This window comes from Pholis gunnellus, assembly GCF_910591455.1.
Source record: "Pholis gunnellus genome assembly, chromosome: 3".
Lineage (NCBI taxonomy): Eukaryota > Metazoa > Chordata > Actinopteri > Perciformes > Pholidae > Pholis > Pholis gunnellus.
The window spans coordinates 13,123,975-13,362,465 of NC_136529.1; the positions used below are offsets into that span (position 1 = coordinate 13,123,975).

Consider the following 238,491-nt stretch of genomic DNA (forward strand, 5'->3'; position numbering starts at 1 on the left):
AATGAGATTGGCGTGGTCTGCCATAATTACTGCCTCTATTTGAAACGTAATGATGAATCATTTCTCGTTACTCCTTTGCATGCAAAACTTTCTTCTGGAGGCTTGTTTTTGTGTCCCCTCACCACACTGAGCTTGTTAAAATGAATGACAAACACATTAAGCAATAGTCTGTTTCATTGTTATTATCACCACGGAAATGTTAACGATCCCCCCCCCTCAGACATGCCTTTAACAGAAGATACAAAAAACTTGCTTTCATGAATAAGCAGGGTATTGTTCGTTCTTTTTTTTTTACACAAATACATTTTCGTTTAGCTTTATTTTCCTAAAAGTACATCTACTCTTTCTACCTGCTACAGTAAAAACATAGAAGCAGAATATAAGTTAATATACAAGAACAAATCTAAAATGTCCAAACATGGTCGTACAAGTTTGAGGCTTTGACAGTTACCTGACAATAACAACATTTTTATTTAATCAGAACGTTTCCACAATGAGCAAATAAATCAACTTACTAACTTTATCAACTTAAAATTAAAGATTAGGTTTTACTGTCTTCCAGTTCCACCAGTTCATTGTAAACTCTAATGATATTTCCTTTACAGGAGCAGCTGGTGGTTGCAACTCAATAAACAGTCCCGACTCGCCCTCTGGTGGCCAGACTAGAAACTATTGCTTGGCACGACAGCAAACCCAAAGAATCTTATGAAACGAAAGTGAAATACTTTTAAGTTACACTGTCATCTGGTAACTTGTCACGCCCGGTTTTCATTCTGATCCTGGTTTGATCTGTGTCAGGTGTTATTCCAGCTGATCCCTCACTTCAGACTGGTCATCTCATATCGGAGAGCGCGACATGTCAGAAATCGGTGAAATCGATGAAGGGTTCTACTCCAGACAGCTGTAAGTACTACCGACTCATACAGTCCAATCAGTTTACCGATGTAGCCTTAAGGCCCAGAGGTTCACTTCATCTTTTACCTGCACAGGTATGTTCTGGGTCACGAGGCGATGCGCCGGATGGGCACAGCCAACGTCCTCATCGCAGGCATGCGTGGTCTTGGGGTAGAAATTGCCAAAAATGTGATCCTGTCCGGAGTGAAGTCTGTCACCGTCCAGGATGAAGGCACGGCGGTGTGGGCCGACCTGTCCTCCCAGGTAACAACAACCACTTGGTTGATCTGTAAATAATTAGATAGGTGAATCATTTAGGAGATAAGCTTACGTGTAACGATTTAAGTAAACGACTTCCTGTTAAGGGAACAGACACTAACCTGCCAGTAGTTGTCCTGTGACATTTGTATTATATAAAGTTTATTTTTTACTTTCGCTTTTGTATTTGAATACTAACATTACTACATGTCTTGATGTTTAACTTTGAAATGTTACTTCAGCAGTAATACAATAATTGTCTAAATGCAACACATCGCAAACACATCATAAAGGTTAATACTACTTACTTTCACCATTAAAGCACAGTTACTCCCCTCCCAATCCAATGCTCTAAATGTTACCATAAAAGGATTATTAGGTGCTCATGATAATCATGGAAAGTTGATAAATGACACCTTTGCAGGTGAAGACTGCGTGATACAGTCAAGTCGAGTTGAGATTGTTTTGTCAACCTGTAATTTCATTTTCCCACCAGTTTTTTCTGAAGGAGTCCCATCTTGGTCAGAATCGAGCCACATGTTCACTACAACAGCTGTCTGCTTTAAACCCACATGTGCGTGTGTCGACCCACACTGGACCACTGGATGAGGACCTGCTTCTGCAGTTTCAGGTACTTAATTGCCAGTGCATAACTACTAGACTCGATGCATATTAGACCTTATTGGGATTCTTAAAATGACATCTACTTCTTCTCCCTCATTAAAAAGGTTATGTTCATGAACATAATGTCCCAAAATCCTGCTTGTACATATGTCATAATCTCTGATTTAGATTGAGCACAATCTAAATAACAGTAAATCTAACAGTAACAACAAGAAAAACACTTTTCTGAGTGGAGGGGGAATTGTTATTTTTCAGGTGGTGGTCCTCACTGACTCCTCACTGGATGATCAGAAGCGTTTTGGTGAGCTCTGCCATTCACGTGGAATCAAGTTTATTGTAGCAGACACCAAAGGTCTCTGTGGGTAAGTGGGCAAGACAAACTGTCAAACAAAAAAAATGCTTGAATGTACTTAATAATGCAAAGAAAGAAAGAAGTGAAAACCTTGTCGTTAATTTGCAGTCAGCTGTTCTGTGACTTTGGGGAGGAGTTTGAGGTCTTGGACGAGAATGGGGAGGAGCCGGCATCAGCGATGATACAAAGTGTCTCTCAGGTAATGCCCTCCATTTGCTTTATGTTACTGGCATATTGAAAGCATTTCTAACTTATCAAGCCATTTTATAACCTGCTTATCTGGCTAAGAGTTGTGTTGGGTAACATTCACTCCTGCTGGCATTTTAGAGTTGGCAGTTCACCTAACCTGCAGAACTGGACTGAGAAAGGAAATCCAAATATGCACAGGAAGAACATAAATAACTCCACATAGTCTTCACAGGAGTCTCTGACCTGTCTGGTTCTAATGTAAACGATTCCCAATCCAAATGTCGTTTCCAGGTTTTCTCAAAGTGTCAAAAATAAGCCCACTTTAAATCACTCAAAGATATCTTTCTAATTTGAAAGTTATCGACACAACTTTATTTTAGGCAAATCCTGGAGTGGTGCTCTGCACAGATGACCGGCAGCATAGGTTTTCAGATGGTTCTAAAGTTTTCTTCTCTGAAGTCCAAGGCATGACGGAGCTCAACAGCATCGGCCCTGTGGAGATCAAAGACTGTGGTTAGTGTCACTTTGTTTCTGTACTGTTTCTTTCCTCAGCTGCTGACACCTAAAACACACAGTGTAGGCATGAGCCACACTTCGGCAACCCACAGGACACCCATCCATAGTTAACAATAGTCATGATGAGAATTCATCTTTGTCTCACTATCTGTATATCTATCACCTGTGTACCCAGGCCAATACTCCTTCGGAATTGGTGATACTTCAGCATTTTCTCAGTATGAACGGGGTGGAGTAGTGACTGAGGTTAAACAGCCCTTCAACCTACAATTCGTACGTGTCCATATTTTGTTTGAACTTTTCTTACATTTTTCCTTTTGTAAAAGTGTACTCTTTGTTAATGAAATAACTACAACATAAATTGCAGAAATCACTGGGTGAAGCTCTATTGGACCGTCAGCTGCTGAAAATGAACGACTTTGGAAAAATACAGAGGCACAATACACTGCACTTGGCCTTCCAAGCCCTCCACGGCTTTGTAAAGAAAGAACAACGACTCCCTCGTCCTCGGTCTCAGGTCGGTGAAGGTTACAGGATATTACAGACAGTATTCAATTCATTTTACAAAACAAGTTATATGATCAGGAAAACATATTTCAAGTTAAAATGGTGTAGTATGATCATTAAAGCAGTGTACAGGGTTGTTTCCACTCACTTCTTGACATGATCAATCTCATACAGTCAGATGCAGATGCTCTGCTTGCCATGGTGGAAGAGCTGAATACAGTCGCAAAGCTGGAACAGCTGGATAAAGCTGCTGTGAGAACCCTTTCCTACACAGCCCGGGGTAACCTGGCTCCTATCAATGCTTTCATTGGAGGCCTTGCAGCTCAAGAAGTTATTAAGGTGAGGTCAAAGGTCGATGCTTTTGACATTAGTTTCATCTCTCTCTTTTTGATGGAGTATAACATTGCGATTGTTACATTGAGTATATTAATTATACAGAATGTAGCACTTACTGCGTGATGGTGGTGGTGTATATAGCTGACTGTGTTTTGCTCTGTGCACTCTATAACATTCCTGCAGGCATGTAGTGGGAAGTTTACGCCTCTTCGCCAGTGGCTATATTTCGATGCACTGGAGTGCCTCCCTGAAGAGGAGGACCAACTGACAGAGTGCTCCCTTTCAGCAGTATGTTAAGAGATCTCTCGATTTAAATGAAGCATGCATACCAATGAGGAACATCCAGATCGACTTTGGTATTTAATTGAACGTTTCCTGAATGTTTCCTTCTCTAACAGAAAGGCACGAGATACGATGGACAGATTGCCGTATTTGGGCCGGCGTTCCAGGAGAAGCTTGAAAGGCAGAAGTATTTCCTGGTGAGGGCAGGTTTGGTATTTGTCCAGCAGGGGGCACACTCTGTGTGGGAATGCAGGAGCTCCATCTGTGTTTACCTTTGATCTTGTGCAGTGTTAATGATGGCACATGCAGGAAATAGCTGTGATACAGCCAGCGTTTCCTGCCAGGCCCACTGCTGACCTCCTGGTGTGCAGGGGCCGTTCAACAGTGCCAAGCCCTTTCTCTGTTTCCTTTAAAGGTGTTACTTTTACTGTTGTTTACTGGCTGTATGTGTGAACCTTTTAGAGAAAGTGCATGCATGTGTTTCTTTTATCACCGTAAAAACTGCACGCAAAGTATCAGGAAGTGAAACGAGTAATGTGCAGCATTAGATTAATCATTTTCTGCTATGTTGTAAAAGCCAGATGATCTTTTTTTTAATATATGTTAAACATAGCTTTAATTCAATGGCATTTACATTTACTATATATTTACTGATATATACATATAGTCTGACAAGCTCTCTCTTGTCATTTTCAAGGTTGGTGCTGGTGCCATTGGATGTGAGCTTTTTAAGAACTTTGCCCTCATGGGGCTCGGTGCCGGAGAAGAAGGCCAAATCACCGTAACAGACATGGACTTCATAGAAAGATCCAACTTGAACCGACAGTTCCTGTTCAGGGCTCAGGATATTGGGGTGAGAAAAAGCACAACATCACACTCTGTAATGAACAATCTCACGTACCATGATAGCTCACTGGTTCTTGTTTGACCTGGTTAAGTGGAAGGGTCAGAGGGCTTACTAATGGGACAGGTGGGACAGGTGAGTATATCAGATAGTTGATCACACGTGTCTGAGTAAACAACTACCACTGTCTAAACAACTTATGCACCACATCGTTCAATGCAGTTAGTGCGTATGTTGACAAGAAATCCTGGGCTGCTCTGAATTTCTGGAGATATAATCTGCTGATTCTACTGATATATAATAGAAGAACACTAAGAGTCTTGATAGTACAAAAATACAGTATGACTTACCAAATTTCTTCTTTCGGTGTTATATTTTGCTCATTTGATGGAAAAGTTTCATACAAGGATCCTAAAACAAATCTGAATATTGATTTTGTATGAATTAACATTTTATTAAATTCTCCCTCCTGTTGTTACCACTGTTTTCTGTGTCTGACTTCACCTACATTGCTCACATACATTATCTCCCCGACACCCCCCCTAATTACTCACTTGTCTATCAACAGAAATCAAAATCGGACGTTGCAGCCAAAGCAGTGCGCGAGATCAACCCACGGATGAACATCATCGCTCACCAGAATCGTCTGGCCCCCGACAGTGAAGGAGTGTATGATTACAACTTCTTCATGGGTCTCGATGGAGTGGCTGCAGCCCTTGATAATGTGGAAGCCAGTGAGGGCACTTATTTTGTCTTCGTAACTATTAATATATTAAGTTGTCGTTACGACAGTGATTATACCAGAGCATTAAGGCCTACAGTACACGATTGACTGCAAATGCTTGGCAAAAACATTCTGAATTCCTCTTTTTGCTTCCCAGGGGTCTATCTTGATGGACGCTGCGTTCAGCACCAGAAACCATTGCTGGAGGGAGGAACTTTAGGATGTCAGGGTCATACTCTGGTGGTGGTGCCTCACCTGACAAACTCTTATGGCCCGGACACGTCAAGTTCTAATGAAGCCATCCCACTGTGCACTCTCAAGAACTTCCCTTACCGCATTGAGCACACCCTGCAGGTACGATATAATTTAGCTTCGTGTTTGAGTTACACTGATTGAATTCCTAAGTTTCGCTTCAAAACCTACACTGAATGACCAGAAACAGAAGACATGTCTCACTTTAAGTGTTTAAAATGTTCAGTCTAAGGAAAGACTACTACTTAGTTTTTGTTGAAGGACAGAATCCTTTAGTACTTTATGGCGGTGTTGCATTGAACTGCATTATATGGAAAGATGTTATCATGTTATGTTACCATATACGGTGGGGTGAAACATTAGAAACATATTTTTATATAATATAGTGCAATACAGCTCTAGAATCTTACCAAGAGTCTGGCCAGTGGTGATTTGAGCTAAATGCTTAACTCAGCAGGCTAACCTGCCTATTATGACAATGCTATTATGAGATGCCGTTGTTCAGAGGGTTTACCACCACATTGTTCATCATTTTACTGTAGCATGTTAGCATGCTAACATTTGCTAATTGAACACTAAACACAAAGTATAGCTGCAGGTGATGGAATGTCATTTGTTTTGCAGGTATTTGGTCATAAACCAAAGTATTGGACAAGTTAGAAATGTGACCAGATGATGGCGCTAAATGTAAAGCTAGGTGATCACCAAACTCATTCTTAACATGACTGCTTGTACTAAATGTAATTGCAGTCCAACCACTAGTTGTCGAGAGATTTCACTAAAAAAACAAATCTGTCGACCTTATGCTGGTGCTAGAGGAAAAGTCAGGGGATCCCCAAACTCCAAACTGATCTGGGCACTATGAATGCGTGTACCAGCTTTCACGGCAATCAATTTGATAGTTGGACCAAAGTGGTGGAACCACCAAACGACAAAATGGCATTGCTATTCATTCACACTGCTAACAAAATGATCCAGTTTGAATCTATAGAGGATTGTATGTGTTTTTCTTTTCACTCAGTGTATTCTTAGAGTTTCTTTACACTCATTTTTTTGCATTACAATTCTTTTAGTGGGCCAGAGACCAGTTCGAAGGACTGTTCAAACAAACACCTGAAAATGTGAATCTCTTCCTGAGGTAAGACATGATGCCATCGTCATGTGATTTAACTTTTTCCACAACAAGTGTTGCCTCTGACAAACATGAGAAATTACATTTTTCAATCTGCTGCCAGTCTGCTGCCACTTAATGACCGCTTCTTGCTCATTTCACAATGCTTTTCTGTTCTTCTACAACGCATTCCAGCAAACCTACAAACGCTAATGAAGTACTTCAAGCTCATTATTTTGTTTTAAATACAGGGAAACATGTGGTTGGCTTTAAGCAGCCTAGTAAAAACTACATAAACAGTCTGTCATGCCAAGTGTGTACAATGCAATGTATCCTCCACAGCAGCTCTAACACTATTTTCTCCCAAAAACCGATGAAGTCTATCCACTAATTAGAGGTTTTCTGGTTTAGAAACATCTGCTGAATGGAAAAAGAGATTAGATGAATGCAGAAGAGAGTTCTACATCATGTCAAAGGTCTTCGCTAGTGATTAAAAAAAAAAAAAGCATTGACCTAATTATAATGTAACAGCACGTCAGTGACAGCTCTGAGCCTCGGAGCCCTCCTAATCCAGCCATGTTTTGAGATGTCTCTCTCTGTTTGTTTTGGTGAGATTTGATGTAATCCCCTCCTCATTGTAGAGCACTTGCAGACTTTCCCGTGTCTTTAAACAGTTTGGAAAAAATTCGTGACTAGAACAGAAATGGTCCACACAGCCATTACAATTGCTCCCCTTTACATTGACGTGTAGAAATAAGAAGATGTACTATGTGTTTCTTCAGAGGCCTCTTTGTAGTGCAGTCATGGAAAACCTTTACGGACATTTTCATGTGGCAGGTCAGCTACATAAGTGTAGTCCATTACATTTTAAGACCTGAATGAGGTTATGGAAAAGAAAAGTCACATTTTGTTGTGTTAACCTCCAACCCATGCAGCTCAATGCAAAACTGTGACGCTAAATGTTCTTGTTTAGACCTGTTTAGGTGTAACTGCACACATAGAAGGCAGATTCCTTTTGTTTATGCAGTACAAGTATGTGTACAGTGAGCTGGCACATGATAATGGCGTGTGGTATGGAGTTGCACTCACCAGCACACTACAAACTTACTAACCACTTCCTTCCCTTTCTATTAATCCTCAGCCAAGCGTCAAAGGAATCCCCTCAGAGTCACTAACAAGACTACACCCTAATTTACAAAGATCTGTTGAGTCATTCTTCCTAGAACCAAACATTTTTCCATGAGTCATCCCAGTAAAATAGATGTCTAAGCTTTTTTAGAAATGTAGACAATACTTGTCTTTTCTTTTCCCACATCATTACCTTTTGTATGCTGCATGTATGTTATTTGATCAAAATGAATTGCTCCGCACTTTCCTGTAGAGATGAAGGGTTTGTAGAGCGGACTCTTGGCCTTGGAGACGCTGAGGCCCTGGAGGTTCTTGGGGGTCTGTGGAGCAGCCTGGAGGTCATGGAAGCTGGAGGACAACGTCCAACGAGCTGGAAAGACTGTGTGAGCTGGGCACGTTGCAAGTGGGAGACTCTCTACAACAACGATATCCGCCAGCTTCTGCACTGTTTCCCTCCCAAAGAGGTAAAATCACACCAGAGGAAATATAACTCCATAAAGCCAAGTATCGTAAAGCTGTGATTTATTTTTTATGGACACAGAGGGGCACTGTTGTGTTTGTAAGTGTAAGTGTTCCTTGCATTCCAATCGATGAAACACTGCAAAGAGGCATTGGCGCAAAAGGAGTGCCAATCAGTTTTTCCGTTTTCACGTTTCACTTCATGGTGTAATGCAACATATTTCCCAGGGCTCAGAGACCACTATGAGCCTTGTCTGAAACCCGAACCACTGAAAGCTATCGCTGATAAATATCTCTGAGCGGCTCTGAGGGTTTGTAATCTGGTGAAGCATGCAGACAGTGATGTCACATGTTGCTGTCACACCTGGGGGGGCACAGATCAGTAACCCAAACAGACCCTCACTAACCCCTGTCCCAGTCTAGCAACTGGCCGTTTATAGCCTCATTAGATGTCCCTGCAGGGTTATAGAAATTCCTAAGTGTGATTTTCTCTTCCATTCGTGTCTGCTTACATATTTTTAGTAGAGCACTACATTCCCTGTATTTCCCTTGAGAAAAACACAACTTTAAGTATTATGACTTATGCTGATAAAATGAACCATCGTGTGTTACAATTAGAATTTTAACCAATCAGGAAAACATCCGAACATTTTTGTTTATCCTTATGATCTCAACACACCACAGAGAAACTCTTTGGCAGTTATGATTATCATTTTTTACTTCTCTTTTTTCTTCCCTAGCTCTCGTTGCCGTAACCTATATTAGAGTTATGGTTTCATTGTCTTCTTGGAAAGTCACTCTCGACCGCAAACTTTCTGAGGAACTATGATAAAACGGCTAACGTCAGTTAACGTTCACAAACCAACTGACAAATATGGGTACACAAGCATGATAGATGGCCACACATTCAATATAACAGCTACTTTGTTGGGTGTGAATCTCCATATAGAAGTGAGCGTGGTCCTGCATGTGTGTTAAACTTTTACACATGGAACAATGGTTGGATTTGGACCAAAGACATTATGGGAGCATCTTCCATGCAAGGCTCAAGTCTATGTACAAGAGATAAAGATAGAGTGAGAGGCTGTCCAGAATAAGATATGGTTGTACCCCAAATGACATCCAAGATTAAAAGCTGTATATTGTTGATGCAATCCCATTCTTTAAAGTGAGCAGCTCATTGCCTGCTAATGAAAGTACTGCAGTAAAAGACCAAAGAAGAGGGCTGAAACTATTAATGGACAATCAGTTAAGTGAAGGCAGTGTTTAATCATAGTCCTTCAAGTTAGTGAAGATTTGTATCTTTTTTCTGTACCATAAAATTGTAAATTTAATACCAGTTCTTCTTTTTTATAATGGCCAGACAAAAGAAGTACATTTCTTTTTTTTATTAAATGAATAAACTTTAAGAAATGATATGAAAGTAGGTGTTTCAGTATTTGTTTAGCATTTTATAGACTACAGTAAATCATCAACTATGAAATGATAATGAATAGAAGTCAAATCAGTTTTATTTATAAAAGATAATAATAAAAAATTCTAAATCACAAATTCACCAATGATTTATTAATAAAAGAACTGGACCTTAAGGTTGTAATCTTTAAAATTAGTTTTCTTGGGCCATGAGTGCACCATATACATTCTAAAACTCAAGTGGTATCAACCTTTTCAAGGATCAATCATTGTTGGTGCCCCAAAGCCGTCTGAATCCTGGTTGTGAAAAGGAGAATGCTGCTGATGCCTTTTGGCTGCTATAGAAAGCTCCCCTGCAGTGAAAACTGGCAGCACCAGTAGGAGACTCTCTCTTTCCCAGCATATGGACCATTTGGGAACATCAAAGCTCTCCGTTCCTTTGTTCCTTTATCAGACATACAAATTGTGTTGTCAACACACGACTGATAACAATATTAGTCTGGCTGTCTGACGGGACGGTTGTAATCCTCCTGCTGTGTCAGAGAACTGAAGGACCAAGTGATGTTTTAACATGTAATACATTGAAACGGTATATTGTTTGTGATGAAAGTACACTGCGTAACAATTCCATCTCAAAGATAAAGCGTTTGGAATAAAGAAATGTATCCTTTTTTTAATAGGGGACGAAGATCTTCTTGTGGCTGTCACCTTTGTATTTTGAATAACTACGGAGAGCTTTATAAAAGAATATACTGTCTGTAGACGCAGTGTTTTCAGCTGTTGATCTTTGTGATAAAGACATTTTCTTCCTTTAGGTGACTGCTTCTGGTCTACCCTTCTGGGCTGGATCCAAGAAATGCCCTCACCCACTGACCTTTGACCCCAACAGTGTAAGTAGCGTCTGCTCCAATTCCTCCTGCAGTAGTAATCATGAAATGCACCCTAAAACAGTGGACGGGAATGACTGAAAAATGACACAGTATTTGGTGATGACCGCTCGCATTCTTTCGTTATCTGGGCTGATAGTGTCTCTTCCCCACTCTGACCATATACTGGATTCTTATCTGAGCTGTGAATGCCACTTAACCTGCATATGGACAATGAAATGCTGATAATAATCTGCTCTTCACACACGTTCACATCCTTGATAGCCAAGCTCATTTCTACATACTCTCAGTTACAAAAGAGGTAAAGCTGATATTAACTTAATATACTGTAATTTGGAAGGTTGTATTGATGCACTGATAGCCGAAAAACATTGACAATTTGCAACATCTTATTGTCTCACACAGAAGATTTGACATTTGACCTCACCTTTTCCACCGTCTCTGCACTGTCAGCATTTTATTCCATCTCCTGTCATCTGAGTTTTATCTCCTTCACAATTCATTTTTGCCCCTCCACCTGCATGTTTGACAGTCAATGCTACAACTGCAAATGCCAGGGTCAGTGCCATTTTTCGTTTATCTAGAAAGCAAAGAGTGTAATACGGTGTGATGTCACAATCGCACCTGTGTTTATTATTTGCAACACATTTGTTTTGTTTTGGATGTGTTATCTATTATCGTTGCATTTTTTGTTAATCAAAAAGTAATTTCTCTGTTAGATATTGTTTATATTACAAAATCTTCTATTCTATAATTGCTATCTGGTTTTATTCATGCGTTGTAAGTTTGGGTATGCAGCATTTGCACAACCTGCAAATCTACTTATCAGGGAAATAAATAAAGGGTTGTAGAGACCTAAAATATCAGTCAAATGTAAAGTGCTGTCGTGCCGTAAGCAGCAGTGACTTCAGTAGGATACAATGTGCGTGTGTGTGTGTGTGTGTGTGTGTGTGTGTGTTGGGAGAGATAAAGAAAGTGACCTATTGTTACAGCTACCTGTTCTGTTCAGGGAAGTAATTTGGACTGAATGCACTACCTTAATATACCTTTTACAAAATGTCCCTTCTACAGTTTCACCCTGCGGTTAGGTCTGCTGAGTCAGCTTTAAATAACCAATTTTATTTAAACTTATAGCTTTTTCTTTTCTATAGAAAGACAAAGCTGTGTTTTAAAGAAATGCACAATGACATGGTAGTGTTTTTTAGTTTCTATATGGACATTGTGTTTTCTGTGAAAACATGACAATAGTTTTATAGCAGTTTATAATTTCATTCTGTGTTTTAGACTACCCATATGGAGTATGTTGTGGCAGCAGCTAATCTGTACGGGCAGATCTTCGGAATCAGCGGGACAAGAGACGGCGCTTCTATCAGAGAAACCTTAGAAAACGTCCACGTACCATCTTTCACTCCCAAGTCCTCCGTGAAGATTCACCTCACTGACAAGGAGATGGAGGAGGAGAAACAACCGGACGGAGATGAAGCCGGTGAGTAATTTTATCTCTGATATTCTTTGTTATTACCTCACTTTCCTCCAGAATTTATTTTCTTAACTCTCTCTGTGTCTCCTTGCACCAGAGAAAGCCCGACTTGAGGAGTTGAAAGGGAAGTTGGCCTCATCATCGCTGAAAAGCCCATTGATGCAGATGTACCCCACCGACTTTGAGAAGGTAGGGCATGAGAGCAGTGACACCTCTTCTGCACGCTCTGCAGAAGCCACAGACAGATTGGCGGCTGAGTGTTAGCAGGGAGCTGCACTCAAATCTGTGGGTGCTTTCAGAATAAGCTTCTTTTTTCTTTCCTCTTCTTTGGGTCCTCGGTGACCCGAATCTGTGCTATTCCTGAACACATTCACGAAACAGAGCTTGCTTGTGCTCTTTGTTCGCTGTTATAACTCCTTGGGGCTAAGATACAGTATATATACTCAGAAGTTTAAATCCTACATGAAAAGAACACTTCATTCAGCCAGTTCACGTGGAACAAATTCATATCTATATAGAGACAGAGCGCAATTAAGTCCTGCCCACACTGCAGGGGAAGACAATTTATCCCTATTGATTTGTATTGTGTGAAGGTGCCTCCTTGTCACTTTCATCTGCTAGCAAACAACAGAAAAATGCCTCAAAGCTGCTGTGTGGTGGGTTGCACTACCAGCAGGGTAGATGACACAGAACTGGGTGCTAAATCTAACCCTTTGACATGCTAAAAAAATATATATTTTTAACTAGCTACTGGCCTTTTTTGTTTGTTTAGCAATTTAGCCCTTGATTGCATATTGTGATGCCAGTTGTTTTCCCCTTCAGTGGTTGTAGTTTTCATAGTATGACGTGTTGCACTCTGTCCCTATGGGCCTGTGTGAGAGCCTCATTAGAACACATTTGGTGAAATGCTTTACATTTAACAACTCGGCACAGAAACTACTGTCCGCAACCTTGTCGGCTGTGTCTTTGAAGTGGCCCCCTGAGCCCTGAAGGTAGATTTCCCTCTATGTCACAGTCTCACCTCACACTCTTTCACACCATCTCTCAACAAATAATCATTCACTGTCTGGACATTAAATCCTGTTTAGCGCTCTGTTGAAATCTTGCAGGGTCTGTGGGATCCAAGTGTATAGGTCCCTCTTTTCTAAGAAATTATCTGGGAGTGCAGATTAGATATACTTCAACAAATTCCCTTAACCAGTTGTTTCAGCACAGTCAACTAAGTAAGCAGAGAAAAAAAAACGGACTCTGAAGAGACCTTGTCTGTGTCACGAGGGCAGCAATTCTTTCTATTTACATTTCAGCAGAGGAGATACATGAGGTGGACTATGATAAGGAAAAACAAAATAATTAACCCGTGTCAAAAAATCATTAGTGGTCTTCGGTGCAGCATGATGTTCATAAAGAAATACAGTGATATCTTGAGTAATTGTGGATGTCTCTTCCCAAATATAGTTTTCATTATACTTAATTAACCCCTGGGGGAAGGAATATGTCCTCTACATCTGACCATTTCTATGTACCTGTTCACCTATTGACCCTCCATTGAGTTCCTGGGTTTCCCGGGAAACCTTGGAAAACGAGTAGACTAATTAAAATCCCCACCTCCTACACAAGCCTTTTCTTTATCTTCACGGAGGTTGGGAGTGTGGAGTTGAAAGGTTTGTCACAGCGACAAAACCTTCACTTCAGGCCCGACGCCTCAACACAGAGCTATTAGAAGGCCAGACGGGGTGCAGTTGCTGTAGCTGCAGAAGTGAGTGTTAGAGGAATTTAGAGAGGCTGTGGAATATGACTCTCAGCCTGAGAGAGGTCCTGGTAAAGCATTTAGCGACTCAGGAGAATCAGGAATGAAGGTGTATGAGGTAATTCAGGTATATATCAAATGTCCTCTTGAATGAGAATGAGATCCCCAAACTACCTTGCTCCCCCTTCTCTTCATTTTCATCCCTTCGTGCCCAGGTCATGCTGTGGATAGATGGAATGTGTGTAGGAGGGTTTCAGATGCATCAGGTTGCCAGCTAGGAGCTTCCTCACAACCCCTAAAGCCATCCCCGAGTGACAGTCGCCTTCTTAGTCTTTGTAGAGCCGCAGAAGCAGAGGCATGACCTCACTGGCCATGTCGATCACAACAGAAATCTGATTTCCCCTGCATTCTGTTGGGGTGACCGAGTCATTTATTAGAGTGATGTAAGTGACACAACAACAAAGCCTTCAAAGCTCAAAGCAGCCAAACTGAGCATCACACCTCTGGGGATGTCACTTGGCATGGAAATGGATGAACGCAGAGATATAGAGTATTTTGTTCTTGTGTATCGAGCTTTGGAGTGTGTTATATGAATGGCTCATATACTGTATGTTTAACATCCAAAGGATGACGACAGTAACTTCCACATGGACTACATTGTTGCTGCTTCTAACCTGAGGGCGGAGAACTATGTCATCCCTGCAGCTGATCGGCACAAGGTCAGCATTTTCACCGAGCGCATCATCTAAAAAAAATCTCTGTGAAGGGTTAAAAAGATATATAGAGGTAAATAAGACGGATGAAGCTGAAGTGAGAGGCGGTATAGATTAGAAAAAAACATGAAAAAACCTCCCCCTCCCTTGGGGTCATGTTTTCAGTCGTTGCTGCACACACCTGCCCTAAAGCCACAAAAACAGCCTCCTCACCTATTGTTCCTGGAGCAAAACTAATCACAGCACTTTACCTGTCGCCTGGGAGGTGACACCTGAGCCAGGCCTTGTACCGGCCGCTGCTGCAGACACACACAGCCAAGACAGATGGAGGATGGGGGGATGGGTACTACTGAGTGAGGGGAGACAATAGAGGGTTACCTAATCATACAGAGATTTCCACATGTGACATCTTGTTTGGAAATAACTTTACTTTTACTCACCATTTTACCCTGTTTGTTGTATATCTACACTGCAAAACATACATAAGGTTGTGGCAATTTGTCAGTGTCAAGATCATAATAATAATAATAATAAGGATATTGCTATTTTACTACTTTGTTTGGTATTTATCTGACATAGTAATTACCTTGCTGTATAATATTTTACAAGACATATGATGGCTCCTGTCTCCTGTCTCCTGTCTCCTGTCTCCTGTCCCCTTCACAGAGTAAGCGCATAGCTGGAAGGATCATCCCAGCCATAGCTACCACCACAGCCGCAGTGGCAGGCCTGATGTGCCTGGAGCTGTATAAACTGGTGCAGGGTCACCAGAAGATCAGCTCTTACCGCACAGCTTATATGTACCTGCCAGTCACGCACATTCTGTTTTGCCAACCGACCCAGACCAACAACTTTGAAGTGAGTAACAGCTCTTTACACCCACAGACATTTTTAGTTACAGTCAGTGATTGTGGTGGGTTTAGGGACAAGATTTACAAAGCTGTCAGTCACATATAGGACCTGAGTAGGGCACTCTATACAGCCTGACAGACTCTTACTGTATGTACATTTATCATTTAAGCCGGCCTACTTTGGGGATAAATTGTCCTTCCTTACAGGCTGGAGCGCATTAAGTCATGAATGTGTGCTCTCAGAGTGAGAGACCACTGTCGACTGTCAATTTCAGGGCAGGTAAGACTTAAACACACCCATGTCTGCTTCTGTGTTTGCACACATTAAGTGAATTTAAGGCGTCTGTAGCTCAAAGCAAAAGTGACAGGAGCTTATTCTTAGAGCCCTTTCAGGATCAAATCCACCCCAAGGTTTGAGCTTCTACCCGGTTTGCGAGGTTATACTAAGTTCTCTATGCTGTATTGGCCAAGCTTTAAAACACAAACGCAAAATGGCAACCAGCCAGATTCAAAAGCCAAGCAACTCTTAGGGTCACATTTTAGGGTCAAGTCAGAGAGAATATCCAGTCAAATAATTTAGCTGCCCCCTTACAGGCCCGACTGCTTCCCCCTGAATATCTCCCCTCTGGAGAAAACCAGATATTGGAGCTGCCCTCGCCAGCTTTCTGACTCCGAGCATTGAACCTCTGACAGACAGGGGTCATAGGGGGTCAGCGAGTGGAGTAGCTGGGTCCTCTGTTACGTGAGGGTGCAGCGGCAGGGAGCTCTGAGACAGTGTAGGTCTGGTTTCAGCTTTGGTTACAGGCAAAAATGCTACAGCTGCATTGAAGGCTGCCGTGATGACAGAGGCAGCTGTGACTTTCTGTGCAGTTCTGAAGTTCCAGGCGTGCCACCCTCCTAACTTACAAAGACCCCGGTGTTCTCACAGTTGTTGTCTTTAAATTTGGTCAGTGAAAGTGTTTGCACATACTTCAAAAATCTGCTGGCCGACAGACAACATTGCTGAACCAGCATGGAACGTTGGATGCACTCAGTGATTGATTGCAGTCACACAGACAGAGTGTCTGACATCATCCTAGCCTGAGGTTATATACTCGAGTGTTGAATCATTTAGAAAGAGGAATGGGCAGACATTCGATTTTCCAGACCCAGGCCTTTTCAGTTTGTCCTGCAGTGTTGCAGCGTCAGCTTTAAGCTGATGGGGACAAATTAAATGCGGAATACACATGTGCTGTTACACACTTGCTCACAGAGAGAGGGAGGAGAAAGATGGTTGGCTGCCAAAAGTCATCTGAGTGGGAGATGCTCTTATGTCTGCCAAAGAAAACGTTTTAGTCTGTAGTCTTCATTATTAGTTGAAATTTGACCTTTTCTATGTAGTGGGTAATCCACATTCTGAAAACACATAGCATCAAAAGTGAAGTGTAAAATGGCATCAGTACTTGCAGTTTATATGATCACTCAAATTGTATGTTGTTAACACAGTAAACGTGTTGATTATCAGTTCCAAAGTAGAGTCTGACCCAAAAATGCCTTGGCCAATATTATCAATTGATATTAGCTTATCAAAGATATCATTATCTCTATATATGTTGGCCAATACGTTACAAAACATTGCAGTGTTGAAATACCAAAATAAAGGATCATGTAGAAACAGTGCTGTCATTACATTATCACATAACTGCTTGTGATTCTTCATTACATGTTTGTGCCTCGCAATGTAGGATGTAAATGAAACTATGGATGGAAACATAGATCATTGAAAATAGCAGAAATTAGTCCACAGTGATGGAAACAGAAACGAAAGCAACATTAATATTCTCTTATCTCTCTAATCTGTCTAAGATTAGAGGTTTTATTAGTCGGTCTTTGAAGCAACCTCAGACGTGCAGCTGTTGAATATCACTGATCTGACATGCACCATCAAGAGCTCCGCTTACTTTTTGCAATGACTTAGACCTCTCCCCTCAGTGAGATCAGTCTCAGTTCACCAATATCAAGTAACAACACTCACATCTTACTGGTAGTACTGGTGGCCCACCCGGTGTTCACTCAAAGTGGTGTGTACTTAAACCACCACATCACAGCATTGTCAGATGTGTGGCAGTCATTGTAATGTAACCTGCATTATCACAACTCTGAAGAGGAAAAAATATGTTGTTGGGATTGAAGGCTTTTGGAAAAGGTGTTTTCGATGTGGCTGTGTACCACTCTGTCCACAGATATGTTTTACTCACAGACTTCTCCCACCATGCTAACCCTTTTCCAGAAACTGTTGCTTTAAAGCAGCTGTTTCCCAAAATAGGAAGTTCCCCTGGCCTTCCCCCGCTGCTGTTATGGAGGCAGAAATATGTAAACAAATGGGAGGCTGTCCTTGTCTGCTCAACAACCGCGATTCCTTAGTATCGTTTTCCTCCTTGTGTTTATGTTTGTCAGTTGGGGGGCCAAGGCACAGGCCATTGCACTAGAGGAGTGGCAAGTCAGTCAAGTTCACAGAGATTGGATATCTCTAAAATTACCAGAAATGTTTGCGCAAAATCTGCATTAGACATTATCATATAATCATGAAACGCTTGATGTTACTTGGGTCAGCTGCTGCTGCCATAGTTTTTAAGCTTGTAAGTCTTTAACTTAATATATCCTACTCTACTGTTGACACCTTATTTGTTATTGTGTTGAGAAGATTTACCGAAACTCTTCCACATGAAACTTTCCAACTCATTTTAATTAACTGCAAAATACAGCATGACAGACATTCCCATTGGAATTAAACACTGCTGTCCAAAGGCATCCACAGTTAAACTAAAGCTGAACTTGCTGGAGTGATTGGATTGAATGTGACAGGTTGCTTTATATACAAGAGGCAGGTTGATGTGGTTATAAACCCACAGAGAATTATCAACCCACAACCGAATTTCCCCTCAGCTTCACAGAGCGTTTTAGCATCTTTGACTGAACTACCTGTTCTCACCTTTTTCATGCAGTCGTTTTCAGTGGCGTTAAATCGAATGGTAAACTGTCTGTGTGCACCAACCAGCAGATCGACAAAGTTAGTGACTTAACGGTGAGCATAGTGGAGCATTTAGCAGCTACTGTTAGGAGGCAGATATTTCTCTCAGGAGTTGGTGAAGACCACACCAGAGCTTAAAAGACAGTAAATATTTGAATCATTGGGTGGTCAGAAATAGGTTACAATAAGTTCAGTGTTGCTTGTTTTTTGTGGCCGCAAATGGGATAATGAGAAATGAATGCTGCTTGTAATGCACTCTCTGCTGTACACTACAGTACGTAGTTGATGCTATAGCTGCAGGATCATACTAAGGTCAGACAGTGCTTGTTATTGCTGGAAACACAACCTCACAAGACACTAAAAGCTACTTCAAGTACAACAAAGATTAATGAGTCCTGCAGCTGTAACTGAGCTGCAGCCTCAGTAAAACATGTGAAGAGAAACATCACCCAAGGCCAGGACAGAGGAGGACGTGTTTCAGCTAGGTATTAAATAGCTCCATCCTCAACCCCTCCAGCAGCTTGTCCAACTCTCTGTAGCAATATATGCTGTCTTTACTTGTCTGCTATGCTGCCTGCTGGTTGTCTGCCATGGAAATACTCCCTCTTCCATGTCTGTGCACAAATCCTCCACACCCTAGCCATAACTCCGTGCCCTTTCACACTCCCATGGTGCCCTCTTCCCCGGCTTGCCCTTTCGGTCTCTAATTGAATTAGCAGTGTTGGAGGCAAGGCTCCTGATCTCAAGGAAGCCACTCAAAGGTCGACGCTCACACTGGCTCTTTGTTAATCGCCTGCAGAAATGACGGCTATTTCCTGCCTTCACAGGAAGCAGTTTATTGAAAACAGATTTCCCTGTGAGCATTCATGTGGTCTTGCTGCATGGTCTGTAGAGCACCAGGAGGAGGCAGGGATTCATCCGCTCCATTCTCTGTGTCTAATACCTTTTCATTCACAACTTGCTCAGCAAAAAAAGTCAGGAAGAAACAAGGATGTTTGCACTTTTGCTGAGTGTCCAGGGTGGTTGTGTGTTGTTGTACATGTAGAAGGCAAAACCTGCAGCTACTTGATTTGTGATTTGAGCACTTATATAATTGAAGGGCTCACATCTGTCACACACACATAACAGGGATCGGCTTAAAGACAGAAAGAGAACAACAAAGGGGAGATTTAGGCTTCCTCACATGTGGTTGAATCTGTGTTGGCCTCCTCGGACTGTGCCAGTAAAGAAACAGGGTGAACATGATCCAAGGCCCTCAGTACTCCTCTGGGAGCTCCGGCATGGACCTGCATTGTGCAGTTCGTAACTCAAGACCTAGACATGAATAGTGCTCACGGGATAATGAGTAATCTGTGATCAACATAGACAGCTTGTGCCTTCTGTTGTTCTCCAGGTTTTTAGTTGTTAGTGTTATTGTGTGGTTGGCCTTTTGTTTTTAAGTCACGCTGCATTGTTCCATCACTGCTGCTTTTTAGTTCCCCACAGATCATTACCTTCTCATTTGTGTCATCAACAACAATATCACGTCTGTCCACTGGTTGTTTGTTTCTGTAGCATCAGACAAAGACAGACGTCATCTAGAGGACATTTAGATAAAAGTCCACCTAAAGATAGCTATCAAGATAATATGTCGTACGGCTCATAAACTCAGCATGCATGCTCCCCATTTAGCCAATGAAAAGAAAAACATAGGCATATAGTTAGCAGCTCTTTCAAATCATCCTCAACCATCTCCTCATGTCACACAAGCCACAGGCCAGAGTCTTAAATGAGAAACACAATAACAGGATGGCTTTTTGGTTCGACAGATTTCCCTTCAACTAGCTGAATTATAATTCAAACCTCTGTGTCAATACTGAGGCCATATTCAGCTCTCTAAAGTGTCCTTGAGCAAGGCAGTTAATCTATTCCTACTCTGTTGCCCCTGACCTCTCCCCTTCCTAGAGGAGCCCATGCAAAATGGAATAAAGTATTCACAATTTATGGAAGAGCATTTATTACTAATTTGCAACCCCCTTTGCCCAAACAGTGATTGTCCAATCTAGCAATCATAACTGCAGCTCTAGCTTCAGTCTTTAAGCACAATATCATGTTGCCCAAAGACTGGTTCAAGACCTACAGGTGCGTCGCCTAATACATTTGCAGAATTTCTTCCATGGTCTTTTATTCAACATTTATATCTGCAGTACATGAGAAAGCCTGAATGTTCGTATTGATCTGATAATTGTAGCCTACTTATAACATTTAATCTAATATGAAAGGACAGCGAACACGCTGTTTATTTTACTGATGAGAGGAAATTAAAAGAATGAGATAGCCTGAATGTTTTTTGTTAAATTAAACATGTGAATATATTTTCAATAACACAAGCATAAAACAGAGTTCTGATTTATCAAACATACAGTATATCTCTTCATAAGGTGATGCAGAAATGTTAATAAAAATGGTCATTCATTTACACACAAATGTGCTTTTCTCACAATAAGAACAATAAGGCCTTTTGGGAATTGGGTCGCAATGGTTTGTCATTTTTTAAAGTTAGGTTTAGGAAACGGTGATGTAGCCATCGACTTCATATTTAAGATAATTTTACACGGTTCCCTTCTTAAAATGGGTCAGTTTGAAACATTAGAAAGAGACTGTGTTTCCAACCAACTCGTCGTGCTAAAGTCAGCTTAATCAACTAGCTCGCTACAGCTGATAAAAATTGCTAGCAACAGTTGTCATTTCAGCCATCAAAATCAGCAGAGATAAGAAACAGGTTATCACTTTAAACAATCACATATACCACACTTAATGGATGTTTAAAGTACCTCAGGAATTATTTTTACAACCATCACTAATTTCTGAAGCTAATTTTAATCAAGTATTTCCAAGGTTTTCATGCTTCTGCTGTGGGTTTGTCTATTTTTCATGCAGGAAATGATAATAAAGCTGTCTTTGTGAGGCATTTTCTAAACATCAGTTTTTAATCGTCTGTTTAAATAGCGTAAGAAAAGAGCTTTACATATTGACATTGTGTTGGTTGTGATACCTCAGCTATGTGCTTAAGGTTGGGTCTAACTAAGGGTCGATGATATAGCTTTCCATCTTTCCATTTATTTCTCTCATCCATTGATTCTCACAAGTTTTTCCTGCAGGCCTGTTGGGCTTGGTGGAAGCATGTGGACGTTATTAGTGGTCTCTGTCCTCCTGCTTCGTTATTCTCTCATTAAAGCACCAATGCTAGCGGGAGATGGGCTGCAGGTTTCTCATTAGTGACATTAAATTTAAGTTTCTGGGCTCATCCTGATGTCATGAGTTTACAAATTTACACATAAACTCTGAATTCTAAAGGCATTCTATTATGTCTTTCTTCCTTTTTTCCCCCCTTCCTTTCTCTACCAACACACACAGGAACCGTTACCTCATGCATATACGCAAAACCCCCCAGCGTGGCTCACTGTATGTAAGGATAATGTCACAAATGGCTAATTGTGTGATCTGCTTTGTGAGGCCCTGTAGGAGAGTGTCTGCTTGCTGTCTGCCTGCAGACTGTATGTTCTGCTTTATGCAGTACACATGGAGCACTGACTAACAACATACACATGTCCAGGTTCTGTGATGGAAATAGAAATAAACAGATTTTGTACTGGTCTTACAAGCCACATGAATGTGCTCATAAAGGAAATGGAACAGTTTGTACATCCATAGACTGGGGCTTTAGGGTTATTAAGCTCCTAATAAGTGTTTGTCATGGATTTATTTTTTGCTAATGTTATGCTTGAAATGAATGGTTTTGCCTCAATTTCCTTTGTAATGAACGAAACAGACTGTTGCACCATTTGGCAACAGTCTGTTTGGCAAAGCTGAGTGACTCAAGCAGTGAAGGCTCAGTCATCTTTATGCCTGGCAGTTGAAATCAAAATTATGTTCCATGTTTACAGTGAAGAGAGGCCCTGCATTGGTCTTATGCAACTGATAAGTGATTACAATTAATACTGAGGGGGAATTTAATGACTGTATAAGATTTTGTGGCAACCCATTCAATCTCAAAATCATAAAAGTCAAGCTGCTGGTGGCAGGAAATCACAAAGTCATTAGAATGAATCCCTCTTTTTAAAAAGTGTGAATAAGCACAGTTAAAATTAGGATAAATCTGGAAATCATGCCTTGAAGTATGCAATGTTTGCTCTCCTGGATCTGGGCAGATGCAGCTTTAATTGGCTGCATTAAGTGTTCAATACCCCGTGAGCAGTGGTATGTTAGTCTCATGTTAGTCTCATGTGTCCAGCATCAGATAACAAGAATTGGACATCAGATTGACCCACAGATATCAATAATGGTGGCAATGGAAGAGTTACACAATTGACTACTGCATTACACCATGTAACCAAAGAGTGTGACATTTGATTACTAAACCATTTAATCAATGGTACAAGCTGGGATGTAGCAACAGGGGACACACTGATCACAGCCAATGTTCAGAGCGGCACATTGATCCTTGTGTATGACACATTTGCTGCCGCGTGTCCCAATTCCATACTACATACCAATAAACAGCAAGCGCTGCAGTAATCATAAAAGTCACAGGGTACTTGTATACAAAAAAATCTTTTGCATGGAATAATCAAATAGCCGTCAATTGATTCAATCAAGTCCATTTACGCAATATTTCAATTAACAAGACCTGTTTTATCAGCGCATCATTCCATCGTAAAATACGACCAACCCTCTTACAAAAGGAGTACTTAATAAGAAACTTGCATGTATTACAAATTCTAATGCGGAATCCGTGGTCGTGTGTTGGGACTATCATCAGATCACTTTGAGAGCCTTTTGATAATAATTCATTGCTTTATAACTGTGACTTTGTCAATCAGACATTTGCTATTTGTGTGTCTCTGCAGGCTCCAGCATGTCAATGGCCCATTTGCAAGAGGACCATTTTATTGACTCAGTCGTTCTGCCCCAGGTCATTTTCAGTCAGGCAGAGCGCTCTTATCTTCTCATTTGAAAGACAATCACATTGAGATTCTGTTTGCCGTTTTACACGTCAATGGAAGCCTTTCAAAGCTAACTGGCAGCTTTTAGTCTGTGTGTCAAACTCAGCACTCTCCTGAGAAGTGTCTCCTCCTTCACGCTCCACCAGCCTTCAAAACATACAGTTTTACGATCGTAAATACAAAGTTTCTTTAATACAGATTGTATGCTTTTAGTTTGACGTATTGTTTAAATGTATTTCAATGTCTTTGGGATGCGTGTAAGGCTGGTATCCTGTCAATTCTCCGGGGTGTCATAGACAAATAATTGCAGTGGGCTGGTGAGAGCAGTTGGTGGTCTCAGCCATCTGTTTCTTCCTTGCAGTCCAAAAAGGGAGGTGATCAATAGTGACCAGGTAGCAGATGACACTCCCGTTCAGACAAAGGCTCACTTTACATGAGAGTACTGCTGTCCCTTTGTTAAAAATGTCATACAGTAAAACATAAACAAACAAGCTGCTCTTCATCATCACTTCTGATTACTATCACCACAAAACAGGATTCACATATGATATTACAATGGTGCAATACACTCCTATAACAATGTCAGAGATGGACAGTTAGAAAAAAGATCACAACCAATGCAGCGGAGCCCAAGCTATTTTCTTTTATATTCCCCACATTCTTCTTCCTTGTCAAAACCTGGTGCCTGCATTACCTACAATGCAACTTAACCACCAATAGTACTATCAGGGATTCATGGGCATTATGCTAGTAGCCTCTAGCTTCAGGCAGAAATGAGGAGCGGGCTACAGAGTAAAAAGTTGTGGATTCAAATACGTCATTAAGTGAGTCTTGGTTTGCTTGCGCCACATGAAAGTTATGTTCATCAGATGGATGTAACCCTTTAACTGCTCATCCATGCAATGATGCTGCTTTCATTCACAACACAGCCATACCGGCATTTCTGCTGAAATTGTAAAAAGAGGGAAATTGAGGGTACAGATTTCCCCTGATTATCGATCCCTGCTCCCATTCACACATGACCCCGTGCAGGTCATTTTCCTGAACATTTCAGGGATAGACAGCATGTGTGAAAGGGACTGCAGTAATCTCATGGAAACAATTTGTGAAAGAGGCACTTTGGTGACCTGGGAGCTTCCATCCATTGATGTTGTGATATTATTGGCAGTATCACTGCGCATCACCATTGGCTCTGTGCTGTAGGTGTGACGTAAAGGAAGGTGTATTGATACTGGATGGGTGAAGAGGAAATTGATGGCCCGCTTATATTTCCATTCAATGCAGTGGTTGTTTGAAACATGAGAGATACTTCCTAGATTTAGCTTTAAAGAATGTGGTTTACTTTTTGAAATGTTTAAGAATCTAAGCTGTTATGACTGAAACTATCTGTCTCATACAACACTTAGCGATAACATATATGATTTTACATTTTAAAGAAGATAAAGTGCCAGCTCAAGTTTAAAAAAGTTTTTTAAAGGTTACAAAAAATGCATTCCTGCTTGCACTGCAATGTACAGCATATACAGTAGTCAGCAGCATCACTACCATATGTTCAGTGAACACTCGATATGAAGGGAAATGTACTTGATGCTCAGTTAAGAACTAATCTAGGATATGATGTCTTGGTGAAATTAACCAGATTGTCAACAAAAGGGAAGCTAAAGGAGCTTAAGATGAAAATATGATCTATAAAGACCACACAGATTGCTCTCCTAAAGCCTCACTTTGAAGCCCTCCAAATGAAAAGCGGTGCCTTTTGAAGGAACAGGCCTCTAGCCACAACGGGTTGTAAAAATGTTTCCACTGTTGGGATTCTGTCCAGTTAATGAAGCTGAGGCAGGAGCGTGCCTGTTTCTTGTGACAGACTGCAGGGAGGAGGACTTATCGAGGTTTGGCTGCTGATCCCAACTTCCTGTCTCCAAAAATGCTCCATTGTCTTAAAGGGCAAGATTAAGAACTCACATTATGATAACACTCCACATGCAGTGACCTCTGCAAAATGACCAGCATAATTGTGTTCCCTGAAGGGGATCGCAGGCCGACTTGGATTCATTTTACTTCCTTATCAGGTTTACTTGGCTGAACTTCCTCTGGCTGCACTACATTCCCATGCCCCCACGTATATCTCAGAGGCGTCTATTTTTCTGGTTCAGTCGGTCTTATTATCATAAGTGGCTTGATTGTGTATCGGGTCTTTATTGTGTTGGTAGACTGTCTTGATGAGGTCTTTTAATTTGCCCAGAAGACAAATATATTAATGTTTAGTTTTTGCACTCTTAATATTGAAAATACCTTCAACTGATTCTAAAATGTGAATGTGAAATGTGAATTCAAAATTCGGCAAAAAAAAAAGACAATATGTTTAACGAAGGCTGTAGCATTAATTAATAAATAAATGAACTACAAAATGATGCTGATTTGAATTCCCTAATACCCTTTGATACATTAGTTTATTGTGGAACACTGTGACTGTGAGGCTTGGTCGGCTTTTGTTTCGGGCCTTGTCGGGAGATTCACACTGTGCTGTGACTCATTGGAAATAACACTTTGTGATCAAGCCAGTACAAAATATATACGTATAAAAAGGGGTTATTTTTTATAACCACCTTATCAAAATAGATAGAAATGAGACCGTTCTGTTATTAATAGCATCTCACCTTATAAAGAACAGAAGCATTTTTCCTCTCTGTATTTACACAGCATACATGTACTTTCTTGTGTGTTAAATTAATCTGCTTCTTTATTCATAAGCAGTTTCACAGCTTTAGAACCAGACAAATAGAAAAGTGAAGGAATGTGTGTGTGTATTTGATATGCGGCTTATTTAATGATGAGATTATTTCTGTCCTGGAAGCTCTTTCTGTCTATAGATTTGTCAGGAAGAGCAGGGGAGCTTGACAGGCTTCCTGTCAACAAGAGGAAGTAGCTTGAAGTTTGGGCTGTTCATGTCAGATATTAGGGTAATTTATAGGAAAATCTGTAATGAGCATAATGTTTAATATTTCAGAAGCCACAAACACTGATGGAATATTCGTTTTCAAAAATACAAATATAAATCCTGTGAAGAAGAGTGAAGTCAATTATTACAGTATTAAACATCCAGATGATTTGTGTTGCTGTTACAGTAAATGAAAATAATGCCGTTTCCAAATTGTGACTAAAGTTGATACGATCAGGGAAACTATGACGGGCAAGATAGTGAAGTGAGAAGCGGTTAAGGTTTGAAATGTCATTGTGTTCCTTTATTGTTTTGTAAAGACCAATTGTATCATGTTTTAGGGGGAAGTTGAAACCCCTATTTAAAATACAGAGTACAATATGTGGACAGCATATGAGAGATTTGGCATCCCTCCAACAACAGAGCAGGCAGAGTATAAACTTAAATGAACACCACCGTGGCTTTAATCCACTCAGGCCCGTGAAGTGGCAGTGTCCACTTTGAGCACGGTTGGTTTTTCAAAATGTAACAGCGGATAAAGATGTGTCTATATATTCTACAGGAAAAGATAATTGCACTTCCAATAAAGCTGATTTTGTGTTATTTTCCACACTGGTAAGTTGGTTCAGTGTTGTTTTAAGAGGGAAACAATAACTCTCTCCTTCACATTCCTCTCTTTCCCCAGAGATAACTGCTTCTTTGGGCCATTTCAATTTTTTATGGCCGAGGTTCCATGACAAAAAGAAAATGTAGTTGTGCTTGTGTGAAACCATTTGTAATTGTTTCCAGCAGCCAGAATGGTTCCAGCGTTTGTCGTGTTGAATAGTTGACGTCACTCTACACACGGACTGATGGGGTAGTTGATTGGCTTCAGGTCCCGTCCAGAGTTGTGCGACAGATATGAGAAAGAGGAAGGGAGGGGACAGAGTAAAAATAGCCTGCATGCCTGCTTAGCATTGTGTAAAAATAGACACAAAAAAGCACTCATAAAAAACTCACTGAACAAAAGAGGTCCTTTTTAAAGTCTGACAATGACTTTGCAGTTGCAAGATCATTTTAAATAATGGTCTTTTGTTCTACAAGTGCATTTCATTTAAGGCTTAAGTTCTGTTTTGCCATAGAAAGTTTGAGGTTGGCCTTATAATTCACTCTGCAGAAACTAAAGCAGAAACTAACATGACCAGGGGTAAGAAGAAGTGCATCTTGCAAGTAAAATGTGCTTTGTCTGAAAATCGGACAAAGGACCTAGACCTAGACACCCTGTCAGACTTGAGGAGAAGTTTGCCTCGAGTGTGTCTCCATAACCCCAAACCCCATAAGTGGTGGGAGCTGTGAGGGCTAGTCGAAAAGTTCCCCTTGGCTGCTGGAGCAGAGATAATTGGACCCAGGTTTAGCCGGAGTTTTGGTATTCACATCTTGAGCCAAGTTTTGATCTTCACAACTTCTCTCACCAGACAGCGCCTGTGTCATCAGGGTCGTCTGACTACATTTTGACTTATTTTCTGCATGGGAGGAATCCTGACTCATTTCGAGTCAGGTGACTTTTTCACCTTAGGTCCTACATGTGTGGATTATGATGAGTATGGTAAACACAGAGTGGCAAGTGAAAAACAATATCTGTCCAGTGACCAAAGAAACAGCAGCGTTAATGTTGGTCTGTACCTTAAAATAAAAGAGCTAATGAGATGTGAGGGGTGTGACGGCAGTGCTGCAGGGTGACAGTGGAGCCTGAGGCAGAAGAAAGAGATGCCTTGTTTGTGAAGTTTTCTAAATTAATAAATGTTTGTTAAGCTTCATTTAGACTCCCAAGACACTCTCATCACGCTTCTAACATCATATCAAATTCATTTCAGCTATCGACTGAAAAAAAACATATTTTTGTCTTAATCTGAGTTATCCTTTACTTTAAAACAACACTTAGCAACTGTGCACTCATTTTTCATACATACATGCAATAGTTATTTACATTATCGCTTACTGTTTTGCAATTTCTTTGATAAATCTTTGTCTATAAAATATCTTTTTTTATATTTCACTTTGTGAAAATTATGTTTTTCTACAAAACCCAATATTTCTAGAACTATTTAAGTTTTCATTTAAACTATCAGATTAAAGAAATAAGTAAGCAAGATCACAAATCTGACCAGATGTTTGATCCCAGCTTTTAGAACTTTTGTGACACATTTTGGTCAGTTCAAAAATAACATTAATGTTCGATGCACAGCCCTATTATTTACAACGGTCATAGATAAACGTTCTGCTTATTAATAACTTCATGATAATTGGACAAATTGTGTCAGCACATTGTATATCTATCAGAAATAGAGGACAGGAGATAAAAGCCGCTATTATAGACAGACTACCATTCCTAGTTGAAACAGCCAGATTTCAAGTGTGTCTCTTTAACAAAAAAGACTCAAAGAACTACAGAAAATTCAAAATGACAATTGGCCCCTCAATGCTCAAACTTCAGCTACTAGGAGTGCAATCTGGCAAGGTGTCTGGAAAAATTCCAATGCTGTTCTCATCTCAGCCCAGAGCTAACAGTGCTCACGGAGGTTTTATAAGCAGCATTCTTCAATTCTTTCTGGAGTTGCACAAATATCATCCGCCCCAGACTGCACTGACATGGCTGCATGTCTTTTTCACTAGAGCAGGATGATTGTAAAACTGTGAGAAGTCTTGTAGATGGAAACTCGAGAAGAGCAAGAGGGTAAGTTCATCATACAATGAGGAAGCCCCCTTCTTGACCTCTTCGTGGCTTGTTCGGGTCTACGCTGCACCTCTCTGAGAGCTGCTGATTGTTCTCAGCTGCTTTATAACACAGTGATGAAAAATGCAGTCCCTCTGCCTCTGAGTGTGCAGGACTCTTGCTATTGACCCAAACATTTTCGGCACACCCCTCACAGAGAGAAGTACTTCATCTGTCAACTTTGTGTGTGTGTGTGTTTGTGTGTGTGTGTTTGTGTGTGTGTGCGTGTGTGTTGGTGTATGCAACGTGTCTATCGGCAGGTCGCAGGAAAGAAATACACCCTGTGGGATGGCTTCCTTGTTGAGGGCAGACGGGGCGATCAGCAGGAAATGACCTTGGGAGATCTGATCCAGTATATCAAGGTATGGCCACCTTATTCCTTTCAGCAAGGAAACACCCTCCTCACACCCGCTGCTACTTAGTGCATATTTTTTAATTTTTTTTATCCCTAAACCTGTTCACCTTCCTCCAGTGCACACAATGGCCCTTGTTTGAAATTATTGGCCACTTTACACCTTCTATTCACAACTTCAGGACTCTATTCTACCATCCTGGAAAAGGGTCAAGCTGTTTTTGAACCATCACATTTCTTCCAATGCCTGAACAACATTTGGAACCTTTCCCTCAGTTCATATGTGTACTACTCATACATGCTCATCTGACACCAGATTCGTTTTTTACACGTTAGTTTTTGAGATGTCACATAATAGTGAGTTTAAGAGGTGCTCGTACGTGAATTGTGTTACCTTTGGACAAAGCCAGGCAGCTGATTCCCCCTGTTTCAAGTTATTGTGCTAAGTTAGCCAGCTGCTCGTGGTAGTTTCATAATTAGCAGACGGACATGAGAGTTGTACCACCAGTCCTGTAAACTAACTCTCTGCAAGAAAGTGGATACATTTCCCAAAATGTCAAACTTCTCCTTTGAGGCCTCTACTTATCTTCATACAACCTAGATTTTATGATTCATAAGGATTGTGCTTACCTGGGCTTGTTTCTTTATGCACGCACCGTCTTGCCCTGAACAGACGTTTGATTTATTGATTCTGCTGCAGTTTGTTCTAAGGAGGCAAAGGGAAAATAAATTGGCAAGTGATCATATTTGCTCCAGGTTTCGTTTAACCTTTGACTGGTTGCTTTGCCCCTGGTTTGTTTGTGGAGACACTGAAGAGCTTCCTGAACTGCTGAAATTGTTTGAGGCCACAGGTCGTCATCAGACCTTTAGCACAGCGGACTGCTGTCTTTGTAGAAATTACCTCTTTTACACTTTAATACATTGCTATGTTTGTTATATTGTACTGTGCATTTAATTGAATCCTTTCTTTGTGCAGGAAGAATATAACCTGAGCATCTGTGCACTCTACTGTGGAACAGCTGTCTTATACATGGGGCAAACAGAGAGGCTCAAGCTGAGGTATGTCTAGCTAAAACAAAGATTCAGTGCGATTTTCCATATGCATTGCTACACATTGCACACAACCCTGCCACATAAACAATCACAACAAGCAGCCTCCCTTTGTTTGTTTAGAGGCTAATGGCAGGATGAGGTGTTTCCTCTGAGCCTGTGAGCAGAGAGCCTGTTGACACACTCACATGCATCACATAACACTGACGAGTGAGACCGATCCTCATCGGGTTTCCGCCTGTTTGTTGAGGACAAGAGTTTAAGAGTAAAATTAGTACAAACCTTTTTATTCTGCATGTGAGAAGCCACGGTGTATGGGCCTGTTCAGTGTTGCGGCACATTATAAGCCCCGGGGTGTTTGAAATGAAATCAGGCGCCTTGTGCTGTGAACTCTCCACGTCAAGAACTGTATCACAGCAGAATATGCACCCTTTAGGGATGTTTCGATTCCAGGAGGAGGAGGAAAACGGTAATAAATCAGGTTTACTAGAAGTTTTAAAGGCATTGATGTGTACATCAACATTTTTGACTGTTATTGATATTTGCTTAATTCTTGCTGTAATGTCTTTATGTTCATCTTGAAATGGACTGTGTGTATGTCCATGTCTGTTTATGACGCTCAAGTCTCTGGGGAGCTGGTGTTGTTGAGGTTAGATTGAGCTGCAGTCTGAAAGGGGCACAGAGTGCTTGCCATGTGGACAGCAGGACACACATGACAAATGCCCTCTCCAGCAGTCACTTCCTGTGCAGTCGCCCTGCTCCGAGCTTCCTGTGTTGGGCCCGTGGGGGGGGGACTTAGAACTTAAAAAGTCAGATGCCATTCAAAATCCTTTTATTGTATAGTTGCTATTATTTTATGTATTTGTTATTGTCAAAAATTCCCATGACTTTCATAACCATAACCATGTCTGTGTCCCCAAGCCCGATCCTTCCAACTGATGATGTAAATCCTTAAAAACAGGTCACAAATATTTAGTTTCATTTTTAAGAACAAATGAAATAGTTTCTTAAAACAACTGGGCACTGTAGTTTTTCGAAAAAGTGAACAGCAGTGAATAGTAAAAAGTAGTTTTGTTGGGGACTATTTTCAGCAACTTAATACACCTCTTGAGTATTTCCAGCAGCAGAATGGTGTATATGGGACTGACAACAACTATGGTGGTCTATCTAAGACAGTCTACCAACACAATAAAGACCCGATACACAATTAAGCCACTTATGATAATAAGGCCGACTGAACGCAAAAAATAGACGCCTCTGAGATATACGTGGGGGCATGGGAATGTAGTGCAGCCAGAGGAAGTTCAGCCAAGTAAACCTGATAAGGAAGTAAAATGAATCCAAATCACTATCTCACGATTACGCTTTATAAAGCTTTGGATACATAAATACTTGATAGTAGGATGAATTAATTGCTTTCGGTCTTTTCATGGGATTTGTTGATAATAATAAAAAGCTAATCTCCTTACAGAAGACACCAATATCTATGGCCTCGTTGATGATGATTAGACACTTTTTAAAAGCTATATTAATGCAACTGTGTGTTAAAAATTTATAATTATACAGGTTGTTTTTTTTTCATTCATACCCTTCAAGTCAAATCTTGAATATACTGTGTATTTTTGCAGTGTTTCTGACGTGGTGAGGATGTTCACCAAGGAAGACATCCCTCCACACAAGAAGATGCTGGAGTTGACCCCCTCGTTTACTGAAGATGAGGACTGTGAGACAGTCCCAACTATCAGATACATGCGCTTGTGATGCCGCCAGTACAAAGTTTCCATTGAAAATGCATCACATGGAACCGTTTCAATGTGACAAAGCAAACTTAACACTCCTGTGACATCATATCAGTTAAAAACATCCTAATGTTGCTTTAGCTGTTGTTTACAAAGATTAATATCTGAATGATTTGTTCCAGCATCTATCTATTTCTTCCACAAATATTTTTGAATTATTTCACTGGCATACTTTCATCATTTGTTTTTCATTAATCATCATGGAAAGGGAAAAATCCCGATGCACAAAGATTATGATCCTACTTCTCTTTTTTGATTTAACAGCAAAAGCATAAACTTGGCAAACAGTAATTTCCTCACTATTATTACCAGAAATTTCCATTTGCCAACTTTTGGTTCTCATTTACAAGTAAAATGTGTCTTTCGAGAGGTCAGGCTGAGAGGTTGTGAAGATGCCAGCCAAGGCATATGGATTAGAAGATCTGGAGCTGCTGGGGCAGTACTGGCTTGGTTTCAAGGTTTACTTCAGGTCAGACTGAGCACGATGTTAAAGGAGTGCAGTCAGAACAGGCCGTTGGCACAGTAGGTACAGTGCTTTGATGGTTCGGGGGTGCTCTAGCCATCTGGACACAGCTGTCTTGTTTAAATCTCACTCTAAACACACGAGCATCCCCCCTCCCTTCTAGAAGAATCCCAGAGCTGGTCAGTGTGGAGAAGCTGGTCTCATCTGCTTTTCCAGTTGGCTGTATTTTACTCTGACATTATCACTGGAACTACTTTTAAGGGTTATTTATTCACTGTGTACTTGGGCCTGTGTTTGAAGGATGCTGTTTGTGATTCATACAATAAATATAAATCAATAAATACGTGTCTTTGAGGAACCATTATATCTGTGTACTTCACTGACAGATTTCAGTTCCTTCACAAACATACTTTACCATGAGCACACTGCACCCAACCTCCCATTTTAACCAGAAAGCGGTCCTGTTGAATATGCTTGGTTTACAAAGCTTAAGAAACGTAACTGTGTGGGTTTTTATTGAGCTTACATGTTGATAGTTATTTTATTTTTTTAAAGAAATTCAGGACAACTACCACTCCACCTGGCTTAATCTTAAATAAGGTGCTGTAAGTATCAAACAGTTAAAACTGATGGAATAGATATCCGCACACTTAGATCTATGCAGAATACAATTTATTTTAGCTTTCAGGCTTAAGGACCTGCTCTGACCGAAAGCTAAAATAAAGTGTACTCTGCATAGAATAAGTGTGCGGATATCTATTCTATCGATTTTCTTAAAGAAAAAAAGATTCTACCCCCAACTACTAACTGTGAGCTTAAAAGTTGTCAAAAAATATTGCTTTGATGAAAACAGCGGACACCTTTCACCCCCATAATATCACAACGGCACATGAAAGATTGAGAAGACACGTGTGTCAAACTCAATGATACATGGCTACAATAATAACATTTCAGACAGGAACAGAGAACTTTCATTAAATCCCCCAAAAAAACTTTTATTCCAGATGTATCAACATTGTGGACAAAATCCAATTATGAAAATAGAACAATTTTATTCTCATATGTATTTATGATCAGTCCGGAGCTACAGCATCACTTAAATGTATCCAATAATGTCATTGCATATGATGGGTTGTCGGCTGCCTGTCTTCATCAGAGCATTGAACTGGTAGAAGTCAGTGTCCGGTTGATGTAGGCCTGTGTGGGACTGGTGAAAGAAGGGTTTGAGAGCCTGGAGTCCCACTGGACAGGACATCCGTTTGGGAGCCTCTGCAGCCCTGCTGAGCCTTGTGGAGTCTGCAGGCCTCTGCCTCACCTCCACACCTTTAGACATCCCTGCCAATCTCCGCCGCATGTTGATCAAAATGTCTTTGGCAAGGCGGCGGCCTGCATTGGGCTTTGGTTCTGCTGGCTCAGGACACTCTGGTAGGTCCATCCAGTTCTTTATTAGGTCAGCAAAGCTGTTGTCCCCAAGAACCAGAGGCTGTCTGTTTCTGCTGCGGCTCAGCAGCGATGTTGTCCAGTCCTCTGGGTTACTGGCCTCAAATGAAGTCCAGCGCTCCAGACAAGCGTCCGAGGTGGATTTGGGCCGGATTCGGCCAGAAGGTCCTCTGTTTGTGCGGAGGCAGGCGGAGGAGGAGACTCGCACATTCCTGGTCCTCCTTAGCACCACACCTTCATCTTGCCAAGAAGCCTCAGAGTAACCAGAGTCAAAGTCCAGACTCTTTTCACTGCTTGGGGAGCCTTGTGCCAAACGCTCATGCTGCTGATGCTCTTCCTCTTCTTCCAGGGGGCTGGCCAGGCAGCAGGCAGAGTCATACGTGCTGGCTTCACTGGCGTCAGAAACACGTAGACGATTGAGTCGCTCTTGCTGTGCCCTCTGTTTGCAGAGCCGTGTCACAGCGAAGGACCGAGCACATGGTTCACTCAGTGGCCTCGGCCTGCTTATCTGCTTCAGGTCCTGCAAGGATCTCATCATGCACTGCATTTGGTCCCGGAGGCAGTCAGCAGAATCTCCTAAACAAAGCTAAAAGAAAGACCCAAAGACTCAGTGGGGCAGGCAGAATTTATAGAAAGTCAACTCGTCTAACCAAAAAGCTTTGGTCGACTTTTGCAAGAGGCGACAGAGCAGTTAGGCTGGCTTCCAAAACATCCCCTCATGCCCTGGCTGGTCTAGCTAAAACACAGTTGCCGCTTTTATTTCCAGAACTGGGCCAATAAGATTTTTACCAGCTGAGATCACTCTGCTCTATGACCATATAACAAGTGAAGCATTCCTGTAAAAACCTCAGAGCAGCTTTATGGAGACCATCCCATGCAGTGTGATCCCAGAAAATGAAAAAGTCGTGGCTCGGAGAACAGGATGCACATTTTACTCTGGGACAAACTCTCCCTGCCTCCTGAAGCATGTTGACTGGACTGTATTATAAAGCAGGAAATGACGGCAACATGTTGGAATTACGGAATTATAGTGTTTCAATCATTTCCCAGCCTTCAGATAAACTGAAATCAATGCAGTTCACTTGACGCAACATTTCTTTATATTGTTCCATCCAAACCATTCCTGTGGCAGGAAGCAGACACTCCTAAAAATCCCCCAAAAAAATGAGTAGCTCAACCTTTTTGTTGTCATACAAGTTCTTATAATATTTAGTTTGTTGAGCCACCCTGTCCTGTCAGTGTTTGGCTTGGAGATGTAGGGACACCACAATGCCATGATGTTATCACAGCTGTGGGTGCTGAACCATTTGGGCCCTGGGGGAGACTTATCTGACGTACAGAGACATCCTCAGTGGGACTCTGTGGTCGGTCTGCACCTCTTAAAATGCCCTGTTCACCTTGGCTGCCTTCACACAACGAGGAGAAGTGACTCAACCAGTTGTATGCATTTGGTAAGGACAGTTTGGTTTTAATTGACTGTGACTTTGAGGATAGAAACATTCTGGCTTTCAAAAAAGAACAGTCATTAGAGGAAGAACTTTAAGAGTCGGTACAAAATGCACGCTGCTTGCGCAAAAAACGCTTCTGCTAAGGGTCCCGAGCAACGACCTTTGCAATCTCACAATCAAATCACTGCATGCATCTACAAAACTGTCAATATATACTAAAGCACGTGGATACAACTTACCATCGCTTGTGAGTAAATATCTGCAGTGAAGTTCAGAATCCTGTTAATTGTTTCTGCAACCAAAAACAATGCATTAGATAAATGGTTTGCGTTTTTCACAGTTGTTACACTTACACATTTAGTAATTAAAAGGCAATTAACACTCACCTTTGCATTTGATTCGGAGTTAATGTCAGCACAATCCACAACTGCACACATTTACAGTAAATAAGAGATGGTTTGTCACTCTCTTAATTCCCTCATCTGAACCAGATGAAGGTCCGTCAGCGGACTTTAACGATGTTGAGCTTTTCGCTGCAGCAAATCAGCGCAGGGCATCACAACATCAGCCAATAGCAAGTCGCCTGAAACTAGATACCTCCCTGTGTAACTACAGCGGGTCCTACTGTAACTTTGTCGGGTTTCTCTGTGGTGACTCTGGAGTTGGATAAAAAGACATTTTTTCATTCACACTAAATAGAGCATTTTAAAACGTTTTTCATTCAACCATTTAAACAGATAAGTATTCCAAACCAGTGGTATTGATTGTATTTAATACTTTACGTTTAAGACCACCGCTTTATTTTTCAATGCTGTGAAGGCCAACGTTAATGCAGAAAATGAAACGCCACTTTTGTAAAACATGTCTTTGCTGATAAGTCTGTCTGCACGTGCGTACATATGTGATTTATTAAAATCTACATACTGCCACCTAGTGGATCTTTGCAGACAAGACCTCTCAGTTTAACATTCCTCATATAGTCTTTGAATAAACCCTTATCTTTAGTTAAAATATGTCCTTTCCCCATTGTTCTCTTAAGTTGGTGTTTAGAAATACAAACATGGTGTTGGGCTTGCAGTTCTCTTTTCATTTGAAGATGAGTAAACCATTCATGACTTTGCATCCTCACCTCACATGTTAACACTTTATTGTAACTGTTTTCTAATTCAGACAGGAGAGTACCAAGAAAGTACCAATTCAAAGTTGTAAAATAGTAAATTACAAGCAAAAGTCCTGCATTCAAAATCAAGTATTATCAGCACAATGACTGGCAGGGAGACAGAGGCTTCCTGGCTACAAGAGGGGGGGGGGGGGGGGGGGAAGACAACCTGGAGCTGAACAAGCTCCAAACTGTGGAGATGAGTGGAATTCAGGAGGTGGCCCCCCCAACACTGCCCCCCTCCTCACCATACTCAGGTACCTGGGATCCACATTCTCACGGGACCTGAAGTGGGCCTCCAACATCGACACCATCGCAATCAAGGCCCAGCTGAAGTTGTAGTTCCTGCGGCAGCTCAGGAAGTTCAACCTGCCTCAGGAGCTGCTGATCCTGTTCTATCGGCTATCATCCAGTCTGTTCTCTGCTCTTCCATCACTGTGTGGTTTGGCTCTGCCACCAAACAGGACAGAAACAGACCACAACGGACTGTCAGGTCTGCAGAAAAAAAAATCATTGGTTCCAGCCTGCCCCCCATCCTGGACATGTACACCTCCAGAGTCAGGAAACGGGCTGGAAAGATCACTGCAGACCTTTCACACCCTGGACACAAGCTGTTCCACCTCCTCCCCTCTGGTAGGCGCTACAGAGCTCTGTATGCCAAACCCACCAGACACAGGAACAGCTTCTTTCCACTGGCCGTCACTCTGATGAACAATTAATCAGACATACTGCACCTCCATTTGCACTATAACCACCATTCTGCACTGAAAACCCAAATCCATTGTCCATCGTCATTGTTCTTTATGTTCATATATATATTTATATTGTACATAGTAGTTAAATGTTTAGTTTATCTGTTCTAATCTGTTGTCTCCTTGTTTTTATATTTTTCTTGTTTATTTATTTATTCTATGTATGTACGTTGAGAGCAATGCAAATTTTAATTATATCCAAGCAATAGGCAAAAAAGCTTATAAGCTCACGTATATGAAAAATCTGACTCTGAAAAGTAACCACTAACTATATATATTTAAAATAAACAGTGTAGTAAAATATATTTCCCTCTAGTGGAGTAGAAGTAGCATAAAATGGAAAAACTCAAGAACCTTTAAAACTATACTTACAATACTTCAGTATAGATAGATAGATAGATAGATAGATAGATAGATAGATAGATAGATAGATAGATAGATAGATAGATAGATAGATAGATAGATAGATAGATAGATACTTTCCACCAATGGCAGAATGGCACAAAACAGATTTATGAATCACCTATTTACCGTAAAGAAATAAAACAATAGACCTCCGAGGTTCAGTTTCTACCATATTTTCCTCTTTCTATATTCTTTTTTTGGTAGAGTTTTGGTCCAAACAGATTAGAATAGTGTGCGTTTCGTGCATTTTCATTTGACACATCACACTGTAAAATAAAAGATCATGTGAGTAAACTTTTATTTACATTTAACAAGTGAATTACTATCATCTTAACATTAGTGACTGACTATCATCCAATGGCCTCTGTGTTGTGATGCAACTTAAATCATTAGTTATCTGAACCGAAGTGGAGTATAAATAGCCCTAATTCACACTATGGAGATGGCATGTCTCTAAAGAACAAGTGTAAACAGATATCAAGGCACGAACATATGTAAAGACTTGGAATGGAACAAATACCACAAAACAATACATGTTAGGAACAGACTTAAGCACTTACAAATCTTGCAGATTTCTTAAAAGTGTCACATAAGCATTTCTGTTTTATTTCTTCAAAGAAGTTACTTAGGAATGTTATTCAGTTTGTGTAGGGTACAAGCTAATCTATGGACAGTCATGCAGGACAATGCAATAGAATACATCTGTGAATATTGATTCTGTGTAAACATTGTACAAAAAAACACTTTCCCTTAATCCATCTCATTCTCATGCTCGTTTGTTTTCTTCCAAAAATAAGCTCTAGGGTCAAAAGGTTCATAAAATGCCAACATTAGTTAAGAGAAGTTAGTTATTTTTATAAAAAGGGTTTTTTTGTACTGTATCTTCTTACTAAACTGCAAAAGCAAATGAAGTCAAATGAAAACCCCCCAAAAAACCGAGAGATCTGTAGAGATATAATACAGTGTACAAGTGGTTCTCAAATTGGTTCTTGAAGGTCTAGTGAGGATGAAAAATATTTGTATTTTTCTGAATTTCTATTTGCCAAGTTGCATGATAAGAAAATGGCTTATTATTATGATACGTTTTCAATTATCTTCCACTTGGATAATATTATGTAAATTACAAATCTAATTTAAAAACCAGTAAGGGGTCCTTGGTCAAATACATATTTACAGGCACTCAGTATGAATAGTATGAGAACGCCAAGACCAGTAAGAAATGTATATATAAAAGGAATATGAACACAACTGATAATGTGATGGTTGCAAATCACTGATTGTTGAAGTTCTTTAAGGTTTCCCCTTCAGGAATCAAGTCTGTTATGGTTTTCATTATGAAAAGCAGTAATCATCACATGGCTGTTGCAGTCTCTCATGCAGTCTGTGTGCGTCAGGCATTGCCCTGCATGAACAGAAAAACAACAAAAAAGCACCATTACACAAATACAATAAAAAGAAAATGAAAGAAGAGCTTTTATTTAACCGTTTTAATGCACAGACTTAAATTTATGTTGACCAATTTATCCTGTTTTGGTTTGACTTGCTACCCCAACACATTGTATTCATTTAGCACAAATTTATAAAATCTCAAATTTGAAAAGGTGAGTGAAACCAGCACAACCAAAGTTAGCTACTTTGTTTCTGATACAGTAAGTACGTAGCTCCACACAGTGTTCTTAGTTGTTCCAGTTCCAATAAACAAGCTGAATAACAGTTGGTTCATTTAGTCATTTTAACAGATTTAAAGCTGCTAAAAGTGAGAAAATTCTCACTTTTAGGATGCCAATCATCTGTGATTGCATGAGGACTGCTATACCGACTACATTCCTTATTGATTAATCGGGCAGTTTTTTCGTGATATATTGATTATTTGTCATTGTTTATAATATTTGCTTGTTTCCTATGGAACCAACAGTTCAAAGCACAAAGATATTCAGTTTATTGTTAAAATGGAAAAAAAGAAGAAAAGAAAACCCACCATTCAGGAAGCTAGAGTTTATTTGTTTTGTTGCATTTTTGCTTTAAAATTCCTAAAAGAATGAATCAATTATCAAATTGTTACCAATGAATCTTCTATTGAACGACTATGTGATAAGTTGACGATGCATCTAGGCTCCAAGCCACCTAAATTGTCCAAAGCTGTTCCATAATATTTTATATTTCATCATCCCACTGTCCTACCTTTAGAAAAGACCACAGTCTTTTAGGTTGTTCTTAATAATGACGTCGGTGACGGCGTCAAAGACAAACTGCACGTTCTTGGTGTCAGTGGCACAGGTGAAGTGAGTGTAGATCTCCTTTGTGTCCTTTTTCTTGTTCAGGTCCTCAAACTTGGTCTGAATGTAACTTGCCGCTTCATCAAACTTGTTGGCTCCTGGGAAGCAACATTTTGGAAGGACGAGGAAGTGATTATTAAGATGACAGAGTACTTTTTCTTGTGTTGTGATTTGTTAGTAAGTCAACAACCTTGAACTATTAAAAGCACTGTGTACCTGTGTATTCTGGAAAGCAGATGGTAAGGGGGCTGCGAGTAATCTTCTCCTCAAAGAGGTCCTTCTTGTTGAGGAAGAGGATGATGGAGGTCTCAGTGAACCACTTGTTGTTACAGATGGAGTCAAACAGCTTCATGCTCTCATGCATTCGATTCTAAAAAAGGAGCAAAGTCGGTCATGGCTGAAGTACAACAACGTATCAGAGCTGCCACCAGGGGACAATGTTGTTTAACATTGTAAATGTGAGAAATATCTAGTGCAGAGCATCTTTTGGCCAGGTCTCTCCTGAGCACTTGCTTTAAATTCAGAAGCGGTTAGAACAATTTGGGTAAAATGGTTCAAGTCACTTGAAAAACTGCATGATTACACTCCAATGGTTCAACTGTAAATGGATCATTAAAGTCCATTGAGAAAATTTCACCACTTGGAGCTCACTATCATTGAGCTATAACAAGAGGAAGGATGGGTGATTTTAAATGCCTTACAGTCTAAACTATCTCATACCGCAAATCAGCTAAATAGATTTATGAAGCAAGTAAAGTTGCATCATCCATGAAGATGATGACATCCCACATGTTCGTAGGGGGATTTGTCCTTACCATCTCCTCATCCTCAGCCAGCACCAGGTCATAAGCACTCAGTGCAACACAAAAAATAATGGCTGTAACTCCTTCAAAACAGTGGATCCACTTCTTTCTCTCCGAGCGTTGGCCTCCAACATCAAACATTCTGCAAAGGGGATGAAGCAAAGGAGATACATTGTATGCGGTGGAAGGAGATCACAATGAAATACAGTAAGGTGAAGCTGATAGGGAACGGGGTATTGAAGAGGACCGTTCAGAAAGGATGACAGTGAAGTTAAGAGTGGCACTATCCGTGGATATACACGTTTTGATGAGGCTTCTTTAAAAACCAATGTGGTGAAGAGGTGGAGAGACGTCTGTCAGATATCTGATAAAAGACGACAGGCGTCAATGTGGGGCTACGAGAGGCAGGCCGGCCTCTATATTACCTGTACTGATGCGAGGGTCCCGGGACAGAAGATGTCGTACGTGTACAGATTGTAAAGCCCTCTGAGGCAAATTTGTGATTTTGGGCGATAAAGTAAATTGAATTGCAAATTGAATATAGTCAGAGCAAAGCCCTGGCTTATGGGGAAGCGGAGCACTGTGATCAAAGAGCAACGACAGTCCACCATATCCATTAGCTGCCATGTTTTAATGATACAAAAGGGACATTTGCAGTGTTTAGGTTAGCAGATGCACTGAAACATCTAAATTAAGCCATTGTGAAAAGATTTCCTTTCCATACTTATTATGGCAAACAGGGCAGAATTATAAAAACGTGACTTTCTTCTCATTGATTGGCTCCATGTATTATTCAGGCCAAATATTGAGGCTGTGACCGAAGGTAAATATCAGAGACTTTATCAAGAAACAGGTCACACCAGAACCATGTGGCTGCTTTTTTTTATAATCCTGTATAATCTGTTTAGCTGCTTTGCAAAATGTATTTTACACTTCTAAAAAAAAGTAACAAAAACAACTGTGATCTTTGCACTTTTATAGGACATCGTTTGTGTGTTCAACTATACCAGACTTGGATGTGCTTCAGTATAGGTCCCGTTATAAAATATTGAAACACTTACTGTATCTCTAGCACATCCTTTATCAAGAGATACATCTATACATCCATCATTATCCTACACACGAGTGCTCAGACTGGGTCACAGCATATTTTATGTAAGACCTAAAGTGCTGTAACATGGAGGACATATTCAAATGTTCGAACTATAGAGCTTTGGTTTCATTGAGCGAGAGCACAGTGGGAAGGATCTAATATATTTACTCAGCAATCAGTTGAATCATGATAATTATTAAGCTCTTAGTTGCCGTTATAATTTGGCTTCTAGGTAGCTGAGTTGCACATTTCAAGTCAGGAGGGTCAGTTGCCCTTTGATGCTATTAATGTTGAGAACAAAATATAATCTAGCAACCTGTTTAAAGCAGGTGTGGAGGAGGCTTGTATGGTGACGTCACTGCTGAAATGGACTTATTCAATCATACTTTTTTAAAAGTATGATGACATACCCGCATTTACTTATATATCCAAGTTGGGTTTTTGCCTTGCTGCTCTCCCAAAATAGCACCAAGGACAGTTATATTTTATTCAGTATCTGTCATGTTTCATGTGCTCTTGTATGACTAGTAAGACAAACTGGCAGTTTTCTTTATGTATCACCAAATTCCACTACAAGCAAGCATCAGAGATGAGTGAGCACTGGGGGCTGTACTAACCCTGAGGTTTGTTCATCTTCAAATACACCCGCTCACTGTGGGTGAGTTGCTAAGAGTTCCCTGGACCATCACATTGGTTGCAAATGGCTATTTTTGATAACAAAAGGGAGACCGTGTGAGAGAGGAGATAGCTGTGTAATTTCAGGGTATTTATTTATTTATTTGTTTGTTTCCAAAGTATCTGAAGTCCATTAACAGTGAAACCAGGTCAGTGCTTTATGGCCTTACTTGAAGTGCAGTTCCTTGAAAGTGAAGTGAGTCTCCACAATGCCAGTGGTCTTAACCCGAGTTCGCAGCACATCTTGCTGGGAAGGAATGTAATCTGCTTTAGCTATCCTCTCCAGGTCATTTAGGTAACTATGAGAAAGAGAGAGAGAGAGAGAGAGAGAGAGAGAGAGAGAGAGAGAGAGAGAGAGAGAGAGAGAGAGAGAGAGAGAGAGAGAGAGAGAGAGAGAGAGAGAGAGAGAGAGAGAGAGAGAGAGAGAGAGAGAGAGAAAGAGAGAGAAAGAGGGAGGGAGGGAGATGATGACATGGTTAGCGATTTGAGAGTGAATATGATTTGCAACCTGCAAGGGAGAGAGAGAAAACATAAGTCATAGTCTGCATTTTACTTAACTGCCTTGAACTGCTGAACTCTACTGTAGCAGTTTGGTGAGTCATGTTCTGCTGCATTCAATAATAGACGTTTTATGTTGATATGACGAACTTAAAGGCCAAGGGAATTTAAGATTCAGGTTACCCTGTTCATATTGTACATCGTTTCCATATTGTTGTCATTAAAATATTGTTTAACCATGCCGGGACAGTTATTGCACAGTGGCTATGGTTAGGTTGCTGGGACTTTACACATTAACGAATTCCCATGGTTGTAGTAAAGCGTGGCTAACTATAGCACAGGTACAGAACGCAACTCTGTCTTAAAGGGACAACCTGCAACAAAGTTAAACCAGTAATACCAGTAGCGTACCATTATTAATCCTAAATGGAGTGAGGCCTGTAAATTGGAACAGGCAACTGGAGCGCGCAACACATGACATACTCCATTTGAGTAATCATTTTGTAAATGTATGTAATTAAGCAGCCTATTTAAACTTCTAGTGGCCTGCCCATTGTCACTTGCTACAGCTCATTGCTTTCATAAGTAAGCTCACTAGCCGTACCAATTATGACACTCCAGGACAGGTTTGTAGATGAAATGTTTGTGCTGCTGTTCCCTCAATGCTCTGACGGACATTCCGCATCACCATTTGTTACATCAGCTATTGGCCTTAAACATTCTAATTGGAAGCTTTCCTGTCCTGTTGACAGCAGCTTGGGAACCAAGGCCTCACTTCCAAAATATCTTGATTGTCTTACTCTGTGAGTTTAATATGCTGATGCTAATTATTATCCACTGCACAGCTGTCCTAGCCTGCTGCTGCATATCTGGTTGTTTTTCTGTTTCAATTTATTTATCTCACTATACAATTGTATCTCTTGCAATAGATGTGGGTAGTACCTGGTGTAAAGCTCTGTATCTAATACAGTGTCTCTGCTTGATTTATGCTTGCGGGGACTTGTAATATTTCATATATTAATGAAAAAAGGGATCACTTTTCCTTCCTACTGTGATTTGATTAAAATAATCTTAAAAAATTCAATAAGACTCCAAATTGTCCTTCAGATTTGGTGTCAGTTACTTGAAAGAGCAGTGTTGCAAACATTTTGAAAAGAACATCACACAAGGTTTAGTTACAAGTTACATTTCTCACAGAGGAAAAAGACATTAAGCTGTCTCCTTTCTTAGGTCTCCATTCATAACTCGTTTTCTGACAGACTGTTGGTCAGTAGGGGAGTGTGGAAGCATCTTCACCATGCTCAACACAACCTGCTCCACTTACACAAGCATTGCATCATCATCCAAGGCCAGCTGGGAGCTTTAGTGGCCCAGCCAACCCTCGCTTCACAGACAGAAAGATATATATATTATAAACTATCTCATAATTTTCTTAGAGACTAATCTAGGTCTCTGCAAATCTTTCATCTCTGAAGACAAACTATTTTGTTATTTTATTACATTACAGTATGAAAGTATCAACCTCAGAGCGGTAGAAATACTCACTAAATGAAGGTTATTGGACTATCTTTCTAGTCTCTATAGCTCCCAAGAGAAGCAGTGCATATGAGAGAGGCTGAAAGGACTGCAATATTAGATCCATCACAACACCAAGAGCGCAGCATCCCTAATGGCAGGGGTATTAAACAGCCCTTTATATGAGACGTACATAATTAATCAGCACAACAATGAACCAAATACAAACAAACACCCAAACCTTTATCAGTGTCACTTTCTTGAGCTGTTTATACTCCTTTTAAAATAACATTTAAGTGCAGTGTTTCAGTTGCAGAAGATGTAATCAAGATGAGAAAAAGAGCACATTTGACGGGTAGCTGTGAGGTTTCCAAATTGGCTACATTTACATTTATAATGATGAAACAGAGAGTCGGTGTATTCAGGAATTGCACAATGATTGATGTACAAGCAATGGAGGGTATGCAGGGACAACGTTGTTAATGACAGCCTGAATGTTACAAAAGGGATATTAAAAATGATAGAGTCAAGCAGGCCGGCGCATTTCTAGAAGGTATTAATACGTTTACGTTATTTTAGAAAAAAACATTCAAATGTATTTGATTCCAATAGCGGCATCACAGTAGAATATACTCATACAAATTCACACTCACTATGCTGCAGAGTCGTTGAGTTGGTATTCTCGCGACCGTGCAAAGCAACTCTTTATGCCGCTGTCCCCCCACAATCGCCTGATCACGTTGGACAGATCATCAGGAAAGAGGCCCTGTTCTTCAGCAGCTGCAGACAAGGCGAAAAGCTGCTGGGCATCGTCCTGCAGGGGGCGACAAGAACACAAGACAGGACTGTTAGAATGGAGGGGCATCACTGCCAAGACATACATGAAAACTGTTACATCATCGCAATCCACTGTATAGATTTGGGTGTGGATTGAAATGATAATGGATCATTAAAAGGATACGTCGGCAATTCTAAGTAAGAATAACTTAATAGAACACTCACATGCCAAATGAAAAGGTTTGGATACTTTAGAAGATACCAACTTTATTTGTCTAACACAGACTGCTGAAGCCTCATATTACCTTTGGCTCTACTTTTAATGCATTTTCGGAGAGAGCAATGACTGTCGATAACTTTCATTGAAATTTCTTTCAGAAGGCATTTTTTTGCAGCCAGTATAGACAGGAGTAACAACTACAGCGTAGTTCAGTATTATTTTAAGGCAAACTTCGAAAGAAATGTGAACCTATCCATTAAAGACACAATTAATTAAGTATTGTGGAGAATTAAAAGCATTATTTAGTAGAATTTATAGCACCCCTAGTGGTGAATAAAATTGTCACAATGATGAGAATGTAAATTATGTTAAGAGTCACAATATATTTACTTATGGAATGTAATATAGGTTTACAGGATGTTTACTTATAGAAGATATTATATGTTTGCAATAAGTTTACTTGTAGGAGTCTTTTAACATAATCATTGGAAGTGTTGAACCAAAGTACAGTCACATCGTTATGGGGGTTCTGAGCCATGAGGCAGAGACATCAAAGGGGACACAGAGGTGCTGGACAAATGGCCAAGGAAGGAGGAGGAGAACCGGAGACAACTGAAGGGAAGCAGACGGCCATAAAACAGAGAGCACTCCTGGGTAAGACCATGCGGTCCCAGGTCAGAGGTGATGTCAGAGGTGATGTCACAAGGAGGCCAGCCATTGAGATGAGCAGTGGATCGATGAAGGAGGCGTCAGAGCGATTGGAAGCCAATCACTGACCCCAGAAGACGGCCTTTGTGTTTTACGACAGATTTCGGACACTTTACGACCATCAAAGGACATAAAAGGACTGTTTGCGAGGACGTGCGCCGGGCCATGGTAGTTCGCTTTGCAGGATCCGACTTGGTCGGGCCTGTGAGGGGAGTTGCACGTGGTCTCTGCTCTCGAGATGCATACTATCGATAGTGTATTATAGGTTGTAATTGTCATCATCAGTTTACAGTCGTCATTGTTTAATTAAATACTGTTTTGAATTTGGACCGGATCGAGTTACTTTATGATGCGCCTGCGCAGAAAGAAGTAAACACAGCAGCGGCCTTGCGCTTCCTCCACCAGTTTCAGCCTCAACAATTTGGCGCCCAACGTGGGGCAAATGGGATTCTGAGAAGGCTGAGGAGACGTGGATCGGTGGACACTTTCGAAGTGCGCACGAACTAAAGGTACGCAGAGCCGTTTTAATAAAAATCTGCATAGGTAGACTAGGAAACTTAGGCGAAAGTGTCCCGCGATTGATGTCTCCTGAATGCTGGACACGAGGAGGAACGCAAGCAGGTAAAGTAGAAATTTAGAGTGACTGTAATACTGTATGAGGTGCATTTGCAATCTGAAATACTTATTTAACTAGTGTTGTTAACGCTATGAGCTTCGGGCTCTAAATATTGTTGCGAAATCCTACCGGTGAGGTCCGTCAAGAGTACGGTCCGTCAAGAGAACGGAGCGTCAAGAGAACGCAAGCTTTGAAGAAGCTAAGATAGCTACGGGCTAATACGAGTGGCATAAGCGGCTCTGAGTGTCGAGTGAATTGAGTTGTAGCACGTATTGCGAGTGAATTACGTGGAATTAGCGACGGCTGTTTCATTGTCTCACGTTGGCGTCGTGTGATTGATGAAACGACGACTCTAACGGGAAGGGTACAAATTGTATACGAGCTTAAGAAGCCGAAACGAACGGTTCGCCAGAGGGCTAGCTATCTGGATAGAGGCTAGCCGCTCGAAAGCGCTATAATAACGCGTTCTAGGGAATTAAAACGACCAGTTCGCTAAAGGATTTTGCACTTTGGATTGAGGCTCAATCGCTTAAAAGCGCTATAATGACTGAGTTCAGGGGAATCTAATTTGGGGGTTGGTAATAGGTAATGAATGGGGCGAATTGTGCATTTTGTTTTGTAACAGCTGTATTTTGTGATAAATGTTGTAGTGTTGTTGAAAGTTGTGTTGTAAGAAAGGGTAACGTACGGTGTGAATGAATTGTTTGAAGCCTGGAGCTAAAGGCCTGCTCCGGTGCTTACTATAGATAGTTGGATAAACGAGGAGATTATAAAATAACCGGTGCATGTGGAGAAGTCAAAGCACGGTCTAGCAGAAATATAGTGTGTGAATTCGGCACGTTATTGAGTTCAAACTATGGTGCTTTGTGTAACGTTTTCGCCAGTTAGCTTAGCTTGTTTCGTTAGAAGACGAAGCGAGGTAGCTGCTAGCATTAGCTACAAGCTGTTTCCGGTCACATCCGGTTGAAAAACCATAGAAGAAGAAGAGAACTCTGCACAACTAGCGGTTTGGATGAGTAATTGCATGATTACAGAAAACTCCATTACCCAGAAAACCTAGAGATGAAATCTGTTTAGAACTGCAAAATAGTTAACTACAATACGCCACCCAGTAGATTGGTAGATCGATTACAAAAGTAAGTTTTTGATGACAAACTTGTAGCATTCATTGTTTTTGACTCTATAATCTTTTAACTTGCATAGTGACTTCAATTGTTGCTTAGTATCAATATAGCATTTTAGACTACCGTAGATAATTTTACATGTACTTGTACGATTGGTAATTAGTTTCAATTCAATAATTTAACTTCAGATGGTACGTTTAGCTTTAATCCAATATTTTGACTTTCAGTTTTAATTCAATTTTATTCTACAATTGTTAACTTTGATTCAATATTTCAACTTGCATAGTTGATTTAGACTTTGATTCCAGCAGTTGTAATTTTTTATTTTATATTTTAATTCAGAATTTTAATTTTCATAATTTTTAATTTTACAATTTTTAATTGTAATGAAAAATAGAAAAATACTTAATTTTTCACTCAGTCAGGGCTACAGTCGGAATAGAGATTCGAGGGTAGACGGAGTAGAGAGTTAATTGAACGCTCCTAGCCTGCATAATGTTTACATCAACTTCGGCGAGAGGCTCATTTTATAGCCAAGTTTGCCAAGATGACTTAGGAGTACCAAGGGGGGTGCTTAATTAATTTAAAGCCAGAAATCAGATTTCTTTGAGATACTGAAATTTGGAAAATTGACTCTGATAAAAAATTGTTTTGTTTGTTTTGGGTTTTGTTCATTTTGGGGTTTTGTTTTGTTTTTTGATTTTGTTTGTTTGTTTGTTTGTTTTTTGAGTCAAATTGGGATTTAAAAGTGCACAGAATTGGGACATAGAATATTTTTGGAAATATTCATAATAATGTTTCGATAATCAAATAATTGGGAGGGAAGCAAATTGGGGTTCCTTGAAAAGGCAGTTTTTGCCTAAGGAAAATTGTGATCAACTTTGAGTGTGCTTGGAGCAGAGAAAAAGGTGAAGCAGATAGAATATATTGATGTCCAAGAGGGAAAGAAAGAAATGTAAACCGTTACAGCAGAGATAGCGTGGCAAAGGGGGGTATGTAATGTCATTTTGGAATTTTGTCTGTAATTTTTAATTTTGTTGTAAAGATAGATCCACATTTTGTATTTGGTAACGTCATGAAAAATTGCAACCTTTGTAAAAGATACGACCAAAATCCAAGTCTTCTAATTCAGTCATAGGACTTTAGGAGATAGGACATGGAAGGAGATTGAATCTTATACTTTTATTATGGTAACTGTACTATACAGGTTATAATCTTGATGTATCACTAAATTGACACGAGTGAAAAGCAAATTCACCACCGTTGGATGACGATGAAACACCTGGAACTAAGTGGCCTTAGAGGCACAATGTGTTGTCTACTGTTTTTCAGCATGTAAATTGTAACACCTATTCTGCTTACACATCATGACACCTGTGTAAAGAATGATCCTTCTCCCTACACAGCTTGTACTTATTTTAGAAATGCTACACGAGAACTGTTAGAAATGCTTTTGAATGTATTAGCCTCAAGAATTGTTAATGCAGATGTTCAAGTGGATTCCTGCAGAGATTGGTTGACAATTATTGAAACAGATATACAGGGCAACAACCAGTTATGAGTAGATGATGCATTGATGGATACAACTGTTTAATGTTCAATTGTGAGGGATTGTGTTATTCCAGGGAATTGATTAATTCGCTGTGAACAGCGAATTAGGGGGGATTTGTGGAGAATTAAAAGCATTATTTAGTAGAATTTATAGCACCCCTAGTGGTGAATAAAATTGTCACAATGATGAGAATGTAAATTATGTTAAGAGTCACAATATATTTACTTATGGAATGTAATATAGGTTTACAGGATGTTTACTTATAGAAGATATTATATGTTTGCAATAAGTTTACTTGTAGGAGTCTTTTAACATAATCATTGGAAGTGTTGAACCAAAGTACAGTCACATCGTTATGGGGGTTCTGAGCCATGAGGCAGAGACATCAAAGGGGACACAGAGGTGCTGGACAAATGGCCAAGGAAGGACGAGGAGAACCGGAGACAACTGAAGGGAAGCAGACGGCCATAAAACAGAGAGCACTCCTGGGTAAGACCATGCGGTCCCAGGTCAGAGGTGATGTCAGAGGTGATGTCACAAGGAGGCCAGCCATTGAGATGAGCAGTGGATCGATGAAGGAGGCGTCAGAGCGATTGGAAGCCAATCACTGACCCCAGAAGACGGCCTTTGTGTTTTACGACAGATTTCGGACACTTTACGACCATCAAAGGACATAAAAGGACTGTTTGCGAGGACGTGCGCCGGGCCATGGTAGTTCGCTTTGCAGGATCCGACTTGGTCGGGCCTGTGAGGGGAGTTGCACGTGGTCTCTGCTCTCGAGATGCATACTATCGATAGTGTATTATAGGTTGTAATTGTCATCATCAGTTTACAGTCGTCATTGTTTAATTAAATACTGTTTTGAATTTGGACCGGATCGAGTTACTTTATGATGCGCCTGCGCAGAAAGAAGTAAACACAGCAGCGGCCTTGCGCTTCCTCCACCAGTTTCAGCCTCAACAGTATGAACTATCTAAATAGAAAACAGTAAACATAGAATAAGTGAAAATAATCTGAGATCTACATTAGAGCAAATCGGTTAGACTAGATCTGTTAAAGCGAAAAATAAAGCAAATACAACCCTTCAAAAATGATCAACAGATACTTTCTCAACCATTCGTATTTGGATAAATGCTAAATAAATAATGTGTGGACATGGAGGGCCGTGTCTCTAAACTACTGCGGTTATGATAGTAGTAGCAAAATAAGTTGCAGATGAAATCAGTGAAACCTAGAAGCTGATGCCGGGCACTAGGGGCTGAGCACATGAAAGACATGTTGGTGTGACTCAAGGTAACAGCATGCGGGGCAGCTATAACAGATCATGCTTTTTAAATGTCCTGCTGTTTGCGTCTATGCTTCTTTCTCTCAATTCTCCATCTTCTTGTTGGCATGGAATTTAAAAACTTCTCCGACCTTTTTTCACAATGAGTGATATGATAAAATACAAAATGCAATAATGAATCACTGATCAAGGGTTTTGGTCAGTGTCTGACTGCAGGAGGGGCGGTACTTTGAATATGCATGTAGTCATCATGAACATAAAAAATGATTCACAATAAAGAATACATTTCACAATTGTTACCATCTGTGTATTTGTCACATTTGAGGAAAAAAAAATGGGTTTTGGTCTTAAGTTCCACTATTGCTTACTGGAACTCTGCTTCCTCCCTCAACCAAACTAAAAAGCAAATAGTGTGGTTAATGTGTGCACATTGAGGTTTCTTTTACTCATGTTTTTGAGTGCATTTGCATGCATGCATGTACTCCTGCACAATCTGTGTGATTGCCATTGTGTACTTCTACAGGGCTGCAGTGTGCAAGCATGGGCAGGCTATCACACTAATTGCCATGTGTGGGAGTCTGTGAGAGTGTTGTCACGTACATACAGCCATTCGACAGATCTGTCAGACGGAAAAAAAGAAAATCTCTAATGACCACAGCAGAGTCCTCAATCCTTTTATTGCAGCTCCAATTACAGCACACATGAGCTGGCCTCACTGCACACACTCCTCCACAGGAATGAGCTCAGCCACTGTTAGACCTCACCGACAGCTTGCTCATAGGCTGCCAAGCGTTCACAGGGTGGAGAAGACTTGATGGTGGTGTGTGTCTTCTTGCATGTGTGTGTACAGACTGTGTCTGTCTGTCTGTATGTGTTCTATAAGAGTTTATTAAATGCACTGATGAAGTTGTAATTAGAGCTGCCCTTAATTATTCTCATTGTTGATCAATGAAATGGATTTGAGGAATGGATTAAGCATATAATGTAGAAAATGTAAACAGTACAACGTCCCAAAGATATACATTATAATCATATAGGGCAAAGAAAATAATCATATAAGTAAAAGAAAATAAATGAAACACTGGGTTTGATTTAAAACATAGGTACACAAAAGCAGGCAGATTTCATCAGCAGCTAACTAATTAAGCTAACTTTAGCTTCATGAGTTGGTGGAAACATTATCTAGCCGACTCGTTTTACAACAAGAATCCTGTGAAAACAGTGCGTTAATATGTACTAAATGGCTACATAGATGATATGGTGCTAAAGGACTTTCTTAGTAAGGACAAATGTAAGGCAATGCTTCAAGTGACAATCTTAATATATCAGTCCTGGTTGGTTTAAAATGTATATTTAAATGAAAAAGGAAGTGCTTAAAGTTGAGCAGTTTGGAGTCTATTTTTGTTAATACATAACCATCACGTCTTCAGAATTGTGTGCTTACTGCTTAGTTACAGCTTTTATGTTTACAACATTTTTTTCTAATAATGTTATCAAAGCCACCCAGTTTGTAATACTGCAAATATATAAATATTGCAATACTTCATCAGTGGGCCATATGATCAATCACTATTGTGTTAACTCCTTCTGTGTCAGATCTGACACTTAACAGATATTTATTCAAATGAAAAGCTTCCAGATTGCCTCTATAACACAGCGTATTGTTGGTGGGCCTTTTTCTATTTACGTACACTGTTAACACACAAACTAATGCAGCTTAGTTGATAAATGATTTGCTCCTAGGCCTTGGAAATAATGCTTGGTTACTACTGTAGGTAGAAACAGACGGAATTTGCATCTTATGTCGTAGCAAATAACAAAACAAAAACTATTTAATACATTCCAATTCCACATTTTTGAAAGGCCGAAAAGACATTCCCATTAAACACTGCTTCAACATGTGGAAAAATCCAAAGCTTGACTGGCCTGATTTGCCTAGTTAGAGTTGCTAGAGTTGGACAATCGCTGTTCGGGGGACGGTCAATTGAGATTGGGGTTGTAATGTTAATCCAGACAAAAAGGAGAAACAGACATTCAAAAAAGGCATAAAATGATGAATCACAGTTGTTTTAAAGCACAGTAAACATTTCTGTTACACAGAAAGACAATTCTTGGCCACCTGCAAAGTTTTCCTTTTACAGGCAGACAGTAGCCTTGAAAACAAGGAACTCATTTGTGTAATTGCTGAGGTTGCAGAGAGCACCTGGCAAACTAGATGTGCTGTTAAAATGTGTGGTGCCAGCACTTTCAAAAAAATCTAATCCCGAAAACAGCCCTCAGGGCCGCTGCCTCTGCTGGCATTAAGTACACTTGCAGATCAAAGATGGAGGAGGTGAAGTTTGTAAGACAAGGACCACTTCCCCGCTAGTTACAAAGATGGATCAGAGAAGCATTGTACCATGTTCTAGTTTCTAATACCAAGAGCAATTTTAGAGCTGAAAATAAGCCACTATGAACAGGTGAATGTTGGAAATCATGTGATGCAACATTTGGTTTGGCACAGCTTGCCAGTGTTATTGACTGAATAAGAATTGCAGAGAAGAGGCATGAGAACAAACCTCTTTTCCCCAGATGCATCACAGCCTTGTGATATTCTTTGTTTGCACTGCAATACGAATAAGTAAGGGAGTAAAATGTTTGCTGAAGAGATAATGGGCAACTGAGTTTTCTTCCATAATTATTCTGAAACAATGAGAAAAGTGAGAGGGAGATGTGTGTTTGTAGAAGCAAAAGGCAAACTCTTGTGATATCACTTCTGTGCAAGCATAAGTCTTGAGGGGTGCAACTGATATACAACTACAAGATGCTGTTGATAAAACAGGCTTTGCTTTGTTGCGGCCTGAGGGAGATCCTGATCTGTCTGTGGCTAGTAAAGCCAACTTTTTTTTATTTTTAGGCTAGTCAGCTTTCTGCTCTCATCCTTATACAACCAAGGATTTTCAACAATTATCTCTTCATATTTGCAACAAATATGTGACTGGTATTTTAGAAGATTTTTAAAGGATGAAAATAAAGAATAATAATGTGAAATTTCATGTCATAACAAATACACTTTTTTGAGTATCTGAATGCTTGTGTGTCTTACCAATCTGCCAGGGCTGCTGTAGTCTATCTTGAGACTGGCCATGGCTTTAACAATGGCCATAATAGACTGGATGGTATTACTATAAACTACTGCTCGGTACTGCTTGCACTCATCTTCTGAGTAGCCATCTTCATGGATGATCCTGAGAATGGAAAAAATGATGCAACATTTATTAAAGTGTACATTGAAGGATATGTTTATTTGATTGTAAACACTAAAACACACAGTAATGCTGAGAGAAACCGTGTAGTAGCAGTGTAATAATCATCTGTGGGTTCATCACTACGAGCAGCCCTATTCACAGACATGTAGTCATTTGATCCATTGCTAAAATAAAATCATTGATTATATCAGTTTTAAATGCAAAATAGTTTGCTGACAAGCTGTTTTTGCCACATTGAAATTAAGGTTTCACAGCAGTTTAACTGATTATCAGTGAGTAAATGTCAGCAACATAAAATCCATCAATAATTAAGTTGAACATAAAAAACGTCTACCGTTATAAATCAAGTAATACATGAAGAGTAATACCATTGGGGTGTCTAGGGGAAAGAATTTGACGCTGACAAGTGGCTTTTTTTGTCTGCATACAATTGCTACCTCGTCTACCAAGAAGCATGTACTGTACAGTCTGCACCTCAATTATCATGCTGTGTAGGATGATGCGTAGCAGTGCGGTTCACACACAGTGAAACTCTGCAGTATCCTGAGATTACCGCTTGTAATGTTATTGTTCAGAACCTGAGCGATAGGGAACTAAGTGTCTGTGCAACCCATCATGAGATGCAATCATCCAGACTTCATCAGGATGCAGAGGGAAGTGCAGAGAGAGCTTACTGAGATGACCCCACATTAATTCTAAAGTAAAACTCCCTCCTGCTTTTAACAGTGTGTTGATGCATAGGATAAGGAACAGTAGTCATTTTTAAGCTGTTTTATGAAAATGGTTGTGTTTTCCTAACTTTCTCTCATGTAACGTCATGTTGACACGGGACACATCATTGCGTAATGTTACATAATAGGCCAGTGTTTCTGTCTTGCGGGCTGATTTCTCTGTATGCCTGTACGTGTTAATAACCTGGCTTCAAAAAGCGACAGACTGTTCCTGCTCCAAGCTCATAAAAAATGGATTCAATGGCTGGCTAGCCCAGAGGAATGTGAATAATTAAGCAATTCAGGGTCCTGTGTGTGCATGCGTGTGTGCATATACATATACTGTATGTGTGTTCTGATTGGTGCACAGACATTACAGCATCCTCTGTATTCAAAAACTCTTCATACTACTCTTGTGCTATGAGAAGTAAAAGACAGAAACAAACAGTAGAGGCAATGCTGTCCCCCTAGAAACCACAAAGGAGGAAGTCTTATTTATTGTATCTAACAACGGCTTTGAGGTTACTGCAAATTATTGAGCTATAATTTCTAATGATTTCTGGTCAGTGCCTGAGTCTCTAAGCCAAACGCAGAAGATAAGATTAGTGAGGTACTGCAACTTTTACATTGAGCAGAGACTCATCAGGTGTAAGCGAATGTTCTCGTTTGCAGCTCTGCTGAGTTGCTGGCTTGTTAAAACACATCACGATTTAACATGATTCACAATGATTATTCTACCTTTAGCTTATTTCTAATATATATCATTACCTTATCAAGAGACCATAAGGCGAGTCTGTGGCATATGGGTCACCATCACCTTTGCCAGGTTTCACAATGGAAACACTCATTTTAAAAAAGGTACATAATCCATCTCTGGGTTTAACAGAAAGCCTAAATATAAAGTAAGATAAAGATTGTTTTTTTAACTTACTTCATCTGCTTCACAATGGTGCTCTTCCCAGATTCCCCAGCACCTGTTGGAACATTAAAAGATTAGAGTTACAAAGGATCGTCAAGTGCCGGTTGCTGTGGTCTTTCTGTGCGTATTTGTAAGTAGAATAGGGCTGAACTTTGGCTACAGCCGTTTCTGCTTTAAAAATATTATGAGCCAGTGATGACCAGCCACTAACTTCACATTTTGTACGCTGGCTTGTCTGGTTTCTATTTTTAAAGGACATAATGTACAGATTTGCATAAATTCAACATTGAGGGGGGAAGGGTCTAGGGAAGAGAGGTGATTTAATTGCTTTTCAAGATTTATGTTTCATGGTAGGAATACTTTTCCCAACTCGTGCCAAGTACATGATGAAAAAATATATAATTCAAAAGGTGGCTTAGCATGTTTTAATCTATTAAGTAAAAATCTCATTTTTCAAAGGATACCATAGACTTATATATAGATTTTTCACTCTCCAGCTAGACATTACTTTCTGTTAACTTCAGTGAGCTCTGAAATCAACTCGAGGTAGAAAATCACTGAACTACAAGCAGGATTGTAACCCATAGCTTTGACAAAGTCATCATCCGTTATCCAATCTTTGCAATTTAAAAAAAATGTGTTACGTTTTTGACCACTGGTAACACTGTGGATTCATGTTTGTTTGTGTTTTGACCCTATTCGGCTGCTCAAATATTAAATAAAATGTGCCAACAAAGACAAGAAAACAAATACGGGTGTAGACAATACAATCAGCTATGCATTTTTTTTTTATGTGAAGGGAATGTATTCAGAACGTTTGTTTGATCTTAAGGATGCACGCACTCAATGTTTTGGGTTACACTGAATGTAAACATAACCTTTTGTGTACCTGGGTACCTGTAATCAAGAGAAACCTGAAATGATCATCTAGTTTTTAAAAATCCAGGAATATGTGATGAAAATGGTGGGAAATTATGGAAAATATTTACAGTTAATGGACTGAAATCACTAGTATGAATGGAAGGGGCAAGACAAGTCCTAGTTCTGTGGACTGAAAATAAAGAATGAATGATACATTAAAATGAAAAATGACCAGCATTTGATAGTTTTTTATTTCTTAGCAAATAAACCTATACCTAATAAACAGTCGTTATCTTGTTGAAATGAATAAGCCCAACTTCTTGGCACATTTCTTTTGCTTTTAAGACCATGCCACCATTTACTGTCCCCTGACGCCACCTGACCCAGCCTGCCAACAAACATTAGCCCAGCCCGGAGCTGACAGAGCAAGTGGGACCAGCACTGCTGTCAACATTTATCAAATTCACGCAGAGGGAAGGGAGGGGTGTAAAAGCAATGTCTGCGATTGCATTTGCTGTCATATGAGCCACCACTTATGATTTGCTGAGAGGTAGCTGGTAGTTAAATATCAGGAGATTTGCCTCTATGACCAAAAGTACACAACAACCCGACACACACAAAACAAGATTTAACTGAACACAAATAACAGAATAATATATGGTTACATATATTGTTTCTTTGATCCTTTTTTGTCCTAACATACCTGAGTGAATCCTGAGGTAGAAACCTTTCAATCTTAAAGCAAATCAAGATTAAATGATGTAACTAGGCTTCTATTCATTCACCAGCCCAATTATAGGACCACAGTGTTTTATCACAGGGCAAGTCTCTTCTTTTAGACTGCCATTTACTTTCATTTGGATTATCAAAGTTGACTTTTATAAGATACGAACAATTTAGCAAAAACACAGCATCAGATTTATAGGCACTTCTTCAAAAATATCCTGTTACTGAATAAAAGGTGGGTGGTGTAAAGTGGAATATTAGTCTCTCTGCGGACACACACATGTGTGAAGGTCACCTTACTGACTCCAGAATAAAAGTCATCCATTAATATTTCAAGCCCAAAGGCAGGTGAACATTTGTGAGCAGCAGTGAAAAAGAAGAGTGCTCCCTCGTTCTTCATGCTCAAGGTGTGTTGGGAGGAGAAACAGGCAGCGTTGTTGTTCTGCTTGTGGGGAGAACTTTTGAACAAACTTGATTTCACAGTATCAGGTTATTTTGTCACAGCAGCCAGAGGGCAGTAAACAGTGCCAGGGCGGTATTGGTCATAAATCATAATAAAAACAAACAATATGAATCATTTTTCTGTGTTACAGTGAAAAACAAAAAGTAGTAGAGCCTAACCAACATGAGTTTTGGTCCATGATACTGTACTTGGACCATAGACTGTATATAAGAAGTAGACGTAGTTGTCGTGATGTCAACCATTGGTTTGTGGACTGACTGCCTTGAGTTCGGCATTTTGGCCTTCTTGGGTTTTTTGCCACCAGTGAACAGAAGTGACCATATTTGGACGGCCAAGGAGTGACGTAGAGACGCCTTATACAGCTCTGGTAATCACAAGGTAGTCTCTCCATAAAGCATACCCTGCTCTATTTTACTCTAAATTATACCATGATTTACAAAATGAACATCAAGCTGTATTGAAAAAGACTTGAAACTAGCGATTGAGACCATAAACTCATGTTCATAAGTGGTACATGGGTCATTTTCTCATAGACTTCCAGACAATCAGACGTATTCTAGAGGAGGTGCAGTAGAGATAATGCATATGTAAGGCTTTAAGGCTTCACTTTTCAGAACTGGAGGCTGCTGCCGGACTTGGACACTAGTGGAGCTCAAGCTAACATTAGTTTGCTAACATGCTCAGGCAAAATTGTGATTTGTGATTTTGGGCAGTACAAACTAATTGAATTGAATCAGTGAACAGCTACCCAGCAGAGAGCATCAAGCGATGATGCTAAAAACTTTCAGAGCAGCTGTTATGAATAAATCTGCAGAATATTCGAAGTGAACAGATGTATCCACCGTACATGAAGCCCTGTACCTCCACGATGTTGGAGCTGCAATGAGGACTGATTGGTATTACAAAGACCCCTCTGTGTGCTGCGCTGGCAGGGGGGGGACAAGCTCTTTCTTTTTAGTGTCGTTGCGGCAGACCCAGAATCACCTTCTGGCAAGGAGAAGAAGATGCCCTCTTCCTGCTTCTTCAATCCCAACTCTTCATACTAGCTCCTGAATTGGTTTTCAGTAAGCGCCAGAACACAGCATTGATAACATGATTTAAGGATCAACATGAAAAACGCATCCAGTACTCTCACATGCCCACTCAAATCAATGACAACTTGGCCGCGGTCGCAGTTACCCACTGGTGATGACACAAAGCCTTCATTAATGGACTGATAAGATATCCAAAAATTTGGCAAACAGATTAACATCCACACAGAATCTCACGGCAGATAAGGTCGATCACCTGTCAACCAGTCCACGCATGCCAATCTACATCTCAGCTGTAACCGTGGGCAGTGAATCGGGTTGGTGTTTTCTCTGTTGTAGTGCTGAAACAATTCGATAACCAAGTTGACAGGAAATTTACAGCCACAATTTTGATAATCCAGTAAGAAGTATTAATTTATTCATCAGGCAAAACAATGTGAGGAATTGCAGCTTCATTGAAAATCTACTATTTACAATTTGAAAACGACACCTTGTGTTCTGGGGAACTGTGTTGGACATTTTTTTGTCAATTATGACATCCCATGATCACGTAATTAATCGTAAAAAATAATCAATAAGTGATAATCGTGTAGCTCGCAGGGCACAGATCACCTTCGGAACAGCTGACACGGTAGCTCCTTAACCCCGGTGTGGAGATACTGAGACAAACCAGCATCTAGCAAACACTGAAAAGTATTCATAACATTTTTAATTAGAATGAGATGCAGGAAAATTACGAGGAATGCTTTGGAAGAAAAAACACTGTAATTAAAAGGCAGTTAAAGAAGAAGACAGATAGCAAGCATTGACAGTAAAAGGTAGACAAGAGTGACAAATGAGCCAGATATGGCGTGGGAGGATGACGATGCAGAGAAACTGAGGCTGTGAGCGGATTGTGGAGCATAAAAGGCACTGGTGAGAGAAAAAGTGGTGGGATGAGGACTAACACGAGTGCCAGGTAAATTAATGAATAGTCATAACAGGTTATCTGTCGGTTTTTACATAAATTGAGTTCAGCAGCAAGTTCAGCAACTGTGAGCAAAATGAAAAGTGAGATTGCATGAGTAACATTGAAGTTCAAGCTGAAAAGCATTCAGTGAACAGCAGCAGGCAATCACTTCTTTTGTTCTTGCTTTCTGCGTCACTTAACTGCCAACAGATTGCTTTGCTTTACTGCAAGCAAATGCTAATAGAAGTAAGTCACGGGATGACAGACTGTTTTATAGAGAACTTTGAATCTCCCCATCCCATAGCAGACTGCTCTCAAAAGCGTTGCCACTATATGACCCAGTTAATATATTTACTTCCCAAGAACCTTTTCCTATTATGGCTTTCAAAAATAAATTGATGCATCGCTTTTGCAGGCTGTTAATTTACGATGTTAGTAATTTCAGGCTTGTGATCCTAAAATGAATCTCTTATGGTACGTGTCCACAGGATCAGTTATTTCCATTCATTTTCTATGTAAGCAGCTGGTCAATGCATTCTGGTAGTGCTGCTCCGAGCGTTGGACTGTCGCGTTGGCCTCATTAGCAAAAAGTTGAAACTTTGTGCCAATGTAGTGTTTGGCAACAAACTTACATAAATACAGTTGTTTGAAGGAGATGTTTCCACAGCAATACATAAAACAGTCATTAAAGAGACAATTACGACTTGACACTAGCTCTAACACAGCTTTTAATAATGATTAAAACTACTAATGTCAAGATTTTGATTTAATCATAGCAAGTATTTAAAAACAAACAAATATTTATTTCCTGTTCAATTGAAGTGTACGTTGTTTTTTTGCAAATTACAACTAAAAAAGTAAAGTAAAAAAAGATGACTTTTAGAATATTTTGACAGTTTACATAGACTTCGAAATGGTTGACTTCAGAAGCACTTCCATTGACATTTTAGGAAAAAACGGATTTTCCGGGATATATGCAGTTACCGCCCATGCTTCAAAATGACACCGTAATAAATATTTTAGGCCATGCCGCTCAGCCCTACTGTCCTTGGAACACCGGACCTGAAGGAGTGTGAGGTCCTGCTCCGGCTGCAGGCAAAACACACTCAGCACAATCTGTGAAGTTAAACCTGTTTGCAGGCAGCATCATTCTGAATCTGGAGGAATAAAACACGACTAAGAGTCATGCTAGCAGCAGCATGCTAACATGCTCACAATGACAATGCTAACATGCTGTTAGGCAAGTTCACCATCTTAGTTTAGAGTGGTAAAAACGCTAAGGTGCTAGGTCAACAAAGTTATCACAATTCTTCCTGATTGGGACATAAATGTGTGTACAAAACTGAATGCCAGTTCATCCTAAAGATATTGAAATTTCATTAAAAATCAAAAACATCAATCTCATGGTGGCGCTAGAGGAAGAGTCAGGGAATCATCAATGTCTGTAGGATACATTGTCTTAGAACTATGATTGTCTGTGCAAAGTTGTGTGCCAATCCATTTCATAAATATTGAGATATTTCGCTGGAAATGATTCAATTTAGACATGCTAGTGTTGTTTCCAAATTCCTCATCTTCTGGGGACCATGAATGTCATGGCAATCTACGGAATAGTTGTTGAGACATTTCAGTCTGAGCCAAAGTGGGGGACCAACTGACCAACATTGGCATATATAGTCATGTTGCTGGCATGGGTAAAAATGAATAATCTCAACCATTTAAAAAAAAAACGTGCTGAAGTAGAGAAACATCTCACATGCACAGGCAGCGTCATAAATCCATTTCAAAACAATATCACATCACCCTTGGGAGGCCTATAATCACATATCTGTGTGTAACAGCCCACTGCGGTGGCCTTTCTTCTGTGGAGACATGCAACACATCTCAGCATATGCCAGCATCATAGGCCATATATTTTCTAAGTGATTGCCATGAGAGAATGACTCATTGGTCTGGCTGTGACACAATTCCTCCGTCGCTCTCCGTTGGTGTCACGACTGTTCACATCCAACTAGCTTTTACAGCCATTTAAAAAGGTTAACCTCCTCTGGGCGTTGATGACACTGAGCAGACTACACAACAATGATGCTGTTGCTATTTAAAGCCCTCTCGCAATGTGTACTGAGGGAGCTGACTGACACAAGCTGACGCGAGGGAATACATTTGCAAGTAAAGTTTTCCTCCTGACCCATAATCAAGTGTGTCTGGGCATACAGTACATGTATAGAGATCTGTTTTAGTAGAAAGATATTCGTTCTTCTGTACGAGGGGTGTTCAATTGCATTTCATCAAAACAGAATCTAGTATGGAGAGTAAAAACTTACTGACAACAGTGCAAAATAACTGCCAAGATTAGCGCTCAAGAAGTGTGTTGGATTTTGTACTTATTTTAAACTAAACCTCAAACGTAACCGATCATTAGCCTACCCTAGGTATGTACATTTTATGAAAAAAGTGATAGGTAACAGTCATGATGTGTAGAAATGATCTACACAACCAATAAATCCTCAGCTCAATCATAGAAAAAAGGGAACCAAATAATATATATGTGTGCGCGTTTGTGTGTGAACACTGAGATTCCCCATTGACTCCAGCTGAATTTACCTCCTACATCTAAGTGTTCTGTCCCCAAATCTATATCTTGCTCTTCACAACGTCCTCTGTCTGGCATAGTTGAGCAGAATGTACAGTACCTTGATCATTAATCAATCTATCAAATGTCTAAGTTTAATGTGAAAGGTGTCACTCGTAGTAATGAACCCACAGAGAAATACCAAAAATACAGTCAAAAAACTTCTAAGTTCATTTCAGTCCTGCAGGGTGTTTTACCATCTTATTTCATTATTTCAGGTCTATAGACCACAATTTAAAAGGTGCTGTTTACTGGATTGGGAGCATATCTATTCCCTTTCAATGGCTAACATTGCAACTGCTAAGCTGGCAACCCGCAGCCAACAGGGCGAACTACGGCATAAGTGTGGACAGAGCTAACAGTGTTTAGGGAGGGTGGGTGCTACGCTTTCGTAGCTACACCATCGGTCAGGACAGCGTTATCAGCTGTAACCACCGTATGAGCGCAGAGCAGAGTGGTGGCTATGCGCTAGCCAGTGGGGCACGCTCACGTGCACAACAAAGCATGCCCGGCCGGCCCGTAGAAAGAACAGGGAATGTCTGATTACAACACACACACACAGAAAATGTGGTAGGCTTGGCTTGGGAGCCGGAAAGTCGCCAAGTTGAGTCCCCTCAGAAACAGAGTACGGAGCTCAGACTAGTTGCTGGAGTGGTGCCAGTTCATATCCTGGGCACTGCCGAGGTGCCCTCGAGCAAAACACCAGACCCCACAAAAAACTGCTCTCCGAGCATTGTATAGATAACTGCTCCTAACACTAGGATGGGTTAAATTAAGGGGCTTATTATCACTGTGTGCTATGCTCTGTACATGTGTGTCAATAAAGGTTGATTTACATACATACACGTTTAGACTAGTACATCATTTACTTGGATGATCAGGCTCAGCCTCTGCGTTTGTCTTTGTAAGTGGATACAAGTTATGGTTATCTATGCGTGTGTGAGAGCCAGACACTCATTTAGAAGTGAAACACTTGGTTCTAGTCCATAGCCTTCCGTCAGCAGGATATTAACAATATTCCTCTTTTTCATTCTTTTTGAAATAAAGCCTTTCTCTGCCGTTCTTTTATTAGCCAGCAGATACCGTTCATCTTCAAAATTATTTCACACAGAATCAGGCTGCCAGGGGCAAACAAAGACTTAGATTAGTTTACTGGATCACTGCATGCCGGTTCTAGTGGGTAACTGTCAACGAACTAGCACCAGCAGCACAGGTGTTTCAGTCAGCCAGGCAGCCAGCTCCCTCCTCCAAACCAACCACACGACCCTTTTCACATGCACGGTGGAAAACGATGGAATTTTACATGGCTGGATTCAGTACAGTATGTTTTCGCCTTGAGTGGAAAAGTAGGTCATCAGCCTCACAGGGAGCAGTGGAGCTTCACTGCTTTGCTCTGCAGAATAGGATGCTTGCTTGCTGTACAGCCAATGTTAACAGTATTTAATCCTGTTTTACGTGCGCTCACAAGCAGCGTCAACACATTTGTGCCCTCGATGCTCAACATATACCACGCAATCCTACATTCAAAATTGCTAAAGAGCATCTTAAAGTTACTGCAGTGTTCTTAAAAAAACCCCAAAGCAGTACATCAAGCAGAACATTATGTGTCGTAGTTTAACAGATTGTAAGCAAACAGCTTTGTATATGCCATAATCATTATTACTTCTTTAGCTACCAATTACAACAAAGCAGATGAAAAGAAACAGGTGTAGATTTTAAACACTCCTGTTTCATACAGCCTGGTGAAAAAGAGCATCAGGGGGAAACAACAGAGACAAGTGGAAGCTCATTCTGACACAGAGCACCAAACAAACGAGAGCAGGTATGAATGCAATGCAACCAATCACTACTGCCTGAGGAAGCGCACTGCACTTATATGAGGATTATAGTAGAGACACACTTCATTATGTCCTTTAATAAGAGACGCAAGCACGCCTTTATTTTAATCCTTTTAGATCTCAGTGCATCCTTCAGCCCTATCCATCCATCCTGCGTTAATGTATATAAGCAGTGGGTTGGTGTAACCGGCACTGCTCTTGACTGCTTCATACCTTTCCAATACAACCTTCTAGGTCACAATTGTCAACTCCTCTTCCTCAGCAAACCACATGCTGCGTAATCAGACATGCTACAATACAGTTAACAACACATGCAATTAACAATACTTATAAACAACTGACAGATGTTATGCATTGCATTTTCTATGGTTAAAAGTGAAACTTAAAGAACGAAGCAGTACTAACAAATGCAAACTTTTTTTTATGTTTTATACACAAACTCGTTGCAGGATAATTCATGGTACCCATTTGACGCTCCATTAACAGCCTGTTACAAACCATACTGCGGATACAGTAAAAACAGCGTTGACACCGTCACGGGTGCTGAAGAGTTTCCCTCAGTCATTCTAATTAAAGTTCAAACAAAAAAACAACATTACTTCAAACTGAGGTCGACAACTTTTTCATCTCACAATTCTTTAGGGGAAGAAATCCCAGCCGAGCAGATTCCACCTTGCAGTATGTGATGGGTTGTTTGTAGTATCAGGTATCACAAAGAATACATACCAAACACCTGGATCATTTAGAACAAAATCAATATTTACACAGACTTGAGTCCTTATTAATCACACTAACCAAGTGAATGCATATTGATCACCGATAACACTTGACATGTGGAAACCAACAACTTGTATTCGAAAAGAAAGAAGTTGTCCTTGGCCACTGTTCAATAGTTTTAAGATGAAAATTCCAGATATTTAAGATGGTATGAAAGCCAGTTAGAACAGGTTACACAAAGATATTTATATGCCTACTTAGATCATAGACAAAGCAGATAAAAGTCCGTCTACAGTAGAGGTGTACTGTCCAATGCACTTTTTGGCAAGACCAGTCCTGCATTGTTGGTTGAAGCAGAGATAGATGGTTGTGGTACACAATGCGTAATATAAAGAATATTGGCAATTATACCCTTATTGGATTTTTTACACAAAAGGCAAGTATGCATGTGAAGATACATACCTCAGCACACTGAGATACAAGCTAACTTCATAAACTCTGGCTGCCATCCCATCTTCTAATCAAAACAATTTAATCTCTATTCAATTTGGCAGGTTAATCGTAAACTGAGACTGTGTGGAAACCCAGCATCCCACATGCTTGTATTCTGGTCCTAGGAAATTAAAGCCTGCATGAAATACAGACTTTATGGTGAAGAGTATGAAATTCATAACTTTCCTACCCGGTCCTCTAATCAATCCTCTGTGCCTAGAAAACGATTCCTCACATATCCAACAATCACAGCTGGTGTTTGCCTGGCGGTCATACTGTTTATACTCCCCCCACCTCCCTATGTTTCTACAGTACATACTGTCAAGTCAGTTTATATTCTGAAACATTCGGAGTGTCAAGCAGCTGCTGCAGTGTTGGAGGGTGATCCCTTAAAATCATCCTGCATTCTGTTGGCAAACCAGATTGTCAGGGAGAGTAGGGCTTCGTTTACTCAACTCAGTGGCACATGGCAAAGAGTGCAGTTATGTCTGTGTTTGTATGTACTTGGACACATTTTGATAGATTTGGTAGGCCAGGGAACACAAAATCATCAAGTCATTTGTATCTGTTAAAAAAACAGGAAGCCATTTTTAAAATTGAACGATGCAATAGAGAGGCACTGCAAAGAAAATGACATCACTGCAGTCAGTGTAATTCATCAACTCAACGTTGCATGCACACATATGTGCTTCTGTGTATTTGTGTAGGGTATGAAAAAAAAACACCAGACAGTTCATCTGTTAACTTAACACAACATTTTTCATGAAATTCCCTGGTGGCCATTAGCTGCTTAATGTGCTTTGTATCAGATGTTTCATTATTGCTGCCCTAATGACTGATGTTCTCTGGAAAACATTTTTAAATGCTGGTGTGTGAAGGTTGGACCACTCAGAGCTGGTAGTGAAATGAGGAGTGGCCTTTGCATGTGCATACACTAGATAAGTTGCCATGGTTATAGCACCACATTGCCTCATCAAAACTCAATTGCGCACATCAACATGTTTGTGTGTTTGGGTGAGCCGACAGCAGAAAAACTACAAAACTCCTAAAGCTCAGACTCATTCAGAAACAGCCTTTTCTGTGGTGTTTTCAAACCTCAGTTTAATGTGTTTTGTTGGAAACTTGAGGTTATTAGGAAGGAGCATTAATTGTATTCATAGTTGATTGCTTTTGTCAGTTTTAATTCAAACAGTCATGTATACGATGTTAAATGCAAAACAGGGTCAAAGAGAGAAACAGTCCACTTACAAAGTTGAAAGGTATGACTGTGAAATGCAATGTGCTGTACTTTACTACATTGACTTAAACGCTTAACTTATCCATTCATCTGGAGAGCAGGGCCTCTGTGCATGGATCGAATCTCATTTAAATTGCATCTGGCAATACTAGATGAATAAACTATTAACTGGAGTTGCTTTAAAAGAGAGCACGAAATAAACCGATAAATCTCAAGTTTCACTTAACTTCCAGCAAAACAAGAGACAGTGAAAAGCCCCTGACATGCCGCACAATTTAATTGCATGATAACTAAGAACATAAATGTTTATTACAGCCAAGACATTTACTGATAATGAATCTTATTACGGAATATACAATTAATGTATCTATATCCACACATCTCAAGTAATTTACACTGGGATGTTATCAATACTATTACTATCCATGTACACTCACCGGCCACTTTATTAGGTACACCTTGATCAAAACAGAATCTAGTATGGAGTGTAAAAACTTACGGACAACAGTGCAAAATAACTGCCAAGATTAGCGCTCAAGAAATGTGTTGGATTTTTTACTTATTTTAAACTAAACCTCAAATGTAACCGATCATTAGCCTACCCTAAGTATGTACATTTTATGAAAAAAGTGATAGGTAACAGTCATGTGTAGAAATGATCTACACAACCAATAAATCCTCAGCTCAAACGTAGAAAAAAGGGAAACAAATAATATATATGTGCGCATTTGTGTGTGAACACTGCGATTCCCCATTGACTCCAGCTGAATTTACCTCCTACATCTAAGTGTTTTGTCCCCAAATCTATATCTTGCTCTTCACAACGTCCTCTGTCTGGCTAGTTGAGCAGAATGTACAGTACCTTGATCATTAATCAATCTGTCAACTGTAAAGTTAACACACAGCATACAAACAAGACCATAAAGAATAGCTCTTTGGCATAATTAACAGCAAAAAATACAAGTGTTGTATTTGTTGTATAAGGATTTGAAGCTTAACTACTAAGCTGAATCTATAGGTAAACAGACAGATGACAGATAGAAACACAGAACAAATGAGTAAACAACAAGTTTGCTGTTAAAATAATATCTATTTCTAGAACCTACATTTCTGTCTCATGCATGTAGATCATAATCTAGAGGTCGAATGTCTTTTAAATGACATTCATATCTTTCATAGCTCCTGCACTGGACAATTATGAATTACTGACATTAGTGGCACAGCAATTCAGGCTGGATCCAACCAAATTAGGTCTCCCACAAGAACAAACTAGAGCAATTAAAAAACGAGGGCCTTTTTTACACAATTCCACTGTGATAAAATGCACACTTGCAGAAATCTTTCTCAATCCTGCTTGAAATGGCAATACTGATGTTTTCAGACATGTGAGAGCACAATACCAAGATGCAGAATTTATATATTTTTTATCATTATTAATATATTTGGATCAGATGTAAATTGGCCATTACTAACAAGCATAACTCTCACCATTATCTGTGAAACAGAAATGTCATTAAAGCAAGCTTGAATACTGTGTTTCTCATTTACTTCACACGGTTTTACATTATTTGATTACAGATCATGGGCTATGGGATCACTCTCTGGGAAACAGTATCATATCAACTTTTTTTTTTAAATGTCCTTGTTTATCTGGCCTCAAGTGCTAAATTCAAAATTCAGAGTACATCTAATGCCTCCACATTGCTCCCGGCTGAGCCAGCGGCTTGCAGCTGACAGTACAGACAACAGGCAACAGTGGTGACAGAGTTAGCAGTGTTTACCTGAGGGGAACCGGAGGCTGGGTGCTATGCTTTGGCAATGACGTCGGTGGAGACAACGCTATCAGCTGTAGCCGAAGTATTAGCGGATTAACATTCACTAAAAGCATGCACGGCTGGCCCAAATACGTAACCAAAGCACAGAGAAGTCCGGATTACAACTCACGCAGAGAAGTGACTTCATGCTCTGCTCAGGTAGACACTACTCCACTATATCTTTACATTGTAAACGGTTATTTGCTGTTATATTATTGCTATCGTATAGATAACCTTTAAGTTACAATCAAAGATTTACAGACACATCTTTATGACTTATTTCACCACCTTGTTTCTTTAATGCCAAAAACAACAACTTCAGATTTACCATTGTTAAGAGTCAAAACGTAACTAAAGTTACACTAAAATTAATTTGTTAGCTGTCATGTTATTATCACCTCAAAGTTGTCATGGCTAACAACAAGCAGACACAAGCAACTTTAGCATTTCTTTCAGTCACCTGACGAATCGAAGTCCAATATTCACTCATTTTAGCTGTTTTGGTCTCCACCAACATTTGGGGGAGATATCTGGCAGTAAAACCAAAAGAATGAAAGACGCTATGAAGCTTTGTGGGAAACTGCTACATGGTTCATGTAACACATAGTCATTTGATCCATTGGTAATATAAATAGTTGCAGCTTTAAATTTGACAAGGAAAGTAGAGACGAATCATGAGGGTTTCTGAAAATTAATTTGCCATTCAAATAAACCAACAGAAAATTGCCAGTTAAAGATGTATGATGTGTGTGGTTCCTACATATAATCAATTAAGATACTGTTATGTTAGTAACAACTCCACAAAAAGAAAAATAATCATTCACCAGCATTTGATACTAAATGTGTGACTGTTGTCTTTGTGTATAGAACATAAACAGACACATTTATGACATTAATTGTTAGATACAAATAATAGTTCAGGATTTTGTCATGAGACTATTTTTGGACAACTTTAGATCACTCTTTCGTAATTTTGGCCTCGATAGTTGAAAAAGAATAGTTCAAAAAACCTAAAATCTGTAAAGACTAAATAAAAAAAAATAAGGATGCACTGTGTTGGCAAGTAATATTCAGGCCACAATCAGGTGGTACTTACAGATTCTTATCTTCATAAAGTTAAATTGAGGTATTGGTTTACCAGCTAATCAGATGTATTAAAACTGAAGGATTATTGTTCTGTCAGCAGTAAGATCAAATTATAATCACTTGGAACACGGTTGGCTTTTCTTTTCAGAGCAGCACTACTACTACTACTACTACTACTACTACTACTACTACTACAACCTCTATTTTAAGCCGTTTTGACAAAAGCCAAACCTTTCTTGGCAAAACATCTCCATCTGTTACCTCTGTGTCAACTTGTTGTTGATGTAAAACATGCTCTGAAATATCTCAACAAGCAGTAAGTATCGACTTGTTCTACATTCAAATATATTCACTGAAACCATTTCAGCGCCTGCTGTTTTTTGCAAAATGAAGAACAAATAATCTATTAAGGCAAAGGTATCATTCAGTAGGAATGTAACCATGGCAACCGGGCAGAGAGGAATGAGGACTGGTTCATCTTTGTGGCTCCAAAATTCAATGTGCTGAATGCACTCATGATGTCACTTTTCCTGTCCGAGGACTTTTCCCAGTGCAAATACACACTGTTAAAAAAACCTTTAGGAAATCCAGATTTTAAAGGATTTCGCTACATGGCAAAGAATTCAAGCCTCTACAGCATAAACTTTGTCGTGTGAACAGATTATTTGTAGTGTCTTTAACCTAAAAAAAACATCACAGTGCCTCTGCGATGCAGGTGCGCTGTCCATGTTTTTCCAGATGACACCAACTAAATCCCATTGACCACACAGTACTCCTCCTGGTCTTGTGATTCCTGCCTTTACATAAATCACATCCTCGGTTGGCTTGTGTCTCATATTAGTGTCGCCATCCTGGAGATTAATGTACGAGCTACAGCGCAGACTCAGGAGCTACTTTGCCCTATTGACACTGTAACTGTGTCATTGTATCATTGGCCCACATGGGAACTATTAACCCTGGAAGGGGGCTCCCTGTGATCCAGCTTTGTTCCAAGTTTAAACCACTAAAAAAGGATTTTTGAGAGTTTCCCGGCTAACTCACGTAAAATGGAGCGACTGTGGCTCAGTGGTTGAGCAACGGTCCTTCAATCAGAGGATCGGCGGTTCCCACGTGTGTGCCTGCGGTGTATGAATGATGACATATAGTGTTAAAGCAGAAGACTAGAAAAGCGACTATACAAGTACAAGTCCATTTACCAAATGTTCAGGTCTGGTTTACCATGTAGCATGGACATATAAAAACCAAAAAACTGTGATAATGACCCTCACTAAATTACTTGATATCAAAATTAAATAGTTAATTATTAATTATTGTACTCCTGCTTGTGACTTGTAGTACAATACATGTGTGTTGTATCCTTTGGTCACTGTGTATGGAGGGAAGGAGTTGATAATTATGCCAAGTCAATGAGCGACATGTTGCCATATGGAGCTTCACCTTGGTGCACTCTGGGCCACTGATCATATATGCTATAATAATAATAAATCTACTGAATGTATATTGCCGCTGAGCAGACACAGCAAATAAGTCTATTGGGTAGGTTTTTAAGCAGCTGGTGATGCTCGTGATGTAAGCCAATTGCTTCTCCATGATGGTTAACTAGAGAGAGGACTGGCACCTTCAAAGAGCAGCAGGTGCTCTGTGATGAGGTGGCTGCCCTCAGATTTTCCATAGTTCTCACCACTGCCACAAAATCTGTATTATGAATCTGTAGAAAACTGTTCACCTGAACAAATAGCTATCTTTTGGACAATGCTTCTATTGCCTAAATAAATCTCTCATCCATCAAGGCAGAGATCCAGGGCAGTGTTTCTCCTACATTTATATGTGTGTGCAATATCCTTTCACCAACAGCCTTTCATTTGAGTCTACCACTTCTGCAAAATATAGGAATTGGAAATATAACAGTTCTATCTTAATTATATCATCTGGCACATTTAGGAGTGCGTGCCAGTTAGATGATGTAATATACTCAGTCACCTGTCTCCCTCTGGGCCAAACTGGCTGGTAGGAAAGCAAAGACAGCCAAAGGAAATGTGAGGGGAGAGAGAGAGATCATTTTTGTTCTCCTTTCCTGGAGGTTTCGATTGTACCACTGAACAAATTCAGGTAACAAAGAATACAATGTTTGTGGAGAGGTACATGAATCAAATCTGATCACACTGACATTTAATGTGCTCACTGCCCTTTAAAGTGTTCCGACATCTTTTTCTACTGCAATTACTTACTCGCACCTATTTTCACAGTGAAAATCATCTGCCGAGTGGGAAAAAGCTCCCGTTTCATCTCGTTTACAGTCCAGGATCCAGAGTTGGTAACGTATAAATGCCCTATTTACAGTGCAGAAGTAATAAAGTGTTCAGTTGGTGAACTGTGTAAAATTGTATTCAAATGTATTCATTATTTAAATTTGAAAATGTCAAACTTGCTGAAATGATTATTCCATTAATTTATTAGACAGTTGGTGGAAAATAATGAAACAATTGTTAAATTATCAAGCAAATAAGTCTAATATTTTCTGGTTCCAGCTTCTCAAATGTAAGAATTTGCTGCTTGCTTGACTGTTGGCCAGTCAGACAATTCGAAGACGTCACCTTAGACTTTGTTTTTACTGTTTATAGTCTTAACAATCAATAGATTAATAGTTGAAGAACTCAATCATTAGTCGCATATCTTTAGGCTTTATCTGATTGTGAGATAATTTCCACTTCAGTGGTGTTTATCGCTGTGTGAATGTAGCCAGATTATGTTCCCTTGTTTTCTGTTGGCACACACATCACGTCCTTGCCAGCTTAAGTTTTAATATTAACTTCCTGAATGATGGATATTGTTGATTTCTTCATCTGAGCCGACAGAATGTCTTTTCTGCATCAAAATCTTGCAACATTTCCATTTAATTTGGCCAGACTTTTTTCCAGGTAATTGCATAGATTCATAAATACCTTGAGTAAAGCCTCGTTCCTTCCTTATTCTCTACTTCTACCATCCATCATCTCTACCGCTCAGTCTTTATCTCGCTCTCAACTACCCCCTACATCAATGTCTTTGGTGTCAATTGTAACTAGAGGAATGATGTTGACATGGGTAACTTTTTGGTAGTAACGCGACTTTGCTGCTGAGGCACTTTTGCAGTATTCACCTACCTTATGGTTGAGTGAAATATGAAAAGAGAAGGGAAAGAGAAAAAAGAAGCCTCCTAACTTATAATTGGGAAGGATCAAGTTTGCCATCTGCACCAAACAGGATTGAAAATGGACTTTTAATTTGCATATATGCTGTATTCGTGAGCTGTGATAAATAAATAAAAAGTTAATTAAACATAGCTCTCATCTAAAACTTCCATTACAACTTCAAAGGCAGCAAATAACTGCTGGATAACAACTGCAGGCATCACAATGTCAACAGATACATTTTCTCGTACTGCAGCAACGGAAATTGCAGACTTATTGTAAATTACTTCCAAAAATCACAAAAAGGCCTGAGGGCTTTATTCACTCTCTTTCATACACCAATCCATCACTATGAGGATAAACTACCAAGAGAAAGATTTCAAAATGAGTCAATGAAAAGAGACCTTCTTTATCAGTATGTATCAAAATTGGGCAAAGATAAGGGAAGAAGTGAAAGTGACCGGTGCATGCTAGCGTTCTAAAAACAACAACAGGAATATAGTAATTGTGGTTTGGATAATTGGCCCACTTACCAAAACTATCAGCAGTTGGCGACTCGCAGCTCATGGAGGCTTCGCCTTATAATTCCAGAACTCAAAGAGTCATCTGTACAACAATGGGCACAATGTAAACAGGAACTGCTACTAGCTAATTCGGCATACATTTAATGGCGCCAATTTGCCAAAATGTAAACTTTAATAAATGTAAATGTAATATAGGCTTATAAAAAAACAGGGCTTACGTTGAAACCCGCAGCATTACTCATTGACTCCATAGTGAAATTTTACTTCCTGCTTACAAACCCTCAAAGCATTATCCTAACTGTAGTTCTTGAATTTAAAACATGATTATCCCCAAACAGAAGTTAGACCAAAAAAAACAAATAACAAATCCCTCAACAGGGTTAACTTAATACTAAAAATGAACCATCAACAGGGTTCACACTCGACACTCATCTATTTCACATACATACATTTATTGTATGGAAGAATATGGAGGGACACTGAATTATAAACAAAACCGTCTATATATAGTTTGGGTGTCAATGGCTGTACCGACATTCCCACAAGTAAAAACCCTGCTTTAGAACACGAAAATGTAGAAATTGTAGTGAGGCTGCAGTGATGGTCATGTTTTGCTTGTTCAGCACAACAATACCTGCGCATTTATTGAAGAATTAGTGGTATTCAGCGGAGACATGACAAACTGTGCATAAGTATATTCTTTCAGTTTGTGGGTAGTTGTGGAGTTGTCATCTCTGCATGGACAGTGTCACCCCGAGCCCTCCTCTCTGGCAGGAGAAGTGAGTCATGTCTGAGAAGCACTATTATTATCGTCTGCCTGGGGTGGGAATTAGAGATAAGCTGCAGTGGAGGCTCATTTAAGAGAGTAAGGAAGGAAGTTGGAAAAAATGATGAGAGTGTATCATCACTTCAAATCTCTGGGTGAAAATGTGTGACAGGGAAACTGAAACTACCCTTTAAGATAACTTTTAAAAGTGAAATTTCCCTCTGATAACATGATAGTAACTAGATGTGATTAATGTGGCAGATAATAGTCTCGTGCTTAAATTACAATTATTTATGATAGTAAGCAATACAATTTTTTAGCTACATTTGATCATATTCTTCTAAAAAGTCAATGGTAACCATATCAGACTTAACTGCAAAATGAGTGAGTGTAGGACAAACCGTTCTGGACGTTTTGTCCGTCCAGAACTGGGAGTGAGTTAGTGCAGTAGGACCAGTTCTGCCGTGCCCCACCAAGCGGGAACTGGCAAGAAGCACCAAGCGCAAAGACACATTTACACTCTACGAAGCAATATGTTTCAAGAGAAGAGATTTTATTCAGAATATGATGAAATATTGCAAACATTTTATAACGTAGATAAAGTTGACTTTGCCGTGTCGGAAATAGAGAAAAGACTATAACTTCTTCTGTACAACAGCGCCCCTCTGATGAGGCCGCGCCCCACGGGCCCCTAATGCAAAAAGTCAAGTGCTGATGAGCCTCACTTCCTGAGATGCTGCATCATAGATTTATCATCATAGATTTATCATCATGAGTTTTTGTTCCTGCTGCCAGCTCCGATAAAGACGTTGAGTCAGTCGGTGGCTCAGAGAGCTTTCAAGTATTGCACAACATGGTGAAATCTTACAACACTGAGAGTGTCGAGAGAAGAGTTTCCTCTGAAGCTGTCAAGTTTTCTTTTTAGCCCTGTGCTGATATGTGGCTTAAAGTATCATCCCAGCCAGTTAAGAGGACACGTGAAAGCTCTTTGTGTCTCTAGAGAGTTCATAAACTTTGTTCTCCACATCATTTGATCCTGACGTCCCTAGACCTCGCTGACACTTACCACGAGCTTTAACACAAATCATTCACCTCGGAAGGAATCGGGTTGTTTTGCACTTTTCGACCTGAACAGGAGAGAACTTACTCTGGCTTTTTAGTTCCCTCAAGAAATAATGAAAAAATAAAACCACTTGGCCGAATGCCGTAAAGCCATTAAAAGCATCTTTTGTGCTTCAGTGGCTACCATCAAGTGACTCGTCTTCTCTTTGCCAAAACATGTTGGTATCTTGTCAAACAGAAACAGATACACAACATAAGCCGTGTCCTTAGCTCAACCTATAAGTGGCAATAGACAAGGATTTTACTTATTATGAAGTAAATGTTGATTAGATTGTAAAGGCAAAAGAATAATGACACCATCTGTGTTTGGATTGGTTCCCTTTAATCATTGCTTTCACTATGCAGCTGTGTTCTGCTGCCAGCATAAGATCTCGCAGGAAAATTAAGACTCAGTTTACGTCCCAAAGGACGTCAACCAAAACAGGAAGTGTTAAAGTAAAAGTCAACAAGCAGCAACATCCTCCATCTTCATACTGCTTTCAGGAAATGGCCACCTGGAACGAGCCAGAGGGTGCTGTAAGATACTATCTGTCTCTGTCCTAAGGCAATGACTTAATATCACAATGGGGGGTGAATATTGGTGTGGATTTAAAAAGTTATTGTCTAGTGTTATGTATGAAAATCTTCAAACAGATGTTTTCTAAATACTGGAAAATGTGTCAATAAATAACTTCTTCCAGTTAAAGTAGGGCTATGTTAATTGAGATGCTTTATTTCAGTTCATTAAAGGAATCGTTCAAACTTTTAGGAAATACTCTTATTCACTTTCTTGCCAAGAGTTGTATAAGAAGATTGATACCACTCTCATGCCCGTGTGTTGAATATGAAGCAGCGGCCGGTTTGCTTAGCTTGGCACAGAGACTGGAAACAGGAAGAAACAGCTAGCCTGGCTCAAAAGGTAACAAAACTCACCTGTCAACACCTCTAAAGTTCACCGACGTACACGTCAAATCATAAAGATAAACATCTCTTTTAAAAAAGGTGCTTTATACAAGATCGTGGGGCATTTATATTGCCTCTGGCCCTCAACATGGAGACCACTGAGCCGGCGGCTCGCAGCTAACTGTGCAAACAGCGCAAACAACGGCAAAAGTGCTGACAGATCTAACGGTGTTTACCTGAGAGGAAACCAAAGGGTGGGTGCTACACTTCCATGTTACAGATGTTATCAGCTGTATGAGAACAGTGCAGAGCAGCGGCTGTGAGCTAGCCAGTGGGGCACGCTCACAATCACGAATATGCACTAAAAGTACACGTTGCCAGAGCTGCTCTGTCATCAAAGCAAGGAAAAGCTCCAGTCCGCTTCATATTAACATTGCAAATAGTTGTTCGCTGTACTATTAATGCATATGAATCCCGTATATTGCACCTTTAAAAAAAAAGTGTGTGTTTGTGTGTGAAGAAGAGCAGATTGAGAGTGGCTGCCATGAGAAATCATACAGCGTATAAATATTCATCTGTTAAATGAATAAATAGGTTTACACCTAAGGAGAACATATGGCAGAAAGACATTTATGTGGCACAAGGAGCTTTCTGTCTCGAGATAAACTTGATTTCCCCTCAGCTTTTATGAAGATTCTCTCTCACAAACACTTTGGCTGAAAATCAATGAGCGAGTAGCAATGATGCAACACCTATCTGGACCCATTCCTCTACAGCACATCATCTCCAACCACACCCACCTCAACCCTCTCACTCCCCCAGCGCACACGCACACACACAAGATGGGTCAGCTGTTCGTGGAGTTGGGTGCTCATTTAAACGATAAGAGAAAGAAAGACAAATCAAGAACAAGATGATGTCAAACACAGACAGCTGAATTGGAGAAGCGGTAAAGACAGAATGTGATAGTCAGTGGGAGGGTGTGTTTTTGTCGTCTGCGTGTGCGTGTGCGTCTGCGCGTGCGTGCGTGTGTGTGTGTGTATGCATAAAAAGAAGAGTGAAATGCAGGAGAAGGGACAGGGAGCGTTTTTCCAGCTCCAGAATCTATTTAATAAAAAAAAACTGCTTTTCCCCCCACTGTTGTCAGGGGACAAACAGGGAATGTTCGGTGAAAAAACAGAATGTTGTGTATTTAATTAAGAGTGAGGTGCTGAAGTGTAACCCTGTTCATGTTTAGTCACAATCCTCAGGTTTGATATACTGAATTAAGCTTCCTGGGCAAAATGCCAGCTCAAAGCTCTGAGAAGCTGTGTGGCATGTTGACAGGATGATATCTGACTTATCTCTAAGTATATGGACACTTGCGTTGGCTAATTAATAACACAATTACAGGCAGAGTTTCAATAGGTCTACATGAAGATATGAGCATTGAAATGGCCTCTTTTTGGGGCTGATTTGCACAGGCCCCTAAGCAATTATGAGGTAGTTTTGTGACCCTGTTGGACTTGGTACTTGGTCAAGTGAGTCTAAACTTAATTTCTACTTGCAAGTACAATTTAATTTGTTTCCTTTTAGAATATTTTCACTAAAGCATAATACTGAGCTGCTTGGTTACTCATCAGATTGAGTTTTAATATTGAATCAGTTGGTCTTCAGCTGGATTTACTAGATCATACTCGAAAACTGTGGAGATGTGTCTTATTGGCAGCAACAAGCCACCAGCTGTGACCTACCTAACAGAAGCAGTTTCACTTCTCGGGCTGCCTTCTCCCCGTCCTCTCGGAGGTTTTTGTCGATCATCTTCGACCTCTCCGCGGCAGCCTTATCCTCGGCGCTCACCGTACAACCCATGGCTCCGAACGCAGGGGCGCACCGACCACTTGCGAGAAGAAAAAAGGCTTCAATGCTGATGTCCTCAGCGTACCAGCCCGATGTCAAGAATGGAGCAGCTCCTGCGTCTCCTGCGTCCAGCGGTGCCTTCGAGGAGCGGCCGATTCCAGAGTTTTTTTTTTAAACACACGCGTGAAGTCAATGTCCCCGCTCTCCTGTTCAAGCAGAAGATCAAAGATGAAGCAGATCTGCAGCCAAATTATTTGGTTTATTACACCAGGCTTTTTAGCACCACTTGGCCGTGCCGCACCGCTCACAGCCCTCCGTCCCGCAACCATTCACAGGACGCCTGTGCTCGCTGCTCCGCTGCGGACTGCAACACTTGTCTTATCGGCCTGGTGAGCAGCACGTCCCTCGGTAGCGCGACTACTGCAGTCCCTTTGTCGGTGCTCCTCAGTTATCCTCCTCAGATATCCCTCTGACGATTGGAATTGGTCGACCAGTCGCATCGACGTCCATTGCGCAACTTGTCGCGATAGTCCAATTAAAACAGGTGAGCGCCTCACGGTAGAAAGGTGGGGGGTGCGTGATTTCAGCAGTGTGGTGTGTGGACTGCAGTGGGCGCTGTGCCAACTTCACTCCTCTGCATCTCACATGGAGGAGGAAAGGAACGCAACGTATACATCGGTCTGAGCTGCTCTCTGGCTGACTGAACTGCGCAGGAGTAGGTTTGTCTTGGAGGGAGCAGGACGAGCTGTTAATATGGCTAAAAGGTATTTGTGTCACATGTTAATGAAATAGCCTTCCACACAATCAAGCTGGCTGACAGCGCCGCCATATGGACATAAATAGACATTTTCTCTGGTGGCAGTTACTGGGCCAAATGTTCTGGAAAGCCATAAAGTGAAAATGATAATAAATAATATATGTTTATATAATAAGAAATGCAGCTCAACGTGTTTCACAAAACAAAACAGAGAAAAAATATTGAAATTTACTGAAAAAAGAAGGGTTTTAAAATAATAAACGCAAACAAATTAAAATTAAATAACTAATTAAATAATTACAGTAACAACGGTTTCATCAGAAATGTCTCCCATCGCCACAAGTTAATTTATTTTTATTCTTTAAGTCTTAAAGTAAGGTCATATTCTTGCTCTGGACTTCCCATTTGTAAAAGACAATGCTGATAAGATTTTATATCTAAAGAGTGAATGTTTTAAATTCCAGATGATTTACTGCTCATTCACCTCTCACTGTTGTTGTGATCGTCTTTCTCAGAGACACTGTCCCTTCTGTTACATGTGTTACCATACAAGTGCTTAAATGTGGCAGGAAATTTAATTCATAGTATCTTGGGTGTCAGAAATACACAAGCGCATGTTTTGTTCCGCTATTTTGACCAAATGCAACTCTAAAGGAATTAGTGTTGATGTGTTACAGTAAAACTTGACATAACAAGGTCAGCAGCAATGAAGGATCATGATGACCTAAAGTAGTGTTGTTTATGTAAACACAACTTAGCCTCGACTGATTGATACCATAAGAACACTGACCAGGTATAAAAACTCTACTTTTAAACCTACTACACAAATACGTTTGGGGATGAAGATGGTATATTCCTACAAGGATCAAATGTGGAAATGTCCATTCAATTTATAACAAATCTGTTAAGTTGCATACAAATAAAAAGCAACACACACAAAAACCATATGATTGAAGTTAGGCTGACTTGTATATTTGCGCTTAAACACAACAAGCATAAAAATGTGCTGCTTAAATAAGAATTAGTTTCAGTAAAAGGGAAATGATGACGACAGAGACAATGTAAAAACATCTACAATTATTTTATTGGCAAACTAAAACTGTCCCTGCTATTTACACTTCACAAGCTATTGTAAATATGCATCACAAATATAAAAGGTTTACATTTATATACATTATTTATATAAAGCCACGTCTTATTCACCAAAATTCATATACCATATTATATTATAGTTGTGTCATTTCCATAAATCTATGTCTTGAACAACAGCTGTAATAAAATATCACACAGATTTGTTTAGGTACAAGAAAAATGCATATTTGATATACGGCGTCTGGTATTAAAACTGTGGTACCTGTTAAACGGTTAAAGGCATTTTAAAGCATTAGGTAGTCAGTTCTTGTTTTGGCATGATACCTTTTTAAGTGAATAAAAACTCTGTTCACTAAACATGACAAAACTAAACTTTCATTAACACCACAACCACTGTAAATACATGTGGAAAAGCAAGGGACGGAGGTTGACATGTGCATAAGTATTTCCTAGACTTATTCATAATTTATCCGTAAAAATCAAAACTGCTAAAGGAATAGATACTATATAAATACATTTGGAGAAGTAATGATTGACGCAGGACTGTTATGAATCCTGAAACTTGCGATACAATATAAGACCACCTTTGGATAAGAGCAGAAAATATTTGTTATAGAATTTCTCTGACTATTAAAAGTTTAAACCTTTTGTGCTGTTTTTAAACTTGTTCATTTGTGATTTATATATAATGAAATGTAATTTCTAAAAAAAAAAAAGAACTTATATGCATGTTGTTGTGCTTTTGTGTGCTTTTGTGAGAATTACTGAAAGGATCCATGAATGTGTCATCACTGACCTCACTGACAGATCATCACAACAGTAATGTTTGAAATATGATTTCATGTAGCATCTTTGAAGAAGGGCTTCATAATACTAATATGAACTATAGCACAGAATGAGACTTCAATACACTTCACTGTAAGATGCCAAATGTATAGTTTTACAATAACATCTATGCACGACAGTGTCAGAAGTTTAATCTGTGTTCACTATACCAACTACAAGACAGGCTGAACATAACATCATGCAAAACATTAGCGTCAGGTCTAAAGAGGCAACAAGGGTGAAAGCAGATCAAAATACGACAAACCAGTAAGCTGTTACAACAGAATCCCAAAAGCATAATACATCTTCAAATTTAAAAAAAATGAACTCCCACCAGCGGTTTCATCTTTACAACTCATGTTGCATGGACAAACATTGTTCGAGCTTTGGTGGGTTCAACCAAATTATTAAAAAAAAATCACATTTTCTAACTGATCCAAAGTGGTGTCTGGTCAAGATAGTTTTTAGTTTTAGTTTTATTTGCATATGTTTGATATGATATGTACATTGCTTAGGTATCCACATACTTGTGTCCTTATAGTGTAACTCGAGACCTGAGCAAGTACAACCAAAACTATCGGCATGGCTGGAAACCATGTTTCACTAGAGGTAGGTGACTTTCGGATTTTAAATGCTAGTTAGTGAGATTTAGAGGGTCTGGGAGGCGTTTAACCTTTGTAGTATCATTCTTATTCGAATGTGAATAAGTGTATTTTCACAAACTATTAATTTCATTTAAGTTTGAATTTTCACTATTCAGTGTGGAAAAAAAGAGATTTCTGAATTTATAAAAACTTAAAGGGAAGAAATTTGCCCCCTTTAAATTAAGAAATGTAAAGGGGGCATCTAGAATTTAAGAGATTTAGGAGATTTATATTCAAGTAGTCACAGTTTGGCATACGTGAGCTGAAAGTTGTGCAAGGGTAGGTATGAAATGCTAAAGAAATCTGAATATCATCATTCGTAACTCCTTCCATTATTTATATACTGTAAGCTAAATCAAAAACTGATATACGATCAATTTGGATCATTGCCTTTATCCTATACAGTAGTTAAATATAGTCCATTTGAAATTAATAGTGGCTAAATAAATATACAATCCTGTTTTGCTGTGTGTTTGTGTGCTGTTCCAAATGCTATAAGGCACCAAGGTTTCTGAAGAGAGTTAGCTGATCTGGAACACAAGCTTAGTATGACGCATTACATAACACCTCCACAGACCATGAAATGAAATATCACCTGCACTCTAAGGCCTTAAAGCACTTTTTTTGTTTTATATTACATCATGATGGACAGTTCAGAGAGCAGCTGGTCAGGATGAAATCATCTGACTATTTTCTTTTGTGTGTCTTATGAAAAATAATTGAAATTTGTGTACAAAATAACAAGTTATTGCTCATGCATATCTTGATGCATTCCCGTCTTCAGCCTAACAGACGATCATGCCTTCTTTTTCTGTACAGTACCAGCTGCAGTTGTTTGTGTGTCAATAAAAAGGAAGCAACAGGAAAGGAGGAACCAACAGATGGTAATAAAAAAGCCTGTTTAGTCTTGATTATTCATAAAAATTGCATTACGTGTTATGTTAAATGAATTATGTCGTTATGCAAGGACTTTGTTCACAAAAAGCTAATTTAACTTGATCAATTACAGTGTCATCTCAACCGACACACTACACTCTATATTTTGTGACAAACCCCTGCAGGCTCTGTGCAGCCCTGTAGCGATCCCACTGAAGTGACAGTTTTCCCTTTACATTGACCAGTTATTTTCCCCCTTTCCAGAGCTCACAAACACCGAAGCAGCATCTAGTGGCCTCCAGCAGCAAGGCCGCCCCCTGAAGTCCAGTCGATGAGTATGAAGCTCAGACTCATTACCATGAAAGAGACACCCAACATTGCAAAACAGGCCGCCTAAGAACGAGGGGAAAAGAGCACATCGATGGCATTGACGCTTAATTATCATGAACACCATTCCATGACAATAGCCTTTATCACTCGGGATAATCACCAACGAAGCATAATGAATGACTGAAGGGGGAAAGATTGCAAGGCCTCACCAGTATCTTAGGAGGAGAGTTCATGGGTTCATCTTCATTGGGAACAATGCGGATGTAAAAGATAGCAGGGAAGATGAAAATGAGGCAGGGAGCCGATGTTGCACCTGTAAGGAGAACGAGGAAGGGCTGGTGAAAAACAAAGCAGATAGCACTGCAGTGACAAGAAGACAAAACATTTGGAAGTCTAATTATAATCAGTTTGTAAGTAATCTGAGTGAAATGACTCAACACTGAGAATATCTTAGCAATCTTACCAAGTTTTGTTGAAATAATGTTATTTTTCAGGGTGCTTGATGCATCATTTGTTGTTGGGGTTTTTTCGGTTATTGTATTTTATTTGCCCATTACTGGGTAACATGTGTTGCCGTCCTCTTAATTTGTTCCTGCAGTTTCTTTTTTTCATTCATGAATTATTTATTTAATGACCCAAAAAAAAGTTTTGAAGAGAACACACAGCATGTTAAATATAGTTTACAGTGATCGAGTGATACAGTGGTGATAGAAAGTGAGGGAGAAACAAAGACAGGCCCTATGCATCCCCTGTGAGTTCAAACTAAATCAAAAAGGCTCCAGAAGGCTTGCTTTGCGAATTATATTTCAGATTTCCTATATTTCAGATTTCTTTCTTCATATCACATTCACCTGTTTTTTTAATTCAAAATTGACACAGACAAGTTCCAGGATTGTGAACCCTAACAATATCCAAAAGTTGTTGCAAACAGCTCCATATATTGCGTCATCTGCATGCATATGTTTGTCAAAGCAGAATCTGTGGCTTTGAAGATGCCCGTGGCGCTCTGTCAACTTCAATTTTTTTAAACTTTGACCTCTAACCTTTGAAACATGAGGACAAAGTGTGACAGTAATATTGACTTGGTTTTTCCGTGAGCAAACATGCTCTGGTCACGTTTTTTTTGTTTTGCTTTAATGTTTTTTTGTGTGTGTCAGAAACGTGGAAGCTTGAAATACAACAAACACTGCTACATCAAACAGGAGGGTTGTACACAGCGACAACATAAGTAACTCATAATAATCACATCATATGTAGAATATCTAGTCGAATAGATCCAGACAAGTGGATAAATAAGACCTGGAGGATATATTGTTTCCAATCATTGTTCTAATGTCTTTTAGTTATGATATAAGATATGTTTGCTACTTGTCTGCAACTTTGAAGTCTGTCATGGTGACAATGTTTCTATGTTTTTCTATGATACTTTTGATACAATTTCATCTTTTTGCACTGTGCTCTACTAACCAATGAAGCCGAAGATGCCTAGAATGTTGGGGGCAAATATCACCAGCATATTGATGATGGTGAGCAGAACGACAGCAATGGCAATGTGACGCAACCAGTTGAAAGACTTTGTGGGGAATACCATAAGCTGGATGGCTCTACGTACCTGTGGACAGAACAGACAGAGGATTCAATGAGGAAATAATACCACGATATCACAGTCGTTGAGAAACACAGGGAACAAATCAACAACAAACTTACAGGGAACAACACAATAGGGACGGTCAGCGTCACAGCCGTGAGGACGGCCACTCTCACACACAGGATCAAAGTGTCGTAAGGATCAATCCGGCTGTATGTGTGCAGCAGTTCAGGCTCCACTTTGCCTAAAGAAATATGTGAAAAATAGATGTAGAACAATGTACTTTCTTGATAAAGTCTCATGTGAACTTCACTGAGTAATAATCTAATCTAGCACTGGCGAGCCACAAGCTCTAGCTCGTCACCACAAGATGGAGCTTGTTCTCTATGTGGAGGATGAGATGCTGTACCAGGCAGAAAAACACTAACCATTAATACCGCATATCATTATATGACTAAACAACATGCAGTACATTAAAACCATAGATTAGAACATTTGTTTAAAAAAAAATCCAAGGTGACTTTCTTCTCTGAAAATGATTAAATATTTAATCTAATTGCTTCCATTGCATTTTGCCACAAAACATATTTGAGTATTTTTAAATGCTGCATTATGGCAAGATTTTCCTTTATGTATTTTAGTATTCTATATAAAGCAGAATCCCCTCATCATAATTACAGACCCTGTTGATTCCTCGATTTGTACACAATTATTATTATTTTACTCTTTTTTTTCTTCTAAAGACAGCAGCAAAGTTTAACTGATAAGATTTTGGGGGTCAACGGTCACTGTGACCTCACAAAACACGTTTTTGGTCATAACTCAAGAATTCATATGCTTTTTATGATAATTTCACACAAATGTCTAAGTGGATAAAATGATGAAGTTATGACATTTTGGACAGACATGGATGTAAACTGCAACATGACTGGTTGACGAATGCATACAATCACAAGGCGAGGATTCTAGTTTTACAAAAAAACATCTCTCAGTTTAACTGCATCTGTACATCACTCCTTTTGTTTTACTGTGTATCGCTGCCCTGACCATCTGATTCTTTTCCCGAATATAATTTTTTCACCGATATTGTAAAGACAAACTCCAAAAAAGTATGAACTCTTCTCACCATAAAAGGTCAGGTAACCAAAGAGAGCTGCCAGAAAGTACATGGTGTACATGACAAGGATGGAGAGGTTGGACACATTCTGCATCCTCTTCTGCGTTGGACTGAAATCAGACAGTTGAAAGTTATTTGAATGCTCCATTGTGCAATGACATGTTGCAAAATATATGCAGGTGAGGGGTGACTCACTTGCGGAGCTCAGTGTAGATGGGGAGGACCTCAGGGTGGCAAACAAAGGCGAAAGCCAAGATTGGGATGGTGTATGCTGTCTGTTAAAAACACAATAACACTTGACTTTCTGTGATTAGAAGTGCAACCGAGACTCTCAAAATAAGTGTGGGAACTCTGCAGACGTCAACGTTTTGTTGCTTTACTGTTCGAAAACAATCCAGATAAGCAGACCGCGTTTTCAGCTCAGCTGCTTACCTGTGAGTTGATGTTGATCAAGCGTGGGGAGCAGTGGGAGTCATCGTCCTCATGAACCAGACCATTGTTGTACTCATGGCCGTGGCTTGAGACATTCAGGCCGAGGTGGGCAGCAGTAGTGTTGGCTGAGAACTCTTCGAAAGGGCAGGGGATCTGAAACTTCTTATAGATAACCTGCAGGGGGAAGCAAAAAAATGAAGAAAAGAACAGGTGGAATCGAAGAAAAGACGTAAGCACGAAGGGATGCAATAAAACACGGGCTCAAAATAATCACTGCCAACGTCAGATTACTGTGACTCAGCCTCTAAGTACTTAGGTTTTACTTTTAACCTCTGATGTGCATTAAGCAGCTCTTATATGCGCCTTATCAAACATAGAAACATACCACCAAAAATAGAGACGAGGGTGGGAAGAAAGTGAGTAACGTGCCAAAATCACATGCCAGAACAATTGAGTCACTGTGATGATGTTCTACTATGTGAGCAGGACCAACTTACAGCAGAGAGGAAAAACACCATACAGCTGAGAGAAAATCCACTGGCATAGCCGAGGTAACCTGAAAATGAACAGGAAAAGACAGTTAATGTTAGAGCTCCTGATCCATTTGGCCTTCATGTGTTGTTTGTGACCCCTGTGATCTGTCATAGTTACACAAGAACTTCACAAAGCTAAGAGTCAGACGAATGACCTCACAGCACTATGGGACCAGAAAGAGCATGTTTATTTTATATTAATGAATAGTTCAGAGGGAGGGATCAACTCAGAGAAAATTATGTCTAATTGGGCACCTACTGTTCCCTCTGCCAGAGGTCGGACTAAGACACCCTAATTGCTTGACTTTGAGGTAATTGCTGCATCAAAATGCGCTTACCTAAGCTCAAAGGCAAGAGGAAGAATAACTTTAATGAACAAGTCCTAAAGATAGAAAATGTTCTTGGAAAGAGCTAAACTACACATGAATTAACTTCCGCTTGAGGATCTTCAGCTTCACAGCAAAGCGTGTGTAAAAACAGACGGATAGGCAAAGAAGTGCAAGGACGTCATTGACTTATAGTCTCTTAATATTAGGAGGCAGGAACTAAGCCCAGAACTTTTGGAACCCCATTTCCAACACATACTTACCTGCCATAAGTATTTTTACTATGCATAATTTTGGGCTTCCATTGAAACTAGACCCCAGTGGTCAAAATGCAGGTGAGTTCCTAAAGATGTCCCTGGAAAAGTTCCTGTGGTGAAAAGAACCACACATGTTTCCCTTGCTTGCAGCTCCAACTGCACTAGTTCTACTCACCGAGCTGTTTCATTAAAGCCAGGGGCAGGATGATACTGGCAGAGACCATGATGACCAGGTAGTTTCCATTCAAGTACCACAGACTGTTTGGAGAAAACTATAGTTTACTTTGGTGAGCTCAATATTTCAAACATTGGCACAGAGAGACACAGCACACAGAGAGATGGGGACAAAATTACAGCGGAAAAAAATGTGTTAGATGGTAAGATATGGTTTAACATATTGAGTGAAACGTTAGTACTACTTTCTCTAAAATCACTCAAATCTACTGGTCCAAACAGATGATGTGCTGCATTTTGCCTGACCAAAAAAAGCAACCTGCTGGGAACATCCTTGGCCACAAAACTGTGGAAAAAACATGTCTGCTCATGTTGCTCTCCACAGAAGTACTGGAGCAGACTGTATGTAACTCTGATGATTTATACGACTGTTCAGTTTTAGAATAGGAAGACACAGTGGAGCCTCATCAACACAGCTCCAAGACAAGACGTCAGTAGACATAACCAGCTTATTCCATCCCACCATCGTCACTTATGTCCCTTTCGTGCTTTCATATCAACCCCACAACAAACATCTCTATTACTCACCCCATACCATAACAAACATATTCAATCTTGTGAAGGGTTAATTGAAAGGGTGGAATATGGTCTTAAAAAAGTATAAAATGCAAGTCTCCTTCAAAAACAATCCAAGGCACATTGTAGGGATTGTGCTAAATTAAAATGCCTTTATCTAACATTGCAATATGTATTTAAAATGACCTACGCATTGCGACCGACATGGGTCTTCATCTGGGTCATTGTCAGCTTGCTCCTATACTTCAAACCGATAAGGGGACCATGCTGCCGTTTCATCATTGGCTATATGTGGGCACCATTAAACAACCTCCTGTGAATGCCCTTCATAAAACATAACACCCTCACATAACCTAAAAAGCCGCCACAACATGTATATGTGTCCTTTCAACACATGTTTAAGTCCTTGAGGTGGGCAACCACCAGTTTACTTAAAGGAATAGAAAAGACAAACGCTCCTTGTGTGTCTCTCTCAGGAAAACAAATATACATTTCATTAGTAGCTGTAGACCTGGGATGAGCACCAGCAACAGGAAGCTTAAAGAAATAATTCTAAACCACCAAAGACCACTGTCTCCTAAATCCCGTGTATAGAACAGTCTTTGTGTCCTACAGCCCATTTTAAAGCAGCTAAACATGTTATTCTTAACCTTCTGGACAAAACACAACCAGTCAACTGTCTGCCATGAGCCTACAGTGATCTATGAGACTAGCTCTGTGTGAATGTGGACCGTGGAGGAAGTCACGCAAATCGCAGGTCATGTCCTCTTAGGACATTTAGCCAGTAGGCCATTTGAGACGATCAGCTTTCACATGTAAGATGAAATGTATCTGCTGTGACGTGATTCCAGAGCTGCTTAGGGCACATCTAACGTCAAACAAGACCAATCCAAGTCAAGTGAAACGTGTCAGGGTTAGTTTTCATAAGCAAACTGCGAGTGTTGCGTTTAAACATTTCAATTTCAGATGTCTTAATGCATAGCTGAGTGTTTGCAATGTATAATTATCAAATATGTAAGCTGAGTGGTCAAGAATGGCCTATAGCACTGTTTCATTATTCTTTGGTTTTTACAGTGTTGATGATATTAGCTTGTGATATGAAGTTATAAAAGAAATATTAGCAGAAATAATGTGTTGAATGATAAGTAACAGAAAAATCACTGTCAGAATTCATTTCATCCTATTCTATTCTGCTCTTATTTAGAAACTGTAAAATGTCCTGATATATAGCACATATTTAGGTCGCAATTTTTAAATAACCAATTTAGGGGATCCTATTGTGTTACTGAATGTGTTTATATAAAACTAATAGGCATTGGCCGTCACATAATTCTCTAATCTTTTTAGCTCCCAAATATTGGGATTGCTATATGGTATCTGCATCAAAAATCCAGTTTCAATTGGGCCCAAGTCTTTATGGAGTCAAGTGTCACAGTACAGCAGTAAGTCCAAGTCCATGTCTCAATCTGAAGTTCAAATGTTTGTGACTTGGTCTCAAGACTACACCTCCTACTTATAATACCTAAATATCTGACCCTCTTGTGTGACCCCCCCCAGCTCCACCTCCCGCTCCTCAGTCACCCTGTTCTCCTGACGCCATGGAACTGAACAGAAAGCGGCGCACTGAGTGGAAATGAACAGTGTGTCTTGGTTGCTGGGTGCCAGCCCTCAGCTGACTTGTCCTTATGCTCGACCACGAAATTTGGCACCCATGTTAAACCACCTGCTGCTGTCATTTGTGAGTGCGGGTGTGTGTGTGTGTGTGTGAGACACAGAAAGAGCATGAGTCACAATGCTTCATACGTCAATTTCGATTGTAGCTAAGCCCCTGAAATGAACACACACACACACACACACATAGACATATGTATTACTTCGTCCCACTCTATAATTACTCAACGATAAAAGGTAGCGTGCCCTTTAGAAGGCTTAGATGTTAGAATTTTTTCTAAATGGTATGGCATAAAAAATGGAAAAACACACTCTGCTGAGTATTGTGTATTGCATTGGATGCATTAGAGGATTGTCTAGATGTTTAGCTCCAATATTTAAAACTCTTTTTTTAATCTTTAAGACCTGAGATGTTTTAATAGGGACTGCTGCAGTCGCTGCAATCCCTTTCGAGCACACGGTTTGTTTTTAGATTCGAACAGTGGAATCCACTTCAGTCTGCCGTGGCCTTATGCAGAGCGCCAGTGTCTGTGGCAAGACTCTGACGTGAACAAGCTGACAAGCACTGAGGGTTTATGTTGTTTGTAGACATAACTGACAGATAGTACCCAAACGAGGGCCCCCTGCAGCTCAGCCAATTACAGGCTTCCATTCTCATCACACCCCCACAGACACTGAATCAATAAATGGTGCAAACTATTCACTGCCCACATAGTCTGCCAGGCCCTTTGACCTTGCACACAGTGCCTGAGTTGGACAGCAGATGTTGTTTTGATGTTGAAAAGCACTTAAGTGACAATACTCACTCAGAGTTGGGATCCGCCTTCAGGAAAGTTTGGATGACCAGCGGTAACTCAGATTTAACAATGTACAGGTAGCTGGACATAGCTGTAACAGACGAGACAGAGAAAAGGTGAGAATGTGTGGCCAATCATGATTCGCTAAGCCATGTCACATTATGTTTGTGTAAGGTTTACAATTTAAAATAATTAACACATAGCGGTAATTTATCGGCAGATTTGACACTGTATATTTAAAAGACTTAGTTTGACAAAAAGGCCAGAATTGTATTGCTTTCATACAACATTAAGACGGTCAATTGTGGGAACATAAATATACTGTTTCAGTCATTTTTCAAGCAAAATTACCAAACATTACCAAGCTTCTCCAGAATGTATCTGTTTTTCCTCCCAGGTTTATTGGCATTTTATTGGCACTATTTTGATAGAGTATTTGACCTCAGTCTTTCTAAAATCCTGGCCATGACCCTGGTTTCAGTGAGCCAATCACAACACCAATCAACGTCAATCCATGTGTAGTTATTGCACCTACTTAGGGCTACTTATGAAAACCCATGCATTAAGATTTTAAGAATTATAAATGCAACCAACTTAAATCATGTTAATCATGCCTCTAATGTATCTACGAAGCTTTGGTCAGAAACAACCAGCCATACATGCGGCTCAGTGAGTGGGTGAAACGTTTGTTATTGCCAGCAGGCAGCAGCGGGAAAGCAGCTATTTACCAACACTTCTCCTGATCTTTGCTCTTAGTACATCCTCATGTTCCAGCACAGACAGCCAGGAATAAAAGTCACAATAATAACGGGTTGAGGAATGTAGTTGTGTGTGTGGTTGAGTGGGGAATATCATCATAACTCATGTATTCTACTACAGGGCGTTCACAAACTGAATCACTAAGTCACATTGGCTCCTCACCTCCAATATTCTGCAGGGTAATCGCTATACCAGCAGCCATTTTTCCAGGAGTACCAAAGGCCCTGTACCCCAGCTGTTCATAAGCTCGAATTCCTGTAAACATTAATACTCACTCAGTTATGTTTGCTGAGACGTCCCTTTGAGCAACACAAAAATTACAAAAATTACAAATAATAAACAAATTCAAATGTTGTACAACTGTGACTGTTGGGTGAATACCATTTGTTATTTACACATTATAAAGTTTGCCGCATACTGGATTATAGAATAGACTGATTCATTAAATTTCCTTTTTATAGACAGTCTGAGCTATAAGAGAAGTTACAATGACTGGAAACCAAAATGACCTTCTCACTTTTAATCCGCTCCGTTTTCTAGATTAATTTGTTAGAAGTCAAGCATGGTTTCTTGACTAAATTGTCCTTAACCAGTTTAAATGTATCAGATGTTGCAGAACTAAGTACATATCATTTTGATGACATAACTGTACACTATCATTTTCTACACAAAAGGCCGAGACATGACACAAATCTTACCCACAATGCCAGAGGATTTCAGCAGGAGATGAATGGAGTAAGATGACAAGCCTGCTACTGCAGTCAGGAGAAACCTATTACACAATACAGAAGGAACAGTCATATAGGTTTATATATGTCAACCGTGTATTTCACCAAATTCTACATTCCTTCTGGGATTATAATCCTGGCCTTACTCTTCTGACCATTTCCATATACATTACAATAAAACAGTTGTGATGTATTGTGCATGTTCTTAAATGCTACCGCCAATGTGACATCCTCTATTTACACAATTTATTGTTTGACCTGACATTGTGTATTATTGAGAGAACAACAAACATTTCATTAAGCCTGGGAAGTTGAACTTCAGTAGTGGCTGATTTTTCACAACGTCACTGTCCCGCCTTTGCATGACATTTGACAGCTGATGGTGTTCATTGCTTGAATATGTTAATGGTGCAGTATTATTGTGAGACTTTGCCAAAAGTTGAGGCAAATGTTCTGCATTAAACAAGACGAGGCATTCTTGTAAGAATACTTATTTTTAGAATATAAATGCTCCCGATTGATTGAACTCAACAGTCTACTCTACTACACATGGATGAAAACGATATTTCCCACAACCCTTTTTGCTCTACGAGTTGCAGTGGTCCTCCTACAGAGTCAAGTCTGCAGGTTTGTGAGGTCAGCATTATGGATCAATGCTGACCTCACATCTAAAATCCATCCCCTTTCTCAGACCTTTTTCCCAGCATTTCTGTACACTCTGCATTTCCTGTAGCCACAACTGTAGCGAGAAATACCACTGGCCCTCGTCTGTAGGCAGAGTGATGGAGGCCGAGCCCTCAGATTCCACTCAACAGTCATTCGCAGCATTACAACTGCTGTGCAAACTGTCCAACCTCCCTCAACTCAAAAACAAGCATTTATTTGATCTGCCTTTTTAGTATATTACATTACTTGTGTGTCAGTGAAGAAATATTCTTCTCTGGATCCTGAAACCTTCATGACTGCTCTATTTCTGTGCCTCACTGGAAATAAGCTGGAGTGAGAATGTCTATTTGTATCTCTGCTGGTGGATCAAGGGTTCTCTTGACACGATCGGCTATAATCTCCACCAGAGCCGCAATGAGGGGAACAACGTTTGTAGCCCAAAGAGCCACTGAGGCAACAAGGACCAAACATCTAGAGCAAATACGAACAAAGAGGAATAAACATGTTTTGAATCAAAAACACAAAAGTGACTATAGGGTAAAATATTGCAGATATTCTTAACACGTGCTCTGAAGCACGTGTCAAAATACCAATGCAGTCAACAATGATGATTGATGAAGTGCTTGTATCGAGAAATGAATCCCCCAAAAGTGTTTCTCTTGAAATAATACGTCAATAATTGGGCTCATGTGCCTGGAAAGCTCTTTTGTTTGCTTTTTAGGAATTACACTTTTGAAATGCCTCTGGTCTGGTCCCTTTAAAAGAGCCACTTGCCTTTAATCACATCAGAGATTAAACAGATTTTAAAAAGCAGTGCTGTCTAGTGCATTAAAACACAGACACAAGACAAGCATTACAGTGAGATACAGTGTAATGAAAGTAAGATATAAGGATAACATAGAAAATAGTGAAATGCAAATAAACACCGGTAATCTATAATGATTTAATACTGATTGTAATGTAGCCGTACTACTAATAATAATAATCTCCATATGTCATGCTGTTAATCATACTAGAGGATTACATCCTTTTATTTACATCTCAATCAAACCTACAGTTTTTCAATAACTCTCAAGTCTGTGTTTTGTGCTTCTTAGAACAGGCATAATGCATCACTGTGTATTGGCCTTAAATACAAGCAGTTCACCATGACATTTTTGTTTAACTTTGACATGCACATGCTGTTTATTGAATGTTATGTTTGACATAAGTTGTCATGATATTAAAGACTGTTAACCTGCAGGTTGGTTGCCTCAGGTTGCTTGGAAAACTCATGTAAATATACATTTCTGTTGCACCTACTGCCATAGCGATGATACGATCCCCAAGCATATGTGGTTAGAATAACTCTGACCTAATTCCGAACAGGAATTTCATAGGAAATGACCTTTCAGCCTCCTTTATTAGACGAGTTGAATCTATTACACTGAGGCCGTTCTATACCTAAGTCTTGCTACTTGCTCTCTGCAGCTACGTAGACACAGACGACATGACCAAAACAACCAGGGTCACGATCTGACAGCAACATTGTGGTTGGAGCAGAAGGAAGTACATGAGCTATCCAGATGCCTCACACAGGGTCTGGACGATCGGTTATTCTGGGCTGTGGCCTTTCTGGGTTCTGTATGCGGCAACGGGAGCGGGGATGGGAGCTTGAAAAAAGGTATGAGTAAAGATGAGCATATCATGGTACACGATATGTTCCGAGGAGTCATGACAGAAAATAAATCACTCCTGTAAGCAACTGACACCACTCTGGCCCTCAATTGTGCCACCAAAGCAGCTTACTCCTCAAGTGTAATCCCTAAGGAAGCACATTAGAGAATCTCTATAGTTTGCTAAATAGTTTGATAGTTTTTTTACCACTCTTAAGTAAATTAAACTAATAGTGTTGTAGTCATGACCACCTAAACCGAGACCAAGTCATGAGCAAGACCAGAGTGAATCGAGGCTGAGACAAGACCAAGACTTTGAGGGGGCAGGTCCGCGTCAAGACCAAGACCATACCAGTGTGAATCCCACACTGCATACACTCCTACGATAAAATGTGAAACATTGACACTCCTCAAATGGATCTGAAAGATCCACAGTCCCATAAAAAAAACACTCAGATGAAGATTCCTCTTCATTCACTTCTTTTATTGCCTTATATACTGTGTGTGTGTAATGAAACGGACAACAATGCAGCACTGAAACCATTGACATAACTGACTTTGCCTGGTTGCAGGTTCTAGCTCATATTTTGTAATTTGCCACCAGTTGATAAACACACTTGTTTACTCACAAGAAGAGGAGTATGCCAGTGTTGGCCATGGCATACGCCAGTCCCAGGATTCCACTGCCCATAATAGCATTACCCAGGTTGAAGACGGACATACCAAAAGACATCTTTCCTTCAAACTAAGAGGGGGAATAAACGAGAGCATACAATAAATGTACAGTTTGAAAAAGCATAATCGTCACTCTGTTGTTTTTTGTCTGTAAACTTGACTCACATCTTTGAAGCGTATTTGTTTTTCTCCATCCTCACTGGGCAGAAATTCCTCATTCTCCAGTCCTCCATCATTATCATCAAATCTACAGGGCAAAGTTATAATTGTCAATGGATGGTCTCTGTATCTATCTCCTAAAACTGTGCACATATCTCCTGTAGACTTGCTTATTTTTCTGTATTATCATGTGCATGGAAACAAATATGCAGTTGAAAAAGTCTTCGTACAAAGCTGCACAGACATACCTGACTGTTTGAGTGCCATTTCTGAATAAGGATCCACCCGATGAGGTGAGCAAAAAACAAGGTGAACATGCATTTAAAAAAAGTCAAGTTTATGTAGGAAGTAAGTCATACTGTATGTTGCTCGCCACATCCATTACCCTGGTCATTATTAAATGATAAACTCTTGTCACAAGGACAAAGGTATGTATGCACGTCAAAGCGTCCAAAAGTTTCTTTGTTTAGTTAACTTGAACGATAGTTGTTTGAATAATCCAGAATGTGGTTTCAAATATAATACAGAAAGACAAAAGGTATAAAAAGTGCTAGAAACATGCTGTGTTATAATGTCATTAACAGTATGTAAACGACAAAGGGCAGCCATTCGTCTGTGTTTAAAATGAAGGGAGAATACTCACTGATCCTCTTCTGGCAATGTCTTCATTGGCATCCCTAAGTCACCTTCGAGGTTGTGACTTTTCCCGTTGGATAAGATGGTCATCTCTGACTGAGTTGATTCCATAGTCCAAGTAGGAACTGATTATTTTTGGCTTGTATGTATACAATGAAGATGATCCTTTATAGTTGCTGAAGATCTTGAATATCTGGGGACAGAGAAAGAAAGGACATGAATTACATACAGTACATGTCATGTAAAAACGTCAAAGGCTCTCTCCAGAGCCATCGTTTGGTTTGCCTATTGTGCGCTACTGTTTAAACATCACGGTGCAACGTGGTGGAATGCGAGAAAGAGGACCCGCTCTCTATGTAGATATGAAGGGCTCATTCTAAGCAAACAAAAACTCAATGATTTTTAGTTTTGGGTGATTATAGACCAATGAGTACAGATTATAAATATTATATTCCATTTCTGCTAATAGAAGAAAATAAATGATGTATTGTAATAAGGGAAAGCATGTGCTTCATCCATATTCAGTGCAGTTTTGTTGACTGTAATTGCCTTTTTTTGCCTAATTGTAATTATTTACAATTCATTTTCAATTTTCAAAGAGCAGTGTTCTAGTCTAATAGCTCAGGCAAGGTTCTGGTTTTAGTGCACCTGCACTTCTGTAAGTTCTGCGATCAATGACGGACGTCATGAAGCCTTAAATTCAATATGTGTCTATACAACATCTGGGTAACGATGACTCAGTTACTGTTGACACGGGGACTTCCAACACTGGAGGCCTGACTGACCTCATTCTCTCACTCATCCAATTTGTTCACTGACACTTTTGCAATAAATACACCAACATGAACGGTACGTACGTAGCTATAAATCAGGGGTGGCCAACCAGTCAGAGACCAAGAGCCACATTTTTTACTGTGTTACCGCAAAGAGCCACATCATACACATGGGCACACATGAACATCACCCTATCCCTTCCTCACACACACACATACCTTTGCTCAGCCAGATTTATTGTAAATGTCACACACCAATATGATAATGACAGAAATTGACTCCTAAGACCACAGGCCAGTCATTTTCAACAATGAACATTGTGTACACCAGGGGTGTCAAACTTATTGTCGCTCTGGGGCCACATCAGCATCATGGTTGCCCCCAAAGGGCCGGTTGTCGGCGGGGGGGGGGGGGGGGGGGGGGGGTGCTGCTGCTCCTTCTTCGTCGGCGGGGAGGGTGGCTGCTGCTGCTGCTGTCACATACGCTGGTGGAGGTGTGCGCGGCGCGTGCGGATCGGGGAGGAGCTCCGCCTTGCGCGATACAACGGATATTTGTAAATTGTCCGACTTTTACATTTTTACTTAAAGCGGGGCTTTCAAACAGTCCGTCTCGGCGTTAAATGGGTCGACGAGGAACGTAATCTGTGGCCGCACATGCGCGTTTGACGAAAATACCGTATTTAACTCAAGCGAAGCGAACACGAACATTAAAAAAACACAAATACAAACTTCGATATGAACGTAAGAGCCGCATGAAACCGGGCAAAGAGCCGCATGCGGCTCGCGAGCCGCGGGTTGGCCACCCCTGCTATAAATGATCAAAGGTTAAGGTAAAGTGTTGGAAAGTACGGCACATTTTTTGTGCTGTCCAGAACTTCAGTACTGAGCCAAGCAAACAAGTACACTCCACATGGTCAACGGTCAAAGTCTGTTTGAGTTTTTTTTGTTTTTTTTTACTTTTGTTTGCTCTTGTCCGTTGGGTAGCTAATGTCACAAACCTGCAGATTCCTAGTGCTACTGTTCACATCCCACACAATGACGTGGTGGTCTTTAGGACGAATATAAGCACAACATGAGTAAACCAAATGCTAAATCACTCACAACAGCAGGCCTCAAATTACTGAGAAAGCCGTTTGCAAAACTGTTATTACCGTATTACTATAATCATACATTTCAACAGTATTTTTCCTTAATGAGCATGGGCGTTTCTGTAACAATAGTTTGAGGAGAAAGAAGGTATATTTTTGTCAACCGATCAATCACTATAAAACTATAAAGGGAATTCACATCACTCACATTCAATCAAATTATCAATAACTAAGATCTATTGATAATATGTGATTGCGTCACACCATGACCCAAGTGACATATTGAATACTCTTCACCAGAACTCAGAGAGACAATGTTCTGTTGTTTGCTGTTTCCTGTGACAATTGTACAGCAGCTCAATTGTATTCACGGTGTCCTCTCAGCCAAAAGATCCCTATTACTGCTATTCACACTGTTGAAGAGGGCCATTGATACAAGGCCACTGCAGCTACAAAAGAAGGCTGAGTGGAATAAAACAAAGTCCCACTGCACAATATAAACACAATAATCAGGCACAGATGCCAATCAATAAATTAATAATTTCCTCCAATAAAGAAAATGTAGTTAAACCTAAAAAATGATCATCTAACTTCAATGAGACCTTCCATTGCCACATCTATTCAGTCATCGTATTTGCCCTAAGTTAACATTAACGGTAACATAGCGACAGACGTAAAAGCGCCTAATGTCAATACTTTCTGTTGCAACACCAGACCTTTCCAGAGAATTTCCAGAGAAACTGGGGTTAAAAAAATGTACACGCGTAAGTCATTTTGAAATGAAGTTCGTCGTGTTTTATATTTTGCATCATCAGTGATAAACCGGCTTATTTTAAGCAACACATTAAGATATTGCTCCAGTCTTCCCCACTATAAATTATAAAAGATGTGCCTGTTGTGGCCTCCAGGAGAATCCAATCACTGTTTAGGTGCATTCAAAACCAGAAAACAGCAGATGAGCTTGGAGCCACTAACATTTACAGTAAATACAGTAAGAGGCTCATTATGAAGTCCCATGATGTTGCCGGTGTTCCGCCCATATGATCACTGTTTTGCACTGTATACCCTTTTAAACTGACAACAGCTACACCTTGAATAATGTGTCTAATCAGAGACAGTTAAAACATGTTCAGTCAATGGTGATGTAGAAAATGCAAATAGCTAAACTGTCCCTAGAGTGCCTTTTTATTATGTGGTGTCAGTGAGGTTAATGTTTTCAGGTGTTTTATTTTTTACTTTTAATATCCTGAATTTTACGAGTCAATTTTGTCAAGACAGAAGTCATTGAAGACAGATGGAAGACATAAAAGCTAGACTGTGATGGATTTGTATTTAGCACAGGAAATCACATGAAAAACCTAAATCTATATCAAAGACCCTAAAACACTTGCCTAAAAACTGTATGAAATGCAAAATCACATTCAAAAGCTTCTTCTTCTTTCTAATAAAACTGTATTCATGCAAAATCCTTTGCAAATGGATATTTCCATTTGACTGAGTAGTTTGCTGCTGTCAGTCAGAACAGTTCATATTTATTTAGTATATTTCAAATGAAAATGTTGAAGTTAGATAAGACCTTCTGGCAACATAGCTGATAACAGTACAGCATACAAACACAATTCTAAAATCACCACTAGACGCTTCCAATTAAGTCATTCCAATGAATTGCCAGCATAAGCCAGGGAGTATTTTCCATTGGAAACTATAAGGGAAATCACACACCCATAAAGCAGCATTCTCTGGGCTTTTATGAAGTGTGGTAAAGACCTTTAAGACCACATCAATCTGATGCAGTTAAGGTGCAACAACAGGAAGTCAGGTACAGACCAAGTCTGAGATCAGGTAACTGTATGCAAAATGAGTTCTTTAAACAGACACATGGCTGATATTAGGCAGGCTGGACCGTTTAGCCATATGCGTGTCTATAAACTTGTCCCTCAACACGATCCAAGACAGCTTGTTAGAGACTCGGCAGATGTGGTTTCTGAAGTGGATGTTGCTGCTGCCAGCTTGGTACTGAAAAAAGGACTACGGTTTGCAGATCTTCATAGCTATTTGGGTCATCTTGAGAACATCCTATTTGTATAATTCAACTATACAAACATCAATGGTTATGCACATATGCATGACTTGTTTTGCACCAGTAGAACAATAACAAACCAAATACGTTGCACAATTGTGCCAGAAAGGAGGGGACACCAATTCCTTGTTTGCAGAAGTGGCAAAAGCTGCAAATCTAATTGATTCTTCTGATCTACCTCTCTGTCCATGTCTTTGTTTCCTGCTCACTTCCAATGCTTAAGATTCACATGTTCTATTCAAGAACATCTGCATCAACCTCTTGGTAACTAAATTATAACTATACGTTTTTGGGGTGAGTAATATGATGTTTCTATAGCAATAAAACATTTGAAATGAAGTCCTATGGGCCAAGAAAACCACTAACTATTTACAGATATGATCCGTGTCCATGTGAAAAACTGCATCGAGCATATCCTCTTTTACTGAGCGCCACAGGAGTCCCCTTTACACTCTTACACCTCTACTGCAGCCCATTGTGTTGTATAATAAATGAGCCCTGAAGGAGCATGAGAGTGAAAGGTCTCATTCTGAGCAACTGGACTTAAGTGACATTTGAAATGTTTGAACAGGTGGGAAGGTGAATAGTGATTAACTGTTAGATTTCTCCGTCAGTTGGACATTAATGTGAGAGAATCTTTATAAAGCACTTTGCTCCCACAATTATTTCCTATCTCTTCTCGTGTCAGTTGGACATAAAACAGGGCAGGCACGGGACAAGCGGGGAGACAGTGGGCGCAGAAACAGGCACGAGGTTCAGCCAACAGTGCCTGGCGGCACCAGCTCGTCTCAGCCACGTGCTGCTGGGGACAGAGGAACACATGCTCACGTCCTATGTGATGTCGGCCAGCACCTGAATCACACATTCTGATATGTGGCAAAGCAGGCTGGTTTTTATAATGGTCAATCCGTCATGAACTACAAACCCTTTTAAATGCTCCAAACAACTCTTTCGGTCAAATGAACAACAATCTGGACCAGTGATTTGTTTTTGTTGCCAGTGGATATTCAATCTGTAATAAAGGATTAGTTTTTGGAATAAACGCTATTTCTATGTTCTCATTTGGAGGATGTAGCCTTATCCAAACAAACACGAGTCAAGAAAGACTTGTTATGAAATGATCCATATATGCAAGTCATTATGAAATTCAAAATAATTCTGAGAGAAAGATAATTAATGTACTAATACACAAAAAAATACTTTCAATCACAACTCAAACTGTATAACTAAATAAAAAGTAAACGTCAACATGATGTTCCTATTTCACCCGCTACCCTCCTCCTCATATACCAATAATAGTGTCAACCTTTCTGCCTAGATTGCACAATATCGTACGATTGTAGAGTGAGCCTTAACATTTAGGGAGGTGTTATATACAGCAAATTGGATATGTTTCCCTTGGGACAGCCAAATTATGTAACCTTCATCCTCAAAAGGAATTTTCAAATGAAATACAAAACAAAAGATGACGGTGACATTCATGCAGCTAAAGGCATTAGCTTTCTGTGTCACGGCCTACTTACAGTGGTATTAAAGCAATGTGAAGCTTGACAGAACTGACACACTAAAGATTAAACTACATCACAAGTTACCTCTTGTCAAGCTACTGATGCTTTGCTCAGGTGAGCAAAGTCCTGACTTTTGAACACAAAAACCAAAGTCAAATGTAACCTCCATCATATTTTACCTGTCCGATGAGACATAGGTTGGTATGTCATGACTACGGTTTGCCTTTTTTCAAGTATGATTGAAATTAATTTAAAAATACACATTGCATACATGCTTCTTTGAAAAATTAAATTTCAAGGTTGTTTGGTAAAATCCCCTAATTTGTGTGGTCTCTCATTTTGAGGACTAATGGCTGACTGCACTTTAAGTCAAGTATGTAGCATCCAATAATAAATGGTATATTGGAAAGAGAAGAGGGAACAACACAAACAAATTCAGAGGGCTTTACAATCTGTACACCTACGATATCCTCTGTCCCGGGACCCTCACATCGGAACAGGAAAAACTCCCCCAAAAAACCCTTTAACAGGGAGAAAAGAGGAAGAGACCTGTGGGAGAGCAACAGAGGAGGGATCCCTCTCCCAGGATGGACAGAAGTGCAATAGATGTCATGTGTGCAGAATGAACAACAGAATCTTTATCAAACAGGTGATATTCAATATAGTAAAAGTCAACAGAAAGTTTCGTAATATAATCTCCCAGCCCACTAAAGTTTTCATGATTCTTCTGACTCTCGCTCACACACAGACTGAATCGTTAAAGATCATAAAAGCAAAACCACTAGAGTGAAAACAGGGAGCCAAGACATTATTTAACACGCTGTTTAACAAGCCGTTTAAACAAAGTTTTAGCTGAAAATATTATGCTCAGTCTTTTGAATGATGATTTGCAGAGTGACATCAAAAGGCCGACAATCCTCCTATGTTATGTTGATCCAGGTACACTGGTGGCAAAAGTATAACAGAAGCACGTGCATGAAATGTTTCAACTTAGGGGATGACAAATGTGTAAAAACCCATTTTAGAGAGGAATAACTCAGAATCTAATTTAGCTTGTTTAGCCGTGGGAGGTCCAGAACGTTGGTACATATCCACTGGGCCGTTAGTTTAAGCCCAGGCAACCATGACCACCACGAATGCATGTTATAAGGGTAACGACTGACACATCCTGAATCATGGTTGTAATACAGGACGTGGACACAAGCACAGAACACCTGTGAAATCCAGTGCAATCTAATGCAGTGACCCTGCAATAAACCCTGCCTTTGTGGACCTTGTATAAAAAATGTTTGACACTTCATCTGCAAACTAGTAATTCAGCTGACTGCATTATTGTGAAAGGTCTTCTAGTAAAGAAGAAGTAGCTCTATGGTTGCTAATTGCCATTATGTGCTGGTGTCTACAGTTTCTAAAATTAGGGTGACTAGTAATATTTTATAGCTGATGGGAACGATGGCCATAACAATACAGTTTATAGAATGTATTACATACCAAACAACATGCATTTCAGTGTGTGTTAAAATGCGTTTCAGTGTAACAATCGCAACTATTCAAATCTCATCTTGGTCCATTTATTTGAAATTAAACGAAAAGGAAAGTCATGAGTTTGAAAAAGAAGCTGTTTGAGTTTACTAAAAAAAGGCCCCTTGTCAGTTACTATGAGGAATCAGTCGACTTCAATTAATTACTAGTACAGGTTGACAAGCTAAAGAGCACTTACTTTTCTAAGAAATAGCTCGGCAAACAACAGCTGGCAGCAGGAGGTTCAGAGTAAGGCTTATCGGGCCGCTCTTAGACTTGAGCACAGGTGCGTCTTTATGTAACGAAGCGATCCCAAAATGCTATATTTATAGACATAACACATATATTTTGATTTGTTATAGTTAATAAATGGATTACAACATATGTTGTAGATCAAATCTAAAATAACTTCTATATTGACATGTTTTTTCTAGAATGTGTATCGCTGGGCTATGAGCCTCTGAAGCACACTACGTATTTACATCACATGAGAGGTGTTAATGTTGGCCAATTGTGACTTTGAGACCAGTTTGCATCTACTGCATCTACAGCTAAACCAAGCCATTATCAAAATATACAGTCATTTCTTGTTATGTTCAGATCACGATTTTGAATAAAATTTCAATGCTACGCTGTTTTACAGCATCTTTGTTTTGGCAGCCACACTTTAGGTTCACTCCCAACTCTCTCGTAGCATTGTTTCTGATCAACACACTGCATGCTAGCTTATCAGTACCAAACAACAGACAGACAAAGTTACCAACTGGTGAACATATAACCAGATATTTACCTCAGGAGTAGGTGGAGACCAGAACAGAACTACAAGGAGAATGAATATTGGACTTATACTCGCCAGGTCAACACTACACGACTCCAAATGAATGCTATTGTTGCTCTGTATCTTCTGGATGTGTAAATAGGCAACAGTTAGCCAACATGTTTGCCATATGAACATAAGAGGCGATATATGTCAGTGTTAACAGCTTGTCTCTGGTTTATGTTGTATGTATTGTAACTTGTCACTTGACTATTTCTGCTTTCAAATGATGTATATAATTTAACTGCTGACATTCACTATATGCTTGGGTTGTTTCTTGTTTAGTCTATGGTGACTTATTTCCTGAAAGTCTTCAAATTCAACAACATATTGGCTCTACGTAGAATTTGTAGGCAGCATATATTGACTTGAGACCACATATTTTGGCACTGATTGCTCAAGAGGGAACAAATTCACTGGAGCGTCTGTGCCATTTTCTACCCGTTAAGCTATAACCACGATGCACAAAAAACGCTCTTTGAATGGACTGAAAGACAGTCCAGTTTGAACTTTCTCATAAGATTATGAACATAACATTATCTGTCAGGACAATTTCGAAAAGGACAATCCTAAATATCAAAAGGCCTGCAGGGAACAAATCATTTATTAAATACATTTCCATATACACAACATCAATAAAGGACTTTATAATGACTTAAATATAGACAACAGCACATGATATGTTCAAGTTCAGCCCCACAGATTATGAGCCCCATGACAAGGACAATAATAACCTCTGGAGTGTCTGACGCTTAACAGTTGGGCTGAGTCAAACGCAGATATTCACAGGTCTCTTCAGTGTGACAGAGGAGAACAGCTGGCTGGTTCCCACATGGTTAATAAAACATCGGCGTCCACATGCCGCGCACCTGTCCAGCTTGTCCTCAAACTCTCAGCCACTTTGATCACTGCACATGCTGGGGTCACTGGCCGCAGTCGAGCTTATCTGCTCGTTCTCCACTACGATGAACCCAGCATGACAACCCATATAGGGTGTTGGTGTTTAGATAGGGGCCAAAGTCAAAAACCTGTCCCCCTCTGCCACCCCACCTTAAGTACACACGCTGAGGTTCTCTGGACAGTCGATCTGTATCCCAGAGACTGTGAGGTTTTCAGTCTTAATATAGTTGGTATTTAAAAATATGTTTCTAATTTAACTCTAAGCGCCTCACACTTGGAAAGGTACATGTTTTTAGCAGTACAGCTACAGTTTTCCACGATGACCACTCAACACCTGTATTTAAGGAACTAGGGGTTAAGTGTCTTATTTCACACAATCAGTACAACAGTTGTTTCACAGGAATATACACATTTCTACACCCATCATTTTCTAAGTAAGTCAAAGACTGAAACTGGCAACGTGCAGGGTGCAACAAATGATGCCAATCTCCCCCCCACAAAGTGCAGCATCATGAATTATGACACATTCCTAGACCTAGGAAACCTGGAGTAGGAGTAGAACATTTTCCAGAAGAATAACAGTCTAGCATAGACTTTAAAGGGCTGCTTCCCTATAAACATTCATTGTATTGTGTGAACACATACAGTCTTGCCAAAAACAAAATTAAACTCATCAAGCTGTCTGCATAGCAACGGTGGCGGTAGTTTATTTAGCTGTTAGCCAAAAAAAAATCCAAAACTCCAGACACAGACGGACACCCTCACTCACACACGCAACCGATCGCATGATCCTCCTGGCAGAGAAAATAATAATAATAATAATAATAGCAATAAACGAACTAGTGCAATAAAGTTTGGTTATGGAGTGATCTTTTGGTCAATAAAATGTCAATAAAATATCTTTTCAATTTAAATAAAAATTGCACTGCAGCCTAATTGATTAAAAATAGTTGATTCATTTATTGTTGATTAACTATTCATTTCACCCCTAAATATGTATCATATCATTTCATATTGTTAGTTGAAATAGTAGATGGTATTCAACATAAATAGACAAGAAATATCACTGGCACACATTCATTTATGAACACTGCTCAAAACATTAAGAATCACAAACATACTGTCTCTCACTCATGAAGAAGAATGAAGGGGGGGGGGGGGTAACATTTCCTCCAAGCCATTATTTTAAGGCAATAACACAATATCACATGTAACAGGCTCATTTAGCAACGAGTGCGCAGCATTAACTTCCCACACACAGGGCGCTCTTCTTGTATATTTAGCTGACAACAATGGCAAAGCGCTTTAAAAAGCTGCTACTGGCTGTTGAAGCTACTGCTGTCTATATTAGGCTGTCCTGGCGCACACTGTGTGGTGGGCTTCTATTTAAAACAAATTGGGCGATTAGTGTGGGTCGGATATGATGTTGGTGGTAGGAGGAAAAGGAAATTGTCTTTGCGTGTACTCGATGCCATGTGGCTTAGTCACCCCCAACACAGTAAGGTATAAACTGAGTACACGACAGGAAAGGGATTTTTGTTTTAACTAACACAAACTACCTAGAAATAGGCGTCGTAAAACATCCATACGTTTGATTCAGTGACGACAACTGCTTGTGAAAAAACAAACACACATGTCAACTGAAACTAGGAAACATTTGCGCAAGACTTTAATCAAACAAAAATATCTGCTTGTGAGTCACACATTGGCCACGTAGACTAATCCCATTCATCCAGCTGTTTATTTTACCTGTTGCACGGCGACCTTAACCCACAAGCCGATCCGACGTGTAGGCTACTAGAGAAAGACTCAAACATGCAACACGAGTGCTAAGACAATAGATGGACAATTTGTCACTGGGTCCTTAAAGCACATGGTCCTCACATCTGGACTTGGCGCTCACTGCGGGAGGACCAAACATATACCATTCTCCTTATTTCCTATTGATCAACCCTCAATAGGAAACAAAGCCATGTGCCATATGGCCAATAGTGTGCCATGTGATCATATAGGCTACAATATTCATAATACCCTGTCTGTTTTCATTATACCCCCCATTACATTGGGAAAAATCCTATTAGATCCAAGGTATTAAAATACTACTTCACCTCAACCTTTCATTAAAACCGGTTAAACACAAACATCATGTCAAACACAGCAGCAGCATCTCGAGCAAAACATCTCTTTTTCTGTTTAAAGAATCCCATTTGTTCAGTCTTACCAACGGTTCTTGTCACGAAGCTTCCAAATTAATTCCTGTGGTGAGTGCGAACAAATGTGATGGTCAGAATCTCTTTCTCCTTGCGTGTCTTCTCTTTCTTTTTCTCAGTGAAGGTGGAAGTATCTACATTCGCGTTTTGTATACGCACACCGTCGCTCTTTAAAGTCAGCGGCAACAAAATGCGCTCTAAGAAATGGAAGGCATTGTAAAACTCTCTGAAGCTAAACTGTGGGGGTCGCATTAGATCCGCCTCCTTCACCACCGAGCCCTACCCCTCTATATGTGCGCTGGTGGTTTCACTACTTTCGCTGCATAGGTGAGTGAGATACAAGGAGAATCAGAGATTGTGGCAGCGGTTACGCTTTCCTTTGCCATGAAATAACTGAGCATATTTGGGAGTGATAAAGCGCACAACGCTGTGAAAATATAGTGCGTAAAACAAAGAGGCATCATAATGGAGAGCGTTGTAGTCAATATCTGTGTCATAGAATTTGTAGTGGGAAGTAAATAATTATAATTTCAATAGGACGTTTTTGATAAAAACGGCATAAACTCCCCTTTCTCCACATTTACTCAGGCAACTCAATAAACTAGTACAGTTCCCTACAGTGATGGTGTGATATATTTCCCTTTCTCAGACTCTTCTCCTTCCCTCTCTCTGCCTGGTGCATCTGATCCAGCAGCTCCCAGCAAGGCGCAGCTTGAGATTTGGCACCTGTTAAGAGGGTGGAATGTGGAGAGCTTCCCCCTGCTCACTCATGAGAGAACAAAAACTGCTTGGACACTTAATACTGATGTGAGGAGGTCACCCTTCACCTCTGTCTGACAAATGCCATGTAATACATGAATTCACTAATTGATTTTAATTGCATAGTTGCACAGCAAGCTCAACCAAAGTCCATACAAACAATGATGAAGATGGTTATGGAATAAGACATATTTGAGTTCACCAAGTTGGGAATATCTACAAATGAAGTATCAGCAGTAAATAACTTTACTCACATATACATCAGAATAGAATAGAACTGCACTGTCCCGTCAAATTGTTTGGAAAATTGTTTTTAGCCCACCAAAACATAAGCAGCACTAAAACATGTAACAAATAGTAGCACAAAACTCCCACAGAAATACAAACGTAAAACTTAAAATAAAGTACAGTTTGATATTCAAACCCACGACTGACATTGATCATTACATATGCACATCTTCAATGTCTTCAACCACTGTAGCTTAAAGTGTCCAGCACAAGTTCACCAAGAAGCCACCAAGCAGTAACTAGTCTATATTCATTGGAGTGGATAAGTGTCTCTTCTAGCGACCTCCAGAGGCCACGTTGGCTTGATGACGTTTGAGGATACTAATGTTCAACAGTTTACACTATTTTACACCTCCATCAACTGAGTCATCTCTGCAGAGTAATTCAGAAAACGCTTCATGAGTGGGGATCTTCATAGACAGTTCTTCTGACCTTTCAGATCAATAGACTCACTGATGGCTTGACATTAGGGGGAAATCGTTATCAATATTAACTAACACACTGTTGAGCCGTCATGGTGTGGTGGGTCCAACTCCCTAAATGAAAGGGTGCACAACTGATGACCCGAAGCACACTGGTACAAGGTTTCACCCAGACTGGAAGAGGCAGCATAAGCCGTGATTGTTCCATAATACTAAAAGTATTATGCGTTTTCTATTGGTATTTTCTATTTACTTTCTATTATATGAAACTTGTTAATGCTGACATTTTTCTTGAGTTGAACAAAAAGACCATAGACATTTAAGTCAATATTTTTTTCTTCCAGATGGTTAGAAGCATCTTCAGAACAGCTGAAGGTATTTCAGTGTTGTCAGTGTTGTTATTTATTTTTCACAAAAATGGAGGCTTACAGTAACTCTGTGAATTGAATACAAAGGTAGTTCATGAGAGCCACAAACTGGGGCCTGAGACCGCACAAAGCACCACATACTATACTGTGTATTGTTTCTTATTCTTTCCCACAGCTGAAGTTTGCTGTGTGGCAGCATGTCGATAGTCTACCACAAACAGGTACAGAGCGTTAAAAGAAAGAAAGGAGAACATGTGATCAAACTCAACTCTGTCTCACTCTGATTCAACAACCACAAGACCTGGTGCTGTTTGATGGGATCCCAGGTCATATATAAATTACGTTACTTCAATAATATACTGCCCATTATATATTACATTTAGTTGGATCAGTTGGTCATATCAGAATATTGAACATACTTGCTCACACACTACAGCACTCTACACAACTCAGTCCAAATCTGCTTTAGAAAGGAGCAGAAGTTCTTTTCTCAATTTTACAGTTTATTTGAAAGAATTGCGTAAGCCCCTTCATGGAGAGAGGGATATGGCTCATCTTTCTCAAGCTGCAGATCAATGTTTGATTTTTCTGAGAAAGCAGGATAGGAAAACAACCGTCCTGGGTTTCCACCTCAGACTGCAGGAGTTAGGCTGTATTGCTACAATACATTTATGTAACAGAAGAGGATGTGAGGTTCAGAACATTTCTCCCCGAGAGGTGAAAGTATCAAACCATGAGGCACCAAGAGGTCCAAGAAATAACCCAAGGGATATATTGTATTATGTTCCATTATGTAACACACTTTGTTTGTATAAACTGACCTCCTTTTTGTGTGGATGAACAAAATCATTGAAACAAAATGCACAGGCCAGGTGAATGCACCTTTTACAGATCAGTTTGACGATGGAAAGTGTACGCAGTATCCAAGAATAACAGCCTTTCATTCTCCATTTACAGGACGGTTGAATTCTCTCTCCATCTCTTTCCACTGACAAACAGATGCACAAACAAAGACCTTGAACTCAGAGGGCAATGATCTCTTTAAACGAAAGACACTGGGAGCAACAGAATCGATTTTTTTTCCCCCTTAAACTTATTACGGCATCGACAAGGGGGATAGGGGAAAAAAAGAAATCTGAGACACAATGTACTAAAGATAAATTACAGGCTGATACAAGTGTTGAAAACAAAAGAAGATTGGAAGATGGGTTTAAAAAAAAGACTCATTAATTAAGAGTTCTGTAGGTTTCTGCATGTCGAGTGTTTTTTTGGTGGGGCGTCTTAACTCAGCCTGAGAAACCCCAAAATAATGTATCTTTATACACAGATCCCTATAATTACATACAGCACTTATCTTGCACTGATCATCAGTATGAATAAACAGCAAAAGACTCCAATGGATTGCTTACGTTATTGCATAAAAGTACCTCAAATGAATAGACAGAGAGCACCAGCACTGTGACTGATATGGTGCTATCAGTGATTATGGGGTTGAGCAGGAAGCAGGACATTCAACCTCCTGACATAATGTGTGCTAAGACCTGCAGAAACTCCATTTATCTAGAATGACTGACGGTGTAACATAGTCCTGGATTCTGGTTTTCCTGCTTTGTGTCACTGGGCAAATATATTTTCTGTGTCACCTTCAAAGGAAGATTAGAGTGCAAGGTCAATGACTGAATCACAGGAGCTGAAAAATATTTGGTGTCCGGCTGAAGATAACCTGAGCAGGTTGAATGCCAGTCAGGACAAGGCATTTAACAGGTTTCCTCTTGTGGAGGGGCGTCCTCACTACAACGCCTTAAAACGGACAATAGTTGAACAGAAGACATGCATGCAGCAAAGCTTTGAAGAATGGTTGGATGAAGTATTCAATTAATTAACTATCGTGAAAGTAGCAATTCTACAGTATAAAAATACTCCTTTACAATTAAAGGTTGTGCATTCAAAATTTCACTTCGGTAAGAGTAGAAGCAACAAAATGTACTTAATGTACTCAAAAGCAAAATAACTCATAATGCAGAGTGGCTACTGTCAGTGTTATACTATATTATAGTTTTTTAATACGTTAAGCAGTACTTTAATGTTGTCATGTGGTCAAGGTGTAGCACATTGTGACTTAATAAACTTCTGGTAGTTTAATCTGTAACAATGGATTATGTTTTATTAAACTGATCATATGTTTTGTTTTGCAGACAGAGAAGAATGTCTCGTCTGCCAAACTCAGTGAAGCAGGTCAGTTCTTCTAAATGTTGAATGAGGATGTCTGTCTTTTGTGGGAACCCTTGCTGTTTCTTCTAGTTTTTTAAAATGTCTGATAGTCACACAGCATGAGATTTTCTATGCTCAAACCTTTGGATACAACACCTGCATTCAAATTGTCCCTCGAGTAAAAGCAGAGAAGAAATTTAAGTGACACCCATTTTGACTTTAATCTCACCAGATAAGGAGGTAGCCGATAGATGTATAGGCACGAGTCGACTAAAAACATAGTGGAGAATTACAGTAGCACTAGCTACAGTAAGTACAATGTTTTGATGGGAGTATTTTTCTGTTTACCAGGCAAGAAGGCAGCCAGTGACTGCAGCCTCCAAGCTGCAAAAAAGATCCAGCTGCAGCCGTTGACCAACCCTGTGGAGAGTCCGTCAGCCTGCTTTAAGCTGCTCTCCTCAGACGACTGGTAAGACGCTATCTGTTAAACCAGATCAGTGATTATTTGATCTTACTTCAGGGCCTTACGTTGCAGCGAGTAAGTCTGACATTAAACCTGTCAGTTTAACATCAATACACTCTGCCAAAAGCTGTTTTATTAAACTTTGGTGAGGAGACGGTAAATGTTGTGAGCTGTGGCTTTTATCGGTTGGTGCATCTCAGTAAAGTGTAAAATTGCACCTGATTATACTTTCCATTTAAAGTTGGTGACAGTAGCAGTTTAAGCAGCAGGTGTGTTAGGACCATTTGTGATGTACAGTGTGGTTACTTACCATAATTCTTGTCACGTAAACTTAAAGGACGAAATAATAAGCACTAACAATTTATTTTAATGAATGAAATAAAAAACAAATAAGACACACACAGGTCTATGTGGGTCTCAAAGGTTTAAATATCAAAAGTAAAAGTAGTTATGTGTTACACAATCATATTGTTGGATCATTATTGTTGATGTACTTCATATACTTATTAGTTTAATCTGTAACAACGGATTATATTTTATAAACTGATCATGTTTTGTTTGTCAAAGCTTGAAGCTTTAAGAGAAAATTACAATATTTCTCTGAAATGTAGTGAAGTAGAAGCAAAATTAGGATAAAACAGAAATACTCAAGTAAAGCACATAAAGACAGTCTGTCTGCAGTAGCTTCTAAAAAGCTATAAGCGTCTATGCTGTATATTTAAGAGATGATGCAGTTCCAGTAGATAGAACAGCAAACTGTAAATAAGTTAAGATGAACAAACATGCAGGAAGCCCCGTCTGAGTGAGAAGTACTCTGAAGATTTCAACAGAAGATCCTGTTCTTTAGCCACTATTAAAAGAAGTCCCAGTTGATATAGACCATTCTAATTTACTCCATCTCTTGTGCCTGCATGAATGAATAAAATAGACTATTGTAGTTTAATATCAGAAATTACCAACCACCTGCATATTCCACCAGGCATTTTGTCCAGTTGCAGGTTTCATTATATATTCTTCAAGAATTCAGGAGTGGAATTTTGCAATGCATCATTGTAGTCTCAGTAGTATAATTCAAAGGTTTTTTTTACCCACTTAGAGAAATGAGAAGCGAGTCAAGATATACATATTAAGATTGTTTTTTGCTATGCAGGATGCACACAATAGACTTCAGTCTGTACGTTCTGAGTGACCGTGTTATTTCCCTACTTTAGCTTTTTAATAAATTACAAACTGCACTGTAACTAGAGGTTCTACATCTTCAGGTCTATTGATATGATGAAGATTACGCCTCCTCCTTAATAATACTTTCATAATTTGTTAAATAACATTTCTGCCATGGGTGATAAAGTATGATAAAGACCATCATAAACCACTTCTTTCATTTATTTTCTGTATAAACAGACAATATTTTTGTAAAAACTGTACATTTATTTTTAACATGCCGAGACAAAAAAAAAATGGCATTAAGATGGAAGAAAAATGTAAACAAGGGAAGTAAATTTACTTTGTCTATGTACAATATATAAATTATAGTATCTTCCATCTTAAGCCTCCATTACAGATTTGTTCTATCATCTGGTTTAACCAAGTTGACAAAAGGCATCACACAGAGTGAAATCAATAAGGGAGATCGTCTCTTTTGCTTCACTTCACTTCACTGGTCATTGTTGATGCAGACATGGTGGAGCTCCCCTTCATAAACAATCAAATCATCTTCACGACGATAAATCACTTGAGCTCGAGACCGACGACTCATTCCAATTCAGTGAAGCGAGCAAACATGGCTTTGCGGACTGCGTCTTTGTACGTGTCAGAAGCAGAGAGGGAGTAGTTGGTGCCTTTAGTACCAAGTCCAGCTCCTTTTGTTCTCAACTGTGCCTGAGGAGGAAAAACACAAACTTTACAACTCAGCTAAAGGTAGTTTGGAGGATTATACAGTTGTTGATGCCGATGGGTACCGGTGACTCCCCGACAACACCAGCTGATTGTCGTTTACCTCGATAGGCGTAGTGATTCCCTGCTGGTTGCGGCCGAGACCTTTACCCTCCTTCCATCCCATGGCCTGCAGCATTTTGTTCCCAATATTGTCACTGTTCAGACCGTCTTTAGTGGGCTGCTCATAGTTACTGCACACAAAAAGGCACATTTTAATGCTTTATATATATTTCAAAAAACACACAACTAGAGCTCTGCAGGGACCGACAAAAAGCATTTTACTCAAATTGGGGCATTAAAACAAAGTTCCTTACATGACGGGTGTTGGTTGGCTGAACTTCTTCTTTTTGGGTGCTGGAGGTTCAGGGATGCCATATTTTTCTCTCCTCTCAGCCGCACGGTCTCTATATTTCAGCTAATCACCAGCAGGATAAAAACATTTTAGTGTTTAAAAAGCAGTCGCACTAACAGCGGGAACACTTTGACTCACTAGCAGCTGGTTCATTCCGTATTAAGACGAACCTCAGTTTCTTTTCTCTCCAACTCTTCCAGCTCTGCTTCGGTCATTTTGGATCGGTGGAGAACCTCCAGGTTTTTCTTGGAAAGACGAGATGAATATCTCAATGAATTATTGGTCTTTTTTTTTTTATTATTCATTTTAGGCCTGAAGACAATATGTGTGATGTTACCTTGTGAAGATCAGAGAGTTGCTGATGTCGAACTAGACTCTCTTTGTTGGGAAACTGTCTCCTACACAGCAAGCAGGCCAACTTTGTCCAGTCGGTCAGCTTGTCCTGGCTTCCATCCCCAGCATCACAATCTACTACCCCTTCCTCAGGGTCACTGTCTCCACTGTAGGCTGCCACAAGGCCACACTAAGCCCGCCATGGATAGACAAAGGCAGTCGTAAAGGTTAATATAAACACATACATTTACAACACAATTAGCACATTCACAACACAATAGCTTTGAAAATAATTGCTTGAACACGACAAAGGATGTAGAAAACACTCACCTTGGAACTGTTGACTGAGCTGGTTGGTGGCTCCTCCTCGGGGCCTCTTGGCACCTCTGGCATGAGTCTCTCTAGACTGCCTGCCTGCTAAAAGAAATAAATTTAAAAAAAAATCAATCAATCCATTTAGGATATTGAAGTCTAAAGCTCCCACATGTAGTCTCAGAACTTTGTTTTTAGACATTATCCCACTGGCGTACCTTCTTTTCAAACAGTATGAAGCCAGCATCAGCAGCGGCTGCCTCCTTCCTCTCTTCTTGACTAACAGGCTGAAAGCCACCCCTGAAGTTGTCTTTGTGCTTGTTGAGACTTTTAGCCCACCGCTCCATGTCTTTAGCAATCTGAAAGAATCAAACCGGTTTGAACACGAGAGCTGGAAGTGAAAAATATTCAGAAAAGGCGACACAGAAGGTGAAGTAGACGAAGCCACATGCTTTTAAAAGACAATATGTTCTGATGTGGAATTCATATCACAATACCTGCTGAGCAGTCTTGCTTTTGGGCTTTTCCTTTTTCTCCTTTCCCTCTTTAGGTTCTTTGCCGCCTGCTGCCGCGTTATCATTTAGTGCAGCATTTGCGTCGGTTGAGGCGGGTACGTATGTCTGTTTCTCACTGTCCCAGTACAGATACTGCTGGGTCTGAGAGTTGTAGTAATACTGAAAAGCGCAAAATCAAAACATGAACTCCTGTGACTCTCACCAACATGACTCACATGTGGTGGATGTGCACTACTTACATGAGTGTTTGGGTCATAGTAGAGGCCAGTTTGAGGATCATAATAGAAGCCAGAGGACTCATCATACTGATAGGTGGACGTGTCAGGAACTGTTGAACATAAAAACATACCATTATTAACAATTACTAGAGAAACTTGATAGATTTCCATGCAATTAAAAAACAAACATTTTAGTTTCCAATATTACAGAATCATTGATAAATCAACAAGTGGTCCCAGCCCTACTTCTCACTAAACTTTCCCACTGAAGGCATTCTAAAGGCTGGTGCCTTCTACTCCTTTGAGCTCTAGCAGTAATAGAAAGTAATCTCAGGTACCGCTACATGGTCCACATATTCAGTCATAGACTAGTCGTTGCTGTCTTGTATGAACGGCTTATTTAAACTACAGGCAGAACCAAATTCTCGTGTCTCTGTGTTTCAAGCTGTAACAGGGAAAACGCTATAATATAACAGATGTACTTTACAGTGACCTCAAGAGGATGATCTCTTTATGTACATCACACTTCAACAGGACAGGTGATAGGGGATCTAGTGTGCTCATACCAGTACTGGTGTCAGCTGTCTGTCCTGAGGCGGTTAATGTACTGGCAGCAGCTACAAGGCCAACAGGCACAGAGCCTGAAAGATGCCCCGTGTGCGCTTTAGCGTCCAACTGCTGGGCAAGTGACAATGCCTGCATGTAAAGCAATGGTTATTTAGAGATTGTAATAGCATGCATTTTAATACCACAGAAGCACTATAGCATAATTAGACAATTAACAAAAAAGTGCATGTTACCTGAACAGCAGGATGAGTGATTATATGGGGTTGGTAGGCTTGTGCATTCTGTGCCATTACTACTCCAGCTGGAATCTTTACACCCGGGGCAGCTACAATTGGAAACACAAAAGATCGGTGACAATGTTTCCAACAGTTAACATCACTACAAAAACAGAGTCAATGTTTTACTTTGTTCAGAGTCGGTCTGTGCTTGTTGCTTCTAGAAGAAAAGGTTTACTTACAGCATTGCTTTAAGAAAAACAGATATTAAGATAGACGGAGACAATGAAGTGAGTGCTGCCTCGCTTGCTGTGTGTGTGTGTGTGTGTGTGTGTGAGAGAGAGGGTGGACTATTGCAGTGTTTCTATAATAATTTGGATGTCTCCAATGTCACGTTACAAATGACGCGTTGAACTATTCGGTAGAGCCCGAACAAATTGATTGCTCACTTGATTTGTTGACATTCAGCGTTTTAAAAACTGCATTTTCACTCCAATCAACAACTTAACTCCCGCACGCACCTGTGATACACGTATGGTAGTCTAGCAGAACCATTAATTACCTTCAGAAAACCTCAATCATTGCTTTGAATGTAAAAAAACAAGAATTTGATACAACTCTTATATCAGCCAAGCTTACTTCCCACGACATGCAGCAACAGACTCTGCTGCATATCAAATCAAGAGCTTCCTAAATGAACAGCCAGCCACTCGGGGCGTCCAAAATATTTTGGCTCGACTTTTGGGAAGCCGTCATGCCGCTGAGCTTTCACGCTACAGCTGCAAAAAGCTTTTGTTAATTTTCCAGCTGGAGTCCAGATTAAAAATGAATTCAGATGAAGAACCTAACTTTAACTCTTATTTTGATGCAAAGATGAGGAGGAATGTAGCAAAACATGGAAGTGAAAGCCATACTGTTTATTTAAATGTGAAAGTGCAATTAAAATATTTGGTCCCTAAAATGAATGAATAATTGTGCAAAGAAAGTGTGATTCCAATATTGATCAAATATAATCGCGATAATCATTTGGGCCATGGTGCATTGGTGCGGACGTACTAAATACAAACTGTAATATTTTTTTCCAATACTATTACACAATTAAGAGTCCGTAGCTGCACCAACATCTATTTAACGCCCAGGAGACACTGTCTGTGTGAGCAGGGCATGCGTTTGTTATTTCAGCGCCCACGTGAACATGCAGATCCGGTACAGCATCTCTTCTAGAGATTCAAGGTCCAGTTCATTTTTTCCCTGCATGCTTTTCACACACCGGGCAGTGAAAATGATCGGTTGACAGTATATTGGCCGTACCAGCAATATTACTACAGTTTTGACGACTATGTCTGTAGAACATGTCACAGACAAGAAACAAGTTTCCATTTCTAAAGAAAAGCTGTCTAGAGCCTTTCTGTGAACAAAATCCCTTCATTTGTTAACACAAGGCTTATATTCTGAAATATTTACAGGACAGTGTTGTAGTGGCTCCATAAATGGAGTACCGGCTTTGAAGTGTAGTTCAGCTAAGCAGCCGGCATACATCGTACACGCAGACAGTGTCGCTTTGACGTAAGGCCTGAAAGCGTTTCATACCTCCGAGTATCCCGTTTCCCTGGGAGGTGCTGGCTACCGCTGCTTGCTGGTAGTACGCCTGGTAGTCCTATTGAAAAAAGTAATTTATTACATTTATTTCTCTGTGTTGTAGTCTTCTATAGGTCCCACTAGATTCACAAAAAGATGTGAAGACTGAATGCATCTTTAAACTAAACAAATTGAAAGAGATTAGAATGCATCTGCTCTTAAATTACAGTTAATCAGTTACAACGTTTGCTTCATTTGTTCGACTGACCTGTGACATCGGCAGATAGCCTTCTTGCAGGTAGCTGTACTCTGACATTCCCTCTGTGCTCTGCTGAGGCTGAGAAGGTAAAGCATACGTTATGAGCCCGTTACGCTGACGCTGGGAGATCATAAGTCACAGGACGTTGACAGGAACTGGACCTACCTGACTTGAGGACCACTGGGCTGCAGCAATGGCTGTGCTGGCCACAGAGAAGGCACTGACACGATTCCCGTCAGGGAGTAAAAGGTCCCTAAAACAGGCAAAGATTGATTCCCAACTTTAGTTTGAGTGTTGCTGTATCTCAGACGATATGCCAGGTAAATCTTTTCCCAAAAATCAATGCACATTATACACTATTATACTCACTTTCTAGCACTCTTAGCATAATCCACCCCAATTGTTTTTCCATCCAGTTTGAGAGGCGGCTGCAGTCCCTGTAAGATGGTTAGCAGCTGAGAGGCCTCCTGTGAAAAGGATATTCAATTGTAAGTGATATGCAGGCATCAATGATAGCAGGTTCATTAAAGAGAAAACTTAAAGACAACCAAGGAGTACCAGTAGAAAGCCCAATGGAGGCCCCTGATAAGCAGTTATAAATGACGACGCTAAATAACAATAAATTGAGACAATGTAATAATCTCTTTTATATGTTAAAGAACATCTTACTAGAGGAGAGGACAGCTGTACAAAGGCAAAGCCTCTGTTCTGGCCCGTCTGCTTGTCCTTGATGAGGCGAATGTTGTTCGGTGATAGATTAGCGTACGGTGCCAGGGATGTCAAGATGGCTTCCACGGTGGCCAGAGATGCAATATTTCTCAAGATGATCGCTGTGCAGGTCAAAAGTCTATATTTAATAACAACCTACCATGGATAGGGACACTTTTCGTTCCAAACTGATTAGGACGTTGCGTCTATAAAAGAGAAGTCCTTACTGTCGCCATAGAAATCTCCGCTGGGTTGAGTTTCGGAGACTCCAGTGTTATTGCAGGCTTCACTTTCTGTTGAGAGAACAACAGAGAAGTAAGAGGGGCATTAACAGAATGTTCTGAACTGTGTAATTAGAAGAATTAAAAATGGGGTATACGGTGAGAATTGTCAAATCGGGTCACTGTGTTAAAAAGAGTTAGTATTTACAATATCAGCCTATTTCATGAACTCCATTGTGTATTGTGTTTTGTCCCCATTTTGGATTATTGCCATGTAGCAAGAAAAAAAAAAAAGGCATGCTGTTTTCAATCTATGCACTCTACCTACATCGGACTGTTACAACACTTATGAATCCATATCATATGGTTTACTGGGCCTCTACAACACCAACAAGATAAACTTTGCTTTGCATCCCAGCACTGTTGACTCAGGCTGCCCAGATGTCTGCAGTCAGCGGCCTCTGGTTGATTTAACTACTTACCGGCTTTGGCTGCTCCACACCTGAAGCACTTCAGCCTCCTCCGGAAATTGTACAGGCCACACTGCAAGTAACCGTTCACATCATTTTTATTATACACCTACTAAAGCCCTGAACAGTGCTGCCTCAGAAAACAGGCAAGCTATATTGGTGCAGCATACCATACTTACCTGAGACACAACCTAACCGTTAACGCTTATTCAAATGTAGATGCACCACAGAATAAGCTGACTGCAACAATTGTAACTTGTGGGCCTAAAACATGTACTTATAGGCCCGTGTGTGTTTGAAGTGTTCTGTAGTAGCATTTTTGGGATATTGCGGCCATGAAACCAAGACGGATCATTAACTTACAGTGTTGCAGAGCCAGTCTTCATACTTGTTTCTGGGATGACTGTAGTGCATGTCCACGATTTTGCCTTGGATGGTCAGACGTTTCTGAAAGAGGATGACAAAAGTCACTCAAGCATTCCTGGAGAGTGTCAATCAATAGAGCAAGCAGTGTTGGAAGGGAGAGGAGGGGGAGAGGGACCCCCAACAGACAGCCTTTGTGTTAAAGACAAGACAGGCACATGATGTATATGTGAGCGTGATGTATAGAGGGGTTTAGGTGTTTGGGACCCGAGTGCTCTGGCTGAGCTGGAGCAGAGTGTACAATGTGACCCTAACAGACATTTTGACTGCTTTAAAGAAAAAGAAAGAAGATTAAAAAAAAAAAATGTCCTCTTCTAGTTAGAGGTAGGCTTAAAAAGAATAGGCTGAGCTTAGATTCAACTCTGAAATATCATTGCAGATGCATCAGCTAACAGCAAGGTAAAGATAGTGTATTCATCGTCTTAAATGTAGATTACTTCAGGAGATAACCTCAAAATATGAGTCTAACCGGCAGCTTTTATGCTACTGCCATTATAGTTAAGTAAACAACATATTTGTTACAACATTAAGTTGTAACTCATGTATATTATAAACTCTACTAATATACAAATCAAACCTTTTGCTCTGTGGCATACAATCCATGAGGTTTAGTTTTTTTCGTTTCCACACTACTTATACAATGCACTATGGTTGCCTTTTGAGTTATTTTTCCAGATCCCCAAGATTAAAACTAGACTTGGCGATTGTGAAGCAACCTGATTGGTCTCCATCCATCGGGTAGCATCTTGCAAGTGATAAAAGTCCACGAAGGCGAAACCACGGCTTATACCTAGAGACAGCATTCAAATATAGACGGGAGGCGTGTTAGTTAAGAGTCCATGGGCATATTATTCAAACTCTTCCACAAACTGCTTCACGACCCAGGCCCTGTTTGGTACACAGTAGGCCACTCCTTAGGAGTTTTACCATAGCGAGAATTCCTGCTGAATAGTACTTTTTGAAACACACTCTACAACAAAGTGTGTCTGCCAATTAACCTTTGTTTAAACTAGTATTGCTGTTCTTACTTACCTTTAAAAGTTCCACAGTGAACTGAAATGTCTTAAATCAACATTTTTAAACTTTTTTTTAAGTACCGTGATAATATTCTCTCCTAGCTGCTATGGGAAAATGGGTCTGAATGGAAGCAGATTTGCCCTACGGTCACAGACTGGGGGGGAGGTAGAGTTCCGTCATATATCTAGTTCTCACCTGTTTTCTTTTTCATCAGCCTGACATCCACTGGCTGCGGCCCTTCCAGTTGGTCTATGGCAAAACAAACCTGAACATTGTGCAGATGGGTGTGTTAATATTATGATTTCAATCCCCCTCTATTAAGGCATTTCATCTTACAGAATGAATAGTGAAAACACATTATAAACACTAAATGGGTTGCATATCTGCAGAAGAAAACTAAGGACGTACATTGTCTTCAGTGACATGAGGAGACAGACCCCAGAGCATGATGGTCTTGCTTTTCTTCTCGTCCCCAGGCTCCCTTCTGTAATCCTGCTCTGGGTAGTCGCCATCGGAGTGACAACCATCTTCTGATCTATCACTATTACGTCGTTTCCTTTCTCTTTGCTGAAAATAAATAAATAGATCACTGCATCAGTTAGGAGTGGATGTCAACATACAACAAAGTATGTTTGCTTATATATTATACTACCATTGTAACTCAATGACATCAGAAAATAAGAAACTACCTCTGGACTGTCTCTTGATCCTCGACGATCTCCTTCAAAGCGATCACTGCGTCTCTCTTCGCCCCAGCGGCGCATGTTGTGATCACGCTCCTGGTCCCTCTCTCTTCTGTCGCGCCATTCTGATTCATCACGTTGTTGTTCAGAACCATATCTACCGCTACGTTCTGTCCGACTAATCCTATGCAGGACATTGAGAGGTAAAGCAGCACATCAGTACAACTCGTCTGCAATTGCACAATATTCCTTATACTATGACTCAATCAGATAATGTTGCATCAGCAAACTCACAACATAATTCCTTGATTGACAGTACATAAAAAAATAAGCCTGACACTGTGTATTTCCTTTGTTGTAGGGGCACTGTCTCAAGTATGGTCAAAGATTTACACTAAAATGCTTCAACATGTACAGTGGTTGTTGCAGTGCTTATACTTTAATATACTTTTTTTCACATTTTATAAAAACTCAAACCATTAACTGATTCCTAAATGAATGTGATGTGGGCAGAGATAAACTAAACAAATGTGCAACAAAGTAACCACAAAATAAGTTAGAGGTGACAATCTCATTTCAGAAGTTGGAAACATTATACAGCACTGACATGCAACTTTCTCTCAATTTTGAGAGCACAATGACTAGCTCCATTAGTTAGGCATACATTATACTCTTCTTATATTAAGGTAATTCAATCATTTTAATTACATTGTTTGGGACCATGAGGAAAATATTAGGCGACGTTTTGTTTAACAGACTAACTCTACGATGGAATGGCACACCATTCCAACGTTAGGTTACACTTCAACAAAGTGTTGACTGAAATGACCCTGTCTTCGGAGAAAACGTTACACAACTTATCTAGCGTTGGCCGTTAACTATTTGCAGCTATTGCAAGGCTAACGTCAATCTATACCAAGTCACAGGCGGGTGTTCTAGACGCCATTAAACGTTAGTTTAACATTCGCATAGCGAAAAATAAAATGAACGCTGCCATTTTAGTTAGCCACGCCTACCATGGCGAACAGCGCTAACTACTAGCTACTCACCTTTTATCGGCTCCCATTTCTCCCAACTGCGCACACACACACCCGTGTCACGACTCTAGAAAATACAAATGCAACACTGCGGTGGTTTAATTGTTTAACAACATTGAACAGTTCCACTACAGTCGAATAAACGTTAGCTGGATTACAATGCGCAGAAGCTAACTGCTTGTAAACCATAACATGTATCCGGTCTAATGTTAACAAACAGACAAGTTAGGTGAGAGAAGCCATCCATTGTTTCCGTTTGCAGTCTGAATATACAAGAACTCACCTGTATAGTTTGTTGAAAATGTTATCACCCACTAGTAGTTTTTCAAAAACGTATTTGAATAACCGTCGGAAAGACAATTCATCTCACGTTCAAGGACTCTTCGCAACACTACCACGGTCCCTTCTTTGTCCCAAGATGCATTGGTGTATATCCCGGTGCATTATGGGAAGTGAGAACATTTTGCACTTTATTTGCCTCACAGGCAGCACTTGGTCCTTGGTTTTTAGTCTGCCTTCATCAGGTTCTGACAATTAGTTATGTTAGGGATTGCAGGAAATAAAGTTGTCGTTACACTTTGTTATAGCTATTTGTCTGTCAGCGTTAAAGGAGGAGGCATGCTACCCGAGCACAAATCGATGTGTATGGTGTTTTTTTTAAAGTGCTGCCTAAGGGAAACGTTCAACTACTTCACTTTTCGGCCATTTTACTGGGTTATGTAGCTTTTCAGATTTACAGTAAACTGTTTTGTAATAATTTAGTACTTAGAAATATAATGATTTCACATTAGGCTTTTAGTAGGTTGCCTTGTATAGCAAATTGCATTAAGCTACAGAACCTATGTGACTGCTAAATCACCCTTTACTTTTCAATGTGTAGCTCTTCTCAGGACAATTTTAATTTCTGTTTGTAGTCTTCAACCTGGTCACGAAGCCATACTAAATCCCACTACTAAATTACGGTTCATACTATATTGATTTCCAATATTTGTCATTCCAGAATTCATGCCAGTGCGTTGGAATCTTGCACTTTGTCCCACAAATCCTGTATGTTCAATAACAATTTGAATTGTCAAATATCTTAGTGTTTGCTGACCATCTCTTACCTGTACAATATCACAATACCTACTGTGTTTGTTTAGCTTTGTTAAGCTATAAACTGTCAATATTTCCATCTTCCTGTTAACTTTTCTAGTCTGTTTGAGCACATCGAGAGCTACTGAGCATTAAATCCCTTGAATGTGTCAACATACCGAGTCAATGAAGTTGAATCTGACTAAGATAAGGTACAACAAGGTAGTTATTCAGTATTTATTACAGTATTTAAATCCTGAAACATCACCAAACAGTTCACTGTACAAGCAGGTCCTCAATAAAGATGACTACACAATTTTTTGTTCAAGTTGGCACACAAGGATGTTCCCCTTTCATAAATCTCTAAAGTGGTAATGACGATGAATACAACACAGAATGTCAAAAGTTGCACTGATACCGATCCATAATTGAGCTCCACAATTTTTTTTCAAACCATTACTTTTGGAGCGTTTTTTTCTTTTTTTTTACATTGATGATTCTTGAGTCACTGGCACCCAAGACAGAACCATATCTTCTATACAAAAGTGTCATGAGGCAAAACAACACAAAACTCCATAAAATATAAAAATGGTCCACATGGTCCCGTAAAAAGGAGGATGGAATCCATCACACTTATTCCAAAAATCAGGGAGGGGGATGAACAGGTAGCTCTGGGGTATTATGAGTTCCCATGATGATTTCTAGGTCAAGGTCTCTCCTTTCGTCACCTGTAACGAGACAAATAATCATGGAATATTATCTCTTTTTGAAATATTCAAATAGAAAAATGCATTGGGATGTATACATTACAATGCAGTTTACTTACTCTCGCCTCAATATATTCAATCCTCCTCTCCAAAGCCGTCAGCTTCTCATTGAGGGTGGCCAAGCGTGATCGACACGACATATCTGAGGATACATTATGTAGAACATGTAACGCCAACCATCATCAGTCACGACATTTCATTTTAAGAGGCACAGCTTGTCGATTATGACAACAACCACGTTCACTCGACAACATTGAACAACGTAAATGTTACCAGCTACACTTTATCAGAGATCATCATTTAATTTAAGGTTTTTTTTAGCTGCTGCTGGTATCCGTTACTGACAGCCGAGCAGACTAGTGTTTGCTGTGGCCTGACAACCAAGCCGTCTCAACACTTGAATCCAGTAGTCTTATGATTTTTGACACTTGTTAGGCAACGAACACGATATAACAAGAGGCGAAACTAAATGTAAGGCACCAAACTGCAATCCTTCCCCGAGGAAACAATAACAAGCTCAGAGCTAACGATAAAGCTAACTGCTAGCTGCTAACTGGGAGTGGTCATTGAAAGCATCAACATCAATGCTAGCAACAGCAGAACAGCTAAGCTAGCTAGCTGAGCTAGCTAACTAGATCTAGGTTAGCTATCTAGACAAGGTAACGCTATCCGCAAAAGTAATCCTTTCCTCAGACTGGTCGTTACAAGCTTACCAAATGAGTTAAGAAAGTCGGCGATTTTTTTGATGCTGCTCGTAATAACTTCGATATATTCTCGATTCGCCCAATCTTGGTGAATCTCTCTTTGCACTGGATCTTCCTGGCCAGCCATGTTGGACGAGTCGTAGTTCAGCGTAGCGTTCAGTCAAGGAGAGCCCCCTGCGTTCAACCAGGAAGCACAGCACAGACGAGCAGAGTGCTGCTGTTGTTGATTTAAGTATATTGGTTATAACCACAGACTTATTAAAAATATATATTTTTTTGTATTTACATACATGTATGCACTATAAGGTAACGTGGCATAACGTTACATAACGATAATACGCCAGCGTTACGTAGCTAGTTCAGCTACCTACCTGTTCAGGTGAATGGGCTGACATGCAGCTGCCACTTAATTGTTTTGCACCTACAGGACATGAGAATTATACTCGTTTAAATTTATAATATCAAACCGGCCAAAGATGTCATCATTGTCAAAACTATCCAGATTGTGTTCACACCATAGGCTTTCAAGTAGTGCATATACTTAGAAAGCAGTACTTTTAAAAGACTACCTCAAAATAAATATCTTCTTCACTGGAAATACTGGAATTGTGTGTGTATGTATGCAGTGTACATACATGACAGTAGCACTTTATTTGACATCACATGTTTATTTCTCCTCTTCAAGTCTACCCAATGCATGAGTTATACAGTCAGGCAGCGTCAGTCTTTTACATGCTCATCAGAAACTCCCCACGCAAAAAAGGTTTCAAAGAGTGACTTCATTGAGTAAATAGGCTGAATAACCAGAGTGTACTGCACTGGATGCGTCACAACGTTGCAATTGACTTGTAAAGGTGGAAAAACATGATGAAATACCCAAAACAAACAGTAAGGCCACTGATTAAAGTTGTTGGCCTGGCTGGTCATACCTGATATCCCTTACAGCCACCCACAGCGTTACTTGACCCTCTTCAATAGCTTTTTAATATCTGCCTCAATGTCAATAGTGAGGAAATTTCTGCTGTAGCGCTTGTAGGGCTCTCCATCAGGACCGACCAGGAACTTCTCAAAGTTCCAGGAGACATCATTCCTCCTGACGGGACTCCAAATGATGAACTTTGGATCAGTCATGAGAGCCATGGCATCATCACAGGGGAACGGAAGCTTTTCCTTCAGGTACACAAACAAGGGGTGGGCATCCTCTCCATTTACAGTCACCTTCTCAAGGAGCTTGAACTTGGGTTCAAAGGCATTCCCTGGACGGACATACTTCAGAGACCTTAGGATTTCATCATTCTTGCAGTTCTCCTGTTATAAAACGACAAACACATAATACATTACAGATGGACAGTATGCAATCAGTTGCTTCTAGTTTATACTGCTTTATACTTCTACTCCACTGTTGCATTTCAGAAGGAAGTACTGTACTTTTTATGATGTTTATCTGACAGCTGCAGATACTGCTCATTTTGCAGGTTCTGAATTTTACATACAAAACCTTTGATCAAGTTATAACATTTTAGACACAGTGCGCTACTTCTCAATCTAAAAGAAGCCTATAAGCTCCACCTCTACCAAATATACAGTAGGCTATAATGCTATTAGGCCTTTCATCAATGCACTGACACATACATTCTGCTACTTATGAGTACTTTTAGTACATTTTTCTGGTACAACTTGATGCAAGTAACATTATGAATGTAGGACCTTTACTTGCAATGGAGCATCTCAACCCTCATATGGGATCCCCACTGACCCCACAGATATACCTTTAGTCATATCTCAATGGTGCTTTATCCTATCATTCCAATTCTCATGACTTTGTCAATCATTTGTTCCTAAATAACTCATATAATTGTTTATTGTTTCTGTTTTATTAGTGCTTTTATTTAAAATACCAATGTATTGGGGTCCTGGGGTCCCAACAGTCAAAAGCACCCCAAAATGCAGTTGTAATACATAACAGAATAGATAAATGAAATGTTAACCATGTGTTTTATTGTAAAGTATCTCACACTATCAAGGAGGTAGGGGCACTCTATCAGCCATTTTTAAGGGGGCAGACACAGATGCAGTTGACAGGTTTCTTCATGTGACTTCCTCAAGTATATATGTATTTTGGTTTTACCCAATATGCTAATTAACTGTATTTTTCCAGATAACTTTATTTATATAACATAACATAATATAATGTTGAAGAAATACATTAACATTTTGCTGTGATGGTTGTTTCTTACAGTTTATTCCCAGTCTGTCGTCCTTGGTTGGTATGATGTGGGTTAATGTGATATTGCATTTTTTTTTTACTGCAGTAAAAAGCCTGTTACATATATAAAACCAGTGAAACTGTTTAACTGTTCAACTTCTTAAAGCACACTGAAAAGACTCATGTAGGCTCATTTAACACAGGCCTCCTTCAGATTGTTTTGTCCTATGATGATCAAGAAGCACGCATAAGCCTAGAGCAAGACACATCAGATTGTGTTCTAGTTCAAATATGTGAATAGTATCATTCACACGGGTCCTACCTGATGTCCAAACTGATTACAGGGCACACCCAGAATAACGAGGCCCTTGGTTGAGTACCGACTGTGGAGCTCGTTCATCTGGGTATAGTCCCTGGTTGTTGTTCCTCACAGAGACGCCACATTCTCAATGAGAACAACTTTACCCTTCAGTGCAGAGAAACTGAAGCTTTCTCCAAACAGCAGTTTAGCACTCAGGTCGTAAAATCTCCTCACATTTCCAGCCATTTTCGATAATTCCGGATGAATCACAAACAAGTCGAATAATGAAAAAACGACTCTCGGACTTTCTCTGTTTAAGCGGTTCAATGTCAACAAGTTCCCTTCAAGTCCAACCCTCATATGGGGAGGGGCAGATGTCAAACAACTCTCAAGGCTCGACTATTTCAAATTAATGTAATTCCTCCCCCACTTTTTATTTTGTTGTTGTTGTAATATCCATCATATTTAATCCCCAAATAAATGGTCTCAGGTGTTATTTTTGCAATTCTTCTCTGACTCACAAGGCCATTCAAGGAAGTAGCTTGCCATGATGCATATTAATTATTAGCTAAATATGGTAAACGAGTTAAACCATTGTCCAGCCTTCTACATACAGTCCTGATTACGTTGCAGAGCCGATGCTTTGCACATCTAAAGTTCACTGATTTGAGCTTCCATTCAAAATGACAAACATGAAAACAATAATGGGCGTCACAATAATGTGGTTGACCGGTTACAAAAGTTTGCACTTATCAACGATTCGTCACTATGCGAACTGCACACTCATTCAGCACCAGTATCAATCTGGATTTAGAAAATGTTTTCGACATGGACATGTTTTCTTTTAAGAGTTTTACAAGTTTGTTTGTGACAGAGTCCCCCCCCCCCCTCCTTTGGTCGGCCTGAATGGTACATTCCAGGAAGCACCGTGCAATGTGTAATCTGTGGGTATTTTTTAGTGCAATTCAAGGACAACTGACAACGACCAAATACTTGCTTGAAAAAATGTTAGCCTGTTAACGCTAGAGGCAACTGTAAGAAGTGTGTGAAGGGTTCAGAATAAGTTAAATAACGGTACCTGCTCCGAGCATGCTGGACTGGGTCAGTCTGTGTGTGGCCATCAGCCTGTTGATGAGTCTTCTCGCTGGTTACGTTTTGTACTCGGGACTCCTCACAGACATAACCGTACTGACTGGTTCTCCTCCCATAAAGAACATCACATTCGTCTACAAATTCAAACAAGGTCCATACCAAAAGAGCGGGCAACTTTTTAAGGAGTCTCACAGTATTGGACCAAAGCTGTCATGTATCGGAGTGTTTTATGATGACCCTAAAAAGGTAAATATTCACTAAACTTGCTTGAACAGATGTTTCTTACACGCGTGTTTTACTTCACTCAATATTTTAGCTTGAAAATAAGGCGGATTTTACGATGTTAACTAGGTTGTTTGGTCGACCGCTAGATGGCGCGAAAGCCATTCTCTTAAAACCAGTGAAGCGATCGAAGGTGAATTCTCACAAGATAACAGTTGGTGTTTAATAAAATAATTTCATTTATCCAGTGAAATGCATATTTCCCCCAATGAATAATAAGTTTAGTTACATTTCATGTAGTCATGACATCTTGTCTGTCTTCTTTATTGACTTTTGGCACTGACAGATTGTTGTGTTTTCCAGATAGTATATACATATACATATAAATGTAACTATATATACATACATATGTGTACATATATATTTGTATATGTATATATGTGTGTATATATATGTGTGTATATGTATATATGTGTGTATATGTATATATGTGTGTATATATATATGTGTCTGCTAGTCTGCTGGCTTCTTTCAGAAACATCCTTGTGTTAATTCGTCATCAGCAGCGTTATGGAGAGAGTCTCAGTCAGACTGGTGTCGTGTTTGTGATATGTTTTATGTTGGAGGTCCACAATGCAAATCAGCCACTATAGTCTACAGCTGTGAAGTGTTATAGTGTATTTATTAATCATCAAACATATTCCAAAAAAACAACTTTCCAGGTTGTATTTGATTCACCCTCTCTGACAGTCAGATGACTATAGCTTGCATTGTTAGCTTGGGGTTTTCACAATATTTATTTAATTTTCACCATTTTTCCGTTTCATAAATAAAAAAAGGGTCAAAATGTGGAAGCTTACAACACTTCAGTGAATGTGACTGAAACTCTTGCGGTCTCTTCTAATGTCACACTAATGCAGATAAAAACACAGTTACTAAGTCGGATCTGTCTGTGAGATGTTTTCCTACATTCCGAACCGTTCCCTGTGTGAACTCCATCCATCCCCAAATCTCAGTGTCTATAAGCAGCAGGAAATATTATCTGCTGGATCTGTTTTCCTACTACACAATCCTGCTCACTCTCCGGGGTCTCCGATATCATGCAGTGCTAGTTCCCACTTTTCTTAAGAGGATCCAGCTTGAGTTGTGTTTTCAAAAGGCTCTGCCCAAACAAAATGAGAAGGAATGAGACAAGGAGTAGCTTAAAATGGTTGAGCAGTACAGTTTGATGTGCTGTGTGGAGGGTCCGGAGGTTCAGATAACAAAAGGGGATCTGTAGAAAACACTACAGCAGGATGTAGAACACCGTGTGTAGCTGGCTGTTAATGACCTCCGTGAGAGGATGCATTGGAGAGCTGGGACGTAAATGAGATTACATATCATCAATACACCTGAATATTGAATTAATCAGTTAATAAAGAAAACTAAATAATAATTTAATTGATAATATAATTATATTTAATAATTATAATTATAATTTAATTATTATTAACAGTTTTCATAGATGATTATACAGAGTTGTGTTTCTGCTATTGAGCCTCCTCTTATTGATGTAAATGGAATGGACAAAATAATAAAAACATCAGTACAGTACAATTTACCGGCACCACAGACTGCAGCCTCCCACATGACCATACAGTTGAATCGACTCCTCTCTGAATTAGTTTCAACAAAAACTGAGCTTTGAAACCTTTATGAAGGTAGGATTTATTGTAGGGCTGTTGTGTTGACATTGACCTGGTGGAAAAAGTATTTTTCTGTGTTTGTCAACAAGTTGAGCTTTCAACCAAATGGATACACATGTCTAAAAAGGTCCAACAGCGTCCGTACTCTTTTAAAGTGCACTACAATTGTGACTCTGTTCTATATAAGTTCCATTGAGTCTGTTCTGTCCTGCTGTATTGTGTCCATGGTTTGGGACCCTAAATCTCACCGTGTCAAAGTGGCCACCAAAGATATTGGGGTAAGTCAGCAGTGGCTTTCTGACCTCTGCTGCAGGCAGGTCCTGAGGAAGGCCCAGACCATATTGGACTGATTTCAGCTTTCAGGCCGTAGATACAGAGTTCCTGCTCATTGGACTAAAAGATACAAAGTACGTTTTGTTTGCACGGTAATTAGTTGCCTGCATTCTCACGTGTCTGTCTTCTTTTGAAGGGATCTCATGTTTGTACCGTTTGTCCAGATTGTTGCATTATGTGTATTTATGTAAGTGTTTGTATACCTGGCTGCAGCCACATTTCCCTTGGTGGGATAATAAAGTTTCGCTTGACTAGCTTTTGTAGATTAGTTTATTCATACAGTTACAAATTAGCAAGTGGAAGGATCAGTCAGCGTCTTGCTTGGCCATTATTAGTGCGTCTTTCTTCCCATGTTACATACGTTGTATTTTAGTAGAAATATCGTAGAAGGAAGTGCTAATAGTCAGAACCAAACGTTGTCAAATATTGTCAACTATGCTGTGATATCACCTTTGTCGGCATCACTCAACTCTAACATTTGTACTGTCTGTCTCTGAAATATGATGATGTCTGCCTTTTTCAGAGCTGCCTTTCAACACTATAGACTTGAGTGGCGCTACTTAAACCCCATGCACGACAACCTGATGGAATGTAACCAGAGTTTAGTGGTGAACTCTGGTCCTCAGCTCTGCTTCAAAACACTTTTGTTATGCTCATCCTCTTTTTTTTTTTTCTCCCAAAGCTGGCAATTAAGCTAGCAATGAGTTCCTCTGCACAGTCACAGCCAAGTCCTGATCTAAGTTAAAGTAATTGGCGTAATGATCTCAGCTCATTAGCGTCCGAGCCTCACGATGCTATTCAGCCCCGGCGTCAGGAGAACCGGAGAGGACTGGTCCTCGCTGTCTAAATAGTGAGACTCTGTCCATTGACATTTGCAGTGAGAACGACTTTCAAAAAGTGCAGCTTGACAGAGCACAAGTGTCGGCGCGGCTATAGTCTCATCCTCGGTTTTCTTTCTCACTTTTACCTCCTTTAATCACTTCCTCTGGAGAAACAAAAGACCTCAACGAGGACTCAAGTTGGTCTTCAGACGGTTGCCATGGATACAGGGCTGGAGCAGCTCTGTCTGTTCCCTTCAAACGGCGAACAGATATTCTGGGGCCCCACTCACGAAAAAAAACACCTCTCCACCACCAGCCTCTCCACAGCTTCAAAGCCAGCGGGGGTTCCCGACCCACTGCTCCCACTTCACCTCTACCCGGCAGCCCCCCCCCCCCCCCCCCCCCCCAACCTCCCCCCCTCTGAGGGAGGCAACAGGGGTGGACCGTGTAGTTTTCTGTCAAACTTGATATTTCGAGTAAGCGATCGGGGTCAGGGTTTTTCTTTTTTGTTGCGGTCCTTGAGACATAGATTGTCTAAATAAAAAGCTGTGTGACAAGTGGAATGGTGGGGAAGTGACACATGCGACTGCCCGTCCTCAGGGACCCATGTTTTGGGTCACGATACGATGAAAGCTGTGGGCTTGTCTGCTGAAGCAGGGGGACTGGTCAGGACAAGTGTATCTGTTCCAACGTTAGACTTTTTTTTTTTTTTGCGGTGAATGATGAAATAGTGGAAAATCTCTTCGATAATTACCCATTCAGAGAGTCAAATGTGAGCCTCTCTGAATGCGAGTGCGGTGCTTTGTATGCGGGTGAAGATAGTTTTCCCCTCTTACTTTGTAACAATACCGAAGTCAATTCAGCCGCATGCACAACAGAGACACAGCCAATGTTCCTTCAGTTGGATTTCGGAAACTTTTTGCTTCAGATGTGCTGTGAGTGTATTGAAGAAACCTCAAAAGACAGCACACTTGTGTCTTGATGAGTGCAGAGAAGAAAAACAAAGATTGTGGACAGAGGCGTGTGCTTTTGGCGCTGGCTCTTTGATCTGGACTATCCCTGTGATGATTAATAGATCCACTTGGCTCAGATTCCCCACTGTGAGCCCCCAAAACATCCAAAGTGTCGAAAATATCCTCATGTGTAAAATCTCCCAAATGCACTTTTAGTACTTACAATTGTATATATATATATATATATATATATATATATATATATATATACTGTATATATAAGACATTAACTGGATATTTTAAATCAATGTCTTTTGTAACATTTTAAGTGTTTGACGCGTTCTATTTTAGTTTGTTCTGCTCCACTGAGAACCTGACTCTTCTTTTGACTTGAGTAACTATTGAGATGTTTATTTAGGGATTGTGAACATTTGATGGAGATCATATATATTTTTCTGTGAGTATTGAATTTGTCCTTCATATCTCCACTTAACATCAAAAGCATTATATGGTACGAGGCGTATGGGATAAACAAGGCATGGTGTCATCTTTAAAATATGTGCATCCTGGAGTTGTATGTGTGTTTGCTGTTTCATGCGTGACAACAATACCAATTCATGGAGGTAAAAATCTATAACTTACACCACTGGCAAGAGAAAACAATGCACGTAACATAAGCCCAGAAAGTGGCCTCAAGTTGGACTGAATGTAGTGTTTACTTCCCCACAGTCTGACTGGAACTAAAGATTACCTACCGGGTAATAAAGATGGAAACTGACAGTAGATAGACAAAAAGAAACCTGAAATAGGGCTGCAACCAACGATTATTTTCTTTATTGATTCTTTTGCAGAACATTTTCCCAATTAATCCATGAATAGTTTGGTCTGTAAAATGTTAGAAAGTAGTGAAACATGCCCATCACATTTTCTAAGAGTCCTTGTTGACATCATCAAATGTCTTGTTTTGTCCTACCAGCAGACCATAACACAGATGTATTCAGTTTACAATAATATAGAACAAGAGAAAAACATAAAATCCTCACATTGGAGGAGCTGCAACCAGAGACTGTTTGGGTATATTTGTTGCTTAAAAAATAACCTCAATCAATCAATCATCATACAATTCCAGTGAAATGTAATCCCAATAGAATTACCTGGCTAATTGATTATTTGTCTATAGAATCAGATTAAGAACTGATTGTGTTTATCAGAATTCATCACAGAATTATTCAAATCCATGAAATCAGTCTAGTAGCCGATATGTAAGTTGTCTACTTCACTATATTATTAATACTCAAAACAAGGTCTGTTTGTTCATCTGCTGATACAAAACACATCTTGGATCAAATGTATGCATATTTCTCACATCTTGCAGTATTTCTGTGTGTTTTTAAACTTTGAATGTGCTGTAGTGTGAATAATTAGCCGATGCATGGTGAACACCACACTTACACGTACCCATGACTGGCCTTGCGTGTGGAGGAATAGAGGAGAAAATAGACCTTCTCAGACACACGGGCTGTGCTAGAAGCGTAGCATTGATAGGTTTACGGACAAATTGGACCATTCCAGCGTATTTATTACATGAGCCTTCAGCGGAGCTCAGCTCAGCTCAGCAGTGTCTTGGATGTCCCAGGAGTATTCATTTGTAAAGAGTGTCTCCCTTTTCTTTTTTTAATGGGCACCGGATGCTCAGAATAAAAGGACGGAGCAATAATTGCTGCGCTGCCAAATGGTCCAATTAGAGCTCAGATTAATGAGAATAATATCTCGTTACATTTGGCACCTGGCTGACATCAGAGAAGATATCTACATCCCATTGTATTCTATGCTATGCACCGCTCACAAAATTATCCTACAATATGACTCACCGGTCTTCAGAGACTTTGGGAATGTTGACGTTACTGCAGGTAAAATGACATATTAGAGGTTTCCCCCCCTTTTCTCGGGGAGATTGACTGACAAGAGGAGAGATGATGTTGCGAGTCGTGCAATCAGTTCAGGCACAAAAACATTGGCAAACATTAAGAGTTGTTCTGAAATGTAATGAATCTGTCAATGCTGCTGCTGCTGTTGTCATATTGGAGGCTCTGTGTAATTATTGCAGTAAGAATCACAATAATGATGAAAATAGGGAAAGGTCAAATGCTGATAAGACTACAGCACTCTTACCGTTTCTGATCGACCTAAATCTTTCAGTCTATTTTGTTTATGTCTTCTCTCTTATCAACCTTTATTTATGTTTTCGTTCGATCCTTGTTCGTAGGTGCCGGGACCACAGTGTCGCTATGCTGTCGGCAGTATTCTGAGCGAGGGAGAAAACGAGGCAGATGAGGAACTTTTAAAGAGCTATGAGGCAGCTGGCTTTAAAGTCTTTTCCTTTCCCGAAGTCACGCACGTGGTCACTACCTCGTTCCCCAACAGGACGTTTTGCTCCTTCCTCCTGGGAATAAGAAGAGTTTACCCACGGCTAGAGCACTACATCAAGGTATTATGCCTTTTTGGGCTCTTTTCTACCAATCACAATCTCTTGAATTTTGTTTTCCATAACCAAATGTGTTTATTCAAAGAAAAGGCAAATGCTCCATTCTGGAAAACATGATGTAATAAGACCATTGCTAACCGTAAAAAATAGGAAATAAAGTAAACTATTTTGACTAAGTAAGGGGCCAGGTGCATAAATAACCATTATGAGCCACTGCCTGTATGCTTATTTTAGCGGTCGGACAGCAGGAAAGGAAACGTGAGATGTGAAATGTGTGTGTTTATAATAGGATGAATCATAGCTAACTCTGAGGTGGGATTACGTCAGGCGGTAGCAAAATAAAAATCAATATATAACCCAGTGATCGGCACATGTACATCTGAGTCACACTGTGTGCTTTCAGGCAGCTGTGTTTTGTTAAAAGCTGAGCATGTCAAATCCTTTTTCTCACATCGCCTGAAGGGCTGGGAGGTGTTTGTTAGGTAGTGCGGCAGGAAGAGGTGTTCGCTGGAGAGGAGGCGGAGGCGTGGAGGGAACTTTAAGACAAAGAAGGAGAACAAATTTGATCTCCTTAGCACTTTCTGATGAATGATCTCGCCGAGTGCCGCTTGAGGGATGCTGGGAAAGTGAGTCATTGTGTTGAGCCGAGAGTTTTGTGGATGTGGTTTAATTATGCAGTGTGCTGTGTGCAGGTGGCAACACCACAGGTTGTCTCAATCACTCTGCTGCTGCTGGAGGAATGTGTCCGTGCGTCCTGACTGGCTGCCGCTACCATCTGCTCGGACGCTGTTTAAATCTGGCTCTGCTCCAGTGACACTTAGCCTGTCAGAGAGGTCGGCTTACACAGCCAGTTAAAGTGGACGCCAGTCTCCTCCATCAGCAGTATTATATTGCTACATATAATTTATTGTTGTATCAACACCTACAGATCATCGGAAGCACTATTGCATTTTATAATTAACGAGCCCTCCCATTAAATCTGTAACATAAACAAATACTTATTGAATCAGATGAAAGAATAACAGCTACTACAGTTTGATGGACTTTAATTATCTTGTCTTACATGAAAGTATATAGGATTTCTCCAAATATATTTAGCTGCCGGTTTATTAGGTACAGCTAAAATAATGCAGTCTAATACAACGGCCCCGAAATATATATCGTACTTTCAACAAAAACATTTTTTTGAAAATGTTTTAGAGCGGGGTTGATTCAACTTCACGGTCGTTTTGGATGCTGTAGATTCTGATATTTAGAAACCCGGTCGGTGTAGTTGGGGTGGAAAAAATATCAACTCCATCAACTCCTCATATAAACAGTTTCAACAAAACTGAACTTTAAAACCTTCATGAAGGAATAATTTGCTGCAGGCTGTTTTGTTAGACTTCCTTAGCTTTTGCTAGAGGTTGCAACTTAACTATAAACTGAGCGTGTACAGTAAATGTGTTAATCGCCCCTCCAGCTATTATTGATATGCAACTCTCACTCTGACCTGTTCCGGAAGAAGGCAGGAAAATAGGGCAGAATATATAGATACATATATATACATATACATAAATATTTCTGTCTGGATACCTGGATGTAATGTGAATTTATTAGACGGCACATTTCATCCACAGCCATGAAATCCAGACAGAGATTTGCTTCCAAATCCAGAGGTTATGTTTCGAGGCTCAGGAAATGAGTTTCACTTTAAATGTACGTAACATGACATCTTTTGGTGTAAATCGCAGGTTGGACTGTCATCTCTTTCTTTTCTGACTCCATGGCACATTTTGCAAAGTTGTTGTAGTTTGTTATTAAAGAGAGCCATGTGATTATTTGAATACAGCTGTGCGATCTTGAGAATGAGTTCAAGAAAGATGCTATGGTGAAATGAAGTAGGTCTTACGTCTTGTGATATTCGATACCGTGTAAGCTCCCGGAGACTTGATTCTCTTGCATCACAGTATTCACCCAGAATGCACCTTAACACGGATAACCTGGTCCTCTCTGAGAGGCAGCATTGCCTTATGAAGTCTGAGAACTGAATCCTTATGTTACGGAACACACTCACATTCAACATTCAAAGAGTGACAATCAAATATATATTGTTATGCAAATCCAAGCACTGCCCATTCTGAAATTGTTAGAGCATTTAAAGGAGCTACATTTATTACCTGTCATGTCATGCTCCTTTATATCGTTTACAACCAGCGCACACTGACACTCTGCTGAAGGGAGTTGAAAAGTAAGTTGAAGTTGAAACACTGCAGCTGGTTTGAATGTAAGCATGAAAAGGAGTTTAAGTGTTGGTCAGCGATGAAGAACTGTAACGATAACGTAACCATAGTTGAAACACATCTGTGAAGCAAATGCCCTGTAAACATTCTACATACTACAACATTTAACTTCATTATAAGTAGGGATGGGTATCGTTTGGGTTTTTTCCGATACCGGTGCTAAAACGATACTTTTAAAACGATACCGGTGCCTAAACGGTGCCTGAACCGATACTTTTTTTATTGCCAAGTCAAATTTAACAATATATTTAACTGTTTAAAGTATACTATACATATTAGTGCTGGGCAACGATTACAATTTTTAATCGCATGGAATTTTTGCGATTAATCTCATTGTTATGGCAAAGTTCAATAATTAATTCAAAGGTAGTGTATTGTGCACTTTTATTTTAAAAGTACTGCTATATGAACAAAAGTGCAATAACATTTGGTTTGCAAACACTTTAAACAAATAAGGTTCTTTTTAACAGCAGTATTCCCTTTACACAGTAGCAGTTATATCTCTTCACTATCTGTGCTCAGTGTGTGACTTCATGTGAAACGTTCCACTGCTGTGCAACAGGAATACAATGTTTCAGCACGTTTCATCTAAATGTGTGTCGTCTTCATGACAGAGCATGTGAATGCAGCTCTACTGTTCATCAATATAATGCTGTAACTCAGAGGTGATGATGGTTACCCAGCGATCAAAGAATAAAGACACACTTACGCACAATGTAGGTGTATTTTCCCTTTAACTCACGAGATGCAGGTAGCATGTTTTATACTTAATGTGAATTTAATTCATACTTTGTTGGCATCTTATTCTGAAAGTCGGATGTTCCTCTGAAGAAACCGGATGTTGTCTCACGTTAAATCTTTCCGCTAACTTTCAAAGTCCTTCGCTCGCTCCCGATCTGTGCAGTTTGAATGCGTTTACCGTGAATTTCAGCGTATAGGTCACTAACATGTAAGTGTCTGCTGAGTTCACCACGGAGACCTGAGTGTCTGCTAACTTTACCGCAGCGATGTCCAGTAGTCTCCATTCCTCCACCGCTGCCAGTGAGCAACGGACTTTCAAAATAAAAACAGCCACACTTTTGACCGTTTACCTTTCGGCATTTTCTCTGTTAAAAGGTTGATGGCTAGCTAGCTGCTGTAGCTATACAAACGGTAGCTATCGTTACCTGCTGCCATGACGGAGTCATCAGAGTAGTGTTAAAAAAAAGTATTTCAATCGGCTCAGGCACCGAAAAGAAGCACCGAAATCTGCGTTGCGTTTCGGTCCGGTAGGTATCGGTCATATAGGTACCGGTTCCATATTGGCACCGGGTTTCGGTACCCAACCCTAATTATAAGTAGTTTACTCCTGTATCAATTTCAACAACAGTATTTAAACTAAAACATGGCTCACATTCAACAGAAGCAGCACAAACGGCTCTAAATGGATTTATTTTTCGTGAATAAAGCATGCTGTTGACACTTTGAATATCCCAAGTGGTGAGACCTTTTCAAACCAGCTCATCAGCCATGGCTGGCTTGTCATGGTAGAATGATTTCTGTCTGTCAGACACTTTGAGTCGCTGGCCCACAGTTGGGCCTGATATTTGCCAAGTCGGACCATCGATTGACCCCAGTGTTTTTCTTCTGTGCCTTGGCTCTTTAGTGGTGGGCTACATCACAGACGCCTTGGCATCTTGAGATTTGATTCAAGCATGGTGGCCAGGCCTTCAGACTGGAGTGGGAGAATAATATTGTTGACATTCACTGAGATCTAAAGGTTTGCGAAAGGCAGACGATGGAACATTTGTTCGCTTCAGGGCACTGTAGTTTCTTGCCAGCACAGAGGCTATGGGCTGAATATAAAGTATGTTTCTCTTTGTTCCTTTAGAAATGGCCTTTTTTAGTAACTGACACACATGGTGTGACAGTGATCACCAAGTCTTCCTCAGCACAATAGAGATTAAAGCCTCATTTTTGGGACATAAGGGGCTGCCTCTCACAATTCCTATTAGTGTCGTCCACAGAGCAGTGCACAGATGCTAGTCCGCAGGGCCTGTTAAACATGCAGACTCTTGGCAAAAAAGTGACGTATATTCCGAAAGGTCAGAAAAGGTTATGTGCTGGACAAAGTAAAGAGGGGGCAGTTGCATATGCTGGAAGATCGGGGGTCTGGTTTAATTCTAATTCTAATTCTGGGGGTGTCTTGAAAATATTCTTCTCATGAAGAAAGAGGACATGCAACTATTTCTTCGCAGGAGTAAAAACGGGCGTTGTGGGCAGAAACTGAATTTAAATCCAAAGCCTATTAGGAGGCCTTCCATGCAGTATTCAGAAGTTGTACATATGTCTTGTGTCTGTTTCAGTTGTAACTCATGACACTAATGAGGTGCGGGGATCAAGCCATGTGGTTAGGGTGATTTATTAGCAAGCTATCAACTTGTATTAAGTCAGAAATTTCCATCTACAAAATCAATTAGTTCTGTTGAAATGCGGTATTGAATATTGAATTGAACCTCTTTTAAGTTTTAAAATGCCACGCTCTGTAGTAGAACTGACCTAATTTACTTTTTTGTTCATGGCCGGTTGAATTTGACATCTCCAAAATATCATAAACATCATTCAGATTGATCTTGCAAGAGTAAGTGCTGTTACTCGTGAGGAACGATCTAGTTGAGTATCGTGCCTGTTTCTGTGTTATTGCTGAAGGCGTCATCTCCATCACGTTAAACACATTTGTTTTCTGTTTCTCCTCCCCTCAGTTTATCTATAATACACACAAATTTAAACATTTTTGTGTGTCACACCTGTTAAATATCCTAAGCCCTTTGTCTAATTCCCTCCTGTTGCCTTGCAATCACAAACATCAGGCATTTTTTGGAGTTTAAACTGTGTGAAATCAGTGAGGAGTTTTATATCAAGGAAATAATTGCTTAAATACTCTCTATGCGAAAAAAAAAAGGGTTACGTTTAAGACCTCAGACATTTGGTTTGCAGGTGTTGTTTCTTCTGACAATGAGAAATAAATAGCTTGAATAAAATCGATACCTCTGCTATGTTGTTTTATTTTTAACCGATTTAATCATATTAATGTACAAAACCATTGGGCCTCTTTCATCAAGTATGTTGCATCACGATCCTGCGAGCCAATTCTTCCCACGGGACGCTCTGTGGAGTTTGCCCGTCAAATGTTGAAACGTGGCTTTAATCCTCCGCAGCTGGGAATCCACTGTTGGTGTTAAATGTCACATCTACATATGATTGATCGGATCCAAACTTTATCTTCTGTTGCACTGTCGCTCTGCATCAAGATCAGGCAGGGTGGGATTACAGTTTAAGAAGGATGGTTATTTTTAGATATGGGACAAATTGTTTTGTGCTAGCGGCCATTTTCACCAATCGCTTATGCACGCTGGCTACTTTGATGATATCAGTCTGTGATTGTGCTGTTTAATTTCCCCCCCTGCGGATACAGTGAACATGTTACAGTGTAGACCTGTAAATAACAACTATTGTAGTCTTTTGACTCAACTCCTTCAAAATAAGATACAGAATACTTAGAGGCACTTATCATGTCATAGTAGATGCTCGCTGCAGTAGGACTACAATACCCAAAAGCCTTAGTAATCACACCAGTACAATTTTTAGAAACGTTGAAAAACGTTGGGTGGGATGAAAATAGAAATGTATTTCCTCCATTAAAAAACAAACTGGACATACTTTGAAATCACCGCATAATGTTTGAACCTGCTGTCGACATATTTGTGATTGGATGATTTACCAAAGTAAAGTCCAAAAGTCTTTCACAAATTGTAGTTTTAGCTCTATTAGGCCTACATATTGCATTCTTAAAGTTCTTTACAACACCTGAAGTTTGTGTATCTGTGATGTGGCTCACTTATATAGGAGAGAAGAACGGACACACACACACACACACACACTCATTCTCTTATGTCGGCTAAAATATTCCAACCAGTTGCTCGTGTCTTTTGTTGAGACCGACATGCAAATTAAATGAATTTGCTCCAGTGTCCTCTTGAGGGATTTTCTGAAAAGCAATCCAAGAGGCAATTTTGAACCATTCAAGTATGAGTCGGACAACTGGGTGGGGGCACCTAGAGGTTTGGGACCTCACTGAGCTAACTAAAGAAAATGGGAAAGATAAAAAAAAAAAAAAGAGGCTTAAGACTTAACTGCTTTATTCAGCTCAGTGACTTTCAAACAGCCCTTGTTCATTTGTCAAGGCTGAATAAGTCTGTGTAAAGAGGGTTGTTGCTTGAGTGACACCTGGATTGTTCGTAAAGCGGCTACTGTCATTCGTTATGCCGTCAACCCCTTTGAACCACTTTTATTTCCCCCATCAGGGCTTTGAAATGAAATGTAGACTATAAGGGGATGCAGATATACTATATTCCATTATCCCCTTCTCTATTTGAACAATAGGAATGTCAAAAAAGAGTGTAGAGCTGTTGAGGAAACACTATTGTGTTCCTATTAATCATGTGATAGAGCAAAACAGAAAGTAGAAGAAACACAAAATGTATGAGGCATTGATTGGATATGGTTAGAGGAGTGAAGGGAAAGTAAATTGCTAGGGAGGAGATATACCGCTAATGGAGTGGTATCCTCCATAATCTTACAAATTACTGTCATTAACACACCGGCTGCAGGAAGCGTTCAAATGTCATCCTGAATTACACGTTCTTTGTTGCCACTCACTGCCAGCGATGTCTTTGCAGGACTGCTTGATTCCAACATTTGAGCAGCTAAAAAAAGCACTAACGGTGTCAGCAAATGGTAATTTTGATCCAAAGGTCACTGTTGTGCTCCATCAATTTGACACATCAAAATGTATTTACTTGGGGAGTACTACCGCATATTTGGCATTAGGGAAGCTGCACGAAATCTGATGAATTGCCTCAAATGAGTAAGCGTCGGTCTGAGCTGAAGACTACAAGTTTGAAAATGAAAACAATCTGGGGTTGTGGAGTTACAAAGAATTGATCATTTACATACATATGAGGCTAATGACTCATGGATAAATTAGCTTCTACTAGCATAACGCACCAGAATCTGCCATTAACCTGTAGGCGGTCAAGTTGTATTGTGGGTAATGTAGGCACTAGGTTTAGACGAGGAATGTTTGGAATTATAAAGACAATATCTCAATAAATCATAGATGTGTTGATCCTTATTCTTAATTGTACATTTGTAGTCAAATGTTATAAAAGTTGAATTTCTGTTAGTATAGTGGGAGTTCAACTTTTGGCGACGGGTCAATTCCATTTTCCAGTTTCTGTTTTTGCTCTGTGTTCAGAAAAACGGCAATGCCCTGCGGGATGAGATGGACGGCATGGTCTTGTGGTCATGTTATCCGTAAGAGACACAGTCTATGTTCCCCCGCAGCCACTGAAAGCCTGGCGTTATTATCAACCATCAGGTGACTATTACCTTTGAAGTCATTTTAATGTACTGGTAGTGTCCCTGCAGCATTTAGCACCAAAATATGTCTTGGTTCTCAATTTCTTTAAAAAGCCTGTGTGAATACTCGAGCTTTGATGGATGTTATTTTTCTGTTGCTACTTTCTTTCGTCTGCTGAGAGTATTATGTAAGAGACATTTGCTGCATATGTCTTCTTCGTATTTATTTTATCATGCAGACTGCAATTTGAACTCAAACATACCTCAGCAGATATGACCAGAATGATCCTGAAATGACAACTTGACTGAGACACTTCTATAGACTCTTGTATTTCTATTAACATGTATTAATAATAATAAATCATTTACTGAATGGCTAACCAGACATTGGTCTTGTTTGGTATCGTTAATCACACAGTTGTAAATATTGCTTACATTGTGTGTCCTTTGCAGTGTGTGAACCATGAACGCCTTTTGAACATAGTTGAATTTTTAAGATGTATATTTCAGGTATTAATCTATAAAACCACAAACCTCACCTACACTGGAATGAGGAAAAGCTTTTTAGCGTAGCTCAGATCGGCGTTGAGAGTTGACACAGTGCAGTTATCTTAAAGGAATAACTCTTGTGCATTTAATACGGGCTTCTTTTCCTTGTCTTGTAAAGAGGTCAAGATTTTCTGCCTTTTCAGTAAAACAAGCTTGCTCAACTTCCAAGCGGCAATACAACTCAAAAAATACTCTCCCACTTTCCAGATGCAAAAGTCATAAGATATAGTACAATCTGCACTGTAACAATTAAAGGTGAAAACACTTGTATTTAGAAAACATAAGCCGTGGTTTCCCTAGGATTCATTTAGTCTAATTGGTGGAAATGTAGCTGAAGGAGGAAACACACTACAGGACTTAAACAAATGCGTAATACTTAAAGGCCCCCTGTGGACTTTTCTTATAAAAAACAAACAAACAAAATGTATTGACATTCAGTGTTCACCAAAACACTTTTTGTATCCCTTGAGGTCGAACAGATGTTTAAATGTTTCTTTTTTTTCATAGATCATTTAAAAAGCAATATTGAATCCAGTTTTATGTGCGTTCCTGTTTACTTGCCGGCAGACTTCAGCTGTGGAATCGAATAGAAACCATTTGCAGGAATGTGTATTGTGTGCAATGTGTGTCCTTGTAAACGTATACAATAAGAAAAATGGGGACAGCTCCATAACGCTACTCAAGGTCAAAAACTCTACAGGGAACCTTAAATGATGACACATGTTTTCTTGGCCCCGACAAATCAAACATGTGTAACAACAACATTATCCTGCAACTCAGATGGGAGGCGCTCTAGTCTTGTATGCACATGCATGAATACACCCTGGACTAATGTATCTTAATACTCACATTAACATGGGGACATGTGGTCGTAGTGTAGCCTATAAACTCTCTCAGATAACACATCTGCCACTAAAGCAAATAAACTTGTATCTACTTTTATTTTAGGACGAGTTTTCCCATTTCCCTCCATTATTATCAATAACAATTACTGTGATTTACTTTCCTTTTTAATGTAATTTCTGCCTTGACCCACTGCCTTCAGTTGGCTATTTGGTAGCAAATATCAAGCTGATCTGTGTCAGATCAATTTTAAAATCAATGGGCCCTTTTCACAGCATCTATTCGGACATGTCATAGGAGGGTAAGCGTGGAATTCATAAAGTGAGTTATGGTCCCATTCTATTTAGTGTCATAGACATTCCAGTGAGCCAGCATGCACAATACCAGGACCCTGGTCCCCCTAAATGGAACAGGGCCATAATTAATGTTATTGATTGCACCTGTGTTTATGTCAAAATAGTTGCTGTTTTTATCAATATATTTTCATCTTTGAACGTTTAAGTTGGGGGCGTGTTATGTGTCACTGGTGTATTTTGTCTATTTATGTTGTGTTTTGTCATGCTGATGGTTAAATATATATTGCTTGAGTGGTGGGTGTAGAGTTTCTATTTTTCTTGCTCACAAGGAAATGGTAAATTGTACTTAACATACCTAAAGACAGCCCTGTTTAAATGATCTGAATCCAGTGCAATGGTTGGGAGCACTTATCTGTCACGTTGTCCCTTCACAGCTGTCCTCTTTAATGCTGACAGCATGGTGTTCAGTTCCTTTTGCCTTTCTCCTCAGGAGACGAGTGGCCTTTGTTGAGGCAGAGGTTGTTGTTTGTATCCGTCTCTGGACTCAGAATGATCATTTGTCTGCTGTTTTCCTCTGAAATAAAAACACCTCTGTTTTTCCCGTTTATCTCCCCGTGGGCACCAGATCTTTTCTCCATCAATTTCTCCCTGTCTTTATCTCATCTAGTCTGACTCTTTGTCTCTAACATACAGGAGGTGCAGTGCCCCCTGGGATGTGGTGTCACTCTAAACTTTTCTCCTTTTTAGACACACTTTTAATAGTTTTGATTTATTCCTGAAGAAATCTCTGTAACATATTGTTACCATATGCTACAGCAGATAAATCAGCCTTGGTCTGTACGGCTGAAGCAGCTGAGAATGAATTAGGATTATTGTTGATTTTACGCATTGCTAAAATGATGTGCTTTGAGCACAATCTTGCAACATATTTGGAACATAAACCTAAAAGATATTTAAAAAATGATGAAAAATCTCAAAAAAAAATTCCATTGAGATTACTTTAACACTTTCTTTGCACTTTTGTTACTTTGTGATTCTACATGAGCGGCATTTCCTCCACTCACTGCTTCCCTGTGTTATTGCTGCACAACTCGTCTAGCCTGATTAGCATGGCTGTTAAGGTGTTTTTTTCACACAGTTGCTCCTGTGGCATGTTTGACAAACTGCTGCTGGGAGAGGTGATTTTTACATGGATACGTTGCAGTTTTGCTTTTCTCTGTTTCCCTTTTGTAAGTTGCATATTTTTGCGTTTTAGACTTTTGGTCGGACAAAGCAAGAAAGTTGACGATATCATTTTGGGCTGTGGAAGAAGGTGTTGGTCATTTATTTAGATTAAGTTAAATCATTGTCCTATGTCAGGCTTGACTTTGGTTATTGTGCCTCTACAGTGCCAGCACTCTTTTTTCATGTTGAAATTACGCCTCTGGTGCACAAATGTATTCACTATATTTGCCACGTTGTCCCAGCATGCCTCTTTATGCGCGAGTAAAATATTGTCTTCCCCGCTACTTTCAGCTCCTTACTGGAAATAAAATGACTCTTCTTTCGTCCCTCATTGAATTGCTACTCATAAGGGAAATTACAGTAAAACACATTAAGAAAATCTATACTTAGTAATAACTTTCCTTGAAAACAAGACTCACACTTAAACATTAAAGTCTGGAAAAATACAATAATATTAAAAGAAGATGTATTTATTTATTATTTTAGGAAATTTTACGGACTGACTGTTTACAAATTACAAACACAAATAGCATCCAGATCAACAAAGAGATATTGTGTTAGAGCTCTAAAATATCCAAGGGCACATGTGAAGTATTTGCACAGGGGTCCCTTGCAGATGTTTTTCCCCCGGCTAGGAACCTGGAAAGAGAGAGGACACTAGCACATCCTCTTCTTCATGTAGACCATCCTTCACTAGTTCCCTCAGGACCTACTGCAGAGGGGCCACAAATACACAGCTAGCATGAGAAAATGCTTGAGAGGTGATTTAAAGGGGTGTGTGTGTGTGTGTGTGCACTCACATGTGTGCGTATTTGCATGATGTTTTCGGTAATCCCCTACACTCTACAAATGTCTTTCCTTTTTGAATCCTTTGTTGATTCAGATTTTCCTTCACAAAGAAAGCACCATAATAACAAGGTTTATTTCACTGTGACATGAGAGTTAGCTCAATAGGTAAGCTTTCTATAACCCATTAGCTGAGCTTCTATAACCATGAAACGGCATTGGCACAGACTGATGTGTCCTGAAGATCCTTCTGTAGACTGAGGATGGGTTACTGCTCTTCTCCTCCATATTTTGAAACGCATCGATGGTGATGGACAGAATTGTCTTATTTTCCTGCTTGTGACTGATGCTTTTCCAGTCATGGTTTGCAACGGCAAAGGCAACATGAAGCAAAGAATTCAATTTGGCCTCTTTTTTTCTCAACTGTTGAACAATTTAAGAAAGGTGAGCTCATGTTCTGTTGGCTGCTGTAATTTCCCATGTCTATTTCTTTAATAATGCTACGATGTAATAATGTTTTCATGCCTGAGAAACAAAATAATATATTGCCATTTCTATGCCGTGGAGGATGTGAAGACATACAATGACCTTACTATGGCCCTGTTCCTCTGGACTGCCTTCAGTGCTGCCCAGGTCTTCCGAGGCCCTGATACTGCAGGAGGAAAATACAGAGAAAATCAAACAAAAATCTATAACGACACTGTCCACAATCCCCTTCCCAATTACAGAAGTCTACTGTGCACAGTTTGTCTCAGCTATTCCACTGTGGGTCTAATTATTTGCCTGCCCTCTGTCCGAGGCTTTCTGTTCATAGGACACAGAGAAACTGACCTCAGCGTATATCTAGGTTCACCGGGTTAAGTTGTCGTTTAACCCACCTAGCAGTGGTTGTTAGTGATATAAGAAGTATAGTGGCATGGACTCCATGTGTGGCTGCACACAAAATATAGTTCTCAGGTCTCACAAAAAAAATAAAAAAGCACTGTAGGGCTGCAACACATTTATTAACACAATTATTTCCTAAATGAATATGTATAAAATGTCAGAAAATAATCCCAAATTCCTAAAGCCTAACATGACGACTCCTAAAGGCTTGCGTTCTCTGATCAATGGTTCAAAACCAAAAGAGAGTCGTTTTGCTATCACATAAAAGCAGCAAATCCTTTGTGGTTGAGACACATGGATCGGGAGGACGTTTGGCATTTTTTGCATGAAAAATTACAATTGATTTTCAAAATAGTTGCCAATAAAATTTTCTGTCAATCTTCTCATCGAGCAACTGGCTCAGTGGCAGAGCAGGTTCGTCCTTCAACCAAAGGATCGGCTGTTCGATCCCCGGCAATGAATAGATGGTCCTGGTGGTCAGAAGACTAGAAAAGCTCTATAAAAGTACAGTCCGTTTACCATTTTGAATAATCATTTCAGCTCTACACCGTACATATGTGCTACAAAAATGCACATTATGTTCATCTCCATTCATAAGCAATTAGCATTGTTGTCGTGGAAGCGTAGTACCCACTCTACAGTTCCCCCTCAGGCAAACACCGCCAGCTCTGTCAGCACGGTTGCCTTTGTTTGCACCGTTAACACTGTTATTATCGTTAGCTCTGAGCCGCCGGCTCGCTTCCACCGTGTTGAGAGGCGTCGACAGGCAATCAAAATGCTCCCAATCTCGTATATATTGCACCTGTAATGAAAAGAACATTCAAAACTTGAATGTGCTAATGCAGCTTCTAATGTCAGTTTTTAGATGGAATTCATTTGAGAGGCTGTTCAGTTGTTGGGCAAATAAACACTTTATGCAACATAAAGGAAAAAATACTTTAAAACCTTGAAATATTCTGTTACAAAACCAGATCCACAGATGATGATTCATTCAGCTTTGAGCAGAAGCCTGAAGGCCTTTCTACAAGAATGCATGTTTGTTTTGTTTTTTTAAGTAAAATAAGACGCCAAGAAAACTAAAATTATAGATGCATGAGTCACCAATCAAAAAACGATTTACTGTGGAAAGGAAAGTATTTTCTAAAATCATGAAAATGTAAGCTGGACTGCATCAACAAATTGCCGAATACAGATTGTACAAATAAGTATCACAGAGCAATGAGGGGGCAACCGAATGGCGTACGTATATTCAAGTTACAATAGCACAAGCAGGGACCTGATGTTCATTTCCATTATAAACACAGTTTTGTCACAATGCTTCCGTTTCCCACATTGTAAAGAATAATGTCCTGATGACATTAGACCAAGGGCCAGGAACTCAAAAACACTGCAAGGCAAATCCAAAATCTTGTTATGAATCCATAAAAAGTTTGGAAATCTTATGCGGCCTCCTGAAACGTCAGATCAAGACATCACTAAATCCTAACGGGATGTTGTGAAGAACAGATGCCCACTTTCTTCATCCTGTCCATGCTTCCACCCTGCAAAGAGTCCAGGATTTGTATAACAGAGCCCCTCTCTCAGTTAGGTCCTATATATTCATTTTTACTGAGATATTTCTATTATTGTCCTCTCAGAGTAAAAGCAGGGCTTTAAAAGCCCTGCTTTTGCGTAATGCTTTTGTTCTCGGCTCTTAAGTGTGTCATTAGACTGTTGAGTCTACTCTCATTTGGCACATCTTATTCTGCAGTAGCTCAACAGTATTTATTAGTTACTCTCCAGTTCTTTGTTGTGCAACTTTAAGAACCAACTAACTCAATCAAATTGAATGTGCATCCATTTTACTCTGTAAATTAAAGCGAAAAACATTCCGACAAATCTGAATTTGCCAGTTAAATATTAATGCTGAACCCCTCTATGTAGCTGTTGTACCGACAGTGTGTCTGCACTAGGCTCCATTCTCACATTTGATCATTTATTGATGGTCTGAACTGCAAAATTCAACTTGTGTGTGTATGTCGGCATGCATGCGTGCGCATCAATGTGCAATATGTAGCAGTAGCCGATGGCGCAAGCCAATGAGGATACACAGATGTTCCTGAAGGAAAAGTGCACCAATTATTGATGCTGCTGAAATCCCTGAAACTGACAACGTTGTTCCTGCAGACGACAGTGAGAGGAACGTCAGCGCTGTCATAATTGGGCTAAGAGACAGATGGTGAGCGAAATGATAGGCTGAAGTTTAAAAAGAAGTCGGCTGTCTCCTATAAAGAACGTATCTAGTGTGTGTCTGTTCAGTCTGCAAGCCTGATTATGAGATCCTTTGCGTGCGACGTTCCTGCTGTTCCTCTAAACGCTCACCTACCTGAAACTGGAACATCAGCAAGAGGCACAGGGACTCCGTACTCCCGGGGTCTGGACAAGAAACAAACATAATCTGAGCGGTTTCAACTCTTGGAGAGATGACGTGAATTTGCCACAGTGTAAGAAATGATTGATGGTCTGCGTACTTAGGCTGATATAGTTCAAGCCGGTGATGAAACACAGGGTTTGGCGATGAAGGAACAGTGCGAATGTGTGAATACAGAGGTCTTCATAATCATAATACCAATGCATCTATGCTCAATTTCATTTACACACGCCACACCCTCTTTTAAGTAAGGGTTCTCAAACCTTTTGGGGCAAGGGAGCCTTTACAGGGGAGAACATTGTCCAAGAACCTCCTCTTGATCGTTGCACCGCTTAAACATATGCTGCTACCATTTCAACTATTAGATGCCATTAAAACTATTTATCTATTCGTCTAAAACTATTCAAACTATATACTTCAGACCTGTCTCGTAGAGATAAACAGAAATGCATTTCAGTTTGAATAATGTTAAGATAAAATGAGACAAACCTTTTATTTGTTGCACTGCGGGGAAGTTTGCAATGTTATTGAACGTTGATACCACTTTAAACAGAGAGGGATTTTATTCAAAATGCATTTGGACTCAAGCCTACATTTCAAATTGATCTCAAAAGCTTTCAGAAAATGAACAGTAGCAAGACCAGCATAGTCCTAATAAATCCAGACATTTAAACTCACCAGTCTAAAGCTCACCTGGATGACAGTAATGGACGCAATATGCGTTTGTTGTGTTGGTCAAAATGGCGCCCCTCTGTAGAATCGGTAGCATTAGTTTAAACCAGACCAAATGCTGTGGTCTCTGTCATGACTCGCTCTGAATCCTTTGCCCTTTAACCATAAGAAAATAATATTGCTTGTGGTTTCGTCTGGTGCAGAATATCACATCCGATAACCAACATCAAGCTTATTTATTTGTTAAATTGCATCAAACGGCAACAAATAAATTACACTTAGTCAAATTAAACAAGTACTAATGAAAACTGACATCAATTTGAGCAAATATTAAAAGAAAATCACCTAATTTATCCCATTGAGATGCTGCACTGTAGCTGCAATGTGTTTCTAGTATTGCTCGACATTTAGCATATGCCAAAAGGGCGAAAGTAACAGACGTCGGATGTGCATGAGCGGAATGACAAAACATGGTGTATGAAAGGTTAATGAGTCGGAGAAGTGGAGTGGTGTCTGTCATGCGAGACTTCCCACTTCTAGAAGAGTGAGGCAAGTAACAGAAGAAGAGCAGCATTTTAAACAGAGGCAGGGCAGCGCGTGGAGGCTGAACATCCATGAAGACAGATGTGTTGCATCACATGTGTGATGTGCAGACAGGAGAAACGGGCCATGTTTGTTCTAGGCAATAATGGCGTCTCCTGAAGAGGTTAGCGTAGATGCAGCAAAAGCATCCGTTATATCAGAGTATTTCTTCATTGAAAGAAGAGCGAAGAATGACACTGAAGGCTTTTCTCGATGGCAAAGGTGGTTTTCGCTCTTCTCCCAACTAGCAATAGTTTGATTGACAGATGGTTCATCCAATTACCTGCCAAGTCTTTTTTTTTACAAACGTGGCTTCTCAGACGGTTCTCTGTAACAAACCATCTTGGCTGGTCAAGCTACTAAACACCCAAACATTGAAGAAAACGCATATGGTAATGTGTAAATCCTCAACTTGTTTTTTATTCTCTCCAACTTAAATGATCTCTCTCAGGAAAGGAGGCTTTGTGCTCACCCGTTCCTTGAGATCTACAGAGAGGGTCTGATCCAGTTCATGGTCCCCTTGGCTCGGCAGGGAGATTTCTATGTGCCTGAAGTCCGAAAGGCAGAAAGGAAGCTGTTGGAACAAGAGGATTTGCACAGTGACTCCGAAGTCTCAGGTACGTGTCGGCCTATTTCTCGCTGTACCGCAGAAGCACAGACATCCTTTGTATTTGAACCTTGTGGGTTTCAAAGCCCTGTTAAGCTGCACAGGACCGGAGGCTCGCCAGTCATACTGATGGGAAATGACAGCATTTAGTATCCCTAAAATACCATTGTTATAACACCGTAAGTTGATATGGTAAATGTGTTAGCAAACAGTTGGCTACACATGCAGCAGATGTTGAGCAACATCAGCACTCATTTGGAGCCATGTTTTTGGCCTCCTGACAAACTGAAGTCTATTATTCAGTCTCTTTTTGGCTCTGTTTTTGCTGTCGAGTGAAATATAAGTGTCTTTAGCAGCTAAACGCTACACCATGTTCTCCAGCTAGTTAATAACTTTCTCTGTCTGCAGTGCTGAGCTGGTACTGTGCAATGGGCGGGCACCAAAACTCTCAGTAGAGCTGAGGGGAACTATAGTCTGGTGATTATTTTCCTTTTACATTACACTTATAGGTGAATTCACAGAAGGATGCGTGGCTTTTGCAGCCACTAAACCTGCAGAAATGACCCGAAAAAGAAACCTCATAATTCTGAAATGCACCCCTGTGCTGCCAAGCAAATAGCTTCTTGGCACTCCTGTGCAATTGGCACGTATTTTAATTAGGAAATATGCCTTCATTCAGTGCAAAAGGAGTCTGTTTCTATGGAAAAGAGCCTCATTGCAAAAACAGTCTGATTCACAAAGATCTGTGCTATTAGCCACACACAGTTACAGTGAAATGTGTAGCGTCTTCAGAGAGTTGGTGTTAACTGAAGCACATTTATAAGAGGTGTTTGCTCAAACTCGTTTATTTTGGGATGCAGTGACAGGATGCAATGACAGTTGTGTCATGAAAAATGACTGAATAAAGCTCCCCTACATGCCGTTTTTGAAAATACAAGAGAAAGAAAAACAAGAAAAAGAAAAAATGATGTTTTTATATAAAAGGATAAACAAATGATTTCTTCCCTCATAAATCCTGGGCTTATATTTTCCCCTTTCCTCTCTCTTAATTGCCTTAAGGTTCCTCTGGCAATACCCTCTCACAACCGACGCATTGACCTCAAGTGCTTGTATACTTTGCAACATGGATAATTGCAACAAAAAAAAAACTGCAAAATTGTATGGGTGTGTCTGTGCTGTAATATCATTAGCCCCATATCTTTTGTGAATCAGAGACGGTGCAGATAGCAATTGCAAATGCTCCTACTTCATAGTCATTTGACTCATTATTGCTCTAACAATATTGATCAGTTCTTTAAGCGTTCTAATAGCCACAAGACACATTTCAGAGAAGTGGAATCGGTTATTAATACCATAATATTGTATCTAAAAAGCTTTTGACTTATCTTAGGAGGAAAGTTTTCTCCGTTAGTTTGTTACAGTCAGCTACTTTTTGAATGCCATGTTACTGCACCTGTGTTTTGGCTCAGCGTTTGGCTGTGGGAGTTGCCGCTCGGGTGGGACCCAGGGGAGCTGGACCTTGTTTCCATGCTGTTTTGTTTATGAGCAGCCCTGCAGAAGCAAGCCGTGATTGACACATTCCTAGGTGTTAATGAAAAGCATAGACACAACAGCTTCTGCTGGAAGTGTGCTGCCACACACAGCCGCCAAGGGGCTGTCCACAGCTACACGGACACCATATGGAAAACTTACGTTCAAAGTTAAAGATGCACAAGCACTGAAGCCCCATTCCACTTGACACTAATTTATCCTCACATAAGACGATAAGAGAGGGACATAAAAGCTTGTGAACAAATGTTTTCAAGAGTAAATCCTGGTTGATGCGAGATGAAGCGAGCCTAATCATGAGTCGACGTGGAGTGTGAATTGATGGTAACGGCACCAAATTGCTACAGCTTTGTGGCGGAGGCCATATTGTTCAGTTCAGTACAATTCAATACAAGCCGACCAGATAACAATCTATATATAGCCCAGCTGAAACTTAAAAGACACAAATACACAGAAGAAACCCACATAAGACAAGCAAAATAAACAGTATGAATTTCATTTTTAACATGAAGCCTGGGTTGTTTACAAATATATAGGACATAGAAAAGGATGTATCAGATAAGGTCAAAAAGAGGTCATGTCAATTTTATATATAGCCCAATATCTAATTTGCTACTTTTAAAAGCATTGCAAAGTCAATATCTTTGGATTTTGGACTGTTGGCCGGACAAAACAAGCATCCCGCAGACGTCGCATTGGGTTTTGCAAGCAAATTTCTTTCATTTTATGAACTAAATCATTAATGGATCATAAAAGGTTGCATCTGATTATTTTGCTCCTAATTTGCTACTAAAAGAGTTTTTTTAGAGATGCAGTTGATTTCAACACATCTAAAATTAAGTACAGAGTCAGAGAGTACAAAACAACTGTTGGAGATGCCTGATACAGACAATAGTGGGTGAGCCTCCACTGTTTGGTGTATGCACTGAGGAGCATAGTGCACAATGCTTGATTTATTCAGGGCTATCCGTGTCCACATTCAACTTAGATTTTGGATAAACCTTTCCCCTAACTTTAATTTCTCTGTAACTGGTGCCTCTCCAAAAGCAGTTGAGGGCAATTCTACATCAATAATCGCCTTTTAAATTGAAAGTAAATGATTTTGCTTGAAAAAGCGACTCCGTTCAACAGCTGTTACTTATACAGAATGAGTTACTTATGTGTGTCTGAACCCTCACACCTAGTGTCACATCTCCACAGGAAACAATACCCCAAAAGTATATTTGGATCTCCACTCTTTGCTACAAAACTGATTTAAACTGAGAGTTGTTGACAATGTGTCATGGGTGAATGCAGAGTGGGAATGACATTTGGGTCCATGACTGTGAATGATAATGTGAGAGGCAGCCATGCTCCTGTCACACAACTCAACCACACCAGCGGAGCATTCAGGACACTGGAGGCGTCTTTGGTCCAGTGTTCCCCTCAGCTCAGCCCACCCATCCGCTCCGCTACCGACCCCGTCTCAGTGACTGGATCGACCCCCGGCCTCCTCGCTCTGTCAGACAGCCGTCTGGGAACCACACGAGTCAAAAGTCTTTGAGTGGATGAAGTGCAACGTTTTGTTTTTAGTTAGGTTTTACTTAAAAATGTTACTACAAGTCTCTGTTAGTTGCCTCATGGGGCTAGTCAATGTCAAATGTCAAGCCTTCGTTGAGTGAAATCACAAGTCCAAGTCGTGTCACAAATCTTCCTGATGATATTGCGAGTCTTTCAGGTCTCTGAATGTTGACCATTTAAATTACACAGTATTTAAACATTTTCCTACCAAGGAATAGTTCGACGTTTTGAGAAATTTTTTTTCATGTCAGATGAGAATATCATGACTAATCTCTCATCTTTAGGTATCAAGCTCGAGCCAATAGCTCTAAGCTGATCTCAACAGCTCGTCACACTCAAAGACCTGCCTGCACCTCTACAGCTCACTAATTGACATGTTACGTGTTGTTTATGTTATCTGCACACAAACAGAAATATAGAAAAGACCACTTGATGTTTTACGGAGAGAAACATGCTGTTGATATTTATTTGCCCGGTGCAGTGACTGCTGTTGTGCTCACCGTGAGGTTGCCAGGCAACAGTCAGAGACTGACCAATTGATGATAACATGGTAATTAGTGCGCTTTGAAAGTGCTGGTTGGCAGATTATTTCACTTTTAAACTCCTAATCACTATGCTCTAAGCTTCCTACTTACCAAAATGTCAAACGATTCCTCAAAAGCTCTCTTAGTTAGTAGTGTGTTTAAGCCTTTAATATGCTAATTCTCTTTCTGTAAAGTAAGTTTGCAGGTTAAATCTTAACCTGCTATAATTCTGCAGCATCTTTCTCCATCTCGTCAACTGTCACTCACCTCAAGGCACCACTCCACCCCTCCGATCAAATGCAGCGATTAAGATGTTATTCCTAAAGTGTATCTTCCAATACAAATGGGGATTTTTTTTCTTCCCCACTGACTGATTAAATGTTGCTGCTTGCTTTAGGCGTTCAACCAGCAGGGAAAACCAACACGAGACCAAACGCATTGCTCTATCGGAGCTCACTGTGCATATTTCTAATGTTTTATTTCATTTATCTCTTGGCTCCTTCAATCAAATGCACATGAAGTGAGTTTAGAATTAATGATTCAAAGATTTCATTTGAATTTGAAATACAAAGATAGATTTAGGGATTCATTCTTCAGAGTACACCTTGTATGGTTTGTATACAACCTCCCTTCCACAACTCGTCATAGTCCCCTGTATGCAATGTTATTGTCTGGAATAAATAATGTATCACTCAATACATTTTGCAGTTTACATGCAATTAGATTAAATTCTCTAATCTGCGCCTGTGTGCTTCGTCTCATTTTCTGTCCACATGAAGAGATTTCCAATACGATATCTCTCTCATCTTTTCTAATATCATGTATTGATTTGAGCAGAGTGTAATGTGGAAACACTCACAGCCACTCAGAGACAAAAAAGGTCGACAAAATGGCACACAGGTATGAAATGAGTCTGCAAGGAACAAACTAAAAAAAACAGAGGAGTCAAGTGGTCGAGCTGCCTCTATGAACCCCTCCAATTAGAGAGCAGAAGACCTTTAGCGTACCGGAGTTTCTAATTAACAACATTCCAGTGCCTATTTTGAGTTCCGACTTCAGGATGCAGCACAAGGTGTTGCTGCGCATCCCATAGTTCCTTAACAACCAGAAAAATGTGTGACGAGCAAGATATACTTCATCCTGCAAAAGAAGAAGTATTTCCTAGCTTCCACATTTTTGGAGTTTAAACTTTTTACTCATTTTCTAGTTCGTCATTCACTTATTATCCTAAACTGAAATAAATAAAGTATTTGTCATTTCTACACAATTTGTGGATCTCCTATTTTGATATAAAGTACATTAATGAAAATATAACAATGAAGTACAGCATGAGAGGAAACAAGCAAATGTATAAGAAACACGTAAGCAAAGATTAGCAAAAAGAAACGTGATCTCTTTGATCTTGTGTCTTCTGGTTTGGTTTGATTTACCATCAAAAACTATAGTCCGGTAAACATATAAGTTATGTATCAAAGCTGACAGAGAAGTCACTGCAAAGGTTCAGTATCTCTTATGGACATCGGATATGTTTATGTTGGTCTGGCTGCGGCACTATCAGTCGGTCACTCGACCACTTAGACTGATCAGACTTTATACAAATATCTCAACACAACTATCGAATGGACACGAATGCGTCTACAGAGGATAAATTCTACTGGATGAAAAGTCAGGGGATCCCCAACGACTTTGGGGATCCCCTGACTTTTCCTATTAGATGGATGATATCAAATAAGATTTGGTACAGACATCTATGTCTCCCTCCGGATGAATTGTAATAACTTTGGTCATCCCCTGACTTTTCATCCAGTGCCATCATCAGGTCAACACTTTAAGTTATTCAGCACTTTATGTAATATGTGCATAACTAATGACATTCTCATGCAGCCTCAGCTGTACTGTTTAAAGCTGATCAGCAAATGTTTGTCAGCTCACAGTCTTAAGTAAACATGAACATGGTATAAGTATGTTAACATGGTCTTTGTGAGCATGTTAGTCTAAAAACGTGGCTGTAGACTGCAGTCTTTTTATGGCCTTGAACTATTTTAACAATCTCTCTAAAGCATATTTGAAAACAAAGTGATATACTGACAATTAATGTGAAGATTTATTCATACATGTATGAATACATTTTCCTCCCGGCATATGATATCCAAATAATTGATGAGTGTTTTAAAATGAAGCACAAATTGTCGAAGAGATAATAGTTATTCTGAGCTGAAATCACCGTCATGCAGATTTTTGGTTGAATCCCAGCACTGGATTTTTGGGCAGTGAGTTTCTCATGTGGTGTTTGTTTATAGAACTCCTCTCACCATCTGTCCATCCCTCCCTTTTGTTTTATCACTGCTCTAGGTGCAGACTCAAACAGTGAATGCAGCTCGGGGAGTGGGGTTCTCCTGCCGGACAGCAGAGAGACGTCCCCGGCGGCGTCCTCCGTCCGCTCGGTGTCTATCCAGGATCAAGGGGATAGAAACTACAGAGGGAGAAGCTCCAGGGGAACCTCGTTTAACGAGCTGGACTGGGAGCAGACTGGTGGACAGCAGGCAGAGGGAGAAGAGCGGCTTCCTAGAGACTCCAACAAGAAGAGCCCGGAGGCTCAGGAGTGGTGGGGTGCTGTTGGGGGAGAGGAGTAGGAGTTCAGTTAGAGACATTAGTTGAGAAAAGGAGATTAAAGGATTGAAATTGAGAAGATTGAGAAGTTCAAATGATTAAAGTGTGTCTCACTATGGGTTCATGTCCAAATGGGGAAATAGTAAAGGATAAGGGAGGTGATATTCTATGTTTCTGGTATTGTGAACAAATCCAATGAAAAGACCAAAACTAAAACTGTTTCTCAATACTTTCAGACTTCCCTATCCTGAGAGCCCATTCTGCCCGACAGAAGAATCTTTAAAAATAAATGGCTCATTAATATAAGGTGTCTTTTTTTCCCTGTAAAACAGCTGATCACCGTAGTTTTTAACAAATGTTACACAAACAGGGGTAAATAGTGGATTAATCTTCATTTGGTGCTCTAGTAAGCAGCGGGACGGTGTATGCAGGACCAACTCCAAATGAACTACAGAGCCCATGTTTCATTGTAAAGAAGGAACATGTCACCCGGTGCAACAGTGTGTCTCACTGATGTGTTTTCCTAAAAAGTTATTGAACAAAACAGGAGGTCTAAGTTCTTTGGCTACACAGGCACTTGTAAATCATTTATGGCTAATTCTGGTCTTTCTATTGGATCTGTTGATAATAATACAAAAATATATAATATAACCCCACTTATTCTTTACTATTTTAATCACCTCTTTAAAGTGAAAGTATCAAAATCTGCTAGATTTTGCTGACAGACAACAAACAACTTTAAAGCTGCAGAACTTATTCAGGTAACCTGAGTTTCTTGAAACGTTTTTGGAGAAGTGATGATGTTTGTCCAAATGATACAAGATGTATATGTTAGAAAAAGCATTGTTTACTTGAAATGTCTTTAATATGCTGTTCTGAACCATTACTTGCAAGACTTGTGTTTATTAGAGGATTGTTTGATACAAGGAGTTTTTAGTTTTTGACTAGTTTACAAAGGGCCTTAGTTTCATTCATTAAGGCATTGGAATTACTATAAGCACATAGACCTCACAAAGTGACCTGTTCTGTTTTAGTTTTTTTGATATTTGTGTGCTTTGTTCGAAGTGTTAAGTGTATTTCACAGCGTTTGAGCGTTGACATAGCTCTGTTGCACATGTTTTGATATAAAATTGACTTCATTTCCAAAGAGGAAGGTGTGAATTAATGCATAATAACCTTCTTCGTGTAGTTCTCACGAGCACTCCCCAGTTAGAGGACATGATTATTGTGTGTGCGCGCAGCCTGCTGTCATGATTAGTCGAGGAGAAAGCTTACATAGCAAGTGGCCACTAATATCAATTTCCCATTACTGAAAGCAAATTTCTGTTACTCTACCTTTTATTTACATCTGGCTTGTTACTTCCTCAAATGTTCCTCACACATCCATTCACAGCTCCTCATTTTCTTTCAAGCCGTCATATTGTGTTATTTTACTTTCTCAGCCTTTCTCCCATCTGCCGTCTCTTTGCACAGGCTAATTACCAGCTGCAACAGTGAGGCTGGTATAGTTTTCACCTTGTGAGTATGTGTGTGTCATCACGACAAAATGCGGTCCTGGAGACACCAACTGTAGTGGGAACCACCACAGAGGCCTTTGCCAGGTGTTTATTTGTCTGGCAGTCTGTCTATTTGTGGACAGATGTTGTCGCAACTGTGCAGGATCCAATCACAAAACTTCACTGGTATGTAGCTGAGATTAAATTAAAGGCAGAATTTGAAGATGGATGTGATCCAAGTAAGGAGGTAGGAAGGGGGGGGAAGGGCCTTTCACTTTAAGCCCCTGGCCCTATTTGGCATCATGGCTGCATGGTGTGTGATCCCATTGCAGGATGGTCTGTATAGTTTCTGTTTGTTCTTCTCCTTTTATTCTTTTCTCTCTTTCCCTCTGAAATAAATATGGCAGCAGCAGCCTGAAAGACCACCTAATGACCCACACGGTGTGTCCAGTCATATCCATATCCTTTATTTTCCAACAAACAAGAGATCACACCGGACTTGTCGCAGAGAGCAGTGCTCACTTAGAGGGTGCAGGCAGCTCAAAGGGATGTGCATTTGTTATCAAGTGTGAGACGATCCTTCTAGGCCAGTTTCAAGTAAACAGCTGTTGCATATTCTGAGCTAAAATGAGTTCTTTTAAGATTCTACAGATTTTCACTTGGACAGAAACGAGTATTACGTGTAGACAAAGGCTTATGTCTGTCCTTGACTTCACTGTTGCGTTTGATATGACTAATCCACACCAATAAGGCTTTCCTTAACTATAACTGTGGCATTACATTGTCAGATAAACTCTCATCCTGCAACGGCTTCACGATCAGACTGTTTAAGCCGAGAGAAAAGCTGCAGAAAAGAGTGTTTTTATCCAAACTAAAGCTATTGTAAAGGGTGTTGTTCAGTCTTAATGACTAACATTACATATATTATACAGCCAGACTGATTCTTTGAGGAAAATTATATTCCATTAATGGAGAACTTTTGCTGCCTGACAGCTCAGTTGAGTAATTTTTCTTGACAATCCCTTGTTAAACTATTGTATGTTCTTATTCCACATGGAAATGTAAAAAAAAAAAGCCTGTTACAGCATCACTCATTCACTAATTTATTCTGGTTGAAGTTGCTGCAGAGACCTAATTGGCAGAATGCTGAGCTGTTACCTGACTAATGCTCTACAAATAAGATGATCTATAGTGGGTGTTTACATTTTTAATCTAAATGCTGATGGCTCTAAAGAGGGTTAAATTGCCTCAGGATAAAGTTAAACAAGATGAATGTGCTTAAATAGTAGAGTGAGGCCCTGAGATGCTGCCCGTTTGTGTAATTATAGCACCTCTCTGGGAGCAATGGGTGTTCTCCTACACACTTGGGGTAGTAACTTGCTGAGGCCATGCTGATCTGTGAATTATGGGAATCAAAACATAACTAGACTTAAATATCATTGGTGTGACAATAGCTGGTGGGGATACTGTTTTATGGAATTAAAGGGTAATTCCGCTTTATTCCAACTTGTCACAGTTTAGGATCACTTCCTGTTGACAATAGTCACTTATGTACTCACAAAAGTAACAGCTGAAATCTGGGACTGCAGGGATATTGAAGGGTTTACATTTGACCTACTGTACATGTTGTATTTGTGGACACATAGTTATCCTGTGTTGAGGCAGCCTATTCTTTTTTATATTAAAAGTGCAGCCACTTTGTGTTTTACCTCCAAATAGAGTAGTTTCAGTGATCTGACCAAACGTTTGGCTTGTTTACAAGGTTTGGCTTGTATCTGATAGTCTGACTGTTTGAGTTTCTTGCCACATTGAACTCGTTTGTTCCCAGCAATTGCTTTAATGAGTACAGTGTTTTCATAACAGTGTATGAAAATATGAGCCAAATTATGCTGAAAACGGATTTATCCTTGAAGGATGAACCTTTGGGGTGGGAAGTTGAATCTAAGCAGGGACTATTTCCTTCGTAGAAAGCAGTATTTCTATAACAAAGTTTGTTTTTGTATGTTTCCATACTTGTGAATATCAACAAAAACAGAAACACCACATGATTTTAAACTGTTTGTATAACATCGTTCATTGACATTGAATTAGAAACCCACAAAGAGAGCAGCAGTCGCACTGACCACTGGCTGGAAACGCTTTGTGTCTGTCCTCTATAATTTCACTCGACATTAATTGGCATGTTGCTATCTAAACTCTACATTCCACCCACATGCCCTCAACTATTGTAATGTAAACTACAATTCTATTTCAGGAGGAAATTGGTCCCTTTGTGTTAGCTGAGGGAATTATGCAACAAGCAGGACCCACTCGTCATTTTAATTGCCACTGTACACAGAAAAAGTTTTACTTTTCCCAACCCCTAACTGCAAAGCATCTATTGTTAGTGCGGAAATGAAACATTTGAAAACGGTGAGATGTGTTATGTATGTGTAGGTGAGAGGAGGGTGTGGTGGTGGAGAAAAGCAGTGGTGCTCAAGTATGTGAAGGTGACAGAAACGGGTGAGCGATGACGCTGAATACATACTGTATTCATTATTATGTTGCTTCCTGAATATTTCCAGATTTAATTGTAACTGCTTGTGCACAGGGTACAGAGTTGAACAACCCAAACTGGTGCAGCAGACCTTTTCTGCACTCCTCACAAATTATGCAACAGGAATGTTGCTGGTGTAATATTGTTTTGGATGAGAGAAAAAAAAAATGCACAGTTTGTTGCATGAAAGGGTGTCTTCGCAGAATGCTTTGCGACCGAGCACCATGTAGCATAGTTAACCTTAATTAACAGCGAGACATTGAATTAAATAGCTGAATCAATACATTTAGCCTCATTTCTTTAGGAAGATGAAAAACATGTTTTATATGTATTGTGTTCGTATTAGTTCAGGGTTGTTTGCAACGACAAATTATTACGAATTATGTCTTTTTTTTATTTGATTCAACCTTGAGCTCAAGTATGCCTTCATCATATGAACAGCAGATTACATGTGAACTTGTTTGCTATGGGAGTTGCATATGTTCATGTGGGACGTTGTAGCCTTTTCAGTGGAAAACAAACGTGCAAGGCCCCCTTTGAGTTTGTGAAGTGCTGTGCCACTCATCTGGAGTGAGATTCAGTTTTAATGAGATGGAGGTGAATGAGGAGCTGGCCAGCCTTCATAGAGGGGGAAAAAAGTTGCTCATTTCCCTTTTTCTCATCTATCTAAATTTAGCTGGAGAGCTGCAGCGCCTTCCTTTGTCTATTTGGAAAACAGAATTTTAGGGAGGGGGATATATCATTAAAAGTTAGATACCTCACAAGTGTGGTCCCACAATGCAATTGATACGTAATTTAAAAAAAGACCACGGGAGAGGCTGGAAACAGGATTTGTGACTTAGATGATTTTACTTTCTTCATTTGTATTCTTCACTCCTGCATAGGTCTACAGCAAACGGCACATTTATAGTCTCTATTTTTTTTTTTTTTAAAGTTGTTCCCGATGCAAACAGACGCTATGAAGCACAGTGAGGCAAATGAGACGCGAGAGCGCAGCGTCGACTCGTTGCACTCATTATAGCTGTGGCGCTGCAGAGAGGGGCTGCACGAGCGCTATAGGATTCCTCAACACTTATTGTTTTGAAGTTGAATTTGATTCACTCACCGAAGAGAAACGACTATAGGTAGCGATTGTAATTGTAATCACAGATTCGTTTAGATTCACTTGACTCTCGGTCCTGCAGGCAGACACATACAGAAGAATCCGTCGCGCATCGTAACTGTCGATGCGAGTGGACAACACGCGCACATGGGCGGTGGGCTGTATTGCTCGGGTCTGTAGGCGTGCTGTACACACGGTGACTGGCAGACACGAGTTGGAGAGCCCCGAGTGGAGTTTGACAGACTTGCCGATGAGGACAACACTTCAGAACCAAGGACAGATCCAACCCGCTGCCTGGCAAACATGCTCAAAGTGAACAACATCTGGACTCCGCTCGTCACGTGAAGCCCTGCGCGTTGCCTGTTAATTGACGCGCGGATTGAGGAGAAGAGACCTGCAGATATATCTGCCAAGAGACATCTAGTGCTACAACCAGGTAAGAAATGAGCCCTTGATAACTTAGATTTTTAACAGAGTGGTATGTTTTTCCCAACCTAGCATAGTCTGTCATAGAAATAACTTGTCTCTGCATTTTGCTGTACGAGTGCGTTTGTATTTTTTCCCCTTAAGATTATATTTGATCACGTATCCCACATCCCCATCTTAACTGCCATTCAATCCAGATCAGTTGATCACATTTTTCCAACATGCATCTTTATTGCACTCAAATCTCTATGGCTCAATATCACCAGTAAATATTCAAAGCAACTTGCCCTTATAGTGTGTAGCCTAACACTTTATTATTAGACAATCCAACACCTGAGTGTGTCTGCATGTATGTTGAGATACTGTATGTCAAGTTGTCTCCCTCTCCACACGAGAGACTATTCAGCACAGTCACAATTGTCCTCCACTAAAGATTGCATTTATAGTCTAATATCGCACTTGCTGTTCTCGAACTAACCAGAGCTTTTGTTTTTAGACAGCTTCCTAAACAATGTAATAGCGCCCTGCTGTGAGAGTAACTGAGTTGTTTTCATTGTGTGCAAGAGTCATGAAAGTATTTTGTAAAGACTGATTAAGCATTTGACAATTCCACGATTGCATGCGTCAAATAGTTGTCAATGAATCAGACAGGATGTGATGTAGCAGCGGGATTCCTCTCAAATGCAAGAGAACAGTGATGGGTTGGTTGTTACTGTAATACGACCACCATGTCTGCATGAATGTGATTATCATGTTATCATTGGATGGTGCCACCAACAGTCAATAGACTGAGGCAACTTGCTGTAGCCAGTCTCACTCTCACATCTCAGTATGTGATTTAGACACATTAAGTTTCCTCATAAACATCCAGGTAAGATATTGGCACAATAAAATCCTGAGCGCTAAACAGGCTGACTGATTTCTCCTGTGCTATTTTGATGAAATGATGCACTTGATCTGTTCAAATTTACAATCTAGCCGGCTGCTGGCCACCACAGAGGCATCCTAATTCCTTCAGCTGACAAGTCCAGGTGGAGGGATAAACTGTGTCCCCACTGGAGATGACATAGTGATGAAAATCATTATTGGGATTTTGGCGACTGCTGTTTTTCTCTTCTTCTTTTTGTATTTCATCAGCAGTAAATATAGTTTTTTTGCTTTGAACAGCTAGTTCCAGTCCTTCAGAGGATCATTACAATTCACAATGTTAAATGGCACAGGTGATTTGTCCTGTGTCTTCTGACTGTAGAGCTGGATAAAGTGAAAATCTGTTGGGTTATATTAAACCAAAATAAAATCGTGGGGAAAAGGATGAGACTTTGTCCGCAATCCATCTTGTTTAGTTTGCCATAATACGCACAACATGATCATCCTCTCAGTGATCGTCACTAAACATTGGAAAGCAGCATTTGAGATAAATCTCATGGAACAAGTGCTCAACAGGCTTAATGATTCCCGTGTAGTGGATTGCACACTAAATTAAATGTCATGTCATGTACAATCAAGCATTCAACAAAAGGCTATGTGCCAAACAAAGCTGAGGGCAAAGCCTAAAGGCTCGAGGTGATGTTACTAAAAGGAGCATTCAAAACGTCATCGGACATCATAAATAATACATCAAATAGATTAATTTCAGCATTATCAGAGTGGATTTTGTTAACAATAACAAACAGGTGGTTAGTGCCACACCCTCCATCTCGTTTCCTAAACATGAAGAGCATTGCAAACACGTACTTAATACAGTTGTATGTGGCAATCACTGTCATTGAAAGCCACTCTGCAGTGAGTCACACATGGCACATTAGTTATATTTGGATAAGATAATAAGGAATGGTGTTCTCAAACACATCTTGCTGGCGAAATCCTCTCTGTCCCGTGCGGGAGCTGTAATGCATTAGCTGATGGTTCAAAGCAGACTGCTTCTTCTTTTTGAACTTGCCTTTCTGTGGGAATATTGTGCTCGGGCATCTGGGGAGCTAGTGACTCTCTCAGCTGCTCAGTGTGAGCGTGACAGCCGTTTCTACATCAAGATGGTTTTAATGATGTGATCGAGGCCTGATAGGAGCTACTTTTCAACCAAAGCAGAGCCTGATGTGAGCTGATATCACTGCTCCCGTTTAATACGCGTTTCAAATATTAGTAGGAAATACGATAGCAGTATTTCATGTCCACTTCAGATCAACATTTATTTGAACTTCTTAAAGGTTCTGAGAGGTTCTCTTGGACCTCCAGCCTCACTTTGACCTAGTTTGCCCTTATTGCACCATTAATTCAGACTGTGACCTCGTCTTTGCGACTGGAAAGCCCCCATCTGCTCCAGCAGACAGCAAAGAGGAGCAATTAGACTCTTAATGTTGAACTCTTCAAGTTGCTTTCTCACCTTGGATCTAATAATAGGGCAACATGTTGGGTAGAACGAACAAACTCCTGCACTGTCCAAGACACACAGCAGGCCTGAGACACATTTTACATTATGAGTTCGCACATGTAATCCTCTCCGCTGGATGGAGCGTAGTGGATTCATCATTGCACCATAAGGTTTCCCACCCACAACCTGATGTAATATTTATAAGGAAGGGACAAGTGACACATTTTTATGTAATATTACAATATCAGTGGCACAATATAAGAAGTCACTAATAAGGTAGCCGCTCTTTGTTGATTAATGGGGGAGCGGCAGCACATACTGTATATAGTCCAAACTACATCCAAGCTCTGTTACCAGAACTTGGATGTTAAAAAGTACAAAACACACATTTCTGCTGATTTCATGTGTCATTTTTGCATCCCTATGACTTTCGAATGATGTTAGAAAGAAATGTGCCATTATCGATGGTCCCGAACATGCTGTAAGTGATGAGATGTTAAAAGTCTATTGTCTCTCAAGACAGTTTAAATCTGTTTGCTGAACTTGTGTGTTTGATGAATGTGATGGATGATTGTGTTTGAAAGAAACAGGATTGGTTTTCTCTCTCTGAGAGCACCGTGATTGAATCTGCCCACCTCCCTAATCAGACATCATAACAGCTCCTGGTGAGGCCTAAACCTGTAACCTCCACATGGTAGGAATCTATATTAGCATACATGTCTCGCTGCCCGCTTCCCTGCAGTCCAACCCTTATTTTTTTACCCACCATGTTTCCATGGCAACCCCAGCCATTGAGGAGAACCGCCATCTATGTGATATCTCGGGTGTGAGCTTGGAAATTACGCTTCACTTGAAAGTCCCTTACATATTTATTCATTTTTGATGTGGTCACTCGGCAGACTTTGTCTTTCAGATAAAACTGCAGTGATTATATTACACACTGGAATCACGGAGCGCCTGGCTGAATCCAACAGTTTCACACAAGTAACTCATAAGCCCAATTCAAGCCTCCTGACACAACAGTCTGAGTCCTGGGTTTATACTGTATTTTACTGTAATAGCATTATCTGTCTGTAACATTTCTGTAGATAGCATTAGACTTAGAGAAAAAGGCAAAAAATCGATAAGAAAACAGTAAAGAACCAGTTGCAAAGAAAGTTTAAATATAAACTGGCTGCTTTATGCCTTGGGATGACTGTTTCCTGTGTTTGAATAACCCTGTGGGCGAAAAGCTGGAAGGGTAACGGCACTAATGAAAATCTGAGACAAAAAGGCGAAACAATTTGCTGTCAGTGGGCGTCAGTAATGGACATTTTAAGACATACAGTCATGTTATTACTCTGTTTTGTAACTCTCTTTCATTCCTCATTAATTGAAATGTATTTACTTTCTGCCCATGGATGCTGTTAAACCTGAAAAGATGCACTTCATGCTTGACTAACTGGGTAATTAGTTTTCTCTTTCATTCACTCAGGAAATATCAAACATGCTGCACCCACTGAGAGAAGACTTGACAGCGATCGGCCTCCAGACTCTGTGAACCTCTGCTCCTCTCTACTTCAGCCAGCTGAGTCCTGCTACCTGATCCTGCCATGCTGGGTGTAGTGCTCTGCCCCAGGTCGTTGGCCAATTCGGCCCATTATTGGCCTCTACCCATGCTCCTGCTGGAGCTGCTGATACCGGGAGTCCTTCCCAACATCTCCAGATTAACACCCGCGGCCAAACGTGAGATCATCATGGACGGGGACTTGGTGATTGGAGGCTTGTTCCCGGTACACCATAAAGGTGATGGGATGGAGGACTGTGGTAAGATCAACAAGGAGAGAGGGATCCAGAGACTGGAAGCCATGCTGCTGGCACTTGATGAGATTAACTCCAGCGACCGCATCCTTCCCGGACTCCAGCTGGGGGCCCACATTCTGGACACCTGCTCGAAGGACACATATGCTCTGGAGCAGTCCCTTGATTTTGTCAGGGCCTCCCTCACCAAGGTGCACGATCCAGGCTTCATCTGCCCTGATGGCTCCAGACCCGTCCAAAATGAGGTTCCTCTTGCCATCTCTGGGGTCATTGGAGGATCATACAGTGACGTTTCCATTCAGGTAAATTAGCAAATTAATGTATCTCACAATAAATATCCACAACCTTTCCCTCACCTTAACCATAGTTGCAATGCACAGATTTTGCGTAAAGAAAGACTGTAGAAAACCTTGGCATCGGACATTTGCAGAATCCAATACTCACGTTGTTGTCAAGTCAACTTAAGCTCACGGGAAGGCGTATAAATAGCATAACCTTTTAAGGACATTCTGCCTGTCACGGTAACACATTTTAGGCTTTTTGTGTCATTTTAAGAAACGTCGTTACCGTGAAACAGCCGCAGTTAGGTTTAGGCAACAAAACCACTTAGTTAGGTTTTCTAGAAAAACATCATGGTAGGATTTAAAATAAGTAATTAAACTAAGTCAAACATAAACAACGTAATGTAAGTATGGAAAACATGTCACAAACATCACGACTGAAACTTCAAAAATAACTCTTTGGTACGCAAACAACGGTCTCCTGGTTAAAAGTCCTGTTTGTTTGCCCCATCTACCTCCACTCCTACCCACCAGAAGTATTCTTTTTTAATCTTTACTGTACACATATGTATTTACATTGCAGTCAGTACAGACATTACATTACACGCAAAAAGCTAGAATGGCATTGTTATTGCAGGCTATGTCATAATTAAACCATTTGGTGAGTAGGGTTGGGATTGAAACATCAACATTCACACAGAGATGTCCATCACTTTGTCAGCGACTTCATTTACGCCTCGCAAAGGATACTGACCTTTCACACACACACACACACACACACACACACACACACACACACACACACACACACACACACATACACACACGTATGAAAGGTTGCCTAAGGCTATGCATCTGAGCATAATTAATTTATTCTGATTGCCCTCACACGCCATAATTACCATGATGCACTGACTGTTGGTTAGACAAAGTGTGTAGGTATAATTCACTTATATATGTACACACACTCACACAGATTAAACTCTGTCTTTTAATTTGTAGCAAAGCTTTGGAACCGTAAACTATACGCATATAAAGATCATTTTTATTAGCAGCGTAGCGCGTGGCCGTGCTTAATGCATTAGTCACGTAGGCTTCATTTGCTTTCAATTTCATTTGCAATTGGTTGACTAGCTGTTTCCTATAGCTATTGGAAATTCACTGTATACAAAACATGTTATTACATCTTAACTGAAAAGATGTTAGGCTAATGCTGATTTACTAGATCTTGCAAAAACACCACATCCATCCATCCATCCATCCAAGCAGCAGACTTAGCAGGGTATTCCAGACCTCCCTCTCCCCCAGCAACGTTTTCCACCTCGACCCCGAGGCGTTCCACGGCCAGATGAGATGTATAATTCCCCTTCTGGGTCCACCTCGGGGCCTCTTACCAGTTGGACGTTTAGGAAAACCTCTAAAGGGAGGTGTCCAGAAGGCATCCTGATCAGATGCCCAAACCACCTCAGCTGGCCCATTTTGACAAAGTAGTAGCGTCTCTACTCTGAGCTCCCTCCGAATGTCTGGGATCCTAACCCTATCTCTAAGGCTGAGCCCAGACTCCTTACGAGGGAATCTCATGCAATCTCAGTCTTTCGGTCACTACCCAAAGCTCATGACAACCATGATTTGGTCTGTAAAGTACATCTTTTCCACCAACATTTATTTTTATTTCACAAAAATGCATTTGGTTTCCAGTGCTCCACACCCATCTCTGATAAATCTACTACTGAGGTTGGCTGACAATGTCACTGACCCTGCTCCCTAATTTGATAGGACATCACATTAGGGGACACTTCAGAGTGGCTTGTTCAAATGGTACAATTTCATCACATTAAAAAGTTGGTTAAACAGCAATTACAGGATAACACCCAAACGGCAAAATCCACCACAGATCATGACAATCCTTCTCTTCCACAATAACCCTTTTTACAACACGGAGGATGTTTTGGCAACATACATGATGGGAAACACTTCCCTAAATTGCATCCATTTAAAAGGTCAGAGCTGATTAAAACATGTGTTGCGTGCAACAATTACACATACAGCATGACTAATGATGGAAATTTTCACACATGACATACATTAAGAATTACATGAATATTTTATATTACACCTGGAACTCCTGATGACTGAATCACTTCATACAAATATGCAGCAGTTGTTATGCAGCCTAATCAGTTTACATGCTACTGTATGAAGATGGCATTGTAAGTATAGATGTTGAAAATGTTCAGTTAATTAATGAATATCAAATCACTCGGTATTAGATGTTGGGTCATCAGGGTTGATTGTAAAGATGTAATGTATACTCATTAACGTATTCCAGTGTTTCCCAACAGAGAGGTGGAGATTGAGTATTTATTGATCAGCTAAGCCCAAGAAGGGGGGTGGAGTTTTGGGTGACAAAATATATATTTTAGATCAAAAATAACACACGGAATAATAAAAGAGCATCAAAGAGCAGTTGATCCCAATGAATCCAAATAGAAAACACTATGACACACGTTCAAAAACCACAGATTCACAGGCTGAAGCCAGAGCTCATTATTTCTATACACTTCCTACAAGCTTTCAGGCAGTAAGTCCTTGTGGCGCACTAATGCTGAAATACTAATTATTTATCAGACAGTTTATACTTTTTTTAAGTGGCTGTGTGCTACAATTATTTTGTTACACACTGCAAAAATGTACCCATTTCCTGAAACTCAAATACGCTTTCATTTTTTAGCATATCCTGTTTTCTTCTTCCATTTTTTTCAAATCATATAGCTATCTCTCATTATAAAGAAATACTTTTGGAAAACTTTATTTGCCAATGAGAGTTAGATGAGAAGGCAGATACCATACTTTGTTTACCATGTTTGTCTGTTAAATATGAAACTACAGCCAGGACAAGGTTAGCCTAGCTTAGCATGAAGACTGAAACAGCTACACCAGCTTTGTCCAAAAGTAAAAAAACAGACACGTATCACTAATTCATACAAGTTAAAGTGTTTTTTTAATTCATACAAAAGCCTAAGGGAAAAACAACTAATTGTTATTCCAGGGTGTTATGTACTATATTAGCTAAGCTAACAATCTCCCAGCTGTAGCCATAGTCATTAACAGACAGATATAAGAGTATTCTTCCCAAATAACTCTTGGAAAGAAAGCAAATATGCTTTTTTCCCCCAAAATGTCAAACTACTCCTTTGAGAAACCTCTGAATCTTTTCAAGTATACTGTTTTTCTTTATATGTAGAACTGTCATAAAACAAATATTTTATAATTCTCCTTTTGAAGTATGAAAATTGGATTTGTATTTGATATCTAATACCACACAGTAAGTTATATATGCGAAGCCCTGATTGTTTGAATAAGTGCTAATAAATGCTGCAGCCTCTTTGGCTGCGGTTCCCATCTGCTAAAACAGCATCACAATACGATCCAAACCTTTGAGAAGTTTGCCAGGAGTCTGCAGTAATGAGTGCTTCATGTCAGCATGCTCAAGCTGAATGGAGATCACATTCATAGACAGACAGGCCGGACAGAGGATGTCCACCTTACTACGTGGAATAAGTTAAAGCCTATAAACACAGGGCTTCTTCACTTAGAAAGAAGTGGAACATCTAGATCTTCTCCTCCTGTAACGTTCGTTACAAGGCTTTGATAAAAGAACAGCCTGTTTTTAAGAGGCATGAAAAGGACTGTGTGTCTCACTGTGAATGAGTCTTCAGCGACCACACAGTCACAAAAAGAAACTCACTGCTTTTGAGTGTTTTTGTATGAATTTGAATACATACCTCTACTGTCACTTCGCTCAACAGCCTCTTTGTTAGCGCCCTTCACTTACTGGGCGCTTTAATGAATCGAGCCGTGAGAGTGCCGAGAAGCCCGTGGTGGGATTATTTTGAGAGGTCACTGATTTACACAGTCCCCATTTATCCCAGAGAAGCACTTTGTGGGGATGAGGAGCGTTTTAAAACTGAGCAGGACAAGTGCCAGGGATGGGAGTTTGAGAGGAGCTGCTTTTCCCATCTGTGGGGTGCCTCTCCATTGGCTGGCAAGGACTAGTCCACCTGCGTGTGGAGAGGAGGCCGACGCCGCCTGCGACTGGGGCCAAGGACGAGATGTGGGAAAGATGGTCGGAGACGAGCCAGTTTCTCCTCAGCCTTAAAAGGATTCTTTCATAATTAGCCGAGCAATATTTGGAGGCTTTCATCATCTTGTTACTCATGCTGGTGTATGTTGTCGTCCCTGTGGTCTTCTCACTGTTCAATCTTTTTTGAAAATAGTCTTTATTGCCATCTGGAATGTTAGCTATATAGAATGGACCATGATGGAAGATGACTCAGTCCTGACAGCCTCCACTTTCTACAGTTATGAATTTAACCCAGCCACATAGAGCCATAATGAAAAAAAAAACAATGAAACCATTCTGAACTATACCCACACTTCTGCAAAAATAACATTATCTTCAATTTCACAAGCCACTATACTTTCACACTCGAAAGGAAAAAAAAAGCTGCTTAGAGGCATTATTACAACTTTGTCTTCGACGTGGACTTATTGCAAATAACTTTAAGCTCAAATGAAGCTCACTGAAACTGTTGCACACGTCTTTAAATAATTGTGCACACAAAGAGGACAAATCAAGTATATTTGTGCTTAGAATCATTAAAGAACTATGACATCGTTGCAGGACAGTTCAACACCCTATCTCTAAGTAATATGGCACTACTGTATGAGCCATTCTCCCTTCAGATGATAGTTATTGAGATCCTAGTATCCACAAAATGTAATATCCTAAAACATACACTCCAAAATCACTAAACCCTTTAAGACCATTAGACAAACTGTCAAATGACTGCTGAGGCTGCTGGGAAGGCCCTCAACAATCTGAGGTTGTAAGAGATCATATCTGTCCTGCAATCCATTGGTGTTTAATATCTTTGGTTTGTGGTGTTTTATCAAGTCTGTTTATGTGTCGTGCAGATGAACCGGAGAGGGCTCTATCTTTATTGTGTTTATGTCTTCACAGATTGCGTCGGCTGAAAAGAAATCCTGCTTTCGTGTTATCTTCAAAAGGGTCTTGTTTATCATGTGATATTATAGCTGAATCCCCTTCAAACTCCCCTCTTCTTCTTCTTCTTCTTCTTCTTCTTCTTCTTCTTCACTCCTAGAGACTGTTGTTTTTTAACTGAAAATGTTAGCACATTCGGCGCACACAGCTACCTAATTAGCACACCAGAATGTCATTCAAAGTGAAGGGAAACATAGTAATGACTGGAAAGGTTGGTTAGAGTCAGGACCCACACGGTCAATGATATTGCTAGCCTATTGATTTCTCGATGCAGTTCCCTTCATCTTGTCTGTCTAAGAGCTGTTGTTTTTTCACACGGTATCACAGGAATAAATTACCAGCCGTTGCTCTGAACCTGTGGCTGCTATTTAGAACAGTGTGTGACAGAAGCAATGCACTCCAGTCTCAATAACGGTTTATTTCATAGCTAGCTAGAGGCTAGAAGTGATATTTCAATGTTTCAAGCTAAGCAGATGATAAAGTGGAACATTTTTCTCAGATGTATCCTTGTACTTGCGAGTGGTTCAAAAGGTCGCTCTTGTGCTGAGCATTGTTTTACTGGTGGGAGGAAATAATAGATGTAAGTTTAATGCGAAGAATTGTCTTCTCCTCAAACAGCGCATGCAAGCAGATCAACACTTATTTCTTTCTGCTGCTGCATTCCCAACTATGCAAGCTCGAATATTAAGTCCCAGCTCTGACACAGGCATGAATATATGCAGTATGATCTTATGTATGAAACATATCTGTTTACATGTGCATTTCCTGATTTGAAGATCATATTATTTGTTTAGGCCTTTGTTGTATGTATGCTTCTCTGTGTGTGTGTGTGTGTGTGTGTGTGTGTGTGTGTGTGTGTGTGTGTGTGTGTGTGTGGGTGTGTGTGTATGTGTGTGTGTGTGTGTGTGTGTGTGTGTGTGGGTGTGTGGGTGTGTGGGTGTCTGCAAATGCAGCACACGTCGAGTTCACTTAAATAAAGACGTGCTATCCCTCGCATTCAGCAAACAATACCTCACATGAGACAACAGTTCTGAAATCAGGCCAAAGGTTACTTAAGAAAATACTTTTTCATCATTTCCTATTTCTTCAAATCAAAATATACTGTCCCAATTGGGTCAACACTGTCTCATATCTTTTCTCATATTTACAAGATCCTTTCAAGATCAAGATGTATTTTCATATTTCTCTACATACCAAAAAAACATAGTTGTCATCTAAAATACAAGCATTTAGGAGGCTTACATATACTGTATATATATATATATACATATATATATATATATATATATAATTTGGGCTGCTGTTTGTACAACATCTGTGTTTCATTTTGGAATTAAATGACATTTTGAATGAACTACACTGAGAACAAACATTGAGATTGTTAAATTAGTTAAACTCCGTTTTAACTACAGTGTACTTCAATGAATTTGTCTTCAAGAACCATCAAAAAACACATGTTGTGGTTCAGTTTTGGTCAATGTACTTTGTTTGCATTGTCGTTACACGTGCACAGTGTAGGTTTTACTTATGCAAACACCCCTATGATTCACACAGGACTTTTATTTTTGCGATTACGTTTTTGCTGTTATTTGTCAGCAGTCAGATTTCAATTAAAATACAGTATACCAAAGTTAGTAGCCATGTGCATCATATCCATTATGCATAACTTGTATTTCTGAACCTTTGGTAAGTGGCAGTGTACTGAACTTTCCCTCTGCATGCCATCTACTGTATCTACTGTAGGGCTCAGCTTGACAGGGGCCTCGGGGACATACAGATGGACTTTCCATGTTAAAAGAATCATGACAGACACATGAGTAAGAGATTGCCCATGTTCCAGCTGTCTCGTATCTTTCCTTAATGCCTGGAATCCTATAATACTGCTTCTCGTGATGCATCTTGCACTCATCATATCTTCAGACTCAGCTACAGCTTATGGATTCATAAGTTTTAAGATATGTAGCTGAGGAACTTTAAAATGGGATTTGCATGCAGTCTATTGATTATATTATAACAATATTGACTGAACAGATGATGACACAAATATACCATATTCATTAGCTTGTCCCAAAGCTAGACACCAGTATCACCATACTCTCTAATTCCCTTTGTCCTTGAAATATCAGAGCTCAATGCAGTCCACCTTCTTTGACATGTTTAGATATTGCAGTAAAGATTCACAGGAAAGTGGGACCACATAGGTGACTGTAGACCTAAACACTGCACGCTGTAAACATTAAGCACACATTATATATTGTTCATGCATGGGCTGTTCTTCTTGTAAAACATTCCTTGGAAGCTTGTGTCACAGAGGAGACATAAAGAAGTGTAAATCCGGTGCTAAAAGTGAGGGAGAAAGCTAAGGGAACTATAAATGGAATCCTCGTAAATGTTTTCTTGGTGCAGGAATAAACGCATCTTTTTTATTTAAAGATCCCCTCCAGTCATGTTTAAGATATTGAAGAAAATGCTGCTTTGAATCATAATTTGTGTCTGGTATGTTGTGAAAATTCTTAAAACTACATTACTTCTCCCTCATCCTGAAATGTGAATATGCTAATTTCCTTCATTTAGAATGTTAATCTGCTGGATACAAGACTTCTTCACTGAGTAAGTCTAGTCTCTGTATGTTCACCAGTTGCAAACTGGACTAAAATAGTTTTCTAAACTTGTAGTGATGTCACACATATTGCTCGCACATTACACGTGTCTCAAAATTAGATTTAAGATGAGCACAGAATAACAATGTAAAAAGACACATACATATGATATAGAATATCTTAACAAACTGGCTCTGCACACAGATCAACTACTGGACTTTAATGTTTTAAACATGAAGAATATGACATAAACTGCAATATAATAGTGCAATATCCATCTATTTATGCTTTGGTCAAAAGTTGAATATGTTGGACCAGACTTTGGTCCCCGTCTACCAAACAAGCCACTGACATTAATGGATATGAGCAAAACTCTTCTTCTTGACATATGATGACATACTTTGCAGTTGCATAATAATTGTGTATGAATTATTATTCAAAGACTGCACTGTGTTTATAAGAGCATGTTCTATATCACTGCCCACTACATTGCAAAGTTTGAATTTAAAGAAACGCTGAAGGGAAGGAGACATTCATAACTTCTACTTTATAGGGGAACATCATAGAAAACAATCACTGTTTCACTAATGAACCTACTTAATAATAAAACCAAAACAAGACCGTAACTGCGTAATTAACTTTCATAATCATTGGGATGTATTAGATATAACCTGTAATGCTAATGAGGTCATTCATCTAATTAATGGAATTATTTGCATATTCCGCCATTCTTTATGTATAGTTGTACATAAAGAATGTACATTTATTTCACAGGGCCACTAGAAATTTCCAATTAACATTATTCAGAGTAATGATATAAATAAAGTATTACTTTATGTAGTTAACTCTCCTGTTATGTTCGTTTCTTAGGTACAGCGATGTTCGCGGGTCAATGTGACCCGGTGCATGTTTAATCATCCAAAAGTTGTCAGAAACCAAAAAATACTAATAAATATAGTTTGTACCTCATCACCAACACCCTTACTAACAATTCAATCAGTATTTAGTGGAATGGAGTTATTCACCCCTCCATAGATCATAGTTCAATGAGGATAACTCACTCATTTTAATGAAAAATACATGTTCAAACTATTTTTTAGGTACATTGGAAAAACCTAGATATAAATTGCATTAGTCTACCATAACATGTATTTTTTTCTACATTTTTTTAACATTTTTAAACTTTATTTTCTTCATGGGGTGATGTAGATGAATAGAGATGAGACACCTCTGCTGTTCAGGGTCATATTGACCCGCTCACTCAAAATCAAGCCAAATGAGTCATAAGGATTTGTATTGAAATTAAACTTTACTTATGTTTATTTATAGTGTTAAGAAACAGACATTTACAAAAATGAACAAGAGATGAGCACAATGAACGAGGTGTGTGTGTGTGTGTGTGTGTGTGTGTGTGTGTGTTTGTCTGTGTATGTGTGTCTACACAGCACACGAGTGACATGTCACGGTGTGCTTTGTGCAAATACATTTTGGCTCTGTCTTTATAATATTTCCAGCAGACAGTCTTGGTTGACGTGTACTGGGTTAGGATGAACACTGTATTTCACAATTTTGTGACACGCATGTCTCGCTTGGAGGATCAGGTATATCAGTTTCCTCATCTGATGGTTCATAATCAGCACCATTATAATCTGAATTGACCTCAAGATGGTCTTCATCTTCAGACACATCCTCCTCTATTTCACTGTCGTGATCAAGGATGTGCCCCAGAGCCTCCAGGGCTGTCATCCTGTTGCTTCTGTTGCTCATGTTGTCCTACAGTAAGCTGCTGTGTTGTATGTATCTGCAGAGTGTAATGTTGGTAGGACTCCCAAGCAACCATTTTGTATGTTTCGCCCTGCTTTCTCCTGCTAATTGTGGGCGGAGTTTTCCCGCTGGAAGATAAAAGGTTCCCATCAAAGTCTGCATTTCTCACACAGGTGGGGTAGTGAGAAAGAGAGCCTGTGTGTGTGTGTGTGTGTGTGTGTGTGTGTGTGTGTGTGTGTGTGTGTGTGTGTGTGTGTGTGTGTGTGTGTGTGTGTGTGTGTGTGTGTGTGTGTGTGTGTGTGTGTGTGTGAAACATGGTGGGAGGGAGTAAGAAATACTTTATCTCACATTTTCAAAGAAAGAAATGGTCTAAACTTGACCCTTCTGACCCCTTACAGCCTCCACTTTCACTGCCGGGTCAAATTGACCCGAACATCATCTCTGTTATATAAACCTGCAGGGGGGGGTTGCAAATACATGATATGAACCTTTTTTTTTTAACGTTGATTACACCAATTAAGGCAAGCAGAAGAAGTTTCACTCAGAAAATGTACTTTAAAATATTTTTTCTAGATTTTCAAACTTTGAAACGGGTCAATTTGACCTGCAACATAACAGGAGGGTTAAGATAAGAATATATGCAAGAGGGTGCCTTAAAATCCAATCAGACCTTATTATACAAGGAAGCTGTGGTGTGAATATGCCTCTGTCATGAATTATTTTAAACACTGTGGTCTAAGATACAGCATGCCATATTTGGGAACCTCTTTTGGATTTCAAACCAGTGGACCGGGAAGAGCACCTAATTGGTGCAGTTGTGATCCAAACAAGCTAAAGTGGGCTGTGTCTTGATGTGTTCAGGTTACAGTAAAGTCTACTGTTCTACACTGACTATGATGTAGCTTAGTGGGAGTCTTGCATGAATTAGTGTCAGTCAAAGTGTCTGCAAAGCTTTCACACTGTACCATCTACAGTGGTGGGACTTAATTAAGAAATCAAATGCAAGTTTGGAGTTTGTGGCGTTTCATGAAATGAGAGAAAATGTACAGTATGATATGCCTGAGTCAATACTGTGGTTGTGTACTTATCTGACTTGTCGATGGAGAGAGCGAGAGGGAAATACCACATGGCGACGAACAGACGGTTACTGTCACACACTCCAGTAACGTCCTGAAAGGTGCGCTGTCAAGCTTCTGCAAGAATCTACTGATGAAGGCCAAAAGCCTGTCTGAAAATCCTGCTAGAGGAAACTACCTTATTACTATGCAAGTGTGACTGACTTGCTGTGGCTGCTCATACTCTGCTGCATACAAAGTACTGTATATATCCAAGGCAACATAAAGGAATCAGTAAGGGCTTTTGTCCTGTTCCCTATACATGAACAACGGAAATCCCGTCTCTCAGCGGCTAATTTGATGAGACCTCTGCCCTATATTCTGCTATAAACAGTGGATAGGACTACTGCCGGGTGCAGTGAGCTTGTCTAAATTCATCATATTTAACTTCATTCATCCCCTCAAGAACTTGTAGTGTGCCTGTGTTTTCTGCTGGCTCTTGTCTTTGGGGTGTTTTAGCTTAAGGAGGTTAAGCACACGGCCACTTGCAGATCAGGGTTAATGTCAGTATATTTCTTGGGCAAAACAGAGTGTGTTGGCATTGCATATTCAATGCCAAGTAGTCTCCTCTGTTTGTCTCAGTCCAGTAATGCATACTTACAGATGCTTCACTTTATATTAAGGCTGGCCATAGAAATAAAAAGGTAGACGTGTCGGAGGAGGGAGTTGAGCTATCAGAGAGAGAGCAATGCAAGAAAAGGAAGGAACTAAATACAGCTTTGTGAGGTTGTACGTATACTGAAGGCACAGCGGTTCTTTGAGCTAAATGCTAACATCAGCATACTAATGCTCACAATGAGCATTAGCTCACCATCTTAGTTTAACAGTTAAACAACAGTTGAATGAGATTTATTTTAACATCTGTTCTTGAGTTTTTCCTGTTAATATTCAAATGCTTTTTCTTTTTAGATTATACTATATCTTATATATTATATTATACTATAGATTGAACTTTGATAAGATAACTATTTGCAAGTTTAGCATCTTAGCTAACATAAGTAATTTAGCGAATACATATGAAGCTGAAAGGAGTCATTGGTTTGGTCATTAAACAAAATATTGGACAACAAAAAAAAGAAAGTTGTTACAATTCACCTTTGGGGAGACATGAATGTACCACATCTATCCAACAGTTCTTTTTAACCACAATTATGGACCAATCGACTGACCGAGACATTGCCCCACTAGAGCCATTCCACCAGAATGACTAAAAAAGAATTGTTGAGTATGTTCTGGGTATGTACTACATGCAGAAAATTGTGCTCCGAGTGCACATACAGCATAAAATGATACTTTTAATGGGACTTAGTGTGACTGTGGAAGATTCCAATTATATCCATGGGGATGCAATTTTTTGGGAAGCCTCCCGGCAAACATTGGTCCCTGAGGGAGGAGGTACTCATAGTGAAGCTCATGGGTATTCACTAATCATCACTGCATCCCTGAGGAATCCTGCAAAATGACAAGTTTTCACCAGCTCTCTGTTATAGTTGGCTCTATAATGCAGTGTGGGAAAATAATTGCCATGATTTTATGTTACTCTAACATTATCATTTATGCAGGCTTGTGACCAACATGGATGCCTCGCTGAGTTTTCACCCAAAGATTATCATCCAACCCTGTTGAACTCAGCAGCACCAACTATCATCTCCAGAATGAAATCAATAAGGATGTCTGGGTTGCTGTAGGTGTGCATCATAACTTCTGGCAGAATCCGTTATGAGACTTTAATGACTTGACAGAATGGCTTTAACTCGAGAAAACCGGAAAAACACACTGATACAATTCTTCATCTCTGTGCCATTGTTGCTATTGTTATCTGACACTCTCTGGGAGGGGATTTGTGGCATTAGCTGCTTGTGATGTGGATCCCTGACAGAGCAAACAGTTTGAGATAGAGGAACATTGAATTGTTGCTGTTTCCACCGTCAGTCTCCGCCGCAGAGCTGAAGCACATCAGACAGCAGCTCTGACCTTTCAAGGCTCCACTTCACCTACAACCAGATGGATATTTACAAGCTAAGAAGCAAAAAGGTTTAACAATACTTGAGGGATTTGAAATGTAGCATTGCGGCATTTTGTGGAAGAGGTCAATATTAAAGACGTTTATCACAATAACAGTACATTCTGAGATTATGAATTTCATCTTGAGGGAAAATATGACCTTACTGCATTCAGTTGTTGGCTATCGGTATGCCATTTAAACCACGTGAATGTTGTAACATTCAATTATCAATTTTCCTGCTTGCCAGCTGCACAGGAATCTGCAACTGTATCACTCTGTTAAAGTGTTTGGAATCAATGTTTTTAGAATAAATAATAAAAAACGTGTGTTATGTGACTAAGATGCCATGTAGCAACAAAATCCTTAAATTGATTCTTGTCCATTATGCATGCCATGCTTCTTCCATCGTTCATGTTGCTCCATACTATGACACTACATCCAATAATAGTGACCTGATTAAATACTTTTCCTCTCTTTCACCAGGTGGCCAACCTCCTGCGATTGTTCCAGATCCCTCAGATCAGCTATGCCTCCACCAGTTCAAAGCTCAGCGACAAGACCCGCTATGATTACTTTGCCCGCACTGTACCCCCTGACTTCTACCAGGCCAAGGCCATGGCAGAGATCCTGCGTTACTTCAACTGGACCTACGTGTCGACAGTAGCATCAGAGGGCGACTATGGTGAGACTGGCATTGACGCCTTCCAGCAGGAGGCCCGCACTCGCCAAATCTGCATCGCCACTTCAGCCAAGGTAAACCGCACCATGAACCGCCAGGGCTATGATAATGTGATCCGCGCTCTGCAGCAGAAGTCCAACGCCAAGGTGGTCATCCTGTTTACTCGCAGTGAAGACGCCCGTGAGCTGCTGGTGTCCGCTGCTCGCATGAACGCATCCTTCATCTGGGTGGCCAGCGATGGATGGGGAGCACAGGAGAGTGTGGTGAGGGGCAGCGAGACAGCAGCAGACATGGCTTTCACCATCGAGCTGGCCTCCTACCCAATTAGAGAGTTTGAAGACTACTTCACCAAGCTGAACCCGTACACCAACACAAGGAACCCGTGGTTCAAAGAGTTCTGGGAGCACCGCTTTGGTTGTAGCCTCCAGGAACCAGGCTGCAGTGAACACAGCCTCCGAGATGGACTTTTTGAGCAGGAGTCCAAGATCATGTTTGTGGTGAATGCAGTCTATGCCATGGCCTATGCTTTGCACAACATGAGGCAAGCTGTATGCTCCAACACATCCAAGGTCTGTGATGCCATGAAACCAGGTAACGGCAAAAGGTTCTACAAGGAGTTCATCTTGAAGACCAAGTTTGAAGGTAAACACAGAAATGACAGAAAACTCAGACAAAAAGATTCACTATAACAAGAATGCTTGTGTTTTGTGTGCATTTTTCATGTGAAATAGTTTGTAAATAGCTGACAATGGATTTAAATTCATTGGCAAATGGGGGGTATCACCGGATGTGCGTGTCACTGGATTAAGACAGCAAATGATTTTGTCTGCAGCACTGAAAAGGGCCTTGTAATTAATCAATTAACAAATATAGCTCATGACTTAGCTTGGATGAATCCGTGGGAGGGGAACCTATCTAGAACATATTAATCTGAGAATATTGGGAATTGGTTGGATTAAAGAATACTCACTTTTAGCTTAAATGGCAGGAGACCAGCATGTTGAGCATTTACAGCCATGCAATGTATTACATGCCAGGACAGTGATGTTTTTATGTTGTAATTTTAATGTTTTTAAGCATCACTGAAAATACTAATGGCATGTACCATTAGTCTTAACAATGCTAACTTCAGAATTTATATATATTTAACACACTAATATCGTTTTGTATATAACTCCACACAACTCATTTAGACAACTCAAAACAATGATTCATTTCAGAACAATCGTGTAACAGAATAAATCGTATCCTCTTTCTGTTTTCTATTATCCTTTTTTGTATTTTTTTCTACCAGCTCCATTCAGACCTGTCGACACACAGAACATGGTGCGCTTTGACTCTTTTGGCGACAGCATCAGCCGCTACAACATTTTTCATTACCACAAAGAAGAGGGAAAGTTTGTTTACAGAAAGGTTGGCTACTGGGACCAAAACCTGACCCTGAACACCAGCCTGGTACCGTGGCCTGACCTCGTACCACCCACCTCCCAGTGCAGTGACCCCTGCAGGAAGAACGAGGTGAAGAGCATGCAGCCTGGAGATGTGTGCTGCTGGATCTGTATCCCCTGTCAGCCTTACCAGTACCTTCAGGATGCATTCACCTGTGCTGACTGTAGCTTCGGTCAGTGGCCTCTGGCTAACTTGACTGGCTGCTATGATCTTCCTGAAGAATATATCCGGTGGGAGGATGCGTGGGCCATTGGGCCAGTCACCATCTCCTGCCTTGGTATACTGTGTACCCTGTCGGTAGTGGGCCTGTTCTTCAAGCACAATGAGACGCCTGTGGTTAAAGCAAGTGGACGTGAACTCTCTTACATCCTCTTGCTGGGAGTGCTGATGTGCTACCTCATGACCTTCATCTACATCACCAAACCGTCCACCGCTGTTTGCACCCTACGTCGCCTAGGCCTGGGCACCTCATTCGCTGTGTGTTACTCAGCTCTTCTGACCAAGACCAACCGTATCGCTCGCATCTTCAACGGGGTGAAGGATGGAGCCCAGCGGCCGCGCTTCATCAGCCCCGCCTCCCAGGTAGCGATCTGCGGCGCTCTTATCTCCTGCCAGTTGCTGGTGGCTGTTATATGGCTGCTGGTGGAGGTGCCAGGAGTTCGGAAGGAGGTGGGCCCGGAGAGGAGAGACGTGGTCACCCTCAAGTGCAGCAGCAGGGACTCCAGCATGCTCATGTCACTCACCTACAACTGCATCCTCATCATCCTCTGCACCGTCTACGCATTCAAGACGCGAAAGTGCCCTGAAAATTTCAACGAGGCCAAGTTCATCGGGTTCACCATGTACACCACCTGCATCATCTGGCTCGCTTTTCAGCCCATCTTCTATGTCACTGCCAGTGACTACAGGGTAACTATCTATGACAATGTTTTTTTATAGTGTCAACTGAGTACGAGTATCATCATAATTTATATTTCTAGAAACTTTTTAAGGCCACTGTTGTGGAATAATGTACACAAAGTCTATAAATGACTATCCCCAGTGTGTTTATCATTCCTAAAGAAGAAGGTGTCACTTTCACATTCCATTTGATCACCGTCACCCAGACTCATGAAAGAGCGAGATTTCATTTCATGTGTGCTGAAGGATCTTTCAAGACAAGAACTGAGACACTGGAGACAGATCAGGCTGGAATATACAGATGGAAATAATTGATGACACTCAAACTGAGTCATAGAATCATGGCATTACTAAATGCTTAATGACATATTTCAAGTGCAAAAAAATAATTTGTTGAGATTTATTACAGTTTTTGTTATCATATTCTAAAATCACAACTGACGCTATGGTGAACTCACCAAGTAGTGTTGTGGCCTGTAGTAAAAATAATTGTGAGCAGGGACATGGAGTGCTGGCTCATTTAGTGGCACTGCCTCCTGTAACAGGCCTTTGCAAAAAGGCTAAATGCTGCATTTACTCTGCATCTCATTTGTGACATTGAATAAATTGGCTGAATATGCATAACTATTACTGGACTTGCTTGAAATGCTGCGGCAGGCCAACAATTTCAATATACGTTTTATTTTCCCCAAGTAGAAAATGTATAGCTGCAAGGACAAATGAATGTATTTATACATGCTGTGTAAAGTAAGACAAATAAGACAAAACAACGGGCACAAAGCTGATAGACCATGTAAGTTATGAGTGCCGGTGCCTTAGGCAGACTCAAGGCTACACTGCCACAGCATTTGGTCATGGTGTGCAACAAGGCCTTTGTTTTGCAAACAGATGGGGGGAGGTCTAGATCACACAAGCTTTGTATCATCATGGGATACCTCAGGCTTTTCATGTCTGTAGTGATCAGCTTTCCCGGCACCAAAACCATGAACCTTTACCTTTACCTTTCCCGATCCCCAGTGGGATTTTTGAGACCAGCCGATCATTGTAGAATATACGGCTTTATACTGAAGAAGCAGCAGTAACTGAGAGAATGAGAGGTTTTCCACTGCAGCAGAAACCGTGATGCTTTGGTTCTGTGTGACACCAATAATAATGGCTGTTAGTTCAGTTGCCACATTTCAAATTAGGGTTGGATAGCACAGAAATATTCGACTGAGAGACTAGCCTTGTTGCCCAGTGATGAACTCAAGGTTTTACAGATGGATCCAGATATCATCTAATGTTCAGAAACTTGTATTATATGAACTCTCCTTCATCTGAACCATTTCCTTTTCTTATTTGATCAAAACATGAACATTATCACTGTAGAAATAGTCAATGCTTGATGTTTGTGCACTATATCCTGGTTAGTTATACATTCATTCATTATTTTTAAATAGATGGAATAGATTAGAGTTGCAGTAAATTAAAATACTGGATCATAAAAGACAAGGAAAGCATGAAAATAATTGATTATATGCAGTTGTACCCAAATTAAAATGCAAATTTCTGTTGCAAAACTATAAAGATATTTATTTAAGAAAGACATCAAACAAATCCTAAAAATACAAGAAAAGATTGAAAAAGGCACAGAGCATTGAATACATGTAAAAGTCTAACCTCATTCTCTTTGCTGTCAGTTTTAATGTAACAACACAGATGGGTTCGCACGGTGCCGCAGTATGTCCTAATGGTGATTCATAATTATTTGTATAAAGAACTGTTAAATGGAAACAGCTTCATGGCTGAAAGAGATAAGGAGCTGCAGGCAAATGAAAAGTGCAGTAATATTACCCACTGTCTTGGCGGTGTTTTCACCAGTTATTTGTTTGGTCTAGAATTTAAATTGACGAGGACTTAGCATATTTCTGCAGTGTTGTTGTTGGGCGGTATGTTTAGAAGGGATTTCACTTCATGCTGTGGTTCTGCAAATAGAAGTTCCTAGACTGCAGGGGTAACCAGTGGGGTGGGTAGAGAGGCTGCTCTGGAAGATGACCCCAGCAGTCAGCTCACATTAACAGCTGAAATATGACTAACAAGGCCCTGACTTTCCAGGACAGCCAGCTGTGCTTATTCCACATTCTTCTTCTTGCCCTCATATTCATGCACATACAAATACACAATTAGAATTGCTAACATTCATAATTGAAAACTTCACTCACACACACACACACACACACACACACACACACACATAACTGAAACTAATAATGTGGCTAATAATACGAGAATAATAAATGCATGAAACAGACACAAGAGATTTATGTTTTTTGTTGATGACTGCACGATACGACAGCTTAGGGCCAATTTAGGACAAATCCTCTCAATTACGCTAATTTAAAAGCAAACAAATACCGATAAAGCATCACATATAATGATGATGTAGCGCTCATTAGGTGTACAGTGTATATTTGACAGGGAGGTCATGATTGGTTTGGGAGTGATTGGTTGTATGATTTTGAGGGAATTTTACTTATTGGTTTAGAGATTTAAGAATCACCAGAAACTAATCAAACTGTGAGTGAACTGACTTGATCAAAGGCCGGAGTGAAGTAACAGGTGTGCGTGTGTGTCCGTGTGTGTGTGTGTGTGTGTGTAGGTGTGTGTGTGTGTGTGTTTGATAGAGAAAGAGAGAGAGAGAGAGAGAGAGAGAGAGAGAGAGAGAGAGAGAGAGAGAGGGGAGTTCTGGGACCAGGTGGCCTTTGAACAAACTTCATTAGTCCTTTTGAACACAAAAGGTTGAAATCCAAGTGCGAAAGTTGATATATTCATCTTCACCCACTCTCTGTCTCCTCACAGGTGCAGACCACCACCATGTGCATCTCCGTCAGTCTGAGTGGTTCGGTGGTTCTCGGCTGCCTCTTCGCCCCCAAAGTTCACATCATCCTGTTTCAGCCCCAGAAAAACGTGGCCTCACTGAGAGTCACAGCCAACCGCTTCAGTGCCACAGTGTCTGCTTCTGCCTCCGCTCCCAGCTCCAGCTACTCCAAAGGTACTACCATCCATCCACTATGTCTAGTACTCATCTCTCTATGTAGGACTGTGAAGAAATTGTAAACGCCAGCACAAAGGTACCCGTGTTAATGAGTGTTTCTGACTCAAAACTTCTTCACAGATTTTGACTATATGATCGCATTTTTTCGGGCAATTTCAGCTGCACTTTAATAGTGTTGGGACCATGAGTCTAGGTTTCTAAAATAGGATATAAGTAATTACAATTACAAATTCATGGAACATTAATATTTTGTAACCAAAAATGTAGAAAAATAAGTAAGTCTTATCGAAATTTATAAATAAGCACAGACACAAAAAGTACAACTTTGCAGTTAAAGGGTTAATGCTAGTTTAACTGTTGTTGCTTCACCTTGACTAAAGACATCTTTGTCATCTGAAAATTATCTTTTGATGTCATGATTTAGTACCATGACGTGGAGGAAGTATTTAGACATTTTACTTAAGTAAAAGTAGAAATACAACAATGTAAAAATACTCAATTACAAGTAAAAATCCTGCATTTGAAAGTGAAAGGACAATCTGCCTCTATGATTGTTGTATTGTTATATAATATACTCGATTATTGTGACAGATGCATTCATGTGTAGGTATCATTGTACTGTTGTAACTGCATAATATACAATGTGTCATATCTTATCAGCTGATCGTGTGTTTTGTAAGTAGTCTTAACCAGCAAAGCAGCTGTCAAATACAGTAAATGTGTAATAAGACTAGAAATATAAAGTAACATAAAACAGAAGTACTCAAAATTCTACTTAAGTACAATACTTATATATATATATATATATATATATATATATATATATATATATATATATATATATATATATATATATATAGTTACTAGTTGCTTTCACTGAGAGCATTTAAACTGACATTTTTGTACCCTAACCAAGATAGACTTGTGGAGATCTGTGTCTGGTCATTTCCATACTTTCGTTAACATTTAAAAATGTAATCTCTTCTTCCAGGATCAGCCTCTAACTACGTGCCAGCGGTATGTAACGGCCGCGAGGTGGTGGACTCTACAACGTCCTCTTTGTGAGAAAAAAGAAATCTTCCTCTCTAAGCACAAGAGACCATCCCATCGTTACTCATCCCTCCATCAAACAGGGCTGTGTACAACAGAGCCCCCATTCCATCCAACATGCTACAGAGAGATAACTCTGTCTGGGTAGACTGACTGACAGCGGCAAGGGTCATTCTTAACTGTGAAAGCTAAGTGGTGTTTCTACAGCGAGCAGTATGTATCAATTGTAAAGCCTTTTTGTATAGATTTATTATTCTGTGATCTCCTTGGTTTACAGATATAGATGTGATTAAATGCACTGTGCCTTGTCCTAAAGAGTCTTGTCGTCAAATGGGTGGTTGTGAAACAATAGTGTTATACAAAACAAAAGGCTGTTCTTATCTTGTCCTTAAAGTGCTGTGAATATATCCAAATGTTGTAGACATTGACAAAAAAAAAAGAAGCTATGAAATAAATGTAGCCCTTCTGCTCTACAAAATATGTGACTAACCTTTGTGAACGTGATGAAAAGTAGGCAAATAGACAATATAAAGGAGGTGTGTTATTGTAGACTGGTATAACAGTGTGTGCTTTCCTGTAATTTATGGAAATAAAATGTTTTTTAATATTAAAAGATTAAATACTGTTTTGTTTGGGTTCACTCATGCAATTCTTGATACTATTATCAGACTAAATGCAGCTATTCAGAGACAACAGCTTTTGCGCACAGGTTTGATCCCCTCCTACTTTAAAACCAAATTAACTTCCTTTCAAATGTCTTCAGTTGAATCCACTTATAGTATTTCTTCCAATGAGTAAAAAAAACAGCTGAAGATGTTAAGTTTGAGTTATCGTCAGGTGTAGCACGACGTTTAGGTCTGCTCTATTACCAAGACTTGTATTCGGTGCTCAGATCTCAAAGCTATAACTATTGCTGTATCCATTAGTTGAGTATGTGCAATTATACATGTATTCACCCAGGTTTTTCATCTTTTATATATATATATGATTGGAGTTTCCTGATATTAAATTGTAATAACCATCTCTAAACAACCCGCCGACTGTCTGCCTGGTCTGTTTTTACAGGTTAAATGTACCTTCAAGAAACCTGCATCCCATCCAGGAGTGACTTTATTTACTAAATGAAAAGTCATTGTCAAAAATGTTTAACTGTAAAAGTAGATAATATGGTAGAAATGTCATCCCCTCCGAACAGTTATGTACAAACAATTGTCATATTTGTACGAGTGAAAAGGACAAGAACACTTCTGCCAAAGCCAAAGAGGACACCTGCTGGAATGTTGAAGAAAGTGCAAAACTAAACCGGCTTCATGATGTTAATCATCGCCTCTAATAAAACACTATTATCTGGGTTATGCTAATGACTCACTTCTAATTAAAGGATTCTCGCTTCTTTATATTCAGTCAACATATGTAAGAGGCCATTTTCAGTCCAACTATAAACTTGACTGCTTGCATGTTATTAGTCAAAGATATTTTGCAAGAGTTAAATAATTCTGCAGGTCCTTTAAGAGTGATAAAATAATCTCCTGTATTTAATTATATCTTAATGTTGAGCGCCGACGGGCTGACAATATCCTCCACAGAAGCAGTTACCAAAAACGTAACCCATGAATCTTGCTTTTTAATTTTTTTTATTGAAGTGAGGTTAACTTTTACCAGCAGACAAGTTGACTGAAACTTTCAGCAGAATTCTTACAAAATAAATGAAATAGTACAAACAAGTTTTGATCATTAGACGGTAGAAGTCTTGGTCAGACAATACAGTCTTTTCTCTTGTGTGGCCCGTGTCAGACACAGCTCACCTTCACTGATGCTGTCAAAGCTTTCTCACAAACTAAAATAAATCTTGTGGTTTTGGGAATTTTAATATCTTCCTCAAAAAAGAAGAAAAACAATGAGAACATGATACACAGGCAGTTCATAAACCTTTAATTTACAAAATAAAAGACACTTAACAGTCCACTATTCAGTTATCGTGGCTTCCTCTGGATTTGGAAGTTTCCTTTTAAGAGGAATAATATAGATCCCATTCCTGGCCTCCTTTAGTCTCCACCATCGTCCCAACCTGCAGAAAAACAAACAAACTTAGAGTCAGAGGTAACGGATACAATCAGACAACATCACCCAGATAGCAGCGCCTCACACCTTTGTGGAGAAAGTGAGTCATTGTCAATCATACATCGAACCATATTAGGTGGTTAAATACCACCGAATATCTAAAATGTTTGTGTGGGTTCCTTTCAAATCAACTGATGTCACCTCAAGCTACCATCACTGACAGATGAGAGATGGATAAACTCTGCCATCTAGTGGACATTTCAGTCCCTGAACATAAACCGGCCTTAAGTTACCTGTGCTCCTGTCCAACTCCTGCCACCAAGAACTGACCAGAGCTCGAAAACTTCAGACTGTTGACAAAACCGGACTGAGAGAGAAAGCAGAGGAAGAGACACAATGAGCTATTTTGAGACGGCCATTGTGTTTGACAGGAATTCATTGTGAATAATGTGTACATCTCGTGTAAACGTGACCATTTCCAAAAGAGCGGACGAAGAAGGAGCTTACCACTGGTACACTGAATAGAGGCTCCAGCTTGCGGTAATTCTGGCCACATTTCCACAGCTGCACCTGCGAGTTGTGTGAACCTGTACAGGAGAACAGTCGTAACGTTACATCACTACAGACAACAGGACATCTTAAGTGCAGCTAAGACAAACGTGAATGCATCAACTGCTCTACTTATAAGCGTGCAGGGCACTGAATCAGGTCCATGGTCGTTCATTTTATTGATAAAGTTTGCATTCGTAAAAGACATAATAAAGTCAATGTATGCGTGTATGTGAGGACTCTCACAGCCGTCAGAAGCACCTGAGGCGACGGTATCCGAGTTCTGAAGCGCCGCCACCGACGCGACCCAATGAGGCTGCTCCAGCCCCGCGTCACCGTGGCAACCGTGAGCCTTTTTCACCGTGCTGAGAGGCCTCTTCTTGTTGACACTCCAAAGAGACACCGAGCTGAGGTCGAACGGGAAAAAAAAATTGAGAGGAGAATGCGGAAGAGAACCATGAATGGATCTGGAACAACGCTGTAAAGAGTCAGACAATGTGAGACTGTAAGAGCCGCTTCCGTCTTACCCGTCATCGCCTCCCGTTATCATGTGCTCCTCGTTTATCAGCTGGATGCAATCAATTGAACCCCTGCAGGAAGACAGAATAGTGTCAAAGTGACAGATGAGCTGCTGCAACCACTACGGTCACAGTTCTGTAACAGTTAACTAAAACTAGTTTTGTCCAAAATCACTGCCACGGTCAACTCATCCACTACCTCTCCATGTAACAGACTCAAAGGTTTATCTGTAACTACTTCTAATTATGGCTGCTTTGTGACTGTTGACTTGTTATCAGTTTACTGCTAATAAAGCTAGCTAGACACTATAGTAGCTGTCTGGAGGGAATATAACACTCTACACGACTGTTGAATACTGCTGTAAATACGTATTCTACTCTTGTGGATGTATACGTTAACTGGAGTGAATTACCATTTTGTACTCCCCATTCAGACATATTATTCTCTTATACTTGTACAATACTGTAGCAACTCAATGTACCACTATTGTGGTATATTTTTCTCATTTGAAATTAACTTTTATTGAACTTGCCCCTGATGTCTTTTATCGATTTCCCCAACTATGCTTTCTTTTCTGATGCTCATGCTTAATGTTATATTATGTGCCGTCATATATGGTTGTTGACGTTCACCTGTTATTTGTTTATGCTCTTTGTGCATGACAATAAAGGTTTGATTTAGTCATTTAATCCTTGCCACTATTGTGTTTCTGATATATTATTAGTTTTGGAGCTGTGAGCGCTGCTACTTTCCATTAAGGGACTTCCTGGTTCAATAAAAACGTTAACCCGTCACCGCTAACTCACAAAATGTCTGGGTTGTTTTAACCTTGGAAAAGTAATACTTTTTTTACTTAATTATGAAACGTTTCCCTTAATAAATGTATGTGCAGCACTGTGGTTTTATACGGTTCTGACCACAGACAAACATGTGAAATGAAAAAGGTGCAAACGGAGACGTAGAAACAACGGCCGGACTCACTCGTGTCCGTGGAACACCAGCTGAGACTCCTCGGCTATCTTCCACACCCTCACCGAGCGGTCCCTCCCTCCTGCCGTCACACAGAGCTCTCGGCTCAGGCTGTCCAGTCCTGTGATAGCGTCCTGGTGCCCAAAGCTACAGCGAATCACAAGTTACAGTTAAATTCAAACTTTCAAGACAACTTCCGGCGTTGGGCGATGAGATAATCATTTATTTTCTGATTAGTTACTCACAGAGTTTCAACATATGCGTTCTCGTCCACATTCCACACCTTTACTGAGCGATCATGAGAGGCGCTGTACAGGTCATGAGTTCCCCTCCTGAATGAAAGACCCTGCGAAGGAACATACATTTGATGCGTTTCACAGGAGGTCCTCAGAGCGACAGTATCTACACATCTGGTAAGATGAAAAAAAGATTGTATTCCAGGTAACAGAGAGAAAGAGAACGTACCGACACAGGGCCCTTGTGTCCCGTGAATTTATATAGATGTTTACATGTTGCTGCCTCCCAGATCATGATCAGTTTGTTCATGTCTCCAGTGGCCTAAGAAATGTTGAGAAAGAAGATTCTTAAAACATCAAGTCACACTTTGGCAAACTGCTGGCAAAAGCAGGATGTGCTGAGAGAGTACTACTCACCAAGTATTTTCCATCTGATGAGATGGCCATACACAGGATATGGGCTGTGTGTCCAACATGCCGATCCTCTGTACCTTTCCTTCCACCAGGTATTGTGTGCAGTTTCTTCCCACTCTCAAAATCCCCTGAAGAAATAAGAAAAACACGGAATTAAGACCGACAAAACATTCAGTTTTCTTCCCCCTCAAATTTCATACATTCTTCCCTGAAGTATCAACAAAAGATTTTTTAATGTATACTAACATTTAATGATGGAGCAGTCTTTGGCAGCAGAATAGATGTACTTGTCATCAGAACTAATGACCAGACAGGTAATTGGAAGTTTGTGTCCTCTTAACACCCTGATCTCCGAAGCATCCGGTGGAATGAGCTAAAAGACAGAACAAAAATGAAACAGGAGTCAGTTTGTTCATCAGAATTACATTCTGTGGAGATTAAAAGGAATGAAAATGTCCATTCTTACATCTTTGGCAATGAGTCGCTGAAGCTTTCCTTTTTGTTCAAGCTGAGGGAAAAAAATTAAAGCATCACACACACACACACAACAAGATCAATAACTAGTGTATGGCAATTGATCAAACGTAATTAAATCCAAAAAAGAAAAACTATCTAAGATCATGACACAGGTTTAGTTCGGAAGTCAGTTGAGACACAATGAAGTAACTCATCTGGATAATGGTATCAGTTTAATAAGAGGACAATGTTTAGAGTGATTTAAGGAAAGTTTTGAGTCACCACAAAGTCACAAGCCATGAGATGTAGGCAGAATATGATGGAAACTACCATAAAGAAAAGGAGATACAGCTACAACAAAGACCGGAACCATTATTATAACTGGGTGATCAGAGAGTTTTAGCTTATTTTTCTCAATTTCACAAAAAAAAAAGGGGGGGGGGGGGGGGTACGACATGAATTGAAACAGAATAGAAACGTTAGAAATGGAAACGTGAGACTACCTCAGCATTATACCACACAAACACTATTTGTCCTACATTTGGTAGGTTTGGATCTGGTCACCATCATCATGTCCCCAGTGGTTTTACATTCTTTAACACAGAAGATGCTCTCACCACTTCTTCTTGAAGTCTTCCAGCAATCAGATCTTTCTCAAAGGAGTCATCTTCTGCTTTGTCTTCCTCTGATGAGATCAGATCACACAATAAATACATACATAAATACATACAGGCATAGAAGTACTGTCTCTTAGTTATGCTGTTTGGATGATACAAGTGTACCTTCTTCCTTTAGCTGTTCGAGGTAACGTTTGGCCAATCGAAGCTTCTTCTCCTGTGGTGTTTCGTCGTAATCATAATCTTCATTGGACTGTCTTTTCCTGGGCACTACATGACTGAGCGACAACAAACAAAGTCACAAATGTACAACTGCTTTCAAATCGGGACTACAAAGTGATCATTAATGCAGAAGCCGGAGTGAGCCCATGAGAAACTAACCCCTCTGTCTCCGAGTCGCTGGAAATCTCTTCGTTGTGTTTGGAGTTGGGTTTCTTGGCTCGTAGCTTACTTTTACCGCCCGAGTCCCCATCGCCCTGCAGCAGGAGTAACACAATGTAAAGGTTGTAAATGGCGTACAGTGATGCTGCATTAGTGGCCGAGTTAGAACAGCAGGTAAGACCAGGACCAGTCGCATGTGTTAACCTGCTGGTTAGCTAACGCTACTCGATTTAGCTTACGTGCTAACAGTCCAGTTCACGTACCTTTCGTTTGAGCGCCGCTGTATTTTTCCCCTTTTTGGCTAATTTGGGGTTTTCTTTCTTCTTACTAAAGAAAGACGAAGACATTTTGAAACGCGTTTCAAAGTAACCGCTGCCTGTAGTTAACTCCTCAACTTTCTAAGAGAGCAAGTCAACATTGGACCCACATGGGTTCACTTCAACCAAACTATGCAGCCGAAGTCACGGTTGAAGACGGACGCTGATTGGCTGATCGTCACAGTTCCTTCTACATGTCCCGCCTTTTGTTATAACTCTCAATTCCCATTGGTTAAACCACGAATTTAGATTAACAGGAAACTGTACAGTGGTAAAATACTTCCCTCGGGGAGTACGTTTTCGCACCTTTGTTCCGCACATAATTGTAAAAATATAAATTTCACAACGCAACCATATTGCACGCTTGTGTACCACACACAGTAAAACATAAATACAGCAGCAGCATTTCACACATATTTAACCGGGGAACTTTAGCGCGGCTGTTGAAAACTAGCCGTAATTGTATCGGGATCTATGTACTGTAGTACTGCAGTAGTACTACTACTTCCTCTACTACGCAGTATTTGCATGTACTGCGCTGTCTCTGTCCTCAGTGAGTGTGGTTACAGTTCATCCGTGAAGTAGAGCTGAACGGCCAGGTGAGCCTCAACTCGACCGTCTAACGTTAAATATCACGTGTATTTGATAATGTATTGAAAGACAGCTGGTATCAGTCAGAGGAGCTCCAGCTGAAGGCAATCTAGAAGCTAGTAGGAGGGGTTGAGGAGGGAGGAGGAAGGGGGGGGGTGCGTTGTGAACTAACTTTTCATTTGTGTCTCGAAAATGCACAGACAAACAACAACGTCGGTCGAATGAAAAAGTTTCCCTCAAAGTTTGACTCCCGTCTTGTGCCGGAAACAGCTGTGCTCGATGTGTCAACTGTTCAAATCTGTACTCTCCACAGATTTGTTTCACTCCCATGCCACCCAAGAGAGAAGCAGGGACGACTCCAACACAGCCGCCAGTCAAGATGATAAAAATCGGTAGTGACTCACAGGAGTTTGGCTGTGATCCAGTGGAGGATAAGTACAGGTTGGCTGAGGAGTCCAGCTACTCCCCCTTTCCCAACAATGAGGTGAGATATGCTGTTTTAATTGCAATTGTGCATAACAAAACAAACCTTGTTGTTTACCTCACTTGCACATTCGAGTTGTTTATGTGTTTTCCTCTCATTTGGCAGCATGAAACCATTGAATTTGATGAAGAAAATATTCCAAGCCCAGACGTCAGAACAGACACCATCAGCCTCCTGATGAAAATTGAGCAACTGCAGGCACAACTCAAGTATGAACGCAGATGTAGAATTCTGGCCGAGAGAGAACTGCGGGAGTTGAAAGGTGGGTGGAAAAAGGCGACTGACTTATTAATTAATATGCTAATTAACAAGACCACACAGTCCATTTACTCTATGTGACTGGGCAGGACATACCGCACACATTGGACTCTTTAAGTTTTATTATGGTGTGTTTTAGTAGAAACAAATCAAGAGAATAATGCATTACAGGTAATGCTTTATTTGTCGTGCTTGTAATCTCAAGAAACAATTTAGTTTGGTACTAAATAAAGGGAAATGGTTAACTGTTGCCTTCAGAGGTTTTAGTCCAAGCAAATCATGCAGAACATACACCTCTCTCCAGGCGAGCACACCACCAGAATTGAATGTCCAGAATTATCTGTTTTATATCGAGCGTTTCTTCCAATTGCATAATTATTTTCCAGAAAATGTTCAAGTAAATTATTAGAAAATTACAGACCTGTTAAAAAATGATTAATAAGTTTTGAGGACTCATCAAGCCCACAATGTCGGGAGATTAAAAAAACCAAACGGCAGTTAAATGAAAAATCTAAAGTTTGTGAGATACTTTTCAGAGTTTGGCTGTTCTTAGGTGGGACTCATGGCTTCTGCTAAAATCCATCTATGACCCTGAGCCTATGCTGTAAACATGCCATCTAATACTGTTTATTACACTATGAATGAACTTGCTCTGTTTCAGCCTTTCTTAAGTGCTTTTACACTTTTTACAGAGATGAACACTCTCATGATGCAGATGAGGCACACGGCACATGAACTGCGAGTCACTCTGGATCACGTTCTCCAAGGAGGCGAGGCGGCAGCAGCGCCGCAGACCTCTCAAGATGAAACCGTCTCTTTCCTGGCTGAGTCTGGGGAAGAGATGAGGGAGGACTTTAATATCCCAGAGGTCAGTGCTCTTATTCCATGTCTTCTAACAACACAATATCGTAGGAGAGCTTATCATACAATATTTCATCGCTCCTGCTTCAAGTGTTTGCTTTTTTTTTTTCAAGCTCAAGTAACAGGTATTGGACAATTTCACAAAAATGACGATGTATAAAGCTAACCTCTTTGATTTTGATTTTTCTCTCAGGAAGACGACAACTTCTTGTTTATCACTGAGCATCTTCGAGTACCAAAAAATCTTTATGTGCGCATCGCAGAGATCGCAGACTACAAAAAGTACACGTCAGCTCTGCTGATGATACTTTTTGACAGAGAAACGTTGGCCACGCACTCTCTGCAGGGCCGGAGGAACACCTTTACTGGAGAAGACTGCCACAAGCCTCAACTCCCCCCTGAGATCTTGAGAAGTCTAATTGGTAAGATGGAGAACATTTGGTGTCACTTTTTCTATCACACAGACTTTTTTTTTTGTAGATTTTGTATTTATCAATTTGAATATGGGAATTAAAACTTTTATCATGTTTCTTCTTCCAGGTCATGTGGCAGTCAAGTTCGGCGTTGAAAGCAGCCAAATAAAAATTGCAATCCGTACAAAGTTGAATAATGAGGACAAGCTATTAAAGAAGAGACTGGGTATGGGTAAAGCTGAAAACAAAGCTAGTATTGATCAAAGCCTTTGCCAAGATGCTTCACTCCTGCCTGAAAATGGAGCAATGGAAAATGATTCTCAGTTATAATCTTGAGTCTGCCTTCATCTGTTGGTCACCAGTTTTTCATTATCTGATAGTGTGACAGGTTGCCCTTTTAATCTACCTGTAGTTTATTCAGTATTGAAATCTAGTGCTTGAAGTTAGCTATTTTTTCCAACACTTTTTAGATTTTTTCTTTTTTCTTTTTTACAGCTGTTGTCTGTCGTTTGTTCCAAAAGTGTTAAATTTAATCTGGTGACCCAACCAATACTTTGGACAGCACTATAAAACGTTGCGTGTAATCGTCGGTGGTAAAAACGACCAAGTGTTCTTATTTAAGGTAGTAAGTGGCTGTGTCTAAATCTTCTGTGAAGTTGGCCTTTGTCAAACATTTATACTGGTTTCACTTTTCAATCGGTTGGCCTTTGCGTGTTTTTTAAAAGGTAGGACATTTAAAAATGTTTTAAATAATAAGGGTGATATTTGTACCCTGTTCATAACAAACTGTACACCAAGTGATACTGTGCTTCTAGAATAGTTTTTTTTGCAGTTGCAATATATGCTGTAAATTATATTTAACCTTCAAAAAGAAAAAAATCTATCACTTGTCTGTTTGTTGTGCTTAACTACGTATGGGACAATAAACTTTTGGAACTGATATTCTTCTGTTCTCTTCACTTGGACCCTTTCTTACATCGGCTCAGTTTAAGTACTGAACGCTCACATTGGCAATTTTGTTGCAGCAACCAACAGATGTCAGCGCTGAGCCCCGTTTCATGCTCTCCTGCAAGCAATGATCAACTTTCAAAAGACTGCAGCTGTTGTGAATTTAAGGTTTCTGTTTCTTGATTTAAAAAAAAAATAAGATGAAGAAAATACTACAGTTGTAAAATGCTGAATAAGACTGAAGAAATCCATCCAATACTTCAGATTATATGTATTCTCTCAGAAGCCCTGGAGAGGAGAATAGAGGAACATCTGTAAAGACAGAGGCATAGTGGACAGTGTGTGACAGTCACTGCCACATACTGACTGATGAGTGTGTGTGTGTGTGTGTGAGGGAGAGAGATGCTTAATGTCAGCGGGTGGCGGTTTGATAGAGTCATGTTGTCTTGAAAGATGTGATTTGAACAATCAGCAATTGTTGGCTCCTCCCCCCCTCCTCTCGCTCAACCAGCTGTGCTGTCTCAGCGGGCTCAGCACATCACCTCTCTCTGTCAGTGTGAATCTCCCTGGGGTCCGTCACCAAGGCTCGTACGTCTGTTTCTTTGGGGAAAGCTACCATTTTTTTCACAGTCTGTGAATAGCTCCTAATATATCTCTGGAAGGTGGACCAGCTCTCTTATACACCCGAAGACAACACCTGAATGCTGAGTTTGATTAAAGGATTCAGGGAAGAGTCATCGCCATGGAAAAACTCAACTTTACAAAACTCAGAGAAAACTTTGGAGGAGCTACAGACAGTTTTCAAAATGTAAGAGTTGTTTTTGTTTAGTTCTGCTGTTACAAGCAATATAAATGATAAATGATAAATGATAATTGATAATTAAATTAAAAATACAGTGGGCTCTTTGATGTTTTTTCCTGTAATGTTATCACTCCAAATGAGAGGTTTAGTTCTGTAGCATTTATTATAGATAATTTCAAAATGTCTCTATTATGTAAGTCTGAGGCTGAGGAAAAGACTGAGACAAGTTATTTGAGTCAGCAGAATTGAAGTTCAATGTTACAAATAATACATTGATTTGTCTTGACAAATTGAATCTATTATATTAACACAAGAGCCCTGAGACCTTTAACAACCCTCTGGGGTAACTGATAATATAAATCAGCAGTATCTAAAAAATACTAAAGGATTGCTAGTGTTTTTGAAAATGAACTTCTAGCATTACAAATGACAAACCGCACAATAAAGTCTTCACACATGATTGGAGATGGATGTATTTGCAGCCAAACCTTAAATAGTTTTGGGGTGTATTGCTATAAATGTGAGTTTACGTGAATGTCTTTGGTGAATATGATGGACTCTACTATTACAATATCCCCATTGCATCAACATGTTGCTGAATACAGGATAGAAAATCTACTGCAACTCATCAATGTCATTTTTGTGTCATTTATTCCTCAATGGGGCAAATTATGTCTGTTAACAGAGAGTAATGCAATACACATTTCAATATCTTATCTTTCACTTAAATTACATCTGAAACACATTTTGTTTCATTTTTTCATTATAATAGCACATTTAGTCACTGAGACATTTTAGATATTTAATGGTTATCATTTTGAAAATATACATTTTTTGCCTTACAATTGGTTATTGACATTAACAAAGGGTGGGATTATGGGGTTTCTCTGCATGGTAAATTCCTCTCTAACATGGATTTATGAGGGATTAAAAGACGTGCATAATTACCTCATCCTCATTATAATGTATAGTAACAGAGAAGAACTACAGCAGAGACTAAATCCAATTCATGTTTCTCTGTTGAATTAATGATTAGAAAAGGTTTTAGAGAACTAAATAAACTGAAAATGACTAGTGGCTGGCTAAGTGATCATCTCTCCAGGAGTAAAACGTGGGTTTAAAGCATGTAGTCGGTGGTGCAACATGATGAAAAATGAGGGCAGCCTTACATAATATGTATGAGAATGTACATGTACTAGTGCTTCCTGCGGATAAATCTCACTGGAAACATTGCTTGCCAATAGCTGTCCACCAGAGAAGATTACAGCATCAGTGGATCACTGGCAGGGAGAGAGCGCATGTATTTAGGACACAGCATCCTCCACAGACATACGTTTGAAACCTGATTATGATCATCAGCACAAGATGGTAGATACATGCATGGAGAGGTACATTAAAGATACTACAGAGGGAAGAAAAACTGCAAAAGCAACCATTCGAAAATGAGGATGTTTGAAATTTGCATTTGCTGTATTTTGTTTAATTAAAATGTACAGTGAACACATAATATATATTCAGTCAATGCTTTCTGGTTGTTTTTTATAAACTACACAATGACCGCAGGTCTAACCTGCCTTGGTAAGAGGTTTGCTCTTTGATGGTGCGGTGCAGGGTGACACTGAACACATACTAATCAAAGCAGCCACTTCCCCGCAGCTGGGATAAAACAAGCACACTCATTATCTTTCATTTCAAAAGGATGGGGACGGATGGAGGAGAGACAGGGTGTCCTCCATGAATTATTCCTATTGATTATGTCCTTCCCTCACTAGAGAGCATTCCTTCTTAAATATTCTCCCAAATAGTAATTGATTAACTTTCCAATATCTTTAAGGTGTGCATGTGTGTGTTATCTTGAAGGTTGTGAGGGTGCAATGAAGAGCTCTGGATGTTTGTATTTACCAATTATATCAAGCACTTTTGGTGGGATACATTTTAAGGAATAAAATGGGGATTCATAACTGTCTGTAATATGTAGTTACTGAATTACATTATTAATATCAGTTTGGGTACTTGCTCTACAAGTACCAATGAAATGGACAAGGGAAGCTCCACCAACTATACACCAACAGATTAGTTTACTTGTCATGGTTTGTACTACTCTAAAAAAACGGTATAATGTCTTCTGTGGCTCTGGAGGATGTCATAGTGATGTCATCAGGGTTCATTAAAGCCTGCATTAAAACTGGAGTTATAGTTTGAAAGATGGAGACCTTTTAAAGTCAGAGACGGTCTATTAGTTGCATTGTGGGAAATGTAGAATTCAACATTTTTGGAGATTGAAGTCAAGATATGTTAACTGCTTTGATTTTGAACATTCTTTTAAAATCGGTGTATCATGAGCCCCCTCACGTTCAAGTGCAATACTAAATTCCTTAAGTAATATGCTGGTCTGTTTACGTACATGTTAACCATATAAACTCAAAAGAAGATATATTAGTTTTGTGTTCGCTGCTGGTTTCCACTAATTACTGCAGGTTTAAAGATTACATGTAGTCTTTATTGAACATGATTGGCAATATATGTTAATGTTTTAATGAACTTTATTTTCTCCAACACAGGAGTGACGAGTATGTCATTTGATGTCTTAAGGATTCTTCGGCCTCATTACTGAGCAATGAGGGAGTCTGGAATACAGATGTGTACTTTTACTTTGAAACCTTTACTATGAATCATGGAGGAAAACAGTTCATTTCTGAACCCTCAGTACAATGACAGCACCACTGTTTGGGCACCGATGCCCTCAGCTCCCAGCAGACAGCTGGGCACCCTTCCCAACCCGCAGACACGCTTCAAGGACCTGGCAGGGATATTTTTCATGGTGACCCTGAATGTTCTGGCACTTCTTGCCAACACTGCTGTTCTGGTTGTTGTCATAAAAGCCCCCCATCTCAGGAAATTTGCCTTTGTGTGCCACCTGTGTGCAGTGGACCTGCTGTGTGCCATCTTGCTCATGCCCCTTGGGATTGTGTCCAGCTCTCCGTACTTTGCTGGCGTGGTGTTCACAGTACTGGAGTGCCAGGTCTACGTCTTCCTCAATGTAATCCTCATGGCTGCCTCTATCTTCACCATCACAGCCATCAGTGTGGAGCGCTACTACTACATCGTCCACCCCATGCGCTATGAGGTCAAGATGACGCTGAAACTGACTGCAGCCGTGATAGTGATGGTGTGGGTGGCCTCTGCCGTGCTGGGGTTGTCCACCGTGTTTGGGTGGCCGTCCTATGGCAGCCTGAGCTCCATCAGTGCCGCACACTGCTCGCTGTACTGGAGCCACAGTGACCACAGACGAGTCTTCTCTGTGTTCTTTTGTGTTACTTGTTTCTGCCTGCCTGCTGTTGTGATTTTTGCCGTCTACTGTAATGTGTACAAGGTGGCCCGTGTGGCTGCCCGCCAGCATGGACCCCTGCCCTTGTGGACAAACAGTCAAGTGAAGCATCGCTCTGACTCAATAAACAGCCAGACTACCATCATCACAACCCGCAACGCCCCACGTAGGATTATGCGTGACCGGCCTTTTGGTGGAGGTAAAGCTGCTCTCACTCTGGTGGTTATTGTTGGCCAGTTTCTGATCTGCTGGCTGCCTTACTTCACCTTTCACCTATATCTGATGATAGATGCAACACCCCACATTCCAGTTGACCTGAAGGAAACAGTCACCTGGCTTGCATACTCCTCCTTTGCTATTAACCCATTTTTTTATGGGCTTCTTAACCGGCAGATCAGGGAGGAACTTTGTAAGCTCAGGCGCTGCTACTCAGCTCGGCCAGTGGAGCTGGCCGTGTCCAGCCATGAGGGCTCCGCTCACGAGAACTTCCTGCAGTTCCTCCATAGGACCAGCTGCACAGTTGAGACACGTGCAAGCTTTGCCACATCCAGTCCCAGAAGCACTCTGGATCAAACAGGGCAGACTGATTTCAGGATACCAGGACAGATCCCTGAAGAGTTCAGTTAGATATACCTCACTGTTGAGCCACAGCATTAGTAGCCTGCAGGACTATCACGGCTACAAAAGAACTCGTGATCCCGTACTTAATGACTGTCTGCAATATCTCTGTTAACTGTATCTTGCACACAATTAAGATATGAGAAAGAAATTAATTGTTCATGAAACTTGACACACTTTTTTCCTTTTATAAAGATCACACTCAGAAACAATACTGGAATAGAAAGCTATGGACACCGTTTATTGACTTATTGTTGCTGTATTTGTGTTTAAACTACCGTAAGTTACTAATCTTATAAGGAACACTTTGTTATTACTAGCTACTAAAACAAAGTTACATTTTTTTAAATCACCAATCATTACATATATTTTATTCAAAAGTAATGAAGACAAATATATTATACTTGAATAGTAAGTCATGACAATATAATCAGTGTACAGATCTACAGGTAAACACTTTCTCAGAAATTAGGGATTTATAATGAGGATATGAGTGAGCAGTCATTCATTTTTCACAAGTTCTTAAGACTACCTGTTTTTATAGGAGTTATCAACATAGCAGCAATATTCTTTGTACAACGTATTCAGTGTTGTTATGTTGTATTTATGTTGCAGGAATTTGTGTGAACTTTATTTATTTATCTAAGAAGAGACACATCACGTTTTGTTAAAAAATGTATTGTTTCTTATTGCTTTAAATGTGCAAATAAACACTGGTTACTTTCATAATGTATGCAGCTCTCAGCAAGTAAGCATTTTATCTTACAGTAAATATTACATGTGCATAGCACTTTGGTCTGTAGGCCTTCTAAACAGATTAAATGTGGACAAGAAAGTATAAATGGGGTTATTTTCATCAATAACTTTGTAGCAGAAAATGATTCACTACACTCTGTTCATTTCTAATCATTAATTGTACAGCCTGTAGCGGTGAAGGGGCAGCCAGGTGATCCAACTGTCCCGTAACCATGTGATCAACAGCCAGCCTCTCCATTAAAAGTCACATGTCCTGTCAATTTGTCAAAGTATCCTCACGCTCACTCTCTGTAAATCGCTTTGGAGAAGCGTGCCAACTAAATGCTCTCAAGTGTAAAAGAGAAATTCTTATCTCTCTCTGATTACAAAAAGCAATAAAAAGAGCCATCTGCATTAGCAACACAAGATGTTCATGCATGTGCACGTTTTCCGTGTATGTTTGACATTTTGTTACTGTGCAGACTCTGGGTGTCCATTTATGAAAAGCCTGTGACTAAGACTGAACCCAGTTAACGCGTGATTATAGAAGGAGATAATGCCATTTCATAACAGGTGAAGTGGTTGTCTCTAATACCCTCTTAATATGTGTACACTGGCAGATCAACAACTATTTATATTTAGAATAATTTATCTTTGACGACAACCTGTCAAACACTGTGAACATTCTTGTTAAACTAGTTCAATCATTAATATATTTCACTCAATGAAGGCAGTTAGATGATGACATGTTGATGTATCTGTGGTGAATATTTTGCAGCTCTACACAGATTAGACTTATGGGATATCATCGGATAGACATGCGGATGAATGTCGACAAATGAAGAGAGCATGCTGAGCTACATTTTTCCAACCCTGTAAACACCATCAAGAGATACAAACATAAATCATGTAAGCATTTATAAGTCTGTGCACTGACAGACAGCAGAAAAGACATTCCACACACACACACACACACACACACACACACAGACACAAACTGAAATCCTGAGACACAAGTGTTTTATAGATACCCGGAAATGTTAAAAGCAAGATAATCACAGTTCCATGTAATGGTTCCTGGCTGTAAACACATTTACCTATGTGCTGCAGAGTTTACTGTAACAATGCAACTTTCATAACAAGTAAAGTCAAATATTGTCATCAAAGCTAACATAATAAAACAAGAATCCAGCAGTGATTTACAAACATCCACTGTACAAATATGATATACACCTCCATGGAGGTTTGTTATACACAAACAGAGGCTGTGCACATATACAATTATCCCCCCCCCCCCCCCCACACACACACACATGTCATCTTTGTCACCACAATCATATAAAGAAGATGTGTATTTTTGTTTTTCTATGCTGCTCTTCTCATACAGGTTGAATGTTTTAACTCTATTCTTAATGTCCACTTCATCAACTCTTAAATGTTTTGTTTACCAATTTCATTACAAATTTATGCTGCGCACGCAAAACTTTATTGAAACCTGCAGAGCTTCATTTTTAAATTGTTGTAAAGTTCCAAAACTTTGCAAAGATACCAAATATGTCTGGCTGATTGTTGAGGGTAATGTGTATAAAAGGATGCAAACAACAATAGAATATTTCTATTTAATGGACTGGATATACTCAATCGCATTGATCAAGTTTTTGCCCCTTCTTTTCTCAGAAAGAGAATAAAACACTGTACTTAAAAATTCAGACACTTAAGTTACTAATCTTTTGAATATGATGTACTGTATGTAATGCAATGATATGAAAAAAATAAAGATCCAGCTCAAAGAGCTGACTGCCTGTTTCATCACCCAGCTTCCAAAGTGTGCGATTCGGTCTGATGAATATTTGAGCCTGAGCAGTCTTCATAAGTTGCTAATTAAAGTGAAGGACCTCCCGTCTCAGTGGCGGCTTTTATTAAATCAAGACAATCAAATTAGCTGTACACCTCTTTCAAAAGCATATTCATTGTAGATCAAACACGAGTCCACTCTCTATAGAAAATGAGAATTCATGGCTTGGACTCAGCCGAGTGGGGCTGAAAAGACCCAATGTTCTTCTGTGTGCTGTACTCGGTGCTGTCTGTTTGACAGTGATTAAGAGAGACCACTCCTGAAGAATCAAAGGGAGGAGGTGTGATTGATGGTGCTGTACAACAGAGTGAAGCACATTATTTCATCAGACCTTCCCTTAAACAGTCGCAGCACGACTTCCCTCAGAGCTGCATGGACACATATAACATGACATCAGCCCACCATCTTTCAAGAGCTTCACGCAGCAGAACCTCGTGTTCAGTGCACTCAGGTCCCAAAAACTAATTAAGGGCCCAAAGCCATTATGAGACACATGCACATATCACAGGCCCTCTGAAAAACACTCTTCAAAGGAATATGACATGTTGGGAAATACACTCAACAACACTCTCATGTCTATCTGTTGATTATGACGCTTTAGCCAGCAACTAAAATGTTAGAAGAATAATTCAACATTCAGGCTTTTTCATGTTCTTGCTGAGAGTTGGATGAAAGGAATTGATTCCTGTCTCTCACATCTGTCTGTTAAAGACTTATTGCCAGAATTTGAATATAATATACATTTTCAATTGTTTATTATTCACCTGAAACTAAGAAACATTGTGATATCGTGACCTTAGAATGAGCTGTTTATATTTACATAGCAGGTCCATTTCACGGAGTCCACCATGTTGCACTGCCATGTTTCAACAGTATCCCAGAATGGACAAACCACACACTGGCTCTATAGAGGGCCTTTTGTGTTTTTACATTCACTGAAGGCCACCGTAGTTCTCCGACATGCTTGGAAAGGGAGGTGTATTATTATTATTTGCCGCGTTCTCTCTCTCTCTCTCTCTCTCTCTCTCTCTTACCGTGAAAACATGTGCACCTCTTGGACCACGTGCAGAATCAGTTTAACCTGGGGTCGTTCACTCCTCTTTCCACTTTACAGTATTACATAACGAACTACGATACCACGAGGCACCACATACGGTACCATATAAACTCAATACATTTCAACAACACATGTCTCTTTAGTTACAGGAGGAGTGAGCGGAGGGGTATTCAGTTAGTTGGAAACTAACCGAACTGCTATGTCATTAAATCCAACACATCATTCCTTTAATATGAAGCTACAGCCAACAGCTGGTTAGCTTAGCATAGCATAAGGACTGGAAATGGGGTAAACAGCTTGCCTGGCTGTGTTCAAAGGTAAGAAAGTGCGCTTATCAGCGAATGACTGAATGAGCAGGGCCGCTGGCTGTAGCTTCATGTTCAATTGACAGGTGAAAGAGGAATCTGTCCTCTTATCTAACTCTCAGCAAGCAAGCGAATAAGCTTATTTCCTCAAATGTTTAGCTATTTTTGTGTGTATATATATCTGACCCAATGAAGCTTTATATCATTAATTGTTCTTTTTCTTTTTCCATTGTGTGGAAAGCGTTATCACACACATACTGTGACAAACTTTTTTACTGCATCCAATTGTGTTGGCTGTTTGGCATTTGAGGTTTTGTGCAGATAATCCAGTGTTAAAATAATAAATAAGTTTTCTTTTGGTGTTAGATGGGAAGCACCGAATACGCGATAGCATTGTTAAATAGACATGACAAATAATCAGTCTGACCTATTGTACTGAAAGCAGCTGGACTGACAGGTGCTGAGCAGGAACACTGTCTGATCTCCCTCATGCCCCAAATAAGCTGCTTCTGTCTGAACAGAGGGTTTGAACTGTGGTTGGAGTTAAATTCATGTCATCATATATAATGTAATATATAATCATATGAATATGATTAACATGTATCTGTACATATTTGGCCTTAAGATACAAAATATGCTATATTAATAATAAAATGAATAAACATTGCATTCATATTTTGTCTTAAATAAAGGGCCCTCGTAGCAATTTCGGTTTATTGTCACATTATGTGTTATAACGCTGAGGTCATGAGAGGGTCACAGGCCACAAATGTTGAAGAAAAACCTGTCTTCTACATCAGCTTCATAAGATGACAAATGGGGTCCTACATAAAGAATGTTTTATTCCAAAATTCAATAATTGTTCTTTTTTTAACCATTAAGCTCTTTAATTGTTGCCTTTTTTGACAATTGATAGGCTTTTCTATGGGCTGTAACACGACATAGAAATAGGTGTTCATGATATTTATATAAGGAGCCAGAATTATACAAAATACAGAAACTTTTCCCATATATTTCATAACAAATAAAATGTTTATATATATCTTGATCCCCGATAAATGGGACATCTTACAATGCGCAAGAAAATGTGTCTTTCTCTTCTCCTCTCCTTTTAGCTCTTCTCCATCTCCCTATCTCTATACACAAACACACACACACACACACACACACACACACACACACACACACACACATAAACTCACACTCTCCACTGACCTCACCTGTGCAGCCACGGTCACAAACAAACCCCATCTGGTGAGGTGTGCAGACCATTAGCATACCATCGTCTCCGGCACAGACAGGAAACTCTCTGTCATCAATACATCGTGTTCTCTCTCTGTCTTCATCCAACAGCAGAAAGTATCATTACCATAGAGACTGTGTTTATTGTAGCTAGTAGATGTAGGAGCGTAGCAGCTCACTTATGCTCAACTCTGAACAGATGTACAGTTTGTTACGTACTTGGTTGTGTGTTTTGTGTTATGTACAGTAACTGGTCTTTTTAATTGTAGTATAAAAGTCAAACTCTTGGAGCCATATCTTTTGAGATGTATGTATATAATCAATCAACATCATTTTATTCTTGAAGGATACTTGAGTTTTGCAGATGGATAGGAGTTACTTTGCATATTTACATTATTTTATCAGATTATCACATTGCCAGCTGCTGTACTGGTGCATTATGTGGGGAAGGTGATGATGCGAGCAGTGTGAGATGGCCTTGTGATGAAGGTCTGGTGGTAGCTGAGCGATAAGGTCTAACCCTGGGGATTCATAGCTGACCTATTAATAGCAGAGAGGATGACTGGTTAATGGGTCCAAAGGTTGTTGGAGGCGAAAGTTATTTTTTTCTTTTTAAAAGCATGTTGCGAAACATGCTTTACATTAGACAGAGTGCAGAGACCTGAGAATGCTCTTCATACTCGGCCTAGAGGAGGATATTGTGATTGCAATATATCGGATTGATGCTTTTGTTGAAATTGAACGGGCAAACCAAGGCAGTAAAAGATGTTGAACAATTATCTGTTTTATGTAGGGTACAGTATGAAAATTATCAACAAAAAAAGGATTAGCCATAAGACGCTTTTTTTGTTTTTTTCAAAGTCAACTAAGCTAATGGGATCAAAAGTCAGTTTTGAGAAGCAGTATAGTTATGGATTTCTTCCTTTCGTCTTTCGGGATTGAACGTGTTATATATCTACAGAGAGCATGTTGTTTTTCACAAGCAGTGGCTCACACCTTCACTTTATTCTGCATCTGTATACAGAAAAGTTAGATGTACAGTTTATATAAAGTGACAGCGACAAATATTGGTTTAAAAATTAAGAATGGCTATTTAGTAATCAGGACATATCATTTTGAAATGCTTTCCATGATGTTTGGTTGCAACAATTTAGCAGTGTCATATTTAGATAATCAGAGGATGGTGGTCAGTCAAGCGGAGGGTCCAAATAAAATATGAATAAAGCTCCATTGGGTCAACTTTTTCTTAAAAGCGAACCATAAAGTTCAGTGCCTTCTGATTCTTGAGAAAATGAATCTTACTTGCATACTTGTAGTTGCTCTGAAGAAGATATTTATTTTCCTCTACACCTTGACTTCTCTGAAGTTAAATGAGGCTTAAAAATGAATGAAATCAGGACTAGAAGTAATGCAAGTATATCATACCACTAAATATTCCAGTTAGAAGTCTCTAAACTTGTACTCTATCTTTGCTCTCATGCAAGCAGATTTGTCTCATGTTGTCTGTGTGTGTGTGTGTGTGTGTGTGTGTGTGTGTGTGTGTGTGTGTGTGTGTGTGTGTGATTGCATTCCCAGTAGGGTGTATCGGTGTATACACAGCCATGCAGGATTACAGTATTTATATCCCAGCCTGTCCTTCCTCTCACTCCCACAGCACAGAAAATGATCTTCACATGAAAGACCATCTGCAAATACCATCCAGGGCACCGTAACGTTCCCAATATAACCACACATCCCAGCCAGCTGAGGGGTCCGGTCAGCGGCCTCAGTCTGAGCTGTACGGTTAGTGACAAGCACTCTGCTCTCTGGATTGAGTTTTCTTCACGTGTCTGGATGAACACCATGATAAAAGGGGAGGATTCAAATGAAGTAGAAATTGACTTGGAGGACTCGAGTGACTCTGATGAATTTGATAATGGTGAGGAACCTGAAACGCTCTGGAGGGCCGATCGTTCCGTGGAAGAAGAGGAAGACATTCATACGTCCACACTGGTGGAAATCAGTGATACCAAGCCTCTGACAAATGTCCGGGACCCCCGTGGTATCAATGACTGTCTCAAGGTATTGCATTCTCATGCAGGACCTCTGATCAACATTGTTTTATGGATCCTTTGTGCATTTGTCACATGCAGTGAATCAGCTAATATAAAATACGAAATCATTGCCATGTAAAACCAAGATACTGTTTGGCTGATTGCACTGCCCTCCAGTGGATGAAATTCATTCTCGATGGTGAATCAAGTCCAACAGCAACACAAATTGTTGATTCATCTCTGTATCATCAGCACCACTTTGTTTTTGTGTCTCCAGGTGACGTTTGAGGATGTGATTGCTGAGCCGGCGTCAGTGCGCAGTGGGGACAGAGTGTGGTTCTGGAGTAATGCCCTGTTTGAGGTGTCTAGGGTTTGGATCTACAGGATAGTGACGGTGCTTCTGGCCATTCCCATTTCAATTATCTCTGGTCTCCTCTTTGCCATCCTCAGCTGCTTCCACATCTGGTAGGTTTAGCTATTGCCTGGTTGGTTCTGCAAATACACTACCGTTCAAAAGTTTTGGGTCACTTAGAAATGTTCTTATTTCTCAAAGAAAAGCACTGTTTCTTTCAATGAAGATAACATTAAATTAATCAGAAATACACTCTATACATTGTTAATGTGGTTAATGACTATTCTAGGTGGAAACGTCTGGTTTTAATGAAATATCTACATAGGAGTATCTGGAACATCACATTTGTGGGTTCGATTATACTCTCAACATGGCCAGAAAAAGAGAACTTTCATGTGAAACTCGCCAGTCTATTCTTGTTCTTAGAAATGAAGGCTATTCCATGCGAGAAATTGCGAAGAAACTGAAAATTGACACAAAATTGTCTGGGTGACCCCAAACTTTTGAACGGTAGTATATAAGGGGACAACATATTCTCACCTACTTCATCTCTGAAATGTCTGCCTTCACCCAATAACTTGAAGGATAATCAAAGTATATTTGTGGCACTCACATCCCTAAATGCTAACACCAGCATGCTAACACTCTCTTTAAGACCAGGTTAATATGCTGATGTTTAGAAGTTATAATGCTTACCATGTTCACCATCTTAGTTTAGCAAGTTAGTATTCTATTATTTTCTTATCAGCGCTAAACACAAAGTACATGAGACTGGTGGAATGTCCTTAGTTTAACAGGTATTTCCAGGATCCAGGTTTTGTTTAGCTTTGACACCCATACGAGGAAGTTAAAAGGTGAAAAGAGTTTTTGATTTAAGAAGAATGATTTCAAATATATGGTAAAGTAGTGATTGTTCATAACGTGACTAGGTGTGTTTTAACGTCTAATCAGTAATAACAACTGGTTTGATACAAACAAAACTGTTATGAAACAATGCTAAATAATGGTAGTATGCTCTGCTGTGGAAAAAGAAGAACTGTGAATTGGCTGGAAATAACGAAGAAGGTTTCATATCCTGATTCATGTTAAGAAATAATCAAGTTATAAGTATAAAATCCCCAAGGGTTTTAGGGGAAGTAAAATCATTTATTCTTAGTAATTCTTGTGTTTTTTGACAGGATCGTTGGTCCTTGTAGCCACTGTATCCTCATTGGGGCATGCTGGCTGCAGAGCCTATGGAGCATTGTGCTGGGCATCATTGTGCGCCCCTTCCTCACGAGTGCAGGGAGATGCTGTGGAGGCTTCAGTGTTCACCTGGCCGAAGAATGAGACTGACACGTCCAGACTGGGATTGGTCATTATGCACTGGTGTTCTAGTGGACTGAGCCGAAGTGGGCAAAATGTTTATAATTTCATGTTTTCCAGAATTAAGGAGCATTTGGTCAAAGTCCAATGGCATCCGATGGTCCTTTTTAATGATTATAGACAACTTTTGACTTGTTTAAACAATAATTTGGACCTGTCACAGCCACTGAAGGTGATGTTATTCTTGATTTTATCGATTCGGAAGGTGAAACCAAGAAAAGGATCAGAGTTCCTAACATCTGAGATCCGAGTAAGACAATTTAGTCTCTAAATTTAACTTCTGTTACAGTGATTGACTTAAAGATGAAAGTAACCATTTTCTCACACTGATACAGTGGGGTTACGACTTTGTGAGATGTCTTGAATTTTAAATCATTTCAGCATAGTTTGTTGTACAAAATAATTGTCGTATCATCTTTATGTCATAATATTTGGGGCTGGGTTTATATTTTGTTACATTTTTAAACTGCAGTTTAGAGTTCACGCTAGTTTAAAACTACTAGAATCTAATTTTAATTATAGAAGTTACTTATTTCAAACCAAAGAATATTTAGTTCAATAGAACAAATAGAAGCACTTAGATGTATTCTTAAAGGAGGAAATGGCAATAAAATATATGGAAAAGTCATTAATGAACCACTTTATACTCATCATTGTGATTCAGGTATGTAAACCATGGTCTGTTGCTCCACTACTAAATGGATCATATAAAGGTCAGCAGGATAGAGCAGATGCTGAGGGTTTACAATTTCATGACCTTTGTAGATTTATTCATGCTATTGTTATAAGCATGTAACAAACACTCTTCCTACGTTTATTACTTTATATAGGTAACATTTGAGTATTTAGGACTTTTTGCCACTTTGTGGATGTGGAGAAATGAATCAAACATGCTATATGATCTCACTATAGATCATGCAATTATTTATTATTGTGCAGTTTGGCACATTCCTAGGGCAGAGTGAATTGCGAAAGGAGGCTGCTTCCCTTTTTGAGAAGTAAGCTTAAGTTACATTGGGAGTTGTCACACTTGTACAAACGAATAGATAATGCTATAGTGTGTGTGAGTGGTACCCTATACTTGATGTGGTATATCAGCAGTGCCTTCTATATCTTTGACAGTGGGAGGTAGTCATTGCTGGCAGCTGCCTGCTGGCATTCCTGGATCAGAAAAACACCGAGTGGCATTTCAGTCTATAAACTGCCACTCCCCTCCCATGCCCTCCGGGGCTCTGACTGCAGCCACACACCCAACCTCTCATCTTGGCCTCTCTTGCTTCAATATCTCAGCTGCAACTACAGCCTGCTCAGAGAGCAGGACCATGACTGAAATGGTCCGCCAGGAGCAGATGATCAGGAGGAACAGAAACAGGGAGATCGACCCCACCAACATCAACGAGGATGTGGCCAAGGTGCAAATGATCTGCTTACTTTATAATCACAGAAGCGCATTAATTGAGGTAGAAATATGTGATGTAATATTTCAGATTAATGAAGCCTGGAAGTGCAGGTGAGTGTGTACTATAAAGATACAAAATAGCCACTAATATGATATAACTCTCTGCTGGAGACATCTGAAACGGCACACACAATGTAAATATATGTATTTTATGTTTTATTTGTCGAGGGATTAAGGTCTCTGCTGCTGAGACGTCTGGCACCAATCTTATACAACAGACATACATGGGATTTTTGTAGTGACACTCAAAGCATTGGGGAAAATCTTTTCCATCTAATTCCAGAAACAATGTCTCTTATCAGAATTATCCACAGTCCTCACTATGAGCAGTTTTCATTATAATATGAATATCATTATATAATGCACTTCTCACAATGATGTCTGGATATGTGTGCTGCAATGCACAGATAGATAATTCCTGGAGTAAAAGGGAAAACATGTGAATTCTGATTTTTGTGAACTAAGTCTGCATCACCAAACACAGCAAATAAATAAAGTAAGCAAGTAAATACCTGCTCTATATGCTTAGGTCAGCTTTTAAGATGTCCCTTTGTGATCTGGGGCTTACTATTTGTTTCTTTGTCACTCGGCATTAAGAGCTGTTTGATTCAACCCAACGCGTGAGTCAAATCTACTCACTGGCAGAGATGGGCAAAAATACATCAAAATGTATTTTGATACAAAATACAAAATACCCCCAAATAAATTTATTACAACAAAATACAACATACAAAATACTGGTGCCAGAAAATGTAACAAAATACATGTATTTTGTATTTAAAATATAGGAAATACTTTTTTCTAGATTTTCTGTTTTCTCACAATGTGGTATAGCAGAGCATTCAGATTTATATAATGTACACAAAGCTCTGGTGAACCCCACAAAAAGGAAGAACAGTCACAGAATGTCAGTGTAACTAAGCAAAGCTATTGAAAGACAACAACTTGATTATGTATATATATATATTTATTAATGGGACTTAACAGCCCACAAACTTTGGCTTTGTATCAACAAGAAAATATTCATCACATATGACATACAAGCTCCCAATCTCCCTCTTCCTATAGCTAGCTACTCGACTGATAAGTTAACTTGCTAAACACTGGCTATGCACTAGCCTAGACAGCATGCTAGCGTCATTAGCATGTTAGCATCGATCGCTAGCTTGATATTATAACCATCACCATGTATATACAATAGGCTATGTAGCCAGACCCAGCATAAGTTATACATCAAGCTAGTTGACATCTGTCACACTCAGATACAATATTTAACTTGACAGATAATCCGTTGAACTTGAAGATCTGAAGACTGAACTCGTGAACTGTTTTTTGATTGGTGGAGAAAGTATTTTGAGTATTTTAAATACAAAATTACTCCACTCTAAAGTATTTTGTTACAAATTACGTTAGATTTTGAATCGGCCCTATCAAATACAATTTACAAAATACTCAAAAGTAATTGAAATACGTATTTCAAATACAAGTAATAGAAATACTGCCCATCTCTGCTCACTGGTCATACTCACCGTCCTTAGCTTGCTGTTTGAGGCTTGGGGGGAGATATGGCGTGAAGGTGGTTTTACACAATGAGGTGTAAGTGTTGTACAGCTGCTTACATTTGGCATGAAGACCAGTTTCTGGGCATTTCACTGACTTCTTGAAGATCCATGAAAGGCTGCAAAGGTGCAAGATTAATTGTTGTCATTTTTGTCTCAATTTTTGTCTCAATTTTGAGCTGATTTGGTGTCTATTACTGGATTAAATTATAATGATGATGATGTTCTTTTTTCCACAATGACACTGCAGAATCTGAAAATTACCTAACCATTAATTTCACTCTTTTTTACTCTATGTTGATGCAAGCCAAACTTTCAATAAATACAGTTTTAAGTACAATATGAATGTTTCCTAGCACTTAAATAATAGTTACAGACCGATTTAAACATCAGTACATTTCATGGTTGAGCCAAATGTTAGACTCTAATGACACTTATTGAAACTGTATGTGAAAGTGAGTTCCCCTCTTTCACCTTAAAGCTGCTCTCTGTTGATTTTGGCCAGAACCACAAAGTTTTGTTGACACCCTTCCAGGTTATCTACAGTTAAAGAACATTTTAAACACACCTAATAAGCCGAGAATTGCACATTATCTGATCCAGATACTGATATTCTCCATATGGTGAGTATAAACAGTTGGAATGTTGCTTCAAATGTACATCAAAAGAAACTCAGCAGAGAAACAACACTATTTGTTGGAGTAATTAAAAGTAACCACAAGGGGGAACTATTATTCAAGGTTGATCCCACATAGATTAAATGAGCTTCAATGTGCCTAAAAGCTCAGGTTGCACTGACCACCAACCACCTAGAAAAGACGAGATGGAGTTGATACAACACGTAGACACACACAAGGAGCAGTGGAAACTATTTACAAAGTGATTTTTATATTATATCATAAAGGACAAACAATGTTTGATCTGCAGCAAAGAACAGGCTGCTGAAAACAATAAGAACAGGCCACTTGTTGTAAAAATGCTTTCCTTATGGATTTAGCTTTTGGTGATGATTCTTTTGTTTTGTTGTTACAGTGGAGATATTTGGATGAAGCAAAACCTCAAGAGGGGCATTATAGAAATAACCTTAATATCATTCATGCGTATCAACATTTTGATTTAAACACCGATATAATATAACAATAAAATAAAATGCTTGTACACAAAGTAATTCTCCCTTAAAGGTGTAAACAAGTATAATAGTAACTTTGGTTGGTGTTGGAGTAAATATATTTTTGTAAGACTCCTCTCTTAAAATGCAGTAAGGTATTGACTGAAAATGATGTACTTGTGCGACATTAATATACTTATTGTGATAATGACTTGTCTTTTAAGGTTAAATTAGAAAAACAACTATTAGAACAAGACTTACATACAACTTTTAAAATGCTCATTGACAGGATACATCTTGAAATGCTCAAGCCGACACGCAGGGTAAGATAAATGATTTGCAGGTGCAGGGAGTCCAAAATGAAAGTGGTGTTTTGAGAAATCCAAGGGCATACATCAGTGAAGATCTGCACAGGAGTTTTATATTGTTTATCTAACTCAAGAAAGTTAGCTCTGGCCACTGCAGTGCCGCTGCAGATGATTAAATGCCTGAAATGGGGGATTTGCATGATTGCCGGATTGCACGACTACAGGAAGCGTGGATGGCTATCAGCTGGCTCTTCAGTTTCCCAGTCCCCCTGTGCTGGATGTGTGTGTGAGGCTCCTCTGGCTGCTGGTGTTCTTGATGACGCAAGTGGAGGACTTGCTCTGGTGCCTGCACTGTCGATCACAGCTGCAGGAGGAGGCTGGCAGGTACTGTCTACAGCAACAGGAGAAGCACTGCATCAGGTCATGAAACAGGTGGCCAGCAAAGAACATGTAGATCCAGGGGTTACAGCAGCTGTTGAGACTGGCCAGCAACATGGCGATGATGAATGCCATGTCTAAGGAGAGAGACAGAGAAGATCATGCGATTTATATTTTTGGTGAATATTAGTTCTTACAGTGTAAATCTTTGAGTGTAGTTTATTTTGAGTCAATCATGTACACTATATTTTCTCATTAATACACTAAATCCAAGGCTGAAAATCGTCCCAGAAAAATACAAAATTTGGACTATAACGTGAATTTTGGTCTTTTCATGCAATAAGTTGACAGGGAGAAAAAGCATATAGTATTTCCAACCGTATCCTTTAAATAACACTATGAATAACAATATGACAATATGGCCAGGGTGCACTCTGCGTCTCACCCAGTGCATGCTGGGATAGGCACCAACCCCCTCCTACCCTGAATGGGATTAGCAATTCCCAAAAAGAAATGATGGATCTTTAAAGGGCCTCTACAGTAGAATGTGTTTTTGCATTCCAGTAAGATGTAATCACCTGTGGGCTTAAGTCCAAATTCAGTAAGTGTGTGCGTGTGTACGTGTATGCTTGCACTTTTAAGAGTTTTAGACAGCATTACGGCTGTAGGAAAGGTCTCAACAATTCTTGGATCTGTTTGGACATTCATGGTCCCATCTGAGGATGAATAATAACTTTGAACCCCAAACTTTCATCTATAGCAACATCATCAATATTTTAATTTGTCCAATATTTTGGTTTATAACCCTAGCCTTGGCTGCATTTAATGTGTAGTGGTAATTAGCATTTATTAGCGTGCTAACAGGCTAAGCCACTAGCATGGCTGTAAACTCTTGTTAAAAATGTATTAACATAACTACATTAAACGATAAGATGCCATAAGCCAAACACCTCAACTGGACAGCTTTGGACTCTGGATTTCATTTATTCTAAATATCAGTCCTTGCACATCGTTTACAGAGAAAAATATGAACTGAAATGCTAAAGCATATCAGACAACACAAAAAACATTTGGGATTATCCCTGAAAAAATATGGAAGGTTGATCGATCCCACTCAAAGCTGCCTGACACAAACATGATGAATGGCTTCATTTAGAAGAGGCTTGTCCAGGATGGAACGATATACTAGACTTTTCTCATTCATTCAAGCGATTAAATGTCTTAGAGGCACAGAGCGCATTGATGGAGCCCCCTATTTGAACAGTGGAAAATTGAAGACTTCCATGTCTTTTTGTTCTCTTTATAGGGTGAGAGATTTAGTGTGTTGTCCTCTTCTCTCCTCAAGTGAACTGCTGAACCTGTTCTGTTCATGGTCCTCTGACTCTAGGTACTTTGCTTTATTGTGACCAAATGGCACGTCAACACTGTGAGAACACCCCGTCCAGAGTTGTGATATATATATATATATATATATATATATATATATATATATATATATATATATATTGGTGCTATGGGGAGCACAGTTCTCTTATGGGTTACTACCAAATGACAAATGAAACTTTTTAATTTTTGCCCTGGTTTAGTTCACTGTGACTTAAAGTACTGTACATTCATCACTTTCTTGTGTTGACAGAAATGAAAGAAAAACTTTCATCTTGGCTGCTTTTCTGTAATTGTAAGTGCAGCTCTTCTGAGATTGATGTTGGAAAAATGGAAATAGGGTGATGTTGATTTCAAAAGGAGGACTGTGGGGATATTGCCATCATTTGTTTGATAAAGAATACGCACAAAGATAACTCTGAGTATAAAACGTTAAACAAACATTTCATGAGTGCAAACATGAAGCTTCTCCTTTGAGCATCCCTCAGCAATAGAAAAACTCACCTCCATGGAGTCTTAACCTGAAAGACATTACTCTACATTACATTAAGAGAATGCAATAAAGTAAAGATAAGCAAAAAGTCTGCAACATTTGAATTATCTTTACTGGGTAGGGACAAAACAAATTGTATCCATAACAACATTTACATCTTCAATCAGTTCACTTTACATGAAACTCCAAATCATTAAATCATATTGAGATATTTCAAATTGATACCGTCTTTCCTTCTCTTCCTCTTTCTCCAATTTGTTGCTTCTTGTTTATTTCAATTATGTGTTCTTATCTTTTACATTTACATTTAGTGTGCATTTGTTCGATACTATGAAATTCAGCAACATTGTAATGGCTGTGAGTAATAAAGGGTACATTAAACAATGATAAAGAAACCAATTTATTAGTCTAATGAAAACGATTTCAAAGCTTTCGATTGAAGGATTTTCCTTTATCAGTTTATCAGATGATTCCCCTTCTTCTGCTGAATAACCCCCCCACCCCCCCAAAAAAAACACACACAAAAAACAGTGGGTTATCTAAATGTTTAGATATGCATTGCCAAAAAGATGAAACAGGGCAATTTACTTAGTTTATGAGAAGCTGACATTTGGGAAATACAAGGTTTTCACAAGACAGCTACAAGGAGTTCACTATTTCATAGTTCAATATTTCTATTTCAGTATGAATGTGAAATGAAAAGACATTTTATTGCAATGATATGTTAAGCATGGCAATGGAACTTTTTTGCAAAATAACATGTTTGACATTCACAAATATAAATATAAATAGCTTAAGATTAAAGCATAGTGGTTGAGTCTTAATTTGTACAAAACTGTTTTGAAGCAGCCTATGGATTAGCTTGGCTAAGTCTGGCCTATTTAAGAAACATCTTAATCTCTGACTGCTCTGAATGAACACTTATGCAATTTTGCTCCGATAACACCACTTGAAAGGTTATGGAGCATATCTGATCCTCTGCTCTTGTCTCCTTTAATGGCAAACTCAAAAGATATGAGGGGTAAATCAGAACAAACTGCAGTTAAATGGAAATTACATAAACTACCACTGGGAAAAGAGAGTGAAACTCTTTGATGTTCTGGTACATTTACTCTCCCAGTGGCTCCGAGGACTGCCTCTGAACTGATAACCACTGTAAATGACACTCCCATTCATCTGTGCTCACTTTAGGGAAGTCTATTGTGCTGCCTTGGAAGTGAAGTGGATTGTTTCTGAATTCCCAGAGATATTTTCTGAAGTGGATATTTGCATGCATGAGACACTGCAATATTGTAGAGAAACAGATTTGCATCACATTTATGGGCAATACATTTACTAATATTAATAATGTATAAAGATAACTTCTAATGTCACTGAGCGCTTGGCACACCGCTGTAGGTGGGTAATATCTTCATTAAATCAAGAACTGCATCTGTTGAGTATTGGTAAAGAAAAGAATAAAACACGGAGCATGCCTTTACCTTCTCTTGGTGCAGCAGGATCCCATGCAGACCACATCTGGACAAAGAAGAAGGGAGTCCAGCACACAATGTAGGCAAGGACCACAACAAAAGTCATTTTCACTGTGCGGATCTTTGCTTTTGAAATGAGCCTCACGCTGCTCACACGATAGAGGGGTTGCGCGCCCTTGGAGGGCCTCTGAGTGAGAGCCAGGAAGTGGTCCTTTCTGGTTTTCAAATTGAAATTCTGCCTTATTTTAAAACAAATCAAACTATAGCAGATGCTTAAAATTGCCACTGGGAAAATGTAAATGCTGAGACTCATCCATGTGATGTATGCTTTGGCTCCCCATGGCTGTATGAAGTCCCCCCAGCAGTCATACACACCGTTACCGACATCCCTCAGAGAAAATATGTACGCTTGAGGTGTGCTGAATATCAGACTGAGCACCCACGAAGCGACCACATAGAAGCGATCCTTTCTCTTGTGCACGGAACGAAGTGGCAGGCAGATTGCTAAGCACCTGTCGATGGACATCAAGACAAGCATGTAGGTAGACGCAAACATACCCACGACCTGGAGGTATTTGACCAGCCTGCACAACAAATCCGGCCCGTAGAAGCGAAATGTGATATCCCAAATGAGTTGCGGTAAGACCTGAAAGATTGCAACGACAAGGTCTGCGATGCTCAGGTGCTTCATGAAGTAATACATCCGAGACTGGATGTGCTTGGTGGTGGGGATGGCCCACAGGACGCACAGGTTGCCGGTCAGAGCGAGCAGCAGCACCAGGACCAGGACGGTAACTTCAATTTTGGCCACTTCTTCATTTCGTTTCAAAGGATTCACTGTGGTGTTTCCTAAATTGCTGTCATTTGTCATTGAGTTGCTCATGGAAACATTCGGCTCCCAACTATTCTGCTCGCGTAAAAAGGCCTCCATCGTGCGCAAAAGCGCCACTTCAGCGCGATCAGCGATCACATCACCAAAAAAAGAATAGCACCGCTAACCGCTGGTAGTGTGGTTTCCCTTCGCAGTTTACTGCCAGCTCACTCTGTTAAGGTTTGTTTTGTGAGCTTTCCTCAGGTTAAATTGCGGTATAATCCAAAAGTCAGCGCTCTTTCTGCAGAGGAACATATTGTAACACTTTAATTGAAAATGCAAGCCTCTTAACTATGACAAAACTATGAACTATTACAAAAATAATATGACCTCATAACCGCACACAAGTGGTTTTGTTAAAAACGAAGCCTACCTTTCTGGAGACCCTTTGCACGGTAATTTTGGGATCCTGGAGCACCGCGGTCCTCACCACTTTCTGCGTACAGATTGATATCTGGTTTGCAGAAGCTCCAAAGGATGTCCTACTAATGTCAGTAACCCCCCTCCCTTTTTCTTCTAAAGGAAACTGCCCGGCTTGAGTATGAGCAGACCGCAACTCTCTCTTTCTCTCTCCCTCTCTCTCCCTGTGTCTTGTTCCCTGCGCATTGAGTTTAGGTTTTGACTTTGAGGAGTGAGTGTTTTGTAAAATCAAATGTCCCTTAACAGCATTCGGGCGATGCTATCTTGTATTGCGCAGTGAGTCAATACGTTTAAGCATCTACATTATTTGAAGTGATTAAAAAGAAGGAAAATCCCACTGTGAACCTACAGAGTTTAAAAGGGTCACTTGTTTTCCAAAGAAAGCCCCCAATGGAAATGACGTTATCTGGAACAGTGCTTTTGTTGAATATAAGACTGTGATGCTGTGCTGTAAACAGGTTCTTTGCATTGGATCATTACAGGTGAAGTCAAAAAGCTCCCCGGAAGTCATGAAGGAAGGAATCCCAGAGTAAATTGAATACTAGTCATCCCCTTTTCAGGCTCATGCAGTAGGCTACATTGAAGCAAAATATCATTCCAAAAACTAAAACAGCCATCCAAAATATTCGTATTGATTTTTAATGAAACTATTTATTCACTCAATCTAAAGTAATCATGTCATTGTTTTTCACAATAACCTGAACGTATTTGCCTTCTGAACAGAATAAAGACCCTTCCCTGCATGTTTCTGAAACTGACAATGTAAATAAGTCATTAACCTATTTCGTATTATGCTCAGCAACATAGAGGCAGGTGACTTTTGCTTTTGCTTGAGTAACATGGATTATTTTTCTCAATCATAACATGAACATCACATGTAGCCTACAGTATATAAGGTTTGTTGCTTTTGTTTTATTCACTCAGTTGAACACTTGCAGGTACTGTATTGGCAGCCATTTGTTCAGCTGAATAGCCCTTGTTGATTTGTGCTAGATACAATCTGACCAGACACAATGGCAGATAAATAGGTCTCTTTTGTTAAATTCCATGTAACATCCAGTACAAGTCTGTGTCTGTGCACCAACAGCAGTGACCCACAGCTCTGAAGTAAAGCACATAAACAGCCCTACAACAAAGTCAAGTAGTACAGACTATAACCAGGCCAAGAATAAATTATTTAAATGAGTTCGTGCCTTTTAGTTTAACACACAAACATCCAGAGCGGAACTGAAGCGATAAGCGCGTGTCTGGAGGACAATTACCGAGCACACGTCGCTGTTGTGGCGCCGTTTGTAAAGAGACGCGGTGCGCGGACTCATCGGCGCGCTGAGGTCACCGGAAGAGTTAACGATCCTCTGAGTGGAGGTTATTTTATACACAAGACTCACTAATAATAATGATACTAATGTGTAGAAAACTGTTTTTATAACTTCAGTGATTCTGATGTTTCTGCATTAATATTGTTTAATGTTACCTCATAAATGTCTACAGCAATTATTCATATTCGATGACATCATGCGTTTGTAGCGTCGCTGTGAGAACCTCGTATCTCAACAAAGATACAGGTACATGTTGTACTTTGTACTGTACTACATCTCAGGTACATGTACTTTTTACCCTAAGTACAACATGTACCTGAGATGTAGTACTACGGTAAATGTACTGACTGACGACAAACACAGTTCGTTGATTTCTTTATTTCCAAAGTTGAAATTCATCAAAACAAAACCAACAACTTCATGAACTATAAAACAAACAATATGATGAAGAGTTCACATGTTGTCTTCATCAGAGTCATCCTCTTCCTCCAGAGAGTCCTGAGACACAACAACTTCGTCAACAACAAACACAACAACAACGTCAACTGACTGAGGCTGGGAGGGACTAGCAGCAGTAGGAGGAGTGTAGCAGTACATCTTCAGGAATCAGTTGATGTCGTCCGTTCGTCACTGAGAGAAAAAAAAGATTTACTGTCAATCAATCAGACAGATGTGCGAGCGAGGGTTGTGAGAGAGGGAATAGAGTTCAGCTCAGGGATTGGTCAGACAGCCAAGAGGAAGTGACATCACAGGAGTTCAGCCAAATTAGCGAAACTCTGACTCTCATCATTCCGTCCCTGCTCGATAGCTTATTAAACTCTGATCGATCAGCGTCATTGATCAGTTTAGGTGTCATCAGAATTCAAACCCTTAATAAAAACTCACCCCCAGTTTTTCGATCACTGTCTTTGCAGCTTGTTTTGCTTTCCCGATGGCACAACCCCAGTAACCCTGTAGAGACAAGCACAGTCCTGTTACTGGACCAGCAGGGGGTCACGTGAGAGTGAGTGTGTGAGAGAGTGAGAGTGAGTGTGTGAGAGAGCGAGTTCAGCTCAGGGATTGGTCAGACAGCCAAGAGGAAGTGACATCACAGGAGTTCAGCCAATTAGCGAAACTCTGACTCTCATCATTCCGTCCCTGCTGACATCTCTGTGTGTGTAGACTGACTCACATGTGAAATCCCTGATGGGTCGACCATGTAGAGTTGAGGACCGTCGTCTGTCATACGAGCCCAGAATTAAACTGTGGAGACGACATCATCATCATCACTTCCTGTCAGCAGCTCCTCTTTCTCTGTGTTTCTTACGGTGGCCCCTGAACTCACCTGCAGCCTCACGGCGCTGTGGACGTACATGGCCACTCGGTCCAACAGGTGCTGCAACGACAGGAAGCAACGTTAGCACGCCGTTAGCTTAGCATCGCTGGCTGCACACGGTCCTTACAAGTATAGAGACTAACCTTCAGAGGGATGTCGTGTCCATAACTGGACCTGAAGATGGACGCTTCATCTCTCGCTACTTCAGACAGAACGAGCATCAGCCAACAGACCTGCTACCGCCTGAAGAGAGGGGGGACAGACAGACAGACAGGTGAGAGAGAGACAGGTGCGTGTGTGTGAGAGAGAGGGAGTTCAGCTCAGGGATTGGTCAGACAGCCAAGAGGAAGTGACATCACAGGAGTTCAGCCAAATTAGCGAAACTCTGACTCTCATCATTCCATCCCTGCTGACATCTCTATGTGTGTGTGGACTGACTCACATGTGAGAGCAGTAGGAGTGTAGTAGTAGCAGCAGGAGGAGGAGTGCAGCAGTAGTAGGACGAGTGTAGCAGTAGGAGGAGTGTAGTAGAGTGTGTCTCACCTTTACGTACTACTCAGCTTCCTGTCTCACATCTTCAGGAATCAGTTGATGTCGTCCGTTCGTCACTGAGAGAGAGAAAAAGATTTACTGTCAATCAATCAGACAGACGTGCGAGCGAGGGTTTTGAGAGAGAGAGGGAATTGAGTTAAGCTTAGGGATTGGTCAGACAGCCAAGAGGAAGTGACATCACAGGAGTTCAGCCAAATTAGCGAAACTCTGACTCTCATCATTCCATCCCTGCTGACATCCAGTTTCAGTGATCAGTACTGATTGTTTCTGTGAAACAGGAAGTGGCTCCAGCTGAGCCCTGATTGGTCGACAGCTCACCTTCTCCCACCCAGCTGAGCTAGAGCAGAGACACAGGTTTACAGAGCCGCCTGAAGGCACCATTGGAGTACAGCTACAGTACATATACTCCAAACATTCAATCCATTATCACAAACGGGAAACAACTTCTACGTCACTTCCTGGAACCACTTAGGGAGTGTAGCAGTAGTAGTAGGAGTGTAGCAGTTGTAGTAGGAGTGTAGCAGTTGTAGGACGAGTGTAGCAGTAGTAGGACGAGTGTAGCAGTAGGAGGAGTGTAGTAGAGTGTGTCTCACCTTTGCATACTTCTTGGCTTCCTGTCTCACATCTTCAGGAATCAGTTGACGTCGCCCGTTCGTCACTGAGAGAAAAAAAAGATTTACTGTCAATCAATCAGACAGACGTGCGAGCGAGGGTTGTGAGAGACAGAGGGAATTGAGTTAAGCTCAGGGATTGGTCAGACAGCCAAGAGGAAGTGACATCACAGGAGTTCAGCCAAATTAGCGAAACTCTGACTCTCATCATTCCATCCCTGCTCGATATCTCTATGTGTGTGTGGTTACCATGCCGACGTGTCTGTCATGTTGAAGATATGTTTGTTAGATCCTTGTTCGTAGAGTTCTGACAAAACGAGTGTCTCCACCCCGAACACAACTCCATCTTTACTGTGGATAGCTATGGCCGTACTACACACACACACACACACACACACACACACACACACGTGATCAGATTCACTACCTGCTGTTTTCTATGGCCTTCATAGTGTACTCCACCTGGAACACACAGCCATCTGGAGAGAAGGTGGAGGCAGACAGGTCGTACTGCAGGAGACAGACAGACAGGTACCATAGTTAGCAGGTTGTAAGAAGTGCTAAAGTAACATTGAGTTATAAACGTAGAGACGTGGTGGTTCATGTTTATGGTGATTTAAAGAGATTAAAGTGTTTGGTCAGATGAAGCCGATAGAATCACTAGAACGTGTTCTTCAGGAGGAGGACCTCAGCTGACTCACAGATATTTAAATATGACTTCTGAACAGAGACTGGCACGAAACTACCAATGCTAACTGTTAGCATAGCATCGACTCTGCTCACACGTCATTATAACTCACGTATAGTCCTAACATGTCGCACTATGATGACACTACTGAGATACATTTATTTTAGTTATGATAGTTTAAAAAAAAAGTTACATTTGAACTTCAAATTGTACTTTCAATTTCACTTTAGCTTCTGCTAGCAGGCCTCATTGTTACGCAGCAGGCTAACACGCTAGCTAGCTTCAGCAGGCTAACACGCTGGCTAGCTAGCTTCTGGTAACAATGACTGGTTACCAGAATAAAAGGCGGGTTATTCTCAGTGAACCGGATCAAAACCGGTCCTCCGGGATCCAGACCACAGAACCACTCACCCCGGTACCGATGGAGCTCATTTTAATTCAATAGTCTGGATCCTGTGAACAGCTTTCAGTCCGCTGCTCCTGTGGGGGCTGGAAAACGTCACGAGAAGGAGCAGGCCTCAAAACTTTCAGCAACGAAGTCTAACCAAAAACGAACTAGATCCAATTTAAAATCAAAACAGTAATAATCAGTAAAATCATAGCAGATACAACTGCAAACACGAAGGTAACAAATGCAAACTAAAATACCCTATCGATAGTTCATGTTCGCGAGAGCATTTATTTATGTTCTCTGATGGTCGGAAAGCGTCCGAAACCTGTCGCAAAACACAACTGATGTCTTCTGGGTTCAGTGATTGGCTTCTGGTCGCTCTGGTCCCTCCTTCATCGATCCGCTGGTAATTTCTGTGGCTAGGTTCCCTCTGTCGTCACCCCTGCTCTGTGGCCGCATGGCCTTTCCCAGAAGTCCTCTCCTGTTGTTTTACGGTAGTCCCTGCATCTCCGTCTCTGCTTCTCCTCATCTGTCTCTGAAAAGCCTCGCTTAGAATAATCCCTAACTTTCCCTCAAGGCTATTCTTCACAGTGTTTATGTCCTACAGTGACTATGCTTTTATGGTTTTAATACATTCAATGTGTAAACATACTGTAACATATAATATCCTCTATGTAAACATATTACAAACATATAATTCATTCCTTAGTAAATATATTGTGACTCTTTAACATGTTTTGACCTTTTATTATTGTGACACTTTTATTCACCATTAGGGGTTGGTCGAGCGATTCCTCTATTCTGATTGGATATAAAACCCCTCTGCTGGCGGCTGCCATTAGTCGATACGAACGAGGCGCCACGAGGGAGATGACGTCATTAGCTGGATAACTGTCCAATCACGGCCGCTGGAGACTGTGATTGGCTGAGCGCGTTTTTCCCCCCCGAAACGACGCGTCGCTATTGGCTGAGCGGGAGTCCTTGTCTTGTACGGACACCGTAGGAAGCCCCGCCCCGTTACGTGCCGAGGATCTATACACCAAACTACGTTCACACATCTACGGAGTGAAGGAAACCTTGTTTATCAACGCGGTTATGAACGTGGTCGAAATATACGTCATGTATTCTGGCTATAATGATCATTTCTAATACATCGGCTCATAAAGCATCCATTAATTTATACAAAAACTCAACAATAACACCGGTTTGCCTGCTTGTTCTGATACAAACGCTGCATGGCGGGAGTAAACGGAATGAGCGGTCAGATAGTGTACAAAAGTTGTATTTATATTTATAAACGCACTTCTGTGATATGACAGGTACGCCGAAGGTAAGAGGTGATTGTGAGGCTTCCTGATCGGTCCCGCTTTTTGTACTGTCACGTCCATAACTATCCGAAAACCGCTATAAACCTTCAATAGACACTTTCTTTAATGGAGTGTGACGTCACAGATCAGCACCGCTCCTCTGTGGGTTTAAGAAGGTTTTGTTTTCCTTGAATAAATTATGAATAATAATAATAAAGGTTAAAACGTCTTGATGTCCACAGTGAATAATTGAGTGCACAACCCGCTGATATCCTGGGCTGTTGCCATCAGCTATCCTTGGATAACATAACTACAGTAACACCTTGTAATTCATACCACATGACCCTTAAACTGATAGACCTCAGTCCTGGCTCTCAAATGAAACTATTTGCTCAATTGAAATAGTTTTACTTTGCTTATGCAACACTCATCCCCAGGTGAAAGCATTTGAATAGCAAATTAAATCATCTTTGATTGGCTACGCAAAAGTGATTACTGAAAAGTGTCTTGTTACAAGTCTTGGTAATTACTGTCTTTTTCAATTAAGTGGCACAGTTTGATGAAGTTATTTCCATATGTTCCGTAAAAAGAAATTTGAACTGCTGGAGTCAAAATGAAGTTGAGATTGCTTCGGCACATGTGGAATCCTTTCAGGTGATTCTCAGTTGAGGAGACCTATGGGACATAACCAGGACGTGTGGGATTAAAGATTCAATAAGTGATCAAAGAGTGAAAAACGTACTACTGCAGATAAGGTGACACTGTATTTTACTGATACAGAGATCTTTTTGAAAAGCCACCAGTGAAACGTACAAAGATCAGAATGAAGGATAAAAATGTACTGACTTTGCAGGCCCCTTTTTCAGCAAATATAGAAAAGTAAAAAGATAATTTGTATTAATATTGCGGCATATATAAGACATATGCCTGGTAGTTGACATGCATTATTTTCATGAATCAATGTTAGGGGGTGTAAACCTTTCAAGTTCTGGTTGATAAAATAGACATTTTGTTCAATATATCATCAAACATGTCATTTAAAAAAAAACTTTGATGGAGGTTTAAAAGTACTGGAAAACTTGTATCGTATTATTTAATGTTTCACACACAAGACACATTCATTTGTTCATCAAGACCGTCTAGTAGGTGTGGTTTGATCAGATTTCATTGACCTTGACTTGGCAACGCAAATAAGCAACCGTCATCTCACTTTGATTCATTGTTGCTATATCTCGATTTGTGTACTTTTCTTACTGAGCTCCGATAAAATTACAATCACTCATTTGAAATAACCCACAACCTGAGCAGAAAATGTTACTTTTAATTAGGACCCATAGACTCACAGTAAGAAGCTGAGTAAGACAAAAAAAAAAGGTTTTCAGGACCTTTAAACAGCTGACATCACTTATCCTCACACAATGCACGAAGCACTGACATACATGGACCATTGAATAGCTACCATGAGCAGAAAAAAGTGCCCATTTCCTAGTTCCACCTCAGGCAAACACTGCTAGCTCAGTTAGCATTGTTACCGTGTTTGCACTGTTAAGGCTGTTGGCCCTGTTGGCCCAATGTCGTATATAGCACCTTTACACATATACAGTATTAGGTGTCAGACATTATGCAATGCCTTTATGAATAGTTCCTCGCACCATGGCCCCTCTAATTTCTGCTTTTATGTACAACACAGACTGTGTTGTACATAAAGTTGCTTACTGCGTGCTGTTGTGTACTCAAGGGCAACAGCTAATTTGTAAGATGATCTAACAGTGTGGCCATAAACAAGTTATGTAAACTCATAGCAAAGAAGGTCTCGGTTATGAAACCATTACATCACCTCATGAGAAACATTTGGACTTTTATGAAGTAATAATGAATACCATCATGAGATTCATTCAACGGAACATTTCATTAAGAGAAGTTGAAAACAGGGAATCATTTGAAAACCTTTGAATAATACCATCTCTGTTTCAGCTCCTGGATCCTCTCACATTAGGGTTTGGTATTCATTAGAAGCCCTTCCTTAAAAATAAACCTGCCTCTATTTTAGTGGCTATAACACTGCAGCCCCTATCAGCATAGTGGCACTTTTCATAGTAATTGTAGTAAGTAACTATCTGCCTTATCTGTTCGACAATATTATGCTGACTTTGACTTTTCCCAAAATATTGATCAAAAGAAAGTGGCCGGTAAACTCAGAACGTCTTACCATTCCCACAACAATTATTTCAAACAAACTCATTGGGGATTTTTGAAAAGATCCCCTCTTTGCAAAGATTATTACATTTATAACTGACTGTTCACTTGCCAGGCTTCCCTCTCACACAATACACACTGACACAGAGTATTTGAAAATAACCAGACACGAACACAATAAATTGTTCCAAACTCGACCTGAGACCAAATGCTTTGTTTACTTCTGCACAATAACTAAATATCTAAAACACACACATTCATTACTTTGTTTGTAAGAAACCTCCCAGAACTGCATTACAAAGAATTGTGTATATATAACCTAATCTCTGACTGTTAATCTATACATAACCAGTTACATGGATTCGATAGAATTTACAACAAACACCACATTAAAATACACTTGCCACTTGTATAATATACTTGTTTTAACGTACTGTTATCTGTTTGTTTACTATATTATATTGTAAATTATGTCTCGATTATTGCACTGTGTTCATTGTTTATTGTTATACCATTTACCAACTCAGATTCCTTGTATGTGTAACGTACTTGGCAATAAACGGTTCTGATTCTGACATTCACTGTATACTGTAGATCTTACAGTGTCTGTATGATTTTGTTATGCGGCCATAGACTCTTGGTTGTTTTACTGTAACTCCAACAATAGCAGCACAGCTACACTAGCAGACTAGGACACATACTTTATGACACAGAACTGGAAAATATATGGTGGAAGATATTTTGTTTTACACAAGTACCTAGACATGAAACAGACGAGTGACACAATGAAGGCTCTTCAGGATGGAGACTGGCATGTAAATAGACAGAGACAGGACCCCGAACCACACATAAACTTTGTCTGACATCTATTCAAGTGCACTTGTTATCTATATACCTGATCTGTTCATCAGCATATTTTAAGATCAAGTTGGCGTGTTGTGACAGTCGTTTGACTTGGTGATGTAAGTGTAGAGGCATCCTGCTGTGGGAAGGCCTGAGCACATGAGGGCCACTGCAATACAAGGATAACAGACCGGTGTGTTGGTACAGCTGCCTTTCTGTGCACTCACACACAGGTATAAACCAGCAGTCACTCTCTTATCCCTAACCTAAAGCATGTGTGTGGTGGTGGAAGGGTTAGAAATCATGCAGAACTCAATCATGTTAGCGTGACTAACACAAGGTTTGTGTGAACGCTGCAAAGCAAAGCCAACAGTTTGCAATGTGCCTGTTGTTTATGACATATATAATGGTGGTTATACAGTTGGCAACTTTTTTCTCTCTGGTGTACGTTTTTTTTTTACATGATTATGTAAATAATGAAAAAAAAATTACACTTTATAGTAAACACAATATAATTCCACTCTTTAGTCCTGATTTGGCTACACCTGTATTTACTATTTATAAGACCTTTGATAACATGGGATGCTGACTTCTATTTAAAATGACTGCTGTATTGCTCACTAGAGGCAGGGAACATGCCTTGAGCAGCTACTCTGTCAGATATCCAACGAAAGAAGTGCAAAAAGCAAACTGTGAGCTAAGAGAATTTATTATATCACTTAAAAGCAAAATATTGCATGATATTCTTGATATGTATTGTTTCTTATATGGTCAGTAACAATCAGAATTACTATATAGAAAGGCAATGACTGAGTAGTATATTTAACTGCTATTGCTGAGTAGCAATAAAGTAGCAAAAATCCACAACAAGGCATGGTCATATCTTCAGTTCCTGCTGTCTTCCTGATGCTTCTGCATTTGGGTCCTTCTGTCTGCATAAGTGTGAGACAACAACTATACGCTCTACATAAATCATGATGACCTTTATATTGTTACAACAGACAATAATAATAACAGCCTATTGAGGATTACATCATCCTTGATAGTTAATATCACTAATGACGCTGCTCCAGAGTGTCCCAGTGAGCCCTGAGGCATCATGCGCAGAAGGCTACCGAGGCCAAGGAACTGACATCTAAATGTTAATGTTATGAATAACACGTGAGGTTTTCCTGCTTATTAAACTTTTCATATTTTCAGTGTTGTTTGATTTAATACACTGTAATCAAATGACTATTGGGGAGAAAGTGCCTGTTTCATCTTGCACAAAATCTCTTTATGGTTCAGTGGTTGTGTTTGTGGTGTGTTTTGGTTGTCTGTTACAGTAATTTTGGATAATTTTCCTTTTCGCCATATGAAATGATGAAATATGAGAGCCAAAGAAAGGACAGGAGTACTGAATGTTATTTATACTAATAGCATGTTATTGTTGCACAGCTATACTAACAAAGACAACTGACTTTAGGGCTAAAAATGATTAATTGTTTCATTGGTTTAAACAACTGCTCCAAAATATGGACATCATTTAAAGTGACAGGGATAAAAGCCAAGTCATCAAAGAATATATAAGAGAGCAGTGTATGCCACTAGCCTCTGGCATTATTCTTAGAGGATGGCATATACTCTCAGCGTCTGTGACATCTGCAGCTGAGCTCAAGTAATGGAACATCATTTACATGCATCCAAGCAAAGGGTTTGCATGCTTCCTTTCTGTGATGTGCCTTTTGTAAAGGTGTGCCTTGTGTGTGAGCTCATAATTATTTGGTATACTGGTTAATTATTTCCCTCAAATGTTTGTATATTTGTTTATAAAACATTCTAAGTTATCTTTTCCTGTGCAGTCTAACCTTAACCGCAGATGTATCCTCAAAACACATCATTTGTTTATTCCAGTCAATTTGTCTTTGTTCTCTCCCTGTTCATACAAACTTCAGTCCTGCTTGAATGAATGCAGCCCCCTCATTTATTTGAATGACACTAGTCCAGATGGCTCCAAAAAGTTGATAAGAAAGATAAAATATTTGCCACAGTGATAACTTTTGTAAGATAAGCCCCCAAATTCATGAGTCCTTCACTCCAACTGAACTTCCTGAATGGTATTTCGTGTTTCACGATTACCTGAAGCAACATGCCCCGCTGTGTTGTTCTTATGCAGGGCTGACTTGTTACTTGGATAGGAAAGTAATATATCACAGCAACTTCTCACCATTTCTTTCCCTCACCAAGGTACAGTACTTGATAAGATAAAAATGCATAGGCTTAGAACGAAGCAATGTGTAGGATTCAAAAAGTGCCAGGTTTAGTTTCTCAGTAAACATTGAGGCATCACGGCTCTGTTGACACATGGCCCTTGTGGTAATTTGGAAAGTATCACATCACACAGTAGTTAAGAGAGGATACAACATGTGGAGGAATTGGCCACAGTCAGCCAAGGACTTCAAGGATGCAGAGAAAGAAAAAAAGAAAAGTGTGCATTGAAATGACACATAATATGCAAACTGTCATGTCCTGGGATTTAGAGTAATTCTTCAAGTAACTGGTTATGGTTTCTCCTCACACTAACTAAACAATATCCAGTACGAAGTCAAACACAGGTTACTTTACATCCATTAAATTATACCAGATGGGGCTGAGCCAGGATAAGATGTGTTGGAGGTGCAAAGAGGAACGGGGTACTGCACCCTCTTCCATGAAATGTGGTAAGTAGTGCATGGAGAATGGCCTTGGGCAGCCAATAGCAGGAACTGCAAGACTGAGGTTATAATATGATAAATCTCCCAAAAAAACTGAATCAGATTAAATTGAAAACGTTGTTGTTAAGTTTTGGAGTAATTCACCTTGTTAAAGGAAAGACTACTTTGATTTGTTAATAAAGTCTCCAATAATAATGAATTTGTATTATTCGCAATATTTCTTCATGTGTTGTGCTCCTATGTGGGTAGCATAAGAGTTTATTTAGCCAATGTTATGTTCTGCTGCATTTAGGTAACGATTAAAGGTAGAAACCAGAAAAAAAGTGATTTATTGATTTTATTTGGTGTCCTTTTATAACAACACGATTGTGCTGTTCATCTGATTTTGTAGTACAACACAACTTTTGATATCTGGCTTCATATTTAGTGGATTTCATTATAAAATAACCTGATTTATTCAGTTTGGGGGTGGCATACTTTACTACTGTCACATTGAGCAGTGCACATCACTGAGACATTTCTTGGCTGCTCACTTGTTTCAGTCACATCTGTGTATTGTTCAAAGGAAAGAGGATATCGTGTTTACAGATCACACTGGGAGCATGTCAAATGGAAACAAGATGGGGACTGCATTTGAATTCTTAAAGAAATCCTCAGGCGATGAGTGTTAGAGGAGGATTTTCCTCTTGCAATGGATATCTATGAGATATTTACTGAGCTGACCAGGAATTTCAGTTAGAAAGCCTGGTCTGCAAAATAATCTTTATCCATAAAAGCAAAAAAACAAATGTTATCCTAATCCATCCAGTAGTTGTGGACAATGGCATAGTTTTAACCCAAGGATTCATCCCACAACACCTCAGTATGATAAGTCACTTTACTTGAGATGAAACGTAATATGTACATAATAGGAAGTGGTATTGGCTTTGTACCATTTAGCACCTGATTTACAGTTAATGGGAAACCATACAGTAGCAGCGAAGAATTATATTCATTAACACTGCACAGCAATTTCCTAAATAACACCTTCAATCATCAACAAACTACAATACATCCAGAACTCAGCTGCCCGTCTGCTCTCCCACTCCCGCACCAGAGATCACATCACCCCAGTCCTTCAAAACCTCCACTGGCTCCCCGTACAGCAGAGAATCCAGTTCAAGATTCTCCTCATCACATACAAAGCTCTTCACAACCTCGCCCCCTTCATACCTTTCGGACCTCCTGCACCAACACGCTCCCACCTCAGATCCACCGAGGCCAACCTCCTGACCCCCCTTACTCTGTCCAAGCATCGGACCTGGGGGGACAGAGCCTTCTCTATTGCTGCCCCCTCCCTCTGGAACGCTCTCCCCCAGCACCTCAGACACTCTCCGTCACTCGCCACTTTCAAAACTCCACTCAAAACTCATCTATTTAAATCTGCTTTTAACCTATGAAGCTAGTTATGTATGTTTTTTGTGTTGTTCCTTACTATTGAGTTATCTCTTTTGCTCATATTGTAATTGCTTTTATTGTGCTTATGAGTACCTTTTTAAAGCGCTGTACAAATAAAATGTATTATTATTACATCTCGATAAATAAACAAACGTAATCAGCTTCTCCAGTTCTGCCTCTTTAGATCTGCACAAACAAATGTAAACACAACAGCAGCCCAAAGCTCTCAGGCTAATCACAACCACAAGAGTTAAGATAAATATTCCACATTTCATCTGCTCTTAATTGAAGACAGTCCGACTCCTTAAAACATCTCGTAAAAAAAATAAAAGCAGTACTCCCCTATTAAAAACATTGAATCCCAGCAGTTTCACAGCGTTTTGAGCTCCTCTCACATTTTATTCTCTGTGACCTTGATTTTCACTGGAATATGTAAGTCCTGCACCTTTATTGAAACTGCGCAATCTTGGCTAGAAGTAGTGAGAACTCAAACATGTCTTTTGTGCAGAATAACACAGTTACAATTCCATGCATCCTAAAAAAAGACATGCAAGTTCAATTTCATTGATAACATAATATACAAAAATTGGAAAACAATGGAATCCATACAACATTGTTTCAAGTACACGGGTGATCATGTGTCGTATCATAGGGGTACAACACATGCGCAATACAATCTGGTCATGCTGAAAGGCTTACTAGCTGGCGCACAATCTTACAACAATAGGATGATTGATTTGTTTTACTGAGGCGTCTGCAGGGAGGGTGCCATAGTAGCCCACTTAATGGGGGAGAATTACAATTCTGCAATTATTGAAAAGATCTATAATAACAAACCATAAACAAATGCTTTCAGTCTGAAAATTATAGATCGGACATCATCCATTCAAGCCCACCCAAAACCTTGTCAGTGCACAAGAGCACCTGAGCAGACACCATCCATTTACTTCTAGCACTGTCTGCTGTAACCCTTAAAAGGTTAAACCTCACTGGTCCAACTACACTGCGCCTGTGCCATACCCCAGAGGTCAAGACCCTGTCCCAGCCTTCAGCCTTTATTGGCACGAAACATAAAGTACAGCTGGGAAGTACAAATGGGAATTTCAACAGTTTAGCAGATATTTGGTCATAAATGGCACGTTTAAAATTGTACCCGATTGCTGCGCTTCAGCACCAAAGCCATTAGAATTCATCCTCAGGGCCCCATGAATGTCTTCATCAAATGCCATGGCCATAAATTTCATAGTTGTTGAGATAATTCAGTCAAGATGGACTGAACAACTATAACTGACAGACTGACATTGCGCAGCAAATTGTGTGCACAGCAAATTGAACTTGATTTAAGAAGCTAGTTATTAAAACGTTAAGCATGAAGGAGAAACATGTAATCAGCATCTGAGAATGTTATTCTCTGTAAGTATCCTTAGACAAGGTCAGGAAAACAGCGTAAACAGTGGTAGCGTGTGTGGAACATTCCTTCATCTCTCAGTGCTTTTTAACCATGAGACTCATGCAGCTTAATGCCACTGTGCACTATAGCTGCCCACTTCTTTTCCAGAGGAAGAGAAGAGGCTAAACAAATAAACGATTCCCCTGCTGCAGTATTTCATGTATAACATGTATCAAATGTGGGAAAGAGATCCCACATCTGTATCTCATATTAAACAGAGACAGATGATATCCATGAAATTGATACTGGAGAAGCTCCCAGCAGTGTAATGTAGGCTTCAAGCTATTTATTAAGTATCAATATCAAAATCTCAATGTGTGCTGCCCCTAGCCATTTACATAACAGACCAACTGGACATTATACTTGAAGGACAGAAATTCCACTTACATGTTCAACAGATGAGATGAGAGTTGAGGGAGTGCAGTGAGATACCAGTTTCAAAATGTATAAAAACTCTGTCCATGCTAACAGTGAATATGTTTGCATGCATGTTTAAAAGGGGACTGATTCTTTCCCCTGACCACATGTTGTCCTCTGAGATAACAGTGCGTCCCTGAACAGATCTGAAAGGAAGTATCACATTAAGTCCTTTTAAGATAAACATGACCTTTGCCTCACAGTGTGGTTGCATACAGTAGATTCATCAGGGCTGTTCTACTGAAAACAGCCTGCTGTGGCTGACAATGATAATGGTAATTATTTGGTAGAGACAAACAACAGAGCTAAAAGAGAGTGAATAGCGGACTTACATTTGCCAGGTGGCCCGAAACACAAGTCTAAAGGAATGATAATCGTGCTGTGTAGCTGCTGGATGTGTAATTAAGCAACTGTTTGCTAACAGGTTCACAGTATCAACTTTAAAAGTGATCATATGTAAATGTTGTGTTCACAACTTCCACTGCTGCCAAGAAATCAGCAGTTGCAGGTTTAGTCTAGAAATATTGATTAGTGCAGTTCTTATATATTTTTGAAGTATCAATTTTGCTCCATAGAAATTGCTTGCTGTGCCCTCTGCATGAGTGTACAGAGTAGCCATAATCCATTTCTCAAGGCAATGTTCAGTTCAGAAATAGCTTGAAAAGTTTTCAATTTGACACAGAGGGGAGACATCTTTTATATATATATATCTAAATCCATCCCTCTCACCTCCAGGACACAGATATCCTGCATTTTTTCATAAGCACATTAGTTCCACCAGTGATGAATCCTGAGACTCACTGAATGAGTTATTAATTACTGTGACCTGCCAGGAGTATTTTGGCGCTTTGACGTCTGCCTCCGGTCATTAAGTATTATTTCTCTCCTTCTTCCTCTTGGGTCAAAATGACTGTCTTCTGAGAGATTTAGTTGATCAGACCCCTACATCTCCTGAGAGTTACCTCAGCACCTTACAGTTGTTGCCGGTAATAGCATAGCCAATTGTTAGAAAAGCATTTTACCAACACTGACCCTACATTTCCTTCTAAAATTCACCTTTGGCAAGTATAAGCCAAGTGCTTCCGTCCCCCAAGCTGTTTGCACAAGTGTCAATGTTCCAAAGACAGTGTGTCTTCTCTATAATTAGTCTGAACAGTACATTTTGCCTTCACAAAATATACCCCATTGCTGCAGCTAATTTGAAGTCAAAGCACCACTTAAACACTTGTCTGAGGCCATTATGAAACCAGAAAAAAAGCACTCTTTTACCATTTGCCACAAAAGCTTCACCTTTTATGGTAAATTACTGATGTGGTTAAATGGAAACACACTGGAATCCTGCGTGTTTTATTGGTAAAAAGATTTGTATTTCATACTCAAATGATTAACAGTTACTGACAGAATTTTTGTATTAAAATGTATTTATTTTTAGTTAAACTTTTGGGAAATACACCATTCTTCTTTTCGAGAATATTTGAGCTGTTAGCCTAGATATAGCATGAGGGAGAAACAGCCTGTCTATCTCAATTTAAAGCTCATTAATTCATGCGTGTACCCCGTTTAATCGGTGCATAAACAAAAATGTAAAAACAACAATTTGTGGATTTATGGGGAGTTACTGCATGTGTTAGAACTATTTCCTCAGAAAAGCAGGGCGCAGTGAAGTCCCAGAGTGTTGCCTTCACTGTGAGGTTGATGGGCAAGAGACGTACTGGGGGATAAAATGTTGTTTGTCAAGAAATAATTCAAGTACTCCACCTAAACAAATGAGATACAGCATGTTGATTAGTGAACTTTAGAAGTGTCGGTTGGCGGAGGCGGACTGTTTCACTCTGCATAGTCATTATGCTAGGCTAGGCTATCTGCCTTTGAGCTCTAGCTCTATACAAGATGATTTTGTTTTGATCTTATCATATAATGTAACTCTTGGAAAGAAAGTGAATAAGTATATTTCTCAAACTAACTTTTCCCTTATACTGGGAAAAGGGGATATGAATGCTGCTGTGCTGGACTTTTCCACATCTGCTTCCTCATATGTAGCCTAATATGTAAATAATGTTTTAGACATTTATGCTGGCCCAAAAATACTTTGAACAAGACATGTTCATTTCATGAAAAATGTTAAATATTACCACGACATAGAAAGGCTTATTCTTAATACTCACCAAAGGTGATAAGCTATACATTTTTCAATACGACACATCTGCATGCTAATAGCTTGCATTTAACTTCTATGTCTGGCAGTTTTCTCACTTCGTGAATCCTTTCTAAAAACATCTCAGGATGGAGCTTTTGCTTGTTTGTTGTGCTAAACTGTTTCTGCTGGATCTCATTTTACACAACATCTTGTCTCTGTCTAGCTGAAATGTCCTTCAAAGCTGTTTTTTTTAATCAAACCACTACCTCTCAGATTCCTTTTGACTTTTTCAAAAAACAGACAACAGATGAAGGCAGCACTGGCAACAGCTCTGTGTTAAAGCTGATCCAGTCATCTAGATACGCATACGGAGACAAGGAAACAACAGTATTCAGGCAAGTCACTGGAATGTACCTTAAAAGCAGAAAAAAAGGAAACAAGACAAATGTTTGCAGCTGTTCCTTAGCATGAACAAACATGATGCTATCCGACCACCCATACAGTATAACATGCTGCCTTGAAGGAATATAGGAATTTGCCATGTAAATCGGGTAATATATATGTTAAATCAGAAACAGGTGAGACTTGGTGAAAAAGAAAAAGTCCGCTGCTTGCGCTTTTCTGCTTCATCGCTCCTGTCAAAGTGAGATAGAAAGATATTCTCTCTATAAAGTTTGCATTCCAATTTCAGGTCATTCTTACTCATATTCTCCATTTTGCAACTTTTCCAGAAAAAAACAACATAGGTCGTAATACTCATAGGGCATACAGAAAAAAAGGAGGCAATTATTGTAAATGATAACCAACATGTACTGTTGTGTTACAGTAAATGAAACAGTTATGGAGTCTAATGAATTCCAGAAGCTATCACAACACTCAATCTGGAGTATGAATTATTTTCCAAAATATGGACAAAGTTACCAAATCTTTCTAACTAGTCAGCGTGAAGAATAAACAAGACACAAGACACCAGTTGAAGCTAAATAATATGTAAATAAAATCTGCTGGATCTGTT

At 39.9% G+C, this 238,491-nt stretch overlaps 14 protein-coding genes and 1 pseudogene across 21 annotated transcripts; 6 read left to right on the forward strand and 9 right to left on the reverse strand.

Annotated features, from left to right (window-relative positions):
• The first annotated feature begins 623 nt into the window (after positions 1–623).
• On the forward strand, positions 624–33,248 carry uba7 (ubiquitin-like modifier activating enzyme 7). The gene is made up of 24 exons (XM_079156540.1): positions 624–903; positions 990–1,158; positions 1,649–1,783; positions 2,032–2,138; positions 2,237–2,327; positions 2,698–2,830; positions 3,009–3,106; positions 3,201–3,350; positions 3,515–3,679; positions 3,860–3,964; positions 4,075–4,155; positions 4,656–4,811; positions 5,371–5,536; positions 5,684–5,880; positions 6,852–6,916; positions 8,271–8,481; positions 10,705–10,779; positions 12,061–12,262; positions 12,354–12,445; positions 14,630–14,722; positions 15,383–15,574; positions 29,513–29,614; positions 30,581–30,663; positions 32,283–33,248. Exons 1-24 carry the CDS (start codon positions 857–859, stop codon positions 32,413–32,415), a joined length of 3,048 nt encoding a protein of 1,015 aa, XP_079012666.1. The 5' UTR covers positions 624–856; the 3' UTR covers positions 32,416–33,248.
• Positions 33,249–33,908: 660 nt separating this feature from the next.
• On the reverse strand, positions 33,909–36,282 carry inka1b (inka box actin regulator 1b). The gene is made up of 3 exons (XM_079156658.1): positions 36,191–36,282; positions 36,044–36,096; positions 33,909–34,942 (listed from the first exon to the last, which is right to left on the reverse strand). The coding sequence occupies exons 2-3, from the start codon at positions 36,044–36,046 to the stop codon at positions 34,013–34,015; spliced, it is 933 nt and encodes a 310-aa protein (XP_079012784.1). The 5' UTR covers positions 36,047–36,096; positions 36,191–36,282; the 3' UTR covers positions 33,909–34,012.
• Positions 36,283–40,303: 4,021 nt separating this feature from the next.
• gnai2b (guanine nucleotide binding protein (G protein), alpha inhibiting activity polypeptide 2b) lies at positions 40,304–78,300 on the reverse strand (the record flags this gene model as incomplete). The annotated part of the gene is made up of 8 exons (XM_079186426.1): positions 40,304–40,494; positions 40,613–40,766; positions 41,212–41,341; positions 43,138–43,266; positions 45,634–45,794; positions 54,348–54,489; positions 56,152–56,194; positions 78,183–78,300. The coding sequence occupies 8 exons, from the start codon at positions 78,298–78,300 to the stop codon at positions 40,304–40,306; spliced, it is 1,068 nt and encodes a 355-aa protein (XP_079042552.1).
• A 1,807-nt stretch (positions 78,301–80,107) lies between these two features.
• On the reverse strand, positions 80,108–106,730 carry slc38a3b (solute carrier family 38 member 3b). Of its 2 annotated transcripts, XM_079186554.1 has the most exons (17): positions 106,470–106,730; positions 95,569–95,754; positions 95,174–95,194; positions 94,932–95,013; positions 94,721–94,836; positions 91,741–91,814; positions 91,205–91,297; positions 90,293–90,374; positions 87,241–87,323; positions 86,447–86,505; positions 85,950–86,123; positions 85,713–85,792; positions 85,527–85,627; positions 84,520–84,644; positions 84,280–84,424; positions 83,022–83,125; positions 80,108–82,875 (listed from the first exon to the last, which is right to left on the reverse strand). In XM_079186554.1, exons 2-17 carry the CDS (start codon positions 95,670–95,672, stop codon positions 82,771–82,773), a joined length of 1,548 nt encoding a protein of 515 aa, XP_079042680.1. In that variant the 5' UTR covers positions 95,673–95,754; positions 106,470–106,730; the 3' UTR covers positions 80,108–82,770. The 2 variants fall into 2 exon arrangements, with proteins under 2 accessions (XP_079042680.1, XP_079042681.1); XM_079186555.1 differs by lacking the exon at positions 95,174–95,194.
• Positions 106,731–112,336: 5,606 nt separating this feature from the next.
• Positions 112,337–122,230, reverse strand: rbm5 (RNA binding motif protein 5). 2 transcript variants are annotated; one of them, XM_079157211.1, is made up of 25 exons: positions 122,096–122,230; positions 121,825–121,879; positions 120,782–120,959; positions 120,501–120,659; positions 120,288–120,357; positions 119,792–119,865; positions 119,016–119,099; positions 118,665–118,725; positions 118,189–118,254; positions 117,923–118,083; positions 117,623–117,720; positions 117,419–117,506; positions 117,263–117,331; positions 117,007–117,073; positions 115,435–115,526; positions 115,201–115,330; positions 114,656–114,744; positions 114,399–114,575; positions 114,120–114,260; positions 113,920–114,003; positions 113,594–113,779; positions 113,427–113,501; positions 113,219–113,319; positions 112,966–113,095; positions 112,337–112,847 (listed from the first exon to the last, which is right to left on the reverse strand). In XM_079157211.1, the coding sequence occupies exons 2-25, from the start codon at positions 121,839–121,841 to the stop codon at positions 112,722–112,724; spliced, it is 2,523 nt and encodes an 840-aa protein (XP_079013337.1). In that variant the 5' UTR covers positions 121,842–121,879; positions 122,096–122,230; the 3' UTR covers positions 112,337–112,721. The 2 variants fall into 2 exon arrangements, with proteins under 2 accessions (XP_079013337.1, XP_079013336.1); XM_079157210.1 differs by having other exon boundaries at positions 113,920–114,006.
• An 879-nt stretch (positions 122,231–123,109) lies between these two features.
• Positions 123,110–124,528, reverse strand: brk1 (BRICK1 subunit of SCAR/WAVE actin nucleating complex). Its single transcript, XM_079184093.1, has 3 exons — positions 124,367–124,528; positions 123,713–123,795; positions 123,110–123,614 (listed from the first exon to the last, which is right to left on the reverse strand). The coding sequence occupies exons 1-3, from the start codon at positions 124,482–124,484 to the stop codon at positions 123,588–123,590; spliced, it is 228 nt and encodes a 75-aa protein (XP_079040219.1). The 5' UTR covers positions 124,485–124,528; the 3' UTR covers positions 123,110–123,587.
• A 483-nt stretch (positions 124,529–125,011) lies between these two features.
• LOC306715443 (glutathione peroxidase 2-like) lies at positions 125,012–127,258 on the reverse strand. The gene is made up of 2 exons (XM_079185816.1): positions 126,886–127,258; positions 125,012–125,665 (listed from the first exon to the last, which is right to left on the reverse strand). Exons 1-2 carry the CDS (start codon positions 127,222–127,224, stop codon positions 125,315–125,317), a joined length of 690 nt encoding a protein of 229 aa, XP_079041942.1. The 5' UTR covers positions 127,225–127,258; the 3' UTR covers positions 125,012–125,314.
• A 547-nt stretch (positions 127,259–127,805) lies between these two features.
• On the forward strand, positions 127,806–158,982 carry tex264b (testis expressed 264, ER-phagy receptor b). Its single transcript, XM_079156780.1, has 4 exons — positions 127,806–128,202; positions 134,237–134,458; positions 150,836–151,001; positions 156,976–158,982. Exons 1-4 carry the CDS (start codon positions 127,954–127,956, stop codon positions 157,254–157,256), a joined length of 918 nt encoding a protein of 305 aa, XP_079012906.1. The 5' UTR covers positions 127,806–127,953; the 3' UTR covers positions 157,257–158,982.
• A 7,771-nt stretch (positions 158,983–166,753) lies between these two features.
• Positions 166,754–186,918, forward strand: grm2b (glutamate receptor, metabotropic 2b; the record flags this gene model as incomplete). 4 transcript variants are annotated; one of them, XM_079157108.1, is made up of 5 exons in its annotated part: positions 166,754–167,263; positions 180,275–181,112; positions 181,765–182,828; positions 185,658–185,850; positions 186,845–186,918. In XM_079157108.1, 5 exons carry the CDS (start codon positions 166,754–166,756, stop codon positions 186,916–186,918), a joined length of 2,679 nt encoding a protein of 892 aa, XP_079013234.1. The 4 variants fall into 4 exon arrangements, with proteins under 4 accessions (XP_079013234.1, XP_079013235.1, XP_079013236.1 ...); XM_079157109.1 differs by having other exon boundaries at positions 166,817–167,263; positions 185,658–185,871; positions 186,845–186,846; XM_079157110.1 differs by having other exon boundaries at positions 166,886–167,263; positions 186,851–186,918.
• A 1,902-nt stretch (positions 186,919–188,820) lies between these two features.
• Positions 188,821–193,537, reverse strand: rrp9 (ribosomal RNA processing 9, U3 small nucleolar RNA binding protein). 2 transcript variants are annotated; one of them, XM_079186540.1, is made up of 15 exons: positions 193,369–193,537; positions 193,106–193,200; positions 192,890–193,002; positions 192,725–192,792; positions 192,118–192,159; positions 191,898–192,024; positions 191,655–191,779; positions 191,467–191,559; positions 191,247–191,347; positions 191,014–191,148; positions 190,041–190,103; positions 189,775–189,920; positions 189,472–189,551; positions 189,258–189,331; positions 188,821–188,971 (listed from the first exon to the last, which is right to left on the reverse strand). In XM_079186540.1, the coding sequence occupies exons 1-15, from the start codon at positions 193,450–193,452 to the stop codon at positions 188,869–188,871; spliced, it is 1,449 nt and encodes a 482-aa protein (XP_079042666.1). In that variant the 5' UTR covers positions 193,453–193,537; the 3' UTR covers positions 188,821–188,868. The 2 variants fall into 2 exon arrangements, with proteins under 2 accessions (XP_079042666.1, XP_079042665.1); XM_079186539.1 differs by having other exon boundaries at positions 189,760–189,920.
• Positions 193,538–193,859: 322 nt separating this feature from the next.
• On the forward strand, positions 193,860–196,969 carry LOC306694067 (uncharacterized protein). Its single transcript, XM_079156779.1, has 6 exons — positions 193,860–194,021; positions 194,327–194,497; positions 194,603–194,759; positions 195,448–195,623; positions 195,810–196,038; positions 196,157–196,969. The coding sequence occupies exons 2-6, from the start codon at positions 194,342–194,344 to the stop codon at positions 196,357–196,359; spliced, it is 921 nt and encodes a 306-aa protein (XP_079012905.1). The 5' UTR covers positions 193,860–194,021; positions 194,327–194,341; the 3' UTR covers positions 196,360–196,969.
• A 3,484-nt stretch (positions 196,970–200,453) lies between these two features.
• On the forward strand, positions 200,454–201,734 carry LOC306714002 (putative G-protein coupled receptor; the record flags this gene model as incomplete). The annotated part of the gene is made up of 1 exon (XM_079183896.1): positions 200,454–201,734. The coding sequence occupies one exon, from the start codon at positions 200,454–200,456 to the stop codon at positions 201,732–201,734; it is 1,281 nt and encodes a 426-aa protein (XP_079040022.1).
• Positions 201,735–208,672: 6,938 nt separating this feature from the next.
• Positions 208,673–211,309, forward strand: cav4a (caveolin 4a). Its single transcript, XM_079186112.1, has 3 exons — positions 208,673–208,980; positions 209,230–209,417; positions 210,483–211,309. Exons 1-3 carry the CDS (start codon positions 208,753–208,755, stop codon positions 210,631–210,633), a joined length of 567 nt encoding a protein of 188 aa, XP_079042238.1. The 5' UTR covers positions 208,673–208,752; the 3' UTR covers positions 210,634–211,309.
• Positions 211,310–215,355: 4,046 nt separating this feature from the next.
• Positions 215,356–219,760, reverse strand: oxtrb (oxytocin receptor b; the record flags this gene model as incomplete). The annotated part of the gene is made up of 2 exons (XM_079186312.1): positions 215,356–215,618; positions 218,839–219,760. The coding sequence occupies 2 exons, from the start codon at positions 219,758–219,760 to the stop codon at positions 215,356–215,358; spliced, it is 1,185 nt and encodes a 394-aa protein (XP_079042438.1).
• A 2,041-nt stretch (positions 219,761–221,801) lies between these two features.
• Positions 221,802–225,518, reverse strand: LOC306693973 (proteasome subunit alpha type-3-like; annotated as a pseudogene). Its single transcript, XR_013767723.1, has 8 exons — positions 225,017–225,518; positions 224,345–224,427; positions 224,167–224,289; positions 222,898–222,997; positions 222,764–222,814; positions 222,611–222,681; positions 222,325–222,390; positions 221,802–222,069 (listed from the first exon to the last, which is right to left on the reverse strand). The product of XR_013767723.1 is annotated as a proteasome subunit alpha type-3-like (transcript).
• Between the last annotated feature and the right edge of the window lie 12,973 nt (positions 225,519–238,491).

What these genes read in the sequence shown, in the direction of transcription:
- uba7 (XM_079156540.1), top strand. Translation starts at nt 857, where the DNA reads ATGTCAGAAATCGGTGAAATCGATGAAGGGTTCTACTCCAGACAGCT. An exon ending in TCCCTCGTCCTCGGTCTCAG is followed by an intron (nt 3,351 to 3,514) that starts GTCGGTGAAGGT and finishes AATCTCATACAG; the next exon opens with TCAGATGCAGATGCTCTGCT. An exon ending in TCAGGGCTCAGGATATTGGG is followed by an intron (nt 4,812 to 5,370) that starts GTGAGAAAAAGC and finishes GTCTATCAACAG; the next exon opens with AAATCAAAATCGGACGTTGC.
- slc38a3b (XM_079186554.1), bottom strand. Translation starts at nt 95,672, where the DNA reads ATGGAATCAACTCAGTCAGAGATGACCATCTTATCCAACGGGAAAAGT. An exon ending in AAGGCGGATCCCAACTCTGA is followed by an intron (nt 87,324 to 90,292) that starts GTGAGTATTGTC and finishes TTCTCCAAACAG; the next exon opens with TCTGTGGTACTTGAATGGAA. An exon ending in TCCCTATTGTGTTGTTCCCT is followed by an intron (nt 84,425 to 84,519) that starts GTAAGTTTGTTG and finishes TTCTGTCCACAG; the next exon opens with GTACGTAGAGCCATCCAGCT.
- rbm5 (XM_079157210.1), bottom strand. An exon ending in AACTCTCTGATCTTCACAAG is followed by an intron (nt 113,502 to 113,593) that starts GTAACATCACAC and finishes CGTCTTTCCAAG; the next exon opens with AAAAACCTGGAGGTTCTCCA. An exon ending in GAATCACTACGCCTATCGAG is followed by an intron (nt 112,848 to 112,965) that starts GTAAACGACAAT and finishes TTTCCTCCTCAG; the next exon opens with GCACAGTTGAGAACAAAAGG.
- brk1 (XM_079184093.1), bottom strand. Translation starts at nt 124,484, where the DNA reads ATGGCTGGCCAGGAAGATCCAGTGCAAAGAGAGATTCACCAAGATTGG. An exon ending in CGACTTTCTTAACTCATTTG is followed by an intron (nt 123,796 to 124,366) that starts GTAAGCTTGTAA and finishes ATGTATCCTCAG; the next exon opens with ATATGTCGTGTCGATCACGC. An exon ending in TTGAATATATTGAGGCGAGA is followed by an intron (nt 123,615 to 123,712) that starts GTAAGTAAACTG and finishes GTCTCGTTACAG; the next exon opens with GTGACGAAAGGAGAGACCTT.
- tex264b (XM_079156780.1), top strand. Translation starts at nt 127,954, where the DNA reads ATGCTGGACTGGGTCAGTCTGTGTGTGGCCATCAGCCTGTTGATGAGT. An exon ending in TTTATGATGACCCTAAAAAG is followed by an intron (nt 128,203 to 134,236) that starts GTAAATATTCAC and finishes CCTTGTTCGTAG; the next exon opens with GTGCCGGGACCACAGTGTCG. An exon ending in GGCTAGAGCACTACATCAAG is followed by an intron (nt 134,459 to 150,835) that starts GTATTATGCCTT and finishes GATCTCTCTCAG; the next exon opens with GAAAGGAGGCTTTGTGCTCA.
- rrp9 (XM_079186539.1), bottom strand. Translation starts at nt 193,452, where the DNA reads ATGTCTTCGTCTTTCTTTAGTAAGAAGAAAGAAAACCCCAAATTAGCC. An exon ending in CAGCGGCGCTCAAACGAAAG is followed by an intron (nt 193,201 to 193,368) that starts GTACGTGAACTG and finishes CTCCTGCTGCAG; the next exon opens with GGCGATGGGGACTCGGGCGG. An exon ending in AGCGACTCGGAGACAGAGGG is followed by an intron (nt 193,003 to 193,105) that starts GTTAGTTTCTCA and finishes GTTGTCGCTCAG; the next exon opens with TCATGTAGTGCCCAGGAAAA.
- LOC306694067 (XM_079156779.1), top strand. Translation starts at nt 194,342, where the DNA reads ATGCCACCCAAGAGAGAAGCAGGGACGACTCCAACACAGCCGCCAGTC. An exon ending in AGAACTGCGGGAGTTGAAAG is followed by an intron (nt 194,760 to 195,447) that starts GTGGGTGGAAAA and finishes CACTTTTTACAG; the next exon opens with AGATGAACACTCTCATGATG. An exon ending in GATCTTGAGAAGTCTAATTG is followed by an intron (nt 196,039 to 196,156) that starts GTAAGATGGAGA and finishes TTCTTCTTCCAG; the next exon opens with GTCATGTGGCAGTCAAGTTC.
- cav4a (XM_079186112.1), top strand. Translation starts at nt 208,753, where the DNA reads ATGAACACCATGATAAAAGGGGAGGATTCAAATGAAGTAGAAATTGAC. An exon ending in GTATCAATGACTGTCTCAAG is followed by an intron (nt 208,981 to 209,229) that starts GTATTGCATTCT and finishes TTGTGTCTCCAG; the next exon opens with GTGACGTTTGAGGATGTGAT. An exon ending in CTCAGCTGCTTCCACATCTG is followed by an intron (nt 209,418 to 210,482) that starts GTAGGTTTAGCT and finishes GTTTTTTGACAG; the next exon opens with GATCGTTGGTCCTTGTAGCC.